The sequence below is a fragment of the Cyprinus carpio genome, chromosome A16 (assembly GCF_018340385.1).
Source record: "Cyprinus carpio isolate SPL01 chromosome A16, ASM1834038v1, whole genome shotgun sequence".
Taxonomy (NCBI): Eukaryota; Metazoa; Chordata; class Actinopteri; order Cypriniformes; family Cyprinidae; genus Cyprinus; species Cyprinus carpio.
In genome coordinates, this window is record NC_056587.1 from 8,147,813 (window position 1) to 8,427,971 (window position 280,159).

At 36.8% G+C, this 280,159-nt stretch overlaps 10 protein-coding genes, 1 long non-coding RNA gene and 1 pseudogene across 28 annotated transcripts in view; 5 read left to right on the plus strand and 7 right to left on the minus strand.

Annotated features, from left to right (window-relative positions):
• LOC109104951 (cingulin-like) overlaps positions 1–1,939 on the minus strand; it is a 24,950-nt gene extending 23,011 nt beyond the window's left edge. Inside the window, exons 1-2 of one of the 3 annotated variants that reach the window (XM_042772379.1) lie at positions 1,921–1,939; positions 1,757–1,833 (exon numbers count right to left, since the gene is read on the minus strand). Coding sequence is in view for 1 of the 3 variants with exons in the window: in XM_042772377.1 (XP_042628311.1) it covers positions 592–641 (50 nt within the window). In the remaining 2 variants the exon portion in view is untranslated. The other 2 variants (XM_042772378.1, XM_042772377.1) reach the window with 2 other exon arrangements.
• Positions 1,940–3,732: 1,793 nt separating this feature from the next.
• Positions 3,733–12,152, plus strand: LOC109105383 (SH2 domain-containing adapter protein E-like). The gene is made up of 6 exons (XM_042772383.1): positions 3,733–4,699; positions 6,718–6,841; positions 8,673–8,891; positions 9,131–9,332; positions 10,712–10,831; positions 10,939–12,152. The coding sequence occupies exons 1-6, from the start codon at positions 4,217–4,219 to the stop codon at positions 11,120–11,122; spliced, it is 1,332 nt and encodes a 443-aa protein (XP_042628317.1). The 5' UTR covers positions 3,733–4,216; the 3' UTR covers positions 11,123–12,152.
• A 7,464-nt stretch (positions 12,153–19,616) lies between these two features.
• On the plus strand, positions 19,617–45,551 carry chrnb2 (cholinergic receptor, nicotinic, beta 2). Of its 2 annotated transcripts, XM_042772384.1 has the most exons (6): positions 19,618–19,986; positions 34,693–34,838; positions 35,838–35,882; positions 37,099–37,208; positions 38,364–39,495; positions 42,826–45,551. In XM_042772384.1, the coding sequence occupies exons 1-6, from the start codon at positions 19,941–19,943 to the stop codon at positions 42,976–42,978; spliced, it is 1,632 nt and encodes a 543-aa protein (XP_042628318.1). In that variant the 5' UTR covers positions 19,618–19,940; the 3' UTR covers positions 42,979–45,551. The 2 variants fall into 2 exon arrangements, with proteins under 2 accessions (XP_042628319.1, XP_042628318.1); XM_042772385.1 differs by lacking the exon at positions 35,838–35,882 and having other exon boundaries at positions 19,617–19,986.
• An 891-nt stretch (positions 45,552–46,442) lies between these two features.
• LOC109057675 (protein S100-A1-like) lies at positions 46,443–48,181 on the minus strand. Its single transcript, XM_019074906.2, has 3 exons — positions 47,978–48,181; positions 47,040–47,205; positions 46,443–46,956 (listed from the first exon to the last, which is right to left on the minus strand). Exons 1-3 carry the CDS (start codon positions 48,055–48,057, stop codon positions 46,780–46,782), a joined length of 423 nt encoding a protein of 140 aa, XP_018930451.1. The 5' UTR covers positions 48,058–48,181; the 3' UTR covers positions 46,443–46,779.
• A 1,218-nt stretch (positions 48,182–49,399) lies between these two features.
• LOC109057678 (protein S100-A16-like) lies at positions 49,400–58,600 on the minus strand. The gene is made up of 3 exons (XM_019074910.2): positions 58,446–58,600; positions 50,691–50,818; positions 49,400–50,242 (listed from the first exon to the last, which is right to left on the minus strand). Exons 2-3 carry the CDS (start codon positions 50,808–50,810, stop codon positions 50,084–50,086), a joined length of 279 nt encoding a protein of 92 aa, XP_018930455.1. The 5' UTR covers positions 50,811–50,818; positions 58,446–58,600; the 3' UTR covers positions 49,400–50,083.
• A 2,000-nt stretch (positions 58,601–60,600) lies between these two features.
• Positions 60,601–61,669, minus strand: LOC109057627 (annotated as a pseudogene).
• A 598-nt stretch (positions 61,670–62,267) lies between these two features.
• LOC109057664 (pre-B-cell leukemia transcription factor-interacting protein 1-like) lies at positions 62,268–71,954 on the minus strand. Of its 7 annotated transcripts, none has more exons than XM_042772387.1 (11): positions 71,814–71,863; positions 71,414–71,417; positions 69,982–70,070; positions 69,208–69,417; positions 68,787–69,060; positions 67,828–68,052; positions 67,148–67,171; positions 66,228–66,271; positions 66,011–66,127; positions 65,555–65,822; positions 62,268–65,294 (listed from the first exon to the last, which is right to left on the minus strand). In XM_042772387.1, the coding sequence occupies exons 3-11, from the start codon at positions 70,042–70,044 to the stop codon at positions 63,946–63,948; spliced, it is 2,574 nt and encodes an 857-aa protein (XP_042628321.1). In that variant the 5' UTR covers positions 70,045–70,070; positions 71,414–71,417; positions 71,814–71,863; the 3' UTR covers positions 62,268–63,945. The 7 variants fall into 7 exon arrangements, with proteins under 7 accessions (XP_042628321.1, XP_042628323.1, XP_042628326.1 ...); XM_042772389.1 differs by having other exon boundaries at positions 69,988–70,070; positions 71,814–71,850; XM_042772392.1 differs by lacking the exon at positions 71,414–71,417 and having other exon boundaries at positions 62,268–65,264; positions 71,814–71,954.
• A 1,691-nt stretch (positions 71,955–73,645) lies between these two features.
• On the minus strand, positions 73,646–104,419 carry LOC109108120 (SHC-transforming protein 1-like). 4 transcript variants are annotated; one of them, XM_042772394.1, is made up of 14 exons: positions 104,150–104,419; positions 97,411–97,452; positions 89,052–89,216; positions 85,710–85,780; positions 84,448–84,511; positions 83,300–83,419; positions 81,862–81,915; positions 80,607–80,658; positions 80,247–80,373; positions 79,457–79,616; positions 78,213–78,270; positions 77,752–77,862; positions 76,795–77,030; positions 73,646–76,691 (listed from the first exon to the last, which is right to left on the minus strand). In XM_042772394.1, exons 2-14 carry the CDS (start codon positions 97,420–97,422, stop codon positions 76,563–76,565), a joined length of 1,359 nt encoding a protein of 452 aa, XP_042628328.1. In that variant the 5' UTR covers positions 97,423–97,452; positions 104,150–104,419; the 3' UTR covers positions 73,646–76,562. The 4 variants fall into 4 exon arrangements, with proteins under 4 accessions (XP_042628328.1, XP_042628329.1, XP_018976841.1 ...); XM_042772395.1 differs by lacking the exon at positions 97,411–97,452 and having other exon boundaries at positions 104,150–104,418; XM_019121296.2 differs by lacking the exons at positions 97,411–97,452; positions 104,150–104,419 and having other exon boundaries at positions 89,052–92,036.
• Positions 104,420–105,854: 1,435 nt separating this feature from the next.
• Positions 105,855–116,653, plus strand: LOC109108455 (FAD synthase-like). 6 transcript variants are annotated; one of them, XM_042772397.1, is made up of 8 exons: positions 105,855–106,321; positions 109,470–109,619; positions 109,836–110,595; positions 110,731–110,878; positions 111,663–111,761; positions 113,433–113,622; positions 116,100–116,173; positions 116,263–116,653. In XM_042772397.1, exons 1-8 carry the CDS (start codon positions 106,019–106,021, stop codon positions 116,396–116,398), a joined length of 1,860 nt encoding a protein of 619 aa, XP_042628331.1. In that variant the 5' UTR covers positions 105,855–106,018; the 3' UTR covers positions 116,399–116,653. The 6 variants fall into 6 exon arrangements, with proteins under 6 accessions (XP_042628331.1, XP_042628330.1, XP_042628334.1 ...); XM_042772396.1 differs by having other exon boundaries at positions 105,856–106,321; positions 109,467–109,619; XM_042772400.1 differs by having other exon boundaries at positions 105,857–106,321; positions 109,395–109,619.
• A 6,423-nt stretch (positions 116,654–123,076) lies between these two features.
• LOC109104746 (ephrin-A4-like) lies at positions 123,077–168,916 on the minus strand. The gene is made up of 5 exons (XM_042772403.1): positions 168,335–168,916; positions 136,140–136,435; positions 131,180–131,248; positions 124,563–124,589; positions 123,077–123,705 (listed from the first exon to the last, which is right to left on the minus strand). Exons 1-5 carry the CDS (start codon positions 168,451–168,453, stop codon positions 123,608–123,610), a joined length of 609 nt encoding a protein of 202 aa, XP_042628337.1. The 5' UTR covers positions 168,454–168,916; the 3' UTR covers positions 123,077–123,607.
• A 10-nt stretch (positions 168,917–168,926) lies between these two features.
• On the plus strand, positions 168,927–172,942 carry LOC122147974. Its single transcript, XR_006161955.1, has 3 exons — positions 168,927–169,102; positions 169,276–169,315; positions 170,176–172,942. It is a non-coding gene; the product is annotated as an uncharacterized LOC122147974 (long non-coding RNA).
• A 22,219-nt stretch (positions 172,943–195,161) lies between these two features.
• efna3b (ephrin-A3b) lies at positions 195,162–247,709 on the plus strand. Its single transcript, XM_042772404.1, has 5 exons — positions 195,162–195,870; positions 235,828–236,114; positions 236,789–236,854; positions 239,168–239,245; positions 242,676–247,709. The coding sequence occupies exons 1-5, from the start codon at positions 195,764–195,766 to the stop codon at positions 242,795–242,797; spliced, it is 660 nt and encodes a 219-aa protein (XP_042628338.1). The 5' UTR covers positions 195,162–195,763; the 3' UTR covers positions 242,798–247,709.
• Positions 247,710–280,159: the final 32,450 nt, after the last annotated feature.

The following is a 280,159-nucleotide window of genomic DNA, read 5'->3' on the forward strand; positions in this document are numbered from 1 at the left end:
CGCTGGTCAAAAGTGAGAAAGACTGAGAAAGATCAAATTTGCACTCAGCTATTGTATTAGAAACACTCCTGCAGCAGCAAATAGTTTGCATTATGTGTATTATGTTAGCGTCTTTGTGTAATTTAATGTCAAGGTAAGCAAAAACAAAAAAGTATTTGTTTTATAAATGTATATTACATTTTTAAAAATATGGAAAATATATATATATATATATATAAAAAAAAAAAAAACGTTGCTAGATTTTCCACAGCTACATCAAAATCTGTGAAAAGGGTCCATAAGATAAATAACATGGATTTAGAATATAGGGTGAATAATATTTATTTCATGTCAACTTTAAAGGGGTCATATGATGCGATTTCAAATTTTCCTTTTTCTTTGGAGTGTTACAAGCTAATGGTGAATAAAGAAGATCTGTAAAGTTGCAAAGACTAAAGTCTCAAATCCAAAGAAATATTCTTTATAAAAGTTAACACTCGTCCACGCCCCCCTGAAATGGCTCGTTCTAACACGCCCCCACACATCTACGTCAGTACGTGGGAAGATTTGCATAACACCACCCAGAACTTCACGCAAAGAAATAAGGTGTACCTTGTATTCTCGTTGTAGTATTGTTGTTGCCACCGCCGCCATGTCGCCATGAGCCTTGTGAAAATCAACACGTTTCAGAAGGCGGGGCATAAAGAAGAAACAATAATGTACAGTATGTGGAAAATATACTGTGTTTTTTTTTTTTAACCCTAAACCGCATTAAACACATTTCATTACACCAAATACACAAAATAATGTTCTTTTTAGCAGCATCATATGACCCCTTTAAAATTTAATCTCTTTAATAATGGCCACTTGAATAATATCAATGATTAAACTGAATTATATCCAACATATTAGATAATAATAATAACACATTTTTAAACTTGACCCTTACTGATGGAGCTGTTGGGGTACATAGAAACAGGTCGAGAAGCAATCATTTAAATGCCTGGGAATTAGTATTATTGTAAAGAGTTTGTGTGCCATTGCTCAACCCGGGCCTATAAAATTCTTCAGGACTGAGTCACTGGTTTCAAATCTCTAAAGGTCCTGACGTCTCGATAACATGACCACGGAACTACACCAAATGAGCGATGTATAAAAATAATCAGCATTATCGCTTTAATACACTTAAAAGTCGGTTGTTCTTTTATGTAATAATCCCTTTAAACAGCACACGTTTGACAGCCTACCTGACGCAGTAACCTGATCGCTCACGGCGTGTTTAACACGGAATCGTTATTCACCTGAATGAAAATTAGTCTATCCAAACAAGGCTTTGAATGTTTAGCGGACTTTCTGGGCTGTGGTGAGGAGGTAAACAATCACAACACTGTTAAAGCGGGCTTGTTTGCCACGTCAAGCTTTTCTCTCGTGCGTTTGTTCCCACAGCAAGAAGCGCAGGTGTTCACCTGGCGATGCACCTGCGCTGTGTGCGAAACTCAGTGGGTTATGAAGTCTCTCGGGGCGAAGCGAAAACCAGCGGGCTAGACAATAATCCTTTGGACAGACATTAATCCATCTTTAGAGAAGACCACTTAAGAATAGCACGAAACAGGACAAAAACACAACTAAACCTCCAAGTATGCGAGCGAAACAATTGTCACTCCCAGTGGAAGAAAGTTCGGCTCGAGAATGAGTTGAAGCATCTAGAGCGCGACAAACAACTTAGCATCAATTTCTAGTCACTGGTTTAGCGAGACAAAAATAACATTTGACGCACCTGATGTTAAGGCAAAGTTTATATATCACTCTGCGGAATGTTCCTCTGTTCCTCCCTGTGGTCCTCCTTCATGAGAACTAATTTAATAGTGTAAAAGTAAAGAATGTGACAGCTCTGAAACTAACAAACCCAAGGGAAAACATTTGCTAAAGACAACCTGTTACCTTTCAGACCGATACCACATGCTCCGCCCACTTTGCGCGTGAGAATAATCTCATTGGCTGATAGAGGCGTCGTGGGTGGAACGCGTGGAACCATTTCTCTTTCGGTTATTGGTAAAATTATGTGTCAATCACAATTAAATCTGGAACGGGTTTGTCTGTGGAGGAGTGAAATGTAAATTAGGTGATAAGATTTTAGAGACAGGAACGTGTAGTTTTGTTACTAATTTGAGTCGGCTTAAACTTCTACGTGCACGTTCATGTAACTGTCTGTTGCGCAATTCGATATGTATGCAAATAGAGTTGTGAAGGCTGTTTATACTGACGTGGTCTTGTAGATATAGATACAATAAAATCTGATATTATCGTATTCGGGTGCAAAACAGGGTGTATCATAAAATGTCTGTTTTTGTATATAGAATAGGCTACATAAAATCAGAATTTAATCGACGATGGGGAAGGCGCATCATAGAAAGTACAATCAAACACTACAAAGTACAATCAAAAAATAGTGCAGAATCTGAATGCAGCTGCGCTTGTTAGTTGGCCGCTGATGAGAGTAAATGTCCCGTGTATGTGTCTTGCAGAATTTATTCAATAATTTTTCGTTTATTGACTCGTTTTCGCTTTCTTTATCGTTTTCAGTATCTGGAAAAACAGGTCCAGATGCTTTTCAATAAATTCTTCAAGACATTCCACGACGAGCTGAGATGATTGACAGAGTTCATAAACACTTGATAATGCTTTTACTCTTCCTGTGAGCCGAGACAGCATCCAGTTTTCAACTTCCAGTATATTGAGTTAAGAACAATCTAACAATAGAAATGTGTGTATAACCTTATACAGTAAGTATTAAAGTCGGTGCCAATTAGAACAATTCTAAAACTTTGGAATGCCAGAAATAGCTCATTTTCAAGCAGACACGTGTATTCTAATTTCTAATTAATTAAATTAATGCGTAATTAAATAATTAATGTTTACGTCTTATCAATGATTTACGAATGTTTTATTAATCACCCACTAGATGGAGGCAGCATAAATAACTTTAAATTGCCTGTGTCTGCCCTAACAAGGGACTTGGGCCAGTTACCCGGTGTAAACTGCTGCCCCTCTGTGGTAGTGTCTTGCACAATAATTGTTCAGCATACAGAGTTGTTTTTTGTTTGTTTGTTTGTTTGTTTTTTAATTATTAAGAACAAAATCATATTTAAATATTTGTTTCTTATATTTTACCTGGTTTTGCTGCTTTGTCATATTTTTAACATTTTATTTCACATTTACTGTTTAAATTAAGGTAAAAAAAACTGTATTAGCCCATTTACAGATTCCAATTTGACGACTTACTCCATGTGACAACATGCCCCGCTATTAGGCCAACATGTGTTCAGTTATCTTTTTTTGTTAGTAGCTAACAATTGTGGAAATGTCAAATAGTTGTTTAATATAGCTGTATATTTAATAATGTATTTATTTACCAGAAATTGACATATACTGGCCTACTCCCTGTACAACGATGGGAATGTCAAATAGCTGTTTATTATAGTTGATTTAGTTAACCAAGACTTTCCCAGAAATTGACTTTCACTGAGTAAAATAGTCTACCTACTGGAGTAAAAAGTGTGTCAAGTGGGGCTAAATGGAATCGGTTTGATAAAGCTAAAAAAATATTTGCTGAGCACCAGAGCATTAAGTGAGCAGTAGGTTTGCATCTACAGGTGGGTGAAAAGTTCCCATTTAGGAGAACAGTAGTTGCCTGCAGAGGCACAGAAACCACCCCCACCCACAGCTGCGGCACAAACGCACGTACATGTACATCCCCTTCACTTCATTTAGACAGTCGCTTGTAGTGGATATACCGGGAATGGGATCTTCAGCGAGAGATAAGAAAAACTTTAAATTTTTCCGCGTTTATGCCCTTCAGAGACTCCTCTTTATCTTGCGGGAATAATTGGGAGCAAACAAAAGCAAGACATAATATTCCAATGTGAAGAATCGTAGTATAGCCTATAGTTGAGAGTGTAAGAAGTTTCCTGAAAAGAAATACGAATGGGATAAATTCTGTAAACAAGATTAGCCTACATAAGAGGAATTTTAATATTCGGAACCTTTCCCTAAATCAATTTTACAGATTCATTAAAATTAATACTTGGTTAAAAGAAACTGCACGTTAAAGTGTTGTTAATTAGGCAAAAATAAAAAGAAATAAAAAGGGCATAGTGATATTTTAGAAGCCGATTAGTTTCCTGAAGGAGTTGTGCGTGTGTATGGAGAGTGGCGCCGACACCTGTGCACATTCACCATGGCGAAGTGGTTTAAAGATTTTCCAACTAGTTTGAAGACTGGATCCGACCGGATCCGTTCTGCTTCGGAATCGGGAACTCAGTCCCGTCCCAAACCGGTTCTGACGGTCGGTACTGGTTCGAAGGGGAGTCTGCGTAAAAATTCTGGAGCGGAAAACGGCGGCAGTGTGGGTTCGTGTGGTGGCGGTGGTGTGGGTTCGCTGCTCCACGGGAGAAATCGTAAAAATTCGGCCATCGAGCTGGGACGGAACCACTCCAGCACCGGCTCGATAAAAGACGGGAGGATATGGGAAATTCTGATTCCTGGGAAAAGTAAGAAGAACACCAAAATGGAGGGGTTTGAAGACCATCGCACCCTGCGGACCACCAGTCTTGCTGACGCGTACATGAGCAGAATGATCAAGGTTAATGATCCAAAATCAAGTGTAGGAGGATCATCTCCAGACAGCGAGAGGGCCAAGTCACCAATCAGGACAGAAACGGTAAGTTTGTGAATGAGGCAACACCACAAAATATAAATAATCAGAATTACATCATGTACATTTTTTATGAAAATGTGTAAATTCATCTCTGAGCAAAAAATCAGCACAACAACAACAACAACAACAACAACAACAAAAAAACTAACCTCCTACACTTTTAAAAAATAAGGTTCTTTATTAGAATTTATGGTTCCATGAAGAACTCGAGCATCCATGGAACCTTTCAATCCCACAAAATGTGCTCTTCATAGTGGAAAATGGTTTAGATATTTTAAAATGTTATTCACACTTATGGGGGCAAAATAAGGTTATTTTAATGGTTCTTTTACGGTTCTCTTAACTTAAATGCTGGTCAACTTGCTGACGACCTGAAATAAGACCAACTCAAACCAGCTGAGACCAGCATTTTAGGTTGGTTTAGGATGGGTTTTTCAGCAGGGATAAAGTAAGAATAGCCCTGATCCGAGTGATAAAGTAGGCCTCAGAGACTGGTGTTCTTTGACATACTTCAATTTTCCCAGTCATCCTGTTGACTGTGAGAACCAAACAAATGTCTTTGTTTTGAAAATTGAGATCAATATCTCCCTTCCAGTTCTTTATTTAAGCAATATCTTCTTCTCCCCTCTCTCAGCCCCCTCTTCTCTCTTTCGTATCTTTCTTTGCTCCCTCCACACGGCTCACTTTTTTCCCTATATTCCCTTTTCATTGAACTGCTGTGTTAAAACCAGACACAGTGGAGCTGAAAAGCAACAAACACAATGAGAGCCTTTTCCTTGCCTCTCTTCCTGTCTCTTTTCCTAGTCATGCATACTCTTCCCTCTGTCATTGTGGGAAACACACTTTTGTGTTTGCATACACACACACCCTTGCTCACAAATATGCAAAGAATACAATGCATACACAACACAATGGCTCCATCCCATTCTTCTAGTCCCTAGTGAAGGCAGTGTTTGAAGAATTATGTCACCTGATACATAGACTGTATCCTCTCCCATTTGCGGACCCCTCCAGCTACATACACTTTGAACATAATAGCACAGAAATAAGAATCTCGTGAGGTCACACACACACACAAAATATTATGTCCAGAGGGAGAATCAGAGAAAGAAAGGGGAAAGATGGGCTGGAGAATAAGCATAAGCTCTTCAGCTAAAGGAACACTCTTCAACTATGAGATAGAATAAAGAATTCCACCCAGTAAGATGAAATTTAACTCCAGGTTTTTCACTAAATGCTCTTTTTAGCTGGCTTTGCACTATTTCTGAAGTAGATGATTGTAGAACCTCCACTAGTGAACATTTGTATCATATTATTTACAGAATATTGTAAGTTCATATAAAGTCAAGGTCAATCAATAGCACTTTTGGCATGACACTGATTACTTTGATATGTAATTTAATGTTACATTGATATGTTAGAAGAAAAAGAAAACAATTATTAATCAATTTCAACTTGTTCCTCCCTTTCTGAAAAAATAAACAAACTATGAGGCATGTACAATGGAATAGGTCTGATCCATAACATTAAAATACTCATTGTTACTCACTGTTTCAATAGTATAGTCTCAAGCATGTTAATATTATTTTAGAGTGAAATATTGCATTCTAACCTTTTCTGTGTAGTAATATGCAATTTTATAACGTAATGCCTTAACCCTAAAACAACCATAAAAATTAAGAGAACAAATTCACAGCTCAAATAATAAACGTTTCAACCATAAGTGCTTTTAGAAACATTTTAAGCTGCACATTTCTGCTTTTAAATCTTCCAGAAATTGGTCCTATTTACTTATATTGTAAGTGCCTCACTGAAACCTCAATTTCTGCTTCCTTGCTTTTTAAGAAATGAGGGACGAGTCAAAATATTTTTTGTGTGTTTATCAACATTATGCCACAAATGCTTTTGATTGAGTTGAACTTTTACCTAACTCAGAATATCTCTGTACTTTTGAGGGTGTAGACGTGAACACAAATCACTGATATCTCTTTCTATTCTTCTTTTCATCTCACTCATAATAGATCATCCTGGAGGATTATGCTGTCCCATATGATGCTGAGAAAACGAGGGAACAGAGAGAGGGTGAAAGAGAAGGAGAGAATGATGGGTACATGGAACCTTATGATGCCCAGCTCATTATTACAGGTACACCACCTCTACTCTTGTTTACTTCTCTTTCTTTTAATTGTTTATTCATCTAAAACATTTCCCATACGCAGTATGTCAGTGTTGCGAGTAGATTTTCAGGGATTTGAAGGGTATGAAAAATCACGACTCCCTCTCTCCCCTCTTTGGTGGTTTCCACGGTGACAGTGCTGGGACAATGGGTGCAGTTTCCTCTTTCTGCTTCCTGTTTCCTGTCTGTGTTTCCTTTGCCCCATTCTATGGACAGGAAATTGACCCCTGCCGCCCCCCCAGTATGCCTGGCTATGTGAGAAAGACCCCCCAGCACTCCTCACTCCCCCAATCACTTCCCAGAACTCAGGAAGTGGCCTGCTAAGCCAGCCAATCACAGACTCGTTCTGACTTTCCCCTGGTATGACCATTGTTTTCTCACACAATAGGCCAGACACAAAATGACAGCAAAGAAACAGTGAGTGAAGGGAGAATGATGGAGCTCCAGGCAATATTTTGTTGATGTTGAACTTTAAATCTTGAAGAATGAATAGATGCATACTTACATAGATTCTGAGATGAAAGTAAAAAGTGCTAAACTGAAAATGCAGTGTTCTATAATTATGGGTGAGAATGATAGAAAATGCTACATTTTGTTTATTTTCTTCATAGAAAAAGTTTTTTTTTTCTTTAAAAAGTCTATATACAAGATATCTATATGTTTTGTGTTGTGTAATAAGGTTTTGTTTTTCTCTTTTTCATATTTTAATCTGCATCTATATTATTTAAAGATAAAAACAAATTGAAAAATTCAGTCTAAATGTAAAATCTAAACTTAGAACCTAAACTTATGATTTGTCTTGGTATTTGTTGGTATACTACATTCAGCTTTGACTTAGTCATTATTTCCTGTGGTTTCACTCACTTTTAAGGTGATAGAATAGAATAGAAAAGAATAAGCTTCTATCTTGGTACTCTTTCAACAGTTATACAGCGATTTATTAGCAAAGTGTCAAATAAATGTAGGGGAAAATTCACTTGGTGTATAAAGTGACTGACAACAGTACCATTAGCTCTAACAACTTTTGCAATTACTATTAAGTACATTAAATAATTATTTAACAAATATTGCAATATTTAACACATTGGATAAAAAAGGTGAGAAAGAGAGGGAATTCTCATTAATGCTGACAGCTTGTTTTGCATCTTTAGCATGCAGGCTATTTACTTGTAAATGAAGCATCTGGATGTGCATATTACAGTAGGTAGTGATTTCGAGGGACAAGTAAGGCCATCCTTTTCCACTTACAGTGAAACTGAGAGTGATTAATTCAGTCCTACTTAATAATACATTTGGAAAAAGTGAGCAGTGGTTGGCTGCTCAAATGCAAGGTCCATAACAGAACGTGTTATATTATGGTTTGTAAATATGAGAATATGTAGAAGCTTGATAAATGTGAGACTAAAGGTGCAGTCACATTTACTGTTGTTCCGCAAATATTTTGCAAAATCTAGTCTATAGGAATCCACACGATCTGGAATTTCACATGAGGCTGTAAGATTTCCCTACACAGATTTCTGGTCATTCAAATTTGTATTGACTTAAAGAAATCTGCATATTTTGAAAGTGACTTTTTTTTTATCTTTACTTCATACATCTCTACACTGTTGATAATAGAAAATGTACCTTTTTTTGTTCGTAAAATTTTGCTAATGTGAGACCGCTCCATAATTACAGCCTAAGAATAACTAGTTTACTTGGTCAATGTTCTACAAATAACTTTCTAGTACTGTTATTATCCCTTGAAATCTTTTCTGGAAAGAGTTCTGATCATACATGTAAATTTGTGTCCTTATGCAGAGATTCGCCGACGAGGTTCGAAGGACTTGCTGAAAGTGTGTGTAGTGTTGAATGGAGGAGAAAGTGAGGGGTCTGGACCTCCTCAGATCTATGATGTCCCATATGAGGAGGTTCTGGAGGGAATTCCCTTGACCCGACCTGAGTCTGACCCCAGACCACCAGCGGAGTATGAGCTGCCCTGGGAGTGGAAGAAGGAGCAGATTGTTAGGGCACTGTCAGGTAACATCCCTCACATTCATATTAGAAGCATCTTCTTTATTTAGCATTACCGATACATAGACACAGCATAATGAGGAAAACTATTAAACAGTCATTTAAAAGTTAGTTCATGTTTTTAAGGAACTTATGATGTAGCAGTTGTTTGAAACATTTGGGATAGCACTGGGGGGGAGATGTCATTATTGGCAGATGCTATAATAAAAACTATGCTGGTGGTTGATGTTTCTTTCTGTGTACAGCTCAGTTTGATGGAATAGAGCGCATGGCCAAGGAAGATTCAGGTTCTCCTACTGGAAAACAGCAGACACTGAGACATAAGAGCTGGACCCCTAAAACTCTTCGACCGAATCCCCCGTCCCCAACTTCCCCTTCATCTCCCAGCACCATCCCAGACAGTGAGACACCAATAGTTGATCCCACCCTGCCCTTGGAGAAACAGAGGTGTGTGTGTGTGTGTGTGTGTGTGTGTGTGTGTGTGTGTGTGTGTGTGTGTGTGTGTGTGTGTGTGGTGTGTGTGGGGTGTGTGTGATGTGTGTCCTGCCCTTGGAGAAACAGATGTGTGAGTGTGTGTGTCTGTGTCTTAAAAATGTGTAGATTTTATGTGGGTTACCTGAAACTCAAAGAGTGAAATGATGAAAATAAAACTGTAATGAGATTATGTGTGCTAAAATACACAGTATATTAACATCTATGACATAAAACATGATCACCTAGCTACTGTGTATTAGCACTTATAATAGAGGCCATCTTAACTTTTCTTTACCTGTCAGGAACTATATCTTCAGGAAGAATGTCAATGCTTTGTGAATTTGCACAAAAACATTGTTATAATGAAAATTTGCACCCTTGATGTTTTTATTTTGTAGTATATTTTAATAATTTATATGCAATTTTGTAAGTAGTAATAATTATGTTTTTGCAATTTAATTGTTATTTTGTAAGTTTTAATAATTGTTTTTTTTAATGTTTTAATATATATATTATATATATATATATATATATATAATATATATATTATATATATAGCTATATATTTATTTATCTATATTATTTCTGAAGAACTGTGACTCTGAAGACTGGAGTAATGGCTGCTGAAAATTCAGCTGTGCAATTACAAGGGGAAAAAAATCATTTTAAAATATATGATATTTCACAATATAACAGATTTTATTGTATTTTTGATCAAATAATTGCAGCCTTGGTGAGCATTAACATTTTTCAATGATTCCAAACTTTTGATACACTACAAAATAAAAACACAAAGGGCCCAAATTTTCGTAATTAAGTTAATTATAAAATTTTATTTATTATTATTATTATTATTATTTTGGTTGTATCATGATTCACAAAGTGCATGTAACTTCACTATATTAACAATATAGCATGGCCTTGCATACTCAAAAGTGAACATTTTTTCAACATTTTCTAACCCTCAAGTCATTTCAAACATGTATGAATTTCTTTTTGTCTGTGGAACATAGAAGATATTCTGAAAATCGTTTTTGTCCGTTTAATGAAAGTTAGTGGGATCCTCAACAACACTGGACCCCTCTGACTTTATGGACAAAAAAAATGAAACATTTTTTCCAAATTCCAAATAAAGTCATACATTTTCATTTTTATTAAGAGTTTTAGTTTGAAAATGATGCTTTAACACTAAAAATTTATTATTTGGCAAATCTATCCATTTGTACAGTTGTTCTACTCTTCAATGCCTCCTAATTCTCTTCTTATACATTGTATACCTTCTCTAATCATATTACATAACTGTACTGTGTGGAAATGAGAATCTCCTCCCCTTTTCTCGTCTCTCTCTCTAGCTGGTATCATGGCAGTGTGAGTCGTCAGGAGGCGGAGGCTCAGCTGCAGCACTGTAGGGAGGCCAGCTTCCTGGTGCGAGACAGCGAATCAGCTACCAGCAAATACTCCATCGCCCTCAAGTAAGTGCATGCTTGTGTATCACTGAAATCGAGAGAACAAGAAATGAGTTAGCAGTCCTGAATGCTGACGTTGATGATATAAGATCCCTATTTCCCTTTCTCGACAGGACGAGTCAAGGATGTGTGCACATCATCGTAGCGCAGACTAAAGAGTGCGGTTACACACTGGAAAAAAGCAGCTGTGTGTTCCCAAGCATCCCAGAAGTGGTGCACCACTACTGTTCCCAGCGCCTACCTTTTACGGGGGCAGAGCACATGACCCTACAGCACCCTGTGCCACGCACACACTAAACACACACACACACATGCTGAACTTATACATATTAACAGCGTTCTCTGGTGTAAAGACATGAATGTACAATACCATGGTGCCTGCCAATCACATGCCATCAAAACACAGCTTAAAATTCTTTGTCTTACTGTACGTATGTAGATGTGGGCATGGAAAGGAGTAATTGAATAAGTGGAATTTTACGTATATGTGTTTTCGGCCCTTTGAAAACTGGGTTTTACTCACTAGAAAGACCAAAGGAGGAGATATATTTGACAAAAACTGTAGTTTAAACGCAACAGTTTACGTAATGTGTATCTGTTGCAGACTTCTGTTTTGTTATTTCCTCATGCTGGGACTGCAGCACAAGTTCATTCACAATCATGTTACTGGTCTAATTTTGTGCCTGACGGAGCGAATCGCTCCTAAACTCCCCCTGCTGGCAGAAGTGGCAAACTGCAACTTTCCCTGGAGAGACACAAATGTTACTCCCTTTAACAATGACTGCATTTAAGTGGCCAGAATCTGCACAGTTGATATTTTTAGGATCCATAGTATAGATTCAGTTTAGAATTATAGTTGAATTCTCATATTCATTTATCCTCTAAGAAAAAAAACACTTCATCACACATTGGCAGTTCCTGGATAGCTGAGGTTAGATTATTAGTTCGGATCAATAAAGCAAATTGAAGCTGGCTCGTTCATCAGATAAATGAGTCATTGCCGTTGATTGGCTAATGTTCTTGTCTGTACGTGATGAAACTTTCTATTGATTTGGGAATAGTGGGATGTCGAACAGATTTACTGACTGTGTTGTCATGCTTGGATTCATGGCGTACCGACTGTGGTATCACTCTCTTGGTGATGGGAAGTTACGTTTAAATGTATGTCTTTTTGTTTAAAGGTAACAGGTTCCGTTTTAATCTTAATTTGATAATTGTTTAATCTAGATGAGAGAAATGTGATGGATGTTCACTGAAGATTTTGCCTTTGTACAATGTAAGACTGTGCAAAGCCTGAAATAAAGCAGATAATGCTAATTTCGTTAAATCTCTGTCTCTTTCACATTCATATCATATCACATATCAGAACCACAACAGATCTATTGTGCTTAAAAGTATATTTCACCCAAAAATGAAAATAATTTACTCACCCTCAAGCCATCCAAGGTGTACATGACTTTCTTCTTACAGACAAATGAAGAGTTCAGATGTAAAAATCCTCTAAGTGCCATCTAAAATGGTTATTTTCTCAGGTTCCTATGTTTATGATCAGTTATTTTACTGTAATGGGAAAAAAATGAACCTATTCATTACCATTAAAGTGAAATTACTGAACGTACACATAGGAGCCTGATAAAAAATGCTAATTTTAGAAGAAAATTTCAAATGGCACTTAGAGGCTTTTGCATCTGAACTCTTCAAATACAATCGGAATTGTATAAAAAATGTCCTGGCTCTTCCAAGCTTTATAATGGCAGTAAAGTGCATCCATCCATTAAAAAAGTGCTCCTCTGGGTGGTTAATAAAGGTCTTCTGAAGTGAATTGATGCATTTGTGTAAGAAAAATATCCATATTTCAAACTGTCTGGGTCAAGGTCAACTAGACCTATTTCTATTTCAAAGAAATGTTGTTGTTTTGAACTTTCTATTCATCAAAAAATCCTGATGTAATGAAAGCGTATCACGGTTTTTCACAGTTTTCAGCTGTGATAATAATCAGAAATGTTTCCTGAGCACTAAATCAGCATATTAGACTAATTTCTGAAGGACTGAAGACTGGAATAATGATTGCTGAAAATTCAGCGTTGCCATTACAGGAATAAATTACATTTTAAAATATTAAAATAGAAAACTGTTATTTTAAATTTAATTTGCTTTACAATATTACTGTTTTTTTTTTTTTTAATTAAATAAATGGGAAATTGGTGAGCACAAGAGACTTTTTTCAAAAACATTTTTACAAATCTTACCAACCTCAAACGTAATCAGTAGTGTACATTAAGGGGGAAGGCATTGCCTAACGTTTAGAGTGTTGGACTTGCAATCCAAGGGTTGTGAGCTCGTGTGTCTGCACTTTGGAGGGGCAGAGCACGAATTGTACTTGGGTATGTACAGCACTTTTTTTTACTTTCGTCAACATCATCCACCTTCATATCACCACGACTGAGGTGCCCTTGAGCAAGGCACCGAACTACCTCAACTGCTGCATAAGTAAATAAGAGCTCATCTGGGGGGAGCAAAACATAAATGGCTGCCCACTGCTCCGGGTGTGTGTTCATTCTTGCCCACCTGTTTCTCTTATTTCCTAATAGCCGACTAAGACCACACAATTCTTTCTCTTAAGCTGTGTCCACATCAATCATACTGTAGGTTAGAGAAAGCTGCCAGCAGCAAATGGCAGGAGACAGAGAGGGAAGGAGAGAGGGAGGGATAAGAGGGAGGGACAGAGAGGGACGAATTCCAGAATATGGGAGAGAGACCATTACTTGGCTGTATGTCATGTCACTTCCACATGGAGAGAGGTGTGGAAGTTTAAGAGAACAACAAAAATGTCAGCAGGAAAGACTTGGAAGTTTAAGAGAACAACAAAAATGTCAGCTGGAAAGACTATATTAAGAAGTGATGAACATGGTGATGGTGAAAAAAGAATGTTAAGCAGATTGAAATTTAAGTGTTTCCCGACACTTATTAAACATTGCAATGGCATTTATGTTTTTATGCACTATTATTAAAACTACATGACTCACCCTCATAAACTAATAATAGTTCAAATACATAATATTTTAATTAAATATCCATTGATAATGGGTACTAATCCACGCATAAGTAATAAATACATAATAAATTAAATATAATGGGACTAATGCATAAGTAAATAAGAGCTCATCTAATTAGATTGAGCAGTTTGTGTGTTTTCTTTTATTCATTGTTTATGTGTTATTTTATTGTTTGTGTGATTATATTCTTTTTTGCCAAAGTATTTTCCACCACACAATCTTTCCCTGTAGTTATTCCTTCACACTGCATTTAGAACTGATAGGAAAAACCTATTCAGTCAAATCCGTGGCAAAATGGTGTTCTTATTGTGTTCTTAATTGTGTCAGTGTGTTGTTATTAATTACTGTTGGTTTCAGTAGGTGTGTGCCAGCTTCCTTCACACTGCTAAAGGTAGACCGCCAGTAGAGGTTTCACTGTTTTAATGGTTAGAGTTCATTCATCCAATTCGTTCAAAAGTCAGATAATATGGAAGGAAGGAAAACAAACAGGAATTACTTTTGTCATTGATAATTACAGACACTATTGAAAAATAAACTAGCAAACAAGACAGCTGCTTTGGTAACTTGTTTATACTAGCTAAATACATTGCAATGGGGGGGCTAAAATATATGTCCCAGTAGCTATTACACAATATTTCATACCTCATTTTTCAGACATGCTTTATTTATTTATTTTGCATCGCTCTCTGACCAGCAGTTTTAAATATAGTCCGCTGTTGCGCTTCTGTCATTTTTGGCGCTAACTCTAGCTCTGCATTCAAGATACCAGCGAGGGAGGTGAAAGTGCGACTCATTGGTGGGCGTTACCAATCGGTTGCAATGGAAGGGGAGTAGAGCGATGATATTGATTAGGACTCAAGATTATTGTTACAAAATAAATGAATTCTACATATGTTGATCTACTGTGATTTTCATGTTGATTGAGGGGGTTGTAAAGATGGAGAATATTGGGGGGGTTACCTACACCCCCACCAACCCCCCCATAAACTACGCCCCTGATTAATCCACAAGTTGCACATAGAATGGCTGACATCAGTCAAAAAGGAAACCAAAGCCGGAGATTCAATGAAGCAGGAAGGACTGGAAGGCTGTGAGGAGAGAACTGAAGTTTTGAACACCAAGCCGAGCAGATAACGAAAGATGACTCATGGAAGTCAAAAACCGGTTGAGTCGGATCAGTAGGAAAGTTCTTTCGGACAGTTCGATTCAATAAACCAATTGAAAAAAAAAAAACGGTCACCGGTTCTGCGCTCGACGTAATGCCAGACATGATGCCCTTATTCAAGCCTTCGGTTTAGATGCGCTCATAACATTAGTACAGAATGGTTCAGAATCAATCACCAAAAAAGAACCAGTTCGGTTCAGACAGATGTTGAAAAAAGCAATGTATCATGCTCCTCGGTTCTCGAACCTTACGCGAGACAGAAAAAAAAAATCCATGTTTAATTATATTATCTGCGTAGTTAAGAAATTAAATCTTATCTATCTATAATTATTTTTTTTTATCGAGGGTGGGGGTGGGGGGGTCAAATCTATGCAGGGTCTTATCAGCAGATTGAAAAAAAGAATGTATGTTGTTCAATAGAGAAAAAAAATCTGTAGCTATCTATCTCTCTATCTATTTCTATCTATCATCTATCTCATCTATCAAATAGCATGTAGCTCTCAATATACATGTAGCCTCTCTTTTTATCTGTCAAATATATAGCTATAGCTATATATTATTGTTTTATTATTTTATAAATGCAAATTATATTAAATTTAATATTAAATATAATATAATATTATATATCTATTACTGTGTATCTATGATGTGTGTGTGTCTGTAATACAATGAAAATGGATTCAGTGAGCGCAAGCAGTAAGTTGCTGGCTGCAGTTCGCTTAAAGGCCACCGGAGTCACTAATAACAAATGCTTCTGAATTCTACATATAGCCCCTTTGAAAATACCTAGAAATTATACATTATATAAATATATACATTATATAAAAATGCAAATACAGTACATGGTTAGATCGATGGTTACATGTTGGAGGATGCTTGTTACCCTAATGATGATGACAAATATATTATTATTACTTCTGCTTTTTAAAGGGGTCATATGACGTTGCTAAAAAGAATATTATTTTATGTATTTGGTGTAATGCAATGTGTTTATGCTGTTTAAGGTTCAAAAAACACATTACTTTCCACATACTGTACATTTTTGTTGCTCCTCTATGTCACACCTTTGTGAAACGTGTCAATTTTTACAAAGCTCATCGTTCTGAAAAGCGAGGTGTACGCTGATTGGCCAGCTATCCAGTGCGTTGTGATTGGCTGAATACCTCAAGTGTGTGACGGAAATGTTACGCTCCTAAACTGGCGCGACTAGACAATAACAATAAAACCCATTATAAATGAGGCATTTGTTGCATCCAGTGGGGACATAATTACTGATTATAATGACTTACACTGTCTTTTTATGCGTTGCGTTGCGTTGCGTATTGAGCTGCGTAAACATAAAACCATGTCTGTAGAAACGGCAAACAACAAGCGCTACTCTACACTGCTCAAAACTCGCGTTTGAATTATCAGTGGCAAATTCTTCAAATATAAAAAACTTACTTACAGGCTGTGAGTCAGAAGCGACAGACTGTCCTTGCAAATTTGGAACTGAGGAATGGCTGGCAGGCTGAATGAGTGGGCTTGAGAATGGCTTGACCGGCAGGCAACCGGATGTGATGACCCCAGGCAGGACTCCTCTTTGTCCACGGTGAAAGCCAATCCAGCGATTCACAGCGCAAAGTTGATGTATTTCCTCAGCGACCAGCACGGATCAGCTTTTGGCATGATGAAGCGGATATCGTCCTCTTTTGGAAGGCCAATTAAAGTAGTTTCACTTTCACAATGAAACACACAGATCCACAATGGCGGCGGCAGCAGCAATACTACAGCGAGAATCCAAGTTACACCACCTTTCTTTGCGTGAACATTTGGGTGGTGTCATGCAAATCTTCCCACATTGTGATCTAGACATGTGGGTGAGTGTTATAACAAGCCATTTTAGGTAGGTGTGGTTGACTCAACTTTTATTAAGAATATATCTTTGGATTTGAGACTTTAGTCTTTGCAACTTCACAGATCTTCTTTATGCACCAAGAGCTTGTAACACTCCAAAGAGAAAGGAAAAATTGAAACCCCTTTAAAGATCTTTTTCACGTTTGCTTCCTGTCATCTCTCGATTTTCAACATTTTCCCCACACTTTGTAGTAAGTCAGAATATGGAAGACATCATATGCCAGGAAGCTTGAGATATCCTCAGCTCTGCGTGACTCATTGCTAGTAAAGAGCTTAGCTGTACACTATGGTGTGAATAGGACATGAATACCTACGTAACAGTCAACCAGTGAGTCACCAGTGACCAAGCTTTTGCTTTCCTGCACATTAATTCCATCTCCCTGCTCTCTCTTTCCTCTCTCTCTTTTTAACCCATTCTCTCTTTTCTTCCTCTTTCTTGTTTCCACATCCTTCCCTTGATCCTCCTCCTCATAGTGTCTTCAGGGATGTAAAGCCAAGGTCATCTATAGGGGTGCCCTAAGAGAAATTGCAAAAATAGACATTTTGGCCAAAGGGTGTAAGTGTATGTGTAATGGAAGACAGAGAGAGCCATAAATATTGTGAGTGCATGAGATGCAGAGAGAGCGAACTAGGAGACGGGGAGAGCTTGGGAGACCCCATCATCTCCCTTGAAGCGGCGGTTATTTCTGGAACGCTGAGCACTGAGTTTTGACACACAGCAACTGCAGAACCACTGGTTGAAAGGCTAGAAGTGACTGACATGCCGACAAGAGTGGTTGTGATGTGGGGACAAGACTCAGTCATACGGTGATGTTACCGGTGCTGACTGGTTGAGAGACGATATCCATCTCCCTGAAAAACTCACACCCAGCCACCCGCTCCCCTGGGGCAAAACAAATGAAGCGTAAGTCTCCATACAGAGTGATCTTTACTTCCTGCTGTTGGAGTAGGGTGATGCTGCCTTACAACAGCTGGATAGTTGACATCATAATGCATATGTGTAATAGTTGATTATTACCCATGATACTGTAATCACAGTTATTACAATAAATAAATTTGGAACCTTTATTTTTATTAAGAGTGTGTAAATCAAGTACCTAAAAGGTCAACATCACATTGACCTGGTAGAAGCATGAAAAACAAAACTGTCACTCAAATTCTGAACAGATTATACAAAGAAATCGAGAGTCACAACATCACACATTCTAGAATATTCATGGTCAGTTATAATCATCATACCTACAGCGTAAATGAAAGTTAGCGAATGTTAGATACGTGCAAAGTTCAGCAGCTTTGCATTATTCACTTGCAGTGTATTTTGGGTGTGCACGTCCACATTTCTATCAAGTTCCTGTTATATCTAAATGTTTTTTTCTGTGCTTAAAGTGTAAAATGATCAAGCCATCTATTATTAATATTAAGAAGTACCACTGATGTATATTCTGGAGTCCCCAATTAACTTTCCATGGAACAGTTTTTACAAGTTTTTTTTTTTCTTAGCATGAAAAAAATAATCTGAATCTAATAATCTAAAGAAACTTTTACCACTATAAAGAATCATTTGTGCAATGGAAAGGTTCCACCAGATGTTCAAAGTTCTTCATGGAACCATAGATGCCAATATATATATATATCTATATATATATATATATATATATATATATATATATATATGTGGGGGCTTGTAGTCCGTGATGGTCTGAATGGCTTGCCACAGGCTCTGTGTGTCTCTGCTGTCTGTAAAGTGGTTGTTGATTTGTTGAGCATGTGATTGTTTTGCATTTTTGATGCCACAGGACAGATTGGCTCTTGCTGTTTTGAGGGCTGCTTTATCTCCTGATCTGAATGCTTCATCTCTGGTCTTTAGCAACCCAAGAATGACTGCTGTCATCCACGGCTTTGGGTTTGCACGCGTGGTGATGGTCTTGGTGACTGTAACATCATCAATGCACTTTTTGATATAAGCACTCACAGTTTCAGTGTACTCCTGCAGGTCTGTGAGGTTGCTGTAGGTGGCTGCCACTTTAAACATGTTCCAGTCTATGCACTGAAAGCAGTCCTGTAGTTTTGAGGTAGCATCATCTGGCCAAACTGTGATGAGTTTTTGAACCAGTTTGGCGAGTTTCAGAAGTGGTCTGTATGCTGGAATTAGCATAACAGAGATGTGATCCGAGTACCCGAGGTGGGCGCGTTCTTTTCTGTTGTGTAAACAAAGTCCAGTGTTTTTTTTTCCCCTTGTTGCAAAGTTCACATGTTGGTAGAACTTTGGCAAAACTGTCTTTAAGTTTGCGTGGTTGAAGTCACCGGCTATTCTCTGCAACAGAACTGTGATTGCTTGCGATTCTCCACCACTTCATGAAAACCATTTTGATGGAAGTATATCTACAACTGAATGAGTTACACCTTTCATGATTAGTTTATTGTGGAAATTGTGATCTCAAATATTTTGATTACTTTTCAAGTCATAGTTCCTAGACAGAGAAACTGGTTTTAATATTTCCACAGAATGTGCTGTCACTGAAATGCAAAGCCTCTTCTGAGACGCACTGGTAGTCTTCAGGTGGACCAAATGACCTTGTAAAGGAAATGGTAAGTGTCCTGTGAAGAAAAGAGAGAGAGAGAGAGAGAAAAACACATTCTGTGTAACCGGATGTAGTGAAGGGGAGTCTGAGGTATGCCTGCCTCCCCCGCCCCTCCCCTTCCCTGTTTCTGTCATCTCGTCGCATCTCCTCTCGCGCACCGCGACTAGTCCTTCATCTACCTGGCTGCTCATAAAACCGTTCCCACTCCATCGCTGGGGAAAACCACTCGTTCGGCGACCTACAGCCGCTGACGGAACGATGCCAGGTGCCGAATAACGTCGAGAAGAAAGAAAATTTCTTTACCCCTCGCGCGCGTGTCCACCTCGACAAAGTCACGCTCCGATACGCACGACCAAACGCGCGCACGGGAGAGAGAGCAGTTCACGCGCGGCAGATGCTTCGCCGTCCTCGTTGAGATGATGGCTCTGTGGACGCTCTTCTGCATCCTCGCCATTGTGAAAAGTAAGTTATCTGGTCAAAGCAGGGGAAACGCTACTTTGAGGCTTTTATTCGCGAAGCCAGGCGAACGTAATGCAGGTTGCTGCGCGAGCACAAGCATATATGATATTGACATAGAAGAAGGGATGTATGGAAGCAAACCTCTTTTGGAGATGGAGAGATGCTGAGAGGTGCAATATGAATCTATACAATCACTCTGGTAATGTGGTAATATTTCATGTGTGAACTGAGTGTTAACGGATACATTATGTACATATTTCCTGTCGTCTTGTAAGTTGCGCACAGCGCGTGCTGTAGCGCATTAATATAAAATCACGGCGGCGTTTCTCCTTGTGCGCAGAAGTGCTGAGCAGCGGTTATGGCAGTGTAAGCCTGAATGACAATACACATCATTACTGCAATGAGCCGCAACCGCCACAGCTGCTGAGATGTGATTTTAGAGTCTCTCTGGGGTCGCCTCTTGACGAAGATAACATTTAGTTTGTGTTTATCACTCAGCACTTCCTCGCAGGAATGGATTGGGTATAGTTGCAAAGCTTGTGTTAAATTGCCATGCTCATAAGGCGAGGTTGCAGAAATGGCTTGAAGTGTGCGTGTGGAAACATAAGGCATGGGTCTTTAACACCCTGATGCATGCATTATTAAATCACTACGGAAAGTTTAATGTTTCTTTTTGCTTCAAAACAAGAATGCAATGATTCCAATTCAGATGTTACACATCTGTCACCATGAATTTAGGGTTGTATTGTAAAGTGATCTAAGTAAATGACAATTTCTTGATAAGCAAAACACACACACACACACACAGTACATTTGTCTAAGTGAATTTAGGTTTGTTTTTTAGAGTGATATACTTAAATAGCAAAAGATAAAGATATATATATATAGTTTATGTATACATATATATATATAGTTTATATATAGTATGATTATCATAATGAATTATGTTATTCATTATATTATTCATAGTATATCACACACATAGCCCCATCACACACATTTTCACACATATCTTGCTGATTTTAGTATAAATCCCTGCTGCTGTTGCTCTGTATTTATATAATTAAACAAAAAAAAAAAAAAAAATTGCATTATAAAAATTACATAATTCATTTTTTTGTAAATAAGCTTAAAGGTAATCACAATAGAATTTGATGGAAATTCCCATTGAAATGCCCAGTAAACACATCTCAAAGTCCAATACAGTGGACAGAGGTATTTTATTTTACATACAGTAACTGTATCTTCTGAAATCAGAAAAGAATTTAGAGGTACTTGGTATTACTTTGGTCAGTATAAACAAGACAGCTGAATGATCAAAAGAGGATAAAAAGTAAAGGACTCCAAAATAAAAATCTGCTAAAAATGTACTCACTCTCAGGTAATTCAAGTTGAGAAATTTAGCATTACATCACTTGCTCACCAATTTATCCTCTGCAGTGAATGGGTGTCATCAGAATGAGAGTCCAAACAACTGATAAAAACATCACAATGATCCAGTCTGTTAATTAACATCTTGCATGTTTGTAAGAAACAACCCCATCATTAAGTTTTTTTTTTTTTTCAAAATTTAAACCATTGCCAAAATATGAGTCTGTAATCCATAATAACCCAATCCTTTATACCTCCAGTGAATGGATGGCCTGAGGGTGAGTAAATGTTCAATAAATTGTAATTTCTGTGTGAACTATTCCTTTAATGGTGAAGTAAATGTAACATCACACACTCATAAGGGTTAACATGACTTTAGGGTTTAGAGGGATAAAAATTAAAATAATAATTAGGATTATGATTATTAGTCAAATTTGTAAAAAATAAATAAAAAAGTAATTTGTAAAATGTAATGAGTTACCTGATGATCTTTAACAATCTATTGTTGGTGTAACCTAATATAGTCTGGATAATTCAGTCATTTTAATCAATGTTTCATTTAAAACCAGATCATAGATCTTACCACAGCTGATCGCAAAAAAATGTGATGATGTAATGGTTACAATTCCCTTGTTAGAAACATATTGTCAGAGCAAGAATTATAACTGAACAAGCTTAGTATGAATGAAAAAATAAATAAATGTGCACGCGCACACACACAATTATCGCGGGCTGGTGGAAATCGGCTTAGGTCCTTTCTAAGTGTCAGACCCCAGAAGGCTAATTCAGTTAATTAACTTTGACTACAAGTAAATGAGTAAAATAACGAGTGACTGTCAGATGTGTGGTGAAAGGGTTTGTTAGGGTCAAAAAAAGAGGAGGGTCCTCGCTTCACCATCCCACAGCCATGTTTTCCTTGTGGTATAAGCATGTTAAGATCCTCTTAGCAGCATCATAAGGATAGATTTAGTACTAGTACATTAGCATAGTGCATTATACTCACTAGTGTATTATTAGGCAGTTAATGCAGTAACCCACCCAATCATATTAGATAACCATTAACTGAAGAGGACTGAAAAGTTCGTTATGGTGATGAACACACATGTATCCAGTGTGTGAATGATTAGGGTTATGTAATACACACATAAGGAGTATAGCAGTGGTCTGTGGCCTGTTTTCTCATTAAGTGCCATCAAATCACAAGCACTGACCTGTAGGACATGTTTAACTCTTGTTCAGCTAAAACCCTACCCTCTATACTCTTGATATCATCTTTTGAGAAATAATCTCTTATGGTATTTTAGATAATAAAACTCTTTTCAGAATAAAAGCCACCATGCTTTGCATTACCAATTTTAAGTTTATGTTCTGTTGCTGAACTGCAATAAAATATTGCAGTGTAAAGTTTAAAGGGAAAGTTCACCCAAAAATGTAAATTCTGTGATAATTTCTTCACACTAATGTACGGTGGCCGTGAAGGGCAAAACAGATTACAATTCTGAAAACAAAATAACAAATTACAAACCCAAATGCAAATCTAAAAAACAAAATAACAATTCAGAAAACATTATAAGTCAGAAAACACTATGACAAATTCGAAAACAAAACAACAAGTCAGAAAACACAATTAAAAATCAGACAAACTGGAAGAGGTAGGTATAGTTTGATACAGCGCCATTGGTTTGGGATAATTCACCGCTGACTGGACTAGACATCTGTCAATCAAAGTATACAGAAAGAACCAGCCAAAAACAGCAGAATCCTGGTAGAAAGTTCGGAGATGGTTTTAAAGTAGCTCGGTTTAAATGTATTGTATGAATTGCGCTTACTAAGGAATAAAACATACGGAGTGTCTATATATACTTTGTCCAAATAATCTGCCTTATTAGCATTTTGGCATTGGTATTTTATCAGCTCCAGTGGCACAGGTGGTTATGTGTGAGCCCTTGGCTTTTTGATGCGATCGACCTGGGTTTAATCCCACCTTCGCAGAACTTTTTTCTCCCTTTTCAAATCTTGTATTAGCAATCGATTGTATTTACACTAAGTGAAAATGACAGGATTTTTAGCAATATGCTATTTACACTAAGTGCAAATTCCTATTTACACTGTGTTAAAATAGCAGGATTTCTGCTATGTATACTACTTGTTGCAAATAGTGGCAATTATCTGCTCTTCAGTATTGTAGTACATTATAAAACAGTATGCAATAATAACGTATTGAGTGTAAATTATAATTTTAATTCAAATTATTAAATGGATGCCACCTTATTGGTTCAAAAAATCCCTCCCTACACCTACCCTAACCCTACCCTATACTTTATTTTCACCTTTTTGATTATTACCTCAAATTTTATTGAAAATAGTTGCCTTTACGATGTGATATGAGATCTGAAAAGGGAAAAAAAAAAGTTTGGCAAAAGGTGGGATCGAACCCGAGTCAAACACGTTAAAATGTCAAGGACACACACTTAAATAGACATTCTGTATGTTTTATTCCATAGTAAGCGCAATTCATATAATACATTTAAACCAAGCTATTTTAAGACCATCTCCAAACTTTCTACCAGGACCCTGCTGTTTGCGGTTGGTTCTTTCTGTGTTCGTTGATTGACAGATGTCTCGTCCAATCAGCGGTGAGTAATCCCAAACCAATGGCGCTTTCTCAAACTATACCCACCTCTTCCGGTTTGTCTGATTTGTTGTTGTGTTTTCTGACTTGTTATTTTGTTTTCAAATTTGTCATTGTGTTTTCTGACTTGTTATAATGTTTTCTGAATTGTTGTTGTGTTTTCTGAATTGTTATTTTGTTTTTTAGATTTGCATTTGCGTCCGTAATTTGTTATTTTGTTTTCAGAATTGTAATCTGTTTTGCCCTTCATGGCCACCGTACTAATGCCATTAAAAACCATAAGACTTTGTTCATCTTTGAAACACAAATAAAGATATTTGTAATGGAACCTGAGAGATTGTACCAAAATTTTGATGCTTCAAAAAGTTAATGAAGACATTATAAAAGTATTCCTTATGAACTGAGCTTAATACTTATACAGATTGTGTCTTCTGAAGAGACACAATGTTTATATGTGAATAAAAAACCTAAACTAAATCTCTTGACCAAATAAGGCGATCATGTCTCTTCAGAAAACTTGGATTAAACTTCTCAATTCATACAGATTTCTTTTCAAATGTATTTATAATTTACTTATATTTTAAGTGTCAAAGTTTGGTGCATTGAATTTTAAATCGAGGGACAAACATCTCTCAGGTTTCATCAAAAATATCTTCATTTGTGTTGATGAATGAAAAAGAATTACGTTTAGTATAATTTAGTCTAACCATGTAATCAGTTTGAGCCAAAAAAAGAAAATGAATAAAATAAAATGTATAATAGGTAGGTAGGTAGGTAGATAGGTAGGTAGGTAGGTAGATAGATAGATAGATAGATAGATAGATAGATAGATAGATAGATAGTATTCATAGGCACCCACCCAGCCAAAATATATGATGAATCAATATTCAGTTCCTCTCACCTTGTCCATTCTGCCCACGCATTAACTGTAATGTCAGCAAGTTGGTCCTGACTCTGCTTTGCTGAATGTCATTCTGTTTGGCCTCTCTTTATCAAAGAGGAGCAGATTTGGCAGTGATTTGGACTAAATACAGATTCGGCCTTGAGGAAGCTGTAAAAACTGACAAAACCTGTTGTGAAATGACTTATGGCAAACTTTATCTACCGGCAGATCGATGGTGGAGACACAGAGGGTCGAGCCCTCTCCACCTCTTGCATTATAGCTCTGCTACAAACTCACACCTAGGAATCAGACTTTACAACATACCACTACATAAGTTAAAGATGAGATAGATGGATGTTTTTGAACAGAGCATACTGACTTGTTGAGAGAAGAGCCAGTGATGCTGGAAGCGGATGGTGGAACAGGAGGCAGACGTTGGAACAGTCAGGCGAGAATCAGTGGACAGTGTTTGGTGTGTTTTTTCAAAAACGAGACAGATCTCAAAGCTGCAGGCTTGCATACTAATCAAATTACATATCTGCAAACTTGCCCATGCGTGTATCACTGTCTTTCCCATTTGCACACATGCATAAAGAGATGCGCATTTTGAGGGGTCAATAAAGAGCAGTGAGTGTAGGTGCGGATGGGAGGTTCACCTCCTGGTCTATTTTTAGTGTTTATTATTCACACCTCAGTGCACACACACTCCTCCTCACAGAGTCTGTGTCTCTCCCTTACTTTTGGTTAAACACACTGACTGTTTATGGGCTTGTATGGTTGTTTTGTCTTCTTGTTTTTTTTTATTTTTTGATCGCAAACCCCACCATGCCTATGAGAGTGTTTACACTCTTATAGTTCAAATTAATTGTTCACTCAGAAATTAAAGTTCTGTCATAATTTACTCACCCTAATGTAATTCCATATTTTTGAAGCTGTAAAGGTCCTGTTCATTGAAATTGCATGTAAAAGATATCTGCACTTTACAATGAAATGAAACAATGACATGAGCATGAAATGATAACCTTTTTTATAAATCTACACTACCATTCAAAAGTTTGGTGTGCATTCATATATATATATATATATATATATATATATTTTTTTTTTTTTAAATGTCTACTTTTATGCAGCAAGGTCACATTAAAATAATTAAAAGTGAGAACGAAGACATTTATAATTTTACAAAAGATTTCTCTTTCAAATAATTACAGTTCTTTTGAACTTTCTATTCATAAAAAAATCCTGAGAAAAGCATCATGGTTGCCAAATCATGGATAGCAGAACTGTCACAACTGCCTCTATAAATGATAGTAAGATGTTTCTTGAATACCAAATCAGCATATTACAATTATCATGTGACACTGCAGAATGGCGTTATGATTGGTGAAAATACAGTATCATGTGAAAATGAATAATTTATTTATTTTTTGTTTTATTTATGTATGTGGGTGAATTAAAATGTATTAAAACAAATTAAAAAGTTATTTCAAATTGTAATAATATTTCACAATATGACAGTTTTCACTGTATTTTTGATTCAGAAAAAAAAAGAAAAAAAGGCAGCCTTGGAGGTTATGGTTGGTTTAATTTCAGAATATGTGAGGGATTTTGACGATTTTTTAATTTTCAATAAAAAAACTTACCGACCTCAAACTTTTGACCAGTATTGTTTCTACTTATCTTACATTTTTCTGTTTCTCTCTCTCTCTCTCTCTCTCTCTCTCTCTCTCTCTCTCTCTCTCTCTCTCTCTCTCTCTCTCTCTCTCTCTCTCTCTCTCTCTCTCGCTGTGTCATGTAGATTGTGGCTTATATGTGCATATAACATGCTCACATTGTGCTCTTGTCATCTGATCTGTATGTCAGTCATGCTGGCTCACCACTTTAGCCCATCTAGATAAGGCAATGATCTGGCACTCTGGTCTGCTCTCATATCTTTGATCCACAGACCGTTTCATCGGCCAGCAAATGATACTGAGATTTCACACAGGTTTCAATTTCACACAGATATCCAACCAGCATGTCTTGCTTGCTAATCTTCTACAGAAGTTGGAATATCTGTCAAAAAAGCGTATAAACCAGAGGTCTTCAGCCTTTTCATGCCAAAGACCCCTTAAACAGACCGAGGAAGAGAAAGAGATTGTTGCATTTGCGTAGCCATGAAAATAACCATTGACATACTTGTATATTATACTACAGTATACATTACATTGAGCTTCTTTAGTTTTTGGTTGATGTTAAAGCAATACTGTATTTTTTTTTAACTGAATTGCCATAAATGTTATATGAGGTAAACAGCACAGAACTCTGATTCAGCAAAGACCTTATGAATATTCATAACTCATTACCTTATTTATTCTGTGTTGACGTTTTGTTCATTATATTCTGTCATCAGGCAAAACACATGTCCAGATTATTTGTAGAGAAAGATGGACTATGATGTTCTTGAGATGTCAAGAATTTTCCTGGGAAAGAGAAAGAAAGAGAACGCAAGCAAGTAATGTGTAGAGAAAAAGAGGCTTTTCAAACCTTTAGCTTTTTGGATGCCATGCTTTTAATAACAGTAGAGCTTTATAATTTATTTTATGAGGAACAACTTAAAACAGGTATAGATTAATTAAAGAGTATGAGATCTCATATTCATCAAATCCAGTTTTTAATGTATCCAAGGTAAAATTATGATTTGAGAAAGAAATCTAATAAATTTGAATACAAAAATGTATTTTTATGTTAATATGGATTATACATTACTGAAGCAAAATATAACTTCAACACCTATAAATGTACAATTTTGTGGTGGTCGACACTTTATAACAATGAATACATTTCATTACATTAAATATTTAAACAAAAGTAGGACAACAGGGCCTCGATGGTCAGGTGTATTAATTTCTGATGAGCTGCCATTTTTTTAATCCAGATGTGCCCATGTGTTGCCAAACCAATGTTCATTTTAGATGAGCACAGACAAGCTCAGACAAGCCATTCCAAATCATCCAGACATAACCCTGCCAACAGAAGCTGGACTAATTGTAAACACTCAATTTTCAGAACCATTTTGTGTCTATGGAGCATAGTGATGGTAGAGAAGGAAGCCAGATGTATGAAGGGAAGCATAACAATGAAACAGGTTCAGAGTGCTATCGATCCTTTTAAAGCACATTTAAAGAGGGCACTGTACGATCAAAGCTGAATAAGAGTGATGCTGAACTGCTTAAAGGCTGATATATACAAATGCTGTGATTATGTTTCATGCATATTTCAGCAACGCTAATGTGGTTTTATTGCACAGAATGAAAGAACACCTACATATGATTATTATTACATTATATGATATAAAATGACAAATTCTGCAATAATGATTTTGAGCAATTTCTAATTCCTCTGGTAAACGAAAAAGTGACATCAAAATCAAATTCTGACAGGTAGAATTTGGAGACATATTGTTCGGCAGGATTATCCTGTAAAGAAGACAATGTCAGCCAGATGAGCTTATAAAGCCGACTCGCCTCGTGTCCTTGTGGAATGGATGCAGTATGTGTGATGCAATGTGAATGTGCGGTAACACGAGTGCTCAGATCAATACCATCAGCTCGTCCTATTTCTCCTGAATTGACTTCTCCCTTTCTTCTCTCCGAAGGCATGTACTGCAGAAATGCAGCGAATAAATATAGCACAAATATGTATATACTGTAATAGCCTGAAAGGAGAGACTATTTTTTTGCATGAGATATTTGTCAGCTATTTACAGCTGAATGTATAGCATGAACACCACATGCAAATTAGCTTTTTTATATGTTTGACATCTTTGACATTTCATTCATTCAATAAAATACTATCTATTTATATGTGCATGAGTGAATGTGTACATGCATGTGTGTGTATGTGATAGGGCTGCCCTTAACTAAAAAATTTTCTGGTCGACTAGTAGTCATTCATTTTAAGCATTATTTGACTAATCACACGTTTATTAATAAACCATTTAAATCATGCTAATGAGCCTTTAATTGGCTAAATAGCCTAATAAGCACTCAAGCACACACATACACTGCGTTCCAAATTATTATGCAAGTGACATATCAATAGGATTTTGGTACAATAAAGAGTCAGATTTTTGTTTGTGTTGTTTTTCACATCTTTTTAGATAACTGGTATAAATCTCAGACAGGTTTGTTTAATAGTTTGCCAGGTCTTGTTAGGTAAATGGAAACCCTACTTAAAGAGGTTGTTCCACATTATTAAGTCACAGTTCTCATGAAATATGATGAGGAAGAAAGATCTCTCTGAAGATGAAAAGTATGAAATGATGCAATGTCTTGCAAAAGGCATCAAAACAAACAATTTCCCGAAAAGCAAATAGAAATTATTGAACTGTCAAAAGATTTGTGAGTGACTTAGAGCACAAAAGATCTTGGTCAGATAAAGATTTATTAAGGAAAGTTTCTGTCAAACAAATGAACTGTATTATAATGCCAGCTGTAAAAAATCCACTGCTGAGCAGCAGACAGGTGTTTGAAGCTACTGGAGTCTCAAGATCCTCTCCATGCAGACTGACAGTTGTGTGTAAAGCTGCGTTTCAGTCACTGCTAACCAAACCTCACAAAGAGAAACCTGCACAGTGGCTGTAGAAACACTTCAGCTTCAAACACCTGTCTGCCATTATTTATATTATTTCAAATAATAACATGTGATTGTTTGCTTTGAAACATATTATTCATGGCAGATCAAATTCTTTATATATGTGGTATTGCTGCTTTGGGCACATGTTTCTCATACCAAGAGACTGCATGTAAACTTGTAGTTTAGTCTGTGAGTTATTAAGGAAAATGTCAAATATATCACAATTGCTCCTGGTTTCCCCTCAAATATTTTTCTCCACACAAGCCAAAGTGCATGGAAAAATTATAAGCACTTATAGAGAGCTGGAAAAGACAGCATCCCACTGCCTGGCTTTATATAGCACAGCAAACTCACAGAGAGAGGATCAAAGAAGAAGAGAAAACATGCTGATTTATTAAAATACCTTCTGCTGCAAAACAACCCCGCACAACATTGTCTTAAAGAGGAGAGAGAGGAAAGAGAGAGAAAAGAAAATGAGGATAGTCATTGCAGCATTTGCTGAACATTAACAGTCATTTCAAAACCATGGACATAAATAAGGGGTTGGTCTTCTCTGCTGTTATTATAGCTTTCGACCTTCTAGGAAGGCTTCATACTTGAGGAAGGAACACTGATGCAGGGATTTGCTCCTGTTTGTGTGCAGTTGTGATCTTAATTCATCCCAAAGATGTTCAGTGGAGTTAAGGCTTTGTGCAGGCCAGTCAAGATCTTCCACACCAGCAACACCACCATATATGTTGTTTTCAGGATTCAAAAGAACTGCATTTATTCAAAATATATATTTTTTTGGTAACAATGTAAAAGCATTTACTATGACTATTGATCAAGCATTCTATGTACAAAGCCAATATACATATAGTTCTAATCAACTGTTAACATATCCTTTGCAGATTTTTTTTAACTTTATTTTTTTTTTGAATTTATTTCTGCCCTGATGATGTTACAGTAGATATTGAAATATACTAAAATTACACAAATTATTCAGTTCATAAGGTCATTTTTTGATATCCTTGATTACTACTGGGTGTTGCCTTCTTATAACATGTAAGTATCTGTTATGCAGCATCTTCATTTAAAAAATAATCTTCATCTTCTATATAAAATTATTTATATTTTTTTTATTTTGTTTTCTATTTTTAAGGCCTAACATCTTACAGATTATGTAAGAGGTATTTAAATGTATGAGTGTAAAAAGTGTTATGTAACACTGTAAATAAAGAGACACAAGCCCAACTCACCAAATCAGGTAACTCAATCTCTCATGGGCTTTTTTTTAAAGGGGTAATGACATTAATATTTTTTTTTTTTTAAATGTTATGTTTAAGGAGTGGCTCAAGCATGAGGAGAAAATCTGAAACTTGTAAAACTTGCACATCAAAATCTGAACTTGCATCTGTATACTGAATCAAGTGTAGAAACTGTCAGTGATTATAATGAGTCCTATCTGCTTTTGACACAATGCAGCGTTCATGTCTGGTGTACACAGAGCAACTGAATGCCAGTGGACAGGGCCTTTGGTGCAATGATGCATAATTATTCATCAATTTCTTGCTCTGGGGGCAGTAGTATGCAAAAATATTTGCACGTGTGATGTCACAGATTCCAAAATAGACGTTTCTGGAGCTTGATTAAATGCTGATATAATTATAATGAGGAGGACATTTTAAGTTTTGAAACTTGATGATTTTATAATACAAAGACCTCTTATATGTCAAAACTTAAAGGAAAATTATCATGACCCCTTTAAGACAGGAGCAATAAAAGAAGGGAAACTGAGCAGAAAGGGGATACTGCATTTAAACAGAGACAGAGAGATTTAGAGCATGTACAGGTGGACATGAGCACAGAGGAGAAAGAGAGAGTTAATGTTGTGTGATTAGAGTTTTTATTGATATGTACCGTTGAAACATCTTTCCTGTCCACTGAACATAACAAGAGCAGCAAGAACAAACCAATAAGAGAGAGGGAGACAGAGACAGAAAACAGGATGGATGAGTAGTTAGAGAGAGAGACAGAGGAAATTTATTATGCTGACCCTGAGAAAGGAGAAAGAAGATGGGAGAAGTGGAGACCAATATGCTACACCATCTCTTAGTGCAATATGAAAGAGAATATTTAACTTGCTTGTTAGAGTCATTTTATAGTGTATCTAAAGATTACAAATATGCCATGTTCTGTGTCGATTCATATTGGTGGGACTCAAGTGGGGAAAAACAGCTTTTACTTGATTTGATGAATAAAGCCATCTCACTGGATTGATCTGTAGGTGCTATTGGTCAATTGCAGGAAGCATGCAACAAGGTTTTTATAACCATGCAATGATTCACTCCTCCCGTAGTGCATGTTCTGTGTGGCTGCCGAGTGATTCTGTTGGGCCGTCTCACGGTGGTCCCAGCATGTCATTCGGTGCGCCACCTGGAGGTACCAACCCAAGGTTGATTCAGGAGCTGCGCACGGCGACTGAATTCACCCTCCGGGTCATGAACATCATGGCGCGGTCCCTTGGCAAGTCAAGGTTCACGCTGGTGGTCCAGGAGCGCCATCTCTGGGTCAACCTGGCTGAGATGAGAGACGTTGACAAAGTACACTTTCTTGATGCTCAGCTCACAGGCTGGCCTTTTTGGCGACACTGTCAAGGACTTTGCCCAGCAGTTCTCAGCAGTACAAAAACAGACTGAGGCCATTCAACACATCTTGCCCTGCATCCTCCAGCTGCCACCATTCCGTCGTGGGCTGCGTCTCAGCCTGCTTGTCGCCCCCGTGTCTCACCTGGCCGCTAAGTTCTCTAAGAAGACAATGAAGCTGCCCTGACACGGGCAACCTGGAGATGTGGGAGACTGCTCTTCAGGAAGAGGCGAGGACAACGCCGTTCATTTTCCCGGAGGAGGGCCGGTTGAAGAATCCTTTGTTTCATTTTCTTGCTGTTCCACCACTGGCTCAATGACCAGCGGTAACTACATTTTCAAAGAAAGAGCAGTTTCCTTTTTCCTCCAGGTTACAAAGTTCGTGGGTTGACAGTGAGCGACGCACCCCTTCCTTACCCTCACCCATGACACCCCCTATCGCCAGTGGCCAAGAGATCATGGTTTGGGACGCAATGCCTCTCTTTGCTGTGATGACTCAGAACACAATGCTTCTGGGCTGCCCAGCACAACTCTCCATCACTGCACCACTGCAGGTACATCGACAACCCCTTTGGTGTCACTCATACGGTGTTTGGGAGCGTGGCTTGTGCTGCCCAACCCGTCCCCCTGGCTCATTTGGATGGTTTGACTTGGCTACGCGAACCAATCACAAGGCGAGCCATGCCCCTTGGGGGTGTTGGGTGTGTGAGCTCAGTGTATTTAGTGTTTTTGGGTGTTGGCACACGGGGCCTCTCTGGCAAACATCTGTCGAGATGCAGGCTGGGTGACACCTAACACTTTTGCCAGGTTTTACAACATTCGTGTAGAGCCGGTTTCTTCCCATGTGTTGGGTAACAGGTAATTGGTGGGAAGAACTGGCTCAGTGTCACGCTTGCTGGACCATTCTCCCTCACACGGGGATGCAAGCACTTTTCTTCTCCCAGTAGAGTTCCCCGGTCGGTGAACCCAGGTCGAGCATTTTCCAGCACCCCCGTCAGTCAGACTTGGCAGAGCAATCTGACGCCAGGGCAAGTACTGGTGTTAGCATGCCCGGAGTTCCAGTCAGCCCCTGTACTGTGCTAGGTGTGATTCCCTGTGGGCAATCCCTTATGTCTATTCTTCCATGGTAAGGTTTCCTTCTTGGTAAACCCGTGTCTTCCATAGACAGACCCACTCTGTCAGTCTCTTCTGACAGTTGTTCCATCCCTATTCTAAGGTAGGAACTGCCTCAGAGACACATTCCATATGTAGTACTGCCCCATGGGTCAGTCCACATCAGTATCTCCATGTCACCTCCCTATGGGTAGGATGTGGTCTCTGTAGTGACCTTTTCCTGAAGGCTCACTTCCCCATTTTTCTGAAAGGCTGAAAAGAGCAAATAGGAAAGATTTGAAGCAATCTTTCACTGAAGGTTGAAATCCCTTCCAAAATTTTTTTGTGGATGGAACAGCAGCATGGCCTTCTCCAGTAGCGATGTACTCACCATTTGGTTCCCTTTGGTACCAAGGTCAGTGAATTTGCGCTGGGGCTTTGGGAAGGTTATGACCTTAGCGTAGGTTTTGTCTTGACATGCTACATCTTGTCAACATTTGCAGAGCCACAGGGTTGTGACGGTGTTCAGGTTGTGGCGTTTTCCATAGACCCCTAATGTCATCATGACATAAACTTGTAGTGACCGACAGATAGGGAACATCTCGATTATGTACGTAACCCTCGTTACGTGAGGCCCTGATGGAAGGAACGGAGACGTTATGTCCCCATGCCACAACCTAGAACCACTCGCTGTTGCCAGGACACATTCACGGCTCCTCAGCGGAAAACCTAATGAGGGGATGCACGTTGTCACCTTATATACCTGTGTCCACGGGGAGTGGCTCAGCATGCAAAATCCACAAACAAATTCTCATTGGTGTTTTGCCTTAAACTAAGAGATGATCGGGCTCCCAAGTTAGACCCCTAATGTCATCACGACATAATGTCTCCATTCCCTCCATCAGTGAATGAGGGTTATGCACGCAACCAAAATGTTCTCTTTACTAAACTGCAACACATTTTTGCAGGGTTATCATTGTTAATTAAAAAAACAAAAAAAAAAAATTATTTTGTTAGTTGAAATTTTTTTTTTATTCATATAAAATAACGTTTTTTAATTGTTATATTATTGCCTTATCATAATCAAATATATTACTGCCAATATTTTGATGATTTGCAATGTTTTCAATAACTAATATATTAATATATAATATACATATATATTAATATATTAATATATCAATTTCAATAATTTCAAATATATTATTTATAAAATGTGAAATTGCTTGAACATGTTTTGTATCACTTATATACTAATAAGTGAACATTTATGTGTTTATTTATTTATTCATTTTTCTGTGGTTTCCATGAAGAGTTACATGAATTTTGTTATGTTTCATGAGTCCAGGCTGTTCTCCAGAGAGGAGGTTTTTTGTGTTTTGCAGCTGTGCCTCAGGTTTAAACAAAACTACACAGCAGATGCCACTTCCAAAAATGGGAATCTTTATGAAATGTGGGATGCATATTGATCTACAGTATATCTTTTACAGGCAGTAATGGGGCAGATACAGAAGAAAGACTGGTGGAGCATCTTCTTAATCCAGCCCACTACAACAAACTGATCCGACCAGCGACTAATGGTTCAGAACTGGTCACAGTGCAGCTGATGGTCTCACTGGCACAGCTCATCAGTGTGGTCAGTGAACATGTTTACATTTTGTTCTCATATTTACATACAATATGCATGTAAATAAAGGTTTCTCTAAACTGGTCTAGTTTTTGTACATGCTGTGCCTCTTTTATCATCCTTACAAATTGTATTTCACTTCATCATAACACTAGTTCCCTTCAGAAGAGTTCAATCAAAATTTGTCAGCAGTGACAGAGCCAAAGCATTTAATGAAACCCTCTTGTGTCTATTCAACATCTCTTCTGTTTCCAAATTTGGTCGGTTTTCAGTGTGGTATTATGTACAGTATCTTAGCTCAGTAAGCCTTCTTAGGCCTAAAATGGAGCTGTGATATAATGAAGTTAGGCTTAGAGGCCTCTATATTAGCATGAATTTTAGAGTAAAATTATGTCAGTATGCTGTAAGAAGTGAGTATGGACAACAGGAAATAGCCATCTCTGTTCCCACAGGTGCAGCAAATTACCCATGCTTACTGACCACTCATTCAATGCTAACTGCTCAGCTGTCAGCCAGTTACATGCTTCCTTCATGCTTGGAATGCACTGTAAATCAACAGCTCACTTGGTGTCATTCCTGTATAATTCATCTCTGGAGGGGGGCTTCTTAACATCCTTGATCCATAAAAGAACCATTATGCTTAGGAATGTAGCCATAAAGTCAATAAAAAGAGATATTATACCATAAAATTCTGAACTATGATGAATACTTTCTTTTTGTACTTGGTATTATATTATATTATATTATATTATATTATATTATATTATATTATATTATATTATATTATATTATATTATATTATATTATATTATATTATATTACATTGAATAAATGCTGGAATAAATGAAATTCTATAATTCATTGAAATGTGTGGTTCAAAAACGCAGATATATTTTTATTATATAAAGTATAATTATCTATTCTTATTATTAAGTTGAATTTTATTTGCAATTTGTATTGATTTCTTTACATTTCTCTGTTTTTTTTCTTTCTTTCTTTTCTACACAGCATGAGAGAGAACAGATCATGACCACCAATGTCTGGCTTACACAGGTCAGTCAATACTTGCATTACTCATGCCCCATTTTATTTTCCACATGTTCAGTTTTCACAGACACACATTTGTTTTTCTATCATTATTGTAGATTTTCCACTGATTTCTATTAAAATTTACATAACTATTATTAAATTCTTTTTTTTCAAGATTAACTTAGATTAACAAGACTAACATTCACAATTAAATAGCTGGTACAAATAATAAAAAAATTCCTACCATAATTAAAAACAAACAAACATTGTGAATATGCAGAATATTCACTATCAGTTTGAGTTGAAATGCCAATTTGAGGTTGTTTAAATCATCAGTATCTCACAAGCTGTTTTTACATACCAAACAACCCATGGAAATCTGTTTGTACAGATACACTACTCTCTTACACATCTCTCTTTTTTTCTGTCCTGTTCTCCATTTTTCTGTCACTCCCTGTCTGAATCATCTGCTCATGGTCACTATGACCATAGATGTCAGTTGGCAGGAGATATTGCCGCTGTCAGTACAGGTTACCCATAAAAATTTGCCACAGTGTGTGTCTTTCCTATCCAGAGTGTATGTGTATGTGATTGGTGTGTCAGAGTAAAAAATGTAGTATAATTACATTAGTTACACTATCTGGTCAAAACCCAACAGGAGGTGTATTAAATGACCATCATTAGACATTTATCACTCTTTTTGTGTGTATTAATATGACGACCATTAGCTAGGCTATGCCTTTTGACAGCTCTCATTTGCAGTCTGCAACATTTATGGCCTCAAGTAATTATTTCTAATCTTCTAATCTAGTTTATTAGGACATTTCTATTAGTAATGAAAAGTGACAGACCATTTATACATACGCTAAATATACTGCTAATTGACTTAGAGCAGTGGTGTGTGTGACAGATGAACATGATCTTAACAGCATGTGGAATTGGTTACATCTCCTGTTCACAGGTCAATGAGAAATTACGTTTTTATGACATGAGGAGGAAAATATGGTGGGAAAGGTGATAAATTGATTGTGTATTTCAGCTTTATCCAAAGAGTCAAGGTTTTGCTGTAAACTTGTGCTAGTAGGTGTTGTAACTACATTATCTGGCTGCAAAACACATGTTTTTCCATTGACAACCATTCAAAAGTAGCTGTTTATTCTGCCATTGACATGAATGGTAATCCTAATGGATTGCTTTCTTCAGGGATCATCTTGCTTATTTATTTTCACTCTGTCCTCAGGAGTGGCAGGACTACCGGCTAACATGGAACCCAGATGAGTTTGATGGCATGAAGAAGGTCCGTCTTCCCTCAAAACATATTTGGTTACCTGATGTTGTTCTTTACAACAAGTAAGTCTCAAAGATTTTCCCATTTTTGGCTCTTGTATATTTACGTATCTAGTCAGTTTATCACTGTCTTTATCATATCTGATTGTTTCTTTCCATCACCTATTCCTTTCCTCTGTCAAGGGTAGATAATATCCTTGCTTATCAGTCTTTGTCTCATTAGTGGTGTTCCCGTGTCACATTACTTGACCTCACTGTAAATAAAGCATGTTCCTCCTCTCTCACTGTCATGTCAAGCAGTGGAAGATGTTTTAAATTCAACCTAATTAACACCAGCTTCCCTCCTGTGTTTGTCTTTATGTATCATTGATAAACCTTGCACAGAGACAGCCACAAACAGGCCCCAAACACTAAGGTTTGAAAAATGTTCTCAGCGGATTCGAGTTCCATTTTTTACTATTGTTAGGATATTTTCTGGATTATGTACCTTGAAGATGTGATGTATCTGTACCAAATGCCTGAACTAAATGGTTACTTAAGGCACTTAGATTTGAAGTGAACAGGGTCAGGCCATCAATATTAAAATACACTGTATTAAAAGTATAGCCACAAGATGTAATCATTATATGTAGGCATGCAAAATGTGATGTGTGCTAAAATTGTTTAATTAAATGTGTGCCTTTAAAAAAATGAGTGAGGAGTCTAAGCAGGCTTTTACACTAGCACTTTTGGTGTGCACCTGGTTTCATTTGACATCAGAGTTTGGTTCATTTGGATTATGTGAATGCTGTTTTCTGAACTCCTGAGTCTGTCTAAGGGATGGTCTGGGGTAGAGTATGTTCAAACTTTGGTGCGGTTAATTTCTGATTTGGAAACAACAACAATTTTTCAGAATCCAAAGTAAAGAAGTGAGGTGAGCAAGCAACAGTATCCATTTATGTCTCCATTTTCTCCTGCATAGTCGTTTCCTAGCAGAATGGGTAAATAGCTGCCACTCTGTTGACGCAAACGTAACAGAACCAAAAAACAGTGTGAATCCAATCCAGGTAGAGGATGGGGGATCAACTGAACTTGGATTCTGACCAGGCAATCGAATCAAGTGTGAAAGCACCCTAAATTATTTTATGTGAAAATCAACATTATGCCACAAATGTTATTGATAAAGCTTACTTTGAAGTATAAACCATCTCATAACCTCTCTGTCTCCTTTCCCATCAGTGCTGATGGCATGTATGAGGTGTCTTTCTACTCCAATGCTGTCGTCTCTTATGATGGAAGTGTCTTCTGGTTGCCACCAGCGATCTATAAGAGTGCCTGTAAAATTGAGGTGAAGCACTTCCCTTTCGACCAGCAGAACTGCACGCTGAGCTTCCGCTCGTGGACCTATGACCGCACAGAAGTGGACCTGGTTCTGCGTGCGGATGTGGCTAGTATGGACGACTTCACGCCCAGTGGCGAGTGGGACATCATTGCTCTCCCTGGCCGTCGAAACGAGAACCCCTCAGACCCAACCTATGTAGACATCACCTATGACTTCATCATCCGGCGCAAACCCCTCTTTTACACCATCAACCTCATCATTCCTTGCATCCTCATCACCTCGCTGGCCATCCTAGTGTTCTACCTTCCATCGGACTGTGGGGAGAAGATGACGCTCTGCATCTCTGTGCTACTGGCCCTCACTGTGTTCCTGCTGCTGATCTCCAAAATCGTGCCGCCCACGTCTCTCGATGTCCCTCTGGTTGGGAAGTATCTGATGTTCACCATGGTGCTTGTCACATTCTCTATTGTGACAAGCGTGTGCGTGCTGAACGTGCATCACCGGTCGCCCACCACACACACAATGCCTCCATGGGTAAAGTTGGTGTTCCTCAACAAGTTACCCGCCTTGCTCTTCATGCGGCAGCCACGCAACAGCAGCGAGCGGCAGCGTTTGCGCCAACGCCGGCGTGCCAATGAACAGCAGGAAGGTGGGAGAGGGGGTCTAGCAGCTGGGCTCATGGCGGGACTGGGCCTGGGCGGCTCTTCATCGGAGAGCAAAGAGAACAATGAAGCGTGCACATGCTATGTGAACCGGGCCACAGTTAAACAGTTTGGGGCAGAGTTGGGTGGAGGTGGTGGTGGAGGGGGGTCGACAGATGGACTAAATGGGATAAGGGAAGGGGGGAGAGCGGCCAGGGAAGGAGGTTCAAATCCATTACAAAGCTCTGCTCTACCTCGGGCAAAGCAGCAGCCCCCTACGGTCCTCACCCAGGCTCTGCTGGCCCAGGCCTGCCCAGGGTTCGAAGAGGCTGTAGACGGAGTCCGCTTCATCGCAACCCACATGAAGAGCGAGGATGACGACCAAAGTGTGAGTCATTCTATTTCAGAATCATCTGAATGTCCAGATGAGTGTTTTTTCATTAGCAACAATAGCATGCTATCATTCATAGTTTAAATAATATGTCAGTTTGTCATAGTTTGATCCTCTTCATCATTGTATTTTAAATGATAGAGTAGTGCCAGTGGCAACCAGCTTGATGATTCATACTAGAAATATGAGATGAAAACATTCCCTCTTGTTCAAGCCAAATAACTTCATTGCTAAGAAGCTAAAATATTATTAGGCCTGCACAATTTATTAAATAAGCAATTATGAATGCAGTTTGATCATGGCATGCTATGCTGTAGTTCACCCAAAAATGAAAATTCTGTCATAAATTACTCACGCATGTTGTTCTAAACCATAACACTTTTGTTCATCTTCGAAATAAATGAAATATTTTTAACGAAACCTGAGATATTTCTGTCCTTCCATAGAAAGTCCATGTAGATTTGACCCGTAAGGTTTGTGTTCATGCATTAATCAAGTGTGGTTAAGCTTCCATTGACTACAGTATATTAATGGCATGTGGGTTGATCAACGTTTAAATGTGAATAAAAGCCTGAAGTAAATCTGCTCATCATATTAAGTGATATTAATATAAGTGTAAAATTTCTCAGGTTTCATTCAAAATATCTTCATTTGTGTTTCAAAGATGAACGAAAGTCTTTTGGCTTTGTAATGACATGAAGGTAAGTAACATGATAACACAACTTGCATTTTTTATGTGGTGAATCAGAGGTGTTTAATTAGTCTACCAGCCTGCATGCTGCTAAGAAGACAGCACTTAAATCAACAGCACATTAAATCAGGAAGGGAGTTTCACCTTGTTTTGAATGTGTAGCCTGCTTAAAGACTATGGCATGCAGTTGCCATACTCAAAATAAGTACTGCATTTTAATGTAGTTTATGAACAAGTTTATGAACTAAATTAATAATCATGATCACAATACAAAGAAAAAAGTTTGTCATTGTCATCCAGACAACATATATCACCTTTTTGAATTTGGCAAATACTGTAGCTGTAACACTGGTGTCCGGATTCTACTTACTCAGTGACTGGATCTGTATCCTGAACTGTATCCTGAACTGTAAGAATGACAAGATGGGTTGGTACACTAGTGTTACACTGACATAAGAAAAGCAGAACTGAAGCAAGCCAAAGTTCCAATCACTAATTGTTAAATTATATTATAATGTTACATTATTTTTCAGCAACTACATCTAAAACAAAGTTAGAAATTACACTAAAACTGTTAGAGTGAGCATTAGATCATCCAGGGCTGACTCAAAACTTGACATTCATTATGAGCTCAGTGAGAGCTTACACACATTCCCACAGACACACTCAGATCAATATGCAGCTCCATACTTGTGGTTTAATAATCTCTGATGTGGAGGCTTTGACAGGCAAGTCCTAAAGCATTAAAAAAAAGAGATGTGGTCTTTAGCCAAAGCACAGCTACACATCAGCACTACACTCACTGTTGGCATTTAAATAGCTTACAGTCCCATTCTGTCAAACACCGTCTGAGTCTCAGCATTACTCACATATGAGAGCAGCATTCGTGCTGGATGATACTAGAGGTGATTTCTTTTTCTTTTCTTTTTTACAAAGATATGCATTTTACAAGCCAAGTGATAGAAGGCAACTGATCTATTTCTAGAAATGAAATTCAAGGTGATTAGGTGCTGGACACATATATTAAAATACAATACAATATGTAAAGTGCCAAAGAGATATTAATAGATTTATAGTGAGTTTTTGTCTTTATCTTTTCACATTATTTTGATGATATTGTGTAGTTAGAACTGTCAGCAATATATTTTATACAATATATTTTATAACTCTGCAATATTTTTAAGTGAACTTGAACAGTTGGTTTCTCCTTAAGAGCAGGAACACAGTCAACATGGGGTAAAATTAACAGCACTCAGTAATTCTGTCAATCATCTCGACCTGCACACAGTTTCATTCCCATAGTAACAAGGCATCTCCATGCCAACTCCCTTGCAGCCTTTGCCGTGGTTATGGTTCATGTCCCCTGTGTCTCACCTCATCAAGAGCAGTGTGGCGGAATGAAGTCTCTGTTCACATTAACCTTTTCCTTCACCCTCTTCTCTCTTCCCTTCTCTCACTCACTCCCACACATTCACATGCAGTTTCCCATCTTATGTTTACCTCTCATTCTTTTTTTTTTTTTTACCCCACCCTCTCATCTATGTCCTGTCTCCCTTTTACATCTGACATCTTCATATCTTTTTGACATTTCACCTTTTTAAAGGGATATGTCGTTATTCATGCAGTCTCTGGTTGTTCTAAACCCATTTGCTGCTATCTGCCGAAGTAGAGGGCAAATGTCAGTCTGGACTAATGATAGGTTTTTACAAACCTTTTTTGGAATCTCAGACAGAGTGGGGATTTAGTCCAGGATTCTTGTTCAGGCCTCTCGTCCAGTCCACCGTCCCCTCCGTTTAGGTGAAAAACCACACAAGCCACCGTATAGCAGTCAATCACTGTTTGAATTTTTACCGCCATTTAGGGACGAGTATATCTGAGACACATTATACCAGAGTTGGAAAAAAATTCAACAGGAAATAGAATTCTGGGAAATGGTTCAAAAATGTATATGAAGGCCTGCAAAATCTTCAAACTTTAAAGCTCTAAAACTTTTAAGCAACACTCCCAAGCCAACATGCAGTTTGTCTTGACAATTTTTTTTTCACAGTTAATTAGGTTAAATGTATTATTTTCCAATTCATTTGAAGAGAATAAAGAAAATGAGAGAATGGAAAATAATTACGGAAAATAACGGTATACAGGTTTGGAATAACAGTTTGCAGCAAATAATGACAAAATTTTGAGGGGAATTATTTCACTCCGTTCACATCAGTGTTATTTTAATATTATTTAGATACTACTCTAATATTTAGATTATAACATTAACACTGTATTTTCAGTTAGCTTTCAGTTTTATATTTTCGGTTTTAATTTCAATTCACGTTTTAGGTATTTTGTTATGAGCTATTGTAATTTTTATTAGGTTCCTTTTTTTGTTTCTATTCAGCTTTAATTTTTTATTTCAGTTTTAGTTTTAATAATTTTTGTACTAAAACTCACATTAAAAAGTTAGTTGCCAAGGCAACGTTCCAATTTTTTTGGAAAGTTTTTCATCAAATATTTATTTTTATTTCATCTTTATTTCAATTAACGAAATCGATTTGTAATCATTTTATTTAACTATGCCTACCCTGCTGTACATCCCTCAATCCATCCATCAGCCCACTCCTTAATCTGCTGTTCTTTTTATCTTACAGGTGAGTGAGGACTGGAAGTATGTCGCCATGGTGATCGATCGTCTGTTTCTCTGGATCTTTGTGTTTGTGTGTGTCTTTGGCACAATCGGAATGTTCCTTCAGCCTCTGTTCCAAAACTACACAGCCAAAACTATCACCAACACACCTGGCTGACTAACCACCAACCCCCGCCACAACAATGGACGCTATACCCCATCAGTTGTGATGGGAGGGCGAAGGGAGGAGGTGGGGTCTGCTGAAGGAGAGGGCAAATGTCACTCTGAACTAACCTTAGGTTTATACGAACCTCTTTTGGAATCTCACACAGAGTGGGGATTTAGTCCAGGATTCTCGTTCAGGCCTCTCGTCCAGTCCACCTTCCCCTTCTTTTAGGTGAAAAACTACACAAGCCAATTGGAGAGAATGGAGACACCTGTTTACTTTGCTCAGCAGCCAATCAGCACTCTTCTCTGCAAATAGAAAGCCATCCACCACCCACAAGCTCTGAAATGAGCAGTCTGCTTCCTCAAGAGTCACATGACTTGTTACCTGTACATGCAAGCTAGTCAGACAGAGATGAACTTCAATGCCTGTTTTAACATCATTTCAGTCAGATTTTCATAGTTAAATCTGTCTTATTTTTTTCTTATGGTCTAGTAGCCTGTCATTCTGATTTCTGTGCGAACATACAAGTGTCTGGTCCTTCGAAATGGGCTTTGATGCAGTAGTGTATTATTATTATAAATATAATAAATGTGTGAATTGTATTACTAGTACAACACACAACATAAAGAGGGAGGATGCCTGGTGAGATGTGAGTGACAGTGACTGTGTATAAAGACTGAAGGTATGGTGGTACTTTAAAAAGTTAAATTTGCCAAAAAGGGGGCCCACGGTGGTGTAGAACAGGGTTCCCACCCATAAAAATCCTTCCCTAGCTTTGTGATTTTTTAGTACAACACTGAACAGATGAGCTCTGAGCTGAATGAGTCCCTTTAGTCCCTAAATGTGGTCGGGCAGACTGGCTAATACATAGACAGACAAGTCTTAAAGCACCTGTTGCCATGATGAAATTCTGAGCAGTACTGCATTATTAGGCCTCCTACACTTGCTTGCAACACATAATCGCTTCTCATGAAAATATAAACCATTGGTTATGAGCATTCTCATAATCAAAAACACATTTGGTCAGTGGCTTTTTAGATTCCTTGATTTTATGTCATAATTTACTCGAATTTAATACTTGACATTTCCAGATTCTGTGCTTCTTGTTTGTATTTTGGCAAATTTGGTTATGATTTATTTGCAGATTTACAGTACTCTCAGTTCCATTTAATAAATTTGATTTAAATATTTCACTAAATATAAACATATATATATATATACATACATACATACAAACTACCATTTAAAAGTTTGGGGTCTGTAAATTTTTAGAAGCCTTGTTTCATTAATTTAATCCAAAATATAGTTTAAACTGTAATAATGTGAAATTTTACAAATTAAAATAAATATATATGTATATATAACCTAGTGATAATTCATAAAAACATAGTGAGGCAATATCATTGCTAGCTGTTTCCTCTGCTAATCGAGCCTCCATATCCTTCTTCTTATTTGCATATCTTGACCCTTATGAAATCAAGGGCCACTAGCTGGCAGTTAAGACTTTAAGTGTGGCTTTCTCAGATTCATCCATATGGTTCATTAAGCAGGGAATCTCCAAAACTCATCTTTCAGAAAGCAGATTATGCAAACATGTTCACCCATGGATTAAACATTTTTCACGATTATATTTCCTGAGAGCTTCAAATGACCTCACACTCATGCTTTGCCTTTTCAGCCTTTCTTCTCCTCTCATATTTCCCTCACCAGGAATGCTCTGCAAAAAGCCCTATTACAAACCACAAAGCAGCATAGTACAGCTGCTCTATTACATTAACATATCATGACCATTAGCTTTTAAAAAATTAAACAGTATAAGGGTGAAAGTCAAACTATGAATGCATTACTTTTGTCTTTGTTTGGGCTCCAAGTGGCAGGAAGTCTCCAGTGACTCACAATGTCTGTGTTCACAGCGTGACATCAACAACGAGACATAAGTCAGTATTCACCACACAGAGTCCTGTCTCTATTCATTAAAGCATTCTGTCTGTGAGAGCATGCAAAACGGCTTTCATAACCATAAGTGCTTAAGTCGCTCTAATTCATCAAAGGAAAAATGGAATGAAGAGAAGAGACAAAGGGAGGAGTGTTTCTCCCTATGTTATCTCATGTCACACTCACAATCAAGTCAACCTGTTCAATAATGCAATAATCCAGAAGTGTGACATCACAATGATTCTGTGTCAAAATATCTTTGTTGACCAATAAGAGTGCACCGTCTTATTCACACTAATGGCACTTAAATGCCCGTCTCCTATCCTCACCTCCCTCTTTTGGGTGACCGATCACATTTATCCTGTCAAATAAAGATTAGAAATTCATCATCTCTTTGTGTTGGACAATTCTTGGCCTATTTGCACAAATAACACTTTGTTATTTCTCTGTTAGGGAAAGTTGATCTCAATTTTTTGCACTGAATGCAATGTCTTTTTCACTTCTGTTTAAATTCTCTAACAAGATGGACAAGAGGACTTGGCTTTTGTGTTGTTCTGCTGCCCAAGGACTTGTTCACCAGTCTCTGAACTCACATCCATTGGCACTGCCACCTCCTGACAACATAATAAATTCATGTCTTATTTCAAGTTGGCTGCGCATCCTCCTTTATGAAAGCTCTTCAAGCCAACTTTACATGAGAGCAGCTAAGAGAAAGGAAATGCACGTCCACACATATTATTTTAATGTGACCTTCAGTTTATGCTACATAAAACAGGACCTTGCTTTTGTATGTTCCTACATCCTGGTGACGTAAATAGTGAATGCTTCATGTAGAATGCATGAAGATATAATTTCATTGAATAAAAAATTAGCATGATCATGCACTTTCCTAAACTGAGTAAGCGACTGTCTGCAAACATGAAGAATCGAGTTGCACTTCTAGACAAAAACCCGAGACCTTTCCTGTCTATCCTCAGCTTTGATTCAATACTGCCCTCTAATGGTCAAGACTCTTACTATCAGTGTTCATTTTTATACAGTATTTCGTTTGTCATGTTTGTCTTGTGACTAAAATATTATTTAAATTAGGTCATTATTGGGTTATTTCATATTCATTATTTGTGGTCAGTTTTACTCTAAATGGCATCTATTTTTAGTAGGCAAAATATAATTTTATGTACAGGCCTACAAATATGGCACTTACAATATCCCAAAATATACAGTGTAAAATATGCAGTAATAATGGTTTGTGGGAGAAAAAAAGAAGGGAACAGATGGTCCAAAATTAAAATCTACTACCCCCATTTTTATTAGTTTACGTAAGTGCATAAGCGACAATCAGAAGTGACGTAATTGTGACACGGTTAAAAAAAAAAACGTGTTAATATCTTTTTTTTTCACATTTTCCTGTGTCTTTTAATTGTAATGTTTCATTAGTAACAAAAAACTGTTTGTTAACAAACTATTATCATCATTAGCCAAATTTTTTTTGACAAGATTGCACTTCCGTCTGCTGCGAAAAAAGGACACCAACCTCATTTAATTTAAATCTGCAGTTTATTGTTATATGGAGAGATTATTTTTAAATAAACAACTCCAATTGTTAATAAACAAAAGAAAGGAAGAAACACATATTCACATATTCAACAAAGACCATGTCAAAATCTCATTCCTAATGCTTTCATTTCTAATAGGTTCAGGGGACGGAAACATGTTGTGCCTCGTGGAACATTTTGTGTACCCATGGATGCAGAGATGATGTGAAACCTTTTTTAATATCAGTAGTCTAAGGAAGATTCATACACGCATACACATATTCCCCTTCTCCCCTCATTTTCTGGTCATGTGTTGGCTTTTGTTCAGAGAAATGCAGCTCTACTCTTTCTTTTCAACTTTCTTTCCATCCTTTTCATGATACTCGAGGAAGAAGTCGTTGCAGGCGACAGTGAGGGCACCAACGAGGATGACGAACTCTGTGAAGTCCACCTCACCGTCGTTGTTTGAATCCAGGTCTCCCATAACTTTATCTACCGCATCCTTATCCTGTGCGTTCTGTGGAACAAGAAAAGTGCAGATAAAGTTAATCAGAAACATCTGACTTTCACAAAGAAATCAAAACTCTGTTTTCTCCTTACCCCAAGGTAGTTGCCCAGCTCCTGCGTTAGCATCTCTTTGAGTTCCTGCCTGCTAAGAGTATATTTGTCTCCCTCATTTCCAGAGTACTTGTGGAACGTCTGGATCATCAGCTGCATGGCGTTCTCCAGAGTGGAGGCATTCTCTGAGTTTAGAATATTAGACATTCTGGAAAGAAAGATGTATTGGTCACTGTAGCGAGCGACTGTATTAAGGCTTAAAAATGCACTCAAGAATGCACAAAAGGTTTTCTTTAGAGGGAGTATTTCTGGCTCATTTGAAATATTTAAGAGCACGAAGCAGACTTATCTTCTCTAGACCACAACAGTAAAAACATTGCAAAAGAAGCAGTAATATATTCTCAGCATAACATGCTTCGACCCCCTCCTTCCCTCTCCAGATCATCCTACGAGGGGCTTAACTTAACTACAGAAGGAAAATGTGACTTGCCTGATAAGGGTGAAATCCTAAACTGGAGAAAACACTCTGAACCTGCAGAGGAAATTACTCAGCCATGTGTAATCCGAGCCAACAGTGCCCACAACTCACTACACACACACACATATATATTTAACTAAACACTGCCCTGGGTTTGAGATTAGCCCTGTCCTGATGGATGAACTGATAAACATATTGGGTTGTGTTGGCAAAAATAACTTCAGAGGAGAAGAAAAGCCTCCTCAGATACATTATAGAGATGAGCCACAAGCCATGCAAAACTTGAGGTGGAGAGCCATGTTAAAGAATTTTTATCCAATAGCAGCTTGTTGCATCAAACTTTTCTTTAGCATATGATGTGACCAAGCATGTTCTGTCTGTGCAAAAGATGCACAGGCCTTTATTCAGCAGTCTGGTCAGGTAGCATGAAAGCCATCTAGCGTATACCTCTAAAATTCACAATTACAGTCTGTTCTTCCATCCATCCTTTTCTTTCCCTTACCTTGTTGTTAGATGATTGTTGCTCTTCTGTTCCTTGAGGAGAGATGAATGTTGGTGAAGACGGGAGGTGATGGGCAGCATCTTATATACCTACTTGGTCCTCCTCCCATCGCACCTTACACTCCTCCTCCCTTCCTCCATCCATCCTTCATTTGTCTCTACCTAGCTATTTCCCACCTCTTGACCTTTCTGTTTACACATTCACAGTGTAAGAAAAATACGAGTGTTATATAAAGGAGTAAATGTGATGTTGATCGTTGTAATTGAAAGAGAGAAAGTTCTCTGCATTAGATGGTAACTTGAGCAAATGAAAACAAGCCACATACTCAATGTTTTGTTTTATTGATCGACACTCAGTTCATGAATCATGAATATACATCAATGTGACTACATGTATCAAAATAAGCTTTGAATTAATCAGTTTTCAATTTGTGGCAATTTTCTTTAAAACGGATAAAATGCACATGTAATGGACTTAATTGTGTCATTAAATGTTACCAGTCATGTTTTCATCTAATCATACAAAACATTCATGTATTTAAACATACTCTGAAAACCTGGATTTACCTGAAAGAAGAGCTTTTGGGTAAATAGATATGTTTGATCCTAAAGGTTAGTTATATGTACTGGCGCTTGTCACATTAAACTTTTAGAGACGTGATAGTTCAGCACCCTGAACTAAATGATTTATCTGCTGTAATTGATGACTTAGATACAAACATCACTATACTGAATATCAGTCAAGCTCTTTTTATATTTAAATGTCTATAACAAATTATGTCAGTTATGTAATTATAAGCTATATAATATAATTAGCTGTAAGTTAAACTTCTTAATGTCCTCTATATTTAATTTATGTAATTCTATCTATTTATCTATCTGTCTATCTATAAGACACATTTATATATGTAAGTATATAAGTCTATTTAACTGTAATTAATTTCTTGATGCACTTTTCTAGAGTTATTAAAATAATGGCACATAAGATGAAATAGGGTCAGGTGCCTGAGGACTGATAATGTTACAGGCCAAACAAGGTTACATGGAACAAACAAAAAGCTACTAAGAACCCAAGGGTCTTTAGAGGTGCTGATAGGTGCTCAGGTGTGTGTGTGTGTGTGTGTGTTGAGTAAGCATCTGACTACAAGTGGTCCTGTCACACCTGATACTGCTGCACAGGTGTTAAATCATCATTAAGCAAACGGTGTCCATACACATATGCCAGCCAAGCCTTGGGACTGAAAACACACAAATGCGCACGCACACACCCACACACATGAACAGCCAAATTCAAAGGGCACTAACAAACACACAAAATGTGTACTCATAAAACATGTATTCATGCTAGGGCATAGCCTGTACCCAGAGCACCATTATCTTTAGCATTTATTACATGTCTGAAAGTTAAAGGATGACTATACAATTTTGTCATTATTTCCATATTTTAATTGAAAGGTTATACAAAAACAATTTTCCAGTAGTGTAAAATTTCACTTTTTCAAATGGACAAATCTGATGTGTATACAACATCGACACTGCCTTTATTTTTAGTAAATTTGATGGCTTGCATTCATCAGTTATGCCTTGTTTTAAGCACTAATCAAGCATATTTTGTTCCCAGTAAAAACAATGGACAGCAAAGAACATACAAACAAAAAAACAAAACTTATGCAAAAAAAAGTTACTTGATTTAGCACTTGTACATGGCCACAGGTCAGACATTGTTTTATAATTTCATAAATGGGAGTACATTGCAATATCAGAGACTTTAGGTGTGTTTTCAGATCATATAGCAGATTTAATTGCAGATTTTAGATTGCACTGAAGACCTTGGCTAGTGGTTACAACAGGAAGTCACAAGGGCTAAAAAGCTGTTTTGATATGTATGTTAAGCTGTGGTAATTGCTACACAATTTATTAATACATTGTGTTTTGGCCAAAACAATGGTTTATTTTTTTTGTTTGTTTTTTTGATAAAGCAAGCCAAAACAGTTTAGTAAGTATAAAATGTGACAACTAGCCCCAGTCTCTCTTATTTACGATGCTTACTGGTGCAAGACTCCAGCATTACAAATGATTGTCAGTTTCATCAATGCTTTTGGGCTTCTTATTGTTCACTGGCTGCAGTGCTCTGTGTTTTCTGCTCACTCACTGAGTTGGCCAGGTAGCCCACCAGCGTCAGGTACTCCTGGAAACTGACCTTCCCATCCTGGTTGTCATCTAGGCCTTTCATCATGTCCTTCACTGCAGAAGAACTGTCAGTGTCCTGAGAGAGACAGAGAGAGTGTGAAATCCTCAACTATTTAGCATTTGCCCAATCAAGCTTAGTTCATGGAATGTAGACACCCAATGAAGTGCAGTCTTGACATTTTTTGTTCTGTACTGCGACATGCTATACTTCATCTAAAACTACTTTAAAATTAATTTAGCTAATTCTTTTATAATTATCATGCATGCAGCACTTATGACCCCTATTAATTGAGAGCTTATGAAACATTTGTACTTTTAATTTTAATTTAATTGTCACATGACAGGACCATCTAAAATGAACTAATGAAAGCAAAAGGGTGTTTAAACAATTATTTAACAAACATATTCACTTTTATGTGCGTACACCAAACCTAAAATCTTTATCTAGTAGTCCACAGACATGTTATGTATACTAAATGGAGTAAAATGAAAAACATCCGGACATATGTAGGAACTCTGCTTACGCTCAGGATGTTTCCCAGCTGACTCTGGACTAACTTTTGGAAGCTCTTCCCACCCAGGCTCTCTTTTCCTCGTGCTGAAGACAGGAACTGCATAACAACTGTTTTAATGGCACCCTCCATATTTGTAACTGTACAAAGGAGAGAAGAACATCACTTATAATACTTACTGATTTAGTTTTCATTCTGTCACAATATGTGCACTTCATGCACAAAAAAAAAAGTAGGCTTTCACTCAGAAATCGCTAGTAAATTTCACAAATAATTACAGTAAGAGTAACATACTTAATTACTCAATTATTATTTTGTTGTGAAACATACAAACATATGTGTGTTTTATTTACAACTTTGAAAAATATTTTTTTACAGTGAGGGGGAATTATTATGAGGCACTATTTAGCTTTGCTAAACATAGCCTATAAACATAAAGTACGACTTTATAATATAATATAATAGGAATACACCTTGAACTGATGGCCAAATAATATAAAAGAGTAAAAATATATTTACTTAAATATAATATAATATAATATAATATAATATAATATAATATAATATAATATAATATAATATAATATAATATAATATAATATATAATATAATATAAAAATAAATAAACTTAAGTTAAAAAATAACTTTCACTTTTCACTACACTTGTCTGACACAAATATTATATATAAAATATTATGAAACTGCAATATCTATTTTAAGGACAGAGTAATAATGTTAGTAAGTGACATTTTAGCAGCTGGGATAGCTAAAAGGAAGGGCAGGCACTGGAAAATGAGTGACCTGAGGAGAGGGATGATGCTAGAATAATTAAAGAGCATGAAGAAGGGAGGCGGGAGAGAGGAGCAGAGGAGGAGTGTGTGGAGCTGCAGAGTGTATACCACAAGACAATGGAACCTGTGATCTTTAACGGACATTCGATCCACTCAGGCCACAGGCTCACATTACTGCTGGGGTTGCCTGCTACATGTCTGTTACACTCTCTCTCTCATCCAACAACATACAAACACAAAAGCCTGTACACACTCTTTGAAGGATGCCCAATCACACAGGCCTTTCTTCTTGGATCAATACCCCCTTTTACCTTCCCTACCAACACACAAAGTAAAGCAATAAAGTGTAGCCTACTTAATTTCATATTCTTGTACTGTAGATTCTATCTCATATTTGACACTAACAAATAATTAATGAACTAATTTGGGTTTCCTTCCAGTGACATTTAACAAGCTTATCCATAACAAACACAATGTACAGTATAAAACACCAATGAAGGCCACAATTCCACAAAATACAAATACACTGGGGGAAAAAAAGGTATAGGATTTACTTTAAAACTTTTTTTACTCATATTTTGCAAGTAAATTTCACAAATAATTGCAAGCCAAGTGCATGTAATACATTGAATTAAAATGTTAAAACAGAAATTGTATTTTCTGGTACATGTGCTTCAAACGTAAATTTACACATTACAACATTATAATTTAGATTATGGGGGGAAAAATCATTTTGAAACTCGCTAAAGATTATATAAAGATATTATCTTATTAAATTATTAGTGTTTTAAATGACTAGCTTAGTGAGCATTAGCCTATATGATGGCAAAGATGATCTAAATATAAAAATGGAGAAAATCACAATGCACAATTACATATATCCAAAATAACAAAAACAAAACCAAGCCAAAAAACTGGATGATAAGCAATATGTTGCCAATATATTGTGCATTCCTAGTTATTTCTGTGCAGACTACAAAAAACTAAAGTTTTGGGCAAAAAAACAGATTTTGCCTCTGGTCTGTCTGAACAAGGCCTGCATTTTACCTTGAGATGAGCTGCAACACTCACATACATGCACAAATTTAATGAGATTTTAATGTGCGTGTGACATATGGGTAATTCTATAGGCCACCCCTTTCAGGTAAATCTTCCATCTGACAGACGTCACACCTGAATACACACTACACCACTGCTCTACCATCCTCCCAATTACTGATGGACCTCTATTAACCTAATTAGAGTGAGAGAGTGAGAGAGAGAGAGAGAGAGAGAGAGAGAGAGAGAGAGAGAAGCCTGAGCAGGGCTTGGGTGAAAATTACTAAAAAGACCTGCTGGAATTTACTGATAATCATGGGTATTAATCCTCTCTCTTATGAGCAATGTGGCATTGCATTACTGTATATGTGGCTGTGGAAAAACAGATTTTTTTTTTTTTGTATTAAGTCATGTGTTTGGCTGTGAGAGGCTTGTGTTTGCTGCAGAGAGAAGTGTCCGTCTTAAAAATGTCATCATTGTTCTAAATAAAACGCACTCACTAGGTGACATCCAAGTTCATACTTGGTCCGACTAAGGCAGAAGCATCAGACAGGCTTATTGATAGGTGCTCCTAGTGATTAGTCCCAAGGGACCCAAACAAACTCTCATGTAATGAGATGCTTTGAAATTCAAAAGTCAACCAACCCATGAACCTTTGCAATACATGTCACCTGCCAAATGGAAACGAGCACTAAAAGCAGGCCGGAAAGCACTACAAATAATGCCACAAAATTTTATACTTTTTTTCAGCAGATGATTTTATAGGTCTAATACGTGTAGTGCAGGTTTTCCAGTAATTTTTTTACTTCATCCAAAGAGTAGCAGTGTGACGTGAATAAACTCTGAACTGGAGGAATAAACAAACACGCTCACCTAAACAGCCCTCTCACTGGAAAGTCGGATTTATTATTGTGAATTGATTTGTCCTAAACAGTCCTCTCTTATTTGTATAGTGCTGAAAAGTGGAATTAATTTTAGTGAATTAGTTCATTTTAGTGAATTAGTTTAGTGAAGTACTCCCATCTCAGATGTAGTGTTGGAAAGTCTGAAACATTATTGTAAACTGATTTGTCCTAAATGGTCCTCTCTCCAACTAAAAACAGAAAATTTTTATGTATTTTGGCTGTTTATTTACACAATGACATTTTGGGGGCCTGAAAATGCAAACTTGAAAATGAGTTTCAACGTGCAAGTTTTTGAGAACGATATCATTATCATCTCTGTGAGAACGACAAAAACATGAATTTGTGAAAACGTTGTTAAGTTTATATGTATTACATGTTCAATCTAGAGGTATGTGCACATGTGTTTCCTAACAAAGTGACTTCACCAACTACATGCCTGGCATGAATAATACAGCGTTTTTAGTCATTTTAGTGGATCTGTGTGAACAACTATCGTTTTGACAAAACTTTTCAAAACGCAAAGGAAAAATTATTTGGTTGTCATGTATGTTTACGTATTAAAACAAATAACAAATATTAAAACAGTTTTTCGGACACATCAACTCTGAAGCAGTTGCAGGAATTTATGACAAAGAGTGGTCATTGTGTGCATGTGACAACAATATCACAAATTCTCCACAGATGTGTCTTGTATGGGAGGGTTGCAAGAAAAAAGCCATCCCTTAAGAAAGGCCACATTTAGTCACGACTGAGCTTTGCCAAAACCTAGAAGATTCTGAGGCAAATGAGACTAAAGTTTAATTATTTGGCCTCAACACCAAACGATATGTCTGGTGGAAATCCAATAAAGCTCCTCATCCAAATAACAGCATTCCTAAAGTAAAGCATGGAGGTGGTAATGTCCTGTTATGGGGGTGTTTCTCTGCAGCAGGGACTGGAGCACTTGTCAGGATAGAAAGAAAAATGGTTGGGGCAAAATACCATCAAATTCTTGAGGAAAATCTGCTGCCCTCTGCCAGAAAGTTGTCAACAGAAAGAAGGTTTACCTTCAAATATTACAATGACCAAAAGCACACAGCAAAACTGAGCACACAGTGGTTGAAGGAGACAAAAGTGAATGTCCTTGCATGGTCTAGTCAGAGCTCAGACTTAAAGTCCATTGAAAATCTGCGGAATAACTTGAAGACTGCAGTCGACAAACTGTCAGATCAAATTAAACTGAACTTGAGCAGTTCTGCAAAGAAAAGTGGGCAAATATTGCAGGGTCTAGATGTGCAAAGTTAGTAGAAACAGAGACATATCCCAGCAGACTAAAGGCTGTAATTAAAGCAAAAGGTGGTTCAACAAAATACTGACACAAGGGGGTGATCCTTTTCCAACTCATTGATTCTGTTTCTTTATTTTATTATTATAATTTTTTTTCAGACATGTTGGTATTATATATTTCACTTGGATTTTATAAGTTGCACTGAGTAAATACAGCTGGATAAAACAAAAACTGTGTCCGTCTTCATTTCAGGCTGCAAAGAAACAAAATGTGATTATTTTTAAGGGGGCTGATTCTTTATTATACCCGTAATCTTTGAAGCCTACTTCAGTAATTTGAAAGACCTACACTGAAAATGTACAATGTAAATGTCCTTCTCAAAAAATTAGCATATTGTGATAAAAGTTCATTATTTTCCATAATGTAATGATAAAAATTAAACTTTCATATATTTTAGATTCATTGCACAGCAACTGAAATATTTCAGGTCTTTTATTGTTTTAATACTGAGGATTTTGGCATACAGCTCATGAAAACCCAAAATTCCTATCTCAAAAAATTAGCATATTTCATCCGACCCATATAAAGAAAAAGTGTTTTTAATACAAAAAAAGTCAACCTTCAAATAATTATGTTCAGTTATGCACTCAATACTTGGTCGGGAATCCTTTTGCAGAAATGACTGCTTCAATGCGGCGTGGCATGGAGGCAATCAGCCTGTGGCTCTGCTGAGGTGTTATGGAGGCCCAGAATGCTTCGATAGCGGCCTTAAGCTCATCCAGAGTGTTGGGTCTTGCGTCTCTCAACTTTCTCTTCACAATATCCCACAGATTCTCTATGGGGTTCAGGTCAGGAGAGTTGGCAGGCCAATTGAGCACAGTAATACCATGGTCAGTAAAACCATTTACCAGTGGTTTTGGCACTGTGAGCAGGTTGCAGGTCGTGCTGAAAAACGAAATCTTCATCTCCATAAAGCTTTTCAGCAGATGGAAGCATGAAGTGCTCCAAAATCTCCTGATAGCTAGCTGCATTGACCCTGCCCTTGATAAAACACAGTGGACCAACACCAGCAGCTGACATGGCACCCCAGACCATCACTGACTGTGGGTACTTGACACTGGACTTCAGGCATTTTGGCATTTCCTTCTCCCCAGTCTTCCTCCAGACTCTGGCACCTTGATTTCCGAATGACATGCAAAATTTGCTTTCATCCGAAAAAAGTACTTTGGACCACTGAGCAACAGTCCAGTGCTGCTTCTCTGTAGCCCAGGTCAGGCGCTTCTGCCGCTGTTTCTGGTTCAAAAGCACACGCCTGTGCACGGTGGCTCTGGATGTTTCTACTCCAGACTCAGTCCACTGCTTCCGCAGGTCCCCCAAGGTCTGGAATCGGTCCTTCTCCACAATCTTCCTCAGGGTCCGGTCACCTCTTCTCGTTGTGCAGCGTTTTTTGCCACACTTTTTTCCTTCCCACAGACTTCCCACTGAGGTGCCTTGATACAGCACTCTGGGAACAGCCTATTCGTTCAGAAATTTCTTTCTGTGTCTTACCCTCTCGCTTGAGGGTGTCAATGATGGCCTTCTGGACAGCAGTCAGGTCGGCAGTCTTACCCATGATTGCGGTTTTGAGTAATGAACCAGGCTGGGAGTTTTTAAAAGCCTCAGGAATCTTTTGCAGGTGTTTAGAGTTAATTAGTTGATTTAGATGATTAGGTTAATAGCTCGTTTAGAGAACCTTTTCATGATATGCTAATTTTTTGAGATAGGAATTTTGGGTTTTCATGAGCTGTATGCCAAAATCATCAGTATTAAAACAATAAAAGACCTGAAATATTTCAGTTGGTGTGCAATGAATCTAAAATATGCAATATTTTTTGAGAAGGACCATTTGAAAGACCTACACTGAAAATGTACAATGTAAATGTAAAATGTACTGGAAGTGTTTGTTTGTGGTATATTTTTTTTTTTTTAAATACTGTTACATTTTTAAAACAGTAGCTTGACTGTAGTGTATTTCAAATTATTAAGCTTTTAGCTTGGCAAGCTACACTTTCAAAGTATCCTCCCCAGTAAGAAACTGCTCTGTGGTGACACTGTGAATAAAACCTACAGTGTCTCCCTTAAACCAGGTCAACTGGATGATTTTTCTGATCAGTGGGGAAATAAAAATGCAATAGTACCAAAATCACATCTCTTATTAGTGTGCTCTCCTCACAGTTTTCTTCAATGAACTGCATTCCATTCTTGCTCCTCTAGATGTCCCTCTAGGCTACTTGTGGTTTGCCCTAGTTTCTTGATGTTACTGAAAAAACTATCACTGGATGAAAATGTAAAGAACGAGGATGAGAAAGTGACTGAATAAAAAAGGCTTTGTTCACATTTCTCATGTTCAGCTCTCAAACACAAACTATTGCACTTGTGCGGACAGGTGGTTCATGGCTCGATGTTCTTGTTCCCACAAGATCATAGTTACAGCTCTCACAGTTACCTCATTGCCCTAACATGACTGAATGATCTGATTCCTAAAATAACTGAGACGTCAAAGGTATTTCATTTAATATATATTCTTTAACATTTTTTATATATAAATACATGCATAGGTGTAAAGTACTAATTGTACTCATTACTCATTTTGGAATATTTATACTTTGTAATATTAATATGTAATATATGTCATCTTTTTCTATACAATGGAGTGAGTGACGACAGAGTCACAATTGGAACAACATGAGGTTGAGCAGGCCTAAGTGATGACGCAATTTAATTTTGGGAGTGGACTGTCCCTTTAAGAATAGTTTTCAGTATTTTTTATTTAGAGGAGGTGTTCGTTTTTCCAGTGTATGTATGTAAACGTGGAACAAGAAGCTTGTTCTCTGTCTCTCCATGAAGTGCGAATGATTTCCTCGCGCTGTACCAGGCTGTCAGCACTTGAAGACAACGGTGAACAAGAGAGCAAGTAGTCTCGAGCTCTCTAGGTTATCAGACAGCTCCCACTATTGCTGTCTTATCTCTGTATTCATAATTAACGCCGTTCTGGTGGCCGTGTCGCCGCTGACACATTGAGGTCGTGCTTCGTCCGGTTAAGGATCGAGTGCATTTCCCCCAAACTCCCGTAAGGTCGACTTCAGGGCTTATCACAACAAACGGAGCATAATAATCAGCGAATCCATTCACCTCACGGGGAGGATTAGCGGCAGTAGAAGCGCGCGTACGCTCTGAGAAAACGCTCTGAATTAATAAATACCAGGTTTCTGATTTCTTCTTCGGTGTAAAGGGAGAAGGGCTTGAGTTACCTCTATAGGGAATCGGATCGGCTACTGAATAGGATCTGATTTTTTTAGTAACCGGATTAGGGAGTCTTGTACGGAAAGTGGCACATTTGCATTAACCACGAACATTTATTTATAGAATCCTGTTAACTTGATGCCAAAGTTCCACAGTTCAAGCTGATTTAAGATGATCTCCAAAAGCCACTCTAAATCCAGCCAACAGACCAGTTTGACCAGCTGAAAAGGCGCTGTTAACTTCCCTAATCGAGACTGAGACCAACTAGCCTAAAACTAGAAAACGCCTTTTTTTCAGCAGGGATGTAAAAACAAAACAAGTTAAATAAATTAAGAATATCCTAAACACAGAAACCCCTGCTTAAAATTGTTATAATAGGCTACCCAGTAGAAAACATCTTATTTTATCTAAACTGACAAAATCTCATCAAATAAACAGCAGAGTTTGTCCTTCAAACCTCTTAGGATCAAATTGGAATGCTTACCTTGTTTTGTAACGAAGCCTTTCTTCTGTTGATTCTTGCCTCTTCTAACTTAAGCCAGGACAATGCCTATGAAAATGCCTCTTCTGCGAATTCCAATCTTCCCAAGTAGCTTTTTTTCCCCCATCAAATCACTGGGCGTATACCCAGAACTTTATGGGTGGGGAAAACAGGATATATTACTCAAGAGGGGTGTTGTGTGGACATAACTCCCCTGAAAGTGTACTGTCATAACCACGCTGGAAAATGAGGTGAGAGGCGAGAAGAGGTTTAGTGAATAACAACTTAAACTGTGTGTTTTTTCCTAACGTGCTTTTTGATTTACTGCAGTGGGTTCTGTGCCAGCTGCATGGCCCATGTCTGAATGACCTGTGAGTGAGTGTGTCTATCACAAGTAGGAGCATGTATTTGATTGTTGCACAAAGGCTTAGTGAGACTCTAGCATAGTGAGATCATCATCCAGCCACACCTTGATGGCTTAGTCAGATACATTTTTCCAAGTTTCCAGCCAACATGCTTCACCACATTCATCAAAATATAAGTGTAAGAAGTCTTTTTACTATATAACTTTCTTTCTGCAGTATTAAGATATGTTTGTGTATACGTGAGGGAGGGAGAGAGAAAGAATGCAGCTATGTGAGAGAGAAAGCTGTCTGCTGTGGGGCGCACAGCATACCAGAACACAATTATCAGGAACATGTGCTTTCCAATTACCAAGACAAAACCCTCACAGTCCAGTGATTCTCCTTCACCCTGTTCGCTAAGCCTACAGTGTTTGGTTGATACTATGCAACATTAATGTTTGCCTTTGAGTAGCATTGTTTGCCATCATAATTACTGCCAGACAATACAACAGGCTTTCTGGCTGTGAGTGTCCTTAAAACTTTATTCACAAAGCTAAAGTTCAACAGTTTATAAAGTCAGAACTACACACACACACACACACACACACACACACACACACACACACACACACACACACACACATACACACACACACACACACATTGTATTTTAATTTAACAAAAATATTTCTGTTGAGGCCCTCAACTGGCTGAATCTATCAAAATCTTTCTATTTAAAAACATGGGTAGCCACCATGGGTAGTATTTTGGGATGAGATGAGTCTTGACAGGTATATAATATTTTAAAAGCACAGTCTAAAATCTAGCACAGTGTATCAGGCAAACACTGTTAAAACCATGATTAGCACACATTTTCAAACAGGACACACCTGCAATCCGAGCCTAAATCCTAATCCTTCCTCTAGTTCCTGTATCACATTGTAATAGCAAAAATGTAATAATAGTGACTGTAATAGTGAATAGTGATGTAATGATAGTAATAATATTTCAATGGCAAACTTTTATGTAATTGTACATTTATCTTTTATTAGGCAATTGTTTAGGTAATATCTTCTCCCAGTTTTCAAGGTAAATAAGTTTTTTTTTTTTTTTTTTTTTTTTTTTTTTTTTTATTTTCATATTCATAAGGTTAATTTAAATTAAATGCATTGATTTATAGTATAGTTTTGCCGACAGGCATTTTGTTTGGAGGGCTCTGAACAGCACGAATTAATCTGGTTTGTGTTTTCAGCTGCAAGTGTGATCAGTCAAATGGCATTTATGACAAAGTGCCAATTAAACAAAAACAGCTGTTGATGTTGTTTTAATCATGGTTATTGTATATTTAAACTATGTATGAGAGAGAGAGAGAGAGAGAGAGAGAGCACACAAGCCTTTCTGTGTAACAGCGCCCTCCAGCAACTGAATGCAGGTTTTGCCAGATTTACATCCAAAACCAAAATTCTTGCAGGGTATCAATTGTAGCTCGTACATACACCAGCATGGTATCAATAGTTTATACATAATCATCATCATCATCATCATACTGAGAAGTTTTCTTGCTGAGGCATTGCAGTAAAACAGCACATCAGCAAGAGGTAACAGGAGGAGGAGAACAATGTAAGGTACAATTTATGCTTGTATATAAAACTAATTTCGAGAATTTAAACACATTTTGAGAGGTAGTGTTAAAATGGAAGTATAAACAAACATTTATAATGGGAATGGGAACTGTTTTCTATTTTGAAATTATTTTTAGCACCAACAGTGGGCTATGTGCATTTACACTTGAGTGTTTATGAATTCAAATATGTTTAACATGTACACTCTGTACAAAACCTGTTACCTGTCCAGTAACTAAAGTCCAGCTGGCCTACTTCTGATCTGCTGATGAATAACTTGTCAAAGTTGTCCCATACTGCTTTTGGTCCTCTGTAGTCAGTCTGTCGGTTGATGTAAAAATGAGGCTGAGAGTCTGAATGGTGATGAGATGACACAAATCTTTAAAAATTTGTGGAATATTTTGTCATTACAGTTCCTGTCAAACTCAACTCATTGACTTTTCCAACCCCAGACTCCCAAATACTATCAAGTGACTCTCCTTTGAACTCCAAAGAAAGCCTGGAGAAGTTCTAGAACACAACTAGAGAGTTAGCTTGAATGATTTTGATACTGTTTCCTATTAGATAAAGGTTTTGAATCCCAGAGAGGACAGTCAAAGGCCAAGTCTTTGATCCCCCTGGACGTTCTTTGATCTCAGTTGTTGAAATCCCACTGTCTGTCACACTCAGGTTCTTCAGATGGGACATTCCATCAGAAAGATAACAGAAAATATCACTAAGGTCCGGTTCTGGTAATCTCTAGTCTAATTACTCTAACCAACGGATCAAATATAGTGCTGGATACATTGACTAACTTCAGACCTCTCAGTGTCAACTCCTCCGAATTAGTCAAACCAGTAAATGTGAGACTTTCCATGGTGCTGACGGACCTACAAATTACATCACTGAAAAGCACCGACAAACACTTCAGATTGGGAAGTCCTGAAAAAGCACTAGATTGAACCCTCTCCAGTCATTTCCCATCTTTATGAAGGACCTCCAAAGAAGGTGTGAAAAGGCATCAGCAGGAATGCTTGAAATATGGCTGAAGATACAAAGAGATCTAACTTCAAGGCCTGCCAGATCAGTGTGCAGTCTGTGTATGGACCCCTTCCTGTATAATGGTAGCAGTGTGGAGTCTTGGGCATGTCTTTGAGGAGATGCTCCTTGATGGTTATGCAGCGTTTATTTATATTTAAGTAAAAATGCCATTGCAGATACTTAAACCCAGTGCAAATCTCCACCAGAAGTACAAGCAATTGGACTCATGCAGACCCAGAGGCAATCAAGGCAAATCTACTCCTATGCCTTCACTCTGCAGGTTTTCATTTGCATTTAACCTCACACTGAAAGTAAAGAACTATTTCAGTGAACCATTTCCCTCACTTCCTCTTTCACTGTGAAAAAGCAAAGGTTTTCTTCTTAGAAAACACTTATCTCAAGCCCTGCCTTTTGCTGTTTGATTTTCTCACTGAACCTCCAGTTTGGTTTAATGATACTTAAGTAGAACTTTTTTTTTTTTTTTTTTTTTTTTACTGTTACATCAAACTATCTGAAGGAGAATAGGTAAAATACTCCATATACTCAATGAGGATATCTGGGACAGATTTCTGCATGAATTTCTTAAGTGTTTTGTGAATTTCTTCAGAATTAATACTCATAAAATATGTACTATTAAAAACAAGGATACTTTTTTGTGCTGATTTTTCTATGCTCTTTATGAGTTGCTTTATTACATTAAATGACTTTGAATGTTTAATCCTGTTTAATAAAGTTCTGATATGTAAACTGCTGTATGTGCAAAAAAAAAAAAAGAGCAAACATTTCATAGTTCATTTGAGACATTCAGGCCAAGATCAAATATAGTTCAGCACAGGAGGAACCGAGAAAACTTTTTTTTTATTTTACAGTTTCTTTCTACTCAGGAACCACAAGTGATGTTGTGATGAAGAGATAGTTTTACCAGCTGTGAATTGCATTGCAGTCACAGATTACCTAAAAAAACTTTCCCATAAATGTACAAATCTTAGAGCAAAGAAGTAAAGCAACACATCATCTGTTTATTCTGTGAAAAGTTTCATAGTATGTGCATCACCCACAACCATATGAATGTCAGCGATTAACAATCAACAACAACAAAGCAAATTACTTTATTACATCATCAGTGTAGCACTTTTAGTTACAATTTAGTGGTCATGTTATTTACTAATTATATCCTCCATAAAATGTTATAAGTGAAATTCTCAAACAAACCAATAACATTGCGTCAGGAGTCCTAACCTTAACCTAAAGACAAACAATTATTTAACAACATTAATAAACCTACAACATTTTATTCAATATCTGTACAGTGTATAAGATAAGTATGTTATTAAAATGCACATAGTTACATGACTACTTTAAAGGAAAGACAAAATAATATTGTTACAAATGACTTAGTCTGTAACTCTCACACTCAACACTTAACTACATTCTTCTGAGGAATATTCCCACACAAAAATTACTTTTGTGTGGGATGTGCATAAACTGATGTTGTAACAGTAGATCAGTTTCCTGCGGTTCTTGACATTGTTCTGTCAGCATGTATCTGTGGTGCCAGATTCATGTACATCTTCTTAAGAAAAAAAAAATTAAGAACATTCTGAGGATAAATAAGAAGTTTAAGTGAAATTATTTTAAATAACAATAATACAAAATTAAATATTATCTTAAGAACACATTTCCTTTTTAGAAATAAATTTTTTTTAAGAATAAAATAATAATGACAAAATAATTTGACTTGCTGATCGTATTCTAACCTACTGAGGTTAAATTTGTCTTCTATTACAGCAATTCATTTAATACATGGTAATCTTAACAGTAAATGTATTCATCTACTAACTTTTTTTTGTCTAATAACAGGCACCTTATGTCATCTCTAAGAGGGTTTTCTGTCCCTTCCTCCATTGATAACCAACAGTATTTCTATCTGGAACAAACCTACAAGTACGCTAGACTATAATAACTAGTATTAATATGCATTATATTTAGCTAGTATTATAATGTTGTAACACATATTTTAACATCATAATGGTCCAATTAATTTATTAATCATCTATGCAGTCTGTCTAAAAGGTCATTTAGAATGATTTTGAACATTTTTCAAAAATGTTAATTCTTTGTCAGGTTTTTTAAAGAAAGTACTTAAAACAAAAAATTAAGAATTCTTGCCACGAATCACAATATTCTTAGAAAAGGAAATAAGAGTTTTTTTATTTTTTATTTTATTCTTAAGAACGTTTCATGAATCCAACTCCAGATCTTTAACTGACAGAGCAGGTGACTCTCAAAGAGTTTTTTTTAATGGTGTATAAGATTCTCAAATATGGATGAAAAATGAGCAAAAACAGCTATTATAAGAAGGAAACCATCAATGAGGTTTTACAGTTATACTTTATCTATGAAAAGAAAAAGCAAAGCCATGTTGTTCAAAATGAATACGCTCTTTAAAAATCAGGCCTGACTGTTTCCAGATGTACCTTTTTTTTTTTGAAACCTCTAAATCGCCATGAGGATCCTTCAACTTTTCACTCTTCCACGGTCTTTTTTCTGCTCACCCTTCCTCTCAACCTTCTTCACTTCTTCTGGAAGTGCAAACTTCTCCATTGCCTCCCTTTCAAATTCTTCCATCTCATCATCTTCATCTTCCTCGCTCTCCTCTCCCTCGCTGTCGCTTTCTTCTCCTTCAGCCATGTCCTCTAAAATGTCTTCCACATCTTCCACAAACTCCCTGAACGGCATCTGATCATGAGCGAACACTCCATCCGTGAAGAACTCCTTCACCAGCTTTCGGAGCTCTTCTTTGCTGGAGGTCTGGTCCTGATCCTGGAGCTTGTTCAGATAGGACTGGAGAAGGTCTTCGAAGTCCCGCAGGCTGACGGGAGAGAGTCCCTCGACTCGAGCGCAGTCTGCCACACCGCTGCAGGTCTCCCGCTGCTCAGTATAGTGCTGAATGCGCTCTCTTTGTTTGGTCCAGTAGTTCTCGTGGTCGTTATGGTGATGGGAGGAGGTCTCGTCTGGTGGTCTGTCCCCATGTCTCTCCTTATGTTGTTTTTCCTTTTCATTGGGGCTATTTTTCCCCTCATTTTTATGGTAGTAAGCCTTCTTTTTTTTCTCCTCCTTTATTCCATCTCTTGACTCTCTTTGTTTCCCTCTCCAACGCTTTTCCTCCATTTCTTTTTCATCATACCCTTTTGGAAATTCTTGGTCTCCTTTCCATTTTTTCTCTGTTTTATCGCTGTGCTTTCCATCACTCTTTTCCTTTCTCCACTCCTTTTCACCTTTCCATTCTTTATGGTCATTCCCACCACTCCGTTTATCACTTTTCCAGTCTTTGTCCTCTTTCCGCTCCCCTCTCTGCTTCCATTCTTTTTCCTCTTTCACTTTCTTGTTCCCAGTATCTTTCCAGTCCTTTTTGTCTCCCATCTTCTCATCCTGTCCTACATGTTTGTCTTTCTTCCACTTTTTATCTTCCTTCGATTCTTTTTTTCCCTCCCACTCATTAAAGTCTTTCTTGTCTTTACTTTCTTTCCCCATTTTACCATCATCTCGTTCTTTGTCCTTTTTCCACTCTTTTCTCTTCCCTGCTTTACCTGCCTCTTGGTGGCTTTTATCTTTTTTCCACTCCCTCTGTTCCTCAGCATGTTCTCCCTCAGTCACTTTCTCCCTCCTTTCTTTGTCATCTTCCTTTTTTTCACTTTTCTTCTTTTTCCATTCTTTGTCTCTCTTTCTTTGTTCCTTCTCCTCACTCTTTTTGCCATAAGTCTTCCTGGGCTTCATGTCTTGTCTTTCAATCGGTGGTACATCCCTTTTGTCTCCAGCAGAGGGCATCCGAGAGGCTGCAATGGGATGCACAGATTCTACTCTTCCTTGAAGAGAGATAAGATGCAAGTTTTTTTTTTTTTTAAATAACTTTTTAATTCAGAGAAACCAATTAAAAATCTTCTTTTCATTTCATGATTTAAATTTTTCATAATGCTCTGGATTTTAAAACAAGTCAAGTTAAAGAGATACATATGCTACTGGACTTTAATCTCTGATTTTTATTTAAAAAAAATAAATAAATAAATACATGAGTTTCAATGATGGATCATCGCTGTCAGTGTGTGTGCATGTGTGTTTACTGCACCTGTGCTCTGTGTGAGCTGTGAAACTTTAGCTTTCAGATGCTCTAGTTCTCTCTGTAGTAATGGCATGGCCTCCAGCTCTTTCTTTGCTCTCGCACTTTCTTCTTTCATTCTCTCGTTCTCTTGCTCCAGCTCCTTCTGAAGAGCAGGTACTCTATCTAGTTCTCCTTTTATCCTCTCGTACTCCTTCTCCAGCTCTTCTCTCCTCACACGCTCTTTCTCTCCCTCCTCTGCCCGAAACAGCGCTTCTTTCAGTTCACCTTGATGTTGCTGAGTGCAAAAAATTAACACTGAACAACTGAAACACTTTAAAGGGGCCATACATTGGAAATTTCCCTGCTTCTTTGTAATACAAAAGAGAATTTTACTTTTACTTGTAATTCTGTTGCACTCTCTGACACTTAAAACGCTTGGCTTCATTTGGACTTTATTTAACACAGATCTGCAGATGCCTGTACCTGAAGCTGTGCCTGTAGTACCAATATTTGATGATCTTCTTTTGCATGTTTGTTTAAAATATCTGGAGGCTGAAGACCGACAGGCATGTCTTTGGAGACCCCAGGATTCAGCCACTCCTATCACACACAAATAATCAAAAGATGATATAATACTAATTAAAATATACATTTTAGAACTGTAAAGTCACACACAAAAAAGAAGAGCAAATGAACTGACCTGATTTGTTGGTTCCTTCAACTCACAAACATCTATGTCTGATTCTGAGAGGAAAATGCAGAAGATCAAGCAAATCAAGCAACATAACATGACCATAATCACAATCACATATCGATCATTTAAAAGCAACAATGGCCAATGTGATGAAGATGAGAAAGCTAACATGGAGCTGTAACACTCAGTAATTAGGGACTGAGGAATCACACAGAAAGCATGCAGTTCCAGCAGTGCCTGATATATAACATGCAATGTTCAGAATTAAATCTGTGCATTAATCTAAAATGTTTTCGATTCATTTTCTTAATGTATGCATCATTCATATCACTAATCTGATATGGTCTTTCAATCTTCCACAGTAATTCAGAGTGGTTATGCATCCACTTGACATCACAGGAAATTAAACATGAAATGAAATTATATTATATATATATATATATATATTGTATTTTTATTTTCAACAGTAATTCAGAGTGGTTATGCAATATATATATTATAGACACTGAAAGTCATGTAAATTAATAATATCTGCCATGGGCATTTTAATACATATTACTAATACACATTTTTCTAGATTTGCCAAGTTCTAAAATATTTTATCAGGTTTTATTTGTGTAAAATTGATTTAATTAAAAAATAATATTTAATTATTATTATTTATTTTACTGAAAATTGGGAAGGAGTTGAAAGGCCATTCAAATATTGTTGTGGACAAGGAGGGGCATAGGAGTAAAAAAAAAAAAAAAAAAAAAAAAAAAAAAAAAAAAAAAAGGTTGAGAACCAGATGATATCCAGCACATATGCAAAAGCCCATGCATGTTTTCAACTGCAGCATCCATTCACCAGCAAATTACTTTGAGCTAAAGCATCTCATTGCTCCATCCAAACTCACACAGACACACAAACACTCTCTCTCTTCCTACCACCATCCGGGTCCATGAGTATACCTGTGGATCAATACACCTCAGTCTCAGACACAGGGAACATATTCAAATTCACTCTCTGATATGGGCCACTGCATAGGTACTTTTGGTCGCATGCCCCATTTTTATGACACGCCATATTCAATACCACTTTGTCCAGGAGTCTTACTAAAGTTGATTCTAACCATGCTCATAAATGTGTGGTAATCTCCATCACACATTTCTGAGTATGTAGTTCATGCAGACGTCTCTAGTGACTGACAACCTAATAACGGCGGCCTAAAAGCATTGTCTTGATCCCATTTATGAAATCGGACTGAAAAAATGGGATTACATTTTAAATATGGAAAGTCTTACAAATTCACTCAAACTGTTATGCTGACAGTATATTTGTAATGAAAATGTTTATTTTAAATAAGAGAAATCCACCCCACATGAAAAAAAAAAAAGTCAAAGCATTTTCATTAATGATATCTCACTTTAACTTTAAAAAAAATACTCACTTTTTGGTGTTGAATATGGTAATTAAATAATGATATAGGAAGTATTATTAAAATGATACATTTATTATTTAATTTCTTGAATATGCTAAGTACTGGATCTAGACAATACAGCGATATATATTTCATTTGATTTGTTTAAAATGAAAAAGAGTGTGAAAACAGGGGCCTGATGCTTACCAGAGAAGAAAATGGTCCCTAGCCCTAGAAGAATGACAGCTGCAAGGATGCACTTGTTCAAAGAAAAGACTGTTTCATGTTCTCTATGAGGTGGTTGAAAATCTTCCTCCTCCCCCTCTTCATCATCTTCTGCCTCTGTCTTGTCCAAGGAGCCCAAGTGGGAGATTTTTCTCTTTCGTAAAGCATCCCCCTCCTTCCCGGTTGTTTCCAACATGTCTTTAGAATCTATACAGAAAAAGGGCACATAATTATTGGGGGATATTCAGTAAGTAAAAAAAACCATAATCTGTACACAAATACACAAGCCATACAATTGCATTTCACAAAAAACAAAAAAAAAAAAAAAAAAACAAACATAAAGGCCATTACAGATGCTTCATATGTGTGTGTATAATAGCTAACATTATTTGCAGGAGTAGGACACGAACAGTAGTGTATGCTGATGTGCTACGCAAGCTACTTGAAGTACAAAGTCTTACTACGATTTTGCTGTAGCCTCATTCCTTTCTTCAAATTACATAAAAGAGCACATATTTAATAAAAGACAAACACTGACACACCATCTTACATCATTTAAAAAAGATTTGAGCCATAAAAACAATACAATCTATAGTTTTTTCAGGATGCAGGTACAAGCAAATGTTCATCTTAAGAAAGAGAGCGAAAAACAGAGAATGATGCATCTGAAATGTAATCAGAGCAGACACGCTGTATTTCTATATAAATAAAGAATAATAAACAGAAATCAATCTGTCAAGCTGCCACCAGTCATCATGCAAGTCCATCATTATTCCATAACAGACCTGCCAACTGCAGTTATGCTCCGTTTTGACCACCACTTTAAAAATATATACAGTACATAAAACATAGAAACAAACAACAAGTATTAAAAACAAAGATTATAAATACACTGAGGAAAAAGTATGTCACACTATCACTTCTGTTGTACAGTCTCTCACCTTCAGTTATGGTTTTTCTCAGAGAATCCTCATCCGATTTAAACCGGTCTCTTTCCTGACAAACTGAAGCAGGAAGTGGACTTGATCCAGAGGTAGGACTTATGTGAGCGTATGAGTCAGAGAATGATTCGACATCAGCGCTGGGAGAAACTGGGCTCTCTGACAGGCCTTGATCCTCATGGTCAGGGGTCCAGGAGCTGACGTCCTCAACAGTGGCACTAACATGTGCTGCATTCAGCTGGGCCCGACCCTCACTGGTCTCTGGAGAGGTTACCTGGTTAATATTTTGCTAGATTTAGTTACTATTTTACATTAAAAGGAACAAGAAATAAGGATGATGAAATGACAAGAATTGAAATTTTTTTTTGTTATGGCATACAGGATTTTAGATCATCCGAATTATTTATTCGAGGAAGGACACCTGAGATAGCTCTGGAGGCTCTGACCCATGGGTGAGAGCTGGGTCAGACTGCAACTGCGTGGATGTCTCTGTCGGCTGGTGAGCAGATGCTTCAGAGGAGTGCTTCTCTAGGTCACCGTAGGCCTCCGGTGAGGGCTCAGGTGCTTTTGAGAGCTGCTCCTCCATATTAAGACCTTCAGCTACCTGACCCACATTCTCAACTCCAGACACCTGCACATAGAAAGTGCATCTGTCAAACAAACTTCATCGCTTTTATAAAGTTATCATTGATTTGATGTCCTACAAAGTATTCATGTAGTTTAAATATCTATAGTTAAAAAAAAAAAAAACGTGCCTATATTTGATTTCATGTTGACTGATGAATTTTCAAAAACTTTCATACTTTTTTCAAGAAAAAATTCCATTTAATAAAAATACAGTAGTATGTTTTTGGGAAGTTTTACCACTCTATCCTCGCCTTGTTCTTTTTCATTATAATATCAGGACATCAAGTAATAACATATTTCCCCAGTATGAGTGTACAGTACTATTAATATTTTTATAAATAACATGAGTCATTGATTATACTACATAAATACTATGCATCCATAAATTATATTACGTAAATACTGCACCTATATAAACAGAAGATGCAAGACACTGCATGCATGAATTGCCTTTTTTATACATATAAATTGACCGAATGCAACGTCTTTGACGTGCGTATCAAAATATGTATGCAATAACATGATCATATTCAAACCAGAGACTTTCATCCTGGCCTCGGACACACACCTTTACCTCTGAGGTAAGAAGAGTCCAGCTGTTGCCATTGGCACTGTTGCAGTTTTTAGACATTGCCCCCTAGTGGCTCCGTCCAGCAACTGAAAAACATGAGCGCTTCAGAAAGTCATCAGTTCCATTTCAGTGACAAATCTAAAAAAAAATTTAGCACCAATCTGTATTGTGGGTTGAGTTTCATTACATGAGTTCAAAATGTTAACATGTAGAGACGTACAGGATATGTAAAGGACCCTGAACATGTACAGAACTACTGTGTTAGCATACTCTGTACACAGAAGACATTTTATAATGGAAAGGACAAAGTTTATATAATAGAGAGGGTGGTGAGTGAGTTCAGTGAGGACGGTATCTGCACTACAGGCCTCTACTAGTGAAAAAACACGGGAGTAAAGGAGAGAGTGAAAAGCTGGAGCTGCAGTGAAAGTGTTTTTTCCACTTCATTAGTATTATCCTTGTGTTGTCCCATTGGTTACACCAATGGTTCCCTGGCTGGCAAATATTTTGGCAAAGAACTGTGTTACTAAGGATGTCAAGTGAAACAGCCCTAAATGCAAGAGGAGAATGGTGGAGTTATACACATACTGACAACAGTGAAAAAACAAAGCAATGGACCTACTGCTCACTACCAGAAAACCAAGACAGACGTGAGCTACTTTTCCAAGTGGGTCAAAGACAAACAGCCATTTCAATGAATTACAGGACCTTATTCAAACATTCTTCCATTTGTGCTAAATCTTTCGAATACTAAGTAGATCTGAATATTAAATAGATCTGGCATATAAACGGAGCAAGAATGGATCCTGTTAAGCCGAAATGGTGAATCTTCCATGAGAATTTCAAAAATGAAAGAGGCCTAATCATCGACGTGCCACTTTGTGACACACTTCACTCTTTAATAAGGATCTTTTTCCTTTCGCAGTAATTTGGGTCTGCTAATAATGTGGCTCCCATGAGAGTTTTTTGAATGTAGCCATGAGAGTTGTTGAGGATATAGAAAATGGATAACAGCTAAAAATAACACAGAAAGCAGCAGTGCACCTAACTGAACTGGTATTATCCAAGATAATTCTGTTAGAAAAAAAAAAAAATGAAAATACTGATGTTAAATATTTTAAATAATAATAATAAAAAAAACACAAAATAATTATAAAATATAGTATAAAAATGTATTAATTATTGTAAGTTATTTTATTTAATTATATCACATTTAAATTCACAGACAAGGGCTTAGCTTTATTAAGCTTCCAAAAATATTGACAATATTGCAGCACTAGCTGCAAATTTTTGAAAGCTTCTTATGAGGTTGGAAGGTTTCCATATTAATGTAATAAAATTATAAAGTAATTATTTTAGTGAAAATGATCATATGATAATGAAATGATTGATTATTTTAGAGAAGCAAGGTGACCAGGTGAGTCCAGACCGTTCTGAAATGTAAAAGAGAAGCTTTATTAGGTCCTCTGTCAGTTTTATCTCTCCCATCACCTCCTCATAAAATGCCCAAACAAGGACACATCTTCACGTCATGCGAATATCAGCACAATTATTACTTCCATGCATCATATACGCATCTCATGTTCTCTGTGTTTGTATGTTACACGGATGTTGGAAGTCTGTGTACATCTTCTTAAGCAGATGCAGTTGACAAAATGGGAGTGTTCAAAATAAAATCCGCAGGCAAATATCTTAGTCGCACTTTACATATACACACGTTCATGCACATGCCGGAAATATAGAAAAAAACAAGCCCCAAGTTTCATGTACAGACGATGTGAGTTTGGTTAAATACGAAAATTGTCTAAAAGTATTAAAGAGAAGCATACCTGGTAACTCTAAAGCGCCTTCCGCCTTTAAAGCCCCTTTAATTTCCACCACGCTCTCGGTGTCTTGTGCAAAGTTGCAAACTCAAGTGTGCAGTTTTGTTGACAGTCGGCCTTCGGTCTCTAAAGTTTTCCACCAATCAACGCTTGCCATTTAGCAATGTCCCGCCCACAGACTGGTCCTTCACCAATGGCAGCATACTTTATCTTCCGCCCTTCGAAGCACACTTTTTTTGTGACAGGTGACATGAAAATTAGGAGCATGTGCTTAATTTATATTGTTCCTTATGTGTCTTGAGAGCCTACTAAACGGTTCTGTATTTTTGAAATTCATAAAAAAAAAAAACAACTCACTATAACTTTATAGTTATCATGTATAAAATGAGACTACACTTTTGAAAGTGTGTCCTGAGCCATATTTAGGGTCTCCAGTTTCACTGTGGCCATGCTTATATCACTTTTTGACTTGGGTCAGTAAGCAATCACTTAGAAAATGCATTCTGCATAGTAACATAAGACCTTTAGCAACTGTATAAAAGGCCATATCAACCACCCAAAACAAACTAGCATTGCGGTGAAGAGTTTTGCATGAGCAAGCATAACCTACTTTTTTTTCAGAAACTACAGATAAGACTCTAGACTGGCCTTTAGTGTAATGCCTCAGTTTACAATAAGCTGTTAATTTGCATAGAGCATCTGCTATGCTGCTTTTTCAGCATGTATTACAACCCATTTTGTATACATTTGTGTAAAATGTTTATGTATTCTAATAAGCATATGGCATACTGTATTTGTGTTCACATAAGTACTTTGAGGTATTATTAGTAATAGTGTCTTTACATAGAAACTATTAGCCCTATAATTTACAGTCACAGTTTGTAGGCCTACCCTAAATTTTAAGCCATTTAAAAAGTCTCGGGACCTTTAGCTTTTTAAAAAGAATTACACAATGTGGGGTTTTTTTTTTTTGCACAATTCTCAAACGGTGTCAGTTAAAACATGTTTGAATACCACCAGCATGCTGAGAGGGATGTAATCGCCTATGTGATGCGCTGCTTTAGAGTGCTAGTGACTTGTGAAGCTTGAGTGTTTTATGCCTGTGTGTGAAGAGATCTGGATTCAGGCCAAAGCATCAACACATCTGTGATCAATCATCCACCTGCTCAAAGGTTCTGAAAAAGGAAACATCATAAATATCACCGTACAGCTGTTTTAAATATCATCTAGTAATATGAGAATTATTCAGGCTTCAAAATATAGACACTAGATTTATTTTGCTGTTGCCTAGTGTGCCCTCTTATGGTAACATCACTACCTTGCACACACATATACAAGGAAAAGGCTAAATGATTGTGAGCCCTTGTTTCGTTTCAATAAATGTTTAAATAATCAATGCAAATGATCATTTAAGTATTGTTCAACTTTAATATCTTATAGTTATTGAAACCTCATACAGCTTAGAAAAACATACTTTTTTATTAGTTTGTTATTGATAACTAAAATCAAAGTTAAAATGACTAAAAATTTAACGTGTACATATATGTGCAGTGAAAGGTCCTCAATGACTGTCAAAATATTCACAAAAAGTGCGCTAATAAATATTTTGTAATAATGTGACAAGTGTCACAATGAATGATTTATGGGATTAATCTTCAAGAAGAATTACAGCAGTAAGATTCTGATATTTTACATATTTGAAGACATGAACCCCTTGAGCAATAGATTAATGCTTTTATATTTATTTATTTATTTATTTATTTATTTATTTATTTATTAATAACTGATCTAGATAAGAGCTACACAAAACAAAGGTAGGTGAAATGAAACGCACCAAGAAAGGTGAATGATATATGTATTTATATATGTAATCTATAATTTGATACATGTGTAAACATTTATGTTTTCCCCAAAGAACAACAACATAAAAATAATTAAAATAATAATAATAAAAAAAAAAAAAAGACGCAACATTTATATAGGCAAAGAAAAAAAATGCCTTTGGCTTAGAAAATAGCAAACAACCAACCACAAAAAAAAAAAAAAAAAAAGTCACCGTTACCACAATAACAGGGAGTGTTTCCATGCAACAAAAGGCCGCTGTGAAATATGAAAATGAGCAAACAGTTCAGTGGCGAGTCAGAGTTGTAAAAGCCAGATTATTCCAGCCCTGCATATGTTTGCATCCACGCACACAAACTCATAAACGCACTTTTTTTAAACTCCACTGTCAGTTAGTGACCAGATCCGTGGTGCTATCAGCACATACATCAAATGATTAAAAAAACCCATTCAATGCATTCATTTGAATAAAATTCACATAAGCCTGAAGGCTGGTCACATACAGTTTGGCTGCACATTTCGCTGCAGAACACAAGATCCAGGGGGCGCAGTTGGATCCACGTCTAGGGGGTGGAGATTGGTAGGTTCAGGGTTGGAGATGGGTGAGTTTAGGGTTCAGGGGGTGGAGAAGGGTAAGTTTAGGGATACGTAAGGTGGGAGGAGTTGGATCTTGCATTCTGCAGTGAGGACCATCTCTACAGTTGCGGCTGGGATCCATCTGGATTTACAATGTGGAATGAATGTTGACTCAAAATTCACAAGTGACATCCATTAAAAAGACTAAAAATAAAACAGTTGCCCATTTCAGAATTCATAAAGTATCCAGACAAGGGTCTTTGTACATCTGACTAAGCAAATCCTCATTATTTACATGTGTGATAAAAACAATGTGATTGCGTTGTCTTCAGGAGAGCCTGTCAAATCTTACACCTTTATGTTTTTTTTCACCCAGTCCAATCCTGTGAGTTTGTAAATTCCCAACAGATACATTTGACACAGATCCACACGGTGAATGACTGGTTTTAGACAGCTATTAGCATAGGCAAAGCTTATTTACATGTTCTCTTGCAGGGAATCTCATGTTGGTTTCTAAATGACAGATAAAAAGAAGGTGTTTATTCACATACTTAAGTTTAAGCAACATAACGTGATACTAACCGGTTTTATTTAACCCACAGACCAGCACTAAACTAAGCACAGTAAAAACAGCATAGCAGAATTAACGTGCTGAAGAAAACAAAGACTTCTTTCCCAAAACCTGTACTGAGCCTCACTATAAACTTGTGTCGTTTTTGCAGGTGATTATCTTTTCAGTTGTTTTTTTGTTTGTTTTTTTCCCCAGAAAAGAAAGTGTCATGATTACCCATAGAATTGAAAAAAGGCGACTGTGTTTTATCGGTGTGTCTGTGTTAAAGGCACAATCAATATCAGAGCAAACAAAGATGTAAAAAGTGGTTTCCTGTTTGCGGCTTCAACAGAAACTGCACTTGTGGCTGCAAAGACACGTTCAGAATTCATTTGGAGTGCTTTTCCTCTTCTTGGCTGGTGTGTCCCCTTGCAATACATGCTGTTCAAATGCAAAGTGATTATAGTGAAACTTTGAAAAGGACGCATGTTTTATAACACACATCATAGCCTCCTTACACTTTCTCTTGTAACTCAAGTCTCCGGACAAACAGAAGCAGCTGACCCCTCGATACACGTGAAGATCGATTGTCAATGCGAACAGAAGTAACGTCCACAAGAAAAATAGAACCTCCATTTCCCAGAATAAAACCATCCTGATGATGCCATCAGCTGATCGAGATGACATCATTGCAACAAATATATAAAAACTTAGTTAAAATGACATCATAAGAAGGCTTTAATCTTATCTCAAACTACAGTCCTATTCAGGCTTATGCACCCATGTCCACTGATTGCACTTCATTTTTTTTTTCTCTCGTCCCTTTTGTCCCAAGCTGATATATGATGATATGTGGAAAGGGAATGTTCCCTTTCTCCACAGACTAGTTTGTATCTCATAACGGGCGGCGTTAAGTCCCTCACAGCATCTGTTTATTTGCATAAGGAAAAATCCACACAGCATCCGTGCTGCTAAAGCTTTCCCATATGTCCAGGGGTCTTCCCAAATGACCAAAATTCCCAATTTTTCTTGGGGATCACATTGGGAATTCTATAAAGGGTTTGGTGAGGTTGAGATTAAGAGGCATTTTTGTGTGTTATCCCCTGGCGGGAACACTGGGAAAGAGATATTCCGGTGGGAAATACGGATGTGATTCATTAGATGCGGAAGGTGATCGTGAGAATGAGCTCTGGATCCTCTTTAAAGTTTTGCATATTCATCAGGCAGTCTTGACACCACAGCAATGCAAGATTTCCAAAGGACCGCAACAAAATGTTCTCTGAAAACAAACTCTTTGGATTTCGCCCCTTGCACTAGATGTGAATCTTTAGAGTGCTACAAAGGTTCTGCAGTTTTAGTACATTCACATCAACTCTCGACTCTAAGAATGCCCAGGCCTGTTGCCATGGTTACAGGTGCACCCCAGTCTTAATTCGAGACATGATGTCGTGTTTGGGAAGTAATGTCACATCCATTACGCATCTGCTTCTCTTTCAAACACCTCATAGTTTGGCTTTTTATAATTGCTTATTTCAAGCGACGTGTCCATTTGTCCTTGAGTAGAATGATTGCATCGTTTTTTAATTTCATGGACGGTAGTTGATGCGGTACAAAATTCTCTGTTTCTGTGAAGATATGATTAGCTTACACTCCCAACTGAAAAAAAATAAAATAAATGTTTTTCTCTAATAGAGTCTGTTAAAAAAAAAAAAATCAGGAAAGAGAGGAGTTTGTTTCTCTTGAATGTGTGATGGAGAAAAATCTGCCTTTTTTTTTTTTTTTTTTTTTTAAGCACGGCGATCAACTGGCTGCTGCAGACACACCTCGCTTCCTGCCGAGATGATTGGCAGCCGGTTGTCCTTGTGATAGCTAATCAAGTGACTGACGCTCTCGAAGCGGTGGTCTTTGGTGCGCACCTATGAAAGGAAGAGAACAGATGTTAAAGAATTGTATTAACATGCTACAGAATTATATAATGTTTTAATAAGGACAAAAGGTATATTTCATCAGATTACTCACCACTCCCTCTGGATCCACCAGAAGCAGGTGTTTAGGTTGGCCGCCCTGCTGTCCAGTGAGGACGTACTGGCCTGGTGTGGTGCTTGACTCCCGCACCAGGAAGTCTCCATCCTTGGTCAGGAGTCTTTCGGCCTGCCTGCGGCTTATAGGTCCGTGGAACCAGGGCTCGTTTTGCAGCTGCTCCGCCAGAGGGGGCGCCACTGTACCCGACACGCCTAAAGCAGCATCAAATGGCTCTGAAAGACAGAGCATGATATTGGTGTATCTTTGTAGAATTTACACTCAGTTATTCTACAACTGCACCTACAACTGAACTATTAAAAAAAGTACAGTAAACCCAAATATTCTCTACAAAACAGAAAAAACAACTCCTCCAAAACATATAAGAACTCTCCATACAAAAAATGTATAAATCTGGGCAATATATTGATATGTATCAAGTGTAAGGAGTTGGTAAAATTTAAATAAAAATATACTGTACACTACCTTTCAAAGATTTGGGGTAAGTAACATTTATTATTTTTAAAGAAATTAAGATTTTTATTTACCAAGGATGCATTAAATTGATCAAAGTGACAGTAAAGACTTTTTGTATTGTGACAAAGAAAATTGTTACAAATAATAATTTTCTTTTGAACTTTTTTATTTCAGCAAAGAATCCTAAAAAAAAAAAAAACCTTAAGTCTTAAATTAAAATAATTTTAAATAATAATAAAAAAAATAGTCAAAAACTGTGCAAATCATGCTTTTATTAATTTTGAACAGATTTTTACTGTATGCTGTTATATTAATGAATATGAATTTTTGTTTTTATAATTTTAATTGATTTATTTATTTTTTTGTGGTTTTTTAGTTTTTTTTTGATTTTTTAAATGATTAAAATTAAATCATAATTTTTAGTCATTTATAGCAAATACATTATAAATCAAGATATTTTTCCAAGCATTAGTTACTCACTCATATCAAATGCATCTCTGTGAGCATTTCCATTGGCTTCTGCTGGGAGGCGGGGTTTATCAACATTGACGTATGAGGGGTCATCAAACAAGCCTCCCTCCTTAACACCCACTGAAAGTGAGAAAGAGAAAAGAGAAGACGACTGTGAGGTTAAAGTGAGTTAACCTTCAGGTGAGTGCGCTTAAGCTTTGCCATTCTGAGCCCTATTGTCAGCAAGGCCAGCGATCCAGAAGCCACCTCTCAAAGGAGCTGTGTAATAGGTTTGGGAAGCGTCAAACAGAGAGCAAGAACAGTGACAGAAAAGCTGCTGACTCAATCTGCAGAATGACAGTCTCGGCTGAGAGCAAAATAAGAATGAAGGGAAGTGCGATAATATAAGACTTACACATACTATGTGGCACTATGAAAGGAACAGGGCAGGGATTATTAGTGTGAAGCATGTGTGTTTGTGCAAACCTGACCTGGTAGAGGAGGCAGAGGCTGCTTGTGAATATCGTTCTGGCTGGGCTGTCCATAGGGCTGAGGAGACACAGTGAATTATATTAACAGTGGAATTTCATTAATTAACAAATCAGTGTTTGTAAATGAATCTTTTAAGTGAATAAAATATTCTAATTCACTTTTATACACTGAATCATATTTCTTGTACACTGAAGTCTCTGTCTATTGAAGACGGTGAGCTCTAGTTTGAACTGAGTGACTGCGCTGGTGGCTTTTCCAGCCTGTGAAGACTGACTATAACATGAGCCAATAGCATTTGTTTGAGTTTATGAAATTATTATATATAATTTCATATACATACATAAATTCTGCAAAACTCAGGGATAAATAATGCTTTAAAATATACTAAAGAATTGTTTTAAAATGAAATAATATTTCACAAGATTACAGTTTTACAGTACTTTTATCATATAAATGCAGACTTGGTGTACATAATAGACTTCTTTCAAAAACATTAAAAATTTAATTATTCCAAACTTTGTTATTATTCCAAGCGTTTTCTATTTCTTTACTGTAGAGCTTGACAAATGTGACCCTGGACCACAAAACCAGTCATAAGGGTCAATTTTTCTAAATTACGATTTATACGTTATCTGAAAGCTGAATAAATAAGCTTTCCATTGCATTGGTTTGTTAGGATGGGACAATATTTAGCCGAGATACAACTATTTTAAAATCTGCAAAAAAATAAAAATATTAAGAAAATCCCCTTTAAATTTGTCCAAATGAAGTTCTTAGCAATGCATATTACGAATCAAAAATTAAGTTTTGATATATTTAAAGTAGGAAATTTACAAAATATCTTCATGGAACATGATCTTCACTTAATGTCCTAATGATTTTTGGCATAAAAGAAAAATCAATAATTTTGACCCATACAATGTATTTTTGGCTATTGCTACAAATATACCCCAGCGACATGGTTTTGTGGTCCAGGGTCACAAATGCTTACTCACGCTTAGCAGTCCACACAATGGAGGAAAAATGAAAGATCTGCTTTGTTGCCATTTCTAAGGAAATTCTTATGATTCTTAAACCCATACTGAATTTTCTTTATAAATTTTCAACCACACAAATTGTTATAAAGGACAATCAGACTTATTCTGGCTGTGAACAAATCAGTTCTTTTTAACGACCCAAATCCACTAAATGATTCACTCATAACACATACTGAACAAAACTTTGTGGTCATGGTGTGTCTCACCAGCGTGGCTCCTGTACTGTGTCCAGGACGGGTCCTCATGTCAACCAAGCCTCCAGGGGGAGGCTGTTTACCGGGGAAGTTATTGTAATACGGAGCATCTCGGGGTGGAGGCAGGTCCTCTTCCTCTTCCTCCCAGGCCAACCCATCAAAAGGAGCCATCCTAAAGGTAAAGATAAACATTATGATATTATTATACAGAGATGCTATTTGAGTGATGACAAATGATGTATTGCTTTGTTCTGATACCAGCAGGAACAGACACACACTCAATAAAAAGGAAGTAGGAACAGTAAACAAATTAAATACGCTATATATATATATATTATATTATATATATATATATACATATATTCTATTTCAGCTTTTTTTAAATTAACAAAATATTTGTAATAGTTTTAGCTTTAGTTAAGAATAACATCACTGTCACTGAAAAGCAACATTGTATTAAATAATACTTGTTTTCATAGAATGTATGTAGATTATAAAGTATATTCGGATTATCTGTCATCTTTTTAGATATTTTAATTAGAAATAAGGCAAAAGTACTCATTAGTAATAAGATGTTTTATAGTGTATGATGTGGGTATGCACTAATGTCATGATGGGTAAGCCACAATGTAATGTGTTTCAGCACAGACCGTAAACGCATGCTGTAAACAGACATACGGGATATTAAGGGGGTTTCCAAAGACTCTAGGAAGGTACCATCATTAAACAATGTACAAACACTCATGTAAACACACTGACATAAATGTAAATGTTTGCAACACTTGTTTGAACAGGCACATACCGATCATGAGGGGTAACCAGTTTGGGGGGGTTCTTCAGGTACTGTTTAAAGCGGAGTTCAAAAGCCTGGCCGATGGTGCTGATGACCTCCTGAGCCAAGCCCTCTGAGCATTCCAGAATATGACATGCTACACAATATCAGATATTGTATATCAAGACATCAGTCATGGCCACAAAGAAGATTTTCCTTAAACCTCATGTCATTCCAAATCTTTTGTGTAAATAATTCCTTTAAAGCCATAGCAAATAATGCTACATGTAACAAAGTAATTTTGCATTTAACATCAAATAAAGCAGTAATTTAACATTCACTTCCGGATATGACAGAACTCAATGTGAAAATGTCAAGGCGTATTTTTACCTCTCTGATTGACAGGGTCTTTGGCAACGTAGGCAACATACTCTGCTGTGTCCTGGGGAGAAACAGAAAGAAAGGGATGGAGAAGAAGAAAGGAAGAATGAACAGGAGGACATTAAGAAAAATTAGAGAGTAGACACAAAGAACAAAGGGACAAGCAGAAGAAAGTAAGTCTTTTAGTTGAGGCTGTCTATTCACTAAAGGGCAGGAAACAGTAGGGGGAAAAGAACAGAAGACTACAGACAGCAGGACAGATGAATAAGACAACTGAGAAAGAAATGACAGAATGAGAGTAAGGCTGATAGAACCAAGAGTAAGATGAATATGAGGAAATTAAATGTTTGTAGTAGGGATGTATCCACTAACCGACTGATTAATGATATGTACATATTTATTAATAATTAATAATAATAATAATAATAATAATATAAAATGCAAATGTTTTTATATTTAATATTAAATCAAATTAATTGAAATCAATAATTAAATATATTATATATAATCATTAAATAAATAATTAATATATACACATTTCAATTATTATTTTCTAATTAAATTGTTCGTTTCTAATTGTTCAATTATTGGTTTAAAATTTGCATTATTTATATATTTATATATTTATATATATATTTATATATATATATATATATATATATATATATATATATATATATTAATCAATATATATAATTTAAAATTTGTAATTTTAATTTAAAAAATATTTAAAATTTAAAATAACAAAACTTAAGATTTTATATTATTCATTTTATATTATATTATATTTATTAATCAATAATTAAATTACATTATTAATCATAATTAACTTACAATTTAACTATAATTGTATTATAATTAATAATTGAATGAATTTAGACAGACTCAGGCAACCCACCAACTAATTGATTTTGAAAATATGTAGTTTTGCACATTCCTCCTGCTGTCATGTTGTACTTCAGTACACTATCAAGGTCCTGGCAGTGAATGCAATCATTATTTAAAAAGAAATGCTATAACAATGACTACATTGAGCCCATTTGTACAGACGATCCGAGGACGTATGTATGTGTTGTTGACTCTGGCTTTGCATGGACATCCGCTCGGCTAATTACTAAACAGATTTGTGCTACAGTTGATTAAATTAACAACTGATAAGCTTAATCGAAGCAATTAACAACAACGATCGGCAATCAATGATGAACATCCCTAGTAAAGACAGAATAAGAAGTAGAAAGAGATATTGAGAGACGGTGCGACTCACTGGATCTCCTCCTGATGCAAAAGAGATGGACTGCATGTGATGGTTGGCAATAATCTGTAGGGAGAGAGGGATGGAGAACAGGACAATGTGACAAAAAAAAAGGAAAGGAAAAGTGAGTTGGGTGTGAATGTGAGTGAACATGGAAGTGACAGAGGATGAGTGAAAGTAAAGGATGGACAGAGAGGCAGACAAGTGGAGAAATGCTGTGGTGAGACTGCGGTCTAACATAGAGGAACAGAGCAGTTGTGTGCAGTAATTCTGCATGGTTTAGATTCATTAAGATAAACACACATCAGCAGGGCAATTACTCCAGGCCCTATTCTGGGCTCCAGTCAGCTGCCTGCTGGGCAGCCCGAACGCTGTTAAACCTCACTGCACTAATGCCAAACACACTGGCATATAACTGAAGACTTATTAGCGAGGAAAAAAAGTCCTTTGCTGCAGCTGTAAACAAGCCAGAGGATATCTGCTCCAGCTGACTACAGCATCTTTACATAATCTATTGGGCCTCTGGGTAACACTTATTTAGTTAAACGTCAACAAATTTCTAAAGATTAGCCCCTTGAAATACCCAATGCAGGCTACTTAAAACTATTTCCACTTTCAGATATACCAAACAAAAAATAAATTACTAAACTAAACTAAACTAAAATTTAAGACCCCATTTAAAACTGTCATCCATCTTGGGTTATCTGATCAAAAATAGTCAGCAGTGTAAGTATCATTTTTATATTATATTATATTATATTATATTATATTATATTATATTATATTTTTATATTTTCATTTAAGTTTTAGTTCTTTTTTTGTAATTTTGCTATGTGTGTGTGTTTTTTTTAGGATATTACCATTTAGATTTAAAATTTTTTTATTTCTGTTTTATTTTAGTAAAAAAAATTAAATGTAATTTTTTTTTTTTAGGATATATTGATTTATTTTGTTAAAAAATTGTTTCTTTTTTTTTTTTTTACTGCATGTTGATAAAGTGAAAAGAAAAAGGAAAGTAAAAAGTATATTGAAAAAAAAAAAAAATTATAATACGTTTTGGCCACACAGAACCAGCAAATTTAAAACAAGTATTTTAGCGCAATTTTATGATCTCACGTCAAGTGAGTAGAAGGTTTTCTCAGCTTATTCAGCGCTAACAATTTGTGATCAGAGCCAAACTGGTGTTTACACTAGTGTACACTTTTCAGGGAAATTAACCTACTTAAATAGCTTGCTACTAGCTGTCTCTACACACAGCACAACTAGGATATGAGAAAGTATTTTAAACATCGCAAAAAAAGCAAATTTCACTTTTAAGACATACTGAGAAGTATTTTATTCAGAGGAAGAGACTGCAAAATTCACTTCATCCCATCCTGCTGTGAAGAGCGTCTGGATAACGCAGGGTGAGGCACTGTATTCATGTTTATGTGCATGTGTGATGCCTAACCTGTTTGCAGTCGATTGCCAGTAGGTTTAGACTGCTGGTCGACACGGTGAGGTTGATTGTCATCCCTGCAAACTGGAGATTACTCTTCCCTAAGATGGAGGAGAGACAACGAGAGGAGGGCTGCGAAGAGACAGAAACACAGAGACTCCATTTAATTACACTTAACACACTTTCAGCTGGTTCCCTTTCTGGTTCACTTTAGGTGAACTGGGTTTGGTTCCTTTAAAAATTAACTATATGTGAAAACGCCCTAAAAGACATTTTGAATTTTACAAAACGTTTGACAGGTTTTCACAAAAATATTATTCTGTTTACACAGCTGTTTTCAATACTGATAAAAATATTACAGAGGTTTCTTAAGCAAATCAGAATGATTTCTGAAGGATCACGTGACACTGAAAACTGATTTTACTTTATAATACATTCAAATAGAAAATAGTTGTATAAAATGTAATATTTCACACTACTAATATTTTTATTTCTGATCAAACAAATCCAGCTTTGTTAAGCATAAGAGACTACTTTCACAAAACTAAAAAAAAAAAAAACAACAACTTTTATTTCATTAATTATTCTAAACTTTTGATGAGTAGTGTAGCTGTAAATAAGTTATCTGTGCTAAACCAATTTTTGATGTTACAAACTCAACCAAAAATTATTAAAAATATAATTTTGCAACATAGGCATTAATGAAGCAACATGAAATACCAGAATAAACTAGTTCCACATGCATTAACAGTAACTCAAACACTGTAACAATGCTGTCAGTGTGAAAGCACAACACAGCGCTTAACACACTATTCACGCGTGATGTGTGAAACAGGCCTGCGTTGATCATAAACAGGACAGACTATTGGTCCTCACTCACACATGAACCATTTAAGCAAATCGAAAGAGGTCTTGTCTTTCACCCCACAACCTCTGAAACCAACCATAAACCAAATACCACAGCTGAGAAACAACACCAGAGCAAACGTGTGAATGTGTGTGTTGAACATAACATAGCAGTATTTTTACTGGAAACTGGTCAGGCCTAACTAGTACACTGTGAGGTTTGTGAGCTGTACCTGTAACTAACAAAAAGCAAATATATTGCGAGCTTGAAAGTCTGTGTCTGAGAAAGTAAGATAAGAAAAAGCGTTGAATACCTTTCTCCTCCTCTGAGCTCCTTTGGCACCTGGTACTGCCTCACACACCACTGATATTGCCTCCCTGAAATATAAAACAAACGGTTATAAATGTACACACATGCTGGGTGCAGACTGTGAGGAGAACAATCAGATTGTTAGATGAGAGTTTCCATCACACTCCTTTTCATGCATTCCCAAACTTCATATGGCTGAGGGATGATTACATTAGACACACACTCCAGTCATTACACGTCCTGCCATCTCACACAAAACAAAAATTATCAAAAAAAAAATAAATCAATAAAAAAAAAATAATAATGTACAAGAGTGAAAAAAAGTCTGTAGTTACAAATATTTACTAACATATAAAGAAAAATGCTATATGAATGCTAACATGAAAATATTTAGTTTGGGTTTTTCAACCACAAATATGTAATATTATGGCATCCCTATTTAATAAATAAATCAATCAATCAATCAATAAAAATTTATATTTTTATGTGTATTTTTTTATTTAAAAAAGTGAAAGTTACATTTCAAATACAGAAAAACTAAAAAACTAGTCAATTTTCCAAACTATAATAACTCACGCACATCCTACTAATATTTTTCCTTGAATGCATTTCCTCTTCCAGCAAAACTGAGGATTATGCATGAAAACATTTTATCAAGCAGCTGCTTCTATCAATATTGAGAAGCAAATGTGTGTAGCATCCATTAACTAACACACACACACACACACACACACACACACACACACACACACACACACACACACAGAGAACCATGAGGGTTCCAGGGGATTCTATTCCAAGACTTTATGGTTACACAACAGAGCTGATGCCATTATAACGCCTTCCTTCTTCCTCCTTCTCTTTCTTACATGCAAAAGCACTGCATTTCAGTGTAGAATGTGTTGCATTTTGCATATAATGTGGTTTAATATGGCAAGTGTTCTGCAGTACTTATTCACAAGTGTGATAACGCAAGAAACCGAGAATGAGAAGATGGTTGTGTACGTTCATTATTTTAACATTTCTCTCCTGCGTTCTCTTTCTGTCACACTCTGTGAGAGATCAACATGAATTTTTCATCAGAGGAGGAGCTTTTAACCGGACCTGTGCGAGAGAGTGTATGTTCATGTACATGTGCATTAGGATGTGGAGAGAATGAACGATTAAATCACTCCTGTGGGACACTGTGGATATACATACACTGGAAATTTGAGCTAATAAGAGAGGAAGTGCAAGCGAGAGTGAATGTGTGTGTGCGTGTGTTACCTGGTAACCTGAGTTCTGGTGTTGAAGTCCAGCGCTCTCATTGACTGCATCACCTCCACGCAGCCCATATACTGCAGCAAAGACAAAGACGACAAACCTTCAGTCACAGCACTTCTTGTGCTAGTCATCCAACCACAATTCAGAACGCAGAATATGGTTGTGTTGAATATGGTAGTGTTGCACAGTTGCCTTGTCTCCAGATTACTGAGTTGGTCAGGCAGCTGTAGTGCATGTGGTTAAGTGGGTGTGTGTTTACGTGTTTTATGAGAACTGATACTCTAATTACGAAGCACTAATCAAATAAAGCAGTTCTCAATGTTATTCCTGCCCGTAGATTTGGATTCATCTGAAAATGCCACACATTAAAGAAAGCAATCCATTAAGCAGATAAAATGGACTTGGACTAAAATGGACTCACTGGGAGAACTGAAAAGCTGCAGAACACCAAACTGTTAACCAACATTTATATCAACATTAGGGCTGCATTACTTATAAATAAAAAATACAAAAAATAATCCTATCGCTGCTTAGATATCAAGGCATAATAATAACAATAATAATAAATATAGCTGCAAGCAGCAATTACGGGGCCAAGCACTACAGAAGCAAGCCTCAGACCAACTGAGTAATGAGTAATTTTAAGATTATTTTAGTCAAAATGGCTGAAAAATCATAAATACAACCACTAGTAATATGATTTCTTGGCGTATCACTTTTGACCAATAGGTGGCACTGTTACCAAAATATGGCATGGTCAGTGTGAGGTGACAATGGCACATACAAAGTTTGGTGTCAATATGTCAAATATTTGCAGAGATACAGCCTCAGATGCAGTTTGGCACTTTGCCTAAAATTTGTAGCAGCGCTGTATGAAAATGGTTTCGCTTATCGAGACGAAATCCATATTGTCACTACAGTCGGAAAATCATCTGACTCGATTTTGGTTAAAATTGGGCAAACGGTCGAGGAGGAGTTCGAAAAAGTATGTTTTCAACACATTAAAATGGCGGGCAGGGAGTTTGGAATGTCTAAGCGAAAATTGGTATCTATGTTGTTGGCATGACTCAAGGAATATTTTGACACCAGTTTTATTACGATAGGCTAATGCAATCAAAAGTTATTAGCATTTTTGGAAATTTAATAATTAACAGACTGAATAGCTTATTACTCTTGACCAATAGGTAGCGCTGTTACCAAATTGATGTGGCCTGATCAGTTTGGGGTGACAATGGCACATATAGTTTGATGTAAATATGTCAAAGCATTGCAGAGATACAGCCCTCAGATGCAGTTAAGCATCTTTCCAGCAAATTCATTGACGTGCTCAACCATAACCATTTTTGATATAGAGTCAAATTTATTGAAAATTGGACTGACGGTCTAGGAGGAGTTCGAAAAAGTAGGTCTTCAACAAATCAAAATGGTGGACAGGAAGTTCAGTCAATCATGGCAAAAATTGGTATCGATGTTATCGGCATGATCCAAGGAATCTATCAACATCAGTCCCATTACAATAGGCTAATGTAAGCAAAAGTTATTAGCATTTTTATAAATAAAACCCAAACTTTTTGAGTACCATCAGGGCATAGTGTCAAAGATGCTTACTGAGTTTTGTAACGATACGTCAATGCATTCATAAATTATAGCATTTTATGACAAAATTCAAAATGGCCGACACCCAAAATGGCTGACATGGGAAAATTGGATATCATTCAAATTGGCATGATGCATTTTTGATATCTCCTGACCACTAGGTGGGGCACAGTGCTAAAACGCTGCAAGAAGTCTCAGGTCATGCTTGTTATAACACACACCAAGCTGGGTCTCAATATGCCTAACTGTTGCAGAGATATAGCCTAAAATGCATTTTTGCATGCTTTTCGTAGAATTCTTTTGCATGTTATTCAAGAACGGTAGGACGAATCAACTTGAATTCCATAACTTTTTGCCAGCATGGTCTGAAGATAAGTTAAATTTTCATGACAATCAGTGCAACGGCCTAGCACGAGTTAGAAAAAGTAGGTTTTACGAACAATTAAAAATAGCAAAAAAACTAAACCTTGCAATTTTTTTTAGTTTGGAGTTCATTCAACTCCGCATGAGCCATGGATTCAGAGGACTGCAGAGGATTCAGAAGAGTTTCATTTTCTGACTTACGGTTCAAAAGTTATTAGCATAAACATGAGTGCAACTTTGGATAAGTGGTGGCACTAAAAAGTTTGAGTTAGAGACTGCAAATTTGTTATGGTGACTTTTCTCACTGTCCTCTATCAATGTGCCAAATTTCACAACTTTCCCATAAGCGGCTCTATGGGCTGCCATAGACTTGCGGTGGAAGAAGAAGAAAATCACGCTAACGGATACAATAGGTGCCTAAGTACCTTCGGTGCTTGGCCACTAATAACCATCATCATCAACAACATCATCATTATAATACCCACAAAAATGTGCAGAAACGACCAAGTAATGCTTATCGTCTTCAAATAAATGTTTTGCCTAAACTCTGCTCCCAACAGAAATAGTATATGGGTGGGTCTTTAATTGAAAACAAACAAACTAGCAAACTAACTAAAATAAATATATTTCAGCCCACTTTTCATGTATAGCTCTTTTAATAAATTATTTTTAGTAGTAGAAGTAGTAGTATAAAAATGTAACTCAAAAAATACTGTTGTAGTAGTATAAAAATGTAACTCAAAAAATACTGTTGTAATATTGTTTTGGTTTATTTATTGGGCGGACATTTGTTTTTGTTTGTGTATCTATATTGGAATTTATCAAGAGCACTGATCCAGTACCACAATGCAAGGGTATACAACTGATGTATGCTCAACATCTAGCTGTTAGAGAACACTCATGCATATCTGGCCAGAAACCAGTGTCTGCAGAACTTCCAGTGCACCCAGTCTCCAAATTCACTCGTTCGTTTTCATTCACTCATTTAGTGGACTATATTAGTGAAGTAATGTAGGTAATAGGCAATGAGGGTGCGGGGGGCAATTTCAGATACAGCTCTGGTCTTTGCCATTGAGAATGGGTAACAATTTTCTATCTGGATACTGTAGATCAGCCGTGGGCCCTGTGTCTCACCTGGTTGCCTGTTGACGGCAACATTGCTCAAAAAGTTGCCCCGTTTATCATCAGCCTTAGACTCTCTACGAATAGGCTGATGACCTGAATCAAATGTGTTTAACAATGGAAACTAGGTTCTAGGGCATTGTTTGGTTGTTTGTTATTGTTACTGAGTTCTAGATGGCTGGGTGGTCCAAGTCTCTATGAAAAGAAACCATGGGTGGTAAGAGGACAGAAAACTGGATGGACAGACACATACATGCATCTTACCCTGACAGTGTAGGAGACCCCAGCTGTGCTGACCACACTGTCCGAGTGCAGCCAGCCTCGGGTGGGCTTGTTGACAAAGGATCCGTGTCGCGTCCACTCATCTCCACCGAGCTGGCCCCCTTCCACACGGGCCCTCCGCGAGGCCCCACCCAGCCGGTTCATATCCTGTGGGGGACGAGGAGGAGGAGATGGGGCTGTTAGAGAAAGGACAGGAAGAGGAGGAGAAGAGTTGGCGGTGGAGGTCCGAGTGTCTTCCGGAGACTCTCCCAAACCTCTGTGACCACCCGGAATGCTTGCCGGCCTGCTGGAGGCCTTCAGGCCTGGGAGCAGAGTGGAAGACACACCCAGCCGCAGGGCTCCCATCCTGGGGAAAAAGGAGCAGAGGGTGGTGGGGCTGTTTTCAGCCTGCCGTGGAGACGAAGAGGGGAGGATGGGAGTGAGGGAGGAGGAGGAGAGAGAAGGAGGGATGCCAGGGGGGGTGAGAGGGGTGAGAGGAGCAGAAGAAGGGAGAGAGGGATTGGATGCCGTCTCGTCTGTTGAGCTGAAGGAGTCGCTCCTGAAGGGCGTGTATTTGGTTTTAGGGACGAGCTCCATGATGTCTCAGCCGTCTCGGTGTCCACTAAACGTCCTTATATGTCTCTCCACGTCGCTCTATCGCAATCGATAACTTGTCTTCGCTTGTCTTTTATAGTCCTCTTTTTTTCTGCATCTACTGATTCCTTCATCATCACACCAAAGAGATGACAGTGTGCACACTGTTCAGTCCGGAAAGTATCAAAAACAGGATGTGAAAAGAGACAATAAAAGCTGCTGTTGTCATACACAGCGTGTAGGTTTTGCATCAGATCTTAAGTCTGCATAGAGCTTCTCAGGACACTATGAATGTCTAAATATAGAATGATTGTCATGAAGTTATTGGAATAGCGATACATAAGTGCTCCAGACACAATCTATCTCGGTAGATGCGTGAAAGAGAGTACTATTGTGTTTTATATGCATGCGAGTGAGTTTACGTGCATGTTCATTTCTCTTTGCATGTGCTGGGCTCCACTCTACTAGCTCTTGTCAGACAGACTCCCATAAAAAGCCTATTAGCTGCAGCTGAGACTTTGAGAGAGGAGGCTTTCGTCAGACAGACCGATCGATAGAGTGAGAGAGGAAGAGAGCTGGAAGAGATGGATGGAAAATGCTAAAAGTACTGATCCAGTGAATGTGGATCATTTAATGATGATTCAAACTGCTGCGCTCAGTGATGATTAGACTGGCGCAGATCAACATAATCCTCATCGCTTGGTTTAAAAACTTAATTTAGTCCAGGTGTTAAAAAAAAAGTACACCAGGCATCTACAACAAGGGGTCCACTGTCCTGTTAACTATCACTCAATCAGAAGACAATCAGAAGAGTTCAGAAGCTAAAGTGCAGCTAAATGTTTCATTGTTCCTTCAACATTAATAAATCTATAACGCAAAACTGAAATGTAACATACAAGTTTTTGATTCTGTACATAATAATGATTATTTTAATGGGTTTTAAGCATCATACATACATATATATATAAATATATATATGTATATATATTAATATGATACTATACAGATTTTACTATAAGTCAGACTTAAATTCAACACTTTTAATACAATATATAAAAGGGGGACCTGATGTACACTATTTAGCACCTAAATTACATGAAGTCTGAGTACATGCAGGTTTATTTGTACCGTAAGTCTAAATCTGCCACCTCACGTCCTGTCACACATCAGAAAGCGCTTAGAGCTGACACATCCCCATCTTTTCCTGTCACTCCCTTTCCCTCCTCTTCCAGATGATTGTGGGACCTCTGTCGCCAAGCCGAGCTCTATCCCTATCTTTTTCCTCCTCTTCCTCTCGTCTTTTCCAGATCACCTCCGGCTGCGCTGCTTTCGCGCCCTCGGTGCCCGTCCCTTTAAGTCTATCCTCCTCTCTATCCTTCCTCTCCTGGAATCCCTCCCTCAGCCTCCACACCGTGTATCCCACAGTGTTCCTCCTCTCCTCCTCCAGCTTCTGCCTCTCCAGCTCTCTCTCCCTCTCCAACACGCTCGCTCTCTTCTTCCAGATAATCTCTCGCTCCCCCGCACCCCCTCCCACGTCTTCTTTCCCGTTCTCCAGGCTGTCCTGCTACTCCTATTTGCCTTTAAAAAAAAACAAAAAAACACCTGAGAGCCTCTTTGCGATCTTCAAATTAGCGCAATAATTCACTGGATCAACAAACTCAGGAAAAAACTATTTGATTATATACACAGATAATTAACCCTGATAAACAACAGTTTGTAGAAATATGATTTAGAAAAGGACAAGTGACTCAGAAAGCCCTGAAACAGTTATGTCAAAGTTAAATATGGCTGTATAGAAGATAACATGGGTTCGAGCACCATTGAGAGAACCACTGGTTGTTTGGTGTGATCTGTGAAGAAGTTAAAGTGTGACAATCCAGCCGCAAGGGGACTATGATGTTCCCAAAACAAGCACGTTTCAGCAATGTCGGGGTGACGGTAATGAGACCCGACTGGCCAAATCTGAAGTCCCGCCTCCAGAGATCTGCTCATTAGACACTAACTAGAAAATCAATCAGATGCTCAATAGCCTAAATGACACCTTAAAATCAGGCAAACAGTCTTGGATTGACCAGTTCTTTATAGATCTGTTTCCTGAGTGAAAACCTACCCTCTAAACGTCACTTAGCAAAGTCAAACACCAAATTTCACCGCACCAATGTGCATCCCTAGTGTAAAGCACTTTAAAACCTCTGATAGAGAAGCAACAGTCTTGTAACCTCTAACAGTTCTGAGCTAACAGATCAGGGTAACTCTAAACCTCACAAATGATGTGTATATATATATATATAGACCATTAACAGTTTCTACTGGTGTTATGAATGCCAGTTTATAGCCAAATCCAGCCGATATGACCAAATCCATTCTTGTTCTATGTACAATGGTTTTCACCGTATATTTTTTTTTTATTTTAGATTAGAAAAAAAAAAATTGATTTTGTTTCTATTGTTGTGGTTTACTTTGTCCATTCAGGTGTTTCTGATTGTTTTTTTTTTACTCTTTAGCACCAGTGTGTGACCAAAAAGAAGCCTTAGGGCTTCAAAAGGACAGAGTGTCTTGCCTCAGATGTGCACAAACTAATCCGAGACATCCCAAGTTGTTCCTACAGATGTGACTGGCAGTCAAAGACAACGATGCGGCCCTATTATCTCAGCTGGAGTGCGACAAGAACCGAGAGACAAGAAGGATTTATGTGCACTCCATTGCATCTACAAAGTGCCACGTTAGTGGTGCTATTGGGCCATTCTTATGGAGAGATTCCTCACAGAGGACCTGTAAATAGAACCACTCAGACCTAGTTGACAAAGCGCAATAAGTTATGAGACGAAGTTCGTAAACCATATCACGACGACATGGCACAGAACCAGTAGTTTAGTGCTGCAGAGCTCACTGTACTCAGTATAATTCAAACAGCTTTGCTCATTTTATTTATTGTGCACTTACAAAGAAGTGTCCCAGACTTGGCTGTATTACCGAGTCGCTCATCGTGTCATGGACTTTATTGACGTCAACACAACATGGCACAGAAATAGCACAGTGTTTAGGAGAACCTGTACAGAGAAGTAGAAATCCAACTATACATATATATAACGTTTAAATAATATCATAACATTTTACCACACCATGGTAACCTAGCTTGGGTGTAGCACCTGTCGGTTAGGAATATGGCAAAATCCCTGTTTTGATAATGATGGGTTGCTTCAGAAACCATTACACATGAGTGAACGAGTTGCCAACCCAACAGTGGCTACACTGTATCTAAAGGCTGAGAGGTTCCTGTTCATCTGAAGTGAAACCAAAGGCAAGTAAACCAACCACATAGAGAGACTACTGTCATGCACAGGTGTAGTTAATAGGCTAGACTGTATATTTATGATTAATGTAAGCTGAAACGGCTAATCTCACTGTCCTAAAGGTTAATCAGATGTTGAATTAGTGCAGCTGAGCTCCAGCACAGATGGAAAAACCTGAGTTTAACTACACCATTTCAATATAAAACATCATAAACAATGATTTTGATGGTCAGTGAAAAAATAAGTCCAATGTTGGAAATGACAACTCTGATTTAGAGATTGGCCGAATGTACTAAAGAATCCGAGCGAGCACCTTGAACTCTCGTAAGGTCTGAAGGCACGACTCTTTCCTAATTCTGGCGTCACTGAACACAGAGTCTGATTAAAAGCATAACTTGGGACATTGCAACACGCTAGCGCTGAAGTTGTAAAAGACAAAGCATTGAGAACTTAACATGCCAATGAAACTGTTGCCATGGTAACAGACTAAGGAAAAAAACGTGCGAGACAGAGTCGTGACACAACCCAAACAGAGGCCGACAAGTTTCGCCAACACAAAACCTGTCAGCTCTCTTCCCGTCCAATCACGAGAGCTCAGAGCCAGCATGAATCAATGTTCTGCAGCGAGCTCTGGCACAGGACAGGAAAGTTCAACCGCTGCCGCCACAAACACCAAAGTGGTGATTAGTGTTGACATACAAACTCAAAAAGAACCAGACACACATCTGAACACATGCACAGAGCGCAGTCTTGGCACTGGTCCAAATGAGAAAATCAAATATTGCTCGAGTACACACACACACTTTTTTAGAGAGAAGTATTGGCACTTGTGCCTAAAGACAGCAGAACTAGCTAAAGCTAAAAAATAGTCCTGATATCTATTAAATATCTACTGATATGATATCTATGAAAGCACCTGTTTATACACTAAAAATAAAGATATCCAAGTTTTGCATAAAAACCCTGATTTTTGTCTGCATAACTCTTAAGTAACTCCAAAAACATTGTTTTAATACCAGACATCACTATGTAAATTAAAAATACAAGAGTTTGTAAGTTGTAATCCTAAAAAGTCAACATAAAAGAATTTAAAGAGCTTTTTTTTTGTCCTCACGGTGTAGTTGCTGCAGAAAGTAAGAACGTTTTTTCATCCACTATGTCCTTGGATTAAAAAGAGAACGAGAGAGCCACATTTTAGGTAAAAACGAACGACCTCCATGTTCAAATCATAATCACATTAATATTTAAACAGTGCCAGGCAATTCTCCTCCTTCTCCTCTTTCTCCCTCACATGCTTTCTGGCTCAGTCCCCTCCCTGAAAGACAAAAACACGCTTTTTTCTTTTATCCTTTTCTTCCGTTCTCTTTAAAATCACAAAGTCACGCCGGTTCCCTCGTTCAGCGTCAGTCTTGTATAGCCTCACTTCTTTGGAACGGCGTGATGTACGGTACAGCGTTCTTCTTTTGGTCCTCTCCTTCCCCAACAGTCTCTCATCCTCTCCTCTCTCCACCTCCGTCTGTGTGTGAGGAGCGATGTAGCCAACTGTCATCTATTCTCCTCTCCTCCCTGTCTGGTCTATCGCTCTCTCTCTCTCTCCCGCTCTCTCTCTCTCTCACTGATGCTAGTGCTGATTCCCCCTGCACTCCTGCCCCCTCCTTCCCTTTCTCTCTCGCTCTCTCTCCTTGCAGTGTCAGTCATTTATGCATTTATGAGAGTGTGCATGCATGCACAAGCAGCCGAGCACCTCTCTCTCTAATGCACACAATTATGATGAAAGAGAGTAAGCGCATCAATGGATGGAGAGAAAAAGCAGATGAGGAGCATGAAGTCTGCCCTCAACGCTCCTCCCACGGTAACTTAAGAGCAAGCAAGTTGGGGGCTATTCATTTCTGTCTACTTCCTCTTGATATTCCATAATCCTCCACAAAATTTCATAAATCTGACACTTTAAAAATATAGATCACCTTGAAATGAAAATTCTGTCATTAATTTACTCACCTTGTGTCGTTTTAAACCTGTATGACTTACTTTCTTCTGTGGAACATAAAATAAGATATTCTGAAAAACTGTTTTTGTCCATACAATGAAAATCAATGGGGTCTTAAACAAAACTACACTGGACCCCATTGACTTTCATTGTATAAAAAAAACCTCATTTATTTGGAATGACATGAGGGTGAGTAAATGATGTCGGAATTTTCATTTTTGTCTGAACCACCCTTAACCACATCAACAAAGCAAAATGCAGGTCATTTGATGCCATCCTCAAGGTCATCTTGGTGTACGCGCTTACAAATCCAGACCAAAAACGCAATAAGCATCTAATCGATGTGTCAGAATAACTAGAGGGTTGATTTGTGAGTCATTCAGTCGAGTGACCTGAATTCAGGGTTATGAGGAAGAGTCAGCTGAACTACAAATCCCAGAGTGCACTCTGTCCGAGCTCTTGCTTTCTAAGGACACAGGGGACTGTGTATGCTGCAAAGGTGCATTGATTCTTTTTTTTTTTTTTTTCGCTGCTTCTTCCCTGTCACATCTCTGTGCTGAAATGTCCATCAGAAACGTCTGGAAGGAAGGAATATTCGAGCTTAAACACAGTTGCATCATGGTCCTTGGCTCCAGGGCATGGGCATGTCTGGTGAGCATACACACTTAGAGCAGACAGGCGGAGGGGGAGGGAGAGAGAAAGAGAGAAGATGCAAAACACACATATAGGAAAGAAAAACAGCTCGACAATCACAAGAAATTAATTAATGCAGACAAACATTTACAACAGGGTAAACAAACACATGATCAATGCAAAAAGACAACTGATTCAATTACACACTTTTAAATTTGAAGGTAACAGACAAACAAACAGCAGGGCTCAATAATAAGGATGGTGACAGTGTTTTGGGCCAATTGACAGAACTGTTACTCAGCCTCTCAAGCCAATACATCTTACATTTATTGGTGATGATGACTTCAGCATTAGAAATGGTTTTTGCAACTTGTGCTGATGTAAATATGTCACCAAGATAAGATTATATATACCCCTAACATGGATGAGGCTTTGCCAAAATGCAAGAATTATTGGTGAAAGTAAGGGGTGCGCAATATATTGGTACCAGATTGGTTATCAGTCAGTATTAAATATTTTTATTTATAGGTATCAGCCAATATTGGAAAAATTAAAAGGTCATTTAGATTACCTTTGCTGGCATCTAATAAGTCTTTAGAACACAAATAAATTAATAACTGATGAAAGTGTGATAACATGAATGGTTTAAAAAAATGATTGAAAAATGATTAACAAATAATGTATATGACATTATTTACCAGCAAAAATATATATTTTAAAATTCGCTTTAATTTTGTTCCTGAAAAAAAAAAAATTTTTTGTGATGGGCTCAGAAAAATAAAAATAAAAATAACCTTATTGTTGAGCCCTGTGAGAGCTGCAAATTCTAAATTGAAGAGCAAAACAAGAATCACATTAAACACAATGTGCAATATCAAGATTTTCACTTCATTCGCTTCCAAGAACAAATATAAACAAAAATGAAAAGATCTATGCCAATATGAACCCAAGAACCCCAGAGGAACCCACAGCAGGTAAGACAAGACAACAAATCCCAGGCTCCCCGTTTTAATTTTCAATTCTGGTGCCATGACCCAAGATCTCCAACACATCGAGATGAAATGAAAAGGTAAATCCACACCTCAAAAAGAAGTAGTAAGAAAAGGGGAACACACGTGTGGCAAAGTGAAGGTCCAGACACCCATCCCATCACCTGGTGCATGTCGGAAGTGTAACCCAAGGCATAGAGGCTGATGATTGTCATCAATGACAACATGGAGGTGTTTCACCTAGAGAACCACACACTAGAGCATCTCAGAACGAAAGGACAGGAAGTGAGCTAACACAGAGAGATGCAGAGCCAGGCATAATGGTTAATCTAATGACCTACATTTTCAACTCCCTGAAGAAACGTAATGTTGTGTATAAAGCACAGTAGTGTGCATGTGTGTAATGCAGTAAAAGATATTCATAGATGGCACTAGATGTTCTCTCCTTACCCGGCTCACTGTGCTAAAACTTTTGTTGCCATGTAACTGCAAGGACCAGACTCACATCAATTAAAAATAAGCAGAGAGGACAAAATCAAAGCCTATTTCAATAATAAACTACATAATACACAGTGAAAGAGCAGTATATTCACCGTGAGGCTTGTAATACAACTAGTTAATTAAGGCACGCCTAACAAGTTAACGTAATTTAACCTTAATCTTCGATGACAACGAATTCATACCAATTATAAAGGGTGTAATTCCTGAAGGTTGAGTCTCTCTCTGAGTAATAGACAGGTTTATAAGTTAACCTACTGGCTTCCACACTAACTCGACCAAATGTGTCAGGTCAGGTTTTTCGGTAATGTATGACCAGCCTCCATGCCTCGGGATACGTACGTGCAGGTGTGTTTGGGAACGCTTACCACATACTCCATCGGAAAACACTCTTTTGTGTGTCAGTTTTCCTAGAAAGTGCATGTAAACGTATATTAGCATGTTCTCACACATAAAAAGGAAAATGTAAAAAAATAAATGAAAAAATAAAAAAAATCACATGACATATCAGCAAAGCCATCAATTACAGTAAACCTCTGATTAGCCTGAGGGACGAAATCATCCAAAAGAAAACTAGAAAGGGGAGTGTTTTACTGGCATAAAAACATTTTTTTGGCTCAGGAATGCATTTATTCATGTATGATTCAATAGAGAATTATGACAAAAGACTTTCTAAATTAGTCAGTTTTCCTCATAGCACCTGGGGAAAAAAACATTACATCTCCATCTGGCTACAACTGATAGTTTGATTGTGCCCACATGCATTCATGATTAAAATACACCCCCCAAAAAGAGAAAGGCACATTAAAGAATGTCTGCGTCTATGTCTGTGGTCGTGCTCAGACAAGCCATGGAATGAAAGGAATGACCAGGCTGCTGTAGCTTGCTGATGTCTCCAATACACAAGCAGATTGAATGGGTGACAGCGCGCACATGTTCCAGCCTGCTGGGAGTTGATCAGAGCAGGTAACATTCTGGAAACAGCCATCCAGAATAGAACTGTTCCTGCGGTCAGTAACCAATAGCAACTCCTCTGGAAAATTTTGTGTTACTTTGGTAACAATGTGTTCTTTGCTTTACAAAAAAAGACACTACTCTGCAGTGTGCACTGATCACAAAAAGCATTGTGGGTGCACTTCGAACCCACATTCACACTTTAGCATATGTGAAGATGTGGGCAGAGGATGGAAGGTATACTACACAGACTCATATAGCTACAATAACTTAATAATTAATGTAAAAAAAAAAAAGATTAAACTGGCACTTTATTTTCCAATGTGTTATATCTGTATTTACTGTACACAGAGCACAGAGAGTTTTGGTTAGTAGCTATTTAGCAGCTTATTTTAGAAAAGAACCACCCACTCAGACTGACAAAAAAAAAAAATCGGCTGATCACAGTTTGCTTTTTTTACATGAAGTTTACACTGTGTCCTAACCAAGTGTGTTGTGACAAAATAACATGAACACGGTGTTATTATAATGAACAAAAACTATAACAAAAACTGAGCGAAAGCAAATGGAAATGTCAGTTTGACATGATTTGTTTTTGCAACATTATTAAATGTACTTATTATCAATGATCGAAAAAGCAGTGGAGGACAGTTACCTTCTCATCATTTTTATGTCTTGTCTTTCTTTTGGAGGGGGCAAGTTTTGAAATTCGTTCTGAAAAATTACGAACTGTAACCACAAACCATCATATTCACCTGCAGTGAAAAGATGAACTGAAACAATGTGTGTAATTATCAAAACAATGTTTGAATAACTTGCAGTTTTACACCTAAATCTCTAAAGAGAACAAATTAAATTACTTCAGTCCGAAAACTGGAATACAGAAAAATCTAAACTGTCATAGAGTGAAAACTCAATGAAACTAAACGTTTTGAAAGGAAATTCTAAATTCTATAATAACCCTGCAGTGACAAGCAACTTGTCCTGCCAGTCCCACAGGTACACAGTTCTGCATCAGCCTGAGGTGGACTGTTGATATTAGTGGAAGGTGTGCGTGTTTGCACTTCTCTTTCTGGGAGTGGACACTGGATAGAGGCCCAACACAGCCTGCTTTTTTTTCTGCACGGTCCATAATAACAGGGTTGACCGGAGGACTGAGCTGAACTACACTGCAGCGCAATGTTTCAGACATGCGGCCCATTTATCTCAGTGATAAATGATTAAGTGAAGGCCTGAAGACGCAAGTAACACATCTCTGTCAATCTGACACACAGCCGTTTACATACAGACAGAACCTTAGTCCTTTGACCCAGATGTGACAGCATATTTTCAAGTGAAGCAGGAAAACAACATAAAAAGCCCCAGAGAACTTTTACATGTGGTTTCATATTGGTCTTATGATACCTTTGATTCTTTCAGGCATGTACACTGTATAAAAGTCCACCTTTCACATACACAGTTGTTCAATGCACTGCAAAGACAGCAAACGTGACACGAGATACTAAAATACTGCTCTAACAACATACCAGAACTATAAACAAAACCAGAAAACATGCAATAGTGCCCTGGTTCTCGCACGATTACCAAGCTTAATACTGCATAGCTATCATCTCACATCTACACTATGTGACACAGCTTACTATTTTAGGTTTCTTCCTCCTTCTCTCTTTTCCAAGTACTACTGCAGTCTGTCCAGTTAAAATACACAGTGTTGCCCACTTCCTCAAACATCAGTTTCCACTTTCTCTTCCTGTCTGGGAGCAAAAAATAGATGCACTGTTTTTCCTGTAACTCTTCACGTTTCATTAGAATCGTGTAAATCCTGAGCGACCAATATAATATCTTGTGTTTATACAGTCAAGAAAAACTTAGAAGAATAAGTACTGACGTATATTTTAATAATATGTGACATTAAACCTACAAGCAGAAATAATGTGGCAGTACAATAGAACTAATGTGGGACTGACCTTAAACCAACCACATGCTAGAAACGAGCAACAAAATAGAGCCTGATTTCTCAAAGTAGGTCAAAGTCTCCAGGTTTTTAACTCACAATCATCCCTGGATCCTTGTCAGAATCTCAACTAGGGAAAACATTTGCGAGCTCGCATTTCCAAATGCCTAGGCGTCAGGGACACAAGTGCAGGATTTGAGAAACAGCTTGTGTGTCTCTCGCAGTGGGTATGCCATGCGTGGGTTTACTCGGAGCGAGACCATTTGGACAAAAGGCCGTAGCATCCTAAGGGGTAAAATGTCCACAGGAACCACAAACAGCTCACCAGGTTGGAGCAGGATGCGTTTGATCTTAGAGAAGGTCCCACCGCTGGAAGAGGTCAGAGGTCATGTAACACTTCTCACACACCAAAACTTTGGGACTGACTTTTAAAGTGACAGTTCATGTAAAACTGAACATGGTTATCAAATACTTATTCTCATGTGATTCTGAGCCGATATTATATTCTTTCTTTCATAAAATATTTGAGAGCTGTGTCAGGCGGGAAGATTATCGGTGAATAATGTCTCATGAAGCAATTGTGGAGTTTCAGAAGATTCATCACACAGCATTTTATGAACTTTTTAGAACTTGAGTTGAGACTATAAGTCACCATACACAATACAGGGCTGAAATGATATAGGGGGTGTAAATGATGACAAATTTGCCATTTCTGGGTAAAATATTCTTTATAGTCAAGACATTTAGAGGCATACCATGTAAGATGAGACAGCTGATCTTGACTTTCTGGAGTGACATTTAACAGTTTGAGAAATTTTTGAAAAAAAAAAAAAAAACACTTCGCCACTAAAATCGCCACTACCTCCAGGACAAAACATGTCAAATCACAGACAGGATGTTAATGTGAGGAGACAAGATGTCCTGTTAAGAGACAGGCAGACTAAGGTGCAAGACATGAAGGGAGACAGACAGATTAGAAAGAACCATGTTTTTTTTTTTTTTTTTACTACCTCCTTGTGGATTATAAAGAGCCAGATAAATCAGTTATAAACAAAGAATGTGCCTGCCTCTATACTGTGCCAGCAGCTGATTTCTGGTCACATATTTTTATGCAAATTTGGGAATATTTGCATAAAATAAAATACAAAACTAGAAAATGGAATCAAAAATGCTGGATGAAAAAAAACTAGATGCAAATTAAATTTCCAAAATGTATGAAAAAAAAATTATACACATACATGAAGTGGATGAATTCTGTTCAATAACTATGATGATGATTTACTGAATAAATTCCAAGAAGTGCATCAAAAAAGTATGGGACTAGGAATGCACAATATATCAGTATCATATTATTTAATGACTAATTTTAAGCTCTCTCTCTCTCTCTGTGTGTGTGTGTGTGTGTGTGTGTGTGTCTGTTGAAGGAAATACAGAAGCGTGCGTGTGTCTGTTGAAGGAAATACAGAACATGGTCAGAACTGAACAGGAAATGCCCCCCCCCCCCCCCCCCCCCCGCACACTTTTATGGGTACAAGACAACAAATAAAGTGGTAAGAAAGAGAGGAAGAGAGAGAAACAAAAGACAATGCATGCTGCATGAGGTCTGTGCACAATAAAAGCATGACATTTAACTTCACACCACATGCACAGCAGAACTTTTATTATTATTATTATTATTAACACTTTATATAGTCCATGTGGCTTCAGAATCTGACCACGTCATCTACGTGCAGCTGAATTACTTGCTTTGTTGCAAATCTAACCAACATCCTGTTGACTCAAGGGTTGACCACCTCCACGTCATTGCTGCTGTAGTTGTTCTAGCACTGGCCAAATATCTGCACGAAGGTAGCCTCCTAAAGAAACCTTCATGATGACAACACTGGAGTCTCATGACAGGAGACAGAAGGCAATCTGGGACAAAGCCGCTGCCTCTAGCAGTCACAGAGAGTGGTGAATACTGCTTCAGATATGCCACAGCTGAATCTGAACCCCATGGAAAAACTCATTTGACGTCCTGCCCGGGGTAAAGGACTAGATCTGGAAACAACTGCATATGAACAGGCAAACTATACTTCGCTGTTGCCCAGCAAAATTAGACGTCATCTGGGCTATCAAAAATACAAACTACTCAGCGGGACATTCTGATAGCACAGGAACATGATATCCTGTCGAGTGCTCCTAAGAGACTAGATGGGAAGTTTGGGACAGAAGCTCAAAGTGGCGTGTTTCTAAACTTGATATAAATTAGAGGAAGCCAGACAGTGGAAAACATCAATAAAATCACCAAAACCCAAACACGCATTGGGCCTTGAAAAACACAGTCCACCCTGTTTTGACAGGTTCAGAAGACTTTCTGACGCCTCAAACAGATCGATACACCTCAGAAACAAAAATCTGTGTTCTGGGCACTCGATTTTTCATCTGAGATTAAGCAGGTGTGTGTCACAGTGATATCGGGCTGTCTCAAAGAGTTGATTTAACAGTATTAATTTCAACTGTCGGCCTGTTCGTCCTGCTTCTAATCTGGTGAAACTGTGAGCTATCTAGAGCTTGCTTCACCAGTTAGTGTCATCTGCAGGCAACCTAATAACATATCTACTTAGAAGAAAAGGGAAAAAGAGAGAGTTGAAATAAAGCAAGCCTGTCAGTATGTCATAAATCCTGTTTTGGCTTTTCGTCAATCATCCTGCTACAAATATACTGATCTAAGAAGGGGGGAAAAAACAATAAACTGGTTGTAATTTTAACTAACTCATAAAATATAAGTTACTAAATGATTTAAATTTGAACTATCCAACAGCTTCTATCACTGAAACCCAAATTAGACCAAAAAAAAAATATAATAACAATATCAAGGCTCAAAGAGCTCTTCCCATCGCACATGGACATGATGCAAGATATGATGGAAAGAGACCAGTTGGCTTGAATACGCTTATGTAAGATGAAATAGAGGCCGTCAAGAAAGACTTGTCTTAAATACAATTCCATCAGCAACAAAACAACTGACTCAGTTTCCTGAGACTGACATCACTGGCATTGTTTCATAAATGACTGCACTGTTTAGAAATCATGTACAGTTTGGGGTCTAATGTCCCAACCAGACGTCTGAATCTGATAGGAACACATAGCCTCGTCCCTCGTGTTGGACTGAATCATTATTCAAGTTGCTCCAAATGTCTGCGACAGCTGCTCATGCAGCAGATAAGAGCTCACGCTGGTGTAGGATTCGCAGCTGGCGAGATCAGTCCATGATAAATGGCCCTAATGTTGAGGACAACTGCTTTTCACAACAAGAAGAGATTATTTACATTTGTGTCGCTGTAACAATAATATAACAGAGATAGACTAATAATCAGTTTTATAAATATTTTTACAAATACTCACACTTAAGCTAAATGGTTAATTAGTTCCTCTTGGAATCAGCTTTAACATAATAATAAGCACAATTTTTAACAAATAGTTGAGTTTAATATCGAATCTACCGATAATGAGTCTCTAACAGTCAAACAAATGAGTAATATTTTACTTAACAATTAGACAGTCCAAAAGTCTTAAAAAGTTAGTAACACTTCACATAAATATAAGATGTTAAAATAATAATTTATAATAATTTAATTATAATTCATATAATTTAGAAAAAAATCAATTATAATTACTAATTTCATTCACAATTATTTTTATCACTATTATTATTATTAAAATATTTATAGTGAGTGTTATCTTTTCATTGTTATAGTCAACTGATTATTGATTCTGTGTATTAATAATACAGTTTGGTTGTACGTATCAGTTATTAGACACGTATAAATCATTAAAAGACGTCATACTGGCCGATTTCTATAACACAATTCACATAAAGGCAAAGATTAAGGAAGGATAAAACTTGAAAAATTACAACGAATCTAGATTCTGAAACGCTATTATGTGGACTTACAGTAAGCACGCTGGGTAATAATGAGACAAATTCTGTTCAATGTCAAAAAAAAAATGTCAGTAGCCTACAGGCCATAGAACTGGCGATGTTTAAAATAGAAATGCTGCTGAAACAAAAGTAAACCGTCAAGTCTTGACTTAAAACCTGCGAGGCTGTAACAAGTTGAAACTGCTAGCATTCGAGCACGTTCCGTACGGAGCAGGACGGATTCCTGTCCCGGATCGTACAGTCATGACTGTGGTCAACTTTTGCCTGAACTTACCCGCTCGCTTGCTCTCGGCCCCTCGATTCCGGTCCTGCTCTCCTAAGAACTTTTCAGATCAACTGCTGAAAATGTCACATTTGAGGAACAAAAGACGGTCCAGATTAGAAATAACGCACTGGGCTCGCCAGGCTCATTTAAACGTCGAGTACGAATAATGTCATGAAACTTTTCTTTTCGGCTCTGCCTTCCTTTCCTCCCCCAGTCTACCCCCACTTGTCCACGGTCCAAAAAAAGTCGCACTTCCGCGATCGGATGGCTGCTTGTATCATGTGGTTTGGCGTCCACGAGAGCGCCCGCACCTGGTTCTCAAAGCGCGCGCCCTTGACCCGGGTTTTTTTTTTTATTTTTTATTATACATTCAGCGATGAGGACTCACAGTTAAACAAGAAGCGAATTTTGGAATATGAGCTCATTCATGGATTTTTCCGGGCGTTTATGGCCTTTATTGACAAGGAAACTACTTGTAATTATTGCTTACCTAAACTAAAAACTTGTCGCTAATTATTACTTTGCCACCATGCAAAAATAATCCTTTTTTATTTTTTTATTTTTTTGCATGCAATGGCTAGAAATTGTGACTAAATATGTCAAGCCTCAGAATAGTGAGAACACAAATAAAGTATCATAAAAGTGGCCCTTCAACACTAGATGGCAAGTCATACCACTAAAGCACCAGCAAACAGAATTTGAGTGAGGGCTGTGAAGTCACATTTCATTGGTTGAATCTACTGAAAGAATAAGAACATTATGCGTATTGAATCTGAGTAAAACTCCCAGCAGCACTTTTTTTTCAAGAACTGAAACTGAATAAATACAGTATGAATACAGTAGGTCAGGGGTCTTCATCGGTCTGCAGAAAATAGATGAACTAAATTCAATATTCGTTAAATACAAAAATACAATATTTGAACAATGCTAAAATTTGCCTATATGTTTCATTTTAGCTTGATATAAATCATGGCCAGCTTTTGACAAAATTAAGAAAATTATAAATCTGCTTATTTTGTTTTTATTTATTGTTACCAGTTACTAGGAAACATATGATGCTAAAATGCTCTTTTTGGAATCATCTTAATTTAACAAATGATAATAGGCCCTGTTTCTGTGTTTTAACTAAGAAATAGTTTATATGAATGATTCAAAGCCTCATTCATAACATCAAACAAGACAAACTAAAGTCACCACATACTGATGTAACCTGCAGAAAGGGCCCCTAAACAAATCATTGATTGAATGTGTTCAACCATTTCAAATGATTCGAATCACTAAGATGAATCATAATTCCCAGTGAAGCGCTCCAAACGCCACGCGCTGGTGACGTCTGCTGGTCAAAACTGTGTAAATGCAGCAAAAACTCAAGCCAAACATGTATAAAATAGTTTTACAGGGCAAATGCTAATATTTTAGTTTAATAGTTTAATCTACTAATGCAATTAACAAATAATCTAATAGCATTAAATATGAAGAGTTTGTATAACCTGTAATTTTATGTATTTAGGACTTGTTTCGCTTGTTTTATGGAGAGCTTGGTTAATCAGGTCAATAAAAGACTATTAACTTCAACTCTTCCTTTTTATTATACAAACATGTCATTGAAATCTGTACAAATTTATGAAACATGGCGAAAAATCGACCTTTCAAAACGTTTGTAAACAGTTTTGACGTAACGAAGCCTCGTTTATTGACATCACGTGACTTTGGCAGTTTTCACTGGTTCGAATTCTCAAAGCTTCACGAAGCGGCAGAAATTCGAATCTGGTAGTTCTCTTCCGGGATTGAAGACTACAAGCTGACCAGCTCTATTCACAACAGGGAAGAAAGTGCACGCAAACTTTATTGTTTTCGCGTGGCGGTGGATTTTTCAAAATGGTGCGCGTGTGTGCTTATCCTGGATGCTTTAACCAAGAGAAATCCGTGAGACTCCGTCAGTGGGCGTCAATGCAAGAGCAAAGTTTGACTTTTCACACATTGCCCCTGCAAGATCCAGAAAGACTGAACCTGTGGCTGATCGCCCTTCGTCGAGATACCGGAGCACCAATTCAGTCCATCCGTGGATTGAGAGTCTGCAGCCAACATTTTTCACCATCCGATTTCAGTGTAGCCAAAGGAAATAAAAGGCGTCTGAGTTCAACAGCTGTGCCTAAGCTGTTTGTACAACAACGAACTGAGGTAAGTGTGGAAATACTTGACAAGGATGATTTCAGGGGGGCTCGACCTGAGTTATTTGGTTAAAAAAAAAAAAGAGTTGCAGAGCCTTAACTAAGTGATGCGACGGATGCTATATCATGAATTACCTGCAGCCCTGCAGTGTATTTTCTGTAAAATTACAATGAAACAAACAAACTTAACCGTCAAATATGACTAACTGTAGAAGAAAACTAAGCTGATTTGACATAACTGTTTAACAGCTGTTCAAATGGACAATTAATTGTAGCATTTACAATAGAATCAACATGTACATTTTATAAATTACATCTGCAAATAGTCTGCTTTTACTTCAACGGGGAAGTTCCCGCCCTCTTTACGCTGATTGGTTAGTTTAAGGAAGTAATTCAACGCCTCGCTTCGATTGGCCAAGAGACGTCACGTGGCAGGAGGAGTGCAACCATGTATTCTTACTGATATGTAACTGGCGTTGTTACGGTCTCGTCCGGTAGTAAATATTTATAAATCAAGTCTAGCTTTTAAACAAATAATATCCCGATTCTATATTGTATATGAGCTTGCATTAGCAGGTATGGTTAGCTGGTAACTTTATGAATAATGTTCACAGATGGTATGTATATAGCTTTCACGGCACAAACATGCGGAACACTTGGGACTTTGTTCATGTGACCGTGACAGTACCTTGAGAACATGGTGACTGTAACTTCAGCTTGACCAACTGTAATGTAATCATTGATTTGCTTGAGCCAGATTTCAATGAGATAAGTGCTTCATTGAATAGCATTTAGTTGGCCACGCAATCCGGACTAAAGCCAGGGTTCAGTTACGTGCCTTCCAGGTAAGAGAAGCAAACTATTCTGCCAACAAACGTGAGTGATCTCATTTAGGATAAATGATACATACCTATTAATATAAATGTTTTTTTCTTCTTCTTCTATTTAGTGACGTAGATCAGATAATTAGACTCTGATGCAGCTAAAATGTTTGTTTTGGCGCATACTTTTAGTTTTTTTCTAAACCAAGTAGAATATATGTGTTTTCAAGTCTTTCAAAATTTTGCGATAAGTTGTTTTTATTGTCTCAACTATTCTGTAATAGTCTAGTGTGAATAATTTATAGTTGACTAAAATTATATTAAATTATAGTTTAACAAATAATTGGTTATTTTAATTCATTAGTCCATGTGAAGTCACTCTATGGTCATTTTTATCAATACAGACAGTTTGATGGAAAAAGAGTAAGATATAATTGAACTAAAAAAACAGCAGTGACATGAACCATTGGCAGCGACAGCTGTTTCTGCTTTAGATTGACATTAATGTGGAAAAATAACAGAAATGCAATAGTGAATAGTACAACAGTTATGAGGTGTAGACTGTGTAGTGATTTTGTTGTTGACATCTAACATGGGGCAACATGATTTGGGGAAAAACATGGCAAAATTTTTGTGATTTGTGTGTGTGTGTATATATATATGTGTATATATAAGTATTGCAATATATTCACTGAAAATAATAAGAATAATTATTTTACTTTACATCACAGCTGACCCTTAAATCTTCTCTTTTGTTGAAAACTGCCCGTTTATAAGCGTTTTGCATTACAAGTTTGGGAAAATGGTTGGTGCATGTTGAGTTATTAAATGCATGTTATAAACAATCCAAAAACTTTCAGAGATGAGATTGTGTGGAGCAGCATTTACCTCAAATCAAGCATCTCGAAAGCCCAGATCACACTACACGACTTAAAACGTCGGCAGATCGCTGTGCTGTTCAGACTACATGACTTCTTGGCTGTCTTGAAGTTGTTGTGGTGTACACACTACGTGACATTGCGGAAATGATCCGCAACAGGGGGTCACACACTACACAAGCTGAAAACGTTTCTGTCACCCAACGGCTCTATCCCGTCACAAAAACACATGCGAGCAGTTGAACGGGAATAACGCTAAACAACAAGTGAAACAGGAGTTGTTTATTTGAAAATGAACACAGTAAAGAAATTAGTGCAGCAAGCTGTTTGCGCGATGAAAAAATTTGCTCAATTTCTTGTGTCCAAACTTTTCTCAAAGCCGTGTTGCTGCTTCTGTTTTTCTTCCGTTGACCTCAACCCATGCCTTGCTCTCTCATTGGGTGTAGCTCGTTGCGACACCTGACATCACGTGATGTTGAGTCGGCCGATCGGTCCAGATATTTAGCATGTTGGATATTTGTTTGGCATCTGTGAGGTGTAGGCAACGTGTCAGCAAGCCTTTTTGACGTGTCGTTGAGTAGTTCTCACATAAATATTGCTATGCGCTGGTCACGCGCTGATTTTCCCCCGACCACAGCCCGACCTGTCGGCAAGCTCATTAACTTGCAAATTGGGCTTAAAATCACACTTCACACTGCACGATTTTAGCCCTGATTTTCACTCGCCGACAGATTTTGTGAAATCGCTGACAAGTGCCTGAAATTGGAGGAGAATCTGTGCTCATTCATGCCAATGACAATCACGCAGTGTGAATTATCAAAGACACGATCTAAGAGAATCGCAGACGTGTCGCCGATGCCCATGATCCTTCCTATTGTAAAATCATGTAACCTCCTGTCGCTGATCCATCGTGCAGTGTGAACACAGCAAAAACTGAATGCTACCCCAGATAGTCTTGCAGTGTGAAAACAATGGTGATCCAACGACTTTGAAAATCGTGCAGTTTGAACTTGGCCTAAGACCCTGAAAACACAGGATAATGAGCTGGTCATGTGTAAATGAGCACAGTGCAGTGCTACACTGAAACATTCAGAGCATTTATTTAAATAAACAGCAGTTTGATAATTACACAAATTCATGTCACTATTTTGGTCTAATTCCTATTAATCATGCAGCCCTAAGATCTGTGAGTTTAATGGTATGTCTTGGGTTCATGTTACACAAAGTCATCTATAGAGGTCTATAGATCTTGAGAAATTTTGATTTGCATCCACATTTTTGATATGTTTGATATTCAGTCTTGAAATTAAGCATTGTAATTGATAAATTTAAATGTCAAGTCGACTAGTTTTATTGCTCAGACTTTTGTGCTTGTTCCCAACAGACCCTCTCCATCTGTCTCTTCCTTTTTCTTTCATTGCCTTTTTCCTGTGTTACAATTTTCGGCTGAATGCAGCAGGCATTGCCTCGGATCAGTAGAGTAGTTAAGAAGGTTCAGCGAATTGGAGGCCAAATCATCCCAATGGCTCAGAACTGCACTGCATCCTCCACACAGAAAGATGGCGCTGTCACAGCAGCTATACTCATCATAGGAGATGAGATCCTCAAGGTAATTTACAATAGCTTTTGATAATAGTCACCATTAACCCTTTGTCTTATATATGCTGTTATTATGACCATTGGGAGCTTGATTATCTGGATATGGATTATCTGTTTTCTGACCATTGACAGATACAGGGAGGTTTCCACTTCAGAAACTAAACGCTTTTAGAATCATTAGAAAGCAATACATTTAAAAACTTTGGTTTATATGCTTACATTACAGGGTCACACTGTCGACACTAATAGTGCCTTCCTGTGCCGCGGACTTCGCAAGCTTGGCGTCACCGTAGAGCGAATCACTGTTGTACCTGATGTCCAGGAAGTCATTGCTAAAGAAGTGGCACAGCTTTGCTCCTCTGTTACTCACCTCATCACATCCGGTGGCATCGGTCCCACTCATGACGATGTCACTTTTGAGAGCGTTGCAATGGCATTTGGCGAAGGTCTGCACGCTCACCCTGAACTGACAAAGCTAGTGGAGGGGTTATTTGGCCCACTCACTCCCAACAGTGCCCAAATGAAGCTTGCCATGGTTCCAGTTTCAGCCAAACTCAATTTTGGCATAGATCCTCAGACAGGCCAGCGAAATCGTTTTCCTCTTGTCAGTGTCCGCAACGTTTACATATTTCCTGGCATCCCCTCTCTGCTGGAAAAGTCTTTCAATGGACTGGCCCATCTGTTTTCAGGTTCTGGGACTACCTTTCACACCCGTGAAGTGTTTGTGGATGCAGACGAGACTGATATTGCCCAGTGTCTAACAAAACTGCAGGCAGGTTGGGGCAAGCGTGTCTCTCTGGGCTCTTACCCAGACTGGCTTAGTAATTATCATCGTGTCCGATTGGTTTTGGACTCTGGCAGTGCGGAAGAGGTGGAACGAGCAAGAACTCAACTAATAGAAGAGCTACCTGAAAGATCTGTGGTTCCTCTCATCACTGACCCAGTGTCTGTCGCAGCTGAAGAGGTGTACGCACTCTCGAAAAGCGGTGAGCTGCTTTTTAACCATATTCGAGTGCTGTTGTCGCAGTCAGTTACATTTGTTTGATCTTGAAAAGTTTAGATCTCCATTTACATCAGTTGAGAATAACCTTGTTAAACACTTATACCCAAATATCTCACAGAGACAATGCTGGGGAAGAAAGTAGCTGCAGCATTGGGGACCATTGAGATGGCGATGGATAAATACTTGACTAATGAAATCTGTGTTGGCTTTAATGGTGGCAAAGACTGCACAGCTCTACTGCATTTATATTATGCTGCTCTGAAACGGTAAGAGACTAATTTAAAGACAAGGACTAGACAGAAAAGGGAGAATACGTATTTGGACTACCAGCTACTGTTTGGTTACCAACATTAATGTAACCGTGTTATTTATAAACATTAACACATGTATTGAATGTCTTTAATAAATTATAAAATATCAAAACAAATGCCATTTGTTTTAAAGGGATAGTTTACCCAAGAAAAATAAATTTCATTTACTCACCTTCTTGTTGTTACAAACCTGTATGAGTAAATGAATTAGAGATAAATGAGTAAATGAACCATTTACAGCACAAGCATACCTTCCAAAAATATTACAGAAATAGATGTTTAAGTCATAAAATAATAGATGTACTACTATCTGATATAAAGACAAGTATTTGGAAATGTTCTGGGTGTCAAATGCTAGTGTATCATCAGAGTTAAGTTGATGAACTACAGCTGCAGTTATTTTGCTAGGTGTGTGAACTTTAAGACCTTGATGCATAAAAATGACTCAGAAAAACTTGTCTTAAATTTGCATCATTTGTTTGCAGATGTCGTGTGGTTTGTTATTTTCTGTGAATGCAGAAAATGTTTACATTGAGTGTGTATAGTACTCTTTGGGGTACTATACTGTATGTATTTGTAAATGCTGTGAATGTAATGTAATGTCCATGTTTAATTAGCAATAATATAACAACATACTAATGTCAATGTTTAATTAGCAATAATATAAATTTAATAATATAAAAACATCTTTAAAGAACAACTCCCCCCCCCCCCCTTCTCTCTCTCTTATCTCTCTCAGGCGGTATCCAGATAGTAACGACAGACTGAAAGCTTTGTACATTCAAACTGTCTCTCCTTTTCCAGAAATGGAGAGGTTTGTGCAGGATACAATTAAAAGGTAAGACAAGGTGCCTATATAATATGCAATGATTTAAAGTAGGAGATAAAAAAAATCTGGAATGGTTTCCTTTCCTCCTGAGTAGGTAAATCACAGACTGGTGCCTCTGGCATTTCTCCCAGAACATCTTGCCTGCATCAGAAAATGGCATATGTAAACTATTTAAGATATGTATATGATTAAGTCATTTCTGATTCAAACAATCATTTTATCATATCTGATAAAATCAAACTGATAAAAAAAACATTTTTAGTGAATTGTTGGCCTTCTGGAAAATGTTAATTTACTGTATGTGTACTCAATACTTGGTAGGGGCTCCTTTTTTCTTTAACTGCTGCCAGATTCTCTGTGGGGTTCAGGTCTGGAGAGTTTGCTGGCCAGTCAAGCACACCAACACCATGGTAATTTAACCAACTTTTGGTGCTTTTGGTAGGGTGGGCAGGTGCCAAATCCTGTTGGAAAATGAAATCAGCATCTTCAAAAAGCTGGTCAGCAGAAGGAAGCATGAAGTGCTTCAAAATTTCTTGGTAAACGGGTGCAGTGACTTTGGTTTTCAAAAAACACAATGGACCAACACCGGCAGATGACATTGCACTCCAAATCATCACAGACTGTGGAAACTTACTAGACTTCAAGCAACTTGGGCTATGAGCTTCTCCACCCTTCCTCCAGACTCTAGGACCTTGGTTTCCAAATGAAATACAAAACTTACTCTCATCTGAAAAGAGCACTTTGGACCACTGGGCAACAGTCTAGTTCTTCTTCTTCTTAGCCCTGGTAAGACGCCTCAGAAGTGGCTTAACAAGAGGAATACGACAACTGTAGCCAAACTCCTTGACACGTCTGTGTGTGGTGGCTCTTGATGCCTTGACCCCAGCCTTAGTCCATTCCTTGTGAAGTTCATTGATTTTGCTTGACAATCCTCATAAGGCTGCGGTTCTCTCGGTTGGTTGTGCATCTTTTTCTTCCACACTTTTTCCTTCCACTCAACTTTCTGTTAACATGCTTTGATACAGCACTCTGTGAACAGCCAGCTTCTTTGGCAATAAATGTTTGTTGCTTACCCTCATTGTGAAGGGTGTCAGTGATTGTCTTCTGGATAACTGTCAGATCAGCAGTCTTCCCCATGATTGTGTAGCCTAGTGAACCAAACTGAGAGAACATTTTGAAGGCTCAGGAAACATTTGCAGGTGTTTTGAGTTGATTAGCTGATTGGCATGTCACCATATTTTAATTTGTTGAGTGAATTGGTGGGTTTTTGTTAAATGTGAGCCAAAAACATCACAATTAAAAGAACCAAAGACTTAAACTACTTCAGTCTGTGTGCATTTTATTTATTTAATACACAAGTTTCACAATTTCAGTTGAATTACTGAAATGAACTTTTCAACGACATTCTAATTTATTGAGATGCACCTGTACATTATGGGATCTGGTACCAGCTAGTAAGTGAAATGTCTTAACCAAATCACTTGAGTGATACTTTCAAGGGAGACTTGCCATTTGTGAGGCGTAACAGCTTTTGTACTGCTACTGACAAACCAGCTGCAGTCTGTTCCTTATCCATGATGAGTTGAACATGGATCCAGCCCATCCAGGCCTCATTAATTCATTAGTGTCCATCGAAGCTCCATAAGTGTAATTACACATCTCTTCCTCTCTCTTCTATAGATATGACCTGGAGCTGTTCTCGGTGGAGGGCAGTATTCGGCAGGCTCTGCATGAGGTCCGGGAAAGGAGGCCAGATTTACAGGCAGTGCTGATGGGAACGAGACAGACTGACCCTTACTCACACACGCTTACACCCCTCTGTCCCACAGACCCGGGCTGGCCTGAATACATGAGAGTCAACCCACTGCTGGTAAGGGGGAAAGAATATATATATCTTTGCTGCTTAATATTTTGTTAATTTTTTTTTACTGACTTCGAACCTTTGAACATTAATGTTAGATTTAAAAATTCAACAAACACATGAAGCTTTGTGCCACACTGCTTAAATTTATCAAGCAGTAAAACCTATCCTGCACCTAAAACAAGGAGTCCAAAGCAGGCACTGGTGGGACAGTATTACTGTCCTGCACCACTTCATAGACTGTAAGTGGGAAAACAAATTTAGACTGGTACTTATGATTTATTAATGACACTTATGATTCAACAACAACAGCTCATTCTGTGCGTTGATATGTCATTATGTCATTTCATTGCACATGCGGTGAACTTTCCAGTTTCAGTTTTCAATGTTATTTCAAGTTATCGAATGGATTAGAAAAGGTTTAAACCACCCCTTACAATCTGAATGAAATTATAATCGGGGATTTGCCAAATTCATTCAGACTGATGTGGTTACATGAAACTTTATTAGTTATTATTTGAGTGTTAATTATTATATATTAAACAAATAGAAATTGAATTTTGCACTCTGTTTATTTTAACATTTAACATTATAGTAGTGTACCAACTGATAGGATCCTTATATAGTTTACAGCAATTAAACCGAATCTGAATTTAATTGAACCGATGAGCTTGTACATCAAAATTGAATCAATTTATGCAATCTGTCAATACCCAGTCCTATTTTTTTATTGACTTGTTTCTAAGCTTTTATTGTACGTTTAATATACGGTAATACTATGACTGTGTATTATGTGACTATATAAAAAAAAAAAAAAGAGAAATATACATACATACATATATATATATATATATATATATATATATATATATATATATATACATACATACATACATACATACATACATACATACATACAGGGTTTCTGCAGGATTTTAAGCTCAAATTTAAGACCTTTTTAAGACCTACATAAAATTAATACCATATGAGCGGGGTAGGGCAATGTCTATAGTACCATATTAAACTGTAAAATTACTGTAAAAAGCATAATTTACAGTTCAGATACAAGTTTTCATAAAAACAAAAAGTTTTATAAAATGCTGAACTTTACATTTTAGCCTTTAAACCATTTTTAAGAAAATGGATGAGTCAAACATATTAATTATTATATTAATTTAAACAATTATTATCAATAAAATATTATATCAATTAAATAATATAAATTATGCGATATCGATATCGTATGCACTGTGGCTGTGTTTGGAATGATTTTTGTTGAAGAAATGGAGCAAAAACAGGAAATAGGGTGTCTAAAACGTAAGTCACCTAATATTAACTTCTTGTTTACTGAAGTGTTGTATAAAATCAATATCACATTTGTAATCATGCTGACTTTGGGAGAAAAAAACGGCACTCTTCGTGTGATATTAACTATATGATATTTTCTGTCCCATATCTTGAAGAAGGTGATCATTCTAAATGCATTTTAATAGATCGATTCATGCAGTGAAAGAATGCAATATAAATGCGTACGCGCACTAGTCTAACCTGCTAGACTTCATCACGTAATATGCGCGCACTCTGTAGGCGTTTTGTTTGCTTTTCGCGATACACTGGATAATATCAAATCGCACATAGTTAAAACAACAATTGCGATATTGCACGAATCGCAGACCACATCGCACACCTCTAATACTTTTTAGATTTTGATAATGCATTGTCTTATCGATCCACCAGTTCACATTTAAAGCTCTGCATGTTTGCAGGGTCGATTTTCGCATTTGTCTGAACTCTGAAACAAAACAACGGTTTTATTGAAAATGCTCATTCATTCTGACAGCAGGTGGAGCGTTTGGTAGAAATATAACTGTTTCCCCCGTAACAGTTTTACACAAAGCGCAGCACCAGATTTTGAACGTGCATCGCTCATGTTTATTTAATGAAATCATAACTTTTTCCTTTTGAAGTTTAATTGTCACATTCAGCCATATCGCAATTCTGGTCTTTCCGTCCCCAAAAAGACCTCTTAAAATCATAATTAAGACTTTCCTGTACAATTTAAGACTTTTTAAGACCTTAAATTTGATACAACTAAATTTAAGACTTTTTTTTAAGACCCGCGGAAACCCTGTATATATATGTATATGTGTTTGTGTGTGTACACATGTATAATCATAGAGACAAACAGGCAAAACCCCATCTTCCCACCTTTCCTGTAGTGTCTAAACTGACTCCACAGTCAGTAAATCACTGTCATGTCTCCCACTCACTCTCATGTAAGCTGGCAGCAGAAACAGCCAAGAGATGGTGAATGATGATGAATGAGGCTCTCCAAGATCATTACACAGCAACTCCATCATCCCAATCAGTGGTGCTTATGTAAAAGACACGGCAGTACAGCATGTTCTCAGAATAACAAATGACCCTGGATCCTTGTTACTTCTAAATGTTCGCTTCATATCCACCATCTCTTTCTCTTTCTGTAGGAATGGTCATATCATGACATCTGGTCGTTCCTCAGAACCTTGTATGTGCCCTACTGCATTCTGTATGACAAAGGGTGAGGTGCTTCTCTTCACAGTCAGTCTTCACTTATTAAATGAGATTGTCTTCATGGTTTGCTTATGGCCTTATCTCTCATCCTCATAGATACACTTCTTTAGGCAGTATGGATAACACATGCAGGAATCCATCTCTTAAAGTGGTGGACGAGAGAGGTGTGACTCGCTACAAACCTGCCTACAAGCTGGAAAATGAGGAGGAGGAACGCAACTCAAGGGCATGACTGACTTTTTAGACGTCTTAATTTTTGTTAAAGAAGACTCGATGGATGACGTGCAACTGAGGACATTTTGAATAAGGAACTTAATCTGAAATATCATATCAGAAACAGATCTTTTATTAAAAAAAAAAACAGTAGTTTGTGTACTGGAGTGTCTGTCTATGAATGTGGAATGTGGAAAAGTGAGAAATGTCACTGTATGCTGTATTTTAGATTTATATTAAAACAGTATCAGTGTCTTGTTCTTTTTTCATATCATTTTGTGTTCATCATGATTTGTGTTTTATACCTCTGAGGAAATTGTGGGTAACTGTGTGCGCGTGAATTTTGTTTTAACACATCTAGGGTTGCCACCTTCAGTGAGGCAAAATAAGGGAGACCCATTCATGACCACCCAAAAAAACCCCGGACAAATTATCAGAGGAACTCCACTATAGTATGTTAACTTGCAGCAGAACACATTAATATTGTTATTTTAAATTTTAATTACGTAGTTATTTTTAAATAATTATTTATTATTATTAGTCTTTTTTTTTTTTTTTTTTTTACTTCTGCAGCTGTTCCCTGGATGAGATGGATTTTTTTTTTTTTTTGCTTGAATTAGAACTACATTATTATATAATTATTTGTCCCATTTTATCTAAACAATTTAGCATTTTTTAAACTTTTTAAAATGCCAAATTATGACGATTTATTATGTATATATTTATGATTAATATCAATGATAAATCAATAAATAGGGCCTAACATTAATTATAATATATTAATTTATCTGTCTAATCATGTCTAAAAATATATAATAATTATGTCTACCAAGCTCTGATAATGTATGGAATATTATATTAACAGAGTATTCACATTTTAATAAAACAATAGGCCTATACCTTTAGAAGCACGAAGTGTCTGTCACTTTAAAGGTATGGTTCACACAAACATGAAATTTGTTATAATTTACTCAGGTTGTTCTAAACCTGCATAAAGTTATTTCTTGTTTTGAACACAAAAGAAGATACTTTGAAGAATGTGTCTCAACCACTGATCTATATATGACACAGTAGTCTTGACGTCAGGAGAGCAGGCGGAGTAATTGCACGTCATCTTGATCTTCGTCCACTGACACTCGGCTCCTCAGTTAATGAAATGCAATGGCGGTTTCCAGCCTCACGGGTGCGATGTAGTCACGTTATACATGGTGATTACAATAAATTACTCTGTATCCAAGCTAGATTCAATCCAAGATGATCGATGTCCCCATCTGGAAATTTATCAGCGGTCTGGCAGCGGGAATCGATGCGGTGCAATCTAATAAAGCGACTCGCTCACGGACGCGTGGCCTGTTACACTCACCACCATCATCTTTATATAGCAGACAATTACCCTTTATTCTAAGACGATTTAATTAATAAGAATAGTTATTTATTAAAAGTTAGATACAGCCCAATGTGTAATTAATGGAAATAAATATGTCCATCGAGAATTGATCTAATTTGTAAGTGTAAAGGTAAAGTTGTACCCTGGGGTAAGATGGCCCCCTTAAAATGGGGCAAAAGGCCCTCAGGGACATCTTGCCCTAAAATATAAGATTGCTTGAAAATGTTAAAGATAAAGTGTTAAAGAGTGAGTCAGAGTGAATCTGAGGATTTAGCTTACCTTCACTTCAGGATGAAGCAGAGATAAAACTTTTATGGAGGAGGTGTGTGTGTGTGTGTGTGTGTGTGTGTGTGTGTGTGTGTGTGTGTACAAATTGGGGACAAATTTGTGAGATAAACCTGAAAAAAATAACAATAAATAAATAATTTTGGGGACATCCAGGGACATCCTCATTTGTAAAAACGATATATAAATCAAACAAATATCTAAAAGTAAAACAAAAAAAATCTTCTGTAAGGGTTTTGGGTTGTAGTATTTATAATTAGCCCGGTATGAAAATAGAAGAAGTCTTACAGCCCCATTTAGATAAACGTGTAAACGTGTGTGTGTAAACATGTTATATAAATATAAAGTTCATAAGTCATCACCATATTTTGGAATCCATTGTTATTTATGTTGTTGTTATTTAATAATTCTTCAGCCTGAGAATGATACTGTAAACTCAATAATTCAGTCTCACTGCACTGTAACTGTTACAATATAGTGACATTTTCAGGTTTAAAAGTGTTGAATATAATTGCCTTTCAGATACCTCTCTCTATGCTTCTGTACTTTATTTGACATTATAAAACATCTCATTACAATTTATTCAAATTACATTGCCAAAATGTGCAATTGTAATAATTTAGTTAGATTTTCCAAAAATAAAATTGTTAGGATTCATTTGGTCTTCAGATGAAATGTTCTGTAAGGTCAGATGACAGTTGGGCCAAGTCCCCCTGGGGGCTTCTTGCCCCAGGTAGGGGGTCATGGCCCAGATTTATAATTGAAATTTTTATACTATAACAAAATTGTTAATTGTTTCCATTTGATTCTTATGACAATATGTTGAGTGATGCATGATGATCTCCTACATGCTATTCATCTGTAATGTGTTACATGTGTTACAGTTTATCAGTTTATGGACACTGTTCTTAAGGCTTCTTCCCCATCTTATATGTGACCCTGGACCACAAAACCAGTCTTAAGTAGATAAATAATAAATAAGCTTTCCATTGATGTATGGTTTAGTTTAGTAGGATAATATTTGGTATTTGTATGAGTTTTTGATATTTTGGAATCTGGGGTTTGAGGGTGAAAATAAATAAAAGTTGTGAAAATCGCCTTTGAAATTGTCCAAATGAATTCTTAACAATGCATATTACTAATCAAAAATAAAGTTTTCATATATTTACAGTAGGAAATGTACAAAATATCTTAATGGAACATGATCTTTACTTAATATCCTAATGATTTTTGGCATAAAAGAAAAATCGATAATTTTGACCCATACAATATTTTTTTTTTTTTTGGCTATTGCTAAAAAGGTACCCCAAGTCACTACTGTATATGTATATATTTAGTATATATATATATATATATATATATATATATATATATATATATATATATATATATATATATATATATATATATATATATATTTATTAATCAAATTCAAAAAAATAAAAAAACTTTATGCAATAGTCTTGTAAATATCATTTTTACACACATACACACACATATACGGTATATGTAAAAATTATTATAATTAAAAATTATTTTTTATTTTAAAGATTCTTTTTATTTTATATTTTGGGTGTTCCATTAATTTATACCATTCAAATAATACTGAGAAAATCTACATTCAAGCCTGTTTAAGTCTTATACACACATACAGTATATGTTAAAATTTTTGTGAATGATGTTTTGTTGATATTTTTTTTTTTGCATTAGTTAATAGCTTTCAGTTATATTTTTACATTATATTTTAAGTTTAAAAGAGATTACAATTGTTCTAATACAACTGTAATATATCTTTATTACAGTAGAAACATTCTACAGAGCTGTGTCACATGCTTATAAATGCACATACCCACTAGAAGTGCAAAGGTTAGAGAAATCAATATGTTAATGTTATACTTTGTTCTTATTCTTGCACCCATGAATCCAACTTATTTTCTCTCTATCAGTCTCTCTGTTTGTCTTCATTACTTGAATTACTGGAATAGCTACCTATTACAAGTGGGTGTCCATAAATATTGATGCAAATTACAAAATGTCACATGTTTTCTCTTTATCAGGATCATATTTCAGAATGCTGAAATATTTCAGTCATGCTTCATTCCAGCATGACTCATGTAACTCTCCTTAAGGAGTGGCAACTTATTTTCTACGAAACTCCAGTAAAAGGCTGAATCATCACTCACTCTTGTCAACAACTGACAGTACAGCACCATATAAATTACAATAATAATAATAATAATGAGTTTCTCACAACCACCCAACATTAGAAAGGTGAGCTTGATATATTTGATATTGTTTTATATTGTATATGAGCCATTATTAGAGATATTGAACGCAGAATTTGAATATAGATTCAAGACCAGTATTTGACTGTTCATTAAAATTTTGTAAAATTTATTGTAAATTAAGTAAATAAAATGAATCAGTTTGTAAATACTATTTCAGTCTTTTTACTTCAGAATTTCATGTTTAATTCAATGTTACTTGCAGTTTCTTTTTAATTATTTGTGACATATACAAGTAATTTCTGATAGAAAATTATTTAAATTGAAATCATACAACATTTTTTTTTTTCACTGTATGCTCCTGTTTAAATAGGATTATTTTACAAGATTAGAGTACATGTTGGTGTCTTATAAATAAATAGGGAACATATTATTGCACCTTTTGTTGTTTACTTTTGGCATCTGTTAGAGCATGTATTGTGAAGTTCAGATACCATAAATTTGACTCGTTAGTGAGTTTTAAATATTTTTTTTCATCAAAACAGTTGACTGCGGTGAGAATACCTGGAACTGGTCAAAACATGATCAGTCACTATTGACTTTAATCATATTTTTTAAAACTTTCAATATTATCTTGATAGCTGGAGGGGTTTTTTATCTTTTTTTTTCTTTAAAGTGTTCCATGTATTAATTAGACATGTGGTATATTCTGTATACTATGTTGGACATCCGGCCTATTGTCCACACACTTAAACAGAAACTTCACTCTATTGTATTTTATTAAAGTGTCCCAAAAATTGAATGAGACTGTCATGCTTTTTATACATTAACATATTTTCATATATTCTAAGGCTGATGATACATGGGGCAAATATTTGAGCAATTTTGCCGGGCAACTTTTTCTGAGCAATGTTGCTTGGTCACTTTCCCATCGAGAATGGGTAACAAATTTCTATCTGGGTACTTTAGATCGGTCGTGGGCCCTGTGTCTCATCTGGATGCCCGTTGATGCCACAATTTACCAAAGCAACATTGCTCAAAAAGTTGCCCCGTATCATCAGTCTGACATTTTTCTTTTTTTTAATTTTTCATTTAGAGACTATGGTTGGAACTTTGAAACTCATCACATGGAACACTTGTGGAATTAGAGACACTGCTGATGTCGAACAGAGAAAAAAAAAAAAAAAAAAAAAAAAACAAGATTGGTCAAAGGCTGAATGAACTACAAGCATCTGTTGGATTTCTTCAAGAGACACATATAGCTATCAGTGATGTTAGCATGTTGAAGACATTCGTGGTTGGAAACCATTTTACAGTGTTCTTCATCCACATAGCAAAGGTGTTGCAATACTGGGAGTTTTTATATATATATATATATATATAAATTAGATCATACAGCTTGGCCACACATGAATAAAAAAGGAAAACACAAGCTGATTTTGCAAAATTATTTTTCATGAGTCATGACTGGCTCCAGATTCACTTTCAAGTAACTCATATATGAAACAGGAATTTACACCATAAAACAACAACAACAACAACAAAAATGTACATGTACAGGTTGAAACACATTATGTTTTATTTTTGTAGCTCATTTTGCCGTAGAAAAATGGCTAAGATAAAAGTTCTTCACAGAAGATCCTGATCACTTCACAAAAATGTGAAACATTCAAATGACAAAGATAATGACATTCCTACATACTTAAAACGATATATAAAAAAAGTCTGTAAACTGATTGTTCTGTTCTGGCAGACATGATTTGCATCTTGAAATATGAAACTAACAGAAAACCAACAGAAACTAGAGAAACAAAAACAAAAACAAAACATTCATTACCACAAAATATGTATTACTATTCAAAAACTCAAAAAGGGGACAAAATGACTTGACTATTATTAGAACTGAACTGAAAAATATAAAAATATTAATTTCAAAGATTTTATTTAAAACAAACAAAAACAAAAATACTTAAATTATTTAAATAGAAAGATTTCCAGCTTTTCTTATTTTGGGCTATTTTTGATCCTCTTACATATCAGTATGGGTATTCTAGATAGAAGCATCAAAACAATATTTTTTTTTTCTTCCTGATAATATGTATAATTCAAATTAAAAGTACAGTGAATAAAATATCTTATAAAAAATGATGGTTAAAAAAAGAAATTAAACAACACTAAGGAAACTGTTTTATCTAAAATCAATGCATTATTTCAGACTAACAAACAAAAAAACAGATTGCTCATGGTTATGGATCATTAAAAAAATGTTTTGCATATTCCCTCATTAAGTTAAACAAAATGAAAACTTTCGTTACATATAATTCATATACCAACCATCAATTATGTGAGAAAAAAAAAATGATGTTGTATGAACCTGATTAAGTGCCTTATTAAACTGCTTTTATGCTTTACAGAGAGTTAAGAAACACGCAGACAAATCAGAGGAGTCCATACTGCGAAATGACTGATCATACATGCCCCACAAGTGATGAACAGGAAGTCGTTTCTTCTCTTCCTGTGTGGTACATGCAGGCCATCACTCAGTCATGCAAATTCCAAATTTTAAATAAATTTGAAAGAAATTCAAGACACATAAATTCCAGGATATTCCAGGTAATTCCAGAGTTCTGCCAGGTTGCATAAAGTCAATACAGCAAAACAATTTTTAAATGCTGTGGTCTGGCTTTGGTTTCAATGTGTGTGTGTGTATATATATATATATAGTATATATTGCAGGACAATTTTTAAATGCTGTGGTCTGGCTTTGGTTTTATTTTTTTTTATATATATATATATATAAACACACACATATATAAATTTTTATATTTTGATCATTGGATATGGTAGTGATCCCACATTTGAATAGTCACGCTGTCCCTAATCTTTCACTCAGTAGTACAAACAGCAGGACCGGGAGCTTCATCCTCCTCGTCTTTGGCTCAGTTTGTTGTACAGTAGGACAGAGGGGGGAGCAGGGGCTTGTAAAGGAATGTCTGACTCTCAAGGACAGATGGATTAAAAGAAAATGAACAGTAAGATAAGCTCTTTGAAGGCAGATTAGTGTCGCTCCGTTACAGAGTGAACTTTCATCAGAGCAGACAGGAGTAAGGAGCCACTGAGAGTGGACGGAGAGAGAGAGAGAACCAGAAAGGAAATGGAGGGATGGAGATTAATAGCGTGACAAAAATGACAGAGAAAAGGAGTACGAGAAAGAGAGTCTATGTGTGTGTGCAATCCACAGAAGTAGAGCAAGCATTTACTGTAACGCAACTGGTTATAGAGGAATATCCGCCTCAACAGGGCACTTGTTTTTATGTTTTAGTAAGAAATATTAGAGAAAATAAGGCAACAAGAGGAAGATGAGGAGGAGAGAAAGTCGTCTGACTGTCACTGGATGGACAGCACTGTCGGGTGATGGTCTCACTGTGGCTATAATAATCATAAAAAGGTGAAACAGACAAACAAATAAATATGATGTAAAAATACATACGCAAAAAAAAGAAATAAATACAAATAATAAAAAATAAAAAAATAAAACACACACACACACACACACACACACACTTGCACATACATACACATATACTTGGGAAGCACACTATATCTGCACCTGAAATTTTCTAAACCAATCTGTATTGGCACATATTGGAAATTACATTTTTTACCCATTTTAACATTGACATAATTTGACAAAAATTATTTAGCATAAGGTATATGCAAAATCAGATTACAATTAGATTTAGTTTTAGTTTATTCCTGGTGTGGCAAGGGTGCACACAAAACCGGTTCATTATTAAAAAAATGATATGTTCAACAATAATATATAAGTGTATGTATTATGTAGTGTAACCATTTCAATTACTTTATTAAAGTAATGTAAATGATTACATTTGGTTACTTTTATAAATTTCTAAAGAATGTTTTCAACTGTCAATAATTTTCAAACATTTAAACCAGGCAAGGTTAACCTAACAGTAGCACTCACCAATAATTACTGTCAGATATTCAAAATCTTTAATCACTTAAATTAAGATTACAATCATTTATTTTTAAAGCACAGCCACCACAAACTTAGACTTTAGCAACTCTTTACTTTGAGATCGTCACACACACACACACACACACACACACACACACACACACACACACACACACACACACACACTTAATAATATTCAATAATAAAAAACAATTTACTTTATTAATAATAAAAGAAAAATAATGTAGTTCTATATCATATTATAAACCAAGGGACTTTAGTAAAGTGTATGCCAATAAACACTAACCTTCTCGTCTTGATGATCCAGCTGTTGCTATAGAATATAAAGAGACATGTGAGATGTAAGTGATTTCTACATTTTTTTTATTTTTATTTTTTTATTTTTTGTAGAACTTCAAACTTGGAACATCATTCTTGAGAACAAATGAGGAGAAAAATGCACATAGAGACACATTTACCATTACTCAGGCAGAAACATAGTGAAAAATTACTAACGGCTGCGCAACCCCAAAATACATCCTCAATGCAAATTCTCTTAAAGGTCGCACACAGAAAGATAGCAGAAAAAAATGAAGGTGGAAGGAGATGAAAGATTCTGCAAGAAACAAAAAAGGTGGACTGGAAGGATGAACAAAAGAAAGGAGTGTGGAAAAGGAAAGATTTAGATGGGGAAAAGGAGCAAGAGATACAAGACTGAACAGAGAAGGGCCACAAAAGCAACAAAGATAGAGTGATGGAGCGAAACACAGGAGAAGACAGAGAAGAGAAAAGACGAGAGGAGGAAGTGTGAGAAAAGCAGAGGGAGAACGAACAGGGAAGAGAACCTGAAAGAAGGTCAGACGGCAAAAGGAAAGAGACGAAAGTGGGAAGGAGGGAGGGAGTTTGTGTCTGTGTGTCACTCTCTCAACAGGGGGTCAGACTGAGAAACATAATGGAGAAAAGATGAATGGAGAGAGAGAGAGAGAGAGAGAGAGAGACATACAGAGATATCGCAGATGTGGAGGAAAGTGGAGCATAGACTAAACAAGAGCAGAAAACTACAGAGCGAGTTGAAAGTGGAAGACAAGTGTACAAACATACATTAAGATAAACTTAAAAAAAAAATTTACATGAAAACCTGTTCAATTCATGTGAGTGGTATTCTATGACTGTGCCCTTTTTAGATTTGAAGTTTTGAAATCAACTTCTTGCCTTCACGGGTATGTTTGTTTAAAATGGACAAATAACAATAATGATAAAAAAAGGGTTTAAATTAATTTCATGCACTTTCCGAGTTAATCTGGTCACACAAACTGCATGTATAATAATTATAAAATATTGGAAAAATGGTTTACAACGTTTTAAATGAAGCATAGCATGTCACACCGCAGGACATGTCAATTTTCCAAATGCATTTCACGTCAACTAATTGGCTGCTCGTTAAGCAAAATCAAGTTAACACACATTAGTTCGAGTTAGTTTAACCCATCATTAACACTTGACCTAACGGATAAATAAAATCCCTTCTCTTAATGAGGACACTGCCTTTCGTCAATATTTATAGTCAAGAAATAAGAAAAAGTGTGTGCAGATAAAATGAAATTGCCTCAATAGAAAAGAACTAAGAATGAGTTATTAAATTAAACCATAGTAAATTAAAATGTAAAAAAACAATGCATACATGTATTTATAATGAACCACTAATCAAACATTGTTTGACTTTATCATATAGCTATAGATCATGTAACATGTAACATTCTGCTACTTTTTGTCCACATTTATCTTTCCACAAATCAAATCTTGGAACACAAGAAAGCATGAAAAGGATTTTCAAATTGTAATTCATTTTAATGCTAATTTACACGACAAGGGCATGAAATGATTAATCTATAATTGTTATAGATTAAAGGATTAATCTATAATATAATAGGACTAATCTATAATCTATCTTTTAACCAAAAATAAAATCAAAAAAGAAGCAAATCATTATTAATACAATTAAACAAACTGAAATAAAAATACATTCCGCAAAACACAAAAACAGCATACAAAAAAGTAAAAAATAAATGTATTTCATAAAATCTAAAAATGTAAAAAAAAAAAATAATAATAATATACAAATACAAAATATGCATTAATTTACAACGTAATGGTAATTTTAGGCATGTAATAACAATGATTTATATTATTATTTATATTTTCCGATCTTCTATAATTACCATTCAAATATACCAAAGTACATCATTTTTTTGAACGTTGTTTTGAATAGAAAAGGCACCTTAAACTGAAATAGAACAAAGAGAGAAGATGAAAAAAAAAATATTTCGACAAAAGTTTAAACCTATTTTTCTCTCTTACTAAAGTTAAATGAAATGTTTGCCTCAACAAAATGGCAGTTTTTTGTTTTCAAGCATAAAATGGCTGCAGTTGCGCTTTCCTTGCATAAAACATGGCTGCCACGGTAAGATGCAGAGAACGCCCGGGAAGAGGATGCGAGAGATTGAGAACAGACGGTGGCGGGGGGGGGCTTCCCTGCTTCTGTATTTACTGCAATTTTACCCTTTACTTTGTTATTGCAAAATGAAAAATTCGACTCGCATGCCGAAAACGTAACTGTAATTTTCCTATTTATATTTTCGGAACAATCGGTCACTTCAGGAAAAAACTACACTTGTGTAAAGGCACCGAATTAGTGTTTTTTTCGCTTTGGAAAAACATTCTGGTGAATGACAAATCTAACAAGGCGAGAGAGGTGAATAAAAGGGGGAGGACGAGGCATCCACTGAGGTGCGCAGCGCAAAACGGACAGAGTTTCGGGTTTTTAAAACAATTAAAAAGATTGAGAAACGGACAGAAACTGGAAAAGGAAATGGTGCGCTCACAGCAGGACCGAGCGAGTTAAAAAGAGTCGAAAAAGACAGGGATCAATTAGAGGGAAAGTAGAACTGACTGAAATGGTTTTTCACAGCAGGGGAGAGAAGGACCGAGTAAGACGCTGAGGGGAAAAAAAACAACAGCAGAATTAATGTTTTGACAAGTTTCCCCCGAGTAAGTGCAGGGAGCGGAGCAAAGTGAATGGGATGAAAGACGAGGGCACCCAGGAGCTGTTTTCAGTCAGGCACCACTCAATCAAGACCGAATATTGGCCAGTTTTTTTGTTTTGATCGCACCTTTATGATTTGAGTGAGGTGTCTCGCTACCAAAATCCAGGTATAAACATCATAAAGCTTTTCTAACGAGCATTGGTGCATTTTGCGATATATATATACACACACGAGTGTGACACACTGGCAGCTTTTGGGGATCCTTCAAGCATGAGACTGTTGCTGTCAGAGGGAACAATTTCACTGTTACACTCCATGAACAGCAGAATCCGTCATGGTCTATAATGAGCGCTACATTCAGTTACTTTCCATATATCAGACTTTTAATAATTCACATGCAGCTCAACACATTTCAAATGAATATAAAAGCTAATTTCACAGCGTTAACCGACCTTCCAACCAACTTGTGACCCAATTCCCTCTGGTATTACTGATCTATTTGCATGTTCTGTTTCCCATGAGCCTGGCCATTACGGCTCAAATGACCTAGTGAAATGAGCTCGACTTAATTAAACTTTAAATACAGCTTGCTGCTGGTGCCGCGTGACTGAGATTTAGCTCTGGCTGCGGCTGTAACGTTGTTTCCACGGCTCTGGTTCTGAGGCAAACGCTGACAGGACTCTCAGTCGAACACGGACTGTCAGATAAAAGACCTTCCACAGGAAGGAACCAAAGTCGGTTTGTGGCGCTACCAGGAGGAACAAACACCAGCTGTGCTCAACATGCCCTGGCGCAAAGTCCCGTCACACACCTCTCCTTTCATTCATCTTTACATGCAAGTGATCAGAGGAAAACAGCACAGGGTAAATGCTGTAAAGGTGTGCAAGAAGTTATGCGGAAAAGATGGAGGGGGAGAATGCAGAGATATTTGAAAGCAAAGGAGGATAATAAGTGCAGATCTTAATTTTAAACGTTACTTTTTTTTTTGTTTGTAGGAAAGATGGATTAAATTAAATATTTTTTTTTTTGTGTGGGGGGTTTTGATGTGTCTGTGAGAGTGAATACATGCTAAACAACAACAAAAAAAATTATACTGTTTGAATAAGAAATAATAAGAGATATAAAATCGCTCTTAAAAATTATGAATAAAATATAAATATAATTTAAAAAATATGTTGTATTTTGTATTATGATATTATATACACAATTATATTTTATTGTCTTATATACCACTAATTCTTACTGTACAGTATATTTACTCAAAATCAATACAAAAATACTAAAAATGTGCATTACACATTGACAAAGCCGACACAAGAATGAATGAATACTTACGTTAATCAGCCAACCAAGCACATTTGTCAACCAAAATGCTTAGAAATGGTCAAATATATATGTATGAATATAAACAGATGTGTCTATAACTATTCAGGAACATGATGCAAGGGCTAGACAGAATGGAACATGAGGAGAAATCCAGAAATGGACAGAGTTTGAAGAGACTCAGAGAAAGTGTAGTGGATGAGACTCTGATTAGTTTTGCTCTGGTAACGACAGATCATAAAAATGAGGGAGGGAAGGAAAAGACTAAAAGAAAGTGTGGGGGAGATTAGTGCCACTCCAGGAATGACTAAACACTAGGAGGAGAAAGAAAGAGAAAAGGAGGGAGGGAGAAGCAGGGATGCTACAGTTTAGTCTGGATTAGTTTCGGTCAGAGAACAGAAAAAGAGGGGAAAAGATAGGGAGAAAGGGAAAGAGAGGGATAAAAGAGATGGACCATCTGAAGCGAGAGCATGAGAAAGGGAAAATGTGCAAAGACGAGGAAGAAAAGTTGTTATTCCACGCATTCATTAAAGCATCTACCGTAGATAAAGTAAATGTTAGTTCAAATGAATGAAGAAAAACTCGTCTTTGCTTATCAAATATATGCTCCTAACACAAACAACACGTCCACCTCAGATCATTCTCAGCTACAGATGTTTCACATACAAACATTTCAAATCAATTGCACATTTTCTGCTCCAACCACAAACTAGAAACTAGATATTTCTCATTGAAGGTTACGCAACATTCAGAATTGAGCAAAACATCTCCTTAAAGGCTTCAAGAATTTGATTTCACAACAGAGAGTTTCTGCTTGATTTACTTGATGTGGAACAAACGCAATGGTTATCCACTTTTCAAACTACGAAAAAGTCACTGAGATATTTAAATACAGTGCTATTGATCTCTAGTCAAACTAGCCAAATGTAAAACATTTTCATAGCTGATTTACTGCAAATGGTGTCAAGAAAAGTCAGAGAGACTGTGAGAGGCCAGAAGGCAGGTTTGGGGCCATGACAGGACTTGGATATTGGGTTAGACAGCTTCGGAGTTGGTGTGCGTGTGTGTGCATGTGTGTGAAGCGGGAGGTGGAATTGGGTCGGACGGCTTACGGACTGGACTGCCATTCCCACTCTTACTGGGCGGCATTCCCTGCTGATCCCGCATCAGCCAAGCCGAGCGGAAGGTCAACATAACTGCAGGGGTCTGAGAGCCAGCCTCGCTCCACGCACAGGACACGCACACACACAAACACACACACACACACACATACGCTTTCACATATCATGCTATAACAAAAGGAAAAAGAAATGCCAAATATAAATATGTATTCATTATTTAAAAATAATAAAATATCAACTGACAACAGTTTATAATAAATTTGATTTCGTTGCTGTACTATTTATCTGACAATCTATAAAAATATACATTCAAATTCCCATTTCAAAACAAATGTATTTATCATCATTTAAATGCATTATTTTTATATATATATATTGTATTTATATATATATATAGATATATATATATATATATAACCTATATATATATATATATATATATATATATATATATACACACACACACACACACACACACACACACATTTAAAGTCATTTGACTATACACAGTATTTTTTCTATATTTTTTATCTACAAAAAATATACATACGAATTCCAATTTTGAAACAAATGTATTTTTTATTGTAATTATGTTTATTGTAATTTAAATTACTACTACTACTACTAATTATTGTTTTTTTTATTTATTTTTTTTATATTTTTTGTTTGCTTATTTTTTATAATTTTGTGCATTACTTGTATATTTATTTGTTATTTTTATATGTTATTTGTATAAATTAGATTTTTTTATATTATTTATCTAAAAAATACATACAATAAAAATTCCAATTTCAAAACAAATGTATTATAATATTATAATATATAATATAATATAAATATAAATGTATAATATAAATATAAAATTTATAATATAAATGTGTTGTAACATTATTATTATTATTCAAAACAGACAGGTTGACTGATTTTGTTGCTAAATCAATTTACTACAGAAAAAAATACATACTAATTCCAATTTTATAACAAATTAATTATTTTATTCTTGTTTATTATAAATATTATGTATATTATGTGTGTGTGTATGCATATCTCTAAAATGTAAAAATGTTGTTTTCCACGTACAACAACGTCAGGCGACTGTTTTGCCCAAGACAAGTATGAGACTTTCATTTCTATTTGCTATTTTAATCTCCATTTAAACCATTGTGCTGCAGAAAGAAAAAAGGAGGCAAAATAGAATGATGAGCCAGAGAAAGAATGCATTAGCAGAAGAGGGGAAATGGAAAGATGAGGACATATCTGCAGAAGGTAGGCAGAGAGGAGGGAAAGCGAGCAAGAGGTTGCGTGCAGAGAGAGGGGTTGTGTCTGATTGCGTGAGAGGGTGTGTGTGGGGGGGTGACATGGTTTCTTTCCCAAGAAAAAAAAGTGTGGACAAAAAAAAAAAAAAAACAAGAGGATGAAGAAAGGACTGTACTTACTCGGTGGACAACACACAGTGACTCGTAGTTTCATACATGGGAGGGGGGGTCCGTCGTCTGTGGACAGTGCTGGAAGGAAAGAAATACAGAGAGAGAGTAAAATAGCAGACTGATATTAGACTGATGTCTTTGACACTAGGAAAGAGGATCTAAATTTTTTAGCCACCAAATCGATGCTTTAGACTGCTCGCACAAAACACAAATACACACATAACCCAGGGCCATAAAAAGACTGCTTGACTCCGATGGAATGGCTAATCCATTAGCGCACGCAGAAGCTGTAACGGGCTCGTTAATGCTGAGCTCGGCACGACCGACTATGAGCCGTTCCACAAATGACGGACTCTCTGATGCAGTCAGATGGGCTCTGCGCAGACATTCACACCTCATAAACGTACATGATTACACCGTTACAACATTATTTACAGACATGGAGGTCATATTTACTGTCAGCTCATCTCTAAGTATGATCCAAGCGGGACTGCTTATATTCGTTTTGAAGAAAATTTCACAACACTGTTGCATCAGAATACTCAAATGCAGTCTAACATTTCCTCAGCGGAAAAAAAGAATTAAACATGCTGAAACATTGTGGAAGTTGATGATAATGTGTGTATATTTTTCATTACACTACATTTCTGCTTTGTTCTTTACTGCAAATGAAAGGTTCTCTGAGTGTTTAAGCCCTTTAGGAAGATAACATATAATGATCTTCATTTACAGCTATACTGAAACTGCTCATTTAAAGTTGTTCGACTGCACTCAAAAGCAGCTTTTTGAAAAAGTGGTTCAAAATGCAGCAAGCACCAATACTGGAACTGAAGGCCTCAAAGTTGAGTTTCAAAGTTGAGCTGAGCCTGTCTGACAGATTATAAGAGACCCAATTTTAGTCATAACACAATTTTGACTAAATGTGTAGCTACTGCATTTTATCTAACTATATTCATTTTTATTTAATTTCTTTCTTCAAATGCAGTATTTATCTGACACAAATGTTTAGGAACCCAATTAGGGTGACAGTATTACACGGCATTTGAACAGGTCATTTTACACTAAATATCACCAATAACTCCATAAAAATGTAATATTTCAGTCACCATAATTTGTATAACTCGAAAACAAATAATGAAAAGCCCTATTTAACTAAACACTATATTAAAATTAATATTTTATTTTAATAGGCTACTGATTAGTTTTTATTTTATGAGTGCACACCATTTTAATGTATTTTGCAAAATAAAAATTAGATTAAAAGAAGGAAAAATCCTCACTGCACCTTTAAAATGATGAACGCCTGCTGCTGTTTTTTTTTTAGCATGCTGCATTAACATCAAGGGTAAGTCTGACGCTACAGTTGTAGATACAGATAGACTTCATGTATGTAAACATGTACAGATACATACACACACACACATACACCCTGCAACACAGCATGTGCTCGATAATGCTGTGTGTTTCCGCATATTCATACCTCATTAGCATCAGGCCATGTTATGAACGCTGTAAAACTATAATGAATCTCTTCCCAGAATCTGAGCAGCAGGTCTGGAGGTACTGTAGACACGCTTAAATTCAGGCTTGAATGGGTCTGCCGTTTTAAAGAGCATCTCTGGCTCCATGTTTAATCAGAACCATAAATCTGTAACAGCGGCCATTTTCATCTAGTAGAAAGGCTTTTAACCGAACGTCTAACAACCACAGATACATCCATTCAGTATGCGCAGTAATTCCACATTGACGATAATGAGAACGGCTGACTCCAGCGGAGGTCTGTGTGTGTGTGTGTGTGTGTGTGTGTGTGTCGTTATGTGTGGGTGGTGTGTGATTTGGTTTTCTGAACCCCGTATGCATTTGGCCGTATCTTTTGGGTTGGTGTTCAAGGCATTTGAGTGACTCTGGATTTCAAAGCAAAAGTCTGAGACCACTCGTAAAACCGCCTCTATTTTTTTTTTATTGAATGCATTTTTTTCTTCAAAAATTATATTAGCAGCATAGAAATTTTAAGTGGGAAGTTTAATTGAAAATTGATATAAATTTGTCTTTGTATTTGGTATGGGGGTCAACGACATGATAAACGAAAGAAAAAAAAAACTTTTAGAAATCTAGTTTAAAACACATGTGCCATGTTTTTAAACAGTGTACTCTTTGTGTTTATGTTTGTTTCATATGGTTTTGAAATTCTTTTAAACACCCTTTTCAAGAAAAGAAAATTAATTGCTCTCAAAGATATCATGTGGTTTAATCAAGGAAAAAGTAATATATATAATAAATATTACATTTCTAAGGATTAAGGAAAAAAAGGCCATAGGCTTTAATGATTTTTTGTTTTTGCATGTTTGCACAATGACTTTAATGTTGCAAGTTTTTAAAATATGAATAAGTAGTTTTGCAGTTTAATATTTATTTTTATTAATTGTATATTTTTAATAATAATAATAATAACAATTATTATTATTTCTAAGAAAAAAATACATTAATTTTAGTACAAAGTAAAACACACTCATTATAGAAATGATTTCAATGTATACATTTTATGTATATTTTTAGTGTATTTTTCTATATATATATATATTTTTCAGCATGTTGGTTGCACCATGACTAATTTGGCAGGCAATTTTTTTTATATTAATAAGCAGTTTTGCAGTATAATATTTATTTGTATGAATTGTATATTTTTTAAATAATAATAATAATAATTATTATTACTATTATATTATTAATTATAAAGAATATTAATCAATTAATGAATTTTATGTACATTTTTAGAGTATCTTTTAATAATAATAATAATAATAATAAAAAAGGCATCATGTCATTGACCCATGTCTCTCTGTTGATTTCATTACAGTTACACTGAAGCTGAAAACTTGCTCCATGTTGTTAATCTAAAAGGAAACAATCCAATGGGAGAGTCACTTACAGGTACTTCCTGTATTAAAGTCCAGTTTGTCTCGAAAGCACAACTCTTTAGTAGTTATCTCTTCTATTTCATCCTCGAATGCTGTTGCTCGTACCAACACACACAGACAAACTACATCTTGAATTTAGATCGGACACACTGATCCTTTGTTTTCAGCTACAGGATTGAGCTTAAACAATTAAAAAGACAGACACATTGTTACGCTTTCTTTGAAGTGAACAATAGACACACACACACACACACAAGCAGGGTAGGGTAGGGTTCGTGAAGTTTGACACAATGGCTCTGTGCTGTGTATACACTCTCATGCTTGAACAATGCTCTATTGTCCAGGTCAGCACTGCTGTAATTTATGTAAAGATATTTCCCCCCTTTCTGTCTCTTCCTCTTTTTTCCCACCCTCTTTCTGGCCTTTGTTGTCCCACTCTTTCTTTCAAAAGACTCTTTCCTCTTCTTCTACTTTCTCCCATTCGACTGCCATCCTTCATCCTATAAGACCCCTGTGTCTGCGTCAGCCACTCCATGCTTTGGTTTTCTTCGTTTACTTTGCGTTCCTACAGTATATTAAGTCCATTCGCGCCGCTTTAGTACCAGAACTAAATGTACAGTACTAAAGTACTGGGACGATTTTGCATGAACTGTTTCGCAGTACCATATAAAGGGTTGCATTTACACTGACAGTGTGAACTAGGATGTGATGTAAGCCGGTCGACAGCGACGTCATTTGTGAGCGGCTTTCAACAAAGTTAACAAATGAAGAACAAGGTTAACGACAGGAGGACGGAGGACGCTGTGATCGGAGCTGTGTTTTTGTTGTGTCTCGCGGGTTTCACAATAATGGACATGGAATGTCGACGTATACATAAAGCTATTGAAAGAACGGAAAGGAGGACTAAAAATCTCCAAGGACAACTGGCAGTGCTACATGTGAATCTCGCACATACAAGTGGCTGCACTTCAGCATCTGTATATTTAATCGCTGTTCGTCATACTTGCGAAATAAGTTGACATGTTTGTTTGCGTTTTGTTTCATGGCGTTTTAGGTCGTTTTGGGTAAGGGTTTTTTCAATCAACGTCTACTTACAGTATGTCACGGGGTAGTACATCGATTCTCTTTCTATTCTTGGCTCTATCATGCTATTCCACTCTTTCAGATCAGGCACACCGATAGAATATGGTAAACTTCCAAAGTTTTAAAAAGCAACGGTAAAAATGGCTAAATAACAATAAATCATTGATCTAGCATTAAAAGCAGCTAGTTTTAAACAAACTAAATGTCTACAGAGTGATTTTGACCTTGTCAACTGTATCCAAAAATTTTAATCATACAGCATTATAATTTTGACCTAGTATGTTTAATTGTATTTTTTTTTTTAATGAACTGCATTGTTTTACAACATTGTAGCAACACTTGCGAATCTCAACAGCCCAAAAATTTAGTTTAAGCACCTCATTTCACTGACCGTAGGTTAAAAAAAAAAATCACACAAATATATACATATATTATAGCTTCAGGCTTTTTTTTTTCTAAATAAATAGTAATAAGAAAAACTGTGTGTGCTTTTCTAATCCAGAAAGGGAGACGAAATAATAGAAGGGAAATGAAAAGTTTTGGCCTGAAACCAAAGCTGTAAAAACAGGAAAACTGTCATGTAATTTTATGACCACAGACCATCTTTCCATTCTTTTTTGGAGCAGAGAGGACAAGGGCGGGGCCAAAAGCAAAAAAAGGAGCATTTTCACTTACAGTAAACTCTCATGAATATTCATATAAATCCTAAAAAAAAATCTACTTGTAAGATACACATGCAGATAAACACAAAAGCAGGGACTTGCTCCTGCTCACCAGGGTAGTAAAAAAAAAATCGAAGTTGATGTACCTAAATATGTTTTAATAGCATATAACATACATACTACACTACACAAATTAAGCTGTATCGTAATTCAAGTTGTATTTAGTACAAATGCATCTGTTCAAGGTTAAGCCGTCACCCTGATTGACGTTTTTGTGTATGTTCTCCAACACTGCAGCTCACTTACAGCTATAGTAGTAATGGTGTCCAGGCAGGAATTCAAAGCCCAGGGAGAAGGGTGTGAAGCGCTGGATCTTTTCAGAGAATCTGACAGGGCCGTAGGGAGCGTATGGCTGGTTACACTCCCATCTCTTAATGGCCTCTTTAGTCTCCACGCAGCCCCTGAACTGGGCTTTAGACACCAGGTAGAGAGCCAGAGTCTCCACAGGACCGCTCGGCGGTTGGTTGGCTGGATAGTGTGGACACAGTATATCCAGATAATCACTCAGATTGACCTGGACAGAGTAATCATCTCCTGTTAACCTGAGAGGTAGAGAGAGAGAGAGAGAAAGAGTGGTATATTAGAGGGTGTATTTCGATCATGAGAGAAATTCATGGCCACAATCATTAAAAATGGCATTTTTCCAAGTACACAGAACAGATTTCAGATGCGTCAGCAAGATCTGCACTGAATCACACTCGCTTCGCCGCTCCGTGGAATATTTAGTGATCAGTCACTGCTGGGAAACAAATGCTTTAACACGTCAGAAAATGAGTTATACCATATGATACAGAAAGAGGGATGCAGTGAAATCTTGTAATTGTAAAGATAAGCAAGCTAAATTAAGCAAGTTTTCATGTTACTGGAGTGATAGTGCACAATAATGCTGAAAGGAAAGAGAAACCCTGAGGAATTCAGTAAGGTCAAAAGATTCACACAGCAGCAGATACGGACCATGGCTCTCAATAACAGCTTCATGCTAATTAGTGAGAGTTTCATTCTTCGCTTGCCACACACCCAAAGTCAAAAGTCAAGTTGCACTAATAGGGGAAGAATTAGCATAGAATGGCCCTTAGTGGCTTGGTAAATAAATTCACGCTTCCATTTGTTTACACACTGTTGACTTTAAAAGGAAGTGTGTACAAGACACCATCAATGAAATGAAAGCGAGAAAGAGAGAGACAAAGAAAGAACAAAGAACAAAATAATAAAAATGAATAAAAGAAAACATTAAAGGATTAAAAAAGAATGAAAGATGGAGAGAGAGAAAGAAAGAGAGAGAGAGAAAAAGAAAGTAGACAGAAAGAAAGAAGACAGAAAGAATGACAATGAACAAAAAAAAGAATGAATATGAATAAAAAGAAGATGATGGTATGATGGGATGAACATAAATAAAAATGATGGAGAGATATGGATATGGAAAGAAGGGTGGTAGAAGATAATGATGGAAAGTTAGTTGGGGGGGGGGAAAATATCAAGAAAGAAAGAAAAAAAGAATAAGAATGACAGAAAAAAGTAGGAACTAAAAAGATGGACAGAAAGACAGAAAAATAAAGAAAAGTACAGACAGATGGAAAGAAAGGTAAAGGTAGAGAAAAAAATGACAGAAAATAAGGAAGGGTGCAGACAGATGGAAAGAAAGTACGAATGACAGAAAAAAATGACAGAAACGAAGAAAGGAGGAACAAAAATGAATAAACAAAAGAAAATATGAAAGGATGAACAAAAGTAATGAAAGAAAAATATGGAGAAAGACAGGCAGAAGCAATGACAGAAGGAAAGAAAAATATAAATAATGAAATAAAGAAAGAGGAAGTAAAAAGACAAAAGTAAAGAAAGTGAGAAAGATAGCAAGACAGACAGATGGAAAGAAAGTACGAATGACAAGAAAATAATGACATTAATAAAGAAAAGAGGAAGGAAGGAAGGAAAAAGAAAGAAAGAAAGAAAGAAAGAAAGAGAAAGAAAGAAAAAGAGAAAAAGGATGAAAGAAAGAAACAAAGAGAGAAAGGATGAAAGAAAGAAAGAAAGAAAGAGAAAGAAAGAAAGAAAGAAAGAAAGAAAAAGCCAAACAGACAGGAAGACAAAAAAAAGAATGGAAAAATGAAAAAGTTTGCAGCTAAGTTCACAAGTATTGAAGAAGTGCAGATCAACTACAGATTGTGGAAAAACAGGTGAGAAGCAGAGGAAGAGAGGTGAGGACTGAGAGAGAGAAGGGTTAGAGAGCGGAGAGACAGACACATGGAGGGAGGTAAAGAAAGGGTTCTGTTTTAATTAGTGGCCCTAGAGAGAGTTTGGTGGGAGACAGCAAGAAGACAAGATGGATTTTAATTGGTCTTTCTTGACTGCGAAAGTGCGTGTGTGCCAGAGAAGGAACGCGAGCGAGGGATGAGAGGAGGCCACGGAGGAGAAGTAGTACAGGATGTGAGAGCAAGGTGGCCGGTCCAGGTCTGTCACTAGGAGTCTTTTGTGAAGAAGCGGCAGAGCGAAGGAGGCAGAGGAAGTCTAAGAAGAAAAGAAGGGAGGAAGGGAGCGCAGACGGGCAGAAGAATGAGGAGGGGGTTATCCAGAGTTAAGTGGGTGGACAGAGAGACGACAGAAAAAGGCTAATAAAAGGCTGCAGACCAGAGAGAGAAGAGCAAGGGAGCCAAACAGATGGAGTGCAGAGGGAGAAACAGAGAAACTTAGAGAGTAAACTAGGTATCTGACCCACCGTCTATGACCTAGTTAAAAAATTACCTCCATTTTTTTTTTGTTGTAAACTCATTACAGAACCAAGAAAATACAAGATGTGGTCTGGCTGAGGTCATCTTTCCACAAGCTTTCATACTGAACCATCAACAGTGATTGGAGATAAAGATCATCGCTTCATCAAACTATCATTTCATAGTCCATCCAAGATCTGACAGTGAATGTCATATTTACAAATACTGCAAGCTTGGCCAGTGATGAGACACCCATAAATTGCTAATTAGCTGTCAAGCAAATGTAATTTTCATCAATCAGGCCCATTTGAAGGGACAATCATCTCATGTCGTGAGCGTTTATGGTGTCACAGTTAAATAAATGTACACTGGACCAGAATAAATGTTTGTTTGACCTTTTCTCAGGATAATACAGTCAGAAACTAATCTGAGGATCAGTTTCATGTTTAATTTCATTAGAGATTGGTATTGGATATTTATTGGTTTAAGGAATAAAGTGTCATTCATACCAAAGATGGTAACTATAACTAGAAGTTTTAATCATTTTTCTAATTCTATTAGAATACTGATACTAAATACTAAAAACACTGACAGCCAATAAGATTCCACCCAGCTATTAAAGGGATAGTTCACCCAAAAATGAAAATTCTGCCATCATTTACTCACCCTCAAGTTTAGAGAGAATTTAAAGAGACAGATGACATTACTGCAGCACTCGCTTACAATAAACAAAATGATATGGTCGGTTGGAGTGGATGACAATATAGTTTTTATCTTTCTTAGTGTGAATGGGCCTATATGGTAGAGTAAAGCCTCAGAGTTAAAAAAAATAAAATGGGTAATTTTGAGATAAGGATTAAAATAAAGTCAGTTATGAGGAAAAAAGTCACAACTGCAAGATAAAAAGTTACAATAGTTGAGATTGCAATTGTTAGAACTGTTAGATATCTATGCATTTGTGATCTGAAAGTCTAGAGAATTTCTCCAATGGTGGAATCTTTACTGTCACAGGTTATCTGTGTTTTGTGTTCAGTTCTTTCTGTTTATACTGCCTTCATTTGCTATCGGAAATGTCCTACTTACCACTTCTGAAGTTGTTATTATGAGTTTATTACGTTTAAGTGCTTTGTTGTTATTGAATCATGGGTACAGCCCAATCATGATTTTTTTCTTGTCTATTTCGTGGAGACATCTTATTAAAGTGAAAATGTACTGAAAATATTAAGTCAATATTCAAAAGGTTTTGAATAAGAATGTACAGTAGCATACCATTCATTAGTAACCATTTAAACATTCACCACACTAGAAATTCAGCTCGCTGACAATTCTGAAATTTTGGACAAATAAATGCCGTTTAGGCTGTGTATAATACATAAAATAAGCATCAAATGGCTATTTATATACACAAGTGTATATGACTGAAACATAAAGAGAAAAAATGTGGATGTTGTGGGAAATATAACAACTATGAAAAAAATAAATAATATAACAACTACGTTTTTCTCCTCAGCAGTGTTTCAAGTTTACAGCCCCCCAACTTGGGTATCAAAATATTTCCCAGTTGTAAATATAAATTGACATACTTTTACACTTGCTTCCATGTGTAACAGTATGCTAACTGTATATCATGTTTTTCACAAAAATATTAAGCAGCACGACTGTTTCCGACATTGATAAAAATGAGAAATGTTTCTTGAGCACTAAGTCAGCACATTAGATTTATTTCTGAAAGATTGTGTGTCACTAAAGACTCTAGTAATGCCTGCTGAAAATTCAGCTTTGCCATCACAGACATATAAATTTAAATTTTATATAGTTTTTTTTTGTTTTTAATTTATATTTTATTTTAAAATTGTTTTTTTTTTATTTTATATTCAAATAATTTTAGTATTTTGTATTTTGAATTCATAAAAAATAAAAACTTTCTGTCCCCAAACATTTGAACAGTAGTGTAAAATAAGAAATGATAAGTGTTTGCTAAGTTTGAACCACAGAGTGTAACCACACAAATGACAACATCAATTCAAACCAACTTCAAATCGAGGAGTAATGATGCACCGCAATTACTCAATGTACACAAATTATTACGATGAAGCCGCTGTAAAACCAGCGGAATCGAACCCTTAGATGGTTAAATCCTCCGGAGAAAAAGGTTAGCAAGACTAAATCGTGTAATTATAGCATGTGAGTACTGCAGCTGAACTTTGATGTGTCAGACAACATTATACCCTAGTTATAATATTCAAACTGCTATAATTCACAGACACCAATAATTATGTGTAGCTGAGCTTCCAATCTTAGCACACTCTCTTTACAGTGTGGCAGAGATGAAAGCGCAATAAACAAGTAAAGGAAATGTGTTTACGGCTCCCTCTCCTCCTCCACACAGCGACTCGAGTGATGACACAACCAGTGAGCTGATCAATAGCTGTGACTGAGTATTGCTGCTCAATCTCCACGACAGGCCGAATCCATCAGGAGTCAGTCAAACGTAACTCAGACAAGGCCTTATGATCAATTTTGAGCTATGTTCAACACCCTCTAGCTGCATAACATATCTCAATTAACACACCCACATACTCGCAAATACATGTACACAAGTAAATAAAAGCTGTAATGAACTGACAACTAAAATTAAGCATGTAGCACGACTTTTCTACACACATTACTAAAAAAAGATGGCAAATGGACTAGTACATTTACATATTACTTTACAGAGGGTAACTGAGAGTAAAAAGGTGAGGGAGCGAGAGAGAAAAAGAAGCTATAAGGGACAGGAGACAAAGCAATCAGCAGAGAGAGGTTAAAGTGTCAGGCTCTGTCAGGTAGTCTGAAAAATGAAAATGCCCTGAGTAATAGAGAACGAGGTGGGGGGGGGGGATGGCTGTAAACTGTGGTAATCATGGTCATACTCAGCACACTGATAATGTGGCTGCTTCCCTCGAACTGAGATCTGCCGTGGACTTGGGCTTGACACACTTCAATGGATGCATGAATAATAATGAAGAATAACTCAGTTTACTGAAGAAAAAGAAGTAGATACTTCACAGATTCATGCACTAGGGGCTGTCAGTTGAATGTGTTAATTTTGTGTGATTTATTACAATTAAAATAATCCAACAATCAAAAAATATGGAAATATGGGAAAGACAAAATACAGAAATGCATCCTGTGCAAAGTTTACCTCAGACGGACTAACAAACTAGATTAGAAAATGGTTTGCAAGTGGACTGAATATTTAAGAAATAAATAAAAGTAATAAATTATAATTGATATAAATCGAAGGTATGTATAAATAATCTATTTATAAATATAATTAAATATTAAAATCGAAAAATACACACTAAAACTCGAATAACAATACAATTATAAAATATACTGAAATAATAAAAATTAAAGAAAAAAAAGTGAATTAATAAAAGCAAATTTGTAATCTCTTCTATGTTTTCTTCTGCAACAATAATGCACTGTCTTTTAATTCTCATAAATTCAGACCTTTTAACAGCAAATCTTGGCAATATATATTGATATATTAGCAGTTAATATACTGAAGGAATAGATCACCAAATAATGAAAATTATATTATCATATATTCATGGCTGTGTGACTTTCTGTCTTCTGTATAACATCAAATAAGATAATTTGAGAAATCTCTCAGTATTTTTTGTTGATACAGTGGAAGTCTGTGGTAACCAAAACTGTTTGGCTACCAATCTAAATATTATCTTTTGTGTTCTGCAGAAGATAGAAAGTCATGAAGGTTTGGTGCGAAATTAGGACAAAATTTTCATTTTTGGGTGTCCTATCCCTTTAATTAATTAGCATATAATTGTTTCACAGACCCGCTACAAATACTAAAAAGGCAAGAGATCTTAAATGATTAAATCATTAAATGATTAAATACAGACACAGTAGATTATCCTACAAGATCCATATAATGTCTACCACATATATTGTGTCTGATTAAATCCTGCAGCGCTGAAGCCAAACTGGAGTCATTATACCATTACAGCAGGTGCTTCACGGTTTTAATAATAGAACATATTCATAGTAAAACTAAAAAAAAAAAAAAGAAAAGGCTGTGTGGGAGTATACGCCTCGGCGCGAACATGAATGAAAATAGGGGCCGACCCTGCCAGCAGCACCTTTGATCCCTTTATAAAAGAGAATAATTAAAACACCAACAATTTCACAACCACGGCGGAGGAATACAGAGCAGCTTCAACAAGGCATGCATACCAAGTGAGCTACGCAATCTCACTTCAGTCTTACTGTACGCTGCAACATAATTGCTAAATGGACCTGATAATGGATCAACAATGCCAGGCTATCCACAGAAGAAAATACATGTATGCTTGGTGGGGGAGGGGGGGGTGGTGGGGATTGTTTGGTAGGAGGTGGTGTGATTGTTTGCTCGTGGTTCTTGAGTGGTGGAGGTGAAAGTCAGGGGTCCTGATGGACTCTGCAGTGAAGGAACCTTGTAAGAACGCCGAAGTCAAAAAACAAGGAAAGGGCATATTTATGTAAAGCTGCCCTGAGGCGGCCAACAGCAGGGTCATCTGAGGAGCTATGATAAGAGATTGGAAAAAAATACATGAAGACAAGGACTTGGAAGGTTTTGAGAAGACAATATATAATGAAATCACAGGAACTGAAAGAAGGAGAGAAAGTTGTAGTGTTATTGGAAAGATGAAGGATTTAGTTGAGGGGTTAAGACTCAAGGTGGGCTGGTATGCTCAGCCAAGCCGAACTCCTCCAGGGAGGACACCAGCATGGGAACAAGGGATGCGGAGCAAAGGAGGAGAGAAGCAGAAAGGGCAAAAAAAAGAGAGAGACCTTGGCAACAGGCAAGGCATCTGAGGGGAGTCGAGGGGGCTAGAGGGGTGAGAAAGAGAATGGGTGAGAGAAAACAAAAGAAAAAGAGAGGAGTGTACTCATTCCCCAAAGGGGATCCAATGCTCCACTGCACTTTCAGTCAGTGGTTCATCCCTCCATCGCAGACAGTAACAGGAGGAAAAGCAAATGAGGTGATTTAAATCAAAAAGAGAAATACAGTTTACCTACGCTTGGGCAATACAAAAATTGGGAATTTGTTGTACGTTGTGATAATGTTTAAAAGTTTATCTTTAAAAACAGTACGCCAATTTTAATCATATCTCACAACTTATGCTAATGCTTTGCATATGTGTGCTGAGCATTGTAGCCAATCACAGACATGTCTGTTGAGCACTGAATGCAATGATCAAGGCGTTTAACTTAATCAGTGGCACATAAAGTCTGATTTATACTGGCCGCAGAAATTATATTTAGAAGAACTCAAACTGAAATAGTTACAGCAGATTTATAGTTCCCAGCATGCTTTGCTTCAGTTCAGTCTCTTATGCATTTTTGCACAAGATTAAGATAAGGGGAGATATGTTTGTGCTTGCTGTTATGTTGAGACTTATTTCTGTTATTTTTGAGTTTTTGGTTTTCAGCATCATGCTGAAGAGTAGAGCCTGTGGTTAAGTTGAAGATGGACCAATCTTTATTCTGTTAAAAAGTTGTATTGATATTTGTTGATGCAGTGATAGTGTCTCATTGTATAACCACCTGTGCTTTAAGCAGCTAGTTAGCTAGCAGGTAACCATAAGAGAGAACAGTCAATGTTATTAAAATGAATGGTTTAAACCAATATGCTTACGTTTCAGTAAGTGGAGTTAAATTTTCTTTTAGGAAATATTCATTTAGTGAACTTGAATTAAGTTCACAGCATTCAGAACTACTGGTTTCTAAACTTAAATGAAGTGATTGGTTTCCTCAATTAAAAACTCATTACAACTCGTTGGGTTTTACAGTGCACAAAAGGAACATTTAAATGGATACTCCACCCCAAAATGAAAATGTTGTCATTGCGCTGTTTCTACATGTGTTTAGCTTTGATTTGAAATAAAACAGCGCATCCTTGTGGCGCGGATGACACAGAAGAGTATACACAGCATATGGCGATATGGAGGGACACAGAGGAGACCGTTGACAAAGGAATTACTGAATAAAGTCATTATTTTTGTTTTCTTCTTGTACAAAAAGTGTTCCCGTCACTTCATATAACCCGGATTGCATGTCTGAAGGCAGATGGAGTATTTGGACGATGACTTTCATACCTTTTATGGACCTTGACACTGTTATTTACTTGGCAGTCTATGGGACAGTCACAGGCCAGGACAGTTTTCATCCAAAATATCTTAAATTGTTTCCGAAGACGAACAGAGCTTTTATGGGTTTGGAAAGACATGGGGGTAAGTGATTAATGACAATATTTTCATTTTAGGGTGGTGTATCCCTTTAACACCATATTTACTTAAAGGTACCAACATAAAAACAATATAAAAGGTGTCTATTCTACGCAATGAATCTCTTCTCTACACTGTTTAAACATTGTTAGTTGTAATGAAAGATTTGCGTGTGCGTAGAGCACACTTGCGCGCTGAATGAAAACTCCAGTGTTTTAAAAAGCGACAGACTGCTCTGACTGCACACACTTCAAAAGACATTAATATTCCACGCATACTACTGTTCTATTTTCGGTAATGATGGGGGCAGGTTGGAGAAAAAAATCCCCTGAACCAAAAGAAAATAGCATAAAAAGAACTAGTGTAGCAGAACATCATTAAATTTGAGACCAAATAGATTAAAAATGGAAAAATATTGAGATTTTTAGCTGTATAGCCCTATGTTTTTCTGATCAATATAGATGGCAGGCTTTCATCCAGTCGCACCATCTTCCTTCGACTGCCTCCCCCATTTTAACTCAGGAATATTTCATGTGATGTGCATATGACCTGTATCAAAGTCATCCTCATATTCACCATTAACCCTCAACCTTGCATGTTCTCTCTTTCGCCTTCTCTCCGCCAATCTCTCGCTCTCTTTCTCTCCCTCTCATCAGGTCACGTTAGTCTCTGGGGTTTGACAGCCATGCTGCAGATGCAGCCCTGTTAGAGCCTGTTTGAAAGAGGTCTTCAAAACCAGGGAAACAGTGAAGAACTCACAGTGGAGCGTTACAACACTATAGGGTTCTCATGTCGCAGGTCTGTTCTGACGGTCAGTCATGAACACGAGCAGGGAGAAAAATGATGTTAAATGCAAATGATAGCAATATAATCTGCGATACAATCATGCATAGTGAAAGTATTAAATTAAATATGCTGTTTTGAAGGCGGAGAAAATTTTGAAAAACTATCCTTCCAATCAGATTCTGGTAACTTTTCAAGTGTCACTTTGTTGAAGCAGCTCAAATTCTGATGAAGCCAACATGGACAGGCTGCATGGCATGCCCTTATTTTCCTAAAGCATGAGCGCAACTACACAACAAATAAAATATGACCCAGACTACATGGATGCATGGCTTATGACAACCACAATGAGTTTTGTGAATTATTGGCTGCCGAAAGCATGATACCATTGAAATTCAATTTTGTATAATGAACAATTTTGGTGTTGTGGTGGGTTCCAAATGATGTCCAATAAAAATTTTGGTCCTGAAGCAAAACCAGTTGATCACCACTGCACCACAAGGTTCTAGACCAGCAAAACCACAGATGCACTCATGAACCTAGCAATTTAAATGTTAAGATTAATCAATTATTTTTCATGATAAACAGGGTTACGGGGTCAGATATGCACACACTCACACATATTATACGCTACCATTCCAAAGTTTGGCATCTGTTTTAAATGTTTTTGAAATAAACCTCATACTCACCAAAGTTGCATTTATATGATCAAAAGTACAGTAAAAACTGCAATACTGTATGGGATATTATTAAACCATTTTCTAATTTAATATATTTTAAAATTTAATTTATTTCTGTGATGGCAAAACTGCATTTTCAGCAGCAGCCGTTAGTGTCACATGATCCTTCAGAAATGCTGATTTGGTACTCAAGAAACATTTTTTATTATTATCAGTGTTGAAAACAGCTGTGCTGCTTAATATTTTGTGGAAACCGATGTTTTTTGGGGGGATTATTTCATGGACATAAAGTTCAAAATAAATTTTACAGAATTACAAAAGATTTCTGTCACATTTGACCACTTTAATGTATCCTTGCTGAATAAAACTATTTAAAAAAAAAAATTGTGCCTGCCACATTGTTAAAATTAAAACGAGAATCTGACTGGCAAGTTTTTGTGAGGCACAGTTACTTCTCAGTAGTGAATAAATCATTTAATATTTTCCATAATGTGATTCAACAACAAAAATTGAGTACCACAAATTATTTGTAATCAAATTTGTAAACAAAATTTTTCATAAACCAAATGACTCATGGTGCATTTGGTCATTTTGGATTTAGTATACACTAAATACAGAGTAGTTATGCAGAGAAAAGCAGGAGGACTTTCAGGGACTGTGAGCCAGATGAAGGCAGCCGTGCACATTCTCCAAAACTGTCACAAATCCAAAAACACATTCAGACTGCCTCACGAAATAAACCAACCCTGCCACAAATATGTCCTTCCCCTCTGCCCCCTCCTGCGATAAACCCACCTAAGCTCCAGCATGTGGCGCATCCCCAAACCCCATGTTAGCCTCAGCGCTAGCCTAACAGCCGCTAAGCTCTTCAAGCGGCTCTGGTGTGTTCAACCGTTTCAGACTGTGTGTGTCTGTTCATTCAGCCATGTTGTGTCTAACCTGACTATTAAGGCTGTTCAGACAAACACCTACTTGGGTTCCCACTTTGGCCATCTGGTACCCCCCTATTTACCCCTTAATCTCATTTTCTACCACCATTTCTTGTGCACTACTCTATATGACGTTCTTGAAGTGGTCGTCTCAGCCTCCTTCAGGACTCATTCCCTCCCTCTCTTTCCTAAAAGCGAGCAGGATCCAAACCCTTTGTTAATGGATGTTATTAAAGGAGGAAACAAGGAAACACGCACACATACAAAAACAAACAGGACTTCTGACCTTAAGTTTCCTTTTTGGTGCCAGCATTTGCGTGGCTCTTTCTATCTCTCCAAAGGCGCCAGGTGTGGGGACACATGTGGTTAGGGGCTTAGTTTGTTTCCTGTGAGGGGCTGGCTTTCCACACATGCTAAACAACCTAGCGAGTTCATGCTAGGAATGTATTATTCATTTGTAGTGCGTGACAGTTTATGAGCGAGAGAACCGTGTTCCAGTTGAAAGAACAGCACCAACCCGTAGTTACCTTTGCGGGGACAGAACAAGGTTGTTCTGCAGGTGCAGCAATTCGCGATATTGATTTGAACATTTTTCAGGACAAGGCTTTTGTGGCATGGAAAGCTGTAACTACACCCCAGAAAATTAATTTCTATCGTTATGCTGAGGAGAACTTGACAAAGACAAACGCTACTGACTGAGCGAAGCTGTATTCGTTTGTCTGTGGCATTTTATAAAAACTAACGCAGGGGAATTTCTTTTGGTCAGTGAAAAAGTGATGCTGGAAATGCCATATTTCTGGTTATTAATGTGTTATGTGTTCCTATATGTCCTAATGTGTTACGTGTACCTATGTGTTTATAAATGTGAGGTTGTGTCTGTCAAAAGATCAGTGCTCATTTAGAAGCTTCAGATTAGAAAGTCTGATTTAAAGAACAAGAAATGAAAGATGTATAAGAAATTAAAATAAAACAAAATAAAAATAAAAATATTTATAAAAATACATAATAATTAATAACATTTAAATCAAATATGAATAAATAATTACAAGGTACACAGAAGTTTGAGAACAGAAAAAAATTACAATGCATTTTTAAGGTTGTCAAAGTTAATATATTAACTTAAGATGGGTTGGAAATCAATATAAATTATTTTGAGATCAATAACAATTTTATTCTGTTGCATCCCAAGGAAGAACTAAAATCAAATCTGCATAAAGTTGTGTGAAAGCATTTATTTAAATATTTTCTAGATAACATTTTAATAATTTGCTTTAGCACAGCCAATTATTTTATTAATTCTGTATCACACTATATTTTTTCTTAGATGTATAAATTAGTCTTTTTGCATTAAATTATAATTTATATTTTAGGAAGGGAGTCCCTCACAGGACAATCTTTATACATTCTAAGCCCATCAGGAGTTTTTTTTAGTTGTTGTTGTCATTTTTTTTTCAGTTATGAAATGTTTACAAGTTTCTATCATGATTTCTATGTAAAAACGTTCATATAAAAGTTCTACACTCAAATACACATGTATGCATGATTCACAAACGAGACCCATTGTTCCTTAATTCAATTCATTAATTTGTTCATTAGGTTTGTTCGTTCATCCATTCAAGCTAATACATTACGCACAGACGCTAAAGACTGACCTACATGCTCCTGTAATCACCATGCAGCGGTGTAACGTGTGCAAAAAAGCAGTTTCTGTGCTCTGAGAAGCTAAGGCTTGCTTGGGGCATGGAGCTTGGCTGCTCCTCTGCAAAGCTGCAGGAGATAGGTTTGTAAAGTCTTCTAAAAAGGAATGCACCGTGTGTATGTATATGAATGAGGGGGGTGTTTAGCATTTAGCCAGGAACCAAGACTTTGTGTGCCCCCCGTTTTCAAATGCGTTTATCACTGGGCAACGGTGAGGCCCAGGGCTCTTGAGGCCAGAGCTCAAACAGAGAGCCGGGTCTATTTTCTGCCTGTTAGCACAGCGCCCCTTTCACCAAGAGTCAGCAGGACCCACAGCACTACAAAGACCAGGAGGGGATGACTTTAGCATGCGGTGTGTGTGTGTGTGTGTGTGTGTGCGCGTGCATAAGTCAGGATCTGAAAGAGGAAGATTAGCAAATGGCCTTCTCAGCCTCTATGTGAACCTGTGCTGATGCTCTACTATTGAAGTGGACACTGGCTGCTTTTCTTGCTGAATACAGATAAAGCTAATACCTATATAAGATAATAGCTTTTCAGTGAATAACCCCAAGCATTTTAAGGCTCTTTTATAGACTTTTTTTCACCCATTTAACACCATGAAAGAAACTTAGTACCTACTTCAGGCTGTGAATGAAACCCCAAGAGCAAAAAAAAAAAAAAAAAGGGGGGTGATTCATTTTGTTCATTATAAAATAATAAAACACCAACGGAGCATAAAAGAGCCACAATTAGAGAGTGCAATTTTGGAAAGTGTCCAAAGGGATTGTTCACCTAAAAATGACCATCCATACTCCTCTCATCATTTACTGAACTCTTATGTCACTTCAAACCAGCATAACTTTCTTTCTTCTTTAGAACACATAAGGTTATATTTTGAAGAACTGTTTTTGTTCATACAATGAAAGTCAATGGGGTCCAAAACTAAATAACAGTGGAGTCTAAAACAAAATTGCATTGGACCCTATTAACTTTAATTGTATGGACCAAAAAAATTATAATAAGAAGAATAATAATAATAACAATAATAATTATTACAGTCAGATGGAAGTACACGGAAGTTTGAGAACAGGGTAAAAAAAGGTTTTACAAGGCATTTTTAAGGCTGTCAAAGTTACTGTCAAGTTATGGCCTGTTTTATTTCCCCCATAACTTCTTTCAAATGCTGCACAACAGAGGTTTACTGTTAAAATTAAAACATGGGTGAAACACAAATGTATTCCTTGAAAAATATTGTTTTAACCTGTATAACTGTTATTATTTTTATTATTACTTTGACATGTTGTTTATTATGTAATGTAGATTTCTTGAAGTTAAATTTAAATTTAGTCAGTTTGTGTGTATATAATTTTTTTTTTTTAAATAAAATGATGAAATGCAGGTGAAGTGAACTATAGCAGCTCAGTTGTGAAATGTCCTCATAGTGAGACAGAAGCAGATGCTGAAAACACCACGAGAGTCACACGAGCTTGAGTGTGTAGTAGACGAGTCATTCACGCAGGGACATGCAGAACATACAGACTTCATATTTAAGCAGCAGCTTTTTTCCTCTTTAATAGTCATGGACACTAGTTCATGTCACAATTTGACACTTGACTTTTGATTTATTCATCCAAATTGCCAAATGCCATGATACAGTACATGTAATACAGTTAATTCAATTTTTATGACTTTATGATTCCACAATTCCTTCCATGTTTTTTGCATTGCCCTACGTGTTAGGTGTTGTATATTCGCTATAACAGGCAAATGAACATATGTGAATCTGTGCTTGTGGGTGTCCAGGGGGTATGTAAGGCCAGAGGTGCAGTGGTCTGAGAGTCAGCCAATCTGGAGCCGGGAGCTACGCCAGCCCCTCTCCGCCCCACCCTTTCCTCCATCGCCACTTCCAAACCTCAGACTAATGATGGTTCTGGCTGTTTTAAAACCCTTTTTGCCTTCGCTTTAAATACAACTTCCTCCTTTAGCTACTGTACACCCGACTGTGCATTTCCTTGGAGGGTTATTAAAAGGCCGGGAAAGATGACCAAAGGAATGAAAAAAGGAAAGCACACACAATGGAAAGTGCGTTTGAGACAGGTGTCTGCCTGTAGGATTGGCGTAGCGGCAGCTGTAGTGGTCTACTGTGCGCGAGCCCCTCTCTGGTCTGCAGGCCCAGCTGTCGTCGGTAAGTGGGTTAGGGCGAGCAGCCACCAGAGTTACATGCTCCAGTGTTCAACCCCGCTATGCACTGAAAAGGGCGCCTGCTAAGCAAATAAGCAATAACGATAAATCTGAGCTGGCTTTGGGCATCCATCATTGCGAAAGTGGGTCACAGTTTTGATAGGCTAGGAACTCTTGCCTCTTTCTGCCTCTCTTTCCCGCACACGTCCCTCCTCTCTTCCTTTCTCCTCCTTTTTTAATCACTGCATGTTCTGGCTCTTTTCTTTTCCTGGTCCATTTCCTCTTTAGCCGTCCACCTGTAAAGCAATGACTCCCTTGTTCCTGACTTTGATTTAAACATTAGTATACTATATTTTATTTATAGTATATACACCACCAAGTTTGGGGTCAGTACTTTTCTTTTCCAAAAAGTAATTCAGCAGGAATGCTATATATTGATCAAAAGTGTCAATAAAAACCTTTATAACATTAAAAATTTTTACATTTCAAATAAATGCTGTTATTTTGAACTTTCTATTCATCTAAGAATCCTGGAAAAAAGTATCCAGTTTTTCACAAAAATATTATTGGTCAATAACATGATATCTAGCCCTTGGAATGCGAATTTTATTGGAGGATCCCCACCGAAAAAATTTTATTTTACCCCCCGGAATGGGATTTTACCGGGAAACCCCCATCGAAACGCTATTGGGCTAGTTTTGAGTAGCAATTGGGCGGGTTTTGTTGTGAAAACCTGGCAATCCAGCTTACCATAGCCGCCTGTGAGCTTCAGTGTAAATATTGCATCAAAATCAAATCAATTTGAGTGTGATTTAAACCCGGATGATTGTAAGCACTCTAAGTTTGTCTGCCTTGGGAAAGCTAGCGTGTCTCCGACATAGCGATAACACTCGTTGCCTTCTCCAGCGCAGCTCAACCAGGTCTCATCCCATTCGTCAATCTTTGTGATATCACAAATCCTGGAAAATATGTGTTGTAGTCCAAACGAGTCGTTTGTTGTAGTTTTTGAAAAGAGATTTCTATTAAATAAAAGATCTCCTTTTGAAGTGGACTTTGAGCTTTGTAACTTTGCAGATCTCAAACAGCAACATTACAGACTAACTAAAGTTGAAATAGTGAAAAAGCATAATAGGACCCCTTTAATCAGCACAACTGTTTTCGACATCGATAAGAAAGCTTTGCCATCTCTCGCTCTCTCCCTCCTTTTTAAAATCACTGCATCTCTTTCTTTAAATCACTGTTCTTTTTCTTTTCCTAGCCCATTTTCTCACTTGTCATCCACCTGTGAAGCAACAACTTGCTTGTTCCTTGCCCTTCCAGCTCCCTCTTCTTTCTGCTTCATAACTGCTTTTATTTAATTATTGAAGTTTGGCAAGCATTCATTTGGTTCACGCATACTTAATTGCAACATTTTAATTTTCACCATTAAAAAAAAAAAAAAAAGTAATAATAAAATAAAATTCCTACAGTGACACTGATGGAGGGTCCAGAGTCATTTCTAGGGACCAGAATATTAAGAAACTTGGAAATGGGCTCTTTTCACCTGCCAGTATTTAACCACTTAGCAATCATCTAATCAACAACCTAGCAACCTATATCATAACACCTTAAAAACACCCTGGCAAATACATTAGTATTGTGGCTGTGATTTTTGCACAAGCAATTAGCATTCATATTTTCTTCAGAGTCTTTCTTGCTGTGTGTGCATACAGTAACATTAACATTAACATCTGTCTCTGGGTACTGAATGTCTTTCCTGTCCTAGATGAATGTGGAAGTCTCAGTGGTTGTTAGTGGGTCAATTAAAACAGGGGATAATGGTATATCGTACTTTGTCCTACTAAAATTACGTTTAACATCCAATGCTCACTATTGCGTTGTAGTGTAAAGACTGTAACTTTCGGCAACTTGTTGTGGATCAGTTGAAAGGATTGGACTTTTTTTTCTCTCTCTCTCTGTCTCTCTAAACAATTGATCTGTAATGCAGTTCATTCATTTAACTCCACAGTTTAAATCAATGTATTCTGTGTTTCTACAAAGGTGTGTTACTTTTTCCCAACTGATTCAGATCCAAAATTACCAATTACCTCTTAAAAGCAAACTTATTTCAGAATTTGTTTTGAGCAACAACAATGCCAAATAATAATGTGCAACGTCAAATTATCACTGCATGGATCTAATGGAATAAGCTACAGAGAAACGGGTAGGTTTTAACACATTAGGAGTTTCACATGGTGGGATGTTTTTTTTTTTTTTTTAGATGGACAATGTTTGGACAACGGGGAACATTTGATCACCTGATTTCACAGTGCAAACAAAATAATTACAAAATGTCCTGTTGCTTGTTGCGGTCGCAACTGGTTAGGACAAAAATCAGATCCGAAGGAGAAGCTTTTAAGTTGCATTATAACATCAAGTCTCGTTAGGAAACAATAAGAGAGGAAACAAGCCTCAACTTTTCTTTTCTTTCCCCCTCTCTCTTTCTCTCAGACACACACAGAGTCAGAACTATCAACTCAGTAGACATGAGGCATTGTCATCCTGAAGTGGAAGAGGGGGTTCATTGGTCTGCATTGGTCCTCTTATCTCTTTCACTCTTTCTCTTATTTGTGGAATTTGAAGCTTTTTAATAAAGTTCAGTCTTCCCTCCCTTCACCCTCCACATCCCTCCCCCACTCTCTGCACTCACTTCCTTTCCTTGTCAACAATTTTCAGTCTCTCTCTCTCTCTCTCGTCTTTCTCTCTCTCTCTCCCCTTCCTCGTCTCCATTTCCCAGTGCCCGTCTCTCCTCCTCTGGCTCTTCCTCTCTCACACACTGTTTATTTAAGCACTTTCACGGTCACTGCATTGTAATCTCATGGGACAAAACTGCCCTTTCTCTTTTACACTACCTCGCTCCTTCTTCCCTCTCATCCCATTCTCTCTTGGTAACCTTCTCTATCTCTCCCTCAGCTCCTCCTCTCCATCTTTCTCTGTCAAAACGTTTCAAATTCAAATTCAGATTGGCTTTTCCTGAGCTGAAAGGGCATGAAAGAGTGCTGGTGCTTGGCAGCCTTGAGCTTTGTGGTGCGGTGGCCAGGCGGAGAGCCGGAGGAGAGCCAAGCACCTCTGAACATGCTCAGGTCACAAAGGCCCCAGCCGCACAAAGAGAAGAAGAACTCACTCCATACAAAAAGCAGCACCCACGGCCTGTATTAAGCACACAGAGTACAAAAGGCTAAAAAATGCCCAACACAAAACCCAAGAACCCAAACCACACATTACTCTTCTGTAACACAAAAGAGAAACTGAAAACAATTAACAAAAATGCAAAGCACTATCTTAAGTATGATAATACATGATAAAAGGAGTAAAATAAGTAACAATATATAAATAATAAACTGACTAAAATGTAAATACAATAAATAAAACTAATTAAATACGAAGAATAAATAAGAATAAAAATAAAACTAGTACATTTAAAAATATAAAAGAGGATAAAAATAAATACTACTACTAATGATGTTAGAATTAAAATACAAATAATACATTTAAATTACAATAAATATATATATAAATGAAAAAAAATTGCTTTTTAATTGAATTAATAAATACTAAAAAATAAATTAAAGCAAGATAAAAATAAAATACAATCAAAGCTAAAATAAAATAATTAATTATAAATTAAATAAAAATTATTATATATTAAATTATTATATAATAACAAATTTTAAATTAAAACAACAAAAATAAATCTAATTAATTAAAAAAAATTAAAAGTATACTTATAATGTTGTAATTACAATAAAAAATAAAATTACGAATTAAATAACTTAAATACTAAAGAATAGTAAAAACAGTTAAAATAGCTAGAATAAATGAAATAAAAGTAAATTAAAACTAAATTAAAAAGTATAATATGAAACAAATTAAATCTGGTGTATGGATAAAATACAGAAAATAAATATATTTTATGTAAAAAATAAATATAATAAAAATAAACTAATATAAAAATTAAAATCAATCCATAATAAATAAATACAATTACAAAAAAAATAATATTTTAAATGTATAAAAAATAAAATAACTCAGTCAATATTAGTCAAAAGCAGCTGGCTGAAGTGAAACACCAGGGCCACCATTAGATGTCTGTAAACAGGAGGATGCACTTCAAGTACAAAACTCTTTTGAATGGCCTACACAATACTGAACAACAGCCGAGCCTTGGGGGAGGCAGGGCAAGGGTGGGTTCAAGGAGGACACACGTTGTGTAGCCATGGCTTCCCCCATGCCCCATGCATAGAGAAAATTTTCCACTTAATTCAGGATTACAGACAAGCAGCTATCGCTAGAACAATGAGACAGTCCGGTGCAGTCTTTTCAGATAACATTACAAAACCCATCAGGCGGGACATCTTCAACACAAGTACCACAAGTACAGCTGTCCCCTCATACTCACAAGCAGAGACGTAGAAAGGATTCAAAAAGTGGTAGACACATTGATGTATGAGTATTGATGATCTCCTCATAATAATGTGGCAAAATGAATACAGAAATTTGTAAATATAATGATTGCTACGCCCCACAAGCATCTGCAGAATTATTCATCACTGAGTTTCTTACAATGATAAAGATGCTGCAGATGGTTATTTGAAGATTAGTAACTACAATTTATTTAAGTAGAACTAGTGTATTTTTTTTTTCAATCTGTTACCTGTGAGGGCTTCTTGTTTTTTTTTTTTTTTTTTAACATTTTCAGTTTTTCTCATTTGATCAGTTTACACTAAAGGGATAGTTCACCCAAAAATGAAAATTACCCCATGATTTACTCACCTTCAAACCATTCTAGATGTTTATGACTTTATTCTTTCAGAAGTGAATGGTGGTCAAGATTTTGAAGCAAAAAGTGCTCCACACAGCTCCAGTGAATCAATGCATTTGTCTAAGAAAAATATCTAAATATAAAATATATAAGATCAAAATAATATATTAAATATAATAAAATACTTAATATCAATTAAAGGGGTGGTAAATCAATTATTTTCGAAGGCTTGATTGGTTTATGGGGTGAAAAAAAAAACACACAAAAAATATTTTTTCACATATTTTACCTTTATACTACACCGCTGTTTCCATTCTCCTAAAAACAGACTGTTGACTTCCTGGTTCTGTGAAGTCCCTCCCTCAGAAATACGCAAAATGGTTCAGATTGGTTAGCTGGCCCAGTGTGTTGTTGTGATTCGCTAACCTTCTAGTGCACATTGTCCGGAAACGTCACGCCCCTTAGCATTATGGGTAGTTGCATGTGCTCCGGTGTATTGTAAGCAATGGCGTCAATATTGCCTTATCAGTTTGAGCCCAAATCACACCCACAGAATATTAGTGAAGAGGATCGAGCAGAAGCACGGCTCTTCCAGGACGTTTCTGAATGGCTTTTTTTTTTTTTTTTTTTCTAGCTGTCTAGATACACTGTTATTTGTAAATGCTACTGCTGTTTATGTTAGCTTTTGATATACGGCTTTATCCTTATTAAAGCTTTAGCACAGCAGAATACATGACTGCGTTGTAGCATTTTTTTTGAGTAATTGTTTAATTTATAACAGTACCACTATTACAACAACTCTTTTTCTTCTCTAAAGCAGCCTAACATGGCCTCACTCCATTTGTTGCATGTTCCCGGGGGCAGGGTTTATGTAAATTTTAGGGTTTGTGATGTCACCAACCCAGGAAGCAGCTTGTTGTAGTCCCTACCAGCCGTGTGTTGTAGGCTTTAAAAAACGAATTCTGTGAAATAAAATATCTCCCTTTGCAGATGTTGTTTATGCTCAAACAGCAACATTACACACTAACTAAAGTTAAAAAAGTGAAATCATAATCAAGGACCCGTTTAAAGAGAACTTAGAAAGTGTGGGCTGCTTTTGGTGCTTGAATTTATGCTTCAATAATGGGGTCCAAGTTTAATACGCTAGAAGTTAAAATGTAAAAAAAAAATACTACTTACAGTAGTGAAAGACTTCTTCCCTCAGGTAGACTGCATGTTTTCCTGCCTTGCTGGATGCTGCTCATACTCAATAATCACGTTCTTTACATATACGGTGTATGTCAGCGAATACGGGACAAACTGCCTTCCGTATAGCTTTCATACCGAATGCTTCTTTAATGCCTTAAATACGGGATGATTCCGTATTATACGGAACGTTTGACAACCCTAGTCCTATGTCATACACTGGAACGCCACTCTCTAGTGAACGCGAGTATGACAATTAATGGAAGCTAGAGATTATTGCTTATAAAGTTTTAAATATGGACATTTTTCTTATATACAGATGCATCACTTCACTTCAGAAATCCTTTATTAAACCCCTGGAGCCGTGTGGAGTACTTTTTATGATAGATGGATGCATGCACTTTTTTGGGCTTCAAAATCTTGAACACCATTCACTGCCATTATGAAGCCTGGAAGAGCCAGGATATTTTTATTATAACTCTGATTGTATTCGTCTGAAAGAACAAAGTCACATAAACCTAGGATGGCTTGAGGGTGGGTAAATCATGGGGTAATCCCCCAAGCCCCTACTAGTAGTATAATATATCTTCTTAGACTAGTCTCAGACTGATGTCTATGAATAAAATTTCAGAAAAAAAAAAAAAAATGCATTTGATCCCACAGACAGTCTGTGCAATAATGATGGCAAAGCTGCCCACCATATGAGAAACGGTACAGAGAGCTCTGCAGGAAATCTGTTTAGTGTGTTTCAGACACTAACCACAAGACCTGCTTGATGAATATGACCCAGTTATCACCAGCACTGGTTGTTTTGATTGCGTTCTGCTTCTACACAGAGAGGACAAATCTGTTTAATAACCGGAGAATCGTGAGCTGCCGGTTTGAAGAACTGAAACGGTTATCAAAACATGTCTATCAGAAGCACACACCCAGACCTGCACGTGCACACAAGCTGTATCCCGCCCCGTGCACACATGGCCTTGCCACAGTGAGCAAAACAGCACGATACCCAGCATTCCATGCATTCCACTCTAGACCCTTCTACAGGTATCTGCTGAACTCTAACAGCACTCATAATAGACACCCCACACATACCCCATTTACAATAACAAATAACAAGTCACCCACCCACAAAATATGTACATTCAAACAATAACATGCATTCAAATGCACAAATGTGCATGCCTATATGATGTAAATTTGCATACAAACCTGAAAGTTAATTAAAAAAAAGAAAAATGTGTGTACACACATATATCCAATTGTTTATAATATTATATATATATATATAAAAGAATTCTAAATAAAGCCACTTTTTTCTATTTAATGATTTAGGGGCTTTTATCAGCAAATATTGATATAGGAGATTAACTTCACTAATAACTTGGAATATGTCATAATCATGTCAGAATTTTTCATTGATTGATTTGATTTTAATTAATAAATACTGCATCTACCAATTACTACAATAATGAACCAACAACAAACCAATTCCACTCACATGTACGCTTACTGAAAAAAAAAATGGGGGAGGAAAAATTATTAGAAATTTACACACAAATCATACAATCAAACAGACAAAACTCACAATATGGTAATTTTATTGTACACACTATTCCCCAAATGATCTCCCTTTAGGGTAAGTAAGCATGACGAGGGTGTTTCTCTCCACGACTACACAGTGACAGTGATAGTAATACCTGCTGACATTCTTCCTCCCCATCTCTCTCTCTCTCCCTCTCCTCCTCTCACCTCACCCCTTCTTCCCCAGAGGGGCTCCCCTACTGATTCAGGCACCAAAAACTGTTGATTCTTTTCCTGCCATCCCTACATAATGTGCTTGCTTTTTTTCCTGCTCATTCAGAATGGGCAAAATGTATTTTCCTTCTCAGCAGAGAGAGGGAAGGAAGACAGAAATGATGCAGGAAGAGTGGACTATCAGGATGTTCTGCTCTGCCAGTGTGTGGACTAGAAAATGAGAAATGATGAATTGCAGAATAAAATATGAATCAACAGTCTACCCATTTATGTTTTGAGTCGGCGTGAAATAATGTTTGCAACCCGTTTTTCTTTTGTGATTTCTTAGAGTAACAAGATTAAAATTAGGGTGAGACTTTATCTGCCAGGAATTGATTGGATCAACGACGTAACTCTCTAGCATCATACAATGCATTGTTGGAGAAACTAACTAGCTAGTCAGTGTTTCCCAAAAACGAAGGAACTATGTTGCACATCCGTCATTCAAACCACACTGGTAATAATGACGTCAAATGGTAGTGATAACCTCTGCTAATTAATCAATTTGAGATCAAATTAATTTCAGATTATTGCTGTAAATAATGAACATGATGGCATCCGAGAATTTTTGTTTTCCATTATTTTACGTGTTCTCTTACATCCCAAAGTCTGACCCAAGACCCAAGCAGGTTCAGGTCCAAAACTTTGACGAGTGCCTCAGACATAGCTCGGGTTCAATATTAGTTGCCTTGGGTAATTAAAAATGTGCTTTTTCCAAATGAACCCGATAAGACCCAAATTCTTTTAAACTATCCCAGACGTGTACTTGCACATTTGTGTTAAGTGCATTTTTTTGAGAAATGCACGTGGAACAAACATTGTAACATCGCACACAGAAATCCATCTTATAGATATCAGGAAAAGCCACTCACTTCATTACGCTGCATGTTCATGCAGGACTTTACTTTTATGTGTGCCCTTTTCCAGAGATGAGGTATTGTTGCAGTACTAGCAAATCTATAATTTATTAAGCTATCGATTTAATTTTTATTAAGCTATCAAGTTTATTTTTCCAATCCACTGGTCACAATTGAGAGCCAAACTCAGAAATAACTTGTATCCATCAGCCAGGCATTAATATAAAGCAATAATGAATAAGTAAATAAATAAATGAAAGTAATTGAGCAGCAGCCAAATCAGTCAGCAGGATTTTTCCTTACTGACAGCGGGGCTGCAGGCTGTGTACACGTCAATGCCGTTTACGTTCGTTTGAGTGAATGGAATAAAAGACATAGATTGTACTATATGTTAGCTTGCTTATTTTGCTCAGGTGCAGGATTTATTAAAGTCAGTTTGTCATTTTTTGTAGTTTTTATAATTATATATCATTATTTGGAACTACGGCTATCTACGGCTCTAATTTGCGATGCTTTTTGATGGTGTTTGTTGGTGTTATTTGTTAGTGTGGATTCGGGACATTGAACTATGTTGGTAACAACAGAACTTAAACCCTAGCTGGCACACTATGCTTTTAAGAAGCACATGCCTAAATGATAGGTTGGTAAAAGAACACCCAAAACTCAGTTTGGCTGTTGGCTAATATTATACAGTTGCCCACAAGGCATTCGTTACATCAGCAAGAAGGAAAGTAGCCTAATTTCAGAGAAGAATAAGCACTGATGAATCATTTACAAGGCCAAGAACATGCATTGATTAAGAAAGTAGGGTCAATTTTGATTTCATGTTGACTTTAAAGGGGTGATGCAGAAACCAGATAAGCAAATGGCTACTTTTCAAGTTGCAAGATAAAGCATGGACAAAATCAACACTGCTGATAAGAATTAAGAAGTGGTTTGACAGGAAGATAAGAGTCTGAACCACAAATCAACACACTCCCATCATACACACACACTGCTACCTTTTAGTCAACCACAAATGGTAATGTGTTCACAGACAGACAAACACCTCTTCATAAACTATATGCATGCGAAGCCAAAAAACACCTAAATTAACATTAAAGCTAGAGGTCCACTAGGTTTAATCACAAATTAATTACGACAATATACAGCCCTATTCCTCACCTTGCCTTTACAGCCTACACAGTGCTAGAACACATACTGTGACAGAACAACAACAGCTAATGAAATAGTGATATGACTTGCTTTTTGGTAATGAGTAACTAAGTAAAAAGAGAACTCTAAATGCTGGACTATTGGTTCGTATATGATTAACTTTTTCTATATCAATAGGCTACTTCACACAAATTGGTGAACTCGGGACTGATTATTGGCCCTTTAGTTTTCACTATGAAAATAACAAATTGATTTGGTTCTCATGAACCATTAAAAAGAATGATTCATTACTAAAAACATTGATATTTTTTGTGGAAACCATGATATAATATATATATATATATATATATATAACCATTAAAAAGTATGTTTATATATTTATATATTTGATATTTTCCCCCAAAAACAGAATTTATTTTAAATATAATCTTTACTGTTACTAATTATCATTAAATGCATTTTTACTGAATAAAAGTGTCAATTTATTTCAAATTATATGACTGACTTCAAACTTTTGAATGGTAGTGTATAATTTAAATATGCTTGTGGAGACACAACTAGAAGAACACATTAAATGGGAAAGAGTAACTGACGCTCATGGGATGGGAGAAGAGGAAAAAGAGAAATGGTGTCCGAGTTCGCAGACATCACAAGCTGGCACAGATCTATATAGGGTCTAGCTTAAACAGTGTATCAGGCCAAGGCACTTCTCTCCCTGTCTCTTTCTAAATACAGATAATACATGTCCATTAGCAGCAAAAGGAGGACACCACACAAGATCAAAGTCTCAAAGAGACAGAACATCCTATACATCCCACACAGGAAAGAGAGCGATGCATGTGTTTGTGTGTGTGTGTGTTTCCTGAAAAGGCAGCTTTTCCTTTAAACAATTTTGCATGTGTAATATTGAAAGCCAGAACAATAAGATTTCCGGTCTGCATTTGATGCCTCACAACAGGCAATGCTAGAAACGCAATATCTCCCAGCCAGGCTAATACAATTGCACAAACACAGTAAAACCCCCATATCACACAGTAATTCGGTTTGCCCGTTGAAGTGTTGGCACAGGTACTGAGTTGGAGGTATTTTCAAGAGGCCACCCTGAGGTTAAGTCCAGTGAAAAAGAAGAAAACACTGTTTTCAGTTATGAATCCTCAACCATGGCCATATCCACCCCTGCATTCCTCATCAAACACTAACCAGTGTGAACAACTCCCAAACAATACGAGTACAAAAACCTGCCCTAGTGAAAATATGCATGCAGTCCAATTCCCACATGCTGTGTTTTTATGCTTCAATAGCATTAGTGAGGTGAATTAGCTGCTTACTGTTAATAATAAAATATATTTTATATTTAGGCCTATAAAAGCAAGAAAAATTGCTTTTTTCAGGGCTCCAGATGGCAAATGGTCACAAATGCAACAAAAAATAAACATATGACAATTTAGTGACCCATACTCAGAATTCATGCTCTGCATTTAATCCATCCAAAGTGCACACACACAGCAGTAAACACACACCCGGACACACACAGTAGTTGGAAGCACATTTGTGGTGGTGGGCAGGGGTTTATGTTGGGGGTTCGGTGTTTTGGTTGGGGGTTCGTTGTTTTTGTTAAGGGCACCTCCGTCATGGTATTGCCGACCTTAGGGTTAGGAGTCAAACTCTCTAACCATTAGGCCACGACTTCTTGTGAGCTGACTCTTATGATCCAGTATGTTGTTGAAACAAAAAATTTCACACACAGCAAGTAATTTGAATTAGACTCACTCAGAGCCATCACGAATTTACAACTGAACTGCAAAAAATTATACGTATGTGTGTGTGTTTCAGCACAGTAAGGTCCAGCTGTAAAGTAGAAGCATAACGTTTTTTGGTATTAAACTGTAAGGTCAACAACATGTTGGAACAATCAAGTCCAAAAAGTTTTTACAAAGAAAATATTTATTTTTATGAGGCAAATACAATGAGGATCACTGGAGTGACATTAGCCCCTTTCACTTTAGACACTTCTTTGACTTAAACAGTAAACAGTGCAGAGTAAATGCGTCATCTGCGTCAAATGTTATGATAAGGCCCAAGGTAGATGTCTTATGTCAGTGCCTTCTGAACACGTACTTGCTGATACCGGTAATCTTGTTCACATAGAGCACTTTACTGGTTGTTTACCGGTAAATGCTACAACTTCTCATACTTGCCAGAAAGAATTTGGAAAAAGAACACCAAAGACAACTCTAAAAACACTCTAGTTAACTTAACTAGTCTAGTCTTTATATTACAATATCTCTGAACAATGACTATTGTTAGAAGCTTAAGTAAACAGCACTCAAACAATGAACAATCAATCGATAATGCTATATCATGCGGTTCTCTAATTTGGCAACTAAATTGTACATAACAGTAGCTCCAAAACATTTCATTTTTGGAGACAATGGCTTGTTTTGTCTTGGCACTGGCACACAATTTGCTTGTAAGTCAGCAAAAGACACTTTGTGGCTCCAAAACTTCTTTAATAAATAACAATCCATTTCTTTAGACTCCAAGAAAATGAATTTACACATTGCACTTAAAACTTCATTTTATCTTCCAAAAGACACATTCAGGCCACCGGCTGGCAAACAGACTGGCAACATACCCAGCCTCTAATAACGCAACGGCGCATGCATGCACATTCATGTGTGCACAAAACCAGCCATTCAAAGGATAGCGAACTGGTGAGTGATATTGATGTGGTCATACTGAGAGAAGCACTACTGGCCAATGTGGAGGTGTGAGATAATAGAGAGTACTTGCTGATAACATCTGTACGGTGGGTATTAGCCAAATATCCAGGCAAGGGAGAAAATATGGAAACTCTCTCTTCGCCGTATGCAGTGGGACGGCTGGGAAACTGGCCTTGTGCAATCACACAGAGAAATCTGAAGCTCATATAATCACTAAATTATAATATTAAACAGGCGACAAAACATAACTTTCTCCAAGGTAGACTGAAAGGTTATCCCTACCAGGTCTGGCCAAATTCCACCGTTCAAGACCTGTTTTATAAGATTATATCCATTTCATGCTTAGTCCATAAACTTATATCAGCTTTTCATGCCCACTGGGCCTGGTGGCCTTTACAGACTGATAGTAATCCACTGAGGAAAGAGGAACATCTCCAGAAAGATGCAGTTACAAATTGAGCAATTTCAAAAGTAAGTTTTCAATCAGATATGTAAGCCAAGGAAAATACTGCAATACAAAGAAAGGAAAATGTGCAATGAAAAAAAAATGTTATATGGGAATTAAATGCAGAGACTTTCTCTAGCTTTACTAGGGTATGTTTCTCTGAACATTTCATAGCTACACAGCAGGAAATATGTGATAAGGACATAGTTGAGGTTGTTGAGTCCAAAGTTGAGGAATATTTCCTGTTTTCGCAACATTTTGTTTTGATTTATGCAACCTAACTAGTTCTTAGGTCATCAACATTATCGGGAAATTCATGCCATTCATGACAATGTGCTGCAGATTGCTGAATGTTACGGGCAGACGCTGGGCAGGACAGACAAAAACAAGCATGACATAAATATAGTTCCATTCATATGGATAATTATACAATCCACTATGATGCATTAAGCTATAGTCAACTACATAATAACCAGCGAGAGAGCAAAAGCAGCAGGGAGTTCACTGAATGCGAGCCTGAGTGTGATTATTTCTGAGTAGGTTTGTTGATTACAGTTCACAGGTTCTCGTAGCTAATGATTTATAGAAGTAGTAGGGAGATTATCCGAAAATTGTGGAAGTCCTCGCCAAGCACGAGATGTGCTTAGGGGTCCAATCACGGCAGCCCTGATTGAGCAAAATTATAGTTGATCTTCAAGCCTTAATTTAAATTTGCATGCGCTTGGGTGCGTCCGCCCCTGTGCTGCCTGAGTGGTTCGATCCCGCCTCTCGCTGTTGAAACTACGAGAAAACATACTACATTGTATTTGGAGTGCGTGTATGGGGGGTTGATGTGCTTGTATGCATGAATTAACACTCATGTGAACACACAATACACTATTACGCACAAACACGATTGAAATTATTCAAAGTTCCTTGGGTATTAATTGATGGTTTATTTCAAAATAAGCAATTTAAAAAAAAAATACTGTTTTTTGCATCCTGTTTAAAAACACGTAGCTGTGAGAGGTAAAAGTGAGTTGTTGAGAAACAGGCACTTGGAATTTCAAGAGTATCCGAAATGTGTTCAAACTTGTTGAGTACGTGACTCACACACACGCATGAGAGATGAACACACACAGATATAAAATGATGAATTTGGAAAATGTAGCGGTTTAATAGCACTGACGTACTTGACAAAAACTTTGTCAAACCTTTCGAGCTTCTTCTATAAAGAATAGTTCACCAAAACAGGAAGCTCTTGTCATTATATATTCACCCTCATATCATTCCAAACCTGTATGACTTTCTGTCCTGGAGATGTACTGAAGAATGCACTGGTCACTCTTTTCCATGCAGTTAGAATGGGTGTAAAATGAAGGTTTCAAGCTTCAAAAAGGCAGAAAAAGCCTCATAAAAGTGGTCCAGGCTCTATATTTAAAATCTTCTGAAGCCATACTACATATGGCAAACATAAATTAAAAATTATTTATGTTGTGGAAACCTTAGTTCTCCTTGGCACAAGAATGTCCCATTTATGAACAAACAATTATTTTAAGCTGGATCTTTTCAATGAATTATCTGATCCAGTTCACAAACCCAGTGTGAATTATTTGCTCTCAATTCAGTCACAACAGTTAATGGCCCAGTAGAGGGTAAAAAGTTCTGTATTATGTATATACTATTTCTTAATATTTTAAAGTAGCTTTTATTTTTATATTTTCAGTTTTCATTTTAATTTCAGTTTCAATTTTAGTAATTTTGTTATGTGCTTTTGTTATTTTTATTAGTACTTTTTTATATTTCTATTCAGTTTTAGTAATTTTTTAGCATTGTCTTCAGAATCTCTTTTTGTGTTCCACAGAAGAAAAGTCAAACAGGTTTGGAATGACAAAAGTGTGTGAAGTTTAATTTTTATGTGAAGAAGAAAAAGAAGCTCTGACTGTTCGTGTGTGTGAGTTAAGTCAGAAAGCTCCACTGTATGTTCACACTCATCCGTTGCATCAGGTTTCAAACTTTTTGGTTAAGTTTGTAAGAAAACATGAGGAAATAAAGGGTTGAGCTGAGAGAGCGTGACAGATAAGAGCGAAGCGCACGTTATAAGCTTTATCCACCTGGCAGGCCATCTAAAACGTCAGCTGATAAACCAAAAGCAACAAGTTTCTCACAGCAGTTCACAGCTCAGTTACAACTGAAAGGCAGGAGTGGAGATTAAGGAGAAGAAATACACACACACACACACACACCAAACACACAGCTAAACAGAAACCTAAAAGTATTTCTCCAACTCTTTCCAAAGTATATTGATGTGATGAAACACTGCAAGCTAAACACGACTACCTTGCAGCACTCATGTCTCCAAAAACCGAGCCTCATTAATCTGGTTATATTGCACATTTTGGTGTAAACAGCAAATCAATGTCTGTGCAATGTATTTATTGTTTGCAGCACTAGAGAAGCGTGAAGCAAAGGAGTTGACGTTTAGTCTGCAGATGCCTGAATCTGTCTAAATCTGTTAATAAACTACATCACTGCATAACAAGACTAAACATGACTATGCTGAATGCAAGTGAGATTTGTGTATGTGTTAGCATACAAAAAGTCAGTTGGCCCACAAGCTGAGAAAATTAATCTCTCATCTCTATCATATGAATAATAAACTGAAAGCCAAACAACAAATCTGTAAAACCTTAAAAAGCCATCTTTCTTTGATGAGAAATTAATGAGCTGTGACAAAAGAACTAGTTTCAAGCATTTTAACGGTTTGCGTGTCACTACATGAGGCCTGTTGCTGGCTTCCCATGTCCGAGACGTTCCGAGAGGGGCGGAGCACAGCTGGCTCTCCAGGCTGTCCTAAACTGAACAGCCAATCCAGACCGAGATAACACCTGGAGTGGCAGGTGAGCATCCCACCAGTCTACAAATGACACCAATTAAACCATTACAGAGCAAGACAGAGGCCAGATCTGTGGCACTACAGGAAGAGAGCTGATATGCACACATCATTAACATTGATTCATTTAAGTGGTGCTACATTCAGCACTAATTGACCAAACCTAGAGAAATTGTTCACCAGACTGTAAGGAGCGGAAGGCCATTGGATTTTACAGCATATAGTTGATTCCCCCATTTAACAGATACAAAAGCTCTGACCCTTGATCCCAATTAATGAATTTGGAACACAGATACACAATATAATTACTAACTGCAGCCGCTTCACACCAAAGCTGCTTTGTTTATCTTTTGTTTTGATCCTCTTTGTTTGTTTTCCTCAGTCTCATTCTGCAAACATCCATATAATGGACATTCTTAAGATTCTGGATCCAATTTGCAGCATCTGAAATCAGCAGTGTTAATTATTATTTATATACAATTTTAGTATTTATTAATATTTTGAACTAGCTTATATTTTTAGGTTTCATTTTAGTTTATGTTTTAGTAATATTATGTGCTTTTGTCATTTTTATTAGCTTTTTAAATTTTTATTTAGCTTTTATATTTATATTAACTTTTTTTAATCTAATATTTATATTTTATTTGAGCTTTATTTCAATAGCTAAAAACATTTTTTATTAATTTTAGTTAACAATAACAACACTGGAAATCAAACACTGTTTTTCGTCAATATTAAAACTAAAAGTATGCATGAAGTATGAATACAAACTGGACTTACTACACCTGACCTACAACATCAGCTGCATCACTGTTCCCTGTCATTAACAAATAAGACATTCCTCTCCTATGGCTTTATGGGATAGAAAAGTGACCATGAAAATATATATAAATTAAATGTACTATTGTTATTATCAGTTATAATAATAACTCAGTTGCATGATCATGTGATTTCAAAATGGCATAAAAACAGCTGTTTTTCTTAATCTTCATCTCAAGTGAGTGCATATCATTTACATTATACTTATAAAAACACTAGTCATTATTTTCTTTAGGCCTAAAACTTTAATTATCAAAAATGACTGAGTGTACCTTTAAGGATAAACAGATCAAAGTTTGACTGGTGGAAACAGTGAGGCATGGGAGGACACGTTACCACTCTTAAACCCTTTAATAGGTGCAGGTGTGTTTCAGGCTGCAGACATGAAGCAACACAAATCTGGGAGCGTTTTTGGGCTTAGTCACTTCACATTCACTGGGCTGAGCTCCCGCGCCGCGCACTGAATTACGCACAGTGAACGCAGCCGCAATCCTGCGTAATAAGCTTAATTGGAAACAGTCAACACGATGAGTATGAATTAAAAGTAATCGTGATCTTACCGTGTATTTGTAGAGTTCCAGTATACAACGTGTCTCTTTGCTGTCGTTGACATAACGTGTATAAACAGCGCCAGAAGTCTCACCATAGCGCAAACTCCAGAGCACCTTGGCACATTCATGACTGATGTCGACCAGCTCTTGTGGGTCGCTGATGAAACGAGTTTAAACTGAGATGAGACTCAGTTCCGAGTCAAAACCAGCTGCAGAACTTTACTAGTCGAGAGGAGAAACACAAATCACGGATTTTAGCAACATTGAATGCTTTCACTAAGCAAAAGATGCATATTCTGCGTACTAAATGCAACAGGAGGTTGCATGCTTAAGTTTATAACATGTTGACGTTTGAGACAAGTTCATAAAGAGATATTCTTGCGATTCCTTGTGACGTTAAGTATTTCCTTTTGAAGATCTGCCAAGTATTCCACTTTACGCTGACATAAATATAACTTCTTTTTCTTCAAATGTAAATCCAGTGTCGGTTTATAAGGTCCAAGTTTGACGACAACTTCAAACTTTTTATGAAAGGATAAGGAGACAATTGTTTGTATTCGCGGGACTCTTTCAATCACGGCCGTTGATAGTTGACAGTGATTAGGAGTGACTGGAGTGCGTTTCTGGGCAGGGCGGAGGACACGGGGGCGTGTCCTTAAAACTTTGAACCAATAAATGATAGAGGGGGTGGGACCAACATTCCATAGTTTTTGAAGGTGTGCTGCGAGGAGCCCTGACAGCTCCACTTTCACTGAATGTGGGACAAAAGTCTTTAAAGTAAGTTTTTTTCCCAATGAACTTTTGGCTCTTGCAGTCATTTTTGTTCAGATTTAACATATGTTTCACTGTTGATGATACGGTAAAATTTTGTGACAACCACAATTTATAAAATGAAAGTAAATGGCGACTGAGACGTCATTCTGCCTAACATTTCCTTTTGTATTCTACAGAAAAACTGAGTGATATAGGATTGGAACAACATGAGGATGTGTAAATGAGGATTTTCTTTCTTTCTTTTTTCTTTTTTAGATGAACCTTTTAAAGAAAATTTAAAGAAATTAAGTTTTATTCCCCAAGGACACATTAAATTGCTAAAAAAAGAGAGAGAGAAAAAAAGAACAAAAAGAACAAAAATGTATAATGTGACACAATGTTTATATTTCAAATAAATACTGTTCTTTTAAACTTTCTATTCATAAAAGCCACCTCAAAAAATGTATCACAGCTACCACAAAATATTAAGCAGCATAACTGTCTTCAGCATTAAATTAATTTAGTTAAAAAAACAGTTATATAGTTAAATTGTAATATTATTTCACAATATTAATGCTTTTACTGTATTTCTGATTAAATAAATGCAGGCTAGGCGAACATGAGACACTTTTTAAAAACATTACTGACTCCAAACTTATGAGCGGTATAGTGTATGTTTAGGCTATGTATATATGTATGTGTACATATTATATTACTTTAATAATATATAATTATATCATGTTCTATCATCATGATAATGTGTTTGTTAAGCTATTGTCACCAAAGATTGGCTGTCTGATTAACCAGAATAACTAGCTCTGTAACAACATTTAAAAGATCCATTTAAAACCCACTGAACATAAAGGACATTTGTTTGGCAGAGAAATCTCCACAGTTCATACACACCCTAATTCTCCTCCTCAGAAACTGGTTATTCATGAAAAGAGCTGTTTTCCTTCACCATTGGGAATGTATTACGTGTGTTTAGCGTGTAGCAGCATTAGCCCTAAATTACTTTTGTCCTTCTCAATGTGTTGTTTTCACATACTTTGTATGTGTTTATTCTTTTTATTGATTCCTTTTGCTCTCTCTTTCAGAATTCCAAGAAGCCAGGATGAAGTGACATTATTCCATACTTTAGTAGTGCATGAAGAAGTATCCTTGAAATAGTTTGAAGTGCTCGACAGCTACTGGAGACTTTGGCTCAGGTCCTGTTCGTCTCTTTGGGAGTCTACATGTTTTGTGTTTGTATGTGTACGTGTGAATGTGATGATAGGTAAGGAAGAGGCAGAATTAATTCACCTTGCTGACAACAGATATCCCGGGAGAGTGTGTGTTCAGGCAGTAATCACTGTGGCCACCGTGTGCGGCAGCAGTCGGTGGTCCCTTGTTATTATCTGCGCGTGTTAAATTACCGGCCCAAGATGTGAGTAATGCTAGGTAGGTAAGACCAGCAATGCGGCAGGCCCATCTCTCTTAGCAGCAGGTGGAGAGTGTTCGCCAATGACATTGGGAAGCACGGCGGTGGGTATATTCGGTTGCTAATTCTTCCAAGTCTTCCCCTCGCTATGGCACGTCCTATTAATTCCCCTGTCCTCTTCTCATTAATATCACATGATTGTGCGGCGGAGTCTTCCCCTGTGTGATTGGTCCCTCTGGAGGATTTACAGTCCCTGGACAATGAAGCAGAACTTCCCCGTTCCCTCGTTCTCAAACGTGTGAAGGTCTCACCCACCGAGGCCTGAATTGGCCTCTTTGGTTATTATCTAATTAATAAAGCAGCATGATAATGGGCAGCACATACACGGCAGAGAGGTATTCACACCTGGGCTTTCATATCTGACTCTTGTGTCATTTCCTGACCGCAGTTTTGTCCTGTCTCGGAATTAGCTGGATGTATCCAGGTTTTTGTGGCAGTGGAGCGCAGCTGAGAGCCCTTGTAGAGGTCATATCTGCAGCGCAGCAGAGCTCTGATTTATATAAATGAAGTTCTGGGTGCCAGTGGTCCATGTGGGCCGGGTCTGGGCTATTGCGTGGGAGTCTCAGCAGTGCTGTGGTAATTAAGAATCGGGGCTAAACGGGGAACAGTCACCTTGTGCTCCTCCAGGAGCTGCTCTGGAGTGTGTTTTCTGCTCCTGCAATCAGGTGTTGTCCCAAAACTTGCATCCCCACCTCACCCTGCTCCTGTTTTATGTAGTTTTAGTAAGCTGAACAAGAGCACGGTTGACAGACAGCCAAAGGTACACTTTAAAATGATTGCTGGTTAAAAAAGCATCAAAGAATTACTTGATTATTGCAGATATTTATGTTTTATGAACAGAAAGTGAGTTGCATCCAGATAGGCCTGCACTGAAAAACACTAAAGAAAATCTTTTTTGTGTTTGTCATATGTTCACTGCTGTGACGGAAGGCTGTAAAGGAGAAGTTGTGCGAAAAGCCCTTATATGGAGATGATTTGGGTGTGTTTTGTGCAAATTATTAACCTTGGGCATGAGGTCACTCTTTTAGAATACTCTAAAATCGTTAACATTAGATTTAATGTTCATTAAGAACAAAATCGTGTGCACACATGTGTTGTGAATTTTGCGAATATTTTTCTTGAGAAGTTCTCTTGGTTGTACAAATATAAAATAATTAATTGTTTTTATGATATGTGAATGAGACCTGTTAGCTTTAGCTAACTTAGCAAGATCTGCCACAACAGTAGTTTGCCTGAAAGAGAAAACTGACTGTACAGTAAGTAGACATTGATGCTAAAACCTGCTGTAGCACCCATGAAGGCAATGTTGAGAATACAATATAATGAATTGTTGAAACTGTGAATTGCAGTCATAAACATTTCACAATAAATGCACAAAATCTTTTGAAGCTTGTGTAGCTAGAAATATCTGCACTTACATACATGTAAATTTATTTATTTAAAGATACACTGCAGATTTCCTGGTTCTCTAAAGTGGCTTCATTCAATTTTGAACTGTATAACTTTTTTGAGAACTTTTTTTTTATTTATGCAGTGCCTTAAATTTTAATTTCTTAAAAAAACCTATGTTCAAGAAATACTCAGTGCTGTACAGTGTGACATAGATGTTGCACACTCTACAGTCTGTGCAAGGAATACATTTATGACTGTAGCTCATGTGCAATACAGTTTTGCATGTGTTCGAGGCAAGGTCACTTGTTTGTGTGAAGCGAGAGTTTGTTGTGTGCTTGTCTGAGTGTGAGGTTAATCAGTGGTGCACCGCTAATTTACTTGGTAGATATTCTGTTGTATGATTTAAAAACCATGTCTTGGCTGTGTTTTGAGTCCATACACCCAATTCCATTGGTAAAGAGTTATTTAAAGTAATGACCAACAGATCTGTCCTGCTAATTTTGAGTGCAATGTTGTTGAAGTGTAAATGGATTGTGATATTGGGCTATATGAACAAAATTAAGCAAGAGGTGTTATGTTCCTTCCACTTTGTCTACCATTTTTGACAAATAAAGAGAATGTTTGTCTGAAAACATTAAGGGGGTTGGATTTGCCAATCACATGCCTGTTTAAGTGATGAACTGCACTACTTGTAGTTGCTTTCAGAGATATAACATGCTTTAAATACTTGTGCTACAATTGTGTGGGCTGTGCTACAAAACTTTCAACTTCTGTAGAACCAATTAACAGACAGACCTGTTAGTTCAATCAATGTTCATTACAGTACATTTCTAACTAATGTCTAACATTCTCAATGATCTGTTAAGCATTAAATGATGCAGTCATGATAGTTAAAAGGAACAGTTCATCCAAACATGAAAACTCTGTCACATGAGAGTGAGTAAATGACAGAATTTTAATTTTTGAGTGATGTTCGTAATGATAGTTATTAGATATGTTACACAAAACAACTTGGGTCTGTAAAGGGTAAAAAGTTTTAAAACTTGGGTATTTGGGTGTTTAAAGGTTTTAAAGTTTTGAACTTAGGTATTCGTAACATGCAAAAAATACATTCAAAGCTGGATAGAGTAGAGTAAAATATGTTTTTACAGAAGTCTCTTATGCTCCCCAAGGCTGCCTTGATCAAAATACATTCAAAGCATATTGTACAGGTCCTTCTCAAAAAAAAATTGTGAAAAGGTTCATTATTTTCCATAATGTAATGATAAAAATTAAACTTTCATATATTTTAGATTCATTGCACACCAACTGAAATATTTCAGGTCTTTTATTGTTTTAATACTGATGATTTTGGCATACAGCTCATGAAAACCCAAAATTCCTATCTCAAAAAATTAGCATATCATGAAAAGGTTCTCTAAACGAGCTGCATGCCAAAATCATGGAATGGTTCTCATGAAGTGTGCAATGAAGTAAAATATATGAAGGTTAGTATTTACAGCAGTTGGTCTTTCTCTCTCTTCATAAATCCCTCAAATGACAAAACCTATCAGTGTTTTCAGTGTTATGTCATTTCTATCCTGAAAACACCTACTGTAACCTCATTCTTTCATCTCTTTGTTTGAAATAGATCTTTATAACAATGTAAGTCTTTACTTGCACTTTTGATTGTAATCCATCCTTTCTGTCAGGGGAAAAAGAGTCTAATAACCACAAACTGAACAATTATCAATTTGCCAAGTACTCTTTTTCAGGCGAAATCATCTGACAGTGAATTCACACATACACAAACATGCACATTTTCCCATCCGCCGTACTAATGTCTTTTTAAGTTTATATATTTGAGATGATTTTTTTTTTGTTTTATTTGTGAAGAATTGGGTAGTAGGCAGTGGATGATTTTGTTTTCTTTTTTGAAGTCTAATAAACAGTTTTTTTTATATATTCTAAGTAAAGCACGGTCAGGGGAGAGTTAACTGTTATCACACACAGACTGACAGTCTCACACAGAGGCACCGCATTTTCCCATCCGCCGTACTGTAATTAGGCTGTACACCCACTCTCCCGTCGAACTCAAAGGGTGTGTAACACAGACACGAGAGAGATCCCGTCTATAATTAACTTTCCTCTCAACCGGTGTGTAACACACACACGGACTCACAGAGGCACCGCTCAATTAATTAGGCTGCTCTAAACTGCCCCTGTTGCATTTCAAATTCAATGAAAAAAGTGTGATAGCAAGGACAAATGAGACCTGGGATTGATGGATTTATAGTCGGCTTTATACTTGGCCTAACATGGTGCATGCTGTTGGCATTTAACAGCTAAAGACAATGTGACTGAATGCATCCATTCAGGTTTGTGTTGTCTTTTTGCTGTATTTATGTGTGTAGGTGAGAGCGCGTGAGCTTTTGTTCATGTAAATGAAAGGCAGAGCGAAAAACTAGCCAAAAACCTGCCCTGCCAACACAAAACACGCAAACACGTCACTCGCAGGCATTCAGGTTGAGCTGTAGCCTTTATGTTTTTCACACAGTTTCTCTTTCTCAAGCTGTCTCTCTCTCTCTCTCTTTCTCTCTGAAGGGTAATTACAGTTGTGGGCTCAAGCCGAGTCGGTAAACGCTTCTCTTTTCCTCTTTCGCTCCCACCAAGCAAATTATGCACTGGTTACTATAGAGACCTGTTTACAAAATGTTCTTTTTGCCTTTTTCTTTCCTCCCCCCTCTGCCCTCAATCGCTCCATTTTTCCCTTCAATTTTCTGCCGCTCCCTCTATCCTGTTTGAAACTCAGTGTGTCTCCAAATGTACTGACTGATGCCTTCATCCGCCTGTCCTCTTATTTCTTCCTTAGCCTCTTGCCTGCTGTCTCTATCCCCGACTACACACATAACACACACTTGCACACAATAATGTCAATTATATGAAAATATGATTGCGAGTGATATTGAACAGCTGTCTGTGTATGACAAATGATGAATGTGGAAGGTGAAATAAATGGAAAAAAACTAACATATTTCTGTTCACATGGTATTCTGATTTTATGCAATTTCAGAATCGTTACAGACTAATTGTGATATCTGCATTATATTTATACATCTAGTTTACATGAAACTTCAAGCTGTGACAGTGCCTACCTGCTGTGTGATGTGCTATATTTCATCTACACCTATTTGAACCTGAATATTGCTCTATAATTGTTATACATGCACTTTTATGAATTCATTTATGGAGAGACTATGCCATTTATTTATTTAATTTTTTTTTGTCACATTAGAGGACTATTTTAATAAACTGAAAAAAAAAATCATAGGTGGTTTAAAAATGGTGGGGAAAATAAAGCAAAATGTTTATTACAAATATTGTTGGGATAAAAAAAAGCATTTGCATAATTTGATGTCATAAACTGGCTTATTTATAGTGACCTAGAAATAGTTCAGAATCTTTATTTATTTTACATGACAACGTTTTTTGTTTTTTTATTTTTAAATATTATGTTTATTTTGATTTAAATTTTTAATTTATATTTGGATGAGAATTATAATTGCTAACAGGATTAAAAATTTTTAATAATTGCAACATTTTCTTTTTCACAGAAAAGTTAAAATTGTCATTGTTTTGTAAACAACTTATTTTTTCGGCTGAACACAAAATAAGATATTTTGAATATTGTGGATAACCAAACAGTTACTGGTAGCCATTGACTTCCATAGTATGGAAAATAATAATAACAATAATAATAATAATAATAATAATAATAATAATAATAATAATAATAATATTAATAATAAACAATAACAAACAAACAAACAAATATATCAAATAAAAAAAATAAAATAAAAATATCTTGATGTAAAGTTGCAGTGCATTCCAGGTGTCCATATTATGAGTATGTGTTTTCCATGTGAATCAATCTCAGATATCATATTACCTGCACATCTTATCTTGTCCTTACTCAACTCTTCCTTTCTCTCTTCTCTGTTTGAGTTTCCTGGTTACACACACTTGTCCTTCCCACACACCTAGTGGTACCCAGTGTATTCAGAGGATATTTCTTGCCTTTTTTCCCTTGTTAAATTCCTTCTCATCGCTCCTCTTTGCTGCCTTGGTGATCTGCTCCTATTCTATCTCATCTCTCTCTCGTTCCCTCTTTGGGCATTTACTTTTCAGGCAGGGATTGACTTCTGCCAAAGCTGTTCAAATATGACAGCACTTAGACAATAAAAGTACACCGTCATGACAGCTTGAGAATACAGTACACAACCTGAGAGAGAATGTTTGGGATTCACACGAGTGCAGCACAGCATCTAAAGCAATAGGTTTAACTGGTTTTGATACAGAAACCAGATTTTACATTGGACGTCCAATCGTTGCCCAGTTGTTTATCAGAGAGTATGAAAATTATTATTAAAACGGCACATCAAAAGATATACAGTAGAAGATTGATTTGCCAGCCTGAGGTCTGGTCCACACCAGAAGCGGGAAAAGACGTCAGTCTAGCGTGCGTTTACATAAAACAATGTTGCAGTGAACCAGAACCAGCCCAAACACATTTAAACACACCAGGCCATGTTACTAAATAATCACGATTTGGTTGGACACACTGCCTTTGACGTCAACAACAAAACTCTGCGTGCGTGTTTTACTAGGCTAGAAGTCAATCCTAGACTATTATATACTTTTTTTTGTACTGCATTTAGCATTATTTTTCCTGCTATCTTCAATTCCCAGAACAGATTTGCGCATTCACCACCCACCAGTTGAGAACCCCAACCCTTTGTAGAGTGTGTTAGCATCCCGATTGTGGTATATATATGAAGACCTGGCATAATGTTTATTACCCAGGAGTCTCTGATTCCTACAGAGTAAGTACTCAATGTCTTTCTCACCCCTATCCTGTTCACGCAGTGCTGGGAAGCATTGTCAGCACATAGTCCAGTGTAGTGTTCAGGCAATTAATTTAGACTCTTCTTTCATCTTGCTCTGTCTTTCCTGAAAACGAGTGGTCTGCGGGGGCTTTAGGGCTTTATCAGGGCCAGAGTTTTAAGGGTGGACATATATTAGACTGCATAACGACTAGAATTTTCAGTCTTGTGAGATTTGACTAAGGCGCTTGTTTATAGAAGGCATAATTTTGGATGGTTAAAGTGCGATAGACATCTTTTGTAGGTGTGGCTGGATGTATTAAAGTGGGTTTAGGGAGCATGGGCGGCTCGTGCTGATGGGAAGTAAAAGTTAATTGTTCCCCAAGGGCGCAGGACGGGATATGCTCGAGATGATGGTGCAGATTTCTTCCTCCTTCATTTCGGTCCCTTTGTCCCAGTCTCCTTTACTTGTGCCTGTGTTTGTGAAATAGATAATAAATATGTTTAATTAAAACTCTAATACACTGTGTTTCTGTTAATCCCAATTTATGTATTGTAATTAAGTCTGTCTCCTCAAGCTTTGTTAATTGCTCACGCATATGTAAATATGCAAGGCAGTCGGATTGATTCGGGGTTATACTGCATGTGCAATCAGAGTTTTTGATTGTGTCTGTATTTGTCTGTGTGTCTGTAAAAGACATTTGCATTTTGGTTGACACTCAGAAGTGTGTGGGCAGAGAGAATTTTATTTTGTTGTCATAAAGGCGGTTGATTGGTATTTGTTTACATGTCATGATGTAGGTAATATATACATCCATCAACTCGAACAGATCAGCAGTAGTTCCAGTATGTACTCTGTCTGCCCATTTGTTCATCCATCCATTCACCCAGGCTGTTTTTTCTTTCTATTTGTCTGTCTGCTTTCTCAATCTCTCTCCCTTTCGCTCTGTCGCTCATTAGAGACAGAGGGAAAGTGATATCATTCTAATGATTACCCTCTTCTCCTCTCCCCCACTCTCTCGCTCTTTTCAGTAAATGAGTGAAAGTGATATCTCTCTCTAATGATCAGTGTGAATAATCTGCCTCTATATAAAGTCTTCTTTTAGTGTTGGAAATCACTCCCGCTTTTCTCCCACTCTGGCTTTTCATTATTTCCTCTTCTTATCCATTAGCCCTTTATTAGGATGGTTCTCATTTCATAGGCTTTCATGCTGTTGGATAGCGATTGAGGATTTAGAGGAAAAATTAAATACAAACATGCAAGATCACATGCACCCACACATTTGCAGGTACACTGCTGTTAAATCACATGTTTGGTATTTGACTATGTCTTTAACAAGTTTGATTTGATGCCAACTTTTACAACAGGACAATATTGACATTTTCAAACATTAACAAAACGTCTAGTAACTTTTTGTTTTATGTGCTCTGCTTTCTTTTTCTTTTTCTTTCATTATGAGTTAAAAGCAAAACACAAATAAAAGCAGTTTGTCTTTATTCTTTCAAATTATATATGGCCTGTTATCATCATTATACTGGTGATAACATTAGTCAGAAATAAAAAACCTGAGAAACAACTTGAGCACAATACATGGAATGTCAAATTATACTAGAAAATATCAGTGTTGACTGCTGTCACATGTATGTCTGTTTTTGTTAATTTCTAGTTTGCTTGATTCCTGTGTTTGGTTCTTTCGTTTTTTAGTTTTCTGGTGTTTATTACTATGGTTACTGATTAGTCTACACCTGTTCTCTCTTCTGTTGATTGCTTTCTAAGTGCATTTAAGCCCTCTGTTTCAGTTGTTCTCGGTATACGTTCTTGTCTATGGTAAAGTTAATTGTTTCTTTCTCCTGCATGCTCCTGTGTGGTTTTTGTTTTGTCAAACTGGAAAAGGCCTGTGTTTCATAGAATGACCCTCACAAAAAAAACAAAACAAAAAAAGTCATGAAAAAAGATTATATACTGTATATAAAGAGGAACACAGGAAAAAAGTGAAAACCAAGCTTTCTTTCCATGTGTTTATCTTGTGCTTACAGAAGTTTTTTTTTTTTCCTCTCGTTCTGGTGTGGAGGACTTAAGTTATTAAAACACCAGCCTTTCCAACAAGAAGCAATAAATCAAACTAAAGATCCTGGGGGGAGAGAGAGACAGAGAGACAGAGAGAGAGGCAGAATGAGGAGAAGCAGATCTGAGAGCACAAGGCCTTGGAGAATGGATGGAATGGTGAAAGAGAGGAGGTAGTTGAGAGATGCAACACTGTTAAAAAATAAAACCAAAACTAAATAAAGTCCATAGGTGCTGAAGACTGACATCCTGAAATCAGTTTAGTGCAGCTAGACCCAATGAATTTTTTTGTAATTCATAATGTTTTACAGAATGCATTACTTAATCTTCTGTTTGTCTGATACTGTAAAGTAAAGCACAGTGCAGAGACACATACACTCAATCAGAGTCAGCCGGGCCTGACAGGTAGAGCAAAGCATGGGTGAAATGGTTAAATAGTTTAGTCTCTGCTTAAGTAGCTGTCTCTCTTGATATCTCTCATTGTGTTTTTCTCCCTTCCTCTCTTTCACATCTTTATTCACTGCCAGATTCACATCCACAGCATCTTTAGTCTACAAATGTGCTTGCATATATGCTTTAATCTGTATGTGTGTGAATGCATTACTTTCGTACTGTATGTGAAGAACACCAAAGACAATTCAAAACAAATTCATCAACTTTCTTACCTGTCTAACTCTATAAAATGAACATCTCTCTTCTTTTTGGAATCAACTGATATCAAATTCGAACTTGTTCTGTAGCTGCTGTTTTGAACAAGTTAGTTACACTACCTTACACTAAGTTAGTACAAGTTAAAAAAAAATTAAAGCTATTCTAACAAACTACACTTAATGTTACTTAAATTATATTAGGCTACTTAAATGAAACTGGTAGATTTTTACTAAATACATAGTACAGAGACTCAATTAAAGTTTTTTTTCTGTTCTGTGTTTTCAATCTGTTCATTTAGATGAATCGTCTGAATGAGTCACTAAAATGAGTCAGACCCCCCGCCCCCTCCCTTATGAAAATTAACCATGGTTTTACTACAAATAAAACCATAAATAAATAAATGGATCATTATTGTAGTTAAACAGTGGTAACCACAAATTAACCATGGTGTTGCTACACTAACCATAGTTTAAACATGGTATTTGTAGTAATACTGTAGTTATACAAATGGTAATCAATCAGCCAAAAAAAAAACCAATATGGTTTTACTATAATAAAACCATGGTTAATTTTCATAATGACAGAGCTACATATGAGAGAGAGAAAGAGAGAGAGCGCACTGTGTTCTAAATGGGATAAATCCACCTCGGAAGGGCACTTCAGAGTGAGAACAATCATGGCCACAAATTGGAAGTTGTTTCAATCCAAAATGCTCAAAACTGGCCACTTCAAAGGGCCCTTTGGAATGAAGGATTTCGCAAGATATGAAAGGTATGATGGACACTTCGTTCCCATGTTTCTTTGTGCAGGTTTAATTTATTAAACCATAATTGGCTTGAGAAGATGATGCAGAATTGCGTAACATGGAACAGTTTTTGATCTCCTACCCTTCCCTTCAAAGCCCACAGCCAGGGCCATTTATGATGAACTGATTCACTACTTTCCACCGCTACATGTGTGAGAGAGGGCCTGAAAGGCTGAACCAATTCATTTCAATAAACCAGACTTTCAGGCGCTACATAGGTTACAAGAGCGGGCCATTTAGGATGAACCGATTCACCAGAAAGGATCAGACTTTTTAATGCTAAGTATGAGAGAAATGGCCATTGGGTGAGTGAATTTGATTTATTCCCTCCACTAAAATATTAAAAACAACAAGGCGCTTGGTGCGTTCAGGGAAACTAAATGTCACGCTACTAGCTAAGTTAGCAGTCTGATCTTTATGAGATTAAAGCTCTGTGACTCACAGTAGAGATGAGTTGAGATGCTCCTACAGCTCTGATAAATGTGGTGTAACCTCATGATGGGGTATGGGGACTCTCAATGCAACTGGGCATGTAAACACTCGACACCCAGCACTGCCGCGTTTGCAAATATCACCGCTGTTCTCACCTGTGAAATCACTAAACCTCCTGGTGGATGGAGTAAGAGGAAAGAAAAGAAACTTTTGTTTTGACCAAACCATGGCACCGCGGGCACATCAGCATTAAAACCCGCCGTGTGACTTAATCAAACTTCCCATCATTTCTTGGTAAAATGCCTGGAGAGAAGCAGAAATTGTCTAGACATAACATTAGTGCAGTGTCATAAGAGAGAGAAGACATTATTTCTTTGAGCGTATGTAATGTCTCAGAGGAGAGACGTTTTGTCTATTTCAGGAAGAATACTATTAAACCAGCTAATGACCCAGCAGAACAGAAATCCAAAACCATGGCAACAACTGCAAAAGAGCCACTTCTCTAATTACATATTAGCAAAAGACGATACTGTAATTAAAGAAAATTAAATATGGAGATTAAACAGATCTAGAATGGCAACTATGTTTATGGCAAAGCATGTTATCTGATTATTTTTGTGCTCCAGTGAATACATACAACAGACATGTCCAAAATGATTTTATTGGTATCATCAATATACATTTATTGGCATCAATGGCAAGTCATGTACAATGTACATATTTACTTTTGATGGTAATGTGCAGACAAGTGACATAATGTTATTTATTTATTATTATTATTTTTGGCCAGATATATTCATTTATTCAAAAATATTTGAGAAAAAGAATTAATTCATACATACTTGAATAAACAGCATGTTTTTAATTTCAGAATTTTGGGGGGCCATGAATTCAAAAATGTGTGATACAACATAAGATGATGAAGAAAACGCATACAATTCAAGAATAAAATTCTTGGAAGGAAAACCTTATTAAGTAGTTTTAATGTGTTGTTTTATTAATATTTCTGAGTACATTGAATTTGGTAAAATATTCAAACTCAGTTTCAAATATAAATATTTTATATAATAATAAACATTGACCCATTTAGTGTGAACACATTCTGTTGTCTATTCTGAGTGGAATGATTTTTTTCTTTACAAACAGTTATCCTGCACTTATAAAACTGCACTTGTATACTGTTATGTCATTTTTTGTCCTGTTTTTTTCCTCCAGACAGCCCATTCAGACAGTCAGATTTGATTTGTAATTTCTGTCACCCAGCTGGTGCTGATCAGCCTGGGAATGCTGGACGTTATGAAACTATAATATATCTCTCATTTGTTCCATATTTTCTAATATCAGTCATAAATGGGATCTATATTTTCAGATCTAGCTCACTGACTTACATCGTAACTTCCCCTTTGGCTGTACATCGATTGTTTATATCCATTTGTCTCTCACAGGGAAATCTATCAACAAATCCTAGAAATTACATTATTGTATTGCATTTTTGACATTGCGTTCATTCATTTGTTAAATTGATGGTCAAATGCTCTCATTCAAATTTGAAACTGAAATTGTAATTTAAACACAGAAATAAATTAGAAGTTTGTTTTCCAGTAAATGCACTTACTGTTAATTTCTTTTTAATGTATAAGCTATTTTTATTTCATTTTATATTAGATAAATACAATATTACAGAGATACAGTATACAGAATTACAGAATCATTTCAACTCTATTCTATGGATGGATGGATGGATGGATGGATGGATGGATGGATGGATGGATGGATGGATGGATGGATGGATGGATGGATAGATAGATAGATAGATAGATAGATAGTGTAAAAATTGTTATTTGGAATTGTAAATAAACCAGATTATTGGTTTTGGTTATAGTTTTTCTAAAAAAAAATCTGTATAGATAGTTTGACAGATAGATAAATGGAGGTTAAATGGAGCGAAGGAGAGCAGAAAGAGAGACATGGTACATTGACAAGCTAAAGAGAATGAATGAAACAATAAAAATTGTGCTGACGCTGAATTTCATGTCTAATAAAAGAGAGAGGGAGGGGTCAAAGAGAGGAGAGGTTAAAATAAGGATGATGAAGGGGGAAGGGGCCCGTGTGACTGAGGTACTGTCATGATCTCACTGCACCGCCACAGACAGAAAGCACAAACTCAGACACCAATATGTTAAAATGGAAAAGAAGAAATAGAATAAAAGGAGCAGAGGGAAAGACAGTAGAGAGAACGGCTGGAATGAGGGAGGAAAGAGAGAGGAGAGGGGAGATGATGGATGCGCTGCTCTCATTTTGTGCCCCCTAACGAAGACTCTAATTAGTGTTTGTGTAATTCTGCACTGTCTTCACTGCCTGCTCATCTTAATTAACTACATTCATCTTCACCTCCCTCCTCTCTCTCATTCTATTCCTTGCTCTTTCAGTCTCTCCCATTGCTCTCTTAAAAATAACGCCGACTGACTGCGTCCCACCTGGAGCAGATCTGCTTTTACTGTACCTACCTCCTCTCTCTCACACATACACTTGTTCCCTCTCAGAGTCAATAAAAGTTTGATTGTTATTATTTTAAGGGATTTGCAATACTCCCAAAGCATTAACATAATTTGTTTTTATGGGTGTATGATGAATAATAAGAGTGAATGATGGAAAATGTTACGTGATGAGTATGAATATAATACATCACAAGTGCATGTTGTATATGTGACCATATCCTTGATTTAAAGTCATTACATCTATTTTAAATTGATTAAGGGAAAATATTTATTTTTACATGTTTATTTTATGTGCATTTGAAGCATTGTTTAGTCTGTTTTAGTTCTGCCTGTCCTTTAGAGTCCATTGATCATTTTTTGTGCCTGCTTTTATCAATATTAAGCTGTGATTGCTGACTCTGTAGTTGCTCAGATTTGTCTCTGGCAAGAGTCCTAACAGTAATGAGACACGCTGCCAATTTGTACTTTCGTTTTAGGGGCCGGAAGCTGTTTAGTTTGCTTTGTGTTTGGGGTTTTATTTTCCATATGGGTATTATGTTCCACAGTATACTGGAGGTGCTTTAGTTTGTATAATATTAGTGTTTGATCTGTAGGCACTTTTAGTGTTGACAAAATCACAGTGACATTGTACTGAGTTCAAAACATCAGCCATGTCAAATGTATTACTCAACTAAAAGTCATTGTATTTAATCAGAAACAAAAGATTCTTAAATTCTTTCTCATTCTTAAAAAAAGTAGATATAATTCTTACAGTATGTCTCTTTTCTCTCTGCTATAAACCCACACCAAATAAAAGAAAATATTTTAACATGGAAACATGACCCACCTTTAATAATTTCACTTTGAGGCAAAGCTGTTGACTGAATGACACCTTCAATTAATTTGTACTAAACTAAGAGTTGTAATTTTTTCCCCACACAGAGCTGCTATTGCTTTTCATTAAGTGAGCATGCAGTTATGTTGAAATGTTTCAATGTGATAATGAGAAGGTTGGTGGTAGGTGTGTTGTGTGATCTAAGGTTGTGTCACTGAAGTTCACTGGAGCTTGTGTTCATGAAATCCAGGCTTTTCCCCTCTCTCTTTCTCTGTTATTTATTCTCTGCCATTTATTCCAGTGATGCAAAGCATAATTGTCAGCAGCCATTACTCCAGTCTTCAGTGTCACATGATTCTTCAGAAATCATTCTAATATCCTGATTTGCTGCTCAAGAAACATTTCTGATTATCAAGGTTGTTGTTTTGCTTTTTGTGGAAACCGTGATACTTTTTTCATGATTTTTTGTAACATTGTAAATGTCATTATTGTTATGATCCATTTTAATGCATTCTTACTGAATAAAAGTAAATAAAGATCTTACTGACCACAAACTTTCAAATAAAGACCATTTCTTCTCTCAGCCTCGAATGCCACAATCAGTGCATAGACCATCTGAAGCACGTAGAACACAAAAACAGCAAGAAATGGCTGGAATAAATGGTTCCAATCTGATTGCCTGGGTTTCTGCACAATTTCCAGGAGTCAGGATGCACAGATGTTTATCGGTAAGTTGATAAACTGTGTTTACAAGGTACCAGTATTATTATGATTTTGCATTTAGAATAAACATTAAATTTTTATGCAATCATTCCAGACTTTTAACCTGACTGTTCTTTAATGTTCTACTACAAAAGAGAGTCAGAAAATGTCATAAACTCAAGCGAGAGAGCAGTTCCTGTCTAAAGATGATTAAAATGCATTCTAATTGCCATTACAGCAAGCAGGAAATCGCAACATCCTGTTTAAGTAGAAAAACTATGAATCATAATCCATTTCTTGCTTAAGAAATGTCACTGCAAATTATGAGTCAGTGTGTTTTTGCTTGCATAATGAATGAATAATATCGTTTGTGAGCCCACACAGTCACTCTTTTTACTCTTGGGTAGGTTAATTTTGAAATCTTTTTTAATGTGTATGGTTTTGTTTTTTTTGGTTTTTAAAAGCATATGATGATGTTTTTGGCTTCCGCCCCACCGGCCCGGTGAGACCAGCATACTCAACACAACAGCTGGGAGATGATGCTATAAACTGCCATACAAATCTCAAGCTGCACTGCAGTGTGCAATTATCATCAGGTTCATTGTCACACATCCACTGCATTTTTTTAATTGAAAAAACTAACGTCTCAAGCTGATAAACACTGAAAGGAAGCACTCAGCGGCCATTCAGAGGGATGAAGAGAGAGCAAAAAAGTCGATGGCGTCCGGTGAATGTGAGCAGAGTCACCATCTTATATTGGCCAATCAATCAACCTATCTGACAGTTATTACGTTAAGCAGCCAATCAGATTGCTCAGCCTCTTTGCCTGAAGGCTGAATATACAGGAAATGATGTGATCACTTGTGGAAGTAGGACGTGGCACACTGACACAGCTGGTGAGGAGTGCAGACCTGGAACACATTAGAGAAAATTATTGTTTATCTGTAAAAGAGAATGAAGCGAATGATAGTGCTTAATCTTTGAAATCTGCTTTATTTTAACCAGAATTGTGTGGTTTCTTTGTAGTTTTGAGGCCATGTATCTAATATATACACATTTAAATCTGACATTTTTTCCTCTTCTAAACAGATCAAAATTATTAGTGACTTGTCCTGGACTACAGATTTTTGTCCAATGAGAGGCTAGCTATTATAATAAAGACCCATCCCCAAAACAACTTGTAACCAGCAAATTGTTCATGGCTGTGAAATAACTAATAGTTTTTTGTTTGTTTGTTTGTTTTGTTTTTTTGTTTTTGCTGCAGGGATGAGCACTTAAGAAAGTACCCTTCCGTTTCCTGTCCCAGTAATAAATAAGTAAACACAGGAAAAATAACTTTTTTATTCCTTCATAACAACAAAATACAACAAAACAATATATGGATAAATATATATATACACTACTATATACACTACCATTTAAAAGTGTGAGGTCAGCAAGATTTTATTAGAATAAAAAAAGAAATTAATAATTGTATTCAGCAAGGATGCATTCAACTAATTAAAAACAAGTGACAATAAGGACTTTTACATTTTACAAAAACAAAATATGTTGCAAAAAGGATAAAAATAAATAAAATTGAATGCAGATCCATGTGTGAGATGACAGTAAAAATAAATATAATAAATATACCAGAATAAAATAAACCTTGTTATAATAGTGCTTTATAATTAATAAATACCAACACAACTTATATATTGCCTTATATATACTTATAATAGTGCTTACTGGAGTCTCGTCAATAGGTCACACATGTGCTGATAGCTCTGAAGTAAACTAACCCTGAAACATAACCTACTCCAAAGCAGGTTATGTTCAGAGAATAAGTTGCTATGGTTACTTACATACCTTGAAAGTTTCCTCCTGTTTTGGAAACGAATGCTGAGTTTATCCGCTTACTTGCCCTTAAACATACAGTATGTCACATATCCTGTTTTCTGGAATACCCCCCAGGACTCAGGTTTGTCTTGTTTTTTTTAATAAAAACACATAAATAGAAACGAAAAGGCAAAAAAAAAAAAAAAAAAGAATCCCCAATCAGTTTATATTTTTTATACCAAAGATTGTATAACTATGATAAATGTATGATATTTTAAATCTTACCGACTCCAACCCTTTGAATGTTAGTGTATATACAAAAAAATATATATTTAAAAATTAAAATTAACTAATAAAATTAAATTTGCAATTGACCTAAATCTTATGAGAGCTTTTTATTAGAAGAGCTTTTCAGAAATTAACAAAATAAAACTTTTAAAGAAAATATTTTAAGGGATCTTTAAGGAAATAATACTATATGCAAATAAAATATGATTGCTATTAGACATTCAAATGTCACTCATAATCATCACACACACTATTTAATAATTGTAGCTCAACAATTTTATGTTCATAGCAGCTAACTGTTATGAAATAGTAGACAGTATATGCTTGTGCATGCTCTGTCTTTACCACACACACAAACTTGCGTGACAACCTCGCTCGTGCCTAAAGCTATCCTGTCCCTTAAGGGCATGTGAACATGAAATAGTGTGCCACTCACTTTTCCTTATCTTAACTCTCTCTATCTCTCTCTCTCTCACACACACACTGTATGCAGACATGGTCGATTCACATGTGCCGTTATAGTGTGAACCGCTGACCCAGGCTTTTAGAGAGCAAGGAAAGGATGCTATTGCGGTGAAGGGCACAACTTCTCACAGCAATGTTTCAGCACTTGTCCTGACTGAAGTACTTTAAGCACCAAACTTAACACACACACACAAACACATTTGAGATTGGAAAAGATTAGTTTCATTGACTTTGAAAATAGGTGTTGGTGATTTGATGGAAAGATATTTTAGTCTCTGTGAAGCAGGTTGCCCAAGACTGATCACTAATTCAAATGTATGATTTTCTCTCTTGGAAAAATAGAGTTTTGTTAAAGATCTTATTTTATATGATGATAATATATCAAATAATTTATATATAATAATATATAAATTATTATATACAATTATTTATATGATTATATTATTATTTAGATTAACTTGTGTAATAAAAACACAACTAACTACAATTAAAATCTTTCATTTACAGTATTATATTTTAATGGCAGCATTATTTATTAACTTTAATAACATTTAGAAGAAATTAATTATTTTTATTATTGGGCTGTAAACATGTTTACGTTCTTTGTACTGAGATTTTTGTATTCAAGGGGATTAACAGTTTTCCCATTTAACCAAGCATATTATAAATCACATACAAAAGCAGAAATAAGTCATATTTTACACAAACAAACAGTTAAATATTTATTTATTTATACTTTGATGTATAACTTTAAGTATATTCAGGAGCATTGTGAAGTTCATAAATGTGGAGACAACATGGAAAACCAAGACACTGCAGAGCTCAGGATGCTTTTACGAAACTGATGACTTGGCATGGAGAAAGCTTGTTAGCAAGGACAACAGGAACCTTAAAGAAGCTGTAAAAATTTATGGCAGTGACTGGACACTCCCTACATATTACAATCTGAGTTTTAGGGTAGGAATTCAGGACAGAAATTATTTATTTCAACAAATAACCTCCAAGCTCATACACATTTAGCAAAGAGACACAACATCCAAAAACCATGGCAGAAAATCCAAAATAAATATTTGCCAAACCAACACAGCTCATTCCAAACAAATAGTATCCCGACTGTCAAGCTGGGGGTTCCTCTAGTTGGCAGAGACGTCTGTGCACAGGAGACCTCTGTGCTGTCTGACAGAGCTTTAAAGAACAATGAGATGAATTGTCCAGGTGTCTTACCATACAGAGACTGACACTGAAAATGTGCAGTTGTTATATGAAGCAACTATTTCTGCTTGACCTGACCATTGCAAAATGTACCATTTTTGTTTACAATGTATCCCAACAGACGGAATGCACATAGTCGAAAAATGAAAAAATGACACAACCAATCTATGAAATCAAATCAAGAACTTTTGAAACATTTGTTTAGCAGTATACATCTGCTTCCAAAACATTTATGACCTTTATTATATATATTTTTTTCAATTTTCAATTGATCTTTTATTCCTATCTTGACAGATTGTAATGCTTCTTCATATCCACTGTAGATAATTTAACTTTAATAAAAGACCCTTTTGATTAAATTAGATTAGATTTTTAATTTTCTAAACATATTGTGTACATAAAACAAGTGCATATGTGTCATCTCATTGACGCTCTCTTTCTCTCATGAACACACACGGAGACAAACATCCAGTAAGTGCTCAGAGGGGAGAGGATATTCCTGTGGGGCAGTGCAGCTCTGCGGGCCTGATTTATGTCAGCGCTGTTCAGGGAAGTGCTCTGTAAGAAACCCAGCAGAGCCCAGTCCTCATCATCTGATCACTGATCAGCACTGCATCAGCAGGAGGCCACATCAGCTGCTCTGCCCTCTAAACATCCACAGACCTAGCTTCCTGAACACTGCTAATAAAAAGAGAACATAAAGGTGCAGAGAACATTTATTTTATGCTATTTTTACTTTATTTATGCCTTGTTTTGCCTTATGATTAATTATAATAATTATAAGTACATATTTTCGGGATGTTTTTTTCTGTTTTTAACAATTTAATATCAAGTAGCCTAATTTATGTTAATCTGGGTGAAAAAAAAAATGTTTCAGCTGAGGTCGCAACTGTGCATGATAATATAATTATAATCAAAGTACTCCGCTTATGAAGACTGCTACAGTGCATAGTTGTTATAAGTAATATGTTATAATGGTGTTTACAGTTAAGTTTAGAGGATGTTTGTGTTTAAGTCACAATTATACGAGATTAGTGTTTCTATGGTGAACACATGTAAAGTGTATTAATGCAGATACCATGGAGCCTCTAAACTGAAGGAAAAATCGCTAGGACTTTCGCAAGTGGAGAAGAAACTTCTTCGTGCGGACATAAACCACGTTACAAACTAAAAACTGCAAAGCTCGTCGCTTTCCCGTGCGCGCAGAAGGATGGTCTTCGATTGCACGCAGGGAAGTTTGTCTTGGCCTTTTTTTTTATTTATTTTTATTTTTTTACTTGTAAATGTCGCTTCAAAGGCTAGCCTAATATTTCTCATGTCGCTACATGTGCGTCTTGTTGTATAATGTAGCCTAGGTAAATTAAAACAAAATGTTTTCTTTTTACACAACATTTATCCATTATTTTGATTTCAATTCCAAACGTAGTTAGGCTATACTGAAAGTGACAGCGTATTAAATGCATTTGGCTTCTAGATTTGTATATTAAGTTGCTCAAGCAAGTCGAAACACATTTGAACACAGCATATAGCTTTCTTATAGGTTATCACAAATATTTTAAATGAAAACTTACCACTGACAGAAACAGTCGGCTCTCGTGCTTTTTGCATTTAAATCTTTATTACAAACTGCGGGTCTTAAAGAACTTTGTTCATATTGTCCAAAAGACACAAGTGCATATGTTGACTTGTTTATCTAAACGTGCACTTTTCTTTGTTTTAAACCTAGCCAAAAAGCCTGTGAAACACAGTAGACTTTAATTATATCTGTTTATTGTGAAATTACTACATTTCCGTATTGTGTGTGTGTGTGTGTGTGTGTGTGTGTGTGTGTGTGTGTGTGTGTGTTTGTGTTTACTGCATCTGTGTGATATAAGGTTATTTTGTCATTTATAATCGGAGTCTGATAGCCCCTCCCCCTTCGTTACGTAATTACAGGTGCGACTGTTGAGTGCATTAAGTGTCCAACATTTCACACTTCAGCTGCATCCCAAATGAAGCACTATACACTATGTACTCAACCATGTAGTGTATGAATTATATAAGGTTATTTTGTAATTTATAATCGGAGTCTGATAGCCCCTCACCCTTCGTTACGTAATTAAAGCTGCGACAGTTGAGTGCATGAAGTGTCCAACATTCCACACTTAATTTTTTCGGTTAAGTGCATCATCTGGGTGTTTAAAGTGCACTTTTTCTTTTTGGAATTTTCAGTGTGAACACACTACTCACGCTATTTATACTATAAATTGTCATAGAATAGTGCATAAGTACGCGATTTGGGATGTACCTTTCGTTTTCTCGGTTATTTAAGTGCATCATCCAGGTGTTTAAAGTGCACTTTTTCTTTTTGGAATTTTCAGTGTGAACACACTACTCATACTATTTATACTACAAAATGTCATAGAATAGTGCTTAAGTACGCGATTTGAGACGCACCTTAAACCGGAGAAGTAGCTCCGGTTAGAATGTTCTTCCGCGGGATGCATGCAGTTCTGTTTATTAACCACTAGAGCGCCAAAATTTACATAGTGTTGCTTTAAAAAGGTAGTAAATTCAAAAAGGCCCTTTTCATTGTTGGTCGTGTGGATATAAGTTTCTTGCGTCCAAGAGAAGGAAACTAAAACAAAATTTGAAGGCAGGAGATTATAGCAAATGAATAGCCATTCATATGATCATGAGAGGCACACCTAACACATCTATTTGGGATTTCTGAGAGGAAGCCAAGGATTATAAATCCTGTTGGTAACATGCCAAATCTGAGCAGAAGCCTGCAAAACACAAGCACATCTGCATAGCAATCTGAACAAAACCTGCCAAACATTTCAAATTTGATGGGGGAGAGAGAAAAAGATCAGTGAGAAGAGAGAGATCAAAGCCGGAAGAGTATGGAAGAGAGAAGGGAGAGAGATTGGAGGGGGAGGACTGTTGGAAGAGAAGAAAGATGATGAAACACTTTTTGCAGAGTAATATTTTCAACAAAACTGTACCATTCATCCACATATATCAGTCATCAGAATCCAAACAAATGTTTCTCTCTCTTTCGTTCTCGGAAAACTTGCCCTCACCGCACGGCCTTCATTCCACCGCTGCCGGCAAGACTCTCTCGTTCATCCATCTTTTCCAAAGTGCTCTCCTTCCCTTCTTCTCGTTCATTCCCTTCCTCCATCTCGCACTCTCCCTCAGCGCGCACTAAACAAATAACGATTGTATTTATCGCCATCATTCTCTCCATTTTCCTTTCCTCTCTCTTGTTTTCTTGCTCCCTCGTTCAATATTTCATGTGGATGAGAGCGTATCTATTCTAAGCTTGCTCTCCGTCGCCTCCCCTTCCTCCCCAGTCGTTAAAAAAAATCCTTTTTCTCTCCACATCATTCTTTCTGTCTACCTCCTTTCCCTCCATTTCTATAAATCTTTCTCTCTCCCACTTCATCCCTGATGTTCTGTGTCCCATTTTTGCTCTCCCTCTTTGGCTTTCTGTGACTGGACATTGTCCACTTCATTTATACAAAGAAGCTCTTATCCAGTGTGCCTTCTCTTTTCTCCATTGTTTGGAAAGCAACACACACACACACGCACATGCACTGGCTTTTCTGTTTTTCCACCTCTTTTATTGTTATACTCTTTTCTTCTTCTTTTCGCTGGTCATACTAATATCTCTTCGCCTGTTTTTTGATCTTCTTGTCTCTCTCTCTCTTATGTGTGCTCTATCTGTGTCAGTGTTGTTTTAGGCACAGCAGTGGAAGGTAAACAGTGAGATTGAAAATTCATGTCAGACAGATGAGTTAGAGGAACAGCGCGAAAGAGGGAAGGAGATTGACAGAAAGAGAGAGATGGAGAGAGAGCATGTGTGAAGGGCCACTTTTGCTTCTTAATTTTGAAACAAAGAAGCTCTCAGATATAATCGGTCCTGCAAAGCCACTAATTTGGCTTTGGAGCATGCTGTCAATTACTACAGGTGATAACTTTGACTTGTTCCTTTAGTTTGTTAAAAAAGATATTCAATTGACTGAAATATGGTTTAATGTGGAAAAAGAAAAAAGAGAGAAAGAATGGAAAGCACATTACAGTAATGCACTTACAATGGAAGCTGGAAGCCAAGTGTTCAAAAGAGCTTAAAAGCAGAAATGTGAAGTTTGACATTGTTAAAGCAGGAATTCATCAGTTAAAAAGGTATAGGGTATAGTAGACAAGATTAACATGTAATTTGTAAGTGTTATAGTTTATGCTGCACAATAGAAACACTGCTCCACATTTGTTTTTTAATTTTGACCACAGTTTTTTTATATCTGGAATATTCTTAAATAGCCATTTTACATGTGCTAGATTCCCATGGTATGATATTTAAAATGAGATTTGGGAACTTGGGAAGTGCTGCAAATATAAATCAACATATAAATCGGTGATGCCGCATCACCTCCCAATCACAGGGAGAGAACGTCCGTGTCATAAGGTCAGCCGTTCAGCCAGATGTGTTTGTGTTTTAGTTGGGCAGTTTATATCTGAAAGCAAATCAAAGTTGGGCAAGAGCTGAATGTTCTATTAGATTGAAGGCTACATGTGTGTGGAGATTGGATTTGAGAGCAAGAACCGGCCATGTGACAGATAGAACCGAGCAGGAACTCCCCGAGCTAAATGTCATAAGGGCCACAGTGTCACGGGGCCTGAAAATGATACACTACCATTTTTCATCATCTGCTCCTGAGACAGAGAGACACAATTGAATTGGGAGGCAGTATTGTAAATGAAAGATGTTTTATGAAAACTGACAATAGCCTGTCAAGGTTATATAAAATGGTTTGAATCATTGTAAATAAAGAAATGAAAAAAAAGGATGGAATAGAAAGGATATGTAAATCTCTCACTCTAGGGGGAGCGCACAACTGACTTGCTTGAATATTACAATTTAGGAGCTATTTATGATTGCAAATTTCAAACTCAATTCGCAACATGCTTAAAATACATGGAATCTTAGTGTGTGAAGGGGATGCTGAAGAGGGAATATTTTCCACTAGACTTACCGTACCAATTTACATTTTTTTTGCTCGAGACCCAAAACTTGTGTGCTGACAGGGCGAAGGAACGACTGTTGAAAATAGGAGTGAAATATTTCGTTGCTTCCATAGAAACTCTGGCGGAGAGAAAGATGGCAGGCTGATGAGAGTGAGGCACACAAAGAGGTGACAGAGGTAGATCACAAGAGAGTGAGTGAACAAAAGGAGGACAGAAATAGACTTTGAAAAAGTCAATGTAGCTTGACACAATGGATGTAGGGTGAAGACAGGAGGAGCTGGCAAATGTGTATGTGTGTGTGTGTTGGGGGGGTGCTGTGCTTTACAAATGGGCAGCTGGGGAAGACAGGTGAGAAGTAGTAAGAAACAAAAAAGAGGGAAAAGACAAAAAGACAGAGGGATTCCCCAATGACACTTAATCTCTTCCTCTCTTTCTCACTGTCCTCTCTCCCTCTATTCCCTCCTTTTCTCCCAATAAATCATTTTGACTTCTCCTTAACCAACTCATTCCCAGCAGACAGGAGGCAAACTGCAACTATCCCTCCTCTGCAACTCGCTTGCTCGCTTTTTCTCATTCCTGAAAAAAAGAATCCCTAAAAAAACAAAAACTATCACGGCTATCACCAAGGCAACGTGTCTTGCATCATGACATCGACCGGCATGTAATAAATATTACATAGCACTTTTCCCTCTAACTATCTACAACTATTTCTGTATCAGTGCATTATCTATTCACCTGTATTTAGATACATCCCAGACAGACGGACAGACAGACAGATAGATCAGGGTTTCCAGGTCTGCATAACAAAACCAGCCCAACTGATACTCAAAATTAGCACAATCATGGCCAAAACTTCCCAGTCGTGTTCCAGGGGAAAATAGCTATCAAAATCAAAACCGCCTTCCAGGGGGTTCCAAAACAGTGGACTTGCCAACACTGAGATAGATAGATAGATAGATAGATAGATAGATAGATAGATAGATAGATAGATAGATAGATAGATAGATAGATAGATGGTGGTTTGTGTATGTGTGCACAGGTGTATATAATTATGGCAGGCCTGACAGGAGGGACACACACATAAAACAAATGACACGTGCACACATACAAGAACAGGAGAGACTGATTACTATCATATGAACATTAACATCAGCTCAACATCATTTATATGTGGATGAGTAGATCCCATGAGTGAAGGACAGAGATAGAGATGAGCCAATCCATCAGTCCATTCTCCCTCCTAAGAGGATTTCCCATAATTATTCCATATTAGAAAAGACTTACACTGTCTGGAGAGAGAGAGCAGGAGCATAGAAGGATGGAGGTTTGCTTATAACAGGATATAAAGCACTGCACTCTGACAGACAGTAAGAGGATTGTGCTGGTATGTAATTAAAACTGCACTAGGAACGGTCTCCGTCGTAATTGTTTAGTGATATAAAATAAAGTTGTTCTCGTCCGTCTTTCTGAAAGCATCTCTGAAAGACTGAGAGCTGGAGCCAGCGGACGCGCGCTTTTGTCCTGGGCAGGAGGCGGAGCTGGTGACTGAACGAGCACAGCCTACCAAACAGTGCGCGCTGGTGTGTGTGTGTGTGTGTGTGAGAGAGAGAGAGAGAGAGAGAGAGAGCAGAGCGGTGAATATGGCCAAAGAGAGCGAATAAAACTCGCTCGAGCACTTGTTCGTCACACAATTGCAAGTGTGAAACATCCCGCAGCCGCGCGCAGGATTCTCCACGCGCATCCTAGCAGATACGATCTTAAGAGCAGCATCAACAAAAAAGAATATTGGTTATAATCACGGAGCCTCGTTACATCCCGAGTTTCTCCAACGCTACGGGAGGACACGCTTCTCTCTTTCCCGCATTTAAACTCCCAGCACCCGACTGCCTGCAGCTTCCTGCTCCGTCCGCGCATCAGCGCGCGAACAGCGCTGCTCTCGTGTCGAACTATAGGATTTGGGTGGACGCCATGGGGACAAAGGGAGGGGGTCTTCGCCATGGATTCTGACTTTTTTAAACTCTTAAAATAAACATATAGATTGCGAAACCCCTATAGAAGTAGTTGAGCGAGCTGCGCTTCAGGTCGCATCTCTTCCTGCCCTTCTTCGCCGAACGGGATGGTTCCAGCGCAGCGGCGCGTGGGGTGAGAAGATCTTGCAAGACTGCGAAGAAAAGCGAGAGATCGAGGGATTATGGCACTCTTCGCGCTCTGCCTTTTTATTCTGACGCTCACCTGCACGAACTTTGACCTGGTGACTGCAGCCAGGCACGCGGTACACTGGAACAGTTCAAACATACTGTAAGTCGTCTTTTTAATCGTCATTTTCTCGATAATAAGGCATCATTTATTAGAAAATACATTAAAATAAGATTTTTAAAAAATACTTGAAAAATAGCAAAAATGTTTTTTAGCAGGGAAAGTACAATATAAACCAAATGTCGCATGCAGCTATCTAGTTTCAAACCATTTTAGAGGTTTACACTCATCGGGATTCCCTTATGGGGCAGGTGCACCAGTACACCAGGACATGAGCTTTTTGAGATGTGTCATGTTTGTGTGTATTGTGATTGTGTTTGTGCATATCTCTGTATGACTATAATCAATGCAGGTGTTTGTTTTGGTAATAGGCTTTTTTTTTTTTTTTTTTTTTATAGTGGTATATTTCCTAGAAGTAGGAGTGACATATTTCCTAGATCTCTTGATTTTGAAAACAACCAAATGTAGGTTAGGTAGATGTTTGCTGAATATTAGTGTTTCATAGTCCTCATCTAGAACTTTGTAGTCATAATCTGTAGAGCTCATCTGAGGTCTTTTTGCCAATTACTTTAGTAAAAATCAAATAAAACAAAGCGGCGTTATGCCTTAAGCCCCAAACGTAATGTCAAAGTTGACCAAATATGTAGTACTAATTATTGGAAACTCCAGATGTTGCATACTGACATGACAAAAAGAGCCTTCCACTCCAAATAGGAGCCTTGTACAGTTTCTTATCTGCTGTATGTTATGTGCTTTTGTCCTCGCAGAACCTCTCTCTCTCTTCTCGTGTGTCTCTTTCCATCACTTCTCCATTCTCATGCACTCCTGCATGTTTCTTTCAGGAAGTCACTGTGCGTTTCTCCCCCTCTGCTTTTTCGTTCTACTCCCTCTTTCAGCATCATACATGGAACCCGGTCTAGTCCCCTGTTTCTTTTCATTCCATCTGCTGTAATTAGCTGCACTTTTTCAAAATGACCTCAATATGCCTGCATTGTGACACCATTCAATCTCAGCATCTCTCACTGTCTCACACACACATTCTCTCTGTCTCTCTTTCTCTCACACACATACACACTTCATTTTTTTTGACTATTAGAATGGATGAGGTTGGTTTGGTCACGGTTAGGTATCTCGGCTCTGACTGAACGGTAATTTAGAGCAACAGTGGGGATATAAATGAGTGGTGTATCAGTCTGTGATATGGCTCTACTGGTTGTAAAACCTAGGAAATAATGCAGAAATTGACCTAGTTTACAGGTAGTGTTCACACTAATAAGTAGCTTGGGGCAGAATACAAATTTGGCCTAAATGAAAATCAAATTCAACACATGCACCAGCAGAAGCCCACCTGCCTGAGAGCTTCTTATTTACTGGTACTGCTATCTTAATCTCAATCTCAATCACTCACTCACTTTTCACACATTTAACAGAGATTATCTGTCATGAAAATCTGGAGCTTGTTTTTAATCTGGCATACAAGGTATGATTTTTACAGCCATTGGAGACCCCATAGATATAATAATTTTGCCCCTCTTTGAGTTTCACCACTATGCAGTATGCATACCCCAATGCATACTGTTATCATTTATATTTTACTTATATGAATATATATGATCATTGTGCTCCTATCATGTTCATAGGATGACAGAACTCATACATCCCCCATAAATTAATAGATTTTATCCTATTACAACCATGCAAATGCAAACATTTACAGTTTGAATAGTGATAAAGAGCGATAATTTTGCTGTACAATAGTGGTTCTCAACCAAGCGGGCCAGGACCCACTAGGGGGCCTCAGGGCTGAAGGAGGGCTTAAGGATGACTTAAAATTATTCAAATTAATATATTATTATTAACACAATGAATATTATTATTAATTAGTTAAAATAAAATAAATATGATTATGTCTTTGTGGCCAAAATCATAGTGTGAACATATTTAACGTTTAACGTTAATCACACGTTAATCACACATGCTAATGAAAAAGCTAAAATGTTTAGTGTGTTTTGCGCTTAATTTTGCACTATATTTGCACCATGTGCTTTTCCATTCACACCGGAGTGCTCACTGTGCAGAGAAATAAAAAGTACTTCCACCCAGTTTCAGCATACTGAGAAAGCCGCCTAACTGCATTAGCATCGGTAGCAGCACGGGGCGGATATGCTACGTGATAAAACCAAATTAAACTGGCTTATTTTCATGGATTAAGTTTAATAAGACTTCTACAGCAAATGTCATTAAACACTTTTGGCCCACTGCACAGTAGAAAGTATGGACATTAACCCCGTTTTACAATGAGCTTTACTAAGATGTGTTCTAGGAAGTGTGTACTTCATTTTGGTAAAAAAGTGTGAGGGGAAATTAGCCTGTGAGCTAGCATTATCAGTGTGTGTATGTGTGTGTGTGTGTGTGTGTGTGTGTGTGTGTGTGTGTGTGTGTAGACTTCCCTCTCCATAAATGCTCTGCAACACTGATGACACACTGTTACCTCAGCTTGGCCTAGTTATACAGCACAGAGAAAGAGAAAGAGAGAGAGAGTGATTTAGAGCTGATATTAAAGCATTGTATTGCTGAATGTCGCTCTATATTCTCATGCTATACATACGCTTATTCTCAGGGGTCAGAGCCTAAATGTAGCAAAGCATGTTAATAGCTGTAATAGCTGTGGTCAGTGTGCTGAATTTGGGTCTACAGCCAAAGCTGCACAGTCACTCCGTCTGTCCTCACTGTGGAACAGACCAAACAAGCTAGTATTCTGGTGTTTTGACTCGGGGTGTGATACGGCACGAGTGTGTGTGAGTGTTGTACAACTAAACGTCTTTGTTTCGAGCAGAGCACGTTTGGTGTAAACAGTAAGAGAGGTGCCGTCGGCTATGAGGTAAAAAACGAAAACAAAGCACCCAGACCACTGCCTCCTCATTCATCTACTAAGGGAGTTATAGCTGAGAGTGTACCTTCAGCTCGCACACATACACACACTGACAATAACTGAGTGCGGAGTGGGCAGTGATCCTAACGGCCCTACACTCTCGCTCCAGTGATGCGCATCCCAGAAAAAAATACAGAACCCTCTCAGACGCATAATTGAGAAACAAGGTTGAATAAATACATACGAAGCACCGGCAACAAACACCTCTGCTGACGAAAGGATACATTCACATTCTGAGTGAATGCTTCATTATAGTCACATGAGGGAACTCCGGGGTTTATATGGTATGTAATTGAGAAAAAACACTGAACACATGTGTAATGTTAGTAGAGGTGAAGTGAGTGTGAACTTCAGGGGGGAACAGCTCCTGATTCTCCTGTTGTCTCTGCTGGTAAAGTACCATAACAACCTCTTGTATAATTTTCACATTTCGCATCATCAAACAGCACTATGCTGTAGTGAATCTACAGAAGTGGCGGCCAATAAGCACGAAGAGAGTTTAGTAAAGCACAGCAGGTCATGTAATTTCTATATGGACTGTATATAATTATAACACATTAATTATGAGTACAGTCTTCATTTCATATGAGTGTACACCATTCAGATGACTCTTCACAGAGTTTATTTCTTAATGTTTAAAATAAAATAAAAATAGCACCAAAATACAGAATGCGCTTTTAAGATTTTTGTGATGTATTTCTTGATATATAAATCTATATAGAAAGTGATTATGACAGCATTTGTTTTGTCAGTGTTTCATCCGATAATGATCCTAATGGAAAGTACTGGAGCAAACAACGGTTTCTATGGTTACCACAGGGCAGGCGAACATGTTTTTGTTTAGGAGCATCTATTTAGGCTACTGTTACGTGAAAATCACGGTCTGACTAGCATGTAAACTTTTGACATACTGAAATGTTTGAAATCTTGTCTAAGGTTATTTATAAGGAATATATACGTTTCACTTTCTGTTTTGCTTCCTTCAAGGTTCAAGTGGGTTCAGACCCCCTTAAATTGCTCACTGTATAAGATGCTAATAATGGCACATCTGAAAGATGATTTAAGTGATGAAAGATGTGTTACTTAAGTTCCTGCAGAGAAGTGGTGTTGAAAAAATATCTTATGAGGTTATGTCACCTCCTATGCATGAAAGTTTCGTGAGCATGTGCTCTCAACCTGCACCTTGATGACTTAAGATTTAATTAATCACAAAATAATTGTAGCTTTATCCTTTAATTTATAATATAATATTTTATGCAATAAAAATACATACTGTTCAAAAGATGGTAGGATTATTTAAAGTTCAAAAATTATTTTGCACACCAAGGTTGCATTTATTTGATGAAAATACACTAAAAAAGGTATATTTTGTAATATTACAATTTCAGTATATTTTAAAATGTAATTTATTCCGGTGAATTTTTAGCAGCATTTACTCTGCTGTCACAATAATATTGTGCTTAAGAAACATTTCTTATTATTATCAATATTGAAAACTGCTTAATAGTTTGTGGAAACATGATACATTTCAGAATTCATGATTCTTTGATGAATAGGATTTTTAAAAGAACAACAATTCAATATAAATATTTTCTAAAATGGTAAATGCTTTTACTGCACTTTTGATCAATTAATGCATCCTTGCTGAATTAAAATTAGTTTCTTTACAAAAAAAATAAATAAATACATAAATCTTACTGACCCCAAACCTTTGAACAGTAGTGAATATGCAGATATAAATCTGAATTACAGTATAGCAGATTATTGGATGCAGGCCATTACATAGCTGGTGTGTGTGAGTGTATTTGTGTGCATGCAAGAAATAGCACATGTGTGTCCAGGTGTTGTGCAGATGGCTCTCACACGAACAGTCTGGTTCAAGTGAGGTGAGCTGACTTCACGCTGTGTGTAGGTTAAAATCATTGGGATAAGCAGCTACCTTGCTTATTTCCTGAATTGTCATTAGCAATGAATAAACAAGGGATTTGATTGGCAGGTGGATGGAAAGACTGAATGGCAAAGCCCATAAATCAGATAACAGTCCAAGGTTTGCATATGCAAATTGCTCGGTGCATATTCATGAGTAAACGAAGAGATCTATCTAAGTGACAGAGAAGAACTGGTTCTCGTTCATCAACTTTGCGTTATCATTGAGTTGACGCTGGTCTGTACGCATGTGCGCCTGTGCTTTATGATGTTAGTATCTATATGAAGAGCAGCAATCTTAATTAATAATGCCAGTTCAGCTGAGGCTGATGAATGAGGCAGTTGTGCATAACCACATCCACTTATCACACCAATCGCTTCTGTTTATTTATTCTTTGTCATGGTGAGGGGTCGCAATGAATGCAAGGGATGCCACATAAGAGGATGCTCCACGCTCTTTCTTTTCTATAGCGGCACCTTTACTTAGTCATTCATAATCACACTATTTATTCATTTAATGTTTTAATACCCTCCTCACCTTCTGTGGCTCAGCCTACCTTTATTTCATTCATCTCCTCTTCTTAATTATTATTATGAATCCTCTCTCTTTATTTATTAATCATTTCCAAACAGTGTGACACTCTCTAAGTGCATGACAGAAGCAGTGAACTTGTCATATATATATATATATATATATATATATATATATATAATTAAGGCAGATACAAATTGTTGATAATTATGTTCATGTAATGGCCAATATTCTGTACAATTGACTTTTAATTGCTTGCTCATCAGGCAAGTTCATCACACATCTATATAAACTAACAAACATTATAATGTTTATAAAAACAAGATTTTGTGACCAATTGAGAGCATCTGACTCATGTGTATATGCTAGGTGAGGTTGTGGCTTGAAACTACGGTATTTTAAGATAAGTATATGTATTATGTGACAGCTAGGCACTGAATATACATACAGTACAAATCTTTATAGAAATATATAAAAACAAATATACAGAAAATATTTGCTCAGATAGCCTAACTGAAACTTGACCAGTCAGACACTTTAATACTGAAGAATGAACCCTTTCATATTTCCAGGTTCCCATAGTTGGGTAAACGTCTACAGAGGTGAACGGGAACTACAATAAATATATATTTTGAGTTCACATTTGCCCCACTAGCAAAAGAAATAAATCCACGACAGTGTTTCTATGCCTTTCCAAAAGAGGAAAATATTAATATATGTATGTACAATACAAATATCAGTCGATTATGTTGGTCAAAACCGAGAAAGATATCATATTTGCAGTTACTCCCTCAGCTTCTGTATTAGAAACACTCACGCAGCAGCGTTAACTACTTTTATGTAATTTAATGTGCATTAATATAAAATATAAAAACTTTGCTAGATTTACAATAATAACTGTGGAAACACATCATCACAGTCTTTGAAAAGGGTCCATTTTGCTGATTTGTTAAGGGTTAGATTAACTAATTATTATTATTTTTTTTTTGTGCAAAGCTAAACAAAGATGGTTGCATGAGGTACTTCAGTTGAATGCTGAGAAAATGAAAGTCTCATCACATCTCCGTGACATTTTGAGTTTTCTCAACTTTTCATTTTTGACAGTGCGGCAGTAGGAGGGGGTCTGTTTCATACTTTGGGGAGGATGTTAATGCAGATGGAAATGATGTGTATTTCGGGCCTCTTCCCGTCTCCAATTATTCACTTCAAAAGCAGGCCAGATTTGACACACCTTTCATTACTACAACTCATTATGATGAAACAAACAGCACCGGCCCTCGCCTCATACCGCTGTATTTTATTATAAACAAATGATTTACATAGAAACACATCTGTGGTCTTGTCACCCCACTTTTTTTTCTAAATGGCCATGATTCACTCCTCATCTGAAAGTGGCTTTTCTCTATTTTGTGATTTATGGATGTCTCTAATCTGTATCTGAGTAAAACAGTCCTCACGTCTCCCCTTTTGCAAGGCAAATTTCCCTGAGTACACCTTGAGAAAAACAGCTTAAGCCAGCCTAAACTGGTCTCCCAGCCAGACCAAGTTGATGTTAAGATGGTTTAGCTGGTTGGCCAACTGACAAATCCCAAAACCCCCTTAAATACAGCCAATAATTAGACTAGTTTTTTTTTTTTTTTTTTTTTTTTTTCGGCAGAGAAAGACGTTTAATGTGCTTCAAATCACACACACAGACACAGACTTGCATATACACACAAATGGGTGAGTTTGTATGGTTGTGTGTGTGGTCCCTCTGAGTGTATGTGTGTGGTCTCTTTATCTCGCTGTGTATTTGTCCTTTGAAGGAGGGGAGAAGCAGAGTAAATGTCTGTGATTTTAACAGGAAGAGCCGTGACTCCCGCTCACTTAAATCCAGCAGGCTGATGGAGGTGAACCGCTCAATGGAAGAGTCATCTCATCTTAATGAATAGAAAAAAGAGCATTTGGAGTCTTTCGTGCTGTCTGTCTCTCTCTCACTGATTCTCCTGTTACTCTGCTTGTTGGAGCTCTGGCACACAGAACAACTGCTATCTTACACACAGACAGGCTTCAAAGCCTCCAAACACACACACATATAGTGAAAGGCTGCCTGAGATTCGTGTACATGGTGCTATACAGACACATGACAGCAGGGTATATTCTCGCTGGTGTGTGTTCTGTAAAATTGGGTGGTTTGGAGGCTTTCTGCCTTCTTTTCACGTCAACAAAAGACAACTGGCTCATATGATCCATTTGAACACACACACGCACAAGTGCACAAGTAGGAGATCGAGTAGCACTAATCCAGACAGACAAGCTAATTCTGAAAGTATCGTATATGCAAATGTAAACGTGAAGAGGGTGAAAAGCAGAGGCTTTCAAACAATTAATAATGCCACTTACTGCTGCTTTGTGTTAGTTTAGTGTGACTGCCACATGATTAGGGATTTTAGCAGTGGTTAAATGACACTTTCATTTTATTTCTTGTCAATGAATCAGGTAAAGGGTGGCAGAGGTCTAGATCTCACCTTTATCTTTAAGAAATGTCTCAAAACAGTGATGTATACATTCAAAATAGTTTTGTCAGGTTAAAATGTGCTAAACTAAATTGTTATTTAATTTAATATTGTTTAATATGACTGAATCAAATTACAATAATAGAAGAGTATTTTTTTAAAGTCCAGTCATATAAAAATAGCTTCTTATGGTTATATACTGCCAAGAATGAAACACTAATTCTCATTTAAGAAAATGAAAATAAATAAATAATAATAATAACAATAAAAATAAATCCCAGCTGCTTCCCATGACACAGTTTTCCCACATTCCCCTTTGCAATAATTTTTAATGGAGAATTGTAAGCTCTCTCTTTATATGAGGGGGTGTGCGTTTACGTGCACGTGTGTGTGTGTGTGTGTAGAATGGGGTTTTTAATGGGGATTTTTGGCCATTAAAGCCATCATTAGCTGGGCCACGAGTGTGCCCTGTTCACCATAATCATGAACATAATTAGAGAATTAGCAAGAGTTGGAGTGTGTGTGTGTGTGTGTGTGTGTGTGTGTGTGTGCGCACATCATGGATGTTAATGGAGAGATTTTAAATGGACAAGCTAAATTATGACCTTGTATAATAGACTTTTTATCAGCCAATGTCAGACTGTGCTTCAGGAATGGGTCTCTGTGTCACACTGATGAGTGTATGTGTTTGTGTGTGTGCATGCGTTTTTGTGTCTGATTAAAGTTTTTATTTATTTTTTATTTTTTTCTGCAGATGGCAAGGTTTTTTTGAGGACTGTCAGTCGATTGGAAGTTTTAATCAAAGTATTTGCATAATATGTCAGTTGATAAATCAAATTAGTTGTCATTTCATACCTGCAAGTCTGTATTTGCTGATAAAAGACCCAAAATAAAGATATTAGATGTTAGATTATTAGAGATTTTTTTTTTAATGTATCAACTTCTGTTGCTATTTTATATTTAACTGTGCATGCACATTTTTCCTATTTTTACATTTAGATTACCTTTAACGTCTAATGCTCACTTAAATTTAATCTTTAAAAACAATAATAATTTAATAACACTGTTAAATGTAATATTAATCAAATCCCAAAATGGATATATCCCCTTTTCATCCTGTACATTATAAATTTCCAAATTCTCTTGAAGCATTTTAAAAGATTAATAGTTTTAAGTGTTCAATTTTTTCCTATGTATGTTAAAACTATGTATATAGTTTTAACATAGTATAGGTTTTCGGCCATAACATGAAAATACAGAACAGAATCTTGATATCGGCATATCTCTACTTAAAAGTCAGTATTTTCTTTATTTCATGTGCATTGCCTCTAGAAGCAGCTGACCATTGATTCACAGAAACATGAAGATGGTAATTAATCAAATTAAATTAACAGTTTAAATTGACAGCCTTTCTTCTTTAAAATCCATCTCATTCCATTTAAATCAATTTATCTCAAAGCATTCTCTCTCTGACTGCCCCCCTTTTCTGTGACACTCAGGAACTCCTTCTCCTCAATGCACATGTAATCCATTTAATACAGAATGTACAACAGATTCTGTGAAATAAGCTAGTTTCTGTGAGTGCCATCAGAAATGTGTGTGTGTGTGTACAGAAGTCTTCACTTCTAAATCCTCTCTAGCTTGTACGTGGTTGCACAGAATATCAATGGCCTACTGCGGGTCCCATTGTCTGAGTGTGTGTGCGTGTGTGGGGAAGTGCAGTTGTTAGCATTGCAGGCTTATGGTAATAAATGCATTTTCACAGCAGTTAACAGAATTCTGTGTCACATCCCGGGAGAAAGACAGAGAAAGGGGAGGAGATGTCTAGAAAAGAAGGATTGAGCAGAACACAGGTAGGTATTTATAAAGAGAAAGATGCAGGTGGGAGCAGAGAGAGAGAGAGCAGGGAGCTCTTTTCTTCTTTCACTCTGGGTTTACTCACTTAAACATGTGCGCACACACACATACATTAAAGGGATAGTTCACCCAAAAACCCTCGAGTTGTCCAGGCCTGTGTGAGTTTCTTTCTTTTGTTGAGCACAAAAGATGATACTTTGAAGAATGTTGATAACCAAACAGTTATGGTAGCCATTGACTTCTATATAAGGAAGAATCTTATGGAAGTCAATGACTACTGTCAACATTCTTACCAACATTCTTCAAAATATCTTATTTTGTGCTCAACAGAGGAAAGAAAGAAAGTGGAGGTTGAGAAAATTTTTATTTTTGGGTGAACTTTCCCTTAAAACACACTCTCACACTAATACAGACTCATTAATGCAATAAACCGAAGCAAGCGATCACAGAGACGACTTTTGTGTGAGTTGTCAGGAGTGTAAAACTAAATGAACTGAAGTTTAAGTATGGATACTGTTAGTTTTACTCAATTAAAATGATCTGTCCAAAAACAGATGTGTCTATGGGTATTATGTCAAAAATGGGTATTATGTATGGGTATTATGTCAAAAATAAAGTTAAAGTCAAATATCAAGCCAAAAGAATAATTGGATGAATACAATTAAGTGGAAACAGAACTTGTTGAAAGAAGCTGTTGAAATTGACAAAGAAACCTTTAGGCTCTAGGACACACCAGATGTTTAAGTAAAAAAAGTACTTTGTACTCTGAAGTTTAAAAAAATTCACTTTGTGTACTTAAATTACCAACATACAGTTTCATTAATGATTCTACATTAACCGTACAAATCTCCCAAATAACACTATAGTAATAAAATACAGTACCTCTTGTAAATTACACCTGTTTCACTAATATGTTCATACGCAAGCTCACAAGCAACGCAACAGCACACTCCATAACTGTATAAATCTCAGCCTGTCCCGTACAGTCGAAAATAAAATGTACATATTAACAGTAAAGCTATAGACACATACGCACAGACATTTCTGTAAAGGTAAACTCATTTAAAAGTTGAATATACAGTTTCCTCAGTATTGCAGTTGTCACAGGTCTGAGGAGATATTTCTAACAGCTGTCATGAGTAAAATATAATTGAGAGAGGGAGAGGAGAGGCTCAGGAGAGAGGGTTCATTAGAGAAGGGGGAGTGGAGAAAGAGAGGATGGAGAGATAAAGGACAGATGGGAGAGAGGGAAAACAGAGATGGGTAGAAAGAGAAATGGATAGTGGGATGGCATGTTGTTGCTATGAGATCGGGTCTTATCTAAGGCTCAGAATGACAGGAAGTTGACAACACTCTGCAGCGCTATGACACGAACAGACTTTTCACTCACACACACACACACACACACACACACTGAGCCACAAGCTCTCACATGCATGGTTAACACACATCATTATGCATGTGCACACATATACTTACTCTCAGTCTCATGCACGTGACCCAAAGCACATCATTGTTATACATGTAATTTTGTACGTATAAGTTTGTATTTTTACACTCACACAGAAACATTTTTATGTAACATTAATTATGCAGACACACACGTGCATGGCTAGGCACACACACACACACACACACACACACACACACACACACACACACACACACACACACACACACACACACACACACACACACACACACAGCTTCTGGAGCCCAGGGTCATTATTTTTGATGCAATGTACAGCAGCTGGAACATGCAGGGGTCTTATATGCTTCCACTGGGACTGCAGCAGACCAGCGAAAAGCTTGTGTGTGTGTGTGGCAATTTATGATATGCACAGTGCACCGGCTTTGAATACATAACTTAATCATAATATTTCAGTATTTTTCATCTATTTAATCTACATAATATCCTTCTGCTACATTTTCAGCCGTGTGTGTGTTTTTGTTTTTTGGGTGTGTTGCATATGGGAATTATTACGTTTGAATGGGAAAAGTAGTGTTCAGGCCTATTTGAATTTGAATCAAACTGTGGTATATAAAAAAATTAGAGTGGACAGGGTAGGAAAAAAAGAGGGACAGGCAGGAGGTTGGGTTGTGGGGGTGGTTAGTCTGGAGTCAGGACCGGGCGAGACGAGAGTGAGAGAGGGAGAAGATTGCCAATCAATTGTAATTATAATGTGGGTCAATTGTAATTAGATTGAACTCTCATGTGACACTGCCACAGTGATATACACTCAGCACTGTGGACCATATGCTGTGTTGATGTTTGTGTACGTCTGTCATGCTCAGTCAGTCATTCGAAGGAGGTCGGAGACAAAGTGGATGTGAATGCCAACCGAGATTTGACTTTGTCCGGTTTTGGGGTCAGCTGATTTAAATACATTACCATGTCAAACACTGGTTCAGTGGGGCACTTGAATTTACCACTTTTGTTTACTTTGTTACTGTTCCCATTCATACTCTTAGCATTCCCATTTATTTCAATGGCAGTTGCTCGGCTAGCGCATACTATGAAGTAGGCAAACGTATGTGAGATGAGGATTAAGTTCACATTCATATTCATAACAGTACCCAAAAGTACCCGTATGACCTACTACTTCTGATTAAATTTTGGATTGCACATTTGATGAATACTATCACATGAGGCCACAGAAGAAGAGTGAATGGAAGTGAACTGACACTGATAGGTCATGTGACAGTGACAACATGGCGAATTTAATTACCTATATTCATGCTGTATAGAATTTTTTTTTTTTTTTTTATTGGCTGTGAATTAAGTTTTAAACCAAATGTAGTACCAACTCGGATGCAGCTTTTGATTTGAAATCTGCCATCTTTGCTAATGAGCACACAGTTCTACCTAGTAGGCAAAAAAAAATATGTGAAATGAGTATTATGATAAAATTCATAGTATACCAGGTGAAAAGAATTACTTGTGAAGTGTGCTGTTAGTATAAATTTGCAAGCTACAGTATATTAATATGGTTTTAGAAAATGATGTTAGCAGCTACTTTTGAAAGGTTGTTAATAGAAAGATGCTTTTTGTCCCCAAAATGGCTTAACTGATTGCCAACAGGGACTAACTGAGCTGTGCTAAACAAACAAACTTTGCATTACTACTTATTGTGATGTAGTCATGTATCATAAGGTGTGTCCCAATCTGCATACTTATGCACTATTTGTTGCCATTTAGTAGTGTGAATAGTGTTCACAATGAAAAAGTAAAAGTACATTTCAAATACCAGGATGATGCACTTAATTCACTGAAAAACTAAGTATGGAATGTTGGACACTTCATTCTCTCAACTTTTATAGCTTTCCTTTCATAGTGGAAGGGAGGGATAAAATACATAAACTGGACAGTAGAGTACATCATTTGAGACATAACTGTTTACTCTGTCACACACTCATTCACTTGATAGCTCACCAGAAAGATTAACAGTATTAATTGCTAAATTATCTAACAAAAGTGGCCAGTGGAATATATTTGTTACAGTCTGACTGTTTCAGTATTAATTACCCAGTCCATTTCACAGCTCCAGATACACATATCATAATAAAAGCCTACCCCAACCATTACCAGTTTCACTTGGCTGCTTATATGATGGCTGTATGTGTGTGTAAGAGCATGTGTGTGCTTTTTAGACAAGTTAACGGAGTGTGAAGCTGCAAGAGCTGTCACTAACAGAGACCCCGGCATCACTGGGTAACTGAATGGAGCGTATCAGAATCGGCTTATTTTTTTCTGGTTTTGACACGCCACTCTGACATAATTATACACCAGCCTCCAGTCAGAGACAGCACTAATGTAGGAATGAGGGGTTGGAGGTGGGCCCAAAACCCAGCTTTGTCACTCGTAATTAGTGATAAACTTTTCTCGGAGCCTGACTGGGCATTGGCGTCTTGTTTTGAAGTTGGAATCAATCGACAGTGTAGCGACGCTCCATCAGGGATGTGAGTTTCCCACCGGCAACTGTGTCATTGATAATTAGAAGTGAATTTCTAATTTGTTATTGGGCGTCTGTTGCAGATTCTTTCCTCCTCCTGTTTACGCCCATCAGACACGTCTTGGATTATCAATAAGAAGCAGGAAGCTTGTCATGGACTCCTGATGGCATTTTAGCAAGCGGAATGGGGGTGAATGTTGAACAGAGGAGAACTGGATGAGCTGAGCAAGAACCTCGCTTAAATCAACACAGAAAGTGCTGATCACATAGCGCCGCACAGTTCTTTGATTTATATCTGTCTTAGTCAGCATTACATCTCTCCCATCGGGACAATTAAGACTACATATAGCAGAGCACATTTTTGGGGGGCCTTTACATGCCTTAATGCTGTTAACAAATGAAGTAGGGTCCGGTTTTATTGCAGTGTCACACAAGGACCCAGTTACTATATGGGAGCTAGTGGCCTTGGACTTGGACCTTGGACCACATGTCTCTAGCTGATGTGAGGCAGGCTTGTTAGCCTTGGAGAAGATCCTTAAGTGGTTTTTGTGCTTTCTGTCATCGGCTAACCACATAACAGAATACTCTCACATGGGATTTTTCACCTGTTTGCTATTTATAGCGAGTCCAAGGTCAAAGAATACCAGCTGCAAGCTGTGACTCGTTGCATTTCCCAGTGCATACTGTCTGCCAGGCTGCTGAAAGGAACATTGGATCTCACTGCTAGGTAGAGCACTCCTGAAATCAACCTCATTACATTCATTTTTATCAACATTCTACTTTTATTTGCTTAATTTTGTGTGCCTGCTTTCATGCAGCTAAATTAAAGGATTTAGGTCACTCAGAAATTAAATTTCTGTTGTTCCAAACCTATATGACTTACTTTATTATATGGAGTGCAAAAGAAGATATTTTACATTTACATGTATGCATCTGAATAATGTTGGTTGGTTGCAGACAGTTGCAATAAGTGGGAACTGAAGCTTTTAAGCTTCATACAAGACATTAAAAATCAATAAAAATATAAAAGTGGTTCTTCATAATTATTTACTCATAATCTTCCAGTAACTAAACTCTTAATTTGAGAACTATCAGTGTTGAATCAATCATGACTCTTGAATGACTGCAGTCGTCTGATTTAATTGAACTTCTCTCATAAATGTTTCAAGAAAAGAGTCAGATGTCAGGATTTTTGTAAAAAATGAATTCAATTTGACTTTTTTTTTGACAATAGCATGAAAGAGTGACCAGCATGCTATTCAAAATATTTTCTTTTATGTTCCACTGATGAACAAGTCAGGTTAACAACATGAAGGTGAAAAAAATAATGACCAAATGTTTATCTAGGATGCACTATTCTTTTAAAGATTTGCTTAATTTATCAAATGCATTTTAACATTACCCATTTTTTTTTTCAGAAAAGTCCTTTTTTTTTTTTTTTACCTTTAATAGCTGTGTGAAGATTGATTGGTAATGTCTTGTCAACACACACCTCCACAATAAATCCAGTATCTGAGCCCAGCAAGAACTAGCCTGAGGCGAAAGTAGTGCCACGTCCCTTTGGGTAGGTGACGAGGCTTAAAGCCCTCAGAGCATATTGAAATGCCATGTTCGGCAGATCCCTCATTTGTGAAACAGAAATCACCAACTAACCGTACAAAGACAGATTTTCAAATGGGATTTCTCACACTCTAACTTTGTAGTGCTGGAATTTCAAATGAGATTTTGCCACCTGCTAGTGTGCTAGCATAAGGGGGGATTCACTTGCTGTGTGAGGGGCAGGGTTTATCAGCCATTAACTACTGTTCACATCAGCGCAGTTTCCCGTCAATGGTTATCTCTACTCGCCCACCTGCCGTCCTCGCCGCTTTCATAGGAAAGCATAGGCTAGCAGATATTTGCAGTACAGTGTAGCGTACCTCACCTGTTAATCAAAGAGCTGTTATACTATTACAGCACTGTCAAAACCCTTATATTCTTGTCACACTATAGTGCTTTACACTATGTGCAGGCAGTCCTATCTCCTGCAGGATTAGCTTGCTCTTCAGATGCTTGTCAGATTAGCTATATGGAGCTATGGATATGCTATACTCATGATCAGAGGTGTTTATTTATGTTGGTCTTGGTCTTAACTCTTAGTAGTATGTTGGTTTTAATCTGTGCTCTCAAGCTTGATATCTAAAGGGGGGAAAAAAACTCTCTAGCAAGTCTTAATATAGGGAGGTTCTTGATCTGATTCTCTAATCTGTGTTCCCACACTTTCTGACCACAGACTTTTCCATGAACTTTTAAGTTATTTCTTCTTACTTGAAAAGTATTTTTGTAGAAATCATTTTATAGAGATTGCTGGGCTGATTTAGATCTCTAAGTCGGTCTTATGAATCACTTGCTTAAAGGGGTCATATGATGCAATTTCAAATTTTCCTTACAAGCTGTTCGTTCATAGATAAGATCCCTAAAGTTGCAAAGACTAAAGTCTCAAACCCAAAGAGTTATTCCGCAATGTTGTGGAGATGCTGTTTTTTTCATTGTGAAAGCAAAACTACTTTGTTTGGCTTTCCAAAAGAGGACGATATCTGCTTCATCATGCCTAGAGCTGATACATGGAGGAAATACATCAACTTCGCGCTGTGGATTGCCGGATCGGCTTTCACCATGTACGAAGTGGAGTACAGCCCGGGGTCGTCACATGTGGTTGCCGCAAGCCCCTGCCTGCTCCTCACTCAAGCCCGCCGACAGTATAGACAGTATAAGTCATTATAATCAGTAATTATGTCCCCAATGGATGCTACAGATGCCTTGTTTGTAATGGGTTTTAATGTTTTTGTATTATTGCGCCGGGAGACAGCATCACAGTATGGTAAGGGGCATAACCTTTCCATCACACGCTTGAGGTATTCGGCCAATCACAAAGCACTGGATTGCTGGCCAATCAGCGTACACCTCACTTTTCAGAACGATGAGCTTTGTAAAAGTCGACGCATTTCAGAAAGGCTGGGCATAGAGGAGGAAAAATAATGTACATTATGTGGAAATGTATTTGTTTTTTGAACCTTAAACTGCATAAACACATTGCATTACACAAATACACAACATAATGTTCTTTTTAGCAACGTCATATGACCCCTTTAAATGAATAATCTTATTAGTGTGCAAATTTTTCCAAATAGACCCTCAACTGACAGAGCGATGTTATTCTGGTTTGCAGGCAAGATTTATTTTAAACAAGCACTCAGCAAAAGCCAAAGACAAAAATCTTTTAATAAAATGTAAGTGTAAATGCATGTAAGGAACCCCCTCCGCTCTGATGTCATAATGTTTGTGTGCGTTTGTGTATGTATACTGGAGCAAGGACTCTTATATTGTCTTACGCTGATCGAGGCATGTACGGTTTCATATTTTGCCTACATTGCATGTGAGTTTTCAAGTGATCGTTTAGTGTAACATTGAGATGAGTCTACGTTGTGGTGTCTGAACTGATTGAAGGACTTCTACAACTCATCTCAGCCTGTGAATTAGCAGAAGCAAACATCCACACCAAAACAAAATGTAAATAAATCCACATTATTGGGGTGGACAAATAAATATCATCTTTAGCCAAGAAGACAGGAGGCAAGACAGTGGAAGCCAGAGGAGAGATGATTATTGGGTCTTTGAGAGTCTAGTTGACAGCATGTAGAGGGCTCGAGTAAATCCTGGGCTCAGAGGAGCCGCAGTGTGAAATAGAACAGCTTACACTCACACTGGGGGACTTCGGGACATCACATTCCTGCTTTCATCCATCCCTTTCTCTCCTTCTCTCTCCGTTTCGCTCTTTACTCCCTCTCTCCCTTTCTCTCTGGGGCCATGCTGTGTCTCCTCTGATGCCCCATAAGAAGAGCAGTCACGGTCCATTGAGTTGCATGGACAGCAATTTGGTTGAGCTGCGCTCAAAACTCAACTCATGAGTTTCTTTAGGAATAGTGTGACAAGAGTGTGTGTGTGTGTGTGTGGTAAAAGGTTTAAGGTTAATGCTGAAATCTCAAACAATTTATTCCAAAGATTTTGCTGTATTTTAATGCTAAATTGCTAAAGCAGTGGGTTTGATACTTCCCAATTGGTCTAAAGAAAGCTTTGCGCTACAGACGCGGCCCCCAGGCTAAAAGGACCCTCTGACTACACATTCATATGGATATGTGTGTGTTTGAAGCAGTTTTTGTGAAGCGCAGGCTTTTTTTCATATGTATGTGTCCGTTTGAGTCTGGCATTGCTAGTTTAGCCATGCATGCTAGCCCATTAGCATGTTAATTTGGCGGTTTCCCTCAGCCTGGGTTAGGATTCCAACTTTTACTCTGAAATTAATCACAAAACACTCCCACAGAGAGCTTCATAGAGAGGAAATATAACCCACTGTGGCTGAAACTTTGTTTTGAAGGGAGGAATACATTTTACTGTGAGAATTTTAAATCTTTTGTTCTCAGTTTTGTTCAAAGCCCAGTTTATTTTGAATGAATATCAGCGCTTTATTTGACCTAGCATTGTTAACAATAGCTGTTTCCATAGTGTTTAGATGTCAACCTGAATGCTGAGATTGAATAAAGTCTGAGAGAGAGAGAGAGAGAGAGAGAGAGAGATGTAGTTGAGGTTAAGATAAAGGCACAAGATTACATTAAACTTGGATTCACTTCTGTAGTTTATATATTTAGCCGTTTAGTGAGTGATCTGATGAGTATTGATTCAGCAGAGTGGAATCATTGCTGCTGGGGCGGACGGCCTGTTCACACAGCTAATCTTTCTATTTAAATTATACATCTCTTTTAGAGCGAGTGAGCGGGAGAGAGCGACGCTGTATTTCAATGCCTTCCTTTATAAATTTTGACCACTATTTCTATGCATAATGGAAAAATAAAGAATGGGGTCAGCAAAATTTTATTAGGTAATCAAATATTTAGAAAGATTACTTGGAGGTGTGTGCCGAATGAGACCAGGCCACAGTCAATAACAAACTTTATCCTCGCTCTTTCCTTGGGCGGGGTGTTTGTGCGCTCACCACATAGGTGAGACTTTTCAGCATGCACTGCAGATATATAAATATTTAAATCTGATTTTTAGCACCTTGGGCTATTTTTCACTCTTTGTTCGAATGCGGTCGCTCGCGACTTATGCCACGCTCCTGCGCGAAGCAGTCTGGGCATTATTTTTTACCATGCCTAGTCTGAGTTTTTTAATGTTCAATAAATGAGCCATATCCTTGCTTCTAGTACACACACACACACACACACTTTGGCTCTCTGCAGTGCTGATTGGCACTCATTGTGCTGAAGGGTGAAATATGAATCTAATGTGTTTATCTGTAAACTGTGCAGTGTGCGTTATAAAGTGCCATTCTTGCTCCATATGACACAGCTGATTATGACGGCCTCGCTTAGTTTAGCCCTCAAGATAGAGAGAATATGCGGAAGAGGAACGACTCTATCACTCCTCTTTTTGGCCCAATGGCATCAAACCGTGTCCGTTCGATCGCTCACTTCACCTCAGTGCTACGGGCGGGTAACTATTTCAGAGCACTTGCATCGTAATAAAACAATGAAACAATTAAAGTCTGTGTACGCATGCAGGAATTGCTTTTTAAACAGGTTTTTCATGCTTCACCAGACTGGGAGGGTGACTCTATTCCACACCGCCACTGCTAGTCTTTTGAGAATAATCATATTATGGACTAATCGCTCGTGCATGCTCGCACCGTATGCTTGACCAATCAAATTAACAAGTCATCAAAGTGAACTTCAGAGTAATTTGCTTTTCTGGTCCACTAAGTCAGACTCCCTATCTGAGACACACACACATGCACGCATTGGGACGGAGGGATACACTCCTGGGAAAGCAGGATGGGATCAGTGCCATCAGTAACTTGTGGAGTCTCAGTGGTGAAACGCACTCATGAAGAGCCAACCATTCAGGTGTACAACTATGCACAGCAATGATTTCCCTTGTGTGTGTGTGTGTGTGTGTGTGTGTGTGTGTGTGTGTGTGTGGTTATAGGAGGAATTCATGTCGGAGTGTTTAAAGCTGGATTTGTGGGTCAGAGGGGTCCGACTGTGCACATCTGTTGAGAATTAGAAATCGAAACCTATTTACAGAGCTTATGTACGTAAACTCATCCTATGTGTTTGACGTGAAATCGAAACCTTTTTCACTGATAATCTTTTTCAACTCCCTGGACTGGGGCATTACAGAATATGAGCCTGAGCCTGTTTACTGAAGCTCTCAGCAGACAAACTCTAACAAGAGAGGAAGGCCAAGACCTGGAAAGAGAGGGAGAAAGAGAGGGAAGGAAAGAGAATGATGGAAAAAGAGATTGGATATCATGCTCAGAGTGTGATTATTCTCTCTGTCCCACTTTTTTCTATTTCTCTCCCAGTCTCTCTGTCTATCAGTGGTGTTCATGATTAGAATTAAATTGAATTACTGCAGGCATGAATTTACCCAAACCCTATGGCACTGCGATAGATAGATAGATAGATAGATAGATAGATAGATAGATAGATAGATAGATAGATAGATAGATAGATAGATAGACAGACACAGATAGACAGACACAGATAGACAGACAGACGGATGGATGGATAGCTAGATAGATAGATAGATAGATAGATAGATAGATAGATAGATAGATAGATAGACAGATAGACAGATAGTGTGACAAGGAGTGTGATACATTCAGAGGGAATCCGTTGAGGTTATTTTTAGACAATAATGTATTACAGACTGCCAAGACAGTCAAATAAATGTGATTTTGGGATTTAATTGAATGGCGACTTAAGAAACAGAAATAGAAATGACAGGCATACTGGAGAGAGAGAAAGAGAGATGGGGGGGGGGGAATTAGCCTTTCATCTGTCACGGGTCTGATATATAAATATATTGACCTGCTGTATTTTCTTTTTTTCTTTCTAGCCTTCGGCTTCTTATGGTCCATATTAGCCCATCCGTCTCACTTTCTTTCTTCTTCTGTGCTAACTGTGCTGAGTATTCATTTATGAAATTAGCAGTTTATATATTTCATTTTAAACTTTGACCTTTCACAAGCTGAGAGGTTCTTCCTTACTCAGTTTTTTTCTCTTTCACATGCCAAAAATGTTTGTAAAATTATTTTTAATTGTAATAATAAAAATGAATTATTTTATGTTTATTATTATCAATATTATTATTTCAGTTTTAGTTTAGGCTATGGTTTTGATAGATGTTGTATGTTTGGACATTATATTCAATTTTATAAATTCTTTTTTTGTTTTAATTTTTTTTTTTTCATTTGAGTAAAAAATCAGTTGAAGAACCAACATAATTTGATTTTTACTTCTTAAACAAGCAAGTTATTCGAGGAAAGAAAGAAAGAAAACTTTTTTATTTTTATTTGATTTGTTTACAAAAGTCTTCCTGAAAAGATTCGTTTTATTTTTAGGTTTGGTGTACAATAATACTCTGATCTGTATGGGTATTGATTCCTTACAGCCAAACATGTGACAGGTACTGTTTATTGGTTTGATCTTTTCCTTATAGTTACTTATAAGCCTATAACTTTTGACATATTCATGCTGAAAGCAGTCTGCCAGCATCCTCTTGTGAATTACATCTATGTGCATGTATTAATACTGTGCTGAAAGATGTACTATCAAAATTAGCATAAACAGACAGAAGAAAGTACTCATTTAAATATGACATCCTCATGAATATTTGATTAGATCATAGAGCACCTCTTAGTTTCTTTCTTACAAGTGTGAATTCAGGCGACTGTGGCATGCTGGAGCCAGAATGGCCTCGTCTGCATATGACTCCAAGTGTAGAATGGAAAACCGGCATGCCAGGATTCAAGCATGCTTCAGTGCTTCTTGTTCATTTCTCAGTGATGGCTCAGCAGCAATGACATTGCTTGCTTCATCATTGCTGAAGATCTCATCCAGCACATTACTGTGAAAGCCCTGGGGAACAAACCTGGAGTCAAAATCAACGCAATAGACACAGATCATCATTATGGTCCTTATAATGTTTCGCCTGAGCTTTCGTGTCTGATAGATTGGAGGCACATACTCTGAAAATGTGAAAAAGAGAAGATAATATCTGCTTGTGCTTACAGTTAGAGGATGTCTGTGTGTTTATGTGTCCGCTGGTAAATTATTCTCCATCTCAGCACATGCTGTTCTTTTGAATTGTGATATCTTTTCAAAACACTGTAGCACAAGGCTCTCAGATTAGCTGGAAGACAGTTGTACAGTTACAAAATACAAATATTGAATTTGAACTAGGATTGCACTGATTTAAAAAGTCATACCGATACTGATAATTATTTTCAATGTATAGCCAATAAAAGGCAGATATTAAAATATATTATACTTAATTATATTTTATAAAGCTAAAATTGATCAAATAATGAACTTAACTAATTTTATGAATGCACACAGCAAGAAATTACTCTTAAAGAAACAATACTCTTCAAGAGACGATTCTCTTAAAGCATTATATATTTGGCATAATGGTTGCTGCCTGCTTAAAGGTGCTGTATGTCAGGATTGACAAAATATTGGAGAGGGTTTTTTTCACCCGGCCCCTCCTCCTCAGATGACACCAACAGGAACCAGCGCACTTGACGATGAATTAAATGAAATACTGTTTTCCGCCAACTGGCAACACGGGGTGCCGCAATACAATTGGGTAAACTGGCAGTGGGAGAGTTTCACAAACCAAAACAAACACCAACATTCTGGCCCGGAACACACATTTTCAAAGGAGAATAACTGACTGTAGCATTGTTTTTCAGATAAAAAAGTATGTTAGCTTAGTATGTTTCTTAAATATCTGCAAACATATTATGGTATTTTTATGCTTTAGTAGAGTCAAAATCTTGCATAAAGCACCTTTAAGTTATCCATAGATTGCAAATTAAATCTTAAAATAGGAGGAAACAAGCATCTACAAATAAACATCCACAGCCAATAACTTTCCAATTGTAGTGTACTAAGTGGTGTTCTCTATATACGTATATGTGTTAGGCAGCTATATAGAAGTCCTTAAAGGGATAGTTCACCCAAAAATTAAATCATTCTGTTTTCATCTCCTTCCATATTAAATGAATTTATTTTTTTCTGTGAAGCATTAGCTTTTGTGAATATTTTTGTGATTAACTTTTTTTGCCCATTCAGTGGAAGTCAGCAGCATCCAAAAACAACATTGTGGACCCCATTAACTTTAATTTTATGAATAAAAAAAAGAAAAAAAAAATCTTATTTTCTTATTTCTTATAGAAATTTAGTAATAAAAGATTTGGTACAACATGAGGGTGAGTAAATGATGCCAGAATTTTTGGGTGAACTATCCCTTTAAAGGTATAATCCACCCAAAAAATACCATTCTGTCATCATATACTGTTGATAAACAAACAGTTTCGGTTCCCATCGATTTTCATTATGTGGGGAAAAATACTTTTTTTGTAGATGTTTTAAATAATTTTTTTCTTACCAACATTCTTCAAAATATCTTTATTTGTGTTCCAAGAAAATCATACCGGTTTGGAACGACACAAGGGTGAGTAAATGATGACAGAATTTTTTTGGAGAACTATCTCCAATTGTGCCAAATAGGTGACTCACCCATGGGCCATAAAAGATGGCTGAGAAAGGAAATAAGAGAACCTGACCTTGTTGCAGTTCACTGTCTCCTTTCCTTCACCCACAAGTGAGAGTCGTTCTTTGCTGCACCAAATCTATTTATGATAGATTGCAGTCTGGAATTATTTACGACAAAGGAAATCTGGACATTTGGAGAGAATCCATCCTCTAGACACCCACATACTTATCCTCACTTCAACACAAAGGGCAGTTTTCCACCTCAGGTGATGAAGTTTGAAATGACCTCCGGACACACATCAACAGCTGCCCCGCTTTTCCAGTCCATGTACACACAAAGACACACTCGTTCTTTCTCTGAAAGGGAACTGTATTGTTAGGGGAGCTATTCTAATTAGAGTTAATTACCGCAGACTCTCTCCTCTCTGTGGTAAAGTGAGCGTTCTGTCATATGACTGTAATGGAGACAGAAATAGAAACTGTCGACTGGGAGACCGAATGTTTGAAGGGGATTTAGATAGTGAGAGTTTGTGTGTGAGTTCCTGTGATGTTGTGTCTCAGGTACAGGGTCTCGTTTTACCACATCAGGATTAGTAGAATCATTATTAGTCACTTTGGCGGACTGGTTTGTACATTTTCCATCATGATCTATTTTTATGCATCAATAAATTGTTGTAATGCTTGACATTTTTAATGTGACATTTGATATCAAGAGCCCTTTTGTTTTTGTCAAGCTTGGTGTTCTTGATATTTTCTGTTTATTTCCTCTCACAATTCCTTTTCTACCAGTCCCTTGCTTAATACATGATTTGTATCATATAATCAGCTCTATATGTATGGCTTTTCTGGCATGATAAACTTGCTCAATAGCTCACCTGGTACAGCATTGTACTTGTAATGCAGAGTACTCAGTTACGAACCCTGAAAAATCACAAGCCATGATAAAAGAAGTCAAAGACTTGTCAAAGCAAACTAAAATGGCATGGTTTCTTCAGCAAATGCATTATTGTCTTACATTTTCTAGGCCTCGGTTAAGTGTTGGTGGTACATTTATAAAACATTGCCAGATTTACGTGTATCTGATTTGATAAATTCGATAAATGACAGAAAATTAGCCACATCGGTTTTGCTGGATTTCCTACAAATCAGGCTATGCGACAGTCAGAGGGAGGGACAGACAGAGATTGAAAGCATCCAAAAGAAGGAGGGAGCTGATGAGAGAGAAACAGATTGAGGGAAACTGAGAGAGGGAGGCTGGGAGAGATGGAAGGGATCAGTCCAAGGAGATAAGGAGGCAGTTAAATGAGAAATGCACAGAAGAAAAACTGATATTTTACATATGGCCCAGTGACAGCTCGGAGGGAGGGAGAGAAAGAAAGGACAAAATGAAAAAAATAACTGTAAAAATATAAAAAAGTGAAATATAAAAGAAAGAATTGAGCAAACAAGGATACAGCAAAGGTACAGAATGCATGAAAAGGATTTATATGACCCTTACAAAGAGCACAGTGCTACAGTGACTGTATCAGGCACCCTATAAAGAATATGGAGATAGAATTGTTGCATAATTCCAAATAATTAGATTATGATCCACAAATAAATGTAAAGAGATTAACAAAAACCAAACATATTGACAAATAAATAGAATGAGATCCAAAAATAAATCTTAGAGTTTCATAAACATGAATTAAATTTACAAATAAATAAAATGAATTTTGCCAATAAAAAAACATATTCACAAATATCTCTTTAAGTTGCAAACAACTTTGCCTGGCATTCATTTGTGAATCGCATCCTGAACATTTGTAGATTCCCGCACACATTTGTGGATCATTCTCTTAGTATTTGTGGATCGCTGTGCGCATTTGTGTTAAGATGCTGACTATGCACAAATGCATGGACTCCACCCACCGTCTACTCAATCCAATCAGGTAACAGCCACACTCCACTGAACAATCGTAGCACGTTCTCGCTATATTCAATCACGTTTTGCTTTACAATCGGGCGGGAGCAGATTAATTTTGCACCCCTGTAAGGAACTGCATTCTATGGACACTTCGTTCAAACCGAGCAAAGAATATGTTATCAGGTAACCTAGAAAGAGTGCTTTATGTGAAGACATTTAAATGAAATAAAGTAAAAATGTAAATGTAAAAATTAGGAAATTAACATTTAAATCTACACTATTGAATGTTATTGAAAATATGCTACTATATGCTATAGCTATATTGTGCATCCCTTCAGAGAAGTTCATATAGGAGCCTGATGCTTTTTTTTTAAGTGGATAAAAATTGAGTGGTGAGACTGATGAAGGAAAGTGTCATTATGAGTGATGAGGAAAGATGAGTATGATTTATACTGGAGGAGTGAAAACATAATGACAGATTTGTTGGCACACAGAGAAAATAAATTAATAGAAACTATGACATCTGTGTGTGTGTTTATTTGTGTGTGCTTTGTTTGTGAACTCTACCATGTGACTGTACTGTATCTCACCTCCAGCATGAATGAATGACTGTTTCTCTCTCTTTTGCAGTTTCTTTATTGCATCTTTGTAACATTATGATATCTCTGTAACCTTGTAGCTGAAGGTGAAGCTTCTCACATTTTCATTCCGTGTTCCCCATTACCCCTCGATATTTCCTTCCTTTCTCTGTTTTGTCTTTATTTTTCGCATTTGTGCCATAATCAGCTTTTCAGTAGTGTTTCTGAATGGCTTCTTTATCTCCACCACATCTATCTCCTTCTCTCGTTCTCTCTCCTCTGTGTTCCTACAGCTCAGTTGGCTTTGCTTTGCACGTTACTGTAAGGAATGTGAACTTGTTCGAGTGTTTTTTTTTTGTTAATGTTGTTGTTGAATGGAGTGGACGATAAAGGGGCTCTGAAAAGTGTCTCTCTCCCTCACTCTCTCTTGTTCTCTGATATTAAATTTTCATTCCCTGTAGCTGAGAAAGAGGAAGGCTGCCCACTGACAATGGAAAGTGAGGAAAATAAATAGAGAGGGAACTGTTTGTGCGTATGCCTACAGTTTCAGTATTTTGTATGAATAAGCTCTTTTTCTGTATTTTAGACCTCATTATCTACGAGTCATAAATCATACTTGATTTACAGATGTAATAAACCTCTGCTAATAAATTCTTATGTAAAAAAAAAATAAAATCTATTGCCTTAACATAATGTATGTTCTTCAATAAAAATTGGATTATGGCCTTTGAACCTTTGAAGAGGATATTGGTATGCTAAAGTGAATTTGTAAAAGAAACTGTTAGCAGACATAGAGGAGATAGAAGTCTGAAAGAGTGCACAAAATAAAAAATAAAAAAAGAACCCAAGACAGATGGAGGATGAAAATACAGAGACAGACAGATGCGGAAATGAGAGCAAAAAGTGACAGAGTAAAAGAAAACTAGTGAAAAGAGAACTCTTATAAAAGAAAAACAGCTGAAACCAGTCTAAGCTAGTTTATACTGGTTTAAACTTCTTTTTTATCATGGATAAGAAAGAAAAAGAAGTAAAGAGAGGCCAAAGAAACAAAGTTGTGTTGTTCCCCTGCGTTGTTTGACAGAACAATGTTCCATTTGTTGGGCAAAAGACACATTAAATTATTCATCAGAAAGACATACACAAACAAACAAGCACACCGTCTTTCCCTCCTCATTTTGTCTTGCTACACACTTTGACATCTTTCACGAGAGGAAATGGCAACATTAGACGTGTGGGAGAAGAGAGAGGCCAGCGAGGTTAATGGAAACACACACCTTAAAGCGGAGTCCTATGTGCCATTTACTCCAGCTCACGTGTCTCTGGGACTCTGGCTGGCAGAAAGTGATCATGGAATAGACTCTGACATACTCAACCCACAGATCACACATTTCTCCCTGCATTTTGTTCAGTTTATTGCCGCTCATGGACTAAGAACTGACTGTGTAAATAGTGTTAGTGTGAGTGTAAATGTAGTTTAATGACGGCCTTGCATCTGTGTGTGGGTAAGTGGGTTGGCTCGGGTTCGGAGAAAGCGGGTTTAGAGTGAGTACTTGAGACCATTACACTGCTCAAATCTGTTCCTTTCTTAACCGCTGTATTGATTGTCCATAAGAGCCTCCAAACTACCAGTATCCAGGGCTGTAAACATGCCACACGGTGGGAGCGCGTGTGTGCGTAGATGTGATGAGGTATGGGGGTTTGGTTGGGATCAATGTGAGGGTCAGAGGTTAATGTTTTGAAACTACAGCTCGATAAAGGTGTGCTGGTTTGTCGTTTTTAGTGGATTGAGAGCGTAGGAGATTAACTGAAGCTGAGAAGTTCAAGAGAGTCTTCATTTACTCTACCTTTTAATTTGTTTTGTCCTCCAGCACCTTTAGAAAAGAGTCATTTAATTATACTTAATCCTCATTTAAGTCTTTTTGTATATTATCCCCAATACCTCAAATGGCTCTTTCTCTCCAAGGCCAGAAACATGCTTGACTCAAGTATGCAAATGTGTGTTCTGTGGCCGTAACAAACCTTAGGAAGGTGATAGAGTCGCCACCAAATGCTTGTGCCGTTAAAGCGGATGTTTTTTTTAAAGGTAAAAAAAAACAAAAAAACACACACCTTTAAACGTGTCAACCATTTAACTAACTAGCTCAGAAAAATGAAACCCAAAAAGACCTAAAAATAGAAAAACATTTACAGTTTCCCATGCAAACTTTGGTCTGGGACTCAGGGTTATTATTGTCAACTAATACTAAAACTAAATTTATAAACACATTTACATAAAATGAAATGAAATAAAATATTTTTTAAAGGTGTTTTTTTTTTGATATTTTTGAAAATTTTTTATATTTTCGTTTAGTTTAAGTTAAGTACTAAAATAGCTAAAAACTAAAACTTTATATTCAAAGGCCTTCATATTTCCTCTGGTATTTCTGCTGTAATTATGACAATGCTGCATATTTTTTTATTAACAAAACTGAGAGTGTTCATATATTAAATTAATTAACCATGATTCATTATTTGATTCCATTATTTGATAGATGCGTCATGCTTTTCTTCAGCTTTAAACATTTAACATTCCTCTTAATGTGGGTAGAAAATTATATTTTGTAGATAATATATTTAATAATTTGCTTTAGCTTCAGTATAGTAGCAATATAAAAAAACAATTGTTTAATTTTAATTATTAAACTTTTTTCCACATATCATGAGCAAGTAATCATAGATGAAAATATGCTGATACATATATATATTTCAGGAATGGTGACCCTTGCAAGAAAAGAAAATACAATCCACAATAATTTAAATACTTGTTTACTTACAACAAGAATAAACATGGTTTGAATCAACCACAATGTTTTGTTCAGTTAAGTTTTGGCTGTCAAGAATAGTCATTAATTCTAATTTGAAGAGATTTCATTAAATTAGTTTAATCACACAAACGTAAACAGATGTGTTCAAGAGCTTAATTTCCTATGTTAAATGTGACCCAAATTCTATATTTTGGAAATAAAGTTGTTCAACACATTTGTGTGTTGAAGTGAAATCAGTGGGGATTCACTAGTGTAGAGTATGTTTAGGACTTAAGCCTGATGGACGCGTCCTCTCTCTCTTTAGTTCAGCGTCCTGTTTCACCTTCTCTTGGTCTCTCCGTCCCAGTTTCTTACTTCTGTTCCTGTCGTTCATTTCTTCATTTGCATTTCTCCTCTTCCTCATCCTTTCATTCCTCCCCTTCACTTTTCTGAATGTGTCCATCCATCTCTGTCGTTCATCATCCATCTCCTTGAGACATGCACGCACTCACACAGTCAATGCTAATTCAATTTTAATTCATGACACATGGCCTGTACTGAAGCCAAATGCATTTAGAATGGAACCCCCAGCTCAGACCACTGCTTTTCTCTCTCTCTCTCTCTCTCTCGCTGTCCCTCCTTCCTTTCTGTCTGTCTAACAGATTGTTTTAGAGATCCACTTAAAGCTCCAGACCAAACTAGGGCAAAAAACAACAACAACAAAAACAAACAAACAAAGGATTGGGGTGAAAATCTTTTTGTTCAAATGTTTCTGTTTAATTAGATAATGTGTGTTTTATTTGAAAACCATAGTTAACCAAAAAATAAAAATTAATTTACTCACCCATGTTGTTCCAAACCTGTATGACGTTCTTTATTCTGTAGAACACAAAATGATATAGTTTATATATATATAAGGGATATATATATAATATATATATTATATATATATATATATATATATATATATATATATATATAATACAATGAAAGTCAGTAAGTCAGTGGGGTCCAAAGTTGATTTGAACATTAAATGAACCACAAATGAAAACTGTTGACAGAGTATATAGCTATAAGATGAATGTAGAGAGAGAGAGAGCTCACATGATTTGCTTTGGGTGGAATTTGATGAGTAATGTTTGAGTTCATATTGTTTCTTTGCAGATATGAGGATATTGGCAAATCTAAGCACAGTTTGGACCATTAAGATCTCTTCTGAAACACTAAAGGAGACATGTCTTTTTCTCTAGAGAATGATCTGAAAAACAGGTGACTTTAGAAAAAGTTCCCATTTGCTGTCTGGTGTTTGGAAGAAACAGCTGAGTTATTACATAAGTCTTCCTTTGTGGTTATTCTTCGCTATGGGGATGGAACATAGAAAGATAGCAGCAAATTTGATAGAACTGAAGTTTATATGTAGTTTGTGATCAATATATTTGACAAATATCTTCTTTATCTTGCCACTATATCACCCCAGTCAGATGTACACTATATAGAAATATAATAGGTCTATAACTTTAACTGAAAATCAAGAATAGAACACAAGTAAAAATTTAATTATTGTTTTTTTTTTTTCGATGGCAAAGCTGATACTTTGGGTCACCCCACTCACAACTGCAGTTTCTCTCTCTCTCTCTCTCTCTCTCTCTCCTCTCTCTCTCTCCTCTCTCTCTCTCTCTCTCTCTCTCTCTCTCTCTCTCTCTCTCTCTCTCTCTCTCTCTCTCTCTCTCTCTCTCTCTCTTTTTTCTTGACAAGATATGCATTTATTTATTCGTTCATATGTTTATTATCGTGCCAGGCGCAAGTCAAACAAGTGCGGAAAAGGCAGGTCTACAGGTGTCAAATGAGCTTCGGTACATCAGTGAACTGCAGTCTGATGAGATGTTGTAAGGCTATATGTTAGTAAAATTTAGAAAAACAAATTTTCCTGTCCTGTCAGCCATTTTACTGTGCTCACAGCGCACACTCTTCAACTATACGCAATTATTCTGTGCATGTGCTATATCACTTAATCATAAATAAAGTGCACAAGAAACTATGAGCATACAACTTCGTAGTTTTGTCGTCAGTTAAGTCATGAAATTACCAAAAAGGCAATTAAAGCTGCAAAACTGAGCATGCATGTACAAACCCGATTCCAATAAAGTTGGGACACTGGACAAATTGTAAGTAAAAAAGGAATGGAATGATTTTCAATTCTCATAAACTTATATTTTATTCACAATAGAATATAGATAAGATATCAAATGTTGAAAGTGAGACATTTTGAAATGTCATGCCAAATATTGGCTCATTTTGGATTTCATGAGAGCTACACATTCCAAAAAAGTTGGGACAGGTAGCAATAAGAGGCTGGAAAATTAAATGTACATATAAGGAACAGCTGGAGGACCAATTTGCAACTTATTAGGTCAATTGGTAACATGATTGGTTATAAAAAGAGCCTCTCAGAGTGGCAGTGTCTCTCAGAAGTCAAGATGGGCAGAGGATAACCAATTCCCCCAATGGTGTGGCGAAAAATAGTGGAGCAATATCAGAAAGGGAGTTTCTCAGAGAAAAATTGCAAAGAGTTTGAAGTTATCATCATCTACAGTGCATAATATCATCCAAAGATTCAGAGAATCTGGAACCATCTCTGTGCGTAAGGGTCAAGGCCGAAGAACCATACTGGATGCCCGTGATCTTCGGGCCCTTAGATGGCACTGCATCACATACAGGAATGCTACTGTAATGGAAATCACAACATGGGCATAGGAATACTTCCAGAAAACATTGTCGGTGAACACAATCCACCGTGCCATGATGGTATGGGGTTGCATGAGTGCGTGTGGCATGGGCAGCTTACACATCTGGAAAGGCACCATCAATGCTGAAAGGTATATCAAAGTTCTAGAACAACATATGCTCCCATCCAGACGTCGTCTCTTTCAGTGAAGACCTTGCATTTTCCAACATGACAATGCCAGACCTCATACTGCATCAATTACAACATCATGGCTGCGTAGAAGAAGGATCCGGGGTACTGAAATGGCCAGCCTGCAGTCCAGATCTTTCACCCATAGAAAGCATTTGGCGCATCATAAAGAGGAAGATGTGACAAAGAAGATCTAAGACAGTTGAGCAACTAGAAGCCTGTATTAGACAAGAATGGGACAACATTCCTATTCCTAAACTTGAGCAACTTGTCTCCTCAGTCCCCAGACGTTTTGCAGACTGTTATGAAAAGAAGAGGGGATGCCACACAGTGGTAAACATGGCCTTGTCCCAACTTTTTTGAGATGTGTTGATGCCATGAAATTTAAAATCAACTTATTTTTTTTCCCTTAAAATGATACATTTTCTCAGTTTAAACATTTGATATGTCATCTATGTTGTATTCTGACTAAAATATTGAAATTTGAAACTTCCACATCATTACATTCTGTTTTTATTCACAATTTGTACAGTGTCCCAACTTTTTTGGAATCGGGTTTGTATATGCATCACATTTAAGAAAGTCTCAAATGCATGTACTAAAATATTATGCAATTAAAAATCACAATATAAGGGGCAAACTGATAAGTAATTTTTTAATTGTAATTTAATGCACAAGTAAATGTGAGCACAGTGAAAATATGCGGTCATTTTTCATTAATTTGTAAAGTACGAAAATGAAACCATATTTAAATGCATAAAATAACATATTTTATATTCTGGGCATTTATGTGCTATTGACGTCTTCCATTTTTCACATTCTTGCACATGGGGATTCAAAAGAGAACAGTTTCCCCCTTTTTCTTTGTACAGAATTAAATTTAGGCATGATAGAATTAGAGTTCATTGATTATATAAAATTCAGTGAAGGTTGACTAAACTTTGAACTATGTATGTCTTAGCCATAAGTATGTAATGATGGAGAACAAGCTGGTTGAGAACCAGAACCAGAACCAAGCTGACTGAGCAATAAAGCTCAGTTAGTCCATTTATTAAAATACATGGAGGGGAGGAATAATACAAAAATTGGCATATTCACTCAGTTTTATTTATCTATTCAGTTGTGTTTTAGGCACTAAAGCAAGGAAGGGGAAGTCGTGGCCTAATGGTTAGAGATTCGGACTCGTAATCCAAAGGCTGTGAGTTCGAGTCTTGGGCCGGCAGGAATTGTAGGTGGGGAGAGTGAATGTACAGCACTCTCTCCACCCTCAATACCATGGCTGAGGTGGGTGCCCTTGAACCCAAAATGCTCCCCAGGCGCTGCAGCATAAATGCTGTTTCAGGTGTGTGTTCACTGCTTTGTGTGTGCACTTTGGATGGGTTAAATGCAGAGCATGAATTCCATTTATGGGTCACCATACATGGCTGCATGTTACTTCACTTTCACTAAAACAGTCCAGTAACTTATAGTCAAACGCATTTTCAAAATGAAATAATGAAGATTTCTGTGCTAACCCAGATTGGTGGCTGGCCTCTTCCTGGGCACCCCTATGAAAACATCCTGGCTCCACCACTGGTTGTGATTCATCTTAAAGCTGGGTGGCTTTGTTCATGGCCTAAAACTCTTTATTGAAGAGTTTTATAAAAGTCCCTGTGGAGAAAATCAATGGAAACTTCCTGAACCAAGGCTGCTGACAAAATAGATGGTTACTGCTCAATATGGCCAACAGAGCTTAATCAACACATTTAAGACAGCCTCATAAAGCAGGATAATGGCTAGCGGCCATAACAACACATGACACATAATTAACAGGCTTTGGCAAAACGTCAAGCATGCATAATCCCAAAGTTAAACAATACAAAACTGAGCAATCATTTACCTTAAATGTTTTGCTTTCCAGGTGCATGATGGGAGATCAACTGCCCCCAGCTGATATACTAACATATATAATAACATTCAAGAATAAACAGAGACATGCCCACACACACGCACACACACACACACACACACACACACACACACACACACACACACAAAACAAGCCCCAATAGACGCATACATTCTCACTCTTCATTGCTCAGAGGGGAGCTGTGTTCTGTAAACTTACTTGAACTTGCAATAAAGAGAGCGAGGGAGTGAAGGAAAGATGCAGAGGAGAGCAAGATAGCCATATCCTCATTGTTGTTCAGAAGAAAGTGGGTAATAAACAGTAAAGCGAGGACCAGCATGTGTGTGTGTGTGTGTGTGTGTGTGTGTGTGTGTGTGTGTGTGTGTGTGTGTGTGTGTGTGTGTGAGGCCAGTTCATCGGTCTCTGTATAGAGGTGACTGAGAAGAAAATCGAAAATGGCTAGACTGAACTGATATATTGAAAAAGATGAAATATTGTGTCTATTGAAAATCATATCTGCACCCTCTGTTTAATAAACAGAGTCTCCCCAGTTGACTTTAAACTTAACATACTATCGACCAACGTCAGAAAGTAGCAATTTGTGCGTGTGTGTGTGTGAGTGTACTGGTATATATGGTTTATGAGGACACAAATGTGTATAATGACATGGGTACTACAATGTAAACATGGTTTACGAGGTCACTTCCTGTGTTTCCGTAAAACAAAAGCCTTAAAAAAAACACACACATACTGTACAAAACTGTGTTTTTATGAAATTCAAAAATTGCGTGTAGATTTTTTTGTAGGTGGTTGGTTTAGGTGTAGGGTTGGTGTAGGGCGATAGAAAATACAGTTTGTACAGTAGCTATAAAAACCATTACGCCTATGGAGAGTTCCCGTAAACCACAAATGCAAGTATGTGTGTGTGTGTGTGTGTGTGTGTGTGTGTGTGTGTGTGTGTTTGTGTGTGTGTGTGTGTAATTTATCTGTTGGATTAGTACAGTTCAAAAGGCTAAAACTCACCATCAGGGCTGTGACACTGAGTGACTGCACTGATACAGAGTGATAGAAGAGGAAGGAGAATGTTGGAAAGGAGTGAGATGTAGAGAATGAGCCGCATAGAGGAGTTAAAGCAGGAGAGAGCGAGAGATTGGTTGGTTTCTAATTGCCTGTGGCAAATGGGCTTTGAAACGAGGGGAAGCGAGTGGAGGTGTGTGTGATTTACGCTCACACACACTCTGCTGATGTGTGGGGGGTGGTGATGAGGTTGGCCTTGAGAGCAGGTAACAGCGGCTGAACTCTCCCCCCACTGACACATATCAGTTCCTTAGCAGATTTAAAACCAAACACACACTCATCCTCTCTATCGGCTGAAGCACTGATTCTGAGAATGTTTGATTGATTAAAAAACCTGCTCTGAACCCATTGAATAGTAAACGTCTGTTTGGCTGCAAAGAGTGGAATTGCGATTAAATTTCATTGGGGTGGCATGTGGCATGTTTGCATCGCATGCATGTGTGTGAGCCGGCGCCAGCAGCTCTATGATGCCTCTGAATTTAATAACCTTTCTATAATTTATTGCTGTAGAGGAGGAAAGAAATGAGTGAAGAGAAAAAGAGAGAGAGGGGAACAAATAGATACGACATGATTACAAAAACATGCAGTGTAAATGACTAATATACAAAGCTTTTATAGGAAAATGAAATAATAATTAATTGGTTTGTTTAATTATTTATATGTTTTTTTTTTTTTTTTATAGTGTGTGTGTCTGTGTTTTGGTTTTGCAGATTTTTCTGCAAGTTTACATTGATGGCAACAAGTGACTGTATTCATGATCAGTCATTGAATCATATACTCAAGCAATTTGTTAAAAAACATTGATTCATTCAGGAATGTAACAAGTGAGTGAGTCACTGAATCATTTACTCAAGCGATTAATTCAGAAACACTAATTTATTCAGAAATGTAAAAATCGTTTTATTAAAAAACAAAAAGATTTATTCAGGAAGTGAATGAGACATTAAATCATTTACTCAAGTGATTCGTTGGAAAACCAGAATGGTCAGAACCATTGATTTCTGGATTGTGATGAGTCATTAAAGCATTTATTCAATTAATTTGATTCATTCAGTAACACTGATTCATTCAGAATCGTATAACAATTGAGTTATTGAATCATTTACTCAAGCAATTTGTTCAAAAACATAGATCCATTCAGGATTGTAACAAGTGAGTGAGTCACTGAATCATTTAACCGATTGGAATGGTTTGGCTTCATTTGGAACTATTTTCATTCACAGAGCAATATTAAACATGGTAAATTGCTAAATTGTATCAAAAATGTAAGTTACTTATGAACTTGTTTATTGAACTATTGTATAAAATCATGCTGTTGGTCTGAATAGCGGTGCAGCTGTGACTACCAGCGGACAAATCACATGATATTCAGAATAGCACTCTTGCTCATGTGATACTTAATCGACTTGATGCAGAGGTCTGTATGTTAACTTAACACTTACTTTTAGTCCACAGTCATCAGTGGATCTGCAGGTCTCCTTTATGGAGCGCAGCATGTGTGTGGGTGTGTGTGTTTGTGTGTGTTAACGCGTCCCTCACATGTGTTTTGTCAACTGTTCGCAGGACAGATGCTCTCCTTTAATTAAACGGATTGAGGGGGTTAATTAGAAGAACAGAAAAGAACAACGAGGGAAGAGAAGAGAGCTGCTGTTTCTCCTGTGGTGCTGATTCAGCTCTGCCATCTCTCTCTCTTTCGCTCATTATACAAATATGCTCTGTAGGCACAATCATTCTACACATATGTAACCATGAGAAATGTGCATCTTGCGTTCTACATGGAAAGGATGAGGATTTTAATTAATGTGTGTTCAAAAACAAGAAATGGCCTGTAATAATGGGATTTTTTTGGTGTACTTGCAACATTTGATTAATGAAGTGAACTAAAATGCTTATATGGGCAGTTGTGTTTCAGATGGTGTTATTGCTTTTGTTCTCTTGTAGAAGCTTGGTCTCTGTCTCTCTCTCTTTCTTATAGTGACACTGATCCACTGGGTCTTGATCTTGCTCTAACCTGCTGTCCCAAAATCCCTTACTGCCTAGCTCAGCATCTTGCATCCTGGACCCACACAGCCCCATGCATGTGCTCACAAATACAATCATGTGAATCTTGCGTATATGTATATGTTCCTTCAAATGTTAGCTAAATAGTTCCAATGATTTGTTCTTGTAGACAGAGATGTAATACTCTGAGCTGATGAGGAAATGTGTGGCAGTCTTTTTTTAAATACTCAGGATCATTTTTTAATGATTTTAAATCTCCCATGGTAGGTTACGTTTCCTCTCTTTATGTTCCTCTAGTGGACATGAGCACAGCTGCAGATTCCCTTCCATCAGTCTTCCTTCTTAGATTGTACTGTCAGCATCCCTGCACTCCAAAGAAGTTTGTAATGAAAGAGAAAAATAGCTTTTTGATTTTGTTTTGTTTTTATTTAATTAGAATTATATGTGTTGATTGCAATATTTAAAACAATGATAAAGATAATATACTTTTTTTTTCTATTTCATGAATTGTTAAATGTTTTTAATGTTTACATTTTGCTCAAAAGCCTAGTTTTAACAGCATATTCCATTCGACATGCTACACGATTGGTGAATATTAAAAAATATATATTTATATATATATATATATATAGATAATATATATATATATATATATATATATATATATATATATATATATATATAATTATATATATATATATTATATATATATATATATATATATATATATTACTTTTATTTAATGAATTTATTTATATGTTTTACTTTTTTCCGGATGTATACGTGTGTAGAGGGGTGTGGCGTTATGGTGACATGCAGCAAACGTTTGCGCTCCCTCACCATATTAGCAATTTAAAGTAAGAAGTAAGACGGAGGAATAGAATGAGAGGAGTGTGTGAGTGAATGGGGACCAGAAACGACGGGGGAGAGGCGTTAATGCAGCGTTTTTGATCTTCATTTAATAATTGAATAATAATCTCCCATGAGAAGTGACCTAGAACCGAAGAAAATAAATTGATATTCATTTGGTATCTAAATACTGACACCTTCTGGTCAGTCGTTATTATTGCAACTTCCCATTAGGAGAACCCGCTGAGTTTGACTCCATCCTCTCGGTGTCTACTGCTGTGACATTGACAAACGAGTGTAGTGAAGAAGGGACTGCGGCCGGGTTTTGAATTCTGACACTTGCACTGCAACTTTTCTAGCCTGAAGTATGACACGTCCCGCGAGAGCTGCATTCACTCGGCGCAAGCGCTCCTCGTTGTTTATATACGTTGCATTACGCGCGTGTTCATCAGGCTTCGTCTTGGAATGGTAAGACTCAGAGCTGCGCACTGGAGCGGTATAACAATATATTACTACAGGTCCCAACACAGCCATCACTCGTCTCTCGCTTCATGCTCACCTGCATTCTATCTCACAGGCCCGAGGGAGCTTCCCCCGAAATGCAAATGTCTGATACAAAAACTTGAACTGATTCTGCCAGAACTTCAGCCGACTACCAGTTTTCGTTCTGTGTAATGATTATACTGTAAATGTAGATAAATAATCTATAAAAGAGTGCATGAGCTCCACTTGGAACACTAGATCATTTCCTCATGCCAAATGTGAGTGCATTTCTAGTTGTTCTCACATTCAGCTTGGCTGTTGGAGAGAGCGAATGATTGTTCTTAGCTGTATCCTTGTCCTCTGGTGTCAAACTGTGTGTTTTCACCAGAAATTATACATTTATATAATTTTACATTATACATTTTGTGTAATTTCGGCATATTTTGCAGCACTCCGAAGGTAGTTGATATAGTATTTGGATTGTTGACCTATGACAGCACTGTGCTGCAGTTTTATTGCTATGTAAAAATAAAAACCATTGAAAACTATTTTTTTCATTAATTAAAACAAAGCTAAAATAAAACATACATATCAAATAAAACGAAAATGAAAATTAGATTGTAATTAAAATGAGTGAAATGAAACTGAAGTATTAAAATTAATAAAACTGAAATAAAAATAAAAGCTACATACAAAAAAATCTACAATAACTAATAAAAAAATTACAAAAGCATAGAAATTACTATTAAATTACTTAAAATTAAAACTAGAAATTTAAAAAGAAAGCCAATTCAAAATATTAATTAGTAATAATATTATTATAATAGACAATGTTGGGCTCGTTATTCCAAAAATTTAATTTATTACTCATTACTAGTTACTCCTTTCAAAAGTAATATTATTACTTATTAATATCTGGCAACAGTAATTAGTGACACGACTAGTTACATTACTTTTCCTGCACGCTCCACAGAAGTTGTAATTGTGTATATTCCCCATAAAATTCTATATATTTCTGCCTCATCATTTGAACAAAATCTACATTGGAACACATTCAAAAGTTTTTACAAACACTCAATCGTGATTGATAAAGACTTTTAAGTAAAAATGTTGTATTAATTGTCATGTGAAGCTTGAAGCTAACTGTAGCTATAATTTCTTTGTTACCCAAATATGATTACATTTCATGAAGTATTTTATCAAAAGAAATCACATAAGCTCATAAGATTTTTCATTATATTAATATAATTTATATCAGAATCAGAGGGATGTGGGTGGGCAAGCCACGTTAATGCCAGAGTAAAGTAATGCCACAACTTACGCATCAGTGTTCAGATCACCTTTTTTTTTTCATGACAAAATCAGTGTAATGGCAATATTTCCACCCCCTGAATATAAGCTTTTCCATATTCCAAACTTTCCTGATGCACTGGTGACTTCATGTGCCTGTGTGATTCGTAAAAATTATGAAAAAAATCTAGGAATTATTGGATTGTTGGATTTCAAATCAGTAGGGGTTGAGGCCTCGAAAGTAACTAGCTGTTATATGGATGGTCACTGTAATAATAATACTGAAATCTTATTAGTAATTAGTTACACTATACTAGTTACTGCAAAAAAGTAATATTACAGTAAATAGTTACTAGCAACTAGTTACTGCCCAACACTGATGAGTATATTATGAATACTAAAATAAAATGCATTTAGCAGGCATTTACATTTATGCATTTAGCAGACACCTTTATCCAAATTGACTTATAAAAGTGTCAAAAATTTGTCAAAGACTCAAAAATATTTGTAATAAGAACACAATATTTGTTATAATAACACTAGTGTCTTGCAGCATGGCAGCCAATACCTTATCTTATGAAAATGTAAACAGTTTTCTTGTATAGTTTACCTTTATTATTAAAATATTTAAAATGAAAACAGTTGTTATATTTAAACAGTACAGTTTTAGTATATATTATAGTTGTATAGTTTCTGTTTTGTTTTTTATTGTATTGTTTTTATTCCTATTTCCTATTCTGTTCCAATTTTCCCCAAAGGAACAGAAAATTGGAGTACAGGAAATTGGAAATTGTTTTGCAGTTTCTTATACGTAAAGCTGACATGCTGACATTTTGGCTGGACCTACTGTATGTTTTATGTATAAAGAAGCCAAATATGCCTAGCATTGTTTGAGCACAATGTGACCATTTTTGTGTGTTTCCTTTTTGTCATCAGACTTCGTAAGGAGGGCTACACAGTCGAGGTGAATGTCAATGACTACCTGGATATCTACTGTCCTCACTACAACAGCAGCCAGAGAGGCGTAGCCGAGCAGTACGTGCTCTACATGGTCAGTTATCGTGGTTACCGTACATGCGACCCACAGCTGGGCTTCAAACGCTGGGAGTGTAACCGTCCCCACGCCCCACATGCACCAATCAAATTCTCAGAAAAGTTCCAGCGCTACAGCGCCTTCTCACTCGGCTACGAGTTCCATGTTGGGCAGGAGTATTATTATATCTGTGAGTATAGTGTAATTTACCTCAGCTATACACACTTCCAAGTCTATTGTGACACAGCTGTGTACATTATTATATTAATTTATAGTATATGAATGTCATGCAACCTGTCCAGGTCATGTTATAAGAAATTATATTTTAAGATAATAAATTATATATATATATATTTATATATATATATATATATAATATATTATATATATATATATATATATATAGATATATATATATATCTATATATATAATATTTATTTTTTTGCATTACTGCATTATGTTATAGTTATTTTTATTATTTAGTCATTAAATATTGTTAAATTAATTGAAATAATAATTTTTTTGATTTTGTGTTGGAAAATGATTTGATCTGGTTCTATGCAAGATTCACCCATTTGTGAATATTTAATGTTTTAGGACTCAGCTTATTTACATTACTAAATCTGTAAGTGAATAATAATTCATAATCCACATTTACGTGTTATAATAAATGAACATGGTTGTTGTATAAGTTACCATAATACAAAACAACAATACAAGCTTCCTTTAGATACTAGATACTTATTATTTAATGCTTCTCTGTGTTCTCTGGAAGTACAATACTTCAGAATATTACAGTTATGGAACCTCAGCAGTATTTCTGATGACTGACAGATTACTGACATTTTGCTGTTTCGTTTTAGCCACACCCACTCATCACCACGGCCGGAGCTGCCTGAGATTAAGAGTGTTTGTCTGCTGCTCATCAGGTATCGACCTCTATCCATCCGTCTGTCCATCTATCCATCACTCCATCATAAATCCATCCATCAACTCATCATTTCATCCATCCATCCAACCATTCTATTTTTCAGTCAATTGATCCACCTGTCAGCCCATTTATGAAGTGCACTCAGTCCGTGTTTCTTTAACTCTTCTATCTGTCTTTCTGAGAATTAAATCAATCTGTTTACGCAGAAAGCACACTCTCTCCCTCTCTTTTCCCACTAGGTTTCACATCTTAATGCTGTTGTTTGGCACGCGTACCCCAGGGATACTTGGATAGATTTTGATTTTGCTTTGTTAAACATGCACTACCATTCAAAAGTTAGCGGTCAGTGAGTTTTTGTTGTTTTTTTTAAAGCACTTTTATTCAGCAAGGATGCATTAAATTGATCATTAAACCATTTATAATGTTACAAAGGATTTCTATTTCAAATAAATACTGTTCTTTTGAACTGTCTGTTCATCAGATATTAAGGGAAATTTACAATATAATTGGGAAACACTGCTATGAAGCAGTCTCTTGCTCCTCCCCGTCATTTCTTCGCCCCCTCCCCCCCTTCCTCCCTCCCTCTTCTCTCTTGTTTCCAGGTGCTGTCAGGATTCATGTTCTCTCACAGTCAGTTTGCTGGCACTGAGTGTTATTTTAACCCTCACCCTCTCTTTCTGTCAGTGCTCATGTTCATTAATAATATTCCAGTATGTGAGAGAGAGAGAGAAAGAGAGAAAGCATACTGTGTGCTGTCTTAACCTCTGCCCTCTCTCTTGGAGTCTCTGAGTTCTTGTGTCAAGACGAATCTGTTATTCCTGCTCAGTCAGGTCTGAAACTCCAGTGCCTTGAGTTCAAAGGGCTGAAGCAGGGCTGATGTATTTATAAGGATGTGGAAAATTACATACTAATGAACTGATGAGTTGAGTTCAGGTGTGTTAGATTAGAGAGATCAAATCTGCAGTTGTGGGAGGCCTTCTAGACCAGGATTGAGAACCACTGAGCTAAAAAAGTATGAAACAAAACGTAGTAGTTTTGAGATGCATTTTTAAAAGTTGGACTTTATGCTGTCTTAAAAAACACAATGTGTGTGATGGGACTCATAGAGAAGTTTAACATGCAACTTGTCTGTAAAGTTTTTTTTTTTTTTTTTAATAAATATTATTTCCAAAAAAAAATAATTAATTGGATTTTTACAGTGCAATTGTTCTGTAGTCAAAACATATTAAAATGCTATCTGACAAATTAGTATTTTCTGTTAAGCTGACAGAACATCTTTTTCTTCTACCCACTATTAGATTTCATTCAGATTTATTTGTATATCAATTTCACAATAAATAACTAATTTATTTTACATTCACAATACATTTAATTTTTTTCACAATTTATGACACATTTTTACTTTCTGTTAAACTGACATAATTTTTTTCTAACCACCATAAGACATTTTTTTTTTAATTCAAATGTATTTGTATATCAATTTCACAATATATTACAAATTCATTTTATGTTCACAAAAATGTATGATTTTTTCAGCATTAAGTTACATTTTTACTTTCTGTTAAACTGACTGAATATATATATTTTTTTTTTGAATCGCTATTAGAGAAACAGTTTCAATATGATTTTTTTATATTAATTTTACCTTAAGTTAAACTTTTTTTTCCACAATAAATTATGATTTTTTTCCCCACAAAAAATGACATTTTCACTTTCTGTTTTTGTTAACTATTAGAAACAAATTCACTTCAAATGTATTATTTTTCCCAACATATAACTAAAATAAATATTAATATTATTTCAGAACAGATTTTTCAAAAAACCCAAACTATTGAGTGTACATTATGTTGCAAAGAACAAAATATTTATTTGTTTTTTTTTTTCTTCTCAAAACTTATATGCATATTTTTTTAAATAGTTAAAATTAATGGCATTCAAAAGATTAAAACAATCACAATTAATCATGATTTTCTTTAAAAGTGTCAAAGAAATTGTCAAATTTAATAAATGTTCAATCAATCAATCAATCAATCAGTCAATCAATAGATAATACTGACACATCATTTTGATAGTAGGAAACAACTGTATAAAATTGTAAAAAGTCAGCTGTTAGAAAAGTAGTCGACTAGTGGGCCATTGTTTCGTGATTCATGTCCCATCCTTTTGCTGTTTGTATCCTGAACTGGGGACACTAACTTCCACAATCATTTTCTCACCTAGAGGAGCTTACAAAGAAATTCCCGAATCCTTTGAGAGCATGTATAAGATCCTGCGAGAGAGTGTGTTCTGATTCTCCTTTAATGTCTTCCAGCATCTGATTCAGATGATGAGACCCAACCCACAGAGCCAGACTACACTCTAAGACCTAACATTAAAATCGATGACCTCGGTGAGTTACACACACACCAGACGGACCACACTGACACTTATACATATGCATGTAAATCACTGACTAAGCTGACATTTACACCCAAGGTCTCTGTGCCCAGATCTGTGGCATCCACACACCCCTTTCCTAGTTACACAGCAAGCTCATAAATCATGCCTGTGCGTGTTAGAGCTTATTTATTGTTATAAATCAAATTGGGTACCAGGTTAAAAAGCCAAATCTACTTCATGTGATTTGAATGTGTAATGAAAATGCCTATGAGATCAACTCTAATTTGCTTTTCCTGTGCACACGGTGTACACCAAACAAACACAGCAGTTATCTGCTAGCACATATCTTATAGGCAATGAGTGACACTAATGAAGCCACGAGCTAAAAGGCAAATGGAGCGTGAGCTGCCTGGCTATAGTTAGCCTGATTAGCGCTGAGGCTAGTGTTAGCGCTGATTAGCGGTGGCAGAACTAGCCCTCCAGTTCCCAGCCTTACAGTCACATCCTGCGCTTCCTCACCACCGCTGTAACCCGACGCAAGGACAGCGACGACCGCACCATTTAAATGAGAGAAAAGAAATTGATTTGACTTCAAGTGTTTTTAAGGAATAAAGAGGCATCGATCTGTTCGTGTTTTTTTTCCGAGCGTGTGTTTTGAGACAGATGGATGTGGATGTGTTTTGGGTCGTCTCTGGGTCGGAGCCACCCAACGATTTCCAATAACTGGAATCTGAGTACTGGCTCTTTCCCGCTTGCTCCGATCGGGGTTTCAGTTTTCAAACAGGCCAGAGAGGGGAAGAGAACAACCGCAAGAGGCCAGCCGGGTCTCAGGAAGCCACACATCTCAGTACAGCTCCATACATCTGCGTCCAGTAAACAAAAGAAACAGTCTTGTCCTTGCTCACTGTTGTCCCATTAGTATTGACCAACTTTAAGAACCAATGGAAATTATACATTTCTAAATTGTACACTAAACTTCTACAAACAAATCAAAAGATACCACCACAGGAAACTCTAGAGTGCTGCAAGTGCTTTTAAATTAAGTGCATAAACATTTTTTTCTTTTAATAATTTAAATAATATTGGATTCTGAAGTCATTAGAAACATAAATTCTCATTTGCAGGATTCTTAATGTCAGGTCTGTAAATCTACTGGAGCAGTTAGTCCCATTAATGGCAGTGAGTTCCACGCTACGTTCAGAATTCATATTAGTTGCACAAATACACAGGCAATAACAAACAAAGATGAAATAAACACAAAGACAGCTTTTATTTGGCCTTTAGGGAGTAATACAGAGCAAGAAGATGTGTGTGGCATTTTGTTCATACCATTCTCTTTATAGGTTTTTTTTCTTTTTACTATAAAATAAACCATTTCCATGTTGGATATCCTGAACTAACAATGAACAATACATTTTCTTTATTATTACAACTGTTTTCTGTGTTAATATATGTTTAATATCTTTGTAGAAACCATGATTATAATTTTTGTTTTTCAGGATTCTTGGAGCAGAACGTTCAAAAGAAAATTATTTATTTGAAAAATATTTTTTTTAATGATGAAAAAGTCCTTATTGTCACTTTTGGTCAATTTTGATCACATCAACTCTTACTGAGCCCAAAGTTTTGAATAATAGCGTATACATTTTCAACATTTCATGTTGTAGAAAATAGCAGTTGTTAATATATTATAAACCATCTTGAATTAACAGTGAAAAACAGTTATTTATTAACATTAACCTAGATTAATGAATGCTATAAAAGTCTTGTTCATTGCTATTTCATGATACCTAATGCGTTACCTTATGTTAACCATTTGAACCTTATTGTAAAATATTACTGCGATATTTTATGAGATTCAAAGATATTTGTGTACCGTAATGTAAGATTTGACTTCCCATTTGGGTCATTGATAGGACAAACGTATCAAATTTCTGTGTAATCCATTCTCCAGTGGAGAAAACAACTTAACACTTAAAATCTGATCAGCTGATGTCACATGACATGGCAGTACTGATTCAAGCAAACTATCAAGCTAGAAATGTCTATTCGTCCGGGTCATGAGTGTTGAATTCCAGCATCCCACTCAGCTTCTCTCTCCTGCCTGCCATCCAAGGACTCCTGTCAATCAAACATTGCTCAGCCTTGGTGATAATAATGCACTTTCTTTGCTCACTGTCTTTTAAATTTTAAGTCTATCAGATATTATTTAAAAAGAATATAAAAAGAAAAAAAAGACTATTGAAGAAGATTTAAACAAAAATGTTTCATACACTTCTTATTATCAATGTTGAAATGAATTTTTGCTGATAAATATTTTTGTGGAAATTATGATAGACTACCATTGTATTGAAAAAATGTATTAATAGTTTTCAGTAAGGATGCATGAAATTGATAAGGGGGGGGCAGTAAAGACATATTTTATGTTACAAAAGATTTCTCTTCAAATAAATGCTGCTCATTGAGCTTTCTGTTGATCAAAGAATCCTGAATAAACAACAAAAAATGTTTTGATGATAATAATAATGATGATAATAATAAGAACCATTATTAATAAATGACCACCAACAATAATCAGCATATTAGAATGATTTCTAAATATCATGTGACACTAAAGACTTGAGCAGTGTCTAACTTTGCCATCCCAGGAATAAATAAAATGTTAAAATCTATTACAATAGAAAACAGTTATTTTAAATTGTAATAACACTTCACAAGATTACAATAATACATACATACATATATATATATATATATATATATATATATATATATATATATATATATATATATATATTTAAGACTACAATAATAATACTAAAACTCGTTGTTAAATATTGTTGTAATAAATATTTAAATTAATGCTATCTGTGTAAAAGGTGATAAATGGAAAATTGGCACCCCAGACGTGTCTGGAACACCTGTCACATCTTTTGTCTGTGTGTTACAACATCATATTATTCTGCCAAAACAAACAGACATACTGTGCGTGTCTGGAGTTGTTTGTTGCAGACAATTTGCGTCACACACTATTCCTTGTGACCTGTAAGTGAAGACGTGTGTGTATGAATTTGTCTATCACAAAGTTCGCGAACTGGAAGACACCTGCTCACAGTCACAGACACCAACAAACCGGTTATGTTAGCTGTACGTCTCCTTGATGATGTAACAGAATTCCATAGATTATTTGGGCACATTGCACACTCCTCTTGTCATGATAATAGTTACATTTTAGTTTGTTGTGTTAACGATGAAGCTTGTCTACAACTACACACGAACACAGACACCTTCAGTACATACCTGCCTGAGTCACTGCGTTTTATTTTTAACTACTTCCCTTAGGCCTCAGTTGGTCAGAAGTTTTTCTATACTTTAGTGAGTCACGCAACATTAGTGTCTAGACCTGAGCTGTTCATTTTGCTCTGTCTGTCTCTTTCCAGATGACTATGATAATCCAGAGGTCCCGAAATTGGAGAAGAGCATCAGCGGTAGCAGTCCATCCAGAGATCGCCTTCTCCTAACCGTGGCATCACTTTTCCTTATCACCCTTTCGGTCTCCTAGCATCCACCTCTTAACCGTCACCATACCAACGAGGCCTTGGGTTGGGGGGGAAGGAAGGGTCCAGGGCCAGATAAGTTTGCAGATAAAGACTAGGAAAGAAACTGGAAATGGAACACTTTGATGCTGCAGCAGCTTAAGGAGTGTCAAGCACCAGCCCACAACTCAACAGTGGTTTTCATGTCTTACAACAGCGACACACTTTGCGTGTCACGCAGACAATACTAATATAGAATAATGAGAACTGTGCCATTTCAGTTACAATAGTGCAGATTGTTTGTTTGTGTGTGTGTGTGTGAGTTTGTGTTTATGCATTTGTGTGGTGCCTTCGGTGCTCGGGGGTGGAGCGGATCTTTACTTCGGTCTGAAGGTTTGATGGCTCCATTATCTGTGAATTGGCAGGTTAAAAGTTTAAAAGCGTCTCAGATTCTGTTTGATGAGAACTGAAATGAAACCGTCAAGGAGTTCAGGTTACTCGAACCCAGAAAGAAAAAAACACAGAAGCACCGTTTAATCCAATTCCAAAAGTATTTGTTTCTCTCTGTGTGTTTCTGTTGCCAGAGAGACGTACAAACCGCTGGATGATCATGTAATTGCCGTCAAGGATGAACAGCAATATTCATTTGATGAGTTTAAACAAGTCTATAATAGAAACCGATCTCACAGACTTGAAATCAACTAATTTTGGACTTTTCTATTGATAATACGACAATTTATAAAGCATCAAATTCCAATTAAATCTGATTCTTATTTGAACGTTTTGTGGTCGCACATGAAAGCAGGAGCCGATATGGTTGTTCTGTGATGCAGAAAATTGAGACAGAAGTGGTTTTGCACGAGTGCCAGCACAAACGCATTAAACACATTGAGACAAACAGAGGCCAAATAGCTTTTTTTGTTGTTGTTTTCTTTCCTTCTCCCTTTTGATAAAAGGTGCTTGAGTGAGTGAGCGAGTGCAAGTGTATGTGTGTGAGTGCATTAGCTCAGTGATGCTGGAAAAATCTCCTCTAGACTTTATGGACTTCAACCAGAGGAGGACAGCTACACAGACACTGTATATAAAACACATGCATTTATTTATGTGTGGACATTGTGGACGAACTCTGCTCATTCGTTCGGACCATGCTGATTCCCGCTGGATTTGAAAGTGCTCCGAACCAGTTTTGGCTGGTTCATTCCAGTTTGAACCAGTTCCACTTATCGCCGCTTGCTACTTGACTTCTTTCAGTGGTGATCAGCAAGACCAAATGGAAATTGAGGGGTCTGGTGGTTATAATCGGTTTCTACGGCAACAGTTATTCATCTATACACATACCTAAAGGCACTAGGAAATCAGAACAACACACACAAAAAGAAATAACAGCAATTACAGGCAATGGTTCTGGTGACACTTTTGCCAAGAGTAATACAAGCAAACAAATGCTTCGGGGCAGATAGTTATTGCATTCTTGCGAGCTATTCAAGGGATAAGAGGCAGAGTATGCATCAATCATTTTACAACAAGGTTCAAAATTAAGGTTCTAAATGTTTTAGACTGGCACCTTATCAAGATTGCAATGACATCATATCACAGCTTCATGATGATAGCAGCAACCAGCGCTGCTTTTCGCCCTAGAGGCAAGCAAATACTGCTTAAACTAGTGATGGCATGTGGTTTAGCAGAAATGATGTGTGGTAGAAGTTTTCTAACGTAGAGTCATAATGGACACCTTCTCTCACACCTACAGGCTTTCTTTAACATATCGCTAAAGCCGTTTATTGGATCATTCTGCTTTTGATCTAAAAAATCATTTCAATTTATGTGGAACATTACGTCCGCTTTATATTCCATTACTGTGGCTGCTGTGGTTTCACTGATCTAGAGCAACTTCAGAACAAATGAACACTAATTTGAATGCTCAGAATGATACTTTACAGACTTAAATCTACATTTAATTTGTTTCATGTAGTCATTTCAAGGCATTGGATTGAGAATAAGTAGGTTTTTGTGCTTTTGGGTTTTTCAGGAGTTTGTTTTTCTGATGGAATAATGTAATATTTCAGAAGAGTCGATCAGGCAAAGTGTCACTCTTCAAATGTTGCACTTACAAAACTTGGACACGAGAATTGTGCGTGTGTGTGTGTGTGTGTGTGTGTGTGTGTGTGTGTGTGTGTGTGTGTGTGTTAGAGACTGCAATTGTTACAAGTTGACATTTGTCTTAAAACTAGCCTAAATAACCTTTCAGTCTTGTTTGTGTTTGTGTGTGTGTGTGTGTGTGTGTGTGTGTGTGTGTGTGTGTGTGTGTGTGTGTGTGTGTGTGTGTGTGTGTGTGTGTGTGTGTGCGCGTGCGTCTCTGCATGCGTGCGTGTGTGTGTGTGTGTGTGTGTGTGTGAGAGAGAGAGAAAGAATGAGAGATCAAAAGGTATTAAAGATAAAGGATGGTGTGAATGTGTGTGTTTATGCGAGTTGTTTTCAATTGTTTAGTCTAGGCATTTTCTGTGTGAGTGGGTGCGAGTCAAAGAAACTGTATTGTTTTGGAGGAAACAAAAGCATTTATTAGTGTTGGAAACAACCGAATACAATCATGTTTACCTTCAACTGGAATGAATTTAAAGAACTTGAAAAAAATAAACTGTAAACTGAACAAACCATAGCAAAGCTTATAATAATAATAATCATGATATAAAAAAGATTAAGCCTTTGATTCATATTTGTTTCAGACACAACATTTTTTATGAACTCATATGTTTGGGTATTGAAATGTCCTTCTGAATTTGATCACTGTCAGTGGAAACCGAAGGACTAATCTAATAAGAGTACACAAACATAATCTCCCCCACACTCTGACTTCCCATCTCCTCATAAAATGTAGTTTCAGATTTCCCACTGCTGTCATCAAAAATTAGCCATTCTTTACCAATCTCGCAATCTATGGTATTTTGTGCACTCCATCATCTCTTTCAAATATATTATCATAGTGTCAGTTATCTGCAGAGTGTGTAAAAAGCAAGCAGCACAAAGATGAAAGGATTTCTATCAGAGGCTGACCTGATGCTGAAACCATCTTATCTAGTCAATGCTACATGAAGATATTTCTGTATATCCAACAACATTGTTAAGCACAGGATGCCACTTTTTAAAACTGATACCCATCCAAACAATTTTTAGATTATTTTGTCTGCCAGTGCTAAAAGTGAGCAAGATTACTTATACCCCTACTATAGAGTTGAAACAAAATATCGATAATTAATTAGTTTTTAAGTGTTTTTTTTTTTTCAGCCCTAAAAATACATTTTATGAATACGCTTTTTTTTCTCTCAGATTTTATGCTGACCCCCTATAACCCTCTTGTTGGGTCCCTGGGGGTCCCCGGACTCCAGTTTGAAAACCTCTGTCCTAAATCAATGTTTTTCGCGCTGGGGTCTGTGGACACCTAGTGCTTCGTGGTGTAATTGCAATGGGTGAATAAAATCATTTAAAAAAAAAAAAGAGGAAGAGTAGGCTATATCTACTTTACATGTCATATACAGGCATTTGCATTTTAGTAATTTGTATTTATTTCGTAAATGTAAGAACTGATGATATGGCAAAAGGCCAGTGCAGTGAATCAATTGCATTTGTTCACTACAAACAAACAAAAACAATATAATCAATGCATACATTTTTTAAGAATTTAAAATACCATATGACAGGGCCCAGTACTAAAAAAAGGCCTGTTTACACTGCTATAACTAGGCTAAAAAAGTTTAATAATCGCTCTGTTTCTGAGAATAAGGAAGTCATAGTCATATAAAAATATAAATATCCTCTCTAATCTGTCGCTATAATTATCCATATCGATTCTGATGTGAAGGTGCATTAACTCTAATAGTTGCTGAGAAGAACGAGGCAGAACAGATGTTGCTGGATTGAACTACAGTCGTTTGATTGTTTTTTCATCTTATTAGAGTGGCGTTTGATTCAGAGCAACATGTCGAGACAAAAGCTCGTGACGTTCCGTTAATTACTCTGAAGCTATGCGCGTGAGTAAACCGTCTGAACACACTGCAACAATAACGGCGATTGATCCCCCAGACACACGCTGCTTTCTGCTACCGGTCACACAGAGCAGACTCTGACCTCATCTGCTGCGGGAAAAGGACAAAGACGCCTCGATAAACCAAATGATGGAGCTAATGAGTAAAATCTTCCGAGCAGTATAATGGTCTAGACAGACCCACATCTGCACATCTGTATGTGTGTGGTGTGATTGTTAGTTTATGTAGGAAAACCTCAGTAACAAAAATGCAATAGCTACAAAGTTTCCTCTAAATGACCACAGTTATTTGGAGGAAGTAAAAAGGAGTCTGTTAGCATTTAATCCACCTCCCCCCCAACCAGAATTTTTTTAGAATAATAATTTTATTTTATAAATTGACACAGATATTGACGAAACACTATATTAGAAATAAGTAGGCCCATAATAAACTTGTATGATTGATGTGTGCTACTGTAGAATACGCTCTCAGCCCAGTTTTACTAAATCGTGCACACAACTTTCTAACTTGTTTCCTCCTTTTAAGTAAATTGTGCCCACGGTATAATGATTCGTTCGTTGATTTGATTCAACTAAATTCTGGCCAAGATTTAGTATCTGCACACAATTAAGTAAAACGAGAAAACAAATTCGTGCTCACGATTTAATGTTTTTTTCCCTGCATGTGCGGGGCTCCATATGCTTTAAGCAGGGCTTAAAAACGAGAGAGAGAAAAATCGGTTCACTCCGAGCAGAATCGGTATTTTACCGGTTTCTGTTCATGCGTTCTCTGTATTATTACCGTTCTGAAACCGGTTTGAGTAGAAAAAAAAATGCTCGGAGAGCGCAAAGGATTCAGTTTTTGCTTGTTTGTGGTTGTCAGTTAATAAAAAGGATAAATAAGTTAATTGCAAAAGTTGGTAAATGTATAGAAAGTTAATTGTTCTCAAAATGTAGCACATAGTTATTCCTTTTAATGGGTTTTCTCCTAGGGTTTTTTTTTTTTTTTACTGTTCATATACTGAAAGACATGAATTTTACTTGTATGGTTTTTTTTTTTTTTTTTTTTTTAAACAGTTAGCAAGTCTTATGTAGAACAGTGTTTTTTTTTAAGATGTGCGGTACGCCACTACTCCTCATCTAAAGTACTCTGTGCAGCGGCCAGTGTCCTGAAACACCAGCAGAGAAAACCACATTCAACTGCAGGGCCACCCTAATATTTTTACTGGCCCCTTTCTGCCACCCCATAAAAAAAATCCTGGAGGCGTCACTGTATGGGGGTTAATCACTGGTGCAGGATCTCACAGAAGTACACAACCTGGAGGTAGGCCTAACCATCTTTGCTTAGACTATGTGGCTGTTTTTGGTAAATAAGATAAATAGTTCTACTGACCAATTTAGATTTGATAATGTAATATGATATAGCCTATCCATGTCAGGCTTTTAAAGAGATAGGCTAATTCATCCCTAAATGAAAAATGTCATCATTTACTCACACTCATGTTTTCCCAAACATGTATGACTTTCTTCAACAAAAAAACTTTTTTTGAAGAATATTTCTGTCCATACACTGATACTCAAAAACAACATGAGGATGAGTAAATTATGACAGGAGTTTCATTTTTATCAATTATTTTAAAGCGTTTCAGGTTTCCTACGCAGTTTGGAAAAGAGTGGGGAAAAGAAACCAGGATATGGAAAAATATTTGCATTTCCAGACTTTTGCCCCTATTTAGTTTTCTATAATAGAAAATTCTAAATTTAATGAGAATAAATTTATTATACAAGAAGTGCGTTTTCATGGCAGCTGTTTAGTGATTCTTTAGTGATTGTCAAATAAAACTGAATGAATTCAAGATGCACTTTTTCATTATGCAAAAATGCAGGTTATATTGCAGGTTTTTTCAGGATTTTCTTAGTACCATATTACAGAGCCTCTAAAAGGACCTTTGCAAAAATAAAAAAATATATACAGACTTTCGTGTGTACAAGAAACCATTAAACTTAGCGTTATATGACAGTGCACACTGATCCATCTATTGCACAATCAGCCCATTTCGTGGTGTAGTTTCTTGGCTCCCACAGAGTAGGCTATGCATTAAAGCAGACCTAAGGCCTGAAATATGACGTACTGCCCCAAGGAAAGCCAAATTTTGAGCAAATAGATCTCTATTAATTCATGTGCATCCATGCTCTCATTTTCTTATAGTAAGATGGTAGTGATGCACAATGGAAATGGGTTATAGTATATAAAACTAGAAAATGTAATGCGTAAACATTCAAAAAAATTCTTGTTTGCATGCAAATGTCTGTCTGTATGTATGTATGCAAGAAAATCAATGAAAAAACCCTGAGAAAAATAAAAATATTTACAGATGACTGTACTATATACCTAATATAAAGCTAAAAATAATACTGCAGGAACCATTTATGTTTAATGTGGTCTGAAAATCTACTGAGAGGTTTGGAAATTTGAGTCTGGAAAAGTATGGAATTTTGAAATGGAAAATGTAGGAACCCTGACATTTGTACTACACCAAGCAACATTCAGATATAGCATATTATATTTTATTTTGTATATTGTAGTCCACAGGTGTCACAGTGACATCACCTTCTGATCATGCTGAGTTTTGGTTAAGTTGAGTTTTGGTTACGTTACATCATTTAATCAGAGTGAGAACAGCGATATCAATGTGTTACAACAAAGAACATAATTTTATAATTAATAAATTCTATAAATCAGTTTGTTCTGGCCCTTTGTGTTTGGCCGTCTTGTGATCACACAGGCCTCAAAAAGCGAAGTCAGATACTCAGACATTAGGGTGCAGTTTAACTTTACGACCACCAGGTGTCTATGTTTCGTCTAGTGCATTCAGATTAATAATACTGCAGATAGTTTTTCCTAATCCATAAATGAATCCCACTGTGTCTGTTGTATAAGAGGGGATGTAGTCAGGGCAGGACTTAAGGGACTGGGGGCCCCTGGGTTTAAGGTTATGTCTGGGCCCTATACACCTATACACTACAAATGCCATCAACTAGAACATTATTATGGAGTAGTCACACAAAATACACAAAAATTTAAAAATGCTTTGAGGTTCAAATATAGTGCAATTAATGTGCAACCTGTCTAGCCTAGACAAAGTTTAGATGTAATATTAAATAGTCGTTATAATACAATAAACAGGATGTGTTCTCTCAACTTAGAGATCAAAACCCTGAAATTTCACTGAGCAAAACAAGACAGAGATGTATTAGTATTATAAAAATGTATTGTCATAGCCTATATGTGTCCTCTTATGTCAGATTCTTAAATTTAATCAATAAATTGAATCCGAATAAACAGACATGTTGGCTATTAACAATCAGATGAAATCACTATCAACAAAATCGGTTCTGCTCTTTGTTTAATTTTGTTTTTGACAAAGCAAAATGGAATTTGGTGTCTAAAAGTTACTCAGTAACCTGTTATTCATTGTACATTGGATTGTGCAGATATAAAAAAGCAGGACTATTGTCTGTGTGATAGGCTTACTCCTATAGGCATATGTTACAAAAACACAAACTCATTAAATGACACTTTTTATATTTTTAAATAATTTTAATGTCATTTCTGCCCCATTATGTGTGATGGCAGTGAGACGGCAGAGAGCACTCAAAACTCTTCAGATTGCATAATTTAGTGGAACATTAATACAATATAGAAACATCCTCTGTAAAGAAATGAGGCATGAACATATGAGAACTTATCATTATCTTTCTAAATGTGCGCTCTTTTGGGCTAAAGCAGCGGTTCTCAACTGCAGTCCTCGCGCCCCCCAGCTCTGCATATTCAGATAAGCAGCTCGCTAGAAGTGAGCTCTGTGCATGAACTCTGTTCCCATTGACATGGTCCCTACACAGTGTTCATTGCTCCCTACTCCCTGAGCAGGGAATGTCTGTTGAAGTTGACTTCACTTCGGAACATTCATTCATGGATTTGTGCTGTGCAAGTCTTCACACATGGAGAAGTGTGACATCATATGCCTCTGTAAACAAATACAATTTAAATTCACGTCTCGCACACTTCAATACACTTTAAATGGAACATATACGTTTGCTTCGAATTGGAATCATGGCAGAATATCCTGTGATGTCCACTTCGCAGGGCACTTACGTTCGAATAGAACAAACGTCTGAAGCCATAAGAGAAACATACAAAATGTGCAGAACAGGGGGGCGCGAGGACTGGAATTGAGAACCGCTGGGGTAAAGTCTTAATAGGGCTAAAGTAAAAGTAGCCATAAAAAGAGCATGTAGGCAATCTATCCTTTTTTTTTTTAATTCGACTAGATACTCCCTGATCTTTGCTGAACTTTCAGAGGAAGCTTCTCCACCCACTTCCTATTGCTCAGTGCTATAACTGTCGGTTTCCTTGGTACCAGGATTGCCGTGGTTTCCGTCTTGACTCAGTGAGATGAGGGGGCAAGGAAGTCGACCGGAAGTTGAAGTCGGCCGCGTGCCGCCATCTTGTAGCAGAACTTCACTTGCGTTAGCATCCCATTGACTCCCATTCATTTTTGCGTCACTTTGACAGCGAATAACTTTACATCTGAGGCGTTTAAAGACTCAATTTTTCCATTATTTATTTCTAAAGATACACGACAATGTATAGAGGGATCTATTACCTTCTATGTTACATTATGGCCCCGTAGAAACAGTTTTTGTAAAAATAGGCTAACGATTGCGTCATAACCACTCGACTCTCTGTCGCACAGTAGAGAAATTACCGTACAGACAGGAGGAAAAGCTCGCAGGCAATCGGGGAGACGTCAAGAGATATGGCGTACTGGCGTTACATTTTAAAATACTATACAAAATAATTAATCAGAATACTTACTCCTGCTCACTCACGCCAAAGAACTCCCCGCTCAAACTCGCTGTCTCTGCAAGATTAACGATGGCAGTTTGCACGCACAGCTACTAGAAGGTTTACATCTGTCAGGCAGGTTGCTGACGTCATCAAGCTTAGTTTGAGTCTGCGCGTCAGAAACGGAAGTTCTAAAAATCGCTAAAAACGGGCTTCACTTGTCTCAATTGAGTTCCAATGGGGTCGCTGTGTCCATTTCTTTTACTGTCTATGAGTGAGATGAGGGGAATCTGTTATGAGAATTTAAAGTGTGTGAATAAGGCCCACCCACTCACCCCATATGGCCCAATCAGAAATAATCTTCCAGTGTAACTATGTTAGCATAAATTAGCAGCCATTAGCATACCCAGAATGATTAGTCATGTAGGCGACACGCTGCGTGCAACTTAAAATACTACTCAGAAAAGCGATTACTTGATTCACCTCAAAGCAAAATGATTCCCACGTACTCATTAACGCCTTCAGTAGCCTCATTACTCTGTGTAAGTGCTTCCCTGAAAGCCCAAATCGTGCCATTTTTCACACAGAGAATTAACCTTGCCTTCGCACCCTGCTCTAGATGATTTTGTTTTTCTCTGTAATTTTCGAAAATGACCGTAAACACTAGACAGTGAATGTGTCATTACTGGAGGGAGATGAGATTAGCAGTGTAATGCGTAGCGCTGGCAGTAGAGAGACTGAAGTGGGGAAAAACCAAAGAGCTAATCCAGCACTAATGATATTAATAACTGTCCAATCACACTCATCGCTAGCGGCCACTTCATATTTCTGGGCGACATCATCACCATTCTTGTCCCCTCTGTTGCGGTCTAAATGCGGCGAGCATGTGAGCTGTCAGTCATATGGCCGGTCTATATACGGCAAAGAGTGTTTCATTAGTCAGTGTGTATCGAGGCAAAAATGACTGAAATGTTTTGCTTGCCAACTGCTGAGAAGTTGTGTCACCCTCGGATTTGCCTCCTTTTCTGCTTTTAACCCGCTAGGCATCTCATCATCCACTCTCTCTTCGCCCTTCCCTCTCTCTTTATGCATAATCCATTTTTTAAGGCTGCATCTATACAGCTCTCAACAGATGTATGTTATATATAGACACACTGGCTATCAAACCTCATAGTGAACACTCATTACACAGGCTTCAGAGAACAGATAACCTCAATTACACATAATAAGGACCACTTTAATGACAGTAGGGTTTCAAGCAATTAAACATTTATAACACATTTTTGTGCTACATTTGAATAATTTTTTTATGTAGTAGACTAAATTTAAATACAGCAGTTAAGTATATGAAGCTTAAGTATTACCAAATTATGCAAGCACATATGCTCCTCATGCTGAACAGAACTAATACCAAAACCATTAACATGCCAAAATCCTCTGAGAAATATATTTATGGTATTTCCAATCATGTACGATTTTACTGTTATAACTGGAAAGCATTAGATAATCATTTATAAACATGAAATATTTGTAGCAAATTTTTGGGATCGTACTTGAAACAGAAATCTCAAAATCTTTTCTGGTCTTTTTGTGTAATAAACACAGAAAAACTATTATTGATATGAAATAAAGTATGGATTAGAAATAAATAGATAAATGCTCTTGACAATCCATTTTCTGTTTTTTTTTTAATTTATTTTTTTTATAGTCCAGTTACTCAAAGGAAATTAAAATGAAAAAAAAAAATTATGTAGGCCTATTTTTTAGTTTGAAATTGTGTTTTTTATATACAGTTTGACACAAGAGATTTCAAGTGAGCATAGTGACCATTAAGATACAGACACATTTACTATTTTAAGATCTTGTGTGAGTTTAACAAAAATTGGAAATTGACATGTGTCCGTTCTGTACCCAACATTAACTACAGAGACACTTTAGGAGCTATTAGATGAGACAATATTGCTAAAGCCATCTATTTTCAACAATTCTCAGGAATTGCAGTTTACATTTGGAAGTCACTTTGGCTTGGTTTGAGTCCATCAGCGCTTGGGTCACTGCTCTGGGTTGCTATGGATATCAGATGTCTTGACCTAATTGAATAATTAGACAAACCAAGGGATGTGGATTATTTGTAACTATGGCCAGACCTTGTCCTTAAGCCACCTAGGGCACACTACACACAAGAATGCACACCATTACACAAACTCACAAACTGACCTCTATTTAATATTCAATCCATAAGAGGTATGAAATACAACAAATATTCTGCATATTAGTTGAATTATTTTGTCTATTTTCCCATGACTGTGTGTGGAATCTGAGCTGCAGTGTATGTATATGTACACACATATATGTGTTTAGGTATGTTACATGAGCAGCTGGGTTGAGTCAGTGATGTCGTCAGGGGGATGGAGACCAGGGCGGAATAAAAAGTCCAGCTGAGCTCTTAAGACTTTTCAAACTAATTGTATTACTAATTGTATTATCGTCCTTTGACTGGACGATAACAGGAACCAGTCCTTAATGCCACCCCTCCTGAGTGAGCACAAAACAATTACCAAACCTAATTAGACTTTCACTCACTATTATGACATCTGTTTCCTTACTATAGAGAAAAATGCCAAGCAGTATTGTGAAATATTATCACAGTTCAAAGTATCACTTTTCACTTTTTTAAAAATCTTATGGAATTGGATGTTGGAACAAACATAAAGTTTTTGTTTTCACTTTGCACTTTATGAAGAAGGTTGATGATCATGACCAAATGTGTTCATATCAAAGAAGGTACTTGTTGCAAAGTTCAAGTTTAAACTTCAACTTTATATGAAGACCCCAAAAAAGCATTTTAAAAACAATTCCTTTTTTTTGCGTCATACAGTGTGCATAACTGCAAACCAAGTATGTTTACACCAAATGTAACTTTTACTAATACATCTAGTTAAATTCTGTCATGCCCACTCACATAGACCATGTGAGCATACACAACCTTAAAAGGGTGCAGGTTGGATTTTATAATAGCTTTTCCAATTTAGCAATGCATGTCTAAATCCCTACAAGGTGTATATTCTCCAGTCGTGTTATCCGATTGAATATATTTGACTTATGGCAGGTAAGACCCCGTCCCCTCAAGGAATTCTCTCAAGATTAAAGACTGACCAAATCCACTAACCTTTAGCTTAACAATAGAGACCATTTATCCCGAGCTTAAAGGGGTCATATGATACGATTAAAATTTTTCCTTTCTCTTTAGAGTGTTACAAGGTCTTGGTGCATAAAGAAGATCTGTAAAGTTACAAAGACTAAAGTCTCAAATCCAAAGAGATATTGTTTATAAAAGTTAAGAGTCAACCACTCCTAAAATGGCTCATTCTAACAAGCCCCCACATGTCTACATCACGATGTGGGAAGATTTGCATAACACCGCCTAAATGTTCACGCAAAGAAAGAAGGCGTAACTTTTATTCTCGCTGTTGCCGCCGGCGCGATGTTGTGGAGACGCTGTGTTTCCTTGTGAAAGGGGATGTTGTTTGTTTTTTTTTTGAAAGGAGGAATGGACACTAAATCAGTGGTTAAGTTGTTTTTACAACACTGTTCCAGAACAGTTCAACCCAAATATTCAGATGTGTGCTGCGCATTTTACGGAGGACGAGGACTGTTTCCTGGGAGAGTACCCTACAATGATGGTGTCTGTTTCTTTAACCCCTTAACTGTCACCCCCCATTTTTTAAAATAGGCATTAAAGTGCACTATCCAAACTTAAATTGTTGTATTTTATGAACACTTTGGAATATAGGCCTAAGGTTGGTCTCTTTTTAAAGAAGAAAATTAGCAGATTTTGGCAAAAGTTCTCAAAACATTAAAGTATCAAAAAGTTATAGAAGTTTAAATGTACTATAAATAAAATGCGCTATATTAATTTTATTATGTTTTATTTATTATAAATATTTTACATAACAGGTTTTACTCTAAAATTGGTATAAAATTAAAGCGTTGTGTCTAAATAAGTTATGTTCCAAATTTGAAGTTGATATGAAAAAAATTGAGGTTCCTGTGAGATTTTTATTTAGGGCGTCATACCACAAACAGCCACTGGGAGCCATCAAAACTCCTTTGAATTTTGTTTAATGAAATTTTCCCTAGGTTTCTCTGTCAATTTTACTTCAATACTCAAAATAACCACCAAATATGGAATCCTGAGACTCAGACCTTTCCAATGATATGTTTGTTGCCAAGATTATAAAAAGTTTTGATTCTAAAAGACCGTAATGCATTTTGTAATATGACACTTGACACGGCCCACTAAGGGGGAGGAGACCGCCATAAGATTTTAAAGTACCATTTCCATGGTAACGCAATGTCCGATTTCAAAATGGTTTTCACAGGATGAAATTGGGCTTCTAATCTTTCAAATTATATATAATTTATGATGATTACAAAATTTTATAGAGAAAAAGGACAACAACAAAAAGAGCGCCAAGCGTCCTACAGGTGGAACGGTGACAGTTGAGGGGTTAAAGTGGGGCAGTTCCAACCTTGCAAGGACAATCTGATGCTTCTGCCTCATAGTCTGTAAGTACATTTTTATATTTAAAGAATTTGCCACTTATGATTCAAATGCCAGTTTTGAGCAGTGTAGAGCAACGCTTATTGTTTGTCGTTTCTCCAGACATGGTTTTATGTTTACATGGCGCGATACGCAACGCAACGCGTAAAAAGACAGTATAAGTCATTATAATCAGTAATTATGTCCCAACTGGATGCAACAAATGCCTCGTTTGTAATGGGTTTTATTGTTTTTGTCTTGTTGCGCCGGGACACACGGCATCACAGTATGGCAAGGGGCGTAACATTTCCGTCACACGCTTGAGGAATTCGGCCAATCACAAAGCACTGGATATCTGGCCAATCAAAGCACACATCACTTTTTTTTTTAGAACGATGAGCTTTGTAAAAATCGCATTTCAGAAAAGGCAGGGCATAGAGGAGCAACAATAATGTACATTATGTGAAAAATAATGTGTTTTTTTAACCTTGAACCACATAAACACATTGCATTACACCAAATACACAAAATAATGTTCTTTCTAGCAATGCCATATGACCCCTTTAAAACCACTATAACTAAAACAGCCTGTGATCTGTATCTGCTTTGATCAAAATTCCCCCTTGAATTGTAATAGCATTACAGTGCCCTTACATGTTCGCAGTATATGTTTAACTGGCCAGACAACCTTTGTCCCACAGACAAATCTCGATACGCATAAATGACATGGGTTATTTCATTACACTGAGGTCATTTTAATTTAGCAGAGACACATGTGACCTCAGATTACATGATACTTATCTACAGGTCAAAATTCATTTGATTGATCAAAGGTTTCAATGCTGTGGTTTTATTTTTAACTTTCTAATTATCAAAGAATCCTGAAGTCTTAAAAATGTATGAAAAAATAAGCAACATTTCAAAAGTTTTTTTTTTTTTGAGCATCAGATTAGAATGATTTCTGAAAGATCATGTGACATTGAAAACTGGATTAATGGCTGCTGAAAATTCAGCTTTGCCATCACATATACACCAAATATGTTATAAAACCACTGTTTTAAAATATATTAAAATAGAAAACAGTTAATTAAATTGCAAGGATATTTGACAATATTTCTGTTTTTACTATATATTTGATCAAATCAATGCAGCCATGGTGAGAATTCTGGAGAGATTTCTTTCAAAAACAGAAGTGATGTTCTGAAATAATACACTAGAGTTTGTTCAGTTTGTGTTATGATGTTATTAAACACATTAAATGCACTGTTATGTATCCATTTACAGTGGAATGTAAAAAGAAATGGTCACTTTCAATTCACAGCATGACTCCCATTTATGTGGACTAAAAGCATGTCACACGTGAAAGCATGTAGGTCTTTTCTTGTTATTCACCACCAAAGATCATTTCTAGTCATGGCCACTCATCCTTGGGCTGGCAAAGGCTTTTAATACAATAGTTTTCTAGGTGTGTTTCTACTCTGTTAAAAGTAATCCAGTCAACATGTATTGCAACTCTATATCGAGAAAACAATAGCATGCGTCAACGTCTTGGAATCCTGCCGAAGCTGCATCTACTGATTCAGTCTCGTTCTACTATCAACATAGGATTTGTGGCACGTTTCAAATTGTTTTAACAAGTAGGCCTAAGCAAACAGTCAATACCAGTTATATTGTTTCAAGATTTGGTAAAGAGTGTTATAATAATCATTTGAAAATAAAATAATACTTTGTTTGTACCCTTAGGCATCTGTTGCAGCTTCAGGAACAGATTTGTGAATCTTTTAGCACTGAAACACATCCTCTGATTAGTGTTCAAGATGGTGAACATATTTCTTCTCCTCTCTGACAGTTTTTCAACAGGTCTCTCTTCACTTTAAACGACGCATTGTGGCCATCTGGAAATAATTACACAGTCTATTATTCAGAGCTGTGAGATTCCAACAAAAGACCACAATAAATATCCAACTGCGCCCTCTATTCTCCTGATTTTCTCTTTCTTCAGAATGACGCACATGTTCAAAATCGAAGTTTTTCTTGAACTTAAAAAGAACATTGTGCAAAAGAAAAATAATGAATGACTGTTTGATCCCACGATTGTAAGGAACAGTGAATTATGATTTTGATTGCTGAGGTTTTGGGGGCTAAAGGTTATTTTCAATCACAATATTTCTTCAGGTCAGTTCAGGACGAATGTGATGCCCTAGCTTTGCTGAAAATAAAACACTTCATTACACAATCATTAAAGCCCCATAACAAAAACAACTTACTAAGGTCCAGATTTAAAACTGGCACGTCTCTTATGTCTCTTTCAAACAGTTGTATGCAAGTGTGTGTGTATTTATACACTTTCAGACAATCTCTTACTCAAAACGGCTGTTCCCTGCTAATTCATTTAGTAAACTCCATTAGGTTCCGATTCGTCCAGTAATCTCCTGAAGGTCAGTAAATCAGCTCAATGAAGTGGTCAGTCTGCCCTTATGTGACACTGAATGACCAATGCCTTTAGTTGATGATGAGTGATGCAGATGCAGGTTCACATGACCGGGGCCAAATGAGGTCTGTATGAGCTGCCACAAACAAACGTGAACTTGTGAAGGGTTTTGCAGGGAGATTTTAAGATTTGGGCATTTTATGGCCAGAATCTTAATCCCATGGCCGCAAACAGTGACACTGATGACTTTCACCACTGCTCCACATTCATGCATCGCAGTCTTGACCCTTGATGACCCTCGGATGCATCTTTGGAATTAAGGACTGATTGAACTTGATCCTTCACGCTAGTAAACACAACCATCAGTTCTCAAATCCAGCCTAGTGGGCATGAATTAAGAGTCTGTTTACTCTGCGCCTGAAGCACTGAGTCATTTAAGGACAGCACAAGAACAACAAATGCACTGTCTCACACCTACAAACACATTAACAATGGATTAGAATAGCAATTAAATCACCAAACCTGGCTTCTGTGAAATACGCTAAGAAAAGCATGGGAGGTTGGTAATATTTATTTATTTTCAGCAGCCATTACTCTGGTCTTCAGTGTCACATGATATTCAAAAATCATAATATAATTTTTGGTGCTCAAGAAACATTTCCTATTATTGTCCATGTTTAAAATAGCTGTGCTGCTTAATATTTTAAACTGCGATTTAAATTTTTTTTTTTCAGGAATTTGATGAATATAAAGCTTAAAATAACAGCATTTATTTGAAATAGAAAGCTTATGTAACATTATAATTGTCTTTACAGTCACTTTTGATCATCACATGATTTATCAACCTTGCTGAATAAAAATATTAATTTCTTTACCAAAAATAAAATCATACTCACCCAGATTTCAATATTAAAATATGAAAATAATTTTAAATTAAAAATTATTACATTTAAAATTATGCTAACCTAAAACAAGAATTAAATAACAATAAACCATTTTTTTATTAATATGTGTGCACAAAATCATTTATGTACATTTTTACACAAATTATGACTCAAAGTTGTCATTTTCATCCCAACCAACAGTTTTGCCACTAATAAAGTTTATTCAAAAGTTTATGAAGGAGACAATAGTGTAGGTTAAAAGCTTGAGATGAAATATGAGACGTGATGTGTAAATAAAAAAGAAACAGAATTAAATACTGCATGAGAACAGAATATTTATTGTGTGTCATTTCCAATCATGCTGTAGTTTGTTATGCTAAAATATCCAAAAAGTTTGAGAATTTGATTGTGTGTGTATTTAGGATATATACAATGATAACAATGAAATTAGCCTTAGCAAGACAAAGGAGTTGTAAATGTAATTTCCATCACAGGATGTTATTAAACAATTAATTGTTATTAAACCATTATTTAAAATGTGGTGGAAATGAAATGTACATTACAAAAATTACAGAATTTCATAGACAAAAAGTGGACAAATTAAATAAACTAGTGAGAGTGAAAAGTGTTTATTTTCTAGTCCAAGGGGCCAGAAGTCCTCATAGTTGAAGAAACACCTAATTATCTTCAGTCTGAAGCAGTTCTCGTACCACCAGGAATCAGGAGAAAGCTGACATTAGATTTGCCAATTAGGAGTTTTCTTTTATAAAAACACATTCATCAGAGGACTCAGAATGGGGTCTCACAAAGCCCCTTTGCCCTTTAAAGACTGACGAAACTAGAGGTAATGAAAAGCAAAAACTCACACAGTTGCTCTCTCTCCCACACACACACACACACACACACACACACACACAGACAAACAAACCTATTCCAAACCAAGACCCTAAATGTTTCTGTGATTTACCACCAGACAGAGATTTTAAATTTTGAGAAATTTAATTTGAACATTTCTTATTACAATTACATAGAAAAAGATATTAAAGACTTCAGTCCTTTGCACTTCACTGTGACCTGACCTACCGGACCGACTAACAAACTCAGCACTTATATAACCCTGCTTTAAAAGAGCATATTCAGTCCATTGAGCGAGGAGACAGAGCGTGATACATCAACAGAAAGACAGAGGAGGAGGGAGACAAGGTCAAGGTTCGGATCACAGGGTTCTCAGTTCGGCTATCTTGTGTGTTTGTTTATTTCTAGTCCCTTTTAGTGTTACATTTTATGTATGACACCAATATTAAAATTATAGAATGGGGTCACAAACTAAAAGAGAGCAGATAACAGCTTAAATACGCTCGGTCAGTGGGACATACACCATAATCTCACCCATCAGAAGCCCCTCACACACACACACGCATATTCAAAGTAGGGCAGAGTCATTTCCTTTTTAATCAATTTCATATCATTCACATTTCCTCAAAGGGACAGACGCACTTGTTCCCTCTGACAGCTGTTTTTCCTCCCAACCAGCCTCCTTTTATTCATCCATACATCTCTGTTTCTGCCCTTGAGTTCTCACAGTCACAGAGGCTGATTGTCTGATTGTTAAATACACACACACACACACACACACACGCCCGCGCGCTCCTTTGCAATGTCAGTGATGTCAGATCGCAAAGAGTTCACAAACATCACACCACCCTTCAAAAGACTCTGGGAAACAGAGAAACTACTGTGGAGCTTGAATAAAAGTTTTATTTGCCTTTAACAAGATTTCGGAGAAGCGAAAACACACTTGACCCCTTACAAAGAGATACAATTATCTAGCAACACTGACTGAGAATAAAATATTGTCTACCTAATATAAATCTGTGAAGCTTTGCTGTGAACATTAGTTGTAAATCATTTGTGGAATTTGACAAAATAGCCTACAAACCAGGAAAGCTTACTGTGTGTGTGTTTACCTTTTTTATTTGTGTACGTGAACACATGATGGGGAAATGTGATAGATGGAACCCTACGTTGCTCATAAAAACAATTCAAACACACAGATGATTAGTGAAATTTAAAAGGTCCATCATGTGACTGATGAATAAGTATAAACAAAAGATGTGTAGAAATCAGTGAACTGGTTGCTTAAGCAGAGACTGAGATGTGACACTCCCTGTGCTCAAAATATTGTCACGTTGCTAACATTGCATTGACTTCAGGGCTTTTCCCTTCGGCAGCACTTTAGTTGCCATGTGCTATTTATGGAGGGTATTCCGCGTTTAGTCAATCTAGGTAAACAGAGGTTTGACAACCTTTATGCAGTTATCGAGAAACATACGTGACCTGCCTATGTTATGGAATGTTACAGGTGATGTCATTAGCTGATATTTTTACCCCCATTTGAGAGATTATTTACAGTATGCAAACTGAAACTGAAGCTAGGTCTGGCAAAAAGATAGTTTGTATTAAATTATTTTCCATACACTTAAAAAAATTAACATTATTTTCCATAAATTAAAAATGTAACTTTTGAATTATTTTATAATTGTTAAAATATTTCATTTATTATTTAATAAAACATTATTTAATGTTATTTTTCTTGTACTTATATTTATGTTTGCAAGAAAAACATTTTTAAAAATGTGTAAATAAATAATCTAACAATGAAAAAAAAAAAAAAAAAAAAAAATCCTGGCATACAAGAAGAATAAAATAAAATAAAATAAAATAAAATAAAATAAAATAAAATAAAATAAGATAAAATAAAATAAAATAAAATAAAATAAAATAAAATAAACTAAAATAAAATAAAATAAAATAAAATAAAATAAAATAAAATAAAATAAAATAAAATGTTTCTGGTTCTAGACTCCTGAATAGGCCAGAATATCCTGAATACAAAAAAAAAAAAACAGAAATTATACATGCAGTCCCATCGCAAAAAAATCAAGTAAACTTTTGTTTATCAAAATTAAACTGATTGCACACAATGAAGTTAAATTACGATGAAAATCTCCAAAAATTGCATTTCAGTTCACTTAACGTTCATGAATAATCCCTTTTTTGAGCAAATGTCCATGTGCATCAAAAGTACTGCTCTTTTTTTTTTCTTAGTGACCTTTTTTATTTTCTCTCTCTTTGCAAGTTTCTTTACTGTCTGGTTTTAATTTGAGAGTCCTATTGTTTTATATCAAACAAGACCATGACCAAAACCCACGATACAAATTCAGTGACATCATGTAAACACACACACAAACAGAGACATGTGTGAAACCAAACACTGTATTTGTAACTATAAACACACATTCACACAAAATCTTTGTTGTAGAGAACAAGCTGTGTGTGTATATGTTGCCTTTTTGAATTTGTATAATGAATTGCCATGAATGAGATGTTGTGAAGCAGTTCAACTGTCACATCCCCCACCTCCTTGTGTATTCAGACTTTCTCTCTAATTCTTCATCAAAATATATTAATAACCCTTTGAAGTCCAACCAGCTGGCAAACCTTTCACACAAGTCATTTGCTTGCATCCAGTGAAGTAACTTACAATCCCACATCAGCTATTTGCATACATTTACAGAAACTAATTTGTCTTCAAATGTCACAGTGAATCAAATAAGAATAATTCAATCTTTCCCAAATGCTGCTGCTAAACAAAAAGTTATGTGTGATAAATGAGACCGTTGTGAACATTAACAGTCAGACAAACACTAATGACTTTTATCTGTGGTAAAAAAATTTCTAGCAAACTGTTTACCAAAAAAAAAAAGAACAATAAACAGCAGCCTGCTGAGAAAAAGAGGAACTATGGAAGAATGAGCATGGATTAATGGGATATCGTAACACCCTTCCTGGAGTTTATAGTTTTCAAAGTTTAACACTCTGTGCTCTTGTATAACTTTAACTGAATCATTTAAAAGGCATGTTTGCTTACATGTTAATACATTCACTGAAACTCTTCACATTAATGCCTGAAGTGCTCTTGGCCGATCCCTGGATTAATAAATGAAAAACTGATTACATCAGGGGCTCCGACGGGGCAGGAATGTCGTCCCAGGTCCTCAAACAGAGGTGCTCTGCAGTTTCAGATAAAAAGGGGGCTCCAAAGCCTGAAGATTAGTCTTATCGCCCTCACAGTCACATCATCTAAGAAACAAGTTTTGATAGGTGATCTCAAGTCAAGTTCCAGGGCAACTCAATCTGATGCAACATGGACATTTATGGTTGCATTGTGGCTCTCGGCTCTCTGCAGGTGCTCTCAAGAGTTGTACAGTGGGGTAAAAGTCCTTCCTGGGTAAATACTAAATTGCACTTCAGGCCATAAACACATGGAATACATCATTCAGCTTAGATAAGGAATTTCACTGGAATTTTTCAGCCACCCTTATCACAGTTGAGAGCGTGCTCACAAACACATACGTTAGGTGAACCTAGTTGCACGTAGGCATTTGTCTTTGCACGAGACATTGATTATGACATCTGAATTTTCCTTCTTGATTGGGTGAATAAGGAACTGGTTAGCATAGACATGCAGTGGTGCCCAGACATACACATGAATGAATACCTTTACATATTTGGGTTTGCGATCCTGTTGACTTGTAATAAAAGAGGGGTTGGTTTTCCATAATGTGACCCAGCTGTTCTGGATTTGTCCCAGCAAACCAGACTGCCAGGAGCCAGTAACGAGCTGGACTTAATTAATACCCAACACCCCCGTGGCCTGAACCTCGACCTGCTTGTTCTCTCTTTCATTCGCTCTCCTGCTGAGTATTCTCCACATGCAGTAAAATAATGAATACGAAAATGAGAGTAATAGAACTTTTAATGTGAATCTTTAAATGAGGAACTCGGTGCACAAATGATCTTTGGGAACCCTGCTGCAAATCATCTTCACGAATCCTGCTGCTAAACATCACACGTAAATACACATATACAGTGGGAGCCAAAAGGAAAATTGGAGATTAAATTTTTTTATATACTACTGGAAATATGATGAAAGTTTTAATCATTAAAAAAAAACTTTATGACATAAAAGTTAAAAAGAAATATTCCATTGCCAAATGATAAGATCATTTTAATGATGTTGCTAAAAAGAACATTATTTTGTGTATTTGGTGTAATTAAATGTGTTTATGTGGTTTAAGGTTGAAAAAAACACATTATTTTCCACATACTGTACATTATTGTTTCTCCTCTATGCCCCTCCTTTCTGAAACGCATCGTTTTTTACAAAACTCATCGGTCTGAAAAGCGAGGTGTGCTCTCATTGGCTAGCTATCCAGTGCTTTGTGATTGGCCAAATGCCTCAAGCATGTGACAGAAATGTTACACTCCTTACCATACTGTGATGCATGTCCCGGTCAGAACACTGGCGCTACAAGACAAAAACAATAAAACCTTATAAACCAAATAAACCATTTGTTGCATCCAGTGGGGACATAATTACGGATTATAATGATTTGTACTGTGTTTTTACACGTTGCGTTGCATCACGCCATGTAAACATTAAGCCATGTCTGCATTTGTGATCGGAGAAATGACAAACAACAAGCGCTACTCTACACTGCTCAAAACTCGCGTTTGAATCATCAGTGGCAAATCCTTTACATATGTAAACATACTTACAGACGGTGAGTCAGTGGGTGAGAGTGGACGGTGAGAGTGGACGAGTCTTAACTTTTATAAAGAATATCTCTTTGGGTTTGAGACTTTAGTCTTTGCAACTTTACAGATCTTCTTTATGCACCAAGAGCTTGTAACACTCCAAAGAGAAATGAAAACTTGAAATTGTATCATATGACCCCTTTAAGATGCCTTCAGACTGAGTTATAATCCTGCAGGGATTGGGTGGAGATCTGGGTTGGACTGACAGGAGGAGACACTGATTTATTACTGGGCAGGACTATGAAATCAGGGCCAGTGTTGGTCATCTGTGATTTGTAGATTCAGGCCAGAATAGGGTGTGCTGGACATTTGGCAGGCCAGACAGAGGATTACGCACAGATGATCGAAGCATTTCTGAATGATAAGCTCATGTTGGGGTCAGAAGCGTGTTTAGGATAAAACGTGGCACGGCTAGAAGTGCAATTTGCTGTAGGGTATGAATGAGTGTCAGGCAGGTCAGGACGGGTGGATGTGTGTGTGGTCACAGATAAAGTCAGTCTGGGCGGTCACGAGAGGGTATGTTTGGGTGTGTGTGTGGTCAGATTCGTCTGAGCTGAAATCAGTGTGTGCATGTGTGTCTGCATGGAGTTGGGTAATGTGATCTTGATTAAGTTTCTACAGAAGTGTTATCCATTTGTGCAATTCAGTTGTGTGGACGGTTCAATCATTGCTGAGTGTGACCTAGTTGAGTTGCTCCAGACAAGTTAAGCTACAGTGATCTCTGATTACTTATTCAGTGCTTATTTACACACTTTAATCTGCAGATATACCCAAATAAACAGCCCTGGTCTCTGTCCATGGAACATATTTTATTCTGTTCTTATCATATTATTCTCAATTTCTTTAGTTTGGCTTGAGTGTGTGTGTGTGTCTATGTCTGACTGAGCCCAAGGCCCTAATCTGAACCCAGATACTCTTGATGCCATCACCCAGTTGAATGGATTCAAAATGTTATCTATATGTGTTCAAAATAAAAATATCATGAACGTGCAGAAACACATTATCAATTATTTTAGATTTAGATTTTAATTTGCAATATGTTGCTATTTAGTTGCTAGGCTGTTGTGGATGGTTGCCAGAGTGTGGCTAAGTAATTTCTGAGGTGTTTAGATTGGTTTTTAGTGAGTTACTATATACACAGTTAGCACACTGCTAGGGCAATGCTAGGTGGTTGCTAAGATGTTCATAGTGGTTAGCAGGGCATTGCTATGTAGTTGCTAAGGTGTATAGCGTTGTTCTAAGGTAAGGTTGTTAAGGGGTGGAAAATTTATTTTAAATTTGCAGAAACATTCCAGGATTTTTTGGAAACGTTTAGAAAATTGTGAAAATTTTCATAAACTTTTGGGGAAAAAATTGCCCCTTTGCAGCCCTATTCCTATATCCTTATTATAATGTTGCTAGGGTGTTACAATATAGTGGTTGCCAAGGCATTGCTACATAGTTGATAAGGTGGTCAGAGTGGTTTTCAGTGTGCTACAGTACGGTTGCTAGATTGCTATAGGTTTTTGCCAGGGCATTGGTGCATGGTTGCTAAGTTATGTGGAGTGATTTTAGTACACTGTTGGGGTGTTGGTTGATTTCTAGGGCTTTGCTAGTTGCTAAGGTGGTCAGAGTGGTTACCAGGACATTGTTATGTGGTTGCTGAAGTTCAGATTGGATTTTAGTGTATTGCCATATGGTTAACTTAAAGGGATAGTTCACCCAAAAATGAAAATTAGGCCATGATTTACTCACCCTCAGGGCATCCCAGGCATATCTGACATTCCTCTTTCAGAGGAATCCAACCAGAGTTATATTAAAATTTTTCCTGGCTCTTCCAAGCTGTATAATAGCAGTGAATGGTTTTTGAAGCTTAAAAAATTGCATCCATCCATTATAAAATTACTCCACACGGCTCCGGGGTGTTCATAAAGCAAAATGATGCGTTGGTATAAAAAAATATGGATTTGTATTTTAAAAAAAAATTATAAACTGTGATCTCCAGCTTCCGGTCGATCAAGCAGGCACATTCACGACAAGGCATTTGAGCGTATGACGTAACGGAAGGCGTGACGTAAGCTCCGGAGAGACACGCAGCAACATGAGTAAAGGCTGAATTATACTTCTGCATCGGACATACGCCGTAGCCTCTACGCTGTAGGATGTGCATCGGTTTTCATTTATACTTTTGCGTCATTGTCTGTGTCGACGTGCAGTACACATGCAAATTGCTAGTCTGCAGTGTATACTCTGGTTCAAAAAAATATGGCTGGGCAAAATTTTATTCTCCCCTTGCCTTATATTGATATCCTCTAACATTTTTGCTTACTCCTCTGTGTTTCCGCATTCGTCACTCTCTCCCCGGAGCTTACATTGCGCCTTACCCTACACCTACATCATATGCTCGATCTTGCCGTGAACGCGCTTGCAGCTGGAGATTACAGTTTATGCATGGAGTAGTTTTATCCTGGATGGATGCACTTTTTTCAGCTTCAAAAACAGGGGCACCATTCACTGCCATTATACAGCTTGGAAGAGCCAGGACATTTTTAAATATAACTACGATTATATTCGTCAGAAAGAGGAATGTCAGATACACCTAGGATGTCCTGAGGGTGAGTAAATCATGGGCTAATTTTCATTTTTGGGTGAACTATTCCTGTAACAAAAGGTTGAATTTACTCATTCCAGTGTAGATGGACTCCTATAATACATACCCGGAATAAACAGGAGCAGTGAATGCCTGTTAATGTCAGGTTTATGTGGGTGGAAGGGGTGGTCAAGCGGAACAAACTCAGTCAAAAGAGAGAGAGGGAGTGTGGAAAGAAATCAGCCTTTTTAGTGGAGGAGTAATAGGATGTGAATTGATGTAAATCAGAAATACAGAGGAGTGACATAATGAAAGGTTGAAGGAGCGTATGAGTCAGTGAGAGCGAGTGATAGGCCTCATGGTACTGCCACAGAGTCCAGCCAAACATTGGAGAACTGTAATTAGGGCCATCCCAGAATAGAGGAAACACTGGAAGGAAAGAAAAGGGAGGAAAATGAAAGCAAAAACATGCAACAGTACATCTCTAGCTTTGAGCAAAACTACAACTTTGAAAACAAACAAGAAACTTTTGAAAAATGTATTTTGCATTGTGTGCCATCTACAAATCATATTCCTCTTGCAAATAGGTAGTTAACATAATTTCTTAAGATAGTTGATTTGTAATGTCAACTATGTAACATGCTTTGCTCCATCTAAAATTATTTTAAACAGCATTTGCTAGATGGAATGTTTTATTATTATTATTATTATTATTATTATTATTATTATTATTAGAACAAAACTTTTAAAAATCTGTGAAGGCAAAATGTTATTGAAAATTATGAACAAAAAAATGTGGTAATTTACAAGACAAAAGATATATTCATATATGTTCAAACCCTAAAACTTGATGTTCATTTAAAAAAAAAATAAAAAAATAACTACTCAAGTAAAATCAAGATGACATGACATGAGAATTTATGCTGAAACACTGAAAGCAAACTGGATCATTAGTTTATGACAACATTTCAGTTTCACTTGAAAATATAGATTGTTTTTTTCATTTGATTTTCTCACAAGTAAAAACAAAGACCATAACTTTGTAAAGTAAATCCATCCAGATGTTTGTTACATTTCCTCAGTATTCCATATTTGAAGACTAAGGGGGAACTTTACTAAGAACAATCTATGCCCACTGAAACCCATTTTATTTGCACATGCTTTCTGCATTATTTTGGTCAATTAAAGGGATACTCCACCTCAAAATGAAAATTTTGTCATTAATCACTTACCCCCATGATGTTCCAAACCCGTAAAAGCTCAGTTCATCTTCGGAACACAATTTAAGATATTTTGGATGAAAACCTGGGGGCTTAATACTGTCCCATAGACTGCCAAATAAATAACAATGTCAAGGTCCAGGAAAGTATGAAAGTCGTCATCAGAATACTCCATCTGCCATCAGACGTGCAGTCTGAGATATATGAAGTGACGGGAACACTTTTTGTAAGAGAAGAAAACAAAAATAATGACTTTATTCAATAATTCCTCTGTCAACAGTCTCCTCTGTGTCTCTCCGTATCACCGTATGCTGTGTATGCTCTTCTGTGTCATCCGCACCACAAGGATGTGCTGTTTCTACATGTGTTTAGCTTTGATTTGAAACAAAACAGTGCATCCTTTTGGGGTGGAGTATCCCTTTAAGGAATTATGCAATTCAGGTAAGCACAGACCCATCTCTTAAGTCAGTTCTGTAAAACCACTTTGTAAAAACACTTTGCTCTACTAAAAACATAAAAAGTTAAAATATTCATAGGGAGAAATTAACTAAACTAAATTTAACTAAAATTTGATTGTTATTCGTTATGAAAAATAAAGTGATCTAAATCTAGATCATACACACATCTCACACATATTATGTAGCCAACGATGTGGCTAGTCAGAGAGGCCCTGCTGTGGTCACTGGATGTGCTCTTTGTTCTAAACCCATAATTGCTCCCTGGTTTCCGGTGTGAGTGTTATCGATGGCTAGTGCGTAGACAAGCTAATCCTTTAATTGGGTTAAATAAACATCAATCCCCCCCCAGGCAAACGTCACACCGTGTGTCCTGTAATGGAGATCCTAATCTACTCAGTCACGCTGACCCACAAACACACGCATGCTGCCATAAGACTGACCAATTCAGCCACTGGATTACCAAACACATAATCAGTTATTTTGCTATCATCCAATAAAAATATCTAAATATCGAAAGAGACACAAAATTATAGGTCTTAAATTAGTCTTAAATTCCTATGCAGATTTGTTTCTTTATTCATGAAACTTAGGCAAGCAAGGAAATTGACCATTTTGGAAAAAAAAAAAAGAAATATAAATTATTGTCCCCAAAAGAAACTTTGTATTGGTTGCGGTAACTGCCATTGTCTTTAAAATCTATATATTATATAAATACAGTCATACTATATAGTATACAAATATATGTGTGTGTGTGTGTGTGTGTGTGTATTTTCAAAGCTATATATATATATATATATATATATATATATATATATATATATATATATATATATATATATATATATATATATATATAAATATATTTTTTTTTTCAAAGCAAAAAAATGGTTAGATTATTTTTTGTTGTTGTTTTTTTTTTTTTTTTTTTTAAAATGCTGGCCTTGACCTTTTAACCTCAAAAAGAATGTCCCACCTAATATGACAATAACCTTAAAGGGATAGTTCACCCAAAAATGAAAATTATGTCATTAATGACTCACCCTCATGTCGTTCCAAACCCGTAAGACCTCCGTTCATCTTCGGAACACAGTATAAGATATTTTAGATTTAGTCCGAGAGCTTTCAGTCCCTCCATTGAGAATGTATGTACGGTATACTGTCCACGTCCAGAAAGGTAATAAAAAACATCTTCAAAGTAGTCCATGTGACATCAGAGGGTCCGTTAGAATTTTACTGAAGCATCGAAAATACATTTTGGTCCAAAAATAGCAAAAACTACGACTTTGTTCAGCGTTGTCTTGTCTTCCGTGTCTGTTATGAGCGCGTTCACAGCACTGCAGTTTAGTGATATCCGGTTCGCGAACGAATCACTCGATGTAACCGGATCTTCTTGAACCAGTTCACCAAATCGAACTGAATCGTTTGAAACGGTTCGCGTCAACAATAAGCATTAATCCACAAATGACTTTAACATAACTTTTTTAACATGGCTGACACTCCCTCTGAGTTCAAATAAACCAATATCCCGGAGTAATTCATTTACTCAAACAGTACACGGACTGAACTGCTGTGAAGAGAGAAGTGAAGATGAACACCGAGCTGAGCCAGATAACGAACGAAACTTTGACTCGTTCTCGAGTCAAGAACCGGTTGCATTGGTTTTTGGATCACCAGTAGTGATGGGAAGTTCGGTTCTTTTCCGCGAACCGGTTCTTTCAGACAGTTCGATTCAATAAACCGGTTGAAGAAAACGGTTCACCAGTTCTTTTGCGCTCGACGTAATTACTTCATTGGCGATGATTGCCCTTGATTCATGCCTTCGGTTTACCCGCGCTCATAACATTAGCACAGAATCAGTTCAGAATCAATGATCAAAAGAACCAGTTCGGTTCAGACGTGCTGTGTGTCAGTCTGAATCATGCTGAATCACGCATGCGCAGTATCATCAGCTCCTCGGTTCTCGAACCGGACGCGTCCGACAGAAACGGTTCTTGACTCGAGAACGAGTCAATGTTTCGTTCGTTATCTGGCTCGGCTCGTGTTCATCTTCACTTCTCTCTTCACAGCAGTTCATTCCGTGTTCTGTTTGAGTAAATGGATTACTCCGGGATATTGGTTTATTTTGACTCAGAGGGAGTGTCAGCCATGTTAAAAAGTTAACAGCTTAAGTCATTTGTGGATTAATGCTTGGAGACGCGAACCGTTTCAAACGATTGAGTTCGATTTGGTGAACTGATTCAAGAAGATCCGGTTACATCGAGTGATTCGTTCGCGAACCGGATATCACTAAACTGCAGTGCTGTGAACACGCTCACAAGAGACCCGGGAGAGAAGAAAACGCTGAATAAAGTCGTAGTTTTTGCTATTTTTGGACCAAAATGTATTTTCGATGCTTCAGAAAATTCTAACGGACCCTCTGATGTCACATGGACTACTTTGAAGATGTTTTTATTACCTTTCTGGACGTGGACAGTATACCGTACATACATTCTCAATGGAGGGACTGAAAGCTCTCGGAATAAATCTAAAATATCTTAAACTGTGTTCCGAAGATGAACGGAGGTCTTACGGGTTTGGAACGACATGAGGGTGAGTCATTAATGACATAATTTTCATTTTTGGGTGAACTATCCCTTTAACAAAGGATTTGTAAGAGATTTTATTACAGGTTTTTCAGGATTTGTGATGCATCTTTTGTGATTTGAATGTTTTTTCCATGTAACACAGGGATCTTCAAATCTGGCCTACGAGATCCATTTCCCTGCAGTGTTTAGCTCTAATGCTAATCAAATACACCTGAGCATGCTAATCAATCTCTTCAGGATCATTAGAAAATCACAGGTAGGTGAGTTTAATCAGGGTTGGAGCTGAAATCTGCAGTGCATTGACCTTGCAGGACAAGATTTGAGGAACCCTGATGTAACATGTCGTGCATAGTGTTCGGTTTCCTGTAGAAAACATAACAGTCATCATTAAGTGTCAGATTAGAGCAATAATCCCTTTAAAATCAGCACAGTTCTTCTCATGCACCTTGTGCTCTGAACACTACATGCTGATGTACTGCTTACAACAGTCCTGAAAAATCAAATTGTTGAGTGTATGTGGTTGCAGTTGTCACTCAGCAGTACCTACTGTGATTTCATTCATTATATATGTTACACCAATCATCGCTGCACAAATTAAAAACTATTTAAAGTGTATGTTGAGACTCCTGCATTCATGTTAAATTGATAGCCTTGAAGGAATAATTTGCTGAAAAATGTTGTGAAAAACTTCTATCAATTAATGTCTTTTAAAGTGAAAAGCTGTGTGTTAGTAAGAAACAATCAATCCATCCTTAAGGTGTTTTAAATTTAAACTGTCGCTTCTGTTGTCCTCTCACCTCAAAATCCACCAACATGTTTGTTTAGAACTGTTTCGGATTGTTTTCAATCAATGGTGCTTTAATATTTCTCTCCTGATTCAGATCAGAGGACTTTTTCACTAGAGAAAGCAATATTATGGAGAGAGGACTCAAATTTTAGCCAGAAGCAATGGTTTGAAGTTAAAAACGTCTTGATGGATTTATTTATTTCAAACATGCAACTGCTGCTCGTGAATTACTTACATTTCTTGCATTGCTTACATTATAATGATGTTTTTATCAGCTGTTTGGACTCTTATTCTGATGGCACCCATTCACTACAGAGGTTTCATTGGTGAGCAAGTGGCGTAATGGTAAAATACCATAATGTCCATAATACAGAACAGTTCATCCCAAATATACAGCACCAGGTGCATGTATGTGTATGTATGTGTGTGTATGGCCAGAGGGAGAGCCTTTAACGGGCAGAGTAAGTGTTAGACACTGAGTTCTTGTTAATTATGTCACTTATGCAACAAGTTTCGCACATTTCTTGCTGCCAGTAACACAGACTGTCCAAAACACACAGCCAAACAAACAACACAATCACACAGCACATCCAAGCACACTAACGACAATACAAGCATATAACAAAATCATTAGTTCATCATGATACTACTTACAATGTTAACAAACTGACCCTTATTGTAGTGTCATGTATCATGTAGCTTTTCATGTAGAATGACAGATCAGTTCACACTCAAGGCAACAGCAAGCAACAGCGAATCAAAGCAATGAAAAAGAGCTGTCAGTTGCAAAAACAGTTGCTGTGTTGCACAATGGTATCTAACAATTACTGTACACAATGAGACAAAGAAATACTTAGAAATGAATAAAAAGCCAGAGGAGAGAGAGAGAGAAAGACACACGGGTGAAAAGGTGAAAGAGAAGGAGGGAGAAAGGACATGAGAAACCATGACTAGACCACCGAGGCTGGTGTGGTCAACGCCTGGTGAGTAATAATACACACTTATTCTATACCTCTTTCCTACACATAGAAATACACACACTGAGTGGATCACTCACGAGTCACTACTCTTACTCTCACACAATTACTTCTGAACCATATAATACACGTTTTGTGTGCTTTTTTTGAATAAGAGACAAACAGTGTGCAAGTGTAAGGAGATGAAATACAGCTGTCATTTAGTATTTTAGCATTTGATATTATAAATAATTAATCATCTGAGTACTCAAATTTGAACAGCTGGATTCCCAAGAGTGCTGGAATCCTGTTGAAGGTGAGCATCACTTTGCACTGCTCAGTTTGAAGTTGGGACTTTAGAGGAAGAAGAGCAATTGTGCCTCATAATGTAGCCATTTGCAACACACTTGGTGAAGGGAGCAATGAAAGACAACATTTATCTTCTTCTGGGTTGTTACCATGACAACACAGCATGACATACATCAGCTGTTTTTAACAGCTTATTTGCACTATCAATAGTTTATTTAAACTTCAATGAAATGCATGTGTAATATACCACAACAAAATGAACCAATTATTTTGTTTTCTGATCTATCTTCAAAATGAATGGCGAGGACTCACCTGGCTCACATACTTGCTTATAGTGGTCATGCATGTACCCTGTTGTAATATTCATATGGAACATCTACAAAAGCCCTTCAAGGGCACAAAAAAATGTTTTTTTTTTTTTGAATTTGCACCGTGTCTTATGATGTGTCTGTTTGAAAACAATTGGCTAAGGAAACAATGAACGACAGCTTCATTTCTACTTTATCTTTAACCAGAATGTTTTGGTGAATACTATAAAACACTTTTCTTATCTACAAATTTACTGTACGTATTTTCATACATGAAGAAATTGTTTGCAACATATCAAAACAAAACAAATCCCGAATGATTCTACTTAAATACTTAATACATGAACTCAAACTAGCTATAAAAAGAATCGTGAGGACTCACCACCCTGGGTCATATAATCATAAACAGTAAATTTACTTCCTTTAAGTGACCATTGCATAGACCCTTTGGTAGTGGCCTTGTGGTAGAGCACTCTGTGATGAGATTAATGTTGCTTGGATTTGGGATTGTTCCTGCAGCTCCCTTCAGGACTGCAAAAAAAGCACGGTTTGGATTTTGCCCAGTTAATTTTCACTTGCATCATTCTTTCTATTTTTGTGAATTTCAGAAAGCTTTCAGCATGCATTAGTGGTAGAATGAGTGCCTCTTTCTGAAGGTTAAATCTTTATGCCAGTAGGTGGTGACAAGTGACTATTTTCATGAGCAAGTATTTGAAACATTCACTCAACCAATTCTTTCAAACCCTTGATTTATTCAGAACTGAAACAGTGTGTTTGTTCTGCTTTGGCTTCGTTTTTGAACTATTTTCACCAAAACAGAAAAATCAGCTTAAAATATTGTGCCTAAACTATAAGTTACTCGATATAAACTTCATATTGCATAAAAGCAACACCACATTTGATAATGCTTAATCAAATAACTGTTTTATTCTGTTCTGTGTGAAATTTAAAACGTATCGAAATCTTTGGCTGTTCACGTATAGAACATGTTTTCTTTTTCATTAATTTTTTCTAATTCCACTTGCCGTTGACGTGTTTTTGAACATAAAAACATTTTCCATGTGAATGCAATTATTCAAGAGGTCTGCATTCTTAGATGGTGAAAATTAAATAATCATGAGTGTGAAACATCACCTAATATAATTAGTTTGAAGCTTGAATACCAGTTTAACCCATGTAAGATTAAGTCCATAAATTGTGTATAATAAATTGTTTCTTATAGAATTATTGCAAATTTGTTTCATGTTTGCTTGTCCATTGTGCTTTGACAAATCCAGAAACTGTTGTGAGATGAAGTGAGATGAGTAAAGACAGCTGCATAAATTTACGCTCTTTGTCACCCACATAAATTCCTGAAACTAATAATCACACAAAGGCCTATTATTTTGTTTTCTTTCATTTAAAATGCCCCTTTTCTATCCTTTTAAAACCATTAATCATGATTAAACATTTTGGCAGTCATAAATACAGCTCTAAGTCTTTTAAATTCAGTGGATTAAGATGGATAGATTTGTGAATGAGCTGCATATGGCAAACATTCTTGAGCATGTATTTACAGAATATACGCTCACGTTACAACTGTCATGGAATGTGTGTATTTTTATGATACACATGTTCATGAACACACCAGTCACACATGCATGTAAGTGTAAAGCTCCACCAGGTCACGACCTCATGAATTTAAATCAGCCTTAGTCATTTAACACCTCACTTACTGTTCAGCTCAGCATCTACAACTGCACATAAATCAGGAAGCACATCTAGATTTATGCAGTTTAAAGTGCATTTAATTATAACTGTGCTTTGAGAATAGAGAAATGATTGCCATCGGTGTTGCAATTCCCATGCGCTACAAGAAAATGGATCTTTAATGTTACTAATTATGATTTGATTATTATTAATTCAAGTTTTAAGACTGGTTTGTGATGCCTAAATACACAAATCTGTGTACGCATCTGTTGTGACAGGAATAACAAACCTAGAACATGATCATTTCTGACTCCGTCTATTCAGTGTGTGCTTTCCAGTATCTAACCGTATAACAATGCTTTTTCTATTTTGATGCAGATACATAATCACAAGCATATATGGTTTAAAAAAAAGTGTGTCAGTGCACATTCATTGTGTTTGTCTGAGTCATGGTGTTGATTCTTTAAACTATGACTGCACTTCAGCTCAGAGCATGATCCAGCATCTCTTTGTCTGCCTTTTTGTTCCTGTTATATCTTCTGTTCTTGTGTTTGAACATCACAGAAAGCCAAATATACACATACAATGTTGTGTGATCATGAGTGTGTGTAAATTGTCACCCGTTGTGTCTCGCCTCCACATTAAAATCAGCCCATCTGGGATCCTTGAATATGTATTTCATTGCTGATGAACAGCGTGCAAATACATGTAGAGATGCTGAGACAATGAGACCTGGGGACAGAAGACTGAAAGAGAATGAAAGAGTTTATTCTTGTAATGCAGTATAGACTGTACAGAGTATTTATGTCCATCTAGCTGATTATATTTCATCTGCCTGTGTGTGTATGTTTTTTGTTCCCACTGTTCAAATACTTGATGTCAGTATATATATATATATATAAGAAAATGCTTTTATTCAGCAATGATCAAATTATTTGGATCAAAAGTGACAACTTTACAAGTGACATTTATAATGTTACAAAGGTTTTCCATTTCAAATAAATGCTGCTGTTTGCTCTTTCTTTATTCATTTTTTTTTTTTTTAATCTGGAGAAGTATCACAGTATCACCAACAATATTAAGCCGCACAACTGACATTAATAATAACAGCAGGAATAAATCACAGTTTTAATATGTATTACAATAGATACCAATTATTTTAAATTGTAATAATATTCCACAGTGTTCTTGTTATTGCTTTTTTTATCAAATAAATGCAGCCTTTTGTGAGCATATGAGACTTGAAACATGAAAAAATCTTACCAACCCCAAACTTTAAAACAGTGGTGTAAATAAAACATATAAATGATAATAGACTAGAGCATCATGTATACCCTGAAAAGGTACTTAGACTTTTTAATGCACTACAAAGGCAACACCTGTTTAGCCAGGAATCACAGCCGTGTGAACAATATTCAGTTCAGTGTATCTGCTGCTTGTTGATTCTCATGCACAGCTGATGAAAACAAGAATGTCATGACAACAGCACAGAGATGCATTTAGAGCCAGTTTCACAACAGTGTTAGTCAGAGTATTATTTACATGAAAGATGTTTTTTTTTTTATGTTCTGTTTTATAGTATACTAAACAAAACAGCAATCACAGACTATTTTGACTATTTAGGAGTTATTATTCATTATTTATATAAGGTGTCATGGCTTCCCTTTTGAGAAATTACAATGAATATTCCAAAGATCAACATTGCTTATTTTATTTATTTGTTAAATTGTCTCCTGAAACATATAAGTTGTGGTTCTTTGGGTGTTTGCTGTGAAGAAATGTAGAGACTCAACTTTGAATATCCTTGTTTAAACAGTATAGATTTACCAATTACATGTTCAACATTTTTAAATTGAAAATACAATGGGTTAAGAATCAACCCCACAAGTCACAAGTCTGAGTGTGTTTATGTGAGTGTCACTGAAGAAAAACAACAAAGGCAACAAAAAAACAAACTGATCAGAAAGAAAAGAATGAGGAAAGATAGAAACTTGACAGATGCCACCTGATGAAAGAAAGAAAAAAAAACAGAAATCAGATATGGATGATAATTACTGGTGGGTGTGTGGGTGGGTGTGTGTGTGTGTGCTGGAGGAGGTGCCGAAGAAGAAAGAGAGAGAAATAAAGAGAAACTGTTGCAGTCGTCTGGCACATAGACCAATCTTTCATCTGCTGCTTTTAATCCTGCCATGGTCCACATTCATGATAAAACCTGAGCTTGCATAACCAAAACAAGAAAATTCATAATAATAACACTAAGCCTTCTGACCATCTCTAAATTTAGAGAGGCTTTAAGCAAACTGAGAGAGAGCAAGAGAAACATGCTTAAATTGACATAAGTGTGCCAGAAAAATAGATTTGGGGTGTTGAAACACCAAAGAAGTCACAGCTTAGAATTAAAAAAAAAAAAAGATGTGTTGTGTCATTTGACCCCTCCAAAAATTACAAGATACATAATTTTGTAAAATTAATAATAATAATAATAATAATAATAATAAAAACTTTGGTTCATGATAGTAGTGTAAAATGTGATGGTCCCAAATAGCTTTTGTGATCAGCATGCATTTGTTCATATGCATTGCAAATGACATGAAAGATGAACAAATGTTATTTTAAAGCAAATTATCTGCTAAGTTTGGTTGTGAATGTATGATTTCTGCCAGTGTTCTAAGAAAACACTTTTACCTACAAAAATGATGCAATTTAAAATAAATAAATAAAAAATGAGAAGGGTAAAAAATGTATTGGCAACCTCTTGATCTTTTAGATCAAAAACCAATCTTTTTATTCATTAGAAGAAAAGTTCATGCACAGGTAGACAGAGGAAATTATACATTGTTGAAATAAACAGGGTAAAGGAGCAATGGCTTAAACAAGCTACATCAATGGATCATGAGAGGAATGAGATCATAAACATTAAAAGAGTGCTTCAAGAACCCAACAAAGGACACATGGAACAGAAACGTCTGTGCAGAGAATAGTTCAGTTAATAATTGGCCTGTGTTTAAGAATTAAAACAGGAGTGTGCAAGTGTGTGTGAACATCAGCTTTTGAACACATTCCTGGTCCTTCATTTGCCCCTGTGGAGTAACAGGAGCTCCATTGTAGAGGAGGGTGTCTTCAACCAGAGTCTGGCCCTCATGCAGACCACCTGTATGCTAATGAGGGATCATCCCATTGTATCCGCAAAAAGAGAACAGCTTGTCAGAGTGTGCCGCAATGAGACTTGAGTGTGACCAACCAGGGAGTTAAATAGGGCGACAGAAGTGTGTATGTGTGCCATGGGGTCAGATTGCAGTGTTTCTAATTGATGTCCTCAGATGGAGGTCTTACAGGATTTGATTTCAATACACCTGGCTGGATTTATTTTAAAACTGTTTCTCTGTACATGTGTCCATGCGCATGGATAAGAGACATTCTCATACATTCAGTGAAGACCAAAAGTTTGAGACAACATTGAAAACCTGGGATATAAAGGATTTCACACTGTCATGTTATCAATGTAACTTGAAATATTTACAAGAATGTGGGGTAGTAATTTTTCTTTAAGACCAAGAAAGGCTGCATTAAATTGATCAAATGCGACAGTAAGGACATTTTACATTTAATCTATTTAATCTAATAATATACCCTAATATTACTTTTTTACTGTATTTTTTTATCAAATAAATGCAGCCTTGCTGAGCTTTAGAGACTCAAAAGAATGAGTCTTTTTTGCAACAATAATCAACTTAGGTACAACTGCTTTATGACCCTGTATGGGGAGTGACAGGCTTTTTCCTTTACTCTATTTCTGCAGTCTGAATAGTTAGCTCTCTAACTGTTGATTTTCTCCTACATGAACACCTACTTCCTTCTCCAGGTCATCCATCACTTTGTTCATTTGTATTATGCAATTTTCAAAGTAAATCTATTCTGCTTTCAATTTCTCTCTCTCCATTTTCTCTCACTCAACCCATTTATACATCTTTCCATCTCTCCCTCTCAGTGTTTTGCAACAGTAGGTTCTCTGTATGCCTCGGGGTGTATCTCGGCGCAATGGAACAAAGATCCACTCCCACTTTCAACCAAACCCTCAACGGCTTCTTCACCTTACCTAGGGCTTCACCTTTTACCATCTT

Bases quoted from the DNA above. Each gene is read 5' to 3' on its own strand.
- chrnb2 (XM_042772384.1), top strand. From the start codon at position 19,941: ATGATGGCTCTGTGGACGCTCTTCTGCATCCTCGCCATTGTGAAAA. The intron at 34,839-35,837 runs GTCAGTGAACAT...TTTTCTACACAG, and splicing joins TGGCACAGCTCATCAGTGTG to CATGAGAGAGAACAGATCAT. The intron at 39,496-42,825 runs GTGAGTCATTCT...TTTATCTTACAG, and splicing joins GCGAGGATGACGACCAAAGT to GTGAGTGAGGACTGGAAGTA.
- LOC109108120 (XM_019121296.2), bottom strand. From the start codon at position 89,645: ATGGAGCTCGTCCCTAAAACCAAATACACGCCCTTCAGGAGCGACTCC. The intron at 80,374-80,606 runs GTAAAAATACGC...GATATTGTGTAG, and splicing joins AGACCCTGTCAATCAGAGAG to CATGTCATATTCTGGAATGC. The intron at 78,271-79,456 runs GTGAGACACACC...GTGTCTCCTCAG, and splicing joins ACAGTACAGGAGCCACGCTG to CCCTATGGACAGCCCAGCCA.
- LOC109108455 (XM_042772396.1), top strand. From the start codon at position 106,019: ATGGTGCGCGTGTGTGCTTATCCTGGATGCTTTAACCAAGAGAAATCC. The intron at 110,596-110,730 runs GTGAGCTGCTTT...AATATCTCACAG, and splicing joins GTACGCACTCTCGAAAAGCG to AGACAATGCTGGGGAAGAAA. The intron at 113,623-116,099 runs GTAAGGGGGAAA...CTCTTTCTGTAG, and splicing joins TGAGAGTCAACCCACTGCTG to GAATGGTCATATCATGACAT.
- LOC109057675 (XM_019074906.2), bottom strand. From the start codon at position 48,057: ATGCTGCCCATCACCTCCCGTCTTCACCAACATTCATCTCTCCTCAAG. The intron at 47,206-47,977 runs GTAAGGGAAAGA...CTTTCTTTCCAG, and splicing joins AACAATCATCTAACAACAAG to AATGTCTAATATTCTAAACT. The intron at 46,957-47,039 runs GTAAGGAGAAAA...CTTGTTCCACAG, and splicing joins AGCTGGGCAACTACCTTGGG to AACGCACAGGATAAGGATGC.
- efna3b (XM_042772404.1), top strand. From the start codon at position 195,764: ATGGCACTCTTCGCGCTCTGCCTTTTTATTCTGACGCTCACCTGCACG. The intron at 195,871-235,827 runs GTAAGTCGTCTT...TTTTGTCATCAG, and splicing joins TGGAACAGTTCAAACATACT to ACTTCGTAAGGAGGGCTACA. The intron at 239,246-242,675 runs GTGAGTTACACA...GTCTCTTTCCAG, and splicing joins CATTAAAATCGATGACCTCG to ATGACTATGATAATCCAGAG.
- LOC109057678 (XM_019074910.2), bottom strand. From the start codon at position 50,810: ATGGAGGGTGCCATTAAAACAGTTGTTATGCAGTTCCTGTCTTCAGCA. The intron at 50,243-50,690 runs GTAAGCAGAGTT...TGTCTCTCTCAG, and splicing joins AGCTGGGAAACATCCTGAGC to GACACTGACAGTTCTTCTGC.
- LOC109057664 (XM_042772386.1), bottom strand. From the start codon at position 70,044: ATGTCTAAAAACTGCAACAGTGCCAATGGCAACAGCTGGACTCTTCTT. The intron at 66,272-67,147 runs GTAGGAAGAGAG...TTTTCCTCTCAG, and splicing joins ACTCATGGACCCGGATGGTG to AATCAGACATAGATGTTTGT. The intron at 66,128-66,227 runs GTCAGTTCATTT...TGTGTGTGATAG, and splicing joins TGAAGGAACCAACAAATCAG to GAGTGGCTGAATCCTGGGGT.
- LOC109104746 (XM_042772403.1), bottom strand. From the start codon at position 168,453: ATGAATGTGCCAAGGTGCTCTGGAGTTTGCGCTATGGTGAGACTTCTG. The intron at 131,249-136,139 runs GTAAGTGAGCTG...CTTTCCTTCCAG, and splicing joins ACACCATTACTACTATAGCT to CACTGTCCACAGACGACGGA. The intron at 123,706-124,562 runs GTTAGTGTTTAT...TGATTATTATAG, and splicing joins TGGATCATCAAGACGAGAAG to CCACAGTGAGACCATCACCC.
- LOC109105383 (XM_042772383.1), top strand. From the start codon at position 4,217: ATGGCGAAGTGGTTTAAAGATTTTCCAACTAGTTTGAAGACTGGATCC. The intron at 4,700-6,717 runs GTAAGTTTGTGA...CACTCATAATAG, and splicing joins CACCAATCAGGACAGAAACG to ATCATCCTGGAGGATTATGC. The intron at 10,832-10,938 runs GTAAGTGCATGC...CTTTCTCGACAG, and splicing joins AAATACTCCATCGCCCTCAA to GACGAGTCAAGGATGTGTGC.